General features: G+C 37.8%; 1 protein-coding gene and 2 pseudogenes across 1 annotated transcript; 2 read left to right on the top strand and 1 right to left on the bottom strand.

The window, feature by feature from the left end:
- Positions 1-18,492: 18,492 nt before the first annotated feature.
- SMCHD1 (structural maintenance of chromosomes flexible hinge domain containing 1) lies at positions 18,493-191,705 on the bottom strand. The gene is made up of 48 exons (XM_066353570.1): positions 191,190-191,705; positions 181,328-181,403; positions 180,522-180,683; positions 173,837-173,919; positions 171,278-171,408; positions 151,075-151,189; positions 150,834-150,953; positions 145,736-145,902; positions 140,743-140,833; positions 139,883-140,093; positions 136,851-136,971; positions 136,590-136,773; positions 134,210-134,404; positions 132,406-132,519; positions 131,358-131,464; positions 125,380-125,462; positions 125,112-125,225; positions 124,017-124,094; positions 123,819-123,938; positions 119,405-119,549; positions 111,695-111,791; positions 107,871-107,943; positions 105,659-105,798; positions 104,194-104,328; positions 101,951-102,178; positions 92,813-92,961; positions 90,662-90,750; positions 89,099-89,217; positions 85,132-85,299; positions 81,528-81,653; positions 79,330-79,409; positions 78,938-79,095; positions 75,734-75,849; positions 74,597-74,661; positions 71,537-71,624; positions 70,421-70,552; positions 69,409-69,561; positions 50,182-50,308; positions 49,891-50,010; positions 48,028-48,113; positions 46,719-46,841; positions 42,463-42,653; positions 40,650-40,759; positions 40,306-40,376; positions 35,504-35,675; positions 28,077-28,235; positions 27,696-27,810; positions 18,493-19,668 (listed from the first exon to the last, which is right to left on the bottom strand). The coding sequence occupies exons 1-48, from the start codon at positions 191,364-191,366 to the stop codon at positions 19,644-19,646; spliced, it is 6,009 nt and encodes a 2,002-aa protein (XP_066209667.1). The 5' UTR covers positions 191,367-191,705; the 3' UTR covers positions 18,493-19,643.
- Positions 191,706-194,313: 2,608 nt separating this feature from the next.
- On the top strand, positions 194,314-195,132 carry LOC136383359 (chromobox protein homolog 3-like; annotated as a pseudogene).
- A 25,931-nt stretch (positions 195,133-221,063) lies between these two features.
- On the top strand, positions 221,064-222,976 carry LOC136382902 (actin, cytoplasmic 2-like; annotated as a pseudogene).
- The last annotated feature ends 13,205 nt before the right edge of the window (positions 222,977-236,181 follow it).

Below are 236,181 nucleotides of genomic sequence, written 5' to 3'. Positions count from 1 at the left end.
CCACAGACATCATAGATATACAAAGAATTATTGTAGAATACTATGAAAAATTATATGCCACCAAATATAACAATCTAGAAGAAATGGATAAATTCCTAGAACAATACAACCTTCCTAGACTGAGTCATGAAGAAGCAGAAAGCCTAAACAGACCAATCAGCAGGGAGGAAATAGAAAAAACTATTAAAAACCTCCCCAAAAATAAAAGTCCAGGCCCAGACGGTTATACTAGTGAATTCTATCAAACATTCAAAGAAGACTTGGTTCCTATTCTACTCAAAGTCTTCCAAAAAATTGAAGAAGAAGCAATACTTCCAAACACATTTTATGAGGCCAACATAACCCTCATACCAAAACCTGGCAAGGATGGCACAAAGAAAGAAAACTACAGACCAATATCTCTAATGAATACAGATGCTAAAATTCTAAACAAAATACTGGCAAACTGAATACAACAACATATTAAAAAAATAATACATCATGATCAAGTGGGATTCATCCCAGAATCTCAAGGATGGTTCAACATACGTAAAACGGTTAACGTAATACACCATATCAACAAAACAAAGAACAAAAACCACATGATCTTATCAATAGATGCAGAAAAGGCTTTTGATAAAATACAACACAATTTTATGTTTAAGACTCTCAACAAAATGGGTATAGAAGGAAAATATCTCAACATGATAAAGGCCATATATGATAAACCATCAGCCAACATCATTTTAAACAGCATAAAACTGAGGACTTTCTACCTTAAATCAGGAACAAGACAGGGTTGTCCACTCTCTCCACTCTTATTTAACATGGTGCTAGAAGTTCTGGCCAGAGCAATCAGACAAGACAAAGAAATAAAAGGCATCCATATCGGAAAAGAAGAAGTAAAGGTATCACTTTTTGCTGATGATATGATCCTATACATTGAAAACCTGAAGGACTCCACAAAAAGATTATTAGAAACAATAAACCAATACAGTAAGGTCGCAGGATACAAAATTAACATACAGAAGTCCATAGCCTTTCTCTATGCCAACAATGAAATATTAGAAAACGAACTTAAAAAAATAATCCCCTTCACGATTGCAACAAAAAAAATAAAATACCTAGGAATAAACATAACAAAGAATGTAAAGGACCTATATAATGAAAATTACAAAGCATTGTTAAGGGAAATCGAAAAAGATACAATGAGATGGAAAAATATTCCTTGTTCTTGGATAGGAAGAATAAATATAATCAAAATGGCCATATTACCCAAAGCAATATACAAATTTAATGCAATTCCCATCAAAATCCCTATGAGATTTTTTAAAGAAATGGAACAAAAAATCATCAGATTTATATGGAACTATAAAAAAACCCGAATAGCCAAAACAATCCTAAGGAAAAAGAATGAAGCTGGGGGCATTACAATACCTGACTTTAAACTATATTATAGGGCCACAATAATCAAAACAGCATGGTATTGGCAGAAAAATAGACACTCAGACCAATGAAACAGAATAGAAAGCCCAGAAATAAAACCACATATATATGGTCAAATAATCTTTGATAAAGGGGCCAACAACACACAATGGAGAAAAGAAAGCCTCTTCAACAAATGGTGTTGGGAAAACTGGAAAGCCACATGCAAAAGAATATAACTCGACTACAGCCTGTCCCCGTGTACTAAAATTAATTCAAAATGGATCAAAGACCTAAATATAAGACCTGAAACAATAAAGTACATAGAAGAAGACATAGGTACTAAACTCATGGACCTGGGTTTTAAAGAACATTTTATGAACTTGACTCCAATGGCAAGAGAAGTGAAGGCAAAGATAAATGAATGGGACTACATCAGAATAAAAAGTTTTTGCTCAGCAAGAGAAACTGATATAAAAATAAACAGACAGCCAACTAAATGGGAAATGATATTTTCAAACAACAGCTCAGATAAGGGCCTAATTTCCAAAATTTACAAAGAACTCATAAAACTCAACAACAAACAAACAAACAATCCAATAAAAAAATGGGAAGAAGACATGAATAACACTTCTCCCAGGAAGAGATACAAATGGCCAACAGATATATGAAAAGATGCTCAGCTTCATTAGTTATTAGGGAAATGCAAATCAAAACTACAATGAGATACCACCTCACCCCTGTTAGATTAGCTATTATCAACAAGACGGGTAATAGCAAATGTTGGAGAGGCTGTGGAGAAAAAGGAACCCTCATTCACTGTTGGTGGGACTGTAAAGTAGTACAACCATTATGGAGGAAAGTATGGTGGTTCCTCAAAAAACTGCAAATAGAACTACCTTATGACCCAGCAATCCCTCTACTGGGTATATACCCCAAAACCTCAGAAACATTGATACGTAAAGACACATGTAGCCCCATGTTCATTGCAGCACTGTTCACAGTGGCCAAGACATGGAAACAACCAAAAATCCCTTCAATAGAAGACTGGATAAAGAAGATGTGGCACATATACACTATGGAATACTACTCAGCCATAAGAAATGATGACATCAGATCATTTACAGCAAAATGGTGGGATCTTGATAACATTATAAGGAGTGAAATAAGTAAATCAGAAAAAAACAAGAACTACATGATTCCATACATTGGTGGAACATAAAAATGAGACTAAGAGACATGGACAAGTGTGTGGTGGTTACCAGGGGTGGGGGGAGGGAGGACAGGGGGAGAGTTAGGGGAGGGGGAGGGGCACAGAGAATTAGAGGGTGGCGAAGGACAATCTGACTTTGGGCGAGGGGTATGCAACATAATTTAATGACAAGGTAACCTAGACATGTTTTCTTTGAATATATGTACCCTGATTTATTAATGTCATCCCATTACCATTAATAAAAATTTATTTAAAAAAAAAAAAAAAAGATAGTATTGAATAGTTAGTTTCCTCCTGAGAAGGAGGGGGCGGAGAGGAGAAGGCCTCTAGAGTAGTATTCTTGTTCTTGACTTTGAAGTTATTTAGTTATTAAATACGTTTGTTTCATATTATATCTATAGGATTAACATAAATAATACATATTTCATAATAAGAAGGAACCCTTTAAAAAGCATTCTTGGCAAAATGTGAATCTGTGCCCCCTAACTCCTCCTGAAAAAAGCTTTGGGTGCCGCTTTGAAACACAGAAATAAGCCTTTTAGTGAAATTATAGAGCATTTGTATGTGTCTAGGAGACTTTATAAGCCTGATTCCATTCTTTACTCATATTGAGGTTCAAATCATTTTTTGAGTATTTTTCAGAGACCATGAAACACTGTTTCTTAGGGAAGGCGTGGCTCAGAGAGTAGGGCACGGCTTCATGACCTCAGGGTTCCTGATCAAAATATCATTAAACCACCCCTTTCCCTCTCTGATTGCTTAGGACTTTTCTCTTTATTTTCCCCTTTGTATTTTTTATTCAGATTACTTTAAAACTTAGATTTTTTACTTTTTTGAGGACTATTAGATTTAAAAAAAATTTTTAGAATTAAAATTAAAATTTCTTTTTTTCAAATAGAGATATAATTGACATACATTAGCTTTCCCTCCCTCCCTCCCTCCCTCCCTCCCTCCCTCCCTCCCTCCCTTCCTTCCTTCCTTCCTTCCTTCCTTCCTTCCTTCCTTCCTTCCTTCCTTCCTTCCTTCCTTTTGTGACAGAGACAGAGACACATATAGGGACAGACAGACAAGAAGTGAGAGAGAGATGAGATGCATCAATTTTTCGTCGAGGCACCTTAGTTGTTCATTGATTGCTTTCTCATGTGAGCCTTGGCCAGGGGGCTACAGCAGAGCTAGTGACCTCTTGCTCAAGCCAGCGACCTTGGGTTCCAAGCCAGTGACATTTGAGCTCAAGCCAGTGACCATGGGGTCATGTCTATGATCCCACGCTCAAGCCAATGACCCCATGCTCAAGCTGGTGAGCCCCGCTCAAGCCGGCGACCTCAGGGTTTCGAAAATGGGTTCTCTTGAGTCCCAGTCCAACGCTCGATCCACTGTACCACTACCTGGTCAAGCTCAGTAACTTTCAAATATTCACTACCATATTGACTCTAGTCACCATGTTATACATTACATATGACTGATTTATAAGTGTAACTTTGTACCCTTCGCCTGCTTCACCAGCCTCCCATTTCCTGCCTCTGGCAACCAACAGTCTGATTGTTCTCTGTAGCTATAAGCTTGTTTTTTGTTGTTGTTTGCTTTTTAGATTCCACATGTAAGCTCACACTGCATTTGTCTTTCTATGTTTAACTTATTTCACTTAGCATAATGCTCTCAAGGTCCATCCATGTTGCTGCAATGCGAAGTTTATTTCTGTGTGTGTGTGTGGTTGAAGAGTATTCTATTGTGTGTGTGTGCATGTGTGTGTTTGTGTGGATTTTAGCTATTATAAATGCTGCAATGAACATGGGGGTCCGTGTCTTTTTGATATAGTACTTTCATTTTGTGGGGGAAATACCCAGAAATGAAATTGCTGGATCATACCATAGTTCTATTGTCTAATTTTTTTTTTTACTTAAGTGAGAGGAGGGGAGACAGACAGACTCCTGCATGCACTCCGACCAGGATCCACCCGGTGACCCCCATCTGGGGCTCATGCTGTACCCACCTGGGGTCCATCCTTGCAACTGGAGCTATTTTTAGTGCCTGAGGCAGAGGCTCCACAGAGCCATCCTCAGCACCCAGGGCCAATGCGTTCAAACTAATCAAGCCATAGCTGCGGGAGAGGAAGAGAGAGAGAGAGAGAGAGAGAGAGAGAGAGAGAGAGAGAGAAAATGAGAGAGAAGGGGAGAAGAGGGACAAAGCAGATGACCAAGAATCGAACCCAGAACTTCCACATGCCGGGTCAATGGTCTACCACTGAGGAAACTGGCCAGGGCCTCTATTGTCTAATTTTTGAGGAACCTCCATACCATTTTCTATAGTGGCTGCACAGTTTAGACTCCCACTAACAGTGCATAATGGATCCTTTTCTCCATACCCTCACCAACACTTGTTATTTCTTGTCTTTTGATAATAGCTACTCTAACTGATGTGAGGTGATATCTCATTGTAGTTTTTGATCTGCATTTCCCTGGTTTGGGAAAATGTCTATTCAGATCCTCTGCCCATTAAAAAATATTTTTTCAATTATAGTTGACATTCAATATTATTTTACATTAGTTTCAGGTGTATAGCATTGTGGTTAGATATTTATATATTTACGAAGTGATTCCCCTGGACCATACATGTTACTATAATATTATTGACCATATATTCCCTTTACTGTACTTTACATCCCCATAACTATTTTGTAATTACCAATTTGTAGTTCTTAATCCCTTCATCTTTTCCATACTGTCCCCTAACCCACTTTCATCTGACAACCATCAGTCTGTTCTCTGTAACTATGAATGTGTTTCTGTTTTGCTTATTTGTTTATTTTGTTCCTTAGATTAAATAGGTAAGTGTAATAATATGGTATTTATCTTTCCTTGTCCACCTTATTTCATTAGCATAATACCCTCTAGGTCCATCCATGTTGTTGCAAATGGTAAGACTTCATTCTTTTTATGGGCAAGTAGTACTCCACTGTATATTTGTTACACCATTTTATCCAATTGTCTACTGATGGGCCCCTAGGTTTCCATATCTTGGCTATTGTAAGTAACACTGCAATGAACACAAGGGTGCATATATCCCTTTAAATTAGTTATGGATTTCTTGGGAGAAATACCCAGAAGTGGAATTGCTAAGTAATAAGGTAGTTATATTTTTAATTTTGGGGGGAAGTTCCATACTGTTTTCCATAGTGCTTGTACCAATTTACAGTCCCACCAACAGTGCATGAGAGTTTACTCTTCTCCACATTCTCGACACTTGTTGTTTTTTGATTTATTGATGACACCCATTCTGGTGTGAGGTGATACCTCATTGCGGTTTTAATTTGCATTTCTCTGATGATTAGTGATGTTGAGCATCTTTTCCTATGTCTATTGGCCATCTATGTGTTCTTTTTGGAGAAATGTCTACCTAGGTTCTCTGCCCTTTTTTTTTTCCTTTTTTTGAGATAGGCAGGGGGAGAGAGACAGGAACATCCAGCTGCTCCTGTGTGTGCCCTGACCGGGGAATTGAGCTGGCACCCTCTGTGCTCCGGGATGATGCTCCAACCAACCAAGCTATTGGCCCAGGACTTATTTTTTTTATTTATTGATAAAGACAGAGAGATGAAGGGAGAGAGGGAAGGAGGAAGGGAAACATTTATTTATTATTATTATTTTTAATCTTTCTTGAAGATGGAAACGGGGAGAGACAGTCAGACAGACTCCTGCATGCGCCCAACCAGGATTCACCCGGCTCGCCCACCAGGGGCGACGCTCTGCCCACCAGGGGGCGATGCTCTGCCCCTCCGGGGCGTCGCTCTGCCATGACCAGAGCCACTCTAGCGCCTGGGGCAGAGGCCAAGGAGCCATCCCCAGTGCCCGGGCCATCTTTGCTCCACTGGAGCCTTGGCTGCGGGAGGGGAAGAGAGAGACAGAGAGGAAGGAGGGGGGGGTGGAGAAGCAAATGGGTGCTTCTCCTATGTGCCCTGGCCGGGAATCGAACCCAGGTCCCCCGCACGCCAGGCCGACGCTCTACCGCTGAGCCAACCGGCCAGGGTGAAACATTTATTTTTTGTCCCACTAAAGTCGTGCATTCGTTGGTTGCTTCCCGTGTTATCCCTGACCAGGGATTGAACCTGCAACCTTGTCATTTTTGGAACAATGCTCTTAAGCGACTGGGTTAAGCAGCCAGGGTCTCTGCCAATTTTTTGAATAGGATTGTTTTTTTGGTGTTGAGTTGTATGGGTTTTTTTATAAATTTTGGATATTAACCCCTAATAGGTACACCATTGCTGAGTATCTTCTCCAATTTAATAGGCTATTGTTTTTGTTTTGTTGATTTCCTTTGCTGTGAAGAAACTTTTAATGTGATATAGTTCCATTTATTTATTTTTTCTTTTGTTTCCCTTGCCAAAGGAGAATTATCAGAAAAATATTACACAAAAAATGTGTTTATTACCTATGTTTTCTTCTAAGATTTTTATGGTTTCAAGTACTACATTTAACTCTTCAATCCATTTTGTTTATTCTTGTATATGGTTTAAGAAGGTGGTCTAATTTGTCTCTTATTAAATAAAGCCTTAGTTTCAAAATCTATTTTGTCTAAGTATTGTTACCTCAGCTTTTCTTTCATTTCCATTTGCATAAAATATCTTTTTTTCATCTCTTTGTCTCTGTGTGTCTTTTGATCTGAAGTGGGTCTGTTGTAGACAGCAAACAGGGTGGGGCAAAAGTAGGTTTATAGTTGTTCGCATAGAAAATATAGATAATACAATGATTACCCCATGTCTTTTGATTGGAGCATTTAATCCATTTACATTTAAAATAATTATTGATAGGTACTGTATGTAGTTACATTTTATTATTCATATTTATATTATATACTTCCCTTCTTTAAAAAAATTTTTCATTGATTTGAGAGACAGAGGAAGAGAGAGGGGAAAGGTAAGAGAAAAAGAGAGAGAGAAGCATCAACTCATTGTTCCACTTAGTTGTGCACTCATTAATTGCTTCTTGTATATATCGTGACTGGGGATCAAAGCTGTGACCTCATGCATGGGGATGATGCTTCATTCACTGAGCCACCCAGTCAGGACCCTATTCCTTTTTTTTTTTTTCTTTTGAATTTTTTGTATTTTTCCGAAGTTAGAAGCAGGGAGCAGACAGGCAGACTCCTGCATGGGCCTGACCAGGACCCACCCGGCATGTCCACCAGGGGGCAATGCTCAGCCCCTCTGGGGTGTCGCTCTGTTGTAGCCTGAGCTATTCCAGTGCCTGAGGCAGAGGCCACAGAGCCATCCTCAGCATCCGGGCCAACTTTGCTACAATGGAGCCTTGGCTGCAGAAGTGGAAGAGAGACAGAGAGGAAGGAGAGGGCGAAGGGTGGAGAAGCAGATGGGCGCTTCTCGTGTGTGCCTTGACTGGGAATCAAACCTGGGACTTCTGCACGCCAGGCCAATGCTCTACTGCTGAGCCAACCGGCCAGGGCCTATTCCTTTTCCTAAAGAAGTTCTTTTAGCTTGACCGGTGGTGGTGTAGTGGATAGAATGTCAATCTGGGACACTGAGGTTCCAGATTCAAAGCCCTAAGGTCGCTAGTTTGTGAAAGGGCTCATCTGGCTTGAGTGCAGGCTCACTGGCTTGAGTGCAGGCTCATTGGCTTGAGTGTGGGATCATTGGCATAATCCCATGAACTCTGGCTTGAGCCCAAGGGTCACTGGCTTGAAGCCCAAGGACACTGACTTGAGCAAGAGGTCAGTGGCTTGGCTGGAACCCCACCCCAGGTCAAGGCACGTATGAGAAGCAATCAATAAACAACTTAAAGTGCCACAACTGTGAGTTGATGCTTCTAATCTCTCCCTTCTTGTCCCTGTCTCTGTCTCTCTCTCAAAAATAAAAAGTTCTTTTAACAGTTCTTGTAATGCTGATCTGGTGGTGATGAACTCCTTTAGCTTTTTCATGTCTGGAAAGCTCTTAATTCTCTTTTAATTTCAAATGATAGCCTTGCTGGGTAGAGTAGTCTTGGTTGTATGTCGTTGCTTTTCCCTCTGGCTTGCAAAATTTCTATTGAGAAATCAGCTACAGTCTTATGAGAACATCCTTGTAGGTAACTTCCTTTTTCTTGCTGCTTTTAAGATTCCTTGTCTTTAACCTTTGACATTTTAATTATGATGTATCTTGTTGTGGGCCTCATGGGTTCATCTTGTTTGGAAATCTCTGTGCTTTCTGGTTTGTATGTCTATTTCCTTCACCAGGTTAGGTAAGTTTTCAGTCATTTTTTTCAAAGAGGTTCTCAGTCCCTTGCTTTCTTTCTTCCCCTTCTGGTATCCTTTGATATAAAAGTTGTACTCTTGATTTTGTCCCAAAGGTCCCTTAAACTATCCTTATTTTTAAAAATTATTTTTTTCTTTTTGCTGTTCTGATTCAGTGTCTCCTGCTACCTTGTCTTCCAAATTCAATTCAATTGATCTGCTTCATCTATCTTATCTGCTGCTGATTACTTCTAGTGCATTCTTCGTTTTAGTTATTGTATTCTTCATTTCTGACTGGCTATTTTCTTCGTTGGAGTTCTAAGTTCTTCGAGCATCCTTAGAACCTGTATGTTGAACTCTGTAACTGATAGATGGCTTGTCTTCGTTTCATTTAGTTACTTTTCAGGAGGTTTCTTGTTTTTTCACTTGGAATACGTTTCTTTGTCTCTTCATTTTGGATGCCTTTCTGAGTTTGTTTCTATGTATTAGAAAGATCTGTTATGTCCCCCAGTCTTGGCAGTATAGCCTCATATAGAAGTGTTCTGTGGAGGCTTGTTGTTCAATCTACCTGATCACCTTAGTCAGGTGCTCCAGGAGTATACCTTATGTGGGTTGTGTGTGCCCTCCTGTTGTAGTTAAGTCTTGACTGTTGTTGGCATGGGATTGACTTTCATGCTGATTGGCTGTGAGGGCTGGCCAGTACCAAAGAGTACACGCTGCTGTGCAGGAGCTGATCCCTTGAAGCAAGAATTGCCCCAGTGGACTCTGGTGCCTTGTGAGATCACTCTTTGGAATGGCCACTCATGGTGCTAACTGGGGGTGCTCTGTTGTCATATGAAGCTGGCCGTCAGGCATGTTGGTTCTGGGGACTCTTGGGAGGGAGCTTTGGTGCAGGCCAAGGTCAGCAGCTACCTGTGACTAGCCAGGGGCTACCTGGTAGGAGCTACAAAGCAATCCATGGTTAGTAGCTGCCTGTTCTGGACCTGGAGGTGTGTGGGAGATGCCACACTGTGAACTGTGGTCGGCTGACACCAGTACTGAGCCTGAGGCAGCTCAGTAAAAGACACAGGGCAACCTGATGCCTGCTGTCACCAACTGGCTACCCATAACACTCAGCCCCTGAAAGAGCTTTGGACTGTACACAAGTTGGGTGGGTGGGTCTCAGGAAGTTACGAGGCTGGAGCAAGTGGTGTTCACCAGGTCAATGCAGAAGCCAGTTTGGTGCCAGTGCTGAGCCTGGAACCACACAGCAAAAAGCACAGGGCACACTGATGCCAACTGTCACATATGTGGCGCCTGCAGAACTTTGAGTTTTTAAGAAAAAGCCTCTGCCCGTTTTAAAATCAGATTTTCTTTTTTTTCTTTCCTTCCTTCTTTCCAAGTCATGTGAGTTCTTCATATATTTTGTATATTAACCCCTTATCAGGTATATGATTTGCAAATATTTTTTCCCACCTTTACCTAGTCTTTTCATATTGTTGATGTTATCCTTTGTTGGGCAGAAGCTTTGAATTGATGTACTTGCTTATTAACTTTGTTGCCTTTACTTTTGTAGTCATATTCAAAAAATCATCAACAAGACCAATGCGCCTATGTTTTCTCCTAGTTTTATGGTTTCAGGTGTTAGGTTTAAGTTTTAAATCCATTTGGGTTAATTTTTGTGTATTGTGTAAGTTAGTCATCCAGTTTCACTCTTTCGCAAGTGGCTGTCCAATAAAGACTGTCTTTTCTTCATTATATATTATTGGCATCTTTGTCATAAACTAATTAGATATATTGGTATGGGTTTACTTCCAGGCTATTTTGTTTCATTGATCTATGTCTCTGTTTTTATACAAATGACATACTATTTTGATTTAAAATTTTATTCTTGAGCTGTAAGGGTTTTCTCTTTTCTTCCTCCCTCCCTCCCTCCCTCCCTTTTCTTTCTTTCTTATTTTGTGACAGAGAAAGAGACAGAGGGACAGATAGGGACAGACAGAAAGGGAGAGAGATGAGAAGTACCAATTCTTCATTGCAGCACCTTAGTTTCTCATTGGTTGCTTTCTCATATGTGCCTTGAGGGGGGGGGGATACAGCAGAGCAATTGACCCCTTGCTCAAGCCAGTGACCTCGAGCTCAAGTCAGCAACCTTGGGCTCCAAGGCAGTGACCTTTGGGCTCAAGCCAGCAACCATGGGGTCACGTCTATGATCCCACGCTCAAGCCAGCACTCAAGCTGGTGAGCCCTCACTCAAGCCAGCAACCTTGGGGTTTCGAACCTGGGTGCTCTGCATCCCAGTCCAAACCTCTATCCAATGTGCCACCACCTGGTCAGGCTAAGCATTCTTCATATAGTTATAAGTCCCTTAACAGATATTTGATTTACAAATATTTTCTACCATTCTTCTAGTTGTCATTTTACTTTTTCATTTTTTGAGAGCAGGGAAGATACAGACTCCTGCTTGCACCCTAACCAGGATCCACCTGGCAACCCCCGTCTGGGGCCGATACTCTGCCCACCTGGAGTCATGCTTGCAACTGAGCTTTTTATTTTAGCGCCTGAGGCATAGGCTCCACAGAACCATCCGCAGCACCTGGGCCTAACATGGTCAAATCAATTGAGCCATGGCTGCAGGAGGAGACAGAGAGAGAAGGTGGAGGGGTGGAGAAGCAGATGGTCGCTTCTCCTGTGTGCCCTGACTAGGAATACAGCCTGGGACATCCACACACTGAGCCAATGTTCTACCACTGAGCCAAGCAGCCAGGGCCCATTTCCCTTTGATAGTATATTTTGAGGCAAAAAAAACAAGTTTCTAATTTTGATGGTCCTATTTTATATCATTTCATTGCTTGTGCTTTTGGTATGATCATTAAGATTTACCCCAAGGTTTCTTCTAGTTCATAATTTTTGCTCTTAAATTTAGGTCTTTGATCCATTTTGGGTTTATGTTTATACATGGTGTGAGGTAAGGGTTCAAGTTAATACTTTGGTATGCGGCTATCTAGTCTCCACATTGTTTATCAAAAAGATTGTTTTCCTTTTGGTTGGTCTTGACACCATTGTTGGAAAAACAATTGATCATAGAAGCATGGGTTTATTCCTGAACTCATAATTCTTTTTTTTTTTTTTTTTTCATTTTTCTGAAGCTGGAAACGGGGAGAGACAGTCAGACAGACTCCCGCATGCGCCCGACCGGGATCCACCCGGCACGCCAACCAGGGGGCGACGCTCTGCCCACCAGGGGGCGATGCTCTGCCCATCCTGGGCGTCGCCATGTTGCGACCAGAGCCACTCTAGCGCCTGGGGCAGAGGCCACAGAGCCATCCCCAGCGCCCGGGCCATCTTTGCTCCAATGGAGCCCTGGCTGCGGGAGGGGAAGAGAGAGACAGAGAGGAAAGCGCGGCGGAGGGGTGGAGAAGCAAATGGGCGCTTCTCCTGTGTGCCCTGGCCGGGAATCAAACCCGGGTCCTCCGCACGCTAGGCCGACGCTCTACTGCTGAGCCAACCGGCCAGGGCCTGAACTCATAATTCTTTTCCATTCATTGATGTGCCTATCTTTGTGCCAGTATTACACTGCCTTAATTACCATTGCTTTCTAGTAAGTTGTGAAACTGTGAAGTCCTTTTTCCAGGATAATTTCAGCTAGTCTGTATTGCTTGTAACTCCACATGAATTGTAGAATCAACTTATTACTTTGAACAAAGTCAGCTGGATTCTGATAGACTGTGTTGAATCTGTAGATTAATTTGAAGAGTACTGCGATCTTAATAATGTCAAGTCTTCCAACACATGAGATTTTATTTGCATTTATTTCGATCTTTAATTTCTTTCAACATTTTGTAATTTTCAGAGTACAAGTTTTGTATTTTAAATTTATTCATATTTTTTGATGCCATTGTGAGACTTTCTTAATTTTGATTTTGGATTGTTCATTGTAGGTATAGAAATAGAATTGATTTTGTATATTGGTCTTGTACCTGCAACTTCACTACTGTTATTAGTGCTAATGGTTTTTTAAAGGATTAGTTTTCTATATAGAGGATTATGTGATATACAAGCAGAGATAGTCCCACTTCTTCCTTGCCAATCATAAATTACTTTTTTTTTCTTGCCTAATTGCCTTGGCTAGAACCTCCAGTATAATGTTAAGTAAAAGGTCTTCTTGTCTTTTTCCTAATTTTAGAAAAAAAGCATCCAGTTTTATCATTAAGTATGATGTTAGTTAGCTCTGAATTTTTATAGATGACTCACAGGCTGAAGAAGTGCTCTTCTATTACTAGGGTTTTTTTTAAAATCATGAATATGAGTTTTGTTAAATGTTTTCTGCATTTATGCACAAAACCATATAAATTTTTTTATTATATTGAACATAATGTATATATTATATCAGTTGATTTTCAGATGTTAACCCATCTAATCTTGCATTCTGGGGATAAATTCTACTTGGTCAGGTTAATTCATTTTATGTCATTGGATTTGTTTTGATAGTATTTTGTTGAGGATATTTTGCATCCATGTTCATAAGAGTAGTTTTGTTTTTTTTTGTGTGTGACAGAGACAGAGAGAAGGACAGATAGGGCAGGAAGGGAGAGAGATGAGAAGCACCAAGTCTTCGCTGTGGCTCCTTAGTTGTTCATTGATTGCTTTTTCATATGTGCCTTGACCAGGAAGTGGGGGGGGGCCTTGCTCAAGCCAGGGACGTTTGGGCTCAAGCTAGTGACCATGGGGTCATGTCTATGATCCCATGCTCAATCCAGTGGCTCCACACTCAAGCTGGTGACCTCGGGGCTTTGAACCTGGGTCCTCTGCATCCCAGTCCGATGCTATATCCACTGTGCCAACGCCTGGTTAGGCAGTTTTATTATGATGTCTTTGATTTTGGGTATCAGGGTACTTACTAACCTTGTAAAATGAGACAGAAAATATTCTCTCAAATATTTTGGAAGTTTGTGAAAAATTATTTAAATATTTGGTAGAATTCAGTGGTAAAGACTTCTGGGCCTGGGTTTTTCTTTGGGGGTAGCTTTCCTTTTACTATTATTATTAATTCAATATCTTCACTTGTTACAAGTCTGTTCAGGTTGTCTATTTCTTTTTTAGTTAGTTCCAGTTGTTTCTTTCTAGCAATTTGTCCATTTCAGCTAAGCTAATTTGTTCATTGTATTCCTTATTACCAGCAGCAATGTACCTCTTTCCTTTCTGAATCTGGTATATTCTCCATACTAATATATTTTTTTCTTGGTCAAACTATCTATAGGTCAATTTTCTTGATCTTCTCAAAAAACCAACTTTTGATTTCATTGCTTTTCACCCTTGTATTTCTAGTCTCTTATTTATTCATTTCTACCCTAAACTTTTCTTCCTTCTAAGTTACTTTAGGTTTACTTTTCTTGTTTTCCAGTGTCTTAAGGTGAAAGGTTAGGTTACTGAGATCTTTCTTAATGTGGTTATTTAGTTATAAGTTTTCCTCTAAGCATTGCTTTAGATGCATTTCATAACTTGGTATGTTTTCTTTTTGCTTATCTCACTATATTTTCTTAATTCCTTTTGATTTCCTCTATGACCCACTGATTATCTAGGAGTATATTGTTTAACTTCCACATATTTGTCAGTTTCCCAAAGTTTTTGTTATTTCAAATTTTATTACATTGTGACTAGAAAACGACTTTGTATCATTTGTCCTTTTAACTTTCTGTTTTATGGCCTAGCCTATGATCTATCCTGGAGAATGTTCCATGTGTTCTTAAGAATGTTATTGGGAGAAATGTTCTATATGTTCGCTAAATCTAGTTGGCTTGTAGTGTTCCTTAAGTCTTTGTTGGTTTTATCTATTAGTTGCTCTAGTGTTCTATTATTGAGAATGGGGTTTACCTGATACCAAAACTGAACAGACATTACAAAAAAAAAGAAGAAAAGAAAATTATAATCCAATATTCCTGATGAACATAGATGCAAAAATCCTCAACAAAGGATTGGCAAACTAATTTCAGCAATACATTAAAAAGATCAGCCTGACCTGGTGGTGGCGCAGTAGATAGAGCGTCGGACTGGGATGCGGAAGGACCCAGGTTCGAGACCCCGAAGTTGCCAGCTTGAGTGCAGGCTCATCTGGTTTGAGCGAGGCTCACCAGCTTGGACCCAAGGTCGCTGGCTCCAGCAAGGGGTTGCTTGGTGTGCTGAAGGCCCACAGTCAAGGCACATATGAGAAAGCAATCAATGAACAACTAAGGTGTTGCAACGCGCAATGAAAAACTAATGATTGATGCTTCTCATCTCTCTCCGTTCCTGTCTGTCTGTCCCTGTCTATCCCTCTCTCTGACTCACTCTGTCTCTGTAAAAAAAAAAAAAAAAAATTAAAAAAATAAAATAAAAAAGATCATATACCATGACTGCTTGACCTGTGGTGGTACACTGGATAAAGCATTGACCTGGAATACTCAGGTCGCCAGTTCGAAGTGCTGGACTTGCCTGGTCAAGGTACATAATGACAAGCAATCAATGAATAACTAAAGCGAAGCAGCTATGAGTTGGTACTTCTCACTCTACTGCCCCTCTCTGTAAAATAAATAAAATATTTAAAAAAAAGATCATATACCATGATCAAGTGGAATTTATTCCTGCATGCGAAGTTGGTTCAATGTCCACAAATCAATTAACATAATACATCACATACACAAAATGAATAAAAGTCATATGATCATATCAATAGATGTAAAAATCATTTGACCAAATCCAATATCCATTTCTGACAAAAACTCTCAGCAAAATGGTGATAAGAACATACCTCAACACAATAAAGGCCATATACGACAAACCCAAAACTAACACCATGCCTAATGGAGAAAATCTGAAAAATTTCTCTTTAAGATCAGAAACAAGACAAAACTACTTTTACCACTTTTATTCAACATACTATTGGAAATCCTAGGCATAGCAATCAGACAAGTAAAAAAAGGGCATCTGAATAGAAAAGAAAGAAGTTAAACAGTTATTTGCAGATGATATGATACTAAATAGAATCCTAAAGATTCCACTAAAAAATTAAAGTAATTCAGTAAAGTAGCAGTTTACAAAATTAATAGTCAGAAATCAGCTACATTTATACGCTAATAACAAATTATCAGAAAGAGCAATTTTAAAAATCCTGTTTACAAATGTATCAAAAAGAATAAAATCCCTAAGATTAAATTTAACCAAGGTAGTAAAGGACCTGTACTCATAAAACTATTCAACACTAAAGAAAATAACTGAAGATTCAAATAAATGGAAGGCTATACAGTGCTCCTGGATAGGGACAATTAACATCATTAAAATGACCAGACTACCCACAGCAATCTACATACAGATTCAATGCAATTTCTATCAAAACGCCAATGGAATTTTTCATAGAACTAAAACAAATTATCTTTTTCTTTTCTTTTTATTAAGTGAGAGGAGGGAAGGTAGAGGCAGACTCCAGCATGCGTCCTGACCAGGATCCACATAGTAAATGCCATCTGGGGCTGATACTCAAATCAACCAAGCTATCCTAAGAATTTGAGGACAACGCTGGAACCAACTGAACCACTGGCTGCGAGAGAGGAAGAGAGAAAAAAGAGGGAGTGGAAGGGGAAAAGAAGCAGATGTTTGCTTCTTATGAGTGCCCTGACTGGGGATCAAATCTGGAATGTCCACATGCCAGCCTATCCACTGAGCCAGCTGGTCAGGGCCTAGAACAAATAATCTTAAAATTTATACAAAACTAAAAAAGATCCTGCATAGCCACAGCTAACTTAAGAACAAAGTTGAAGGTATCATGTTACCTGATATCAAACTATACGGCCAGGGCATAGTAATCAAAACAACACGGTACTGGCATAACAACTGATACACAGATCAGTGGAACAGAATACAGAGTCCAAAAATAAACCTACAGTATATGGTCAATTAATGACAAAAGAAGCAAGAATATACAATGGAGTAAAAGAAGTATCTTCAATAAATGGTGTTAGGCAAGTTGGATACACGTAAAAAATGAAAATGGATCACTTTGTAAGTTATATAAAAATTAAAGAAAAAGAAAATGCGGTCTGGTCTCTATGATTGTTGAATTTTCTTCATTTCTGCCCGTTTGTGTTTCATGTATTTTGGTTCTGTTATTAGGTGCACGTTTATAATTTTTATATATCTATCTAGATGAATCGACTCCTTTATTATAAAATGTCCCCTCTTTATTTCTAGTAATATATATTTTTAATTTTTCCATTGATTTTAGAGAGAGAGAGAGAGAAGCATCAATTCCTCACTGTCCCACTTAGCTGTTCCATTTAATTATGCACTCATTGGCTGCTTCCCATTCCCATGTGTGCCCTGACCAGGGATTGAACCCATGACCTTGGTGTGTGGGATTGACGGCCACTGAACGGCCAGAACCAATAATATTTTTCTTTTTAAAGTTATGTTGATATGTGCACAGTCCTATTAATGGTTGTATCTGTACTGAACATGTACAAACATTTTTTCTTGTCATTCACTAAACAATATGATATATGAACTATTTACATAGCACTAACATTGTATTAAGTAGTGTATGTGATCTAGAGATTTAAAGTATAGGATAGGATGTGTGTAGGTTATATACAAATACTATACCATTTTATATAAAGGACTTGAGTGGTTGTGGATTATGGTGTCAGCAGGGAGTCCTGTAATCAATCCCCCATGGATATCAAGAAATGAATGTATCCTCTTACAGAAGTCAAAATAGGTACTATGTGTTCAACAGGCATGAAAAATAAAACATCTTAAATTAACCTGCATAAAAGTAATTTTTTTTCTTCTTTTCCAAGCGAGAGGAGGGCAGATAGAGAGACAGACTCCCACATGTACCCCGAATAGGATCCACCTGGCAACCCATCTGGGGCTGATGCTCTGCGAATCTGGAGCCGCTGGCAATCGAGCTATTTTTAGTGCCTGAGGCAGAGGCTCTACAGAGCCATCCTCAGTGCCCCTGCTGATGTGCTGGAACCAATCAAGCCATGGCTGTGGGCAGGAGATAAAGACGGGGAAGGGAAGGGAAAAAGAAACAGATGGTTGCTTCTGTGTGCCCTGACCAGGAATCGAACCCAGGACATCCACACACTGGGCTGATGCTCTACCACTGAGTCAACCGATCAGGTCCTAAAAATAGTTTTATAAATATAATTACATAACCACAAAGGGCAAGAGGTGATTCCGTGAAAATGTTTAGCAGATATAACTGAAAAGTCATTTTAAAAGTATAAAAACAATACAAATTCAAAATTTTTAGTAAAAAATATTATTTGAAAATTATGTACTAAAAATATAGTTGAATTAATCCCACCTATTTAAAATAATTGTAAATAACCAAGTCAGAGAGTCAAAAGTATATTGGCCTGACCTGTGGCGGTGCAGAGGATAAAGTGTCCACCTGGAACATTGAGGTCACTGGTTTGAAGCCCTGGGCTTGGCTGGTCAAGGCACATATGGGAGTTGATGCTTCCTACGTTCCCCCACTTCTCTTTTTCATTCTCTCTCTCTCTCCTCTCTCTCTCAAAATGAATAAAATAAAAAATTTAAAAAGTATAATTATAGAAGATGACACTTATTTTTTTAGCATCAGTATTTAAGAACAGATAAAAACAATTATCACTTAAAAGAAATCCATTTTTTTCTTTAACTAATTCTATTATTGCTATTTTCTTTCTTCACCAAAACAATTAAATGACCTCCAATTATAAAGACCTATATATAGGTTAACATCTATAGTTTTTACTAAGGTAGTAACTTTTATGGTGCTTTCTGTTAAAAAGTCTATTCAACAGGAAAAAAGACCAACTCTTTATTAATCCCAATGTATATTTTAAAAAGGATTAAAAAACACATACATTTCCTGGGACGCAAAACTGTACCAAAAGTATTTCCTTACAAAGTAACTTCACAGACCAATATGAATGGACTTACACAAAGACATACATATTGACATGTTAGCTCTGATTAATACACAATTCAAAGTGTTTGAAGCAATGTTTTAGAAGGCCCTTATTGCATTAATGTAGAAGTTACAACTTCTTTATCCTTTAAAAATAGTAATAAAAAATTATAATACAAATGCAGAATTAAGGCTGAGGCTATATAATCTAGTATTAACAGAGGCAAACAAAACTTTAAAAAATTAATGCTGAGGCATGTTTTTTATATATACCAGGCTAACTTTTTAGAACTTTAAAAATGCTATTGCGGTCACAAGTTCATTCATGGATTTAACATTTTATCATGTATTTTAACATTTGAATTTCCAGATAGCTGTGCTTTTTCTATTTTTATTTTGAATTCTTCATTAAGAGTTTCCTCATATATTTAAAATTAAATACCTAACCTCTGGAAGTTTCCTTAGACACATGAGACAAAAGTTTTGTTAAATAAATTCACACAAAAGTAATAAAATGGTTTGTTTCCAAAAAAAGGTTTGTTTCAATCATATTGAAAAACACTACATATAACTTTATTTCAGAATTAATATATGCTATGTGCCAGTTTTACAGTCACTGCCATATTTGCTCATTTTCCTCTGACACATCTGCAAGGTAACGACAGCCAAAGGGCATGTCGACTGGAATAATTATAGTAAATCCACATTGTCCAGTGAGATTCATCAAGTTGAATGGTTGCTTTCAGTCCCATCTGGCAGGCATGAAAATGAATGCCCCAGATTCTTGTACTGTCCCCAGGAATATTCAGTCTGGTAAGTCAACTTCTTGGTCTTCCGAAAAAGAGCTGTAGAAGGCAGGGCATTCTTACTGAGACCAAAGCTCCCCCTCTCTGTCACCTTTCACACATTTGTTTTATTTATAGTCCTGGTCATAATGAGAAAAAGAAAACATAATAAATTATATGTATCAAAGTTTTCCTTTCCCAAACTCCCTCATCAGACCTGCATGGTTAAGTATCCAATAGAACTATGTTCTATTAATTATAATTCTTGGTATAAACATATTTAATTAAAACAATGTACATAATCACTCCTTTGACATGTATATTAAAAAAGGGTAAGAAAACCTCAAAATAAAAGCAGTAAACATATATAGAAATGGTAAGTAAGTAATCTGTACCATAGTTTTTTACATGGTATAATCTCAGACCCCAAATCTGAAGATTTTCACTTACTTCCCCTTTTCTTAAGTGAAATTACAATTTTAAAAATTAACAATTATAAGGCTTATTACAAAAAAGATATAAAGATAAGCAAAAAAAAAAAAAAAAAAACCATTAAAAAATACCTATTATTCCATTCACATAGGAACATAGTAAATACCTTGGTATATATATTTATGCAGATAATTTTATTTAGGTATATCTAATTATTTTCTAATGATAGTTTCCTAAACTGCTATCTCCAAATAGAAGATGCATATTTTTGATAAAGAGCTAATTTGTGATCTTATGAGTAGAAAATGGATTAGAAACCTAAAGTCTCTATTACAGAAAATTAGTCTGCCCTAGCTGGTTAGCTCGTTGGTGACGAGCGTCGTCCTGCAACAGCAAGACCGCAGGTATGACCCCTAGTACGGGCACACAGGAGAAACACCAAAAAGTGCATGACTGAGTGAAAACACAAGTGCTTCCTCTCTTACTCCCTCTCCCTTCCTCTCTCTATAAATCAATAAAAAATTAAGAAATTAGTCTACTGTGTAGTATCACATATTGCTAAGTATATTTTGTTGACTCTAAATGTTTTTCCACACTTAATATCTCTTAAATTCATCTTTTAATGTCATGAGTTAATCTGCAATGTTTTCTTTAATGTTCATGAAATTGTTTCTCTTTAATTAAAAACATCTTTGAGTTGATAAAATACGATATGTAATCTCTATAAAAGCTTATAATAAATATATAAGTATGCAATATATATACAAATAAAAATAAAAATATATAAATATAAACAAACATTATGTTGCTATGTCCTACTAATAAATTTGTTCCTGATTGTATAGATGAAATATATCACTATTGCAATACTGAGAAACTTTTTTTTTTCCCTTTTTTTTTTTGTATTTTTTTTTTCTTTTTTCTGAAGCTGGAAATGGAGAGGCAGTCAGACAGACTCCCGCATGCTCCCGACCGGGATCCACCCGGCATGCCCACCAGGGGGCGATGCTCTGCCCATTTGGGGCGTCGCTCTGCTGCAACCAGAGCCATTCTAGCACCTGAGGCAGAGGCCACAGAGCCATCCTCAGCGTCCAGGCCAACTTTGCTCCAATAGAGCCTTGGCTGCAGGAGGGGAAGAGAGAGACAGAGAGGAAGGAGAGGGGGAGAGGTGGAGAAGCAGATGGGTGGTTCTCCTGTGTACTCTGGCTGGGAATCGAACCCGGGACTCCCGCAAGCCAGGCTGATGCTCTACCACTGAGCCAACTGGCCAGGGCAAAACTTTGTTTTTGAGATAGTGTCAAATTAATTCAAAATTTATGGAGTACATAGACCAAGACTGTTTATGAGAAAATTAGTAATTAAACAGTAATTTAAATTTTATATAGAAACTTAAGAAATTTAAGTTTCAAATGGAAATTTAAAATGATTTTAAATTTTCTAAGATAAACAAGATGCAAAAGGAGAGGAAGCCATAGGCTTCCAAAATTTCATTCTAAAACTGCCAACACAAAGCTAAACAACAACAATGGCTGACTTCTTTTGTTTGTTTTCTGTGTGCCAACATCTGTGCCGACAACATGTTTCTCCTTTTCATTCTGAAAAAAATTTTCACTCTTCCATCTTGCCTTGATATTCTAAAGTTTTACTATGAATTATCTTGGTGTCCCTTTGTCAGTCATTGTGCTGGGCATTCAATGTGCCCTTTCATCCCTGAAAAACTCTCTCCTACATTTTCTCCTTTCTAGGATTCCTACTAGTCTGCACTGGTCCTCTGTGTCTTCTCCTTTGTCTTCGCATATTTTTTTTTCTAGGAAGTCTTTTTGACTTTCCTCCTTTGAATTTTTAATTTCAGCAACAGTATTTGTAACTACAATCTTGTCCTAGCTGCATATTTCTCCTAATACCCTCTAAGTTTTATGAATAGAGCTCCTTCTGCAATCTCATTAAAAATTATAAATTTAGGCCCTGGCTGGTTGGCTCAGTGGTAGAACGTTGGCCTGGCGTGCAGAAGTCCTGGGTTCAATTCCCAGCCAGGGCACACAGGAGAGGCGCCCATCTGCTTCTCCACCCCTCCCCCTCTCCTTCCTCTCTCTCTCTTCCCCTCCCGCAGAGGAGGCTCCATTGGAGCAAAGATGGCCCGGGCGCTGGGGATGGCTCCTTGGCCTCTGCCCCAGGCGCTAGAATGGCTCTGGTCGCAACAGAGCGACGCCCAAGAGGGGCAGAGCATCGCCCCCTGGTGGGCAGAACGTCGCCCCCTGGTGGGCGTGCCGGGTGGATCCCGGTCGGGCGCATGCAGGAGTCTGTCTGACTGTCTCTCCCCGTTTCCAGCTTCAGAAAAGTACAAAAATATATATATATATATATAAATTTAAAAAAAGTTTGTAAAATTTATCTTCCAGGGTTGGTTTTGCTTTTTTTCCTGGATTTTCTGTCATATGTGTATGCATAAAGATTCTTGGTTGTATGATTACATTTAAGAAAGCAAATTATGCTGCTGGATTTCTTCTCCTATTAAAAACACAGAACTACCAGGGTCCTCGGGTTATGACACAGTTCCATTCCTACGACAGTGATGTAACCTGAATTTTGGTGTAAGGCAAAACATACTCTAGCTTAAGTTACTTACCTATTCTAACACAGTTGCAAAATATAATCTAGAACATAAAAACACAACTGAGCCACAGGAAAATAAAAAGGACATGAATGTACTGTACACTGTACTGCATATTCTTTCACCACGTGCAACCCAACTCATTCACCCACGTAGTCCACAAGTACGATGCTAATGGCGTAAATCAAAACATGTCTCAATTTTTAAAAGTTTTTAGAAGTGAGTGTTGTAAACTTAAAACATCATATGCTTAGACTGTCATAACCCAAGGACCCCCTGTATTTTTCCAACAAGTCTCCTTTCTGAGTGAAAAGTTTAAGTGAGACGGGAGACCTGTGTCAAGAGGATTTAAGTGTGTGGCTGGAGAGCCAACTACCAGGTTGCTAGCTCCCTAGATGCTAGCATTAGATAAGCTTCTAGGGTAGTGGTTCTCAAACTTTTTGAAGTTGGGGAGCATTTAAAATCCTACAAATAATTGTAGGCGCACTATATACAAATTTCTGAGAAATGTTATAATAATTAAGTCAAATATTGAAAAAAATAAAATAAAATCCAAGCATGCTTTTATGATAATTTAAATACAAAATTAAATTTATTCTGACATTAAAAAACATTTTTGCTACATTTTTTGAGTTATGATTTTTAGAATTTGTAAAAAAGAAGGGTTAAAAAAAACGACAAAAAAGTTATCTTTATATATATAGATACATTCTTAGTAAGATTTAGTAAATTTGGCAGGTTCTGGCACAAATGTGTTAAGTTTTTTCTTTCTTGTGTTTATGAGAAACATGAGCCTGATGTGTCCTAGCGATTTCTTCAATGTTTGGGCATATATTTGAAAGGCAAACTCTCATTTCCTTGTCAATACATTGAAGAATTCCTCTCTTTTTACTCTTAATTGTGTTGAGTGCAGAAAACCCCCACCATACATATCATCTTAACTTTACACCAAACAAAGGATAGAAGAAACTTGCCTCCAGTCTTTCCGGGGAACATGGGGGGTAGTGTAAACTATCCAGCACCCCAGCTTAACAGTCTTTTGCAACCTAATCAGGTAAGTGAGGCGGGGGGTTGGGCAGGCTGTCAGCTTACAGCCAATTCCCCACACCTCTGTCCCCCAAAACTCTAAACTCCAAAATCCTTGTTGGTTTTTTGGTCCCTAACAGGCACATATTTCTCTGAAATACCATAGGGCACACCTGGAAATCTTCTAGGGCGCACCAGTGCACCCTGGTGCACACGTTGAGAACCACTGCTCTAGGGTGTCACCAAGTATACCTGAAGCCAATATACCAACATTTAATTAACTAATTATCACTGTAATCTAACTTTGTGGGGCAGCTGAAAAGCTTCCAAAATTTTGGTTTGAATATTTGATCTACGTATATTCTAGGCTGTGGTTTCCTTTCTTTTATCATCTTGCTCCATCCCCCTTTTGTCTCTGCCACTGTCTCTAGATTATTTCCCAGTCCCTCCTCCTTCAGTATATTCTAGCCTTGTTTCTATCCTGCTATCACCAGAAAACTTCAATCCAGTGTGAAGGCAGAATGAAGACATTTTCAGACATGGAAGGGCTCCAAGTTTCTTTGTATATACTTTTCCTAAGAAAAATATAAGAGAAAGAAAATCAAGGAATCCAAGATATAGTGGATTCAACCCAAGATAGTAGCCAAGGAAGACCCAGGAAGCCTACATAGTTACCAGTCACTGGAGCAGGAGGAAGAATATGTGATCAAGATAAATAGTAAAAGAAAAAAGAAAGAAAACAAGAAACTCCAAGAAAATTAATAACATCTTAGAAACAATATAAATAAGAATTAGATTAAAATTTAGGACCTGGCTGGGTGGTTCAGTGGATAAACCATCAACCTGGTAAGCCAGAGGTCGCAGATTTGACCCACAGTTGGGGCACCTGCAGGAGGCAATCAATGAGTGAACAACTAAATGGAATAACTCAGTGAAGCAACAGGTTGATACTTCTCTCTCCCTCCCTCTGTCTCTCTCTCAAATTAAAAAAATTAACAAAAAAATTAATATGATTTTAAGAACTGATATAGTATGGAAGATTTACTTGATCCTGATGTTTTGGAACACTGACTGGTGACCTAGAACATTACAGAGAAGGCAAAGGAATTCTAGCACACAACTTTGGTACAAATTGTTTACATAGTCATATAATGTATGTGGTTTACTAGTCTCTACCTTTTAAAAAAAGCATGGAGAACTTGGTCGTGGTTGCAAGATAGAACACAACAAACCAATCATGACAGAGAAAAAGTTCTAAAATAATTCAGAATAATTCAATCCAGAAGTCATAATGTGGGCCAGGTAAGACAAATCTCCGTACCAAGGGGTTGGGGGAGCTGTACTGTCTGAAAGTTGATTAGACCTAAGTATATTTAAAAAATGGAGGCAACAACAGATTAAACTAAGTAATTAACACAAAGGTTGCCTTTAGAAAATGGAATAAGGTGAAGATGCAAAGACTACAAGATTTCATCATTGTAAGTCTTTCTGTCCAATCCAAACCTGTGCTGTCCAATTTGATAGCCACTAGCTACTTGCAATGTAGTTACTTTTTTCTTTTAAGATTTATTTATTTATTCATTTTTTAGAGAAGGGGGGAGAGAGAGAGAGAGAGAGAGAAAAGAGCAGGAAGCATCAACTCCCCTATGTGCCTTGACTGGGCAAGCCTAGGGTTTTGAACTGATGACTTCAGCATTGCAGGTTGACACTTTTACCTACTGTGTCACCAAAGGTCAGGGTGTAGTTAGTCTTAATAGAGATTTTGTTGTCATCAGAATTTTAGACTTTGTATGAAAAAAAGAGTTAAAATACCTCAGTAATAATTTTTCATGCTGTTTACATGCTACAGTATTTTGTATACTAGATTCAATAAAAACTATTATTAATATTAATGTTTCTTTTCTCTTTTTTGTGCAGCAAGTAAAGAAAGAATTAATTGGCTACGCCGAGGAAAGTTAGAGAAAAGGGGGTCTTGGAGATAGGTTCAGGAAGTTAGCCTGGGATGAGCTGCTGCTGCCCACTGCTGCCCTGGCTGCAAGTCTCCTAGGGTCTGTTTCTTAGTAGAAAGAGAGTGGCAAGAAAAATACACCTGGCAGGAAAGAGGAAGAGAAGGAGGAGGGGGAAGGAAAAGGTACAGGCGTGCTCCCAGAAGGGAGAGCACAGTTTGTTTCTTTTTAATGTGGCTGCTAGAAAATTTCAAATAACATATGTGGCTCACATTAACAGTATAACACAATCTTTCCTATTTGACTTATATAATGTATGACTTCATAAATGATAGTACTAACAACAAAATGATAACCTAAAAAACCTTAACCCATACCATCTCTGAATTTCCACAAAATCTTAACAAGATCCAAATCAATGACACTGTAGTAGTGCTGTTGTAACTGCAAAGTCTTGCTAATTCAGTGCTGAGGCCACGATGCAGCTTCAAGTATACATATGTATTTTAGTCTAGAACTGCTCAGCAGAAATTGCTTCACTGGTCTCTTAGAAAACTGGAAAAATACTCCCCATCTTTAATAAAACATTAATTTAAAAATTATGGGACACCTACATAAAAAAGCTGCAATAATTATAACATTTTGTACAGTCTTGTTTTTATATCTTGTCACATATTTTTCCTCCTGCAGTATTTTAGAGTATATCCAAGACAATAACTGATATTATATCAGTATACATTTTTAATGTTTTAATGTAAATACTATGATGCTGTTATATATAAAATTAATGATTTCCTAATATAGCTAATCTCCAGGTAATATTAAAATTTCTCCAAATTTTTTCAAAGTTGTTATTTTAAAGATTCAAATCCAGATCCAAAAAAGGTCTACATACTACATTTGATTGTTATATATTTCAATCACTTTTATTCTACAACAAACAGTTCATCTTTCTTTTATGTCACTGATTTATTAACAAAAGCAGTCATCTTTCCTGTACAACATCATTTTTTTTTTTTTTTTTTTTTTTTTTTTTTACAGAGGAGAGGGAGATACAGAGAGAGGAGAGACAGAGAGAGAGAAGGGGGGAGGAGCTGGAAGCATCAACTCCCATATGTGCCTTGACCAGGCAAGCCCAGGGTTTCGAACCGGCGACCTCAGCATTTCCAGGTCGACGCTTTATCCACTGCGCCACCACAGGTCAGGCGCAACATCCTATTTTTGACATTCTGGATTCGGCTGACTGCTTCCTGGTGGCATCATTTAACTTGTTTCTAAATTCCCCTTATCTCCTGTACACTCGTAAATATAGCTCTTCTCAAATCTGTGAGACATTTTAAGCTCTAGTGCCTTAAGGTATCTATTATATGAAATGAATTAAATTCCTGCCTATATGTCCCACTTTTATTCATCTAACTCTAGCACAAAAATAGCACTCAAATAATTACTGCATACATGTGGAATACATAGATAGCAAGGGCCTGAAATACCAATTCTAAACACCATAGTCTCAAGGAACTCCTCTAAGGTCAGTATGAGACACACATACAGACAAAGTCTATATTTAAACTTTTTGAAATAATGTACAAGAAACCCTTGTATAATGGCCCTTCTGTGTGATGGCCTTGTTAATATCTAAGCTAAAAAGGATAGTTTTCTTTCCACTGAATTAGGCTGCAGACAGCTTTGCTGGTTTTTTGGTGAGCTATCTAAAGGGTATCTGATTCCAAACCAAACATTATAAAAACATTTTAAATAAGTAATGTACCAATGGTTTTGCTTATTCTATACTTATCAAGTTGCTGACCCTATGAAGCAGAATGCTGTGTATTTGAAAGTTAAGCCAAACAACAGAAAAGCAATTTAAATCTTAACACTGACTTTTAACATAACATATAAACAAACTATTAAACTTTCCAAATAATTAGTAAAATCATTTACAAAACTGGAGCACTCTAGAAGAATATAATGGTTATGTCTTCCTTCATTATCCATCACTTAGTTCAATTTAAGAAAAAATACTAACTCTGACTCAAGAGGGAAATTGTAAATAAACTTATTATTTTTTAACTTGTTTTTTTTTTAAAACATAAAGAGACAACAGCTTTGATAAACTAACTAGTGATAAGTCTTAGGTCTTAAGTAGACTCACCTATTTTGTCTTGTAGCTTCTCTTCTCATTCTTTTAGGAGGAATTGGACAATTTGTCATTTCAACCTTGGTCGGATGACGTAATGAATCATTGCACTTACGTGTGGGAGTCATACCTATAAAGGTAGAAAATTAACTTTTAAAACACTGGAACTATAAGCAAGCCAACTTAATTTGTAGAAAAATAATGAGTAATACTCAGAGTGGTCTTACTACTCCTGAAAGAACAGTTTACAGCCATTTGTCAGATGACTTAGAGGTTGAGTGTCTGATTTACGTTCTGTATCATTCGCATTCTTTCTTCTTATGACTAAACCTCTTTAATCATAACTATTAATCTTCATGCAGAGAAAGTAGATGTTAACAAAAAGTAAGCACATACCTAGTTTTTGCTCAATTATTTTCAGATTTTTCTCTCGTTCATCAAGTTCTTGTTTTTTCTTTTTCATTTCAGGAGACTGAAGATACTCTAACTGACCATTAAGGTCTTTGGTCAGACTGTTTAACTTGTCCAGAGCATTACGATACTGTTGGAGAAGATCTGCAAAGAAACCAAAGACATTTCATTAAAACTATGATATCAAATTAGGGTTTTAGGAAAGAAGAATTAGCAACTGTGGGTATTACATTATAGTAACCTGTGGGAACAACTTTTAAAGTCATAAAACTTTCAATGTAAATAAATGAAATAAAAAAGTACAGCTTAGACCTCAGCACAAGGCTGTTGGCTTGTTAAATCTGAATTTTCTTCAACTGTTTGACTTTAGGTAGACTTTACTAAAAATATTTAGATCTCTTCAAACTTTGTGTTCTACATCAGTGGTTTTCAACTTTTTACATACGGAGACTGGTAGAACAGGAGAATTATTTTGGGGACCAGAAATCACCCTAAGCATAACCATTCGACTTACCGTATCTCCTCATGTATAAGACACATCCTTTTTTGAAAAATTTGGAGTCTAAAAACTGAGTGTGTCTTATACAGTGGTTGTAGATGTTTTTTATTTGCACCGCTTGAGGAGTTGTATGAATTTTATGATGAATAAAACTTGAGTTCAATAACTTTACGTAATACTTTTTATCAAATTTGGGGGCCCAAAATTAAGGTGCGTCTTATATATGGAGGCATCTTATACATGGGGAAATAACAGTAGATCACTGGATCTATAATCTTCATACAACATCAGGGTGGATAATTCATGGACCGGCATGAAATTTCTGGCAGACTAATCTGTAGATCAGTGGTTGAAAAACACTGTTCTATATGATTCTAAAGAACTTATTGGCAAAAAAATGGATAAGCATTGATGACTAGAAAAAATTATATTTTTCGCTCCATAAGACGCACCCCCCCCCCCCCAAAGTGGAGGAGAAAATGCCCATGTGTCTTATGTAGCGAATGTTCATTTTTTTTAGCTGCTGCAGGGCACTGCACTGGTAAACATGTAAAATGAGCGCCAGCTCATTAGCAATGCCTTATCAGGGGTCTCAAACTCGCGGCCCGCCCACCAATTTTGTGCGGCCCGCAGACTAATCAAACTTCATGGATTAGTCTGCGGGCCAGTCTGCGGCCGCACAAAATTGGTGGGCGGGCCACGAGTTTGAGACCCCTGCCTTAGATGGCACTGAAGATGGTATCATATATGATAATAGCAAAGAAAATGATACCAGTGATTGTGAGTAACTGGGCTTTCTTAAATTCTGACACTAGCAATGATGAGTTCCTGGACAATTAGAAGAGTATTTAAACATTAAAGTCTCTTCTCATGTGTTAATAACAGTGCTAATGTTTGTTAATACTGCTGTTGAGTTTACATTGTTGAAATATTATTGTAGTATATTTTATTAAATATTTTAACACACCATTTGGTTCAGAATTTTTTTTTATTTTCCTCTTTAAAACCCTAGGTGTGTCTTATGGTCAGGTGTGTCTTATGGAGCGAAAAATACGGTATATAAAAAAATACTAGAACCTCTGCTTTGACTTGTTTCAAAATAATACACCTGGGGAGAGGAGGAGGGAGGTAAGTTGAGAAGGGTAGGTATAAATGATAAAAGTAGCTAGGTGACAAGTCCTTGGAAATTTATTATACTACTTGATTTATTTCCATAATAAAACAAATCAAAATATTCTTGTCCTAGAAACCATAGCACTTAATCTTGGTTACTATTTCTAAAAACATTAAGAATGATTTAACTTAGCTTGACCAGGTAGTGGTGTAGTGGATAGAGCATTGACCTGGGATGCTGAGGACCCAGGTTCGAAACCCCAAGGTCACCAGCTTGAGTGTGGGCTCATCTGTCTTGAACACGGGGTTGCCGACCTGAATGTGGTATGACAGACATGACCTCAAGGTCATTGACTTGAAGCCTAAGGTTGCTGACTGGAGCAAGGGGTCATTGGCTCAGCTGGTGCCCCCTGGTCAAGGCATGTATGAGAAAAAAAATCAATGAACAACAAAAATGACTCAACTTGAGTTGATACTTATCTCTCTCCCTTCCTGTCTGTCCCTCTTTCTCAAAAAAAATAAAAAATAATGGTTTAACTTTAACAACAACAAAAAACCCAATAAAGGTTGAGAAAAAACTGGTGGGTCTACCATCTCACTTTCTTCTTGTCTTTTCATTCCACAAGTTTGCAGGTTTAATTTTTAACATTCGTTATATATTTCCTAATCATTTTCTCTTAACATTATAATAGGCATTTCCCACTTTTTAAACTCAGTTAAAGCATTAAACATTTTTCCTTGAAAAATAAGGCTATAATACTTTTTTTTTTAAATCTGAATTTTAAAAAAATCTTGTGTTTTTAGGATTGTTTATTCAGGCATGTCTCCTAGAATATAAGTTACTATTTCAAAGAACATAAGTATTAATAAACAATTAGGTCCTGACTGTTTGTCTCAGTGGTAGATCGTGAGCCTGGAGTATGGACGTCCCAGGTTCAATTACTGGTCAGGGCACATAGGAGAAATGACCATCTGCTTCTCCCTCATTCCCTCTCCCCTTTTTCTCCCTCTTCCCATCCTTCAATCAGTGTCTTGACTGGTTCAAGTGTTGGCCTTGAGCACTGAGGATAACTCAGTTGGTCCAAGTGTGTCAACCTCAGGTGCTAAAAATAGCTCAATTTGAGCACTGGCCCCAGATGGGTGTTGCCAGGTGGATCCCAGTTTGGGCACATGTAGGTTTCTGTCTCACTATCTCCCCTCCTCTCACTTAAAAAAAGAAAATTAGTGCACTGGCCAGGTGGCTCAGCAGTGTACCAGGGTCATGGGTTTGATTCCCAGTCAGGGCACATAGGAGAAACAATCAATGAATATACAACTAAGTTGAAAATGTTGATGCTTCTCTGTATCCCCCACTATATCCCCCTCAAATCAATGAAAAAAAAAAAGTTAGTTTTCCTGATTATATTGTAAAAGTGAAACAGTGACACTGTTCACTGAGGTAGAACTGGAAAAATATATAGAAAAGGATATTTTTAAAATATGTGTCTTTGCTTTTTAATGAAAGAACTTTATGTATTTACACGTTATTCAAGGTCTTATTTCTAATCATCTTATTTTATAACATGTTAATATCTTTTTCCTTTTATTTTTGCTCATTTGCTGTTATTTCATATTAAATACTATAATGCAAAATACTGTGTAGGCAAAATTATTTAGAAGACAAACACTCTTGCTTTTAATTGTGCTAATATGATTTTTTGTGGGAACTGTCTAGTTGAAAATTGTTTTTTCTCTGCAAACATCCACGATACACATCCTTTGAGGAAGTTCCTCAAAGCTCTGTTCTATTTGATCTTTACTACAGCTGACTGATTCAAGAGGGAAAATCTCTCTCCTAGGAGTTGTAAATCTGAGCTCTGTTAAAATATGTACCCTAGGGTGAAGGTGCAAAAAAGTCAAGGCTGCTGAATGTCCCAGAGCCATTCTTGGTTTTGTCTTGGCTTGGCTGTTTTCAGTTTCCATTGATTCTGTAATTTCTTCCAATTTCCGTCCAATACATTCCTGTTTTGCCTCAAGTGGACAGGGCTGACTGCGATTACTTACAACCTAAAGTACTTTACACGTATCAGTAATCTTAAACTGTCTCATTTGATTTTTAAAAACTATTTGTCTAATATTTGAGTTTTTTTTAATTAGTGAGAGGAAAGGAAACAGAGTCCCACATGCACCCCAACTGGAACCCACTCAGCAAGCCCACTAGGGGGCAATGCTCTGCCTATCTGGGGCCATGCTCACACTGAACTCTTTTTACTTTTTAGTGCTTGAGGCGGAGGCAATGGAGCCATCCTCAGCACCCGGGGCTAACCTCCAATCAAGCCATGGTTGCAGGAGGGGAAGAGAGAGAGAGAGAGAGAGAGAGAGAGAGAGAGAGACAGAGAGACAGAGAAGGAATTGAGAGGGGAGGGGTGGAGAATAAGATGGGCGCTTCTCCTGTGTGTCTTGACTGGGAATCCAACTTGGGTCATCCACATGCTGGGCTAACACTCTACCACTGAACCAATCGGCCAGAGCCATACTTGAGTTCTTATTGAATCATTAGTCTGTATATGGAATGTATCTTTGAAGATATTTATCAAGAAGGATAAGCAACTGTTATATTTTTGAAATCCTTGTATTATCTACCAACCTTGCATATATGTATAAACAACCCAATAAGGCACAGAAATCTTTAATTACAATCTTTTCTTCCCTAAGATCTATCAATAATGCCGTCCTGTTTTATTGACACTCAGATGCCCAGATAAACTGGAAATCCTGTCAATATGGCAGAATTTCACAGGTAATTCTTTTTGTTTGGAAACACTGCCATAAATTGGAGTGCTAGAGTGAAACGGTTGAAGCTTTTTAAATATTGATTCACTGCCCTGAATGAAATTTTTTTGATTTTTTAAATTTTTAAAATTTTTTTCTGAAGCTGGAAATGGGGAGAGACAGTCAGACAGACTCCCGCATGCGCCCGACCGGGATCCACCCGGCACGCCCACCAGGGGGCGATGCTCTGCCCTTCCGGGGCGTCGCTTTGCCGCGACCAGAGCCACTCTAGTGCCTGGGGCAGAGGCCAAGGAGCCATCCCCAGCGCCCGGGCCATCTTTGCTCCAATGGAGCCTTGGCTGCAGGAGGGGAAGAGAGAGACAGAGAGGAAGAGGGGGGGGTGTGGAGAAGCAAATGGGCGCTTCTCCTATGTGCCCTGGCCGGGAATCGAACCCGGGTCTCCCGCACGCCAGGCCGACGCTCTACCGCTGAGCCAACCGGCCAGGGCCTTTTTAAATTTTTTTTAAAGACTTTATTTATTCATTTTAGAGAGGAGAGAGAGAGAGAGAGAGAGAGAGAGAGAGAGAAAGAGAGAAGAGAGGAGCAGGAAGCATCAACTCCCATATGTGCCTTGACCAGGCAAGCCCAGGGTTGTTGTTTTTTGAACCAGTGACCTCAGCGTTCCAGGTCGATGCTTTATCCACTGTGCCACCACAGGTCAGGCATTCCTGATTTTTTAAGTTTGTTTAGATGGTCATTTATTGTCTACAGAGAAGATTTTTGCAAGCATTCAATGCCGTCATAAACTGAAGTATGATGTTAGTATTGTATATAATTTTAATTTTCTGTATATTATGTTTTAACACCATAAAAAAATACCTTTCTGGCTGGGAGATTGCCCCTCCCAGTTAGCCAATTCTTGGAGATAGCAAAGAGTCCAGCATACCTCTGATATGCAAACTAATCAATCCAGGGCCAAGCCTCCACTATCTGGCCTGTGCACACCAAGAAGCACTATTCTTCTGACTTATCATCTCAGAACCAGGTACCAGGCAATTAGCTAGAGACCATACCTAGGACCCAAAGCCCACTGGAATTAATCAAACTAGTCAATCCTAAACTGTTTAACTTGTCATACCTTGTTTTTCCTGCAGAAACCTCAAGAAAAGCAGCGGTCTAAGAACTCTCCTTCCTGTCTTCTGCCAACTGACCATGTTGGTGTTTTCCCACATGGTCCTGCATAGTATGTGGTGCCTCCTGTCTCTAGGACATGAATGTAATAAACTTTGTTTTCTTGAGCCTTTCCTGTCTCCTCTTATAGATGCATCTGACTGACCATTGCATAAAAGAATACAAAACAACCTTCTCCCCACTATGTTACCCAACTACTACTTTGAACATTGCTGGGGGCTAAAATAATAAGCAAAAACTGGATACCATCCAAATTCCTCACAGTGGAATAAAGAAATAAACTATGGTATATTTACACAATGGAATACAATCCTGTAAAGTAAATGAACTACAGTTACACACATAGTATTAAGTAAATAAAGCCAGACACACAAAAGAGTATGCCTTGCATAATTCCATTCAATTAAGTTATGAAAATGAATAAAACTAACATATGCTGTTTTAAGTTAAGAAAGTTATTCTTTGTAGAGGAGGTTGGGAAGTGACAGGAAAAGGGCCTGAGAGACCTTCTGAGGTGCTGATAATGTTCTATTTCTTAATACAGGGGCAGTGTTCATTTTATGAACATTTATCAAGTGGTATGTTTATGAAATATATACATTAATAATAAAATATGGTACATACACAACAGAATATTATTCAACCTTAAAAAGAAAATGTATTCTGGCAAATGAACCAGCTGTAACATAGATACACCTGGAAGACATTACGCTAAGTGAAACAAGGCAGTCACACAAGGACAAATAAGTATGATTCTACTTATATGCCTAGAAGCCCTAGTAGTTGCCAGGGGCACTAGGGGAAAGGAGAATGAGGAGTTGCTGTCTAGTAGGTATGCAGTTTCTGTTTTGCAAAATAAAAAGTTTTAGAGATTGGTAGTATAACAGTATGACTGTACTTAACAGTATTTATTATACTGTGCATTTACTTTCTATTTAATTTTTTAAAATAAAAGTTCTTTCTTAAAATATTTTTTATTGCTTATTTTATTGATTTTAGAGAGAGGGAGAGAGCGAGAGAGACAAGAACACCGATCTATTCCTGAATGTGCCCTGACTGGGGATCAAACTGGCAAACCTTGTACTTCAGGACAATGCTCTAACCAACTGACCTATCCTGCCAAGGCGAACTGTGCATTCAATGATGATACATTTTTATATTATGTGTATTTACCATTTCTTATAAAATAGTTAATAACAAACTACTTTTTGCTGAAAAATAGATATCCACCCAGATTAGAACTACTATATATAAAATTAAGAGCAAACAGGCTCTAAAGTAGGGGACCTTCCTGAAAAAGTATAGGTGACTTTGAACAACACAGGGTTATGGGTGCTGACCCACTCTCCACCATGAATACCAAAATCCACAGATGCTCAAGTTCCTTATGTAAAATGATGTAGAACAATGCATACAGTTGTCTCTCCACATCCATGAATTCTGCAAATGAAAAATACTGTTTTCCAACTGCAGATGGAAAATATTGTTTTAATTTGCTATTGGTTGGATCCAAGGATGTGAAACCTGGGGATATGAGGACCAACTATATATTTAGTGAAAAAAGTCTACATATAAGTGGACCCATGCATTTCCAACCTGTTGTTTAAAGGGTCACCTATATATGCACTTCAGAGCACAGTTGTAAAAACAATTATATTGGCTGACTAGAAACAAGGTAATGTAGCCTATAGAGGGGGAAAATGGAGGCAAGAAGTCACATGTACATAAAAAACCCATTTTATTCATATTTGGTACTCGTTAATTTTTCATATTATAATAAAATATATCAATACACAAGTCCCAGTACACAAGGAATTAAAATCAAATGAGAAATTACTCAAGTACTTATTCAACCTACCTATTTGTTCCCCTAAGACCAGACACTGTTTTGGTACTGGAGCACCAAATACCATTCCCCGAAGTTTGTCCATTGGAGGAGCTTTATTCTGAAGGCCCCCAAACTTTCCGTTACTTCGAATCCGATCTCCATCTCTGGTGAGCAGGGTAGGACAGTGTGTAATTTTAACAACCTATTTTAAGTAAACAGGTATTAGTGAGTCTAAAACATTTCAATTGTTCTAAGAAAGAGGTAATCATTTAAGGGTTCTGAGATTTAGAAATGACATGGTCATGCCAAAATTTTCATAAGTGTTTTAATAAGCTAATGATAAAAAAATGAACTGGGGAAAAACAGAGGCAGGGCAATGATTTAGGATGAAGAATTCTAAAGTGTGAGCCTACATTAGAACAGAGATAACATAAATGGAAAAAAGTAAAACTGACAGCTTGACTGATAAGAGGAAGGAAGAGAGGGACCAGCCTTATATATTAAGTTCTAATGTATACATTATAAATTAACATGTAAAAATACCTACTCCAATCTAATATTAAGGTAATACTTCAGAAACCTGTGCTTCTGAAAGCCATGGCAATATCAAGGCAGCACTGTAACTCAATTTTCTTCTTTTAAATACAAATTTTCCAAATGATCAAAAAATAGCAAAGAGGGAATACTAAACTGAAGAAAATACAAACGGAAAGCACAGGGCGGAATCTTCAGAGGACAACACTACAATTGCAACTTGGGAAGTAAAAGAACTAGTAATGTGAGAGTTGAGGGAACTAGAATTATTTAGTAAAACCTAAGTCATGGCAAAAAGGTAGCGTTAGTCAAGAATTAAATTCTTCAGAGAAGTGAGAGCATAAAAGAGAGATACTAGATTTAGTATTTCATAATCTTTAAGAGTGTTCTTTCAAAATAGATCTAGGAAATATATACGTATATAAAAAATTAAATGTTCAACTTCAATGGTAATCAGAGAAGCAGAATTCAAATGAAATATTTTTACTACTCAAAATGTGAAACCATGTATACCGCACCACACACCACACTGAATGTCAAGAGAGCTATGGAGAAAGGGTCTTCTTGTACTAATATGCTCTGGGACAGCCCTTCTAAAAGGAAATGTGACAAGTATTAAACAGCTAACATTCTTCATGAGCCAGTAATTACACTTCTAAAAATTCACTCTAAAAAAATAAATCACAGATGCGAACAATGTGCCCTGAATGAAAAATACAAAATTTATGTTTCAGTAAGTTACATAAATAATGGTGTTTCACATAATAAAACAGAATGCATACATTATAAAATGACTGAAGAACATTATAACAACATGTAAAAATACCTACTCCAATCTAAAATTGAGGGTAAAATAGTCTTTTCAATTATGAAAGATTAAATAGAACTTGATATTTAAAAAATGTAAAAGTAGTAGGTCATGTCATAGAAAATCATGACCAGTATTTACTCTTTTAATATAATTCCAGGGGTACTTTGCAGATGTTTCCCCAACGAATTGAATATTTAAAAAAATATTAAATTAGATGCCTACTTGAAGAAACCCTGTTGTGAATTCTTTATTAAACAAACGATAACACCCTACTTTCTTAGTTTTGGTTTGGATTTATGTTTTCTAAAAGTGAACTTTAAAAGTACAAACTGTGTTCATGTACTATCCATTTATCAGCAACCAGGCAATGTTTTTAAGGTTGTTTGTTTGTTTTTTTGTTTTTTTTTAAGTGAGAGGAGGGGAGATAGTGAGGTAGAATCCCAGATGTGCCCCTACCAGGATCCACCCAGCAACTTCCATCTGGGGCCCGATTTGGTTGATTTGAGCTATCCTGAGTGCCCCGGGCTGATGCTTGAACCAACCGAGCCACTGCCTGTGGGAGGGAAAGAGGGAGAGAGTGGGGAAGAGAAGCAGATGGTCGCTTCTTTTGTGTGTCCTGACCGGGAATCGAACCCTGGACGTTCATATGCCCAGCTGATTCTCTATTCACTGAGCCAACCAGCCAGGGCCAGTTTTTAAGGATTTGTACCACTTAAATAATAACAAACACACTCAGATTTACAGACTTGTCTATTTTCTTGTTCACAGAGTGACAATCTAAGTCTTTAGCCTCAGGTAGAAAGGACATTTTAGCTCCCCTTTTACAATTCTGCTGATATTATTTTCATGGACAGTTTTTTAATGCTCAAAGTATCCTTCAATCTTATAATTCTGCTTTACTAAACACTTTATTATGACAAAATTCAATGAGTAAACAACAGTCCGTCACTCTGGGAAATACCTATTCACAACTGCTATAGGAACTAGTAAGGGGTGGAATAAACAAGGGGTTGAACTAGTATAAATGGCATGAAACATTTAGGAAGAGAAAATAGTAACAAAGACTACTGAAACCTAACAATGTTACCAAGGGATTTCATAAAAGCCTTTCTCAGAAGGGCTTTAAAACAATATTTAACCACAGGAATAACATGACTACATTCAAAACTTTGGAAGCAAAGAAATCAATATGTGCTATACCAATTATGAGGAACATAATTTTACTTGCTTTTGTCACATACTGCTCCATGATGTTTTATCTGAAGCTAACTGCAGTCTTTCATCCTTCCTAAAAAGTTTTCATTCATTAATTCTTCAAATATTTCTATGATCCTCTTCTTGGTACTATGCTTAGACTTTGAGATTTTTCTCATTCTGTCCTCCATGACTCTCAACCTTTTTTTCTTACATTCCTTCTCTCTGAGCTGAAGTCTGGATAATTTTTCTTACCTATTTCCCAATTCACCATTCTCTCTTAAGCTGTTAAACCTGTCCAGTGAGTATTTATTTTTTACACACACACACACACACACACACTTTTTTTTTTCCTGAAGCTGGAAACAGGGAGGCAGTCAGACAGACTCCTGCATGCGCCCGACCAGGATCCACCCGGCATGCCCACCAGGGGGCGTCGCTCTGTTGCATCCAGAGCCATTCTAGCGCCTGAGGCAGAGGCCACAGAGCCATCCCCAGCGCCCGGGCCATCTTTGCTCCAATGGAGCCTCAGCTGCAGGAGGGGAAGAGAGAGACAGAGAGGAAGGAGAGGGGGAGGGGTGGAGAAGCAGATGGGCACTTCTCCTGTGTGCCCTGGCCGGGAATTGAACCCAGGACTTCTGCACGCTAGGTCAATGCTCTACCACTGAGTCAACCGGCCAGGGCCTATATTTTTTATTTTTAGAAGCTCAATTTTTTTTTTTTTGAGACAGAGAGGAGTGAAAAGCATGTACTTGTAGTTACTTTACTTTAGTGGTTCAATGATTGCTTCTATAGGTACCTTTACTGGGGGGGGGGGGGGTGACCCCTTTCTCAAACCAGTGACTTTGGGCTTCAAGCTGGCAACCTTAAGGTGTTGAACCTGGGACTGCAGAGTTCCAAGTCAACACTCCATTCACTGTACTACTCCCTGTCAGGCTGAAGCTCTATTTGATTTTTTAAAAGATTTTATTTATTGATTTTACACAGAGAGGAGAGAGGGAGGGAGTGAACAGTATTAACTTATAGTTGCTTCACTTTAATTGGTCATTGGTTGCGTGTCATATGTGCCTTGACTAGGAAGGCCCAGGGCTTTGAACCAGGACCTCAGCATTACAGGTTGATGCTTTATCCTCTGTGCCGCCATTGTCCAGGCAGCTATATTTGATTTCAAGTTGACTTGTTCTTTCCTAATTTTCAAACACTTTCATTTCTTGAGCTATATTAAACATATTTTTAAAACTTCTTCTCTTATATTCAATATGGAAATTATTTCAGTTCTAAGATAAAGGTGAATTTCTCCAGAGAGAATATATGCTTCCTCTCATCAGATATTTAAGATCTTCTTGCTGTTTCCAGAGGTACATGGAATTGAAATGGAAGTGGCAGGTATTATTTCTTTCTTTACCCTCACACTAAGGTTTAGCCCTTTGGGGGGTTCCAGTTTACTAGCAAAGGCCTTCTATCACCACTTGGAGAAACCCACAGAGATATGAGAACTAATACATTATTTTTGTTTAAAGCAACTTTTGGAGTGTTTATTATGTAGCAAGTTACTAAAACATTTATATTGCCAAATTGTGCCTTCAGAGATAAGTTGAATTGTATACCTCAAAATTTGTGTGTTGAAGTCCTAACCCCTAGTTCCCCAGGATATGACCTAATTTAAAGATAAGGTCTTTGAAGAAGAAATCCAATTAAAATGAGGTAATTAGGTTGGGCCCTAATCTAATGACTGGAGTCCTTATAAAAAATGAACATAGTTATGGACAGATGTGAACAGAAGAAGGTAACCACCACAAACCTAAGACACAGGCCTGGAAGACATCCTTCCCTAAGAGCCCTCAGAAAGAATGAACCCTGTTCACACCCTGAATTTGGATTTCAAGACTCCAGAACTGAGAGACAATGAATTTCTATTGTTTAAGGTAATGCGATACTTTGTTACAACAACCCTAACGACTAATAAACAAGGGCTACATAAAATTACATTCCTATCAACATTTTCTGAGAGTACTCTTTTCCAAAACCACCACCAAAAATCAGTTTTGAGTCTTAGATAATTTCATAGCCCCCCACAATGTCTCATTTTAACATGCATGGTGGCCTATTCATATATTTTGCCCAATTTTATGTTGCTTATCAATATGTAGGACTTAAATAGATTTTGACAAGGTTACTTAGTTATCTGCACATGTCATAAAATGAAGTTATTTCTCTTAAGTATATAATATATGAAATATTTAAAAACATATTAGAATTAAAGCTACAAATTAAAAATAATTCAAACACATACCTCTTTTCTATACTGATTGGCAGCATCCAAATTATCCAAAATAATGGTGTCTCCTAACAGCATACCAAATACTAAAAAATTCAATAAATAAAAAATTTAAATTATGACACCTTCTTTGGCCATATGAATATATTAAAACATACTGAATATTTTTCTTACAAAGAATGCTAACATAAGAATTTTATTCAACACTCTCCTATAATTGGAAAAAATTAGAGAATTAAAATTCATAAAACTATCACCTATAAACTAAATAAGAATGTAAGTTCCAAAATTAGTAATTTATATTTCTGGTTCACAAATATAACATCTATATAAAATCAAGTCACCATAGTTTCCTTTACCTGTTTCACAATGCTCTATGTTATCTGGAAATGTTAGCAAATCTCGGGCAAAGACTGGATCTCCAATAGGTATAAAATATAATTTTCCATTTCGGTAATGAGGCAGAGGTCTGAAAGAAAAGAAGAAAATTTTAAAGTATTAAAACTAATACTACATTTTAATAAAAAAATGTAAACTAAGAAAAACATGAATATATCACATTATTGTGATGATTTAATCAACTCTCATCTACAAGTAAAACTCCTGAATTATTATTCCCTTAGAAATAAAAAGCCTTTATCATATAAAAATATCTACTTAATTTTATCTGTATTACTAGCTTCAATTAGTTTGTAAACTCAATATAAACTGTTGCTATTTGACAATGACATAAGAATAGTAACCTCTAAAGCTGGCCCCAAATGAGGATGCCAATAATATAACTGCATCATGGGGACAGGGGCCCTGGAATGGAGTGAAGGGCAGGCTCAAGACTGAGACACAGGTGATACAGGTAGCACCCAGCATACAGAATGAGCAACTGAAGCTGAGAGGTAACAATTGGATTCAAGAGATAGGGGCTGGTTGGGGAGTGGGGCCTTTCCTTTCCATATAATGTACTGGTAGTTTTTCAAATCTTGAAGGTGGAAGTGCTGGAGAGTCGAGGCAGCTCTAGGAGCTAGTTAACTCAATCCCAATTAGAGGCACAATACCAGGAACAGAGGAGATAACTAGTTCCTAGTGCAAACTTTAGCCCTAAATACCAAATTCCTACTTTTCTTGAATCATGGGTTCTTAATTTGGTCTTCAGGGATTATGGACATAAGAGAAGACCTCCTGAAGGGAAAATTATTCTGGCAAAAGTATTATTTACCCTTATCAACACAGTAATTATAATCTGATGGGATTTTCCATGTTGCTTAAAATGGATCTTGAATAGTAGCAGAATGAGAGATTTTAGAAGCAGACAAATTTGAGTTCAAATTCTAGTTGTTTTCTTAATTTATTTTTATTACAAAATGAAATGTTAGTTTAATAACACAGTAGACTTTTAATGAGTTCCCATTCTCCTTAAAGTCCCTATTTCTATGCAACTGTAGGGCTAGCAAAGCTTTGTAAATCTGAGAAAATTCCTGGTCAATATTCTTACACATTCTAATTTTTCTGTTTTATTGCCATTTTCTTCCAGGTCTTTTAAAGTGGATTTTAGGAAATAGTCAAAATAAGATATTTTAAAATTTAGATTAAAGATACCTAATTGATTTGCATGGTAACTACCTAAAATCATATTTTGAAAAGCAAATGAAGAAATAATTTCTTAAATTAAAGAAATGAAGATTTATATTAAAATAGGATATAACATCCTAACTAGATGGTCTTACATTTCACCTTTGCTACTGGCAGTTACAATAGAGATGCTCTCTACCTAAATGATGTCTATTTATTTTCATATTACATAAATAGGACAAAAGACATGCATCTATACCCTTACTCTAAAGGAAGCCATTTCATATTGCTAGCTAATGATAATGAAATCTTTCCATCTTTGCTGAGGCAAAACCCAAAAATGTGCTTTGGGTTTGTGTGTGCATGTGCTATGTGTGTTTCATATATACAAAAAAAAAAATTAGCAAATTACACATAGCCAGCATATATAATTGAATACACTGCTACACTGATCTTAATGAACTATACACATTTATAATGAAGATAAAAGAATGCTGACGATTTTAGTCATTTCTCAGTTTGTTTTAGGCATCTTTTTAGAGAAAGCATTTTTAAATTCTGAGCTTTTATTTCATAAAAAAAATCATTATTTTCACTTTAGCTAACCTTTTCCAATCTGGGAGAGTCTTCTTATAAATAGAATCAAGGGGCAACACCTGCTGACGACCTTGGGTTTCATCATAGATACGACGTGCAGCTTCAGTGGTCAGGGTGACAACACAATCCATATCACTTGCAAGATGCCAAGAAATAACCATTGCAGCTCTGTCATCTTCAATTTGTGCCAGGTGTGCAATCTATAACCCATTTTAAAAAATCAAGTATAAAGCTCTAAATATATAAAAATTTGATATTAAATATTTTAAAAGTCCAAGTCTAAGGGGCAAAAACATTTTTCTGAAACACATGAATTAATATTATCAAATTGTAAAAATCTACTGGCTTGAATATTAAATTGTCAATTCTGCTGTTAAGTTTTAGAAAAACTATTCCACAGAGTAAAACACCAATAAATTTTGCAAATGAGCAAATAAAAATAAATGGAATAGTACAGCTAATTAATAATGTACATTTTTCACATTTAATATCTCTACTATTGGGAACGTGTTTTAATTAAGTAACCATAGAATATATTTAAATAACATACACATATAATAAATGGAGTTTTAAGATTCAATAAACATAAGTACAGTTATATACCATACCCTTCTAAGTAGATATTTTACTCCAATATCATGGAATTTCTTTCAGAAAAACTTCTAAATGTCACAAATAAGAATTATTTCTTCTGCTTATATGAAAACTTTGGAACTTAGGCTCGATAGCCACTCTCCTATTTACAAACACTTGAGTCATAAGTAGGTATTCTTGTTCAAAGTCCAACAAGGGTGAAATTTTGTGGCCAATTTAAAAACCTCATTTACTGCACTGTTATGGTCCAATTTACCCTTTATCTTACCTAATCTGGTGGTAAAAACCTGCCCTAGCAATGAGAAAGTTGTCACTTTTAGAAACATCATAATGCCTAACCATGTACTCCAATTCTCCTGAAGTTAGTGGGAAAATGGTAGGAAAACAGTTATGTGGAGAAACTAACACATGTAAATGAAGATAAAAAAATGTTCTAGCAAACAAAGGAAGGATTAGTAGTGACAATCAAATTAATATGACATCATTCTATTTTTGACCATCAGTGCCAGGACAGATAGGTGTCCATTTTGTGATTGATCATAAGTACCCTAATTTTTTAACTGCAGTAATTAATTTCAAGTGAAGATATGATTGGAAGCCCTCTAGACTCTTCAACACTATACTTTCTCTATAAGCTTTAGGTGATACAAATATACACAGTATTATTTTTTATTTTTCCAAATACTTAACCCTAAGACATGCAGTCACTCTTTTAAGCTGTGTAGCACACACAATGTTCTATTTATTCAAGCTTTAATTACTTTTCCAATTTTGAGTCTACCCTAGCTATTTTCATGGATGTTGCTAATTTGTCCTCAAGGATAAAAGATTCATGGCCCTGAGGTCCCGGGTTTGAAACTCTGAGGTTGCTGACTTTAGTGCAGGCTCGCCAGTTTGTGCTGGTTAATTGACAAGATCCAAAGATGGCTATCTCAATGCTCAAGGTCACTGGCTTGAGCAAGAGGTCACTGGATCAGTTGGAGCCCCCTTGTTAAGGCATGTATGAGAAGCAATCAATGAACAGCTGAAGTGCCCCAATTATGAGTTGATGCTTCTCATCTCTCTCCCTTCCTTTCTTTTTAAAATAAATAAATAAATAAATACATTGTAAACTCCTCTATCTCCTACTATATTACATATTTATTTATTCTAGTTTTAGAATGCCATAAAATTATTTAAAAAATGAATCAAGGAAGAAGATTAAACATAACTTGAAATAATTTTCTCTTGCTGGTTAGGACAGGGCTTATACTTCTGCGAGGACAGAGGAAAAACTACATAAATTTCCGTTTTCCCCCTGATTTTCAAGACATGTTATGATAAACTTCTGCCTGAAAGACTTTTTTTTTAGATTTTATTTATTCATTTTCATTTTCAGAGAGCAAAAAGAGAGTAAGAGAAAGAAAGAGAAGAGGGGGAAAGCAGGAAGCTTCAACTTCCATATGTGCCTTGACCAGGCAAGCCTGGGGTTTTGAACCAGTGACCTCAGCATTCCAGGTCGACACTTTATCCACTGCGCCACCACAGGTCAGGTGAAAGACTTAAAAATACATTTCTTCTGCTAAAATTTATTTTATACTTTGGCAATAATCTTACATATTGAGCAAGAATTTTTATCAAATGAATCACTGAATGTGGGATGGTAGTACCTGAAGTCAGGCTAACTACTATAGGTATCAACGTGCACAAAATCATAGGACTGCTTCTTTCTTAAAATTCTATAAATTAATTCAGAGTAATAACAATTAAAAAATTATAAATTAGCATTTGTTTTCCAGCTTATAAACTTTCTTCCTTCCTCCCTCCCTCCTTTCCTTCCTTCCTTCTCTCCTCTCTCTTTATTTTTATTAAGTGAGAGGTGGGGAGGAAGAGAGACAGACTCCCACATGCGCCCTGCCCAGGATCCACCTGGCAAGCCCCCTCCAGGGCCATGTTCTGCCCATCTGGGGCCACTGCTCCTTTGCTCTTCAATTGAGCTATTTTAGCACCTGAGGTGAGTCCATGGTGTCATCCTCAGCGCCTGGGGCCAACTTGCTCAAACCATTTTGAGCCATGGCTGCGGGAGGGGGAGGAGAAGGAGGAGAGAGAGAGCTTGAGAGATAAGGGGGAGGGAGAGGGGTGGAGAAGTAGATGGTCACTTCTCCTGTGTGCCCTGACCAGATATCGAACCGCTGAACCAATCGGCCAAGGGCCAAATTCACATTTTTAAATTTTCATTTATATTTGGGGTTTTCATATGTAACAGAATTTTGGTAGTAAACATTGCTACACACTTTTAGAGTAAGCATTGTCCCCTATTTTTAGTGTGTAGTTTGCTTGTGAGGTTAGATAACCACTTATAAATAAACTACCATGGACTTCAGTTAATGTCTAAGTTCTGCTTCTTACTAATTATATATCGACAAATTAAGTTCTCTGAACTTCGACTTCCCCACATAACAGTAGAAATACTATAAAAAGTTCACAGGGTAGTTGTAAAAGAATGATGTACAAAGACAATAAAGAACAGTGATAGGCCCTGGCCGGTTGGCTCAGCGGTAGAGCATCGGCCTAGCGTGCGGAGGACCCGGGTTTGATTCCCGGCCAGGGCACACAGGAGAAGTGCCCATTTGCTTCTCCACCCCTCCCGTAGCCAAGGCTCCATTGGAGCAAAGATGGCCCGGGCGCTGGGGATGGCTCTGTGGCCTCTGCCTCAGGTGCTAGAGTGGCTCTGGTCACAACATGGCGATGCCCAGGATGGGCAGAGCATCGCCCCCTGGTGGGCAGAGCGTCGCCCCTGGTAGGCGTGCCGGGTGGATCCTGGTCGGGTGCATGCGGAAGTCTGTCTGTCTCTTCCTGTTTCCAGCTTCAGAAAAATGCAAAAAAAAAAAAAAAAAGAACAGTGATAAACAGCACAGACTATGGGGTCAGACTGAGTGGGCTTGAATCTAGGCTCTTCCACTTGCTTGCTATGTAACCTTGAGCAAGTTTTTAAATCTTCAGTTTTTCAGTTTGTTTCCTCAGTTATAAAACAGAGATAAAAGCAGAAAGCTAGGATACATATTAAATAAAAAAGTTTAACAAGTAAAACACATATTCATTTACCATAAACCTTAACACTATTAAAAACTGTATATATTAGGGACACCTACAAGAAACACTTTCTATAAAATAGAATGTTCAGGTTGAGTAACAGTTGGATAAAAATGAAAATACAATTCGGACAAAAGGTAGAACCAAAAGGGAATAGAAGAAAAGAAAGAATGGCACTCTGGGCAGCAAACATGTATAAAGAGTTCTTTGTTGTTCTTGTTTTTTCTTAAGCTCTAGGAGCACCCCCTAATGAACTCTCTAGTAATATTAGACTCAAATTCTGGTCACTCTCCAGTTGTCTCACTGAAGTCTGAGTCACACAGAAAGGTCTTGGCTACCTTTATAAAGCCATACGACATGAAATTATCTCTAAGTAAACAAAAAGCCTTGAAATAAGACATGTTAATTTCTACCATAGCTCTCAACAGTTAATAAGAATTATGGAATTAAGTATACATTTCAGTTTTGAAGTCTATCAAATCTCTATTATAATGAAAGCAAGTAATTTATTGAAAAAAATTAAAAAGTAAAAAGAGAACACATTTTGAACAAAACAAGATAATAAAATGTACTGCCTCTCAAAAAGCTTAAACACATACCTTTCCCAAAACATTTCCACTGCTTTTAGTATAGTTTGGAAGAGTACATGATCGTCTGGGTTTTTTCTTTAGTTCTTCCTGTTCTAATATCTTTCTTTTCAAAAGTGCTTCAATGTGTGGCATCTGTAATATATAAAGGAAAATTAACTATAAAGCCAAGTACTCTTTCACCAGACTGTCCATAAATAGAGCAAAGAAAAATCAACTGGACAACCCAGTAACATAACGTTACTATGCAAGCATTATTTTAAAGAATATGGTTATAAGCTGCCAAAATAGTTCAGTTGGGAGAGCATTAGACCAGAGATCTAAAGAATATGGTTATAATATTTGTAAAGCTTTTACCTCACTGATTTTTTAACTTAATCAAGAAATATAGGCCCTGGCCGGTTGCCTCAGTGGTAGAACATCAGCCCAATGTGTGGATGTCCAGGGTTCGATTCTTGGTCAGGGCACTCAGGAGAAGCAACCATTTGCTTCTCTACCCCTCACCCTTCTCTTGCCTTCTCTCTCTCTCTCTCTCTCTCTCTCTCTTCCCCTCCCGTAGCCATGGCTCGATTGGTTCAAGTGAGTTGGTCTCAGGTGCTGAGGATGGCTCTCTGCCATCTGCCTCAGATGCTAAAAAAATAGCTCGGATGCCAAGCAACAGAGCAGTGGCCCCAGATGGGCAGAGTATCGCCCCCTAATGGGCTTGCTGGATCCAGGTCAGGGCATATGCAGTAGTCTGTCTCTCTGCCTTTCCTCCTCTCACTAAAATAAAAAAAAAAATAAAAGTAAAAAAAATCTTAAAAAAAAAAAAATACAACTAAATAATAAACTTCTTTTCGAAACATATATGGGTGTGCCAAGTTTACAGTTGTGAGTATGTGAAACAGTTTATTCTTTTATTATTTACTAATTATTGTATTTTCTATACAAATGTAAACCTATTTTTGCCCTACTTGTACATAAAATAATGTAAATTTAAAATATTTTAGTCTTTTGTTACTTTATCCCATTTTCTTTGCTACCATATATACTGACTAAAACTTAGTCTCTTCAATGCAGTTCTCAAGTTGGTGTACAATTAATTCACTTATTGGTGTCATGACATTAGAAATACAAACTTCAATTTGTTTCAAAAGAGTACTCTATTCTTTTGTTAGACCTTTTTAATATCTAGCAAGTGACAAGAATACAATTCACTTATGTCTTAATACCCCAAAACAATAGTGCCCATGAGATTTCTAATGAAGTATAAAAGGTAAAAAGAAAATTATAGACTAGAATTTAATAAAAAAACTCTTTCACATATACTTGGAAACTGTACCTGTTGCACTGCAGGAATGTCAATATTATGTGTTTTTAGTTCATTGCGGATCTGGGCCTCTTTTAATTTTGCCCCTTCAACTTGGCCTAAAATTAAAAACAAAAAACTTGTATAATGTGTAATAACTCCCAAAATATAGTTTTCAAAAGTATTTTCAGGGAACCTGGACAGTTAGCTCAGTTAAGAGCGCTGTCCCAATACAAGGTTGTGGGTTCAATCCCCAGTGAGGGCACACACAGGAAGCAACAATGAATGCATGACTGAGTGGAACAACAAATGGATGCTTCCCTTTTCCCCTCCCGCCGCTCTTCCCCATTCCTCTCCATCTTTAAAAAAAGGGGGGGGGGCCCTGGCCGGATAGCTCGGTTGGTTGGAGCCTTGTCCCAGAGTATGGAGGGTGCCGGTTCAATTCCCCGGTCAGGGTATATACAGGAGCAGTTTGATGTTCCTGTTTCTCATTCCCTGCCTCTCCCTCCCTCTCTCTCTCTCAAAAAAACAAAAAACAAAACAAAAACCCCCCCCCGAAACCCCCAATTTCTTTTGTTTTCTTTTTAATGACTGATCTAAAGTGAAAAATTATAAGTGACTATTTTAGAAATTCAAAATAAAAATTAAGATTTTAAAATTAAGGCTCTGATCCAATATATAAAAATAAGAAACAAAATTAATGTGGTTAAGAGAGATATATTACAGGCCTTGGCCATTGGCTCAGTGGAGGACCATCGGCCTGGTGTGTTGATGTCCTGGATTTAAGTCCCTGTCCAGACACACAGGAGAAGTGACCATCTGTTTCTCCACCCTATCTCTTTCTCTCTCTCTCTCTCTCTTCCGCTCCCGTAGCCATTGATCAATTGGTTAAAGCATATCAGCTTTGGGCACTGAGGACGGCTCTGTGGAGTCTCTGCCTCAGGTGCTAAAATTAGCACCATGGCCCCAGATGGGGTTGCCAGGTGGATACCACTCAGGGGTGCGTGTGAGAGTCTGTCTCTCTATATCCCCTCCTCTCACTTGGAAAAGAAAAAAAAGAAGAAAAAAAAAGGAGATGTTACAATGTTATACTAAAAACTCTAATCTTGGGTAAATTACTTAATCCAAATCCATTTGACTATTTATAGCATATATAATTGAATAAAGTTGTTGTAAGAAAAATAAAATTTTATAAAAATAATTTTAGTGCTAGAAATGATCTCATTACTTAGTTCCTATAACCTTCTAAATATCCATGACTTTGGACAGATAACACAAAAGTGAATATAGTTTGATGCAGGCAGTTCATATTTGTTGGTTAATGAGTCAAAATTTTAACTATGTAATTAACATGAAATAAAAAAACATAGCCAAAAAAATTTGACAAATGCAAAGAGATGACAGTGCACAATTCACCAAATGCCTTGTCTTAAAAGTATACAAACATTAAAAACTGCAGCTAACATTTCCTAAAATGATTAAAAGTTACACATATAGTATGATATACTTAAGATACTTTAAGTAAAACAGTTTCATGACTCAAAATAAAAATCACATTATACCCCCCTACCCCTAGTGATAGTGTCATCTAATACTCTGCCAGAAGCTGGAGCAAGATATAAACATTATCATGATGTCAAAGCCTTCAATTTCCAGGTTTCTAATTTTTAAAAAATCTCAAATTTTTGTAGGTAAATAGGATATAACTTCATTTGAAATGAAGAAATACATCATCTTAATGTAGATCAAATGACAAATATTGTAAACCATCATCACTACCTTTCTGCAATGTTCTGCAGATTACTGGTAGCCTAGGTAGGTAGTGTCTGTCTGAACCTCCTGCCTCATTGTTCCCTCATACAAATCTTTATTACCTTTAAATACAAAAGGACTTACACTTAATTTCATCAATAAGCTGTTTGCTGGTTTCAAACACACTTCTATACATTTCAACAGATTGAGATAACTCATCCTTTTGTTTTGCAAATGCTAGCATTTGTTGCTGCTTCTTAACATCTAAAAAAAAAAATTCAGATAATTTATTTCAATTTTTAAATTGTGACTTTTCAAATATATGCCATAATATAACTAGATAACTATCAAGAACAATATTAATAGAAAGCAAATCAGGTTATTTAAAGTACCATAAACGTAATAGTTTAATCCTCTATTTTCCTAGAAACTTACCATTGGAAAACATAAATGGCAGAATATATGATTCTAATGTTCTTGATAAAGCTGGTAGCTTCGGCTCAAATATAATAAAATATTCGGTGCTATCCTTTCCAGGACTATTTTCTGCCAGCACTAGACTCTGAATAAAGAATAAAAAAAGTAACATAAAAAAAGTTATATGTCAAAGTATAAATGTTTTATCTTTCACTGTGCTGTTTCCCAGTGAGTAGTACATTTTAACACTGACCCTTAAGATTCATTAAACACTTTACCTTTTGATATTGGTTTGAAAGCCAAATAATCTTATCAATAAGTGATTATGCAAAAAGATATACAATAAAAAATAACAAGAAAAAGTATCTTATCTTTTCTTTCAGACCAGAAATATCAATGGCCACTTATATCTTGACCTGTGAAATCTTCCTGATTCCAACCTTTAGGTTGAAGCAGTGTGCAACAGTTGATGGTGTGAAAGTTATAAAACCAACCACAAAAAAATGCCCAAAGCTCATTGGTGAGTTTAAGTTACATCTGTTACCATGGAAGTAGACTTCCTAATCCCAGGTGAATAAACAAGAGGTCCTGAAAAGCTAGAAAGATTGTTTTAATTTGTATTTTCTTCATTAATGCACACACAAAAAGTTTCTGATATACTTTAAGACCATAGCACACAACTAGTAATTAATGCAAATATAAATATCTATATCATAAATTTTTTTCAGTCTTATAGGAAATAGATGATTTTTAGATTACAATAATATAATTCACAGAGAAGAAGAATTTTTAAAAATCTTAATATCACACTGTAAAACCCACAAGATAAAAAATTAAAAATTATAGCTAACAATTCCTTTTTACAAAGAACATAGAATACAAGCTCATCATTCAATTGAACCCCAATTCCACTTAGTTTCTGAAAGATGCTTTCAATTTAATGAATATAAACACATGTAAAAATAAGACATTTTGCATTTAAAATATAGCATATTCTTTATATATCAGCAATGTTTTCAGCACTTGATTTGTTGATCAATTTCAGTGAATGTCTAGATAACCAATTTTAAAAATTTATGCATAGAATATACTACACTGTAATATTCTTTCATGGATGTTGGACATTTAGTTTGTTTAAAAATTTTTAGCTATTATTTATAACAGAAAAGAAAATATCTTTTAATACTTCTTTTGTGTATTTTCTAGAATACATAATATAACTCATTCAAAGTTTAATATTAGCATCAAATTTCCTTTCAAAAGGCTGTATCTTTCACTTATCCTTTCACAAATACTGTATAATATATCTAGCTCTCCTGGTGTTAGCCTACATTTAATAATAACCAAGTATTTCTTTCTAAAAAGATGGATTAAAATCAACTACTCATTTTCCTAATTGGTATTGAGGTCATGATTCTTGTTTACTCATCATTTAAATTTCCTCTTTCATTAATAAATGCCTCATGTTCTTGAGTCATTTATTCATCCACGAGATTGTCTTTTTTCTTTGATTTGCAAGGTTTTTTTAAGATTTAAAAAAATATGTTTAATATACGAATCCTATATTATATAAACACACATAAGATACCATATTTCCCCATGTATAAGACGCTGTCATGTATAAGATGCACCTTAATTATGCAGCCCAAAATTTGAAAAGAAAATGTATTACACAAAGTTATTAAACTCAAGTTTTATTCATCATAAAATTCATACAACTCCTCATCACTGTCAAAACTCCCACCATTTTCTTGTCCTCATCTGTGTATAGTGACAATTTCATTCAACAATGAGCACAAAAACAAGCGTGAAATCCAAGTAAAAAAATCTACAACCACCATATAAGACATACCCAATTTTTAGACCCCAAATTTTTCGAAAAAAGGTGAGTTCTATACATGGGGAAATACAGTGTGTGTGTGTGTGTGTGTGTGTGTGTGTGTGTGTGTGTGTGTACACACAGATAGCAATACATAATTAAATTTTTCTACCCAATTTATCATCTTTAAAATTTTATTATATAGAACAGATGGAGACCCGGAGCTGAGAAAAGGTGCTCACCCCTGCCTGCAGTGCCAAAGCTTGCCGCCCAGGTGTGGTGCAAAACCACACCTGCAGGGGTGGGGCGAAGGCAGAGGCCCACTGAGGCTTGTAGTCCTGGGCACGAGAACATAGCCCCTCCCGATGAGGCTAGGCAGAAACCGCAGATACAGCCCCAGAGGGCCAGCACCGGCAACATCCATACCTTAACGTTGAGGCAGTGGCAGAAGGGATGGTGGGCCTGCACACAGACCACACCTAGGGAACACAGAGGCCACATCCATTGGACTACAGTGGCCAAACCCTTCTTATACACAGAAAAAATGGGAACTCAGAGAAATGCAATCCAAATGAATCAAGAGAAATCCCCAGAAAAGGACCTGAATGAGTCAGATATAACAAATTACCAGAAGCAGAGTTTAAAACAATGATTGTTAGGATGTTCAAAGATCTGAGAACAACAATAGAAGTCATCATGATCACCTAAATAAAGTCAATATAAAAAAGGACACTGAAATAATAAAAAAGAATCAGTCAGAAATGACAAATACAATATCAGAAATGAAGACCACAATGGAAGGAATTAAAAGCAAGACGGATGAAGCTGAGGATGGAATCAGCGAGTTAGAGGACAAGATAAACGAAGGCACGAAAGCAAAGTAGAAAAAAGAAAAGAGACTCAAAAAGTCTGAGGAAACTCTAAGAGAGCTCTGTGATGACATGAAGAGAAATAACATCCGCATCATAGGGGTTCCTGAAGAAGAAAAGAAAGAACAAGGAATAGAGACTTTGTTCAATCAAATCTTAGCTGAAAACTTCCCTAAACTGAGGCAGGAAAAAGTTGCACAAGATCAAGAAGCACAGAGAACTCCATTAAAGAGAAACCCAAAGAAATCTATAACAAGACACATCATAATTAAAATACCAAAGCTAAGTGATAAAGAAAAAATATTAAAAACTGCTAGAAAAATAAAGGCTATCACCTACAAAGGAGCCCCCATAGATGGCATCCGACTTCTCAACAGAAACACTTGAGGCCAGAAGGAAATGGCAAGAACTATTCAAAGTAGTGCAGAACAAGAGCCTACAACCAAGACTACTTTATCCAGCAAGGTTACTGTTTAAAATTGAAAGAGAAATAAAAAGCTTCCCAGACAAAAAAAACTCAAGGAATTCCCTACAACCAAACCAATGGTGCAAAAAATGCTAAGGGGCCTGTTGTGAACAGATCAAAGGGGAAAAAGAATATAGCAAAAAAGGAATACAGCTTTAAAGAATAAAATGGCAATAAACAACCACATATCAATAATAACCTTAAATGTAAATGGATTAAATGATCCAATCAAAGACATAGAGTAGCTGCGTGGATAGGAAAAGAGGACCCATATATATGCTGTCTACAAGAAACACCTTAAAACAAAAGATGTGCATACACTGAAGGTAAAAGGATGGAAAAAAATATTTCAAGCAAATGGAAATAAAAAAAGAGCTGGGGTAGCAATACATATATCAGAAAAAATAAACTTTAAAACAAAGGCTATAGTAAGAGATAAAGAAGGTCACTGCATAATGATAAAGGGAGCAATCCAAGAAGAAGATATAATCATTATAAATATCTACGCACCTAATATAGGAGCATCTAAATATATAAAGCAGACTTTGATGCATTTAAAGGGCGAGATCAAAAGCAATACTATAATAGTAGGGGATTTCAATATCCCGCTAACATCACTCAAGATCCTCAAGAAAGAAAATTAACAAAGAAACAGACTCAAAAAACACAATAGATCAACTCGATTTAAGAGATATCTACAAAACCTTTCACCCTAAAGCAGAAGAATATACACTCTTTTCAAGTGCTCATGGTACATTCTCTAGGATAGACCACATGTTAGGGCACAAAGGTGGTCTCAACAAATTTAAGAAGACTGAAATCATATAAAGCATTTTCTCTGATCACAATGGCATAAAACTAGAAATCAACCACAACAGAAAAACCAAAAAATACTCAAACACTTGGAAACTAAATAGCATGTTATTAAATAACAAATGGGTTAACAATGAGATCAAAGAAGAATGAAAAAATTCCTAGAAATGAATGATAATGAGCATACATCAACTCAAAATTTATGGGACACAGCAAAAGCAGTACTAAGAGGGAAGTTCATAGCATTACAGGTATATCTTAAGAAGCTAGAAAAGCTCAATAAACAGCTTGACTCGGCATCTAAAGAACTAGAAAAAGAGCAGCAAGTAAAGCCCAGAGATAGTAGAAGGAAGGAAATAATAAAGATCAGAGCAGAAATATATGACATAGAGGCTAAAGAAACAACACAGCGAATTAATGAAACCAATAGCTGGTTCTCTGAAAAGGTAAACAAGATTGATGAACCTTTAACCAGAAACACCAAGAAAAAAAGACAGAGGACTCAAATAAATAAAATTAGAAACGACAGTAGAGAAATAACTGACACAACAGAAATACAAAATATTGTAAGAAAATACTATGAAGAACTGTATGCCAAAATACTAGACAACCTAGATGAAATGGACAAATTCCTTGAGACATATAATCTTCCAAAAATCAATCTGGAAGAATCAGAAAACCTAAACAGACCGATTACAACAAATGAGATATAAACAGTTATCAAAAAACTCCCAATAAAAAAAAGTCCTGGGCCTGATGGCTTCACAAGTGAATTCTACCAAATATTCAAAGAAGAACTAACTCCTATCCTTCTCAAGCTATTTCAAAAAATTCAAGAGGAAGGAAGACTTCCAAGCTCCTTTTACGAGGCGAATATAATTCTGATTCCAAAACCAGGCAAAGACAACACAAAGAAAGAAAATTATAGGCCAATATCCCTGATGATTTTAGATGCTAAAATCCTCAACAAAATATTAGCAAACCGGATTCAGCAATATATGAAAGAAATCATACATCATGATCAAGTGGGATTTATGCTGAGGAGGCTAGACTGGTACAATATTTGCAAATCAATCAATGTGATTCATCAAATAAACAAAAGGAAGGAGAAAAAAACCACATGATAATTTCAATAGATGCAGAAAAAGCATTTGATAAAATCCAGCATCCATTCATGATCAAAACGCTCAGCAAGGCCCTGGCCGGTTGGCTCCGTGGTAGAGCGTCGGCCTGGCGTGCAGGGGTCCCGGGTTCGATTCCAGGCCAGGGCACACAGGAGAAGCGCCCATCTGGAGGTGACATCACGGAAATGGCGCCGTGAGCAGCACGTCCGACAGATCTCCCTAAAATCTCAACAAATTTATCAACTAGAAACAGAAAAATTTATCCTCGGAGCATTCCAGAGTTCCACACAAACTGAAAGCGAAAGGACTGAGTGCGCCTGTGGTAAGTTGGCCCACATTCGGGAGCGGCGAGCAGCCGCCGGCGTGCGCCCGGTGCCGCGGTCCGGTTGCAGAGCGAGCACCGCCAGCGTCCCCAGCGGCCCGTGCACTGCGAGTGAGAGTCCCCAGCCACCGGTGCCCGGAGCACCCCATTCACACGCGTGCCCTGGGCGTCCCACGAGCCCAGAGCACCCCACTGGCCAGCACACCCAGGGTGTCCCATTATCCCGCGCGCCTGGTGCGGCCCAGCCGCCAGCGGCGGGGCAAGCGGGACAGGCGCCAGGGCTGTCTTCCTATTTAGGAGATTCTCTGCGTGGGCGGGGCACCTCACCCAGCCATTCAAGGTAACAATCAAGCGTTGGGGCAGGGGCGCGGGCAGCCTGAAATACTTTCTGGAGCACAGCTGCGGATCCAATCACTGAAATTAGCTTAACCCACGAAATCTGCGCACCCACGGGGCTCTAATTGATAAGATCTCTCTCAGTTCAGCGATCCAAGACAAGAGGCGTGATATTTTTTAGTGCCTCTCGCTAAAGGGGTGGGGGCAACTTCTGATTGACAGAGCCTCCATATTCAGGAATAAACGCTAACAAGAGGGACTTGGCAGACAATAAGATCTATAATACACTAGTCGCAAGCAGCGACTAGTGCCTCTTCTTCCCAGCCAAAACAGGCTACAAAGTGTGGAAAACCTGGGTTGAGTGGTCCAACTGAATGCTAGGCGCTGAACAGTCACCTTGACAACAATTGACTCCCAGCCCCGCCTGATTATGCAGGAGACTCTGACTGCCAGAGCCTTTCCCAAAGCCTTGTGCTGAGTGGGGATAGAGTGGGGATTTCCTAGCTCTTTGAGCCTCTTACTCCCCAGGCAGAAGCAGTAGCAGCCTTATAGCTGGATCACCAGGCTGCTAATTCAGGAAGGGGAGACTAGGAGAGAGACTCCAGGAAAGCAAACTCTCTCATCGTTGGACCCTGCAAACGCCAACAAGCCTTGACTACCAGCAAGACTAAAGCCAATTATGTGACACTGCCATAGAATCCCATCAACTGCAAATCCCTACCTAAGTGTGACACAGAGACAGAGCCTGGGGTACAGAGTCACCGACCAGGAAGAGGGAGAGAAAAGAAAAAGGAAGAAGTTAACCTCTCAAAATCAAGAAAAATCCACAGACTTTATAACTTGTTCCACTAATTTTTCATTGTTGTTGTTTGTTTCTTCTATCTTATTGCCTTTACTATTATTATTTCTATTTCCTCCACCTCGGTCCGTTTATTCTCTGCCCATCTTATGCTTCCCTTTTCTTGAACTACACTACCCATGAGTGTTACATTTTATTTCTTTTCTTCATCCTCACTCCCCTTTAAGGTTACACTCCAAAACACTTAACTCTCACTCTCTCCCCTTTTGCGTTTTTTGTTTTGCTTTATTTTGTTTTTTTCTCTTCCTTTTTTTCTTCCTTTTTCTCTTTTTCTTATTTTTTCCTCTCTATTCGTTTCTTCTTTTCTCCTTTTACTTTTCCTCCCATTTAATCCTTAATCACGAACAAATTAGTTAATTTGGGACTCAAGTTTTTTTTGTTTTGTTTTTTTTTGCTTTTGTTCTTGTTTTTTTTGTTTGTTTGTTTATTTTTGTGGCATTTTGGGTACTTTTTATGTTGCTTTTTAACTCACTAGCATTCCTCCCAACCCAAGGTCTCCACTGTATTTAGTCTTCGCTCCACTTATTACAACAGATTTTTACTTTTTATTTTTATTTTTTTTCTTCTTTATTATTCTTTTTTTTCCTTTTTTCTGGTTCCCTCTTATCCCTCTCATTATATCTCTTAGTCGACCATCACTTACAAGCAAATCATCTTATGCTTGTCTAAAATTTTCTTTTCTTTTTTTTTTGCATTTAGTAGGTCCCTACTCCCTTTTTTTGACCCTTGAACTCTTCACCCCAAATCAGGACCTCTGTTATAGGCAGTTTTTGTTCCATTTAGCATAATATAATTCACAGGTCATCAAAATATTTCCCTGAGGAGGGGAGAGGAGGGGAAGAGAAGAAAGAAAAAAGGGGGAAATAATAAATTATTAGTTTTTTTTTGTGGGGTGTTTTACCTTTTTTTTTTTTTTTTTTTTTTTTTTTTTTTTTACTTTTTACTCTTTATTAATTCTAATTAGTGCTATCAACAAGACCACCCTCAGATGCCAATAAGAAAGAGGAAATCGAATATTATGGATACAAAAGATAGAGAGGTAACACAAATAGATGTGGAAAAATCTATGGAGAAAAGATTTAACATATTGGAAGCCTTGGAGCTAAATGACAGAGAATTTAAAATAGAAATCTTAAAAATACTCAGAGATATACAAGAAAACACAGAAAGGCAATTTAGGGAGATCAGAAAACAACTCAATGAACACAAAGAATATATTACCAAGGAAATTGAAACTATAAAAACAAATCTAACAGAAATGAAAAACTCAATTCACGAGCTGAAAAACGTAACAAGTTTAGCTAACAGAACAGCCCAGATAGAAGATAGGATTGGTGAAATAGAAGACAAGCAACTTGAGGCACAACAGAGAGAAGAAGAAAGAGACTCAAAAATAATAAAAAACGAGAAAACTCTACAGAAATTGTCTGACTCCATCAGAAAGAACAACATAAGAATAATAGGTATATCAGAGGGAGAAGAGAAAGAAAATGGAATGGAGAATATACTCAAACAAATAATAGACGAGAACTTCCCAAGCCTGTGGAAAGAACTAAAGCCTCAAATTCAAGAAGCAAACAGAACACCGAGTTTTCTTAACCCCAACAAACCCACTCCAAGGCACATCATAATGAATATGACACAAACCAATGACAAAGAAAAAATTCTCAAGGCAGCCAGGGAAAAGAAGAGTACAACATATAAAGGAAGGCCTATTAGATTATCATCAGATTTCTCAGCAGAAACTCTACAAGCTAGAAGAGAGTGGACCCCAATATTTAAAGCCCTGAAAGAGAGGAACTTTCAGCCAAGAATACTATACCCATCAAAGCTATCCTTCAAGTACGAAGGAAATATAAAAACATTCACAAATACAGAAAAGATGAGAGAATTTATCAGCAGAAAGCCCCCACTCCAGGAAATACTAAAGGGGGTTTTCCAACAAGATTCAAAGAACAAAAGAAAACAACACCACAAGTAACAGCTCCACCAAGAACACAATAAAACCAAACTTAAACTGTGACAACAAAAGAAAAAAAAGGGGGGAGAGGATGGAGATTAACAGTAGCAAAGGACGATGAAGTGCAGAAATACTCATAAGATAGGGTACTACAATGAATATGGTAGGTACCCTTTTCATTATTTAATGGTAACCACCCTTGAAAAAACCACCACAAAAACACTTGACTTAAAAAAGGTAGCAATAGAGGAAAGAAGAATGGAATACAAACAAAAACAAATGATAGAAAAACAAAAGAGAAGAATCAAACAAGATACAAAACTAACAGAAAGCAATTTATAAAATGGCAGTAGGGAACCCACAAGTGTCAATAATTACACTAAATGTAAATGGATTAAACTTACCAATAAAAAGACACAGAGTAGCAGAATGGATTAAAAAAGAAAATCCAACTATATGCTGCCTACAAGAAACACATCTAAGCAACAAGGATAAAAACAAATTCAAAGTGAAAGGCTGGAAAACAATACTCCAAGCAAACAACACCCAAAAAAAAGCAGGTGTAGCAATACTCATATCTGATAATGCTGACTACAAGACAGAAAAAGTACTCAGAGACAAAAATGGTCACTTCATAATGATTAAGGGGAAGTTGAATCAAGAAGACATAACAATCCTTAACATATATGCACCAAACCAAGGAGCACCAAAATATATAAGACAGCTACTTATTGACCTTAAAACAAAAAATAACAAAAATACAATCATACTTGGAGACCTCAATACACCGCTGACGGCTCTAGATTGGTCATCCAAACAGAGAATCAATAAAGATATAGTGGCCTTAAACAAAATACTAGAACACCTGGATATGATAGACATCTACAGGACACTTCATCCCAAAGCGACAGAGTATACATTTTTCTCTAGTGTACATGGAACATTTTCAAGAATTGACCATATGTTGGGCCACAAAGACAATATCAGCAAATTTAGAAAAATTGAAATTGTACCAAGCATATTCTCTGATCATAAAGCCTTGAAACTAGAATTCAAGTGTAAAAAAGAGGGGGAAAAACCCACAAAAATGTGGAAACTAAACAACATACTTCTAAAAAAATGAATGGGTCAAAGAAGAAATAAGCGCAGAGATCAAAAGATATATACAGACAAATGAAAATGGAAATACGACATATCAGAATCTCTGGTATGCAGCAAAAGCAGTAATAAGAGGAAAGTTCAAATCACTTCAGGCCTATATGAACAAACAAGAGAGAACCCAAGTAAACCACTTAACTTCACACCTTAAGGAACTAGAAAAAGAAGAGCAAAGACAACCCAAAACCAGCTGAAGAAAGGAGATAATAAAAATCAGAGCAGAAATAAATGAAATAGAGAACAGAAAAACTATAGAAAAAATCAATAAAACAAGGAGCTGGTTCTTTGAAAAGATCAACAAAATTGACAAACCCTTGGCAAGACTCACCAAGGAAAAAAGGCACAGGACTCAAATAAAATCCAAAATGAAAGAGGAGAGATCACCACAGACATCATAGATATACAAAGAATTATTGTAGAATACTATGAAAAATTATATGCCACCAAATATAACAATCTAGAAGAAATGGATAAATTCCTAGAACAATACAACCTTCCTAGACTGAGTCATGAAGAAGCAGAAAGCCTAAACAGACCAATCAGCAGGGAGGAAATAGAAAAAACTATTAAAAACCTCCCCAAAAATAAAAGTCCAGGCTCAGACGGTTATACTAATGAATTCTATCAAACATTCAAAGAAGACTTGGTTCCTATTCTACACAAAGTCTTCCAAAAAATTGAAGAAGAAGCAATACTTCCAAACACATTTTATGAGGCCAACATAACCCTCATACCAAAACCTGGCAAGGATGGCACAAAGAAAGAAAACTACAGACCAATATCTCTAATGAATACAGATGCTAAAATACTAAACAAAATGCTGGCAAACCGAATACAACAACATATTAAAAAAATAATACATCATGATCAAGTGGGATTCATCCCAGAATCTCAAGGATGGTTCAACATACGCAAAACGGTTAACGTAATACACCATATCAACAAAACAAAGAACAAAAACCACATGATCTTATCAATAGATGCAGAAAAGGCTTTTGATAAAATACAACACAATTTTATGTTTAAGACTCTCAACAAAATGGGTATAGAAGAAAAATATCTCAACATGATAAAGGCCATATATGATAAACCATCAGCCAACATCATATTAAATGACATAAAACTGAGGACTTTCCACCTTAAATCAGGAACAAGACAGGGTTGTCCATTCTCTCCACTCTTATTTAATGTGGTTCTAGAAGTTCTGGCCAGAGCAATCAGACAAGACAAAGAAATAAAAGGCATCCATATCGGAAAAGAAGAAGTAAAGGTATCACTTTTTGCTGATGATATGATCCTATACATCGAAAACCCGAAGGACTCCACAAAAAGATTATTAGAAACAATAAACCAATACAGTAAGGTCGCAGGATACAAAATTAACATACAAAAGTCCATAACCTTTCTATATGCTAACAATGAAATATTAGAAAACGAACTCAAAAAAATAATCCCCTTCACGATTGCAACAAAAAAAATAAAATACCTAGGAATAAACATAACAAAGAATGTAAAGGACCTATATAATGAAAACTACAAGGCATTATTAAGAGAAATAGAAAAAGACACAATGAGATGGAAACATATTCCTTGTTTTTGGATAGGAAGAATAAATATAATTGAAATGGCCATATTACCCAAAGCAATATATAAATTTAATGCAATTCCCATCAAAATTCCTATGACATTTTTTAAAGAAATGGAACAAAAAATCATCAGATTTATATGGAACTATAAAAAACCCCGAATAGCCAAAGCAATCATAAGGAAAAAGAATGAAGCCGGGGGCATTACAATACCTGACTTTACACTATATTATAGAGCCACGATAATCAAAACAGCATGGTATTGGCAGAAAAATAGACACTCAGACCAATGGAACAGAATAGAAAGCCCAGAAATAAAACCACATATATATGGTCAAATAATCTTTGACAAAGGGGCCAACAACACACAATGGAGAAAAGAAAGCCTCTTCAACAAATGGTGTTGGGAAAACTGGAAAGCCACATGCAAAAGAATGAAACTCGACTACAGCCTGTCCCCGTGTACTAAAATTAATTCAAAATGGATCAAAGACCTAAATATAAGACCTGAAACAATAAAGTACATAGAAGAAGACATAGGTACTAAACTCATGGACCTGGGTTTTAAAGAACATTTTATGAACTTGACTCCAATGGCAAGAGAAGTGAAGGCAAAGATAAATGAATGGGACTACATCAGACTAAAAAGTTTTTGCTCAGCAAGAGAAACTGATATGAAAATAAACAGACAGCCAACTAAATGGGAAATGATATTTTCAAACAACAGCTCAGATAAGGGCCTAATATCCAAAATTTACAAAGAACTCATAAAACTCAACAACAAACAAACAAACAATCCAATAAAAAAATGGGAAGAAGACATGAATAGACACTTCTCCCAGGAAGAGATACAAATGGCCAACAGATATATGAAAAGATGCTAAGCTTCATTAGTTATTAGAGAAATGCAAATCAAAACTACAATGAGATACCACCTCACCCCTGTTAGATTAGCTATTATCAACAAGACGGGTAATAGCAAATGTTGGAGAGGCTGCGGAGAAAAGGGAACTCTCATCCACTGTTGGTGGGACTGTAAAGTAGTACAACCATTATGGAGGAAAGTATGGTGATTTCTCAAAAAACTGCAAATAGAACTACCTTATGACCCAGCAATCCCTCTACTGGGTATATACCCCAAAACCTCAGAAACATTGATACGTAAAGACACATGTAGCCCCATGTTCATTGCAGCACTGTTCACAATGGCCAAGACATGGAAACAACCAAAAAGCCCTTCAATAGAAGACTGGATAAAGAAGATGTGGCACATATACACTATGGAATACTACTCAGCCATAAGAAATGATGACATCAGATCATTTACAGCAAAATGGTGGGATCTTGATAACATTATACGGAGTGAAATAAGTAAATCAGAAAAAAACAAGAACTACATGATTCCATACATTGGTGGAACATAAAAACGAGACTAAGAGACATGGACAAGAGTGTGGTGGTTACCAGGGGTGGGGGGAGGGAGGACATAGGAGGGAGGGAGGGAGAGAGTTAGGGGGAGGGGGAGGAGCACAGAGAACTAGATAGAGGGTGACGGAGGACAATCTGACTATGGGCGAGGGGTATGCAACATAATTTAATGACAAGATAACCTAGACATGTTTTCTTTGAATATATGTACCCTGATTTATTAATGTCATCCCATTAACATTAATAAAACTTTATTAAAAAAAAAAAAAAAAAAAAGAAGCGCCCATCTGCTTCTCCACCCCTCCCCCTCTCCTTCCTCTCCGTCTCTCCCTTTCCCTCCCACAGCCAAGGCTCCATTGGAGCAAAGTTGGCCCGGGCGCTGAGGATGGCTCTGTGGCCTCTGCCTCAGGCGCTAGAATGGCTCAAGTTGCAGCAGAGTGATGCCCCAGATGGGCAGTGCATTGCCCCCTGGTGGGCATGCCAGGTGGATCCTGGTCCGGAGCATGCAGGAATCTGTCTGTCTTCCCATTTTCAACTTCAGAAAAATACAAAAAAACAAACAAAAAAAACCACACATGTGTACTTTACCAATGCATAACAAAATATATGAAATAAAAGAAAAAAGTGTCATTTAGTACTGTATTCTTACCTTGGAGACAGACGAGTGTGGCTAATGAGGTGAATGGCGGAGGAGAAGGGAGGGAGGAAGGGATGCAGGAACTGTAGATATGTAATCTAAAACTGCACTTTCTTTACACTAAATGTAAATTAAAACTGCATTTTCTTTAAACAAAACTAAAACTGCACTTTCTTTACTTAAAATGAAACCACAAAAACTTAATTGTAAAAAAATGTACTTTCTTAACTTTAAACTTGACTTAAGCTTAACATTACCTATTTTTCATTTAATCATCACCTGTTTTTGCCTTTTTGGCTGCACTTTCGGCACTTTCACTTGCAGGACTTTTGAATAAAAATCTATCCAAAGAGGTTTGCTTTTGCCTGCCTTTTAAATATGTTAAAGAAATGTGGCAAGTGTCATTAAAAAGTGCTGAAGCATGACCAGTTGAAACTTTTTCTAGGTGTTTCTTTTCAATGAAACTTGAAAGCTTCTCTCACATTGCCAGCATGTCTTTAATTTCACTTGTAGAAATCACTTCCTCCAACTCTTACCTCCTCTTCACTACTGATCTCTTGCAGAAGCTCTGTATGTTGCATCATCTGTTAGCTTCTTCAACTCCTCAGTTCAGAGTTCCTCCTCATTTTCCTCGACAAGCTCGTTTACGTCACCCTCATCTACCCACCGACTTTCCAAGGGACACAATCTCCTCCAACGCTTCTACCTCGGTCTCGGTCTCTGGATTAAATCCTTCATAGTCCGTCTGCAACAACATCAGGCCATAACTTTTTCCATGCCACGTTCAAGGTTCTTGTAACCTCTTGCCATGCCAAGTCAATAATACGTAAACGTATCATGATGTTTTAGTGATCTTTCCAAAACTCTTTAAAGCAGCTGTTCTCAACCTGTGGGTCTCGACCTCGGCCGGGGTCGAACGACCAAAACACAGGGTCGCAATGGCTTTAGGCGACCCTGTGTTTTGGTCGTTCGACCCCCCACCGGGGTCGCGACCCACAGGTTGAGAACCGCTGCTTTAAAGGGTTAGATTTGTATTCTCAGTCACCTCAAAGCAGCGGCAGAACAAGTACTCTGTGTAAAGATTTTTAAAGTCGGAAATGACCTGCTGATCCATAGGTTGCAAGACTGAAGTAGTGTTGGGTGGGAGGTAGAGGACTTTCACGAATTTGAACTCATGGAGAATGTCATCTTCAAGACCAGGTGGGTGGGCTGGAGCATTTTCAAGGATTAATAATGCTTTCATTGGGAGTTTATTTTCTTGAAGATACTTCCTCACTGCAGGACCAAAGATGACATTTACCCATTCAATAAAAAACTGCCAGGTAACCCATGCCCTAGCATTGGTGCGCCACATAACCTGCAGTTTTTCTTTAAGAATCTTGTGAGTCTTAAAAGCTCGAGGATTTTCAGAATAATACACTAGCAGTGGCTTTACTTTACAGTCACCACTAGCATTTGCACAGAGTACAAGTGTCCAACGATCCTTCATGGGTTTATGGCCTGGTAGCTTCTTCTCCTCTGTGGTGATGAAAGTCCTCCGGGGCATTTTTTTCCAAAACAATCCTGTTTCATCACAGCTGAACACTTGTTGGGAGATGTAGCCTTCCTTTTCGATAAGCGCAGTAAAATGTGCAATGTACTCCTCGGCTGCCTTAATGTCAGCACTCGCAGCTTCACCATGCCTCACCACTGAGTGGATGCCAAATTTTCTCTTCTTGAAATTTTCAAACCAGCCGTGACTTGCCTTAAATGTATCTTCTGCTGCCTCTTTTGAGGTTGATGATTCTTTCTTTCTTCAAGTCGCCGTAAATAATACATGCCTTTTTGCATATTACAGTCTCCGTCACTGTATCTCCTGCCAGCTCTTTCTCTTTCACCACAACAGCAGAAGCTTCTGCATTTCTTCATGAATATTTGTCCTTAATTGGGATAGAATTGTAGTTCCTTTTGCTGGATTTGTGCTTTCGATGGCATCCTTTTTTTTAAGGATGGTACAAATTGTAGATGTATTGCGGTCGTACAGCCTTGCCAGTTCAATCACTCATACATCACTCTCATGTTTTTCTATTATTTCTTGCTTTACTTCTATCGACATCATTCTCTTCTTCTCACCATTGTCCTTTACACTCACTTCCTTCAGCCTCATGATAGCACACACAAAAAATTAGTAAAAAATGCAAAAATGATGCAAGAACAAGTACAGCACACGAGATTTGACTTGATTCTGTGGGTAACGTGAGAAAGAAACGAAATGCTGGTGTTGTGCTGCCGATAATGGACCCGTGTGCCAACAAGCCAACCAGCGGCAGCTTCCCGAATCATGACTCGTATCTTGGAATTTCACTCGGATCTCGAACAAAAATACGGACCGAGTCGCAGTTCTATCTTAAAAAATTCATATGTTGGTCTGCACATATCTCAAGGTACCACAGTATATAAAGTTTTAACTCTCAATAGTTAAATATTTTTATTTTTTTTGACAGAGAGAGACAGATAAGGACAGACAGGAAGGGACAAAGATGAGAAGCATCTATTCTTCGTTGTGGCACCTTAGGTATTCAATGATTGCTTTCTCATGTGTGCCTTTGACCAGGGGGCTCCAGCAGACTGAGTAACCTCTTGCTCAAGCCAGCAACCTTGGGCTCAAGCCAGAGACCTTTGGGCTCAAGCTAGCAACCATGGGGTCATGTCTATGATCCCAAGCTCAAGCCAGCGACCTTGGGCTCAAGCTGATGAGCCTGCACTCAAGCCAGATGAGCCCACACTCAAGCCGGCAATCTCAGGGCTTCGAACCTGGGTCCTCCGCATCCCAGTCTGATGTTTTATCCACTGCACTACCACCTGGTCAGGCAATAAACATTTTTTAAAAATCTCTTCCTTTAGGTCTTATTTAAGGAGATCTTTCCTATCAAAGTTTTATAGTTCATAATCTCTGATGTGCAGCTTATCAAGAAAAAGCATACATAGAATAACAAAATGAAGAGAACCCAAGAGTCCAAACTGAATCCATGTAAAGATGGGAATCTGGATATAATAAATAGATAAATGTATAGCAAAATGAAACATATATCTGTTACAAAAAATTCTATATCAAGTAGGCAGACAATATAGAATTTAAATAATACAATCAACAAACCTATATATTCAGATTATAACTTTAAAGAAATCAATACAGGTTCTTTCGAAGCAAATGTGTAACATTTACAAATACTGATAGTGTTCTGGGCCAGTGTTTCCTAAGTGTCCCTAGTGATAAGAATCACTTGCTTATTACAAATCAGATTCCAGAGCCCTGCCCTAGACCTACTAAGTCAATAACTAGGTCAGAAGCCAGGACAGATTTGAGCATTTTCTGCTTATTCGGTGCGATATTAGGAGCCTCCAGTGGAAATTCATATGTATGACATGAAGCTTAGTTAGATTCTGCATACAGCTATAGGAGAATGGCTTACATCAGCATCTCAACCTCAGAAATGTGTCCAGTGGGGCTGGCAATTTGAAAAGCCTACAGGGGGCCAAGGACACGGGATATAATATAAAGAAGAAATAGGCAAAGTGGGTGAGGTGCAGCCTTCTAAAACAAACATTCTTTGCCTGACCTGTGGTGGCACAGTGGATAAAGCGTTGACCTGGAAATGCTGAGGCTGCCGGTTCGAAACCCTGGGCTTGCCTGGTCAAGGCACATATGGGAGTTGATGCTTCCTGCTCCTCCCCCTTGTCTCTCTCTGTCTCTCTCTCTCTCTCTCTTCTCTCTCTCTCTCCCTCTCCTTTCTAAAGTGAATTTAAAAAAAATTAAACATTCTTTGAAGTTCAACATGTCTCCCGCCTTCTCTGTTTTTCAATATATGACTTTCATTACCTAATTTTTGTTAGGGTACAAAAAATTTTCACTTTACTTTCCATATAATAAAAATAAAAGAACAAGTATAAATATAAGTATCAGCTGACATTTGTTCTCAATGTTAAGAAATGAAATGGCATAGATACAGCTGACCAGAAAGTCCTACTGCCATAAGGGAATCTTGGCTCAGTATTGCCAAGTCTTTAGAATTCTCCAAATAAATAAAAAATGTGTATCTTCATGTAAAAATTCCTAAGCTTTAAACATTGGAAACTAATTAAAATGGAAATGCTGTAATAGTCTGTCATTAACAAATCAACTGACATGTCTACCGTAGGCCCGGTGCAAGCTGACAGGCTCCCTGATTATAAGCCTAATGTTATAAAATAATGTGATAGATTGTACACCTGAAACTACTATATCATATTTTAACTATAGCTTTTTAAAAAGTGGTATTAGTATTAGGCCCTGGCTAGTTATCTCAGTGGTAGAGTGTCGGCCCAGTGTGAAGATGTCTTGGGTTTGATTACTGGTCAGGGCAAACAGGAGAAGAGATCATCTGCTTCTCCACCCCTCCTCCTTCTCTCTCTCTTTTCCCCGCCTATAGCCATGGCTCAATTGATTCGAGTGCATTGGCCCCAGTCGCTGAAGATGGCTTTGTGGAGCCTTCACCTCAGGTGCTAAAATTAGCTTGGTTGTGAGCATAGTCCCTGATGGGCAGAGAGCATCGACCCCAGACAGAGCTTGTCGGTGGTTCCTGGTGGGGGTGCATGTGGGAGTGTTTTTATTTATCTCTCCTCTCATTTGGAAAAGAAGAAAAAATGAAATAAAATAAATAAAATAAAGTAAAAAGTGGTATTAGCACTGGATTAAAAATAATGGCAAACACTGACAAAAAATACAAAAGGTGACATGTAAAATTTATTGGTACAGAAAGAATTATTAAATAAATGATACCAAAAAGTATAGTTAATGAATTGAAAAACAGTTAAAAATAAAATTCAGACAAATGAAAAATTAAATGCATAAAAATACTAGAGCTAGCATTGTGAGTATTCTTTCCTTCTGCCCCAATATTATTAGCAAAGCCCCAATAAAAGACAAACTTGGGAAAAAATATTGATATACAAAAGAGCATTAGTATCTTTAATATATAATTAAGGAGAAAATGATGAACATTCCAAAAGAAAAAGAGTCAAGAGACAATCCAATACAGATCAAAAATTCGAAAAATGTACAATGTTTTTAGAAACAAAGAAAAAAATATTTTTAATTTAGAAAACTTGGTTAGAATTTTTAAAACTTCATAATCATTGTTGGTAACATAATAAGAATGGACTCATACTTCTGGTGAGAATATAAACTAAAGAGCAACTGACAATGACTACCAAAATGCCCTGTCTCCAATCAACTTCTAGCAATTTCTTAAGGAGATAATCAGATATATGCAAATGGTATACATAGAAGAAAGCTGATGGAAGCACTCTTGATAAAAATACTTTTGGAAAGAAACTCAATTTTCACTTAGGATTGATCAAATAAATTATCAATGCAATGATTTAAGTATATACTTACAGATAAAGAAATATATCAAAGATATGTTAAATAAGAGATTTTTCTAAAAGCAATGTTCTATTTTATTAATGAAATTTCACCCCCCTCCCCATGTGTACCAATCACACACACAAGGTATCATATTCATGCAGTGTTAGGGAATATACAGAAAAGTCTGGATGTTATACACTTAATTGCTAATCATCATTATCTTTGAAGGCTGATAATATAGTAGTTATTTATGAGTTTTTGCACTATGTATTTTTTACAAGTAAAACTATTTCCATTTTGGAAAAAATAACAAAGATAAGCTAATTTATTAAAATTTTCTATTATATTTATATATTTTTATCTGGGTTATACTTTATTCTGTTTCTATCCACAGAAGCATAGCTTTTCAATGAAACACAAATACATTATCAATCAAGGTAAAAACACAGAAAATCTTATCTACCAAAAAAATTAACAATTACCGTGATTTCAGCTGAACCTTTCACAAAGGGAAACTCAAGTGTTTTAACTTTCCCAATAAAGAGTGGTGTATCATTATCTTCCTCATTAGAACCTTTGATGGTAGCTATTATAGTGCCAACCAAATCAATTCCAGTCTGATTGTTGAATTCATCCTTAAAATAAACAATGAAAAATAACTAATTAGAAGAACTGTTAAGAAGATTGAACCAAGAGAAGATGTACAAATCAGAAATATGACATATCTATAAAGCCCCAAATATTAAATTATCCTGATCCTTTACTCCAAGCACAGAATTCAATTCTCAGATAAAGTGCTCCACAGGCAGAAAGTAATCTCAGAAACCATGGAAGAACCAGTAGCTTCCAGATAACACAATGGTTCCTAACTTTATATATTAAAAGGACTTTCATTTTAAAATTTCACATTGTTATGTACTTTTAGCAGCTAGGGAATAGAAGTTAAGAGTCACTCGTCTATAACAGGATGATAAATAGAAAGAAATTAAGTATCCCACTAGCAAAATTTTCCATAAAGTCCTACTACTCTATTTCACCTGTTTTCGTTAATGTTCATGGCAATTCTATTTCTGTTTACAAGTAATCAGAAGCTCTCGCTGAGGAGCAGCTCACTATGATCAGATATCAGAGCAGATCTCTTAAAAATAATTACTTAAATAGCTCCTTTCTTTCCCTTCAGTGAAAATGTGCATGGAGGAATCAATTTATTTTATTCACGAAATAGGAGATTTAAAGGGGCCATATTAGGAGAAGTAAGCAGATTTCTGCAATTTTGAGTCAGTTCCATTTAGCATACCTGGATATATTTTATGTACTATGTCATCCATTCTCTATTTGTATTCAATGATGCTTAAATTTCATTCATCTGCACAAAATTTCCCTAAAACCTTAAACTGAATAATCAAAATTTGATTTTATAATACGTATTTTGCACCCTAAAATTAGAAATGGTATTTGCTATCCTCTGCAATTTTGGAAGTAAATAAACAATACCGTGATAATAAGATGTAAATCTTTGACCAGGGTCCTATTGGCAATTGAGTGAACATTTGAAACAGCTGGTGTTGCTGGCTGACTTTTAGGCACTAACTTCACAGGTTGATTAGGTTGAACGTCAACTATAATCTTTCAAAACAAAAGAAGCATTCCGATTAACAATACATATAGATGGTTTAGAATTCAAGAGAAGAAATGACAGAATATAGTAAATGAAATGTTACTTTTTAAAATGTATTCCCATTAATCATAAAAGAAATCAACTTTTGGCCCTGGCAAATTGATTCAGTGGTAGAGCATTGGCTTGGTGTGTGGATGTCCCAGGTTTGATTCCCGGTCAGGGCACACGGGAGAAGGGCCCATCTGCTTCTCCACCCCTCCACCTCTAGCTTCTTTTTCTCTTTCTCTCTCTCCTCCCCTCCCCTCCTCCCCTCCTGTAGCCAAGGTTTGATTAGAGCGAGTTGGCTCCGGGTCCTGAGGATGGCTCCATAGCCTCTGCCTCAAGCACTAAAAATGGCTCTGGTTGCAATGGAGCAAGGGCCCCAGATGGGCAAAGCATTGCCCACTAGTGAGCTTGCTGGGTAGATCCCAGTTGGGGTGCATTTGGGAGTCTGCCTCTGCCTCTCCTTCTCTCACTAAAATTTAAAAAGAAGATAAAAAACAAAAAAAACTTTTAAAAACTCAAGATAAGCGGTATATCAGAAATTAACTTTTAAATGTTAATTCCCTAAAAACAAGTTCAGAGGCATCTAAAAATTTTAAAATTTAGTACACTACCATTTATTAAATGAAGATGATGTCTTTTTAAAACTACATAGACTTAATTATCCAGAATTCTAGTACCTGAAATATTATTAATTGGAAAATTTTCATGCATAGAGCTACATTACTGTGATATAAAGAGAGATGGAAAAAATAACTTCTGCATCAGATCATATTAGCAATTTAAATACATTTCTATTTTAATATTCCTAAAAAGTGCATTATTTACACTATGCATACAGTAATTCAGTTGCATTAAATAATTAATTCACTTTAAAACAGAACATTTCATTCCTAAATTGAGCAAGAAAATGTAATGCTAACTGTTTTATATAAAGAGAGTAAGCAAACCTGTTCACTGTGAAGAATGTGGGTTTTATCCATCATAAAGCCAAACTGGATATAATATAGCCCCACTTTATTGGGAATTGCTTTATCCCTAAAATAGAAAGAGAGAAAATTATTCACAATTTTTAAATAAATGGGAAAAGCATTCACAGTATCCATTTTTCTGTTCCTTCCACAAAAAGGAAATGCATAAAAAGAAATCACTACTATTCCATTAGCCTTTGTTCAGCAAATATTTCCCACAATATTAGACTTAACCCAAGTTGCTCTTCCTTGGACTTTCTTTCCACAAAACATCCAGAAACCAGGCTCTGGGTGTGACCAAGTTGAAAGCATAGGAAATTAAGGTTGACAAAAAAATGAACACAAGTAAAAATATTGAATTAGATGTGAATTTTGCTTCAATTCTACATAATAAATTTCCAACTCACAGTTTTATATTCCAAAATTATAGGATATCCTGATCTTTTATGTTGTTTTTATTCTAAATATTTAACTTCACAAGGCATTTACTGCAATTTAATTATAAGAAATTTAGAGACCCTGGCTGTTTGGCTCAGTGGTAGAGTGTCAACCAGGTGTGTGGATGTCCTGGGTTCAATTTGTGGTCAGTGCACACAGGAAAAGTGCCCACCTGCTTCTCCACTGCTCCCCCTCTCACTTCTCTCTCTCTCTTTCTTCTCCTTCCATCCTGCTGCCATGGCTCTATTAGAGTGAGCTGGCCCCAGGAGCTGAGGGTAGCTCCATGGCTTCTGTCTCAGGTGCTAAAAAATGGCTCTGGTTGTAATGGAGCAAGGGCCCCAGATGGGCAGAGTATCAATTGCTAGTGGGCTTGCTGGGTGGATCCTGGTCAGGGCACATGGGGGAGGAGTTTGTCTCTGCCCCTGTCCTCTCACTAAATAAATTAAAAAAAAAACATAGTGCCTAATAAGAGGTACACTTAACAAGCCTGTTTTGATCACACTTAACCACAATGAAAATATGGCTCATGATCTGTATGGTGGTTTTGCATGTTATTTATAGTCTTAAAAACACCTGGCATAATGTAGCAAAAAAAGCAAAGGCTTCCAATATATATATGAATTGAAATCCCAGTACTGTAACATACATGTTTTCTCTAAGAAAATAATACCTAATAATACCTAATAAAGTTACAGTAAGAATTGAACAGAATACTACTTCTAAATGGCAGACTTACCCATCCTGATGAAGATAACCATATTTAAAGACATTTGCTTAAAGATGTTTGAGAGATAACAAGCAAAAAGTGAAAAATAACTCAGCTGGATAAAAAAATAACATGGAAATCCTGGGAGGTAAGTTTCACATTTAAGGCTGCTTTATTCTTGGAATATATTCTAAGAAACAGAGGTGGACCTAAAGCAGACAGGCTCCCAATGGAAAAGCAACTCAGCTTTGAATCATCTCAGCCTCAGAAGCTGGACAGAAATGATAATAGACTGTTAGTGGCACAGAAAACAAACAGAAGTAAATGTAAACCCCATCTAGAGAAAGGTAACATCTGAAACTTCAAATTATTTCCATAAATATTCATAAATAAAATGTATGGTAAATAACAAAAACCAAATCACAAAAAGGAAACAACCAGGTACATGAAGAGGCCAAGACTAGGATGAAAACCAACAGAAACAGATAAAACAAATCCAAAGGAATTCCAGACAGACCTTTGCTTACTACTCGGGGTAAAAACACAAGATGCAAATTCCAACAGAGAACTGGACTGTAAGAAAAAAAAAAAAAGAACTAAAAATACCAAACAGAAACTGATAATTCAAGGATGATACTACTGAATAGAGATTAGTTAACTGAAGGCGGGTCAGAAGAAACTATCTAGAATGAAGAGAAACAAAAGAATGGCAAAGACAGTAAGAGAGAGAGAATACTGGGAGAAGGACTAATGTGCATATGTAATCAATATCTGCCAGAAGGAGAAGAGAGAAAGAAGAGGGAAAGAGGCAGACACATATTTGAAGAAATAATGGCTTACAGTTTTTTAAAACTGAACAAAGACCACACAATGGAAGACTATGAAAACAAAGTAGGATAAATAAGTAAAAAATCCACACACAGGCATGTCATAGTAAAACTTCTGAAAACAAAACTCAAAACAACCAAAGAAGACAAGAAATGATTACTTTTCAAGATAACAAGGATAGCTAAGTTATTTTGTTTTTAATGTGTAATGTGTTTTTAATGTGTAATTTTAATACACATTAAAATTTGATTTGAGAGAGAAAGAGAAAGAGAGAAAGAGAGAGAGAGGGAGAGAGAGACAGGAACATCAATCTGTTTCTGTATGTGCCCTGCCCAGGGATCAAATCGCAACTCTGCACTTCCGGATAATGCTCTTAGCTATCCGGCCAGGGCAACAGCTAACTTCTTAACAGCTGCAATGGGGTAGAGTGAATGGTGGCTTGAAAGTATTGCAAGAAACTGCTAACCTAGAATATCAATTTTAGTATATGTGCTTCTGAAATGAAGACCACCTAGAATTTCATATCCAGGAAAAATATCCATTAAGTGTGAGCGGAAAAATTGATTTTCAGGCAAAAATGAGATAATTCATCACCAGAAATACTAAAGGAAGTTCCTCAGATCGAAAATGATCCCAGATAGAAGCTGAGTTGAAGATTACCAGAAAGGATAAATAAGTTAATAAACCTAAATAATCACCAACTATATAAAATAATAATAATGCCTTGATAGGTTTAACATATATAACAACAAAAGCACATAAGGTGGAAGAGGGAAAATGAAGTTTAAGTGTTCTAAGACTCATGCATTGTCCAAAAAGGTATAAAAATGCAAACTGTCATTACCCATTGGTATGTCAATTATGCCATGTTGGATCCTCAAAAAATAAAAATCACTTATAGAATACGATTGTATAACTACCAACTTAATAATAGATAGAAAATAACAAAAAAAAACCAATAAGTTAAAAATAAATTATTTTTCTCTAACTGAGCAGGCAAGTATCATCAAGGTTGATTTACTTGTTAACAAAGAATGCATAAAAATATGAAATGACTTGAAAAATACCTGAAGTAGAAGCACCCTTCTTCCTTGTCATTATCTTTTATTTTATTGCAACTAAATATTTCTGCCTAGAAAGGGAAGTAGGAGAGAAAGGAAGAGAGGAAGAAACCACATTTAATATAGTATATTTAGGATGAAAAGTTCTATTACCTTTATTGAATGTGAATACAAATCACACTTGAATTTATAAATACACAGGCACATACCTACGAGTTATCTTTACAATGTATATAAGACACAATAATAAGATTAGTTACAGTGGAAAGACATACCACTGTATTATTAATGGGCACATGACAGATCTCGGTGGTGATAAAATTTAAAGTAATAGCTGCTTGATGGGACTGATGGCATAAATTAAAGAAGCTAATTTCCTAAACAGATAATTAAAATAAACTATAAATCCTGACATTGTTAAATTGGAACCTTCTGATATAGTTTAAGGTTTAATTTCCATTTGATATTTTAGATTTGCACTGATCAGTATGGTAGCCAATAAGCGGCAACATCTAGTTACTGAGCAGTTGAAATATGGCTGGTTCAAATTCAGATATGATATAAGCATAAAAATACACCAAATTTCAAAGACTTGGTAAGATAAAAAATGTAAAACCTCAATATAAATTTTAAAATAATGCGTTCATATTGAAATGGCAATTTTCAATACATTAGGTTAAAACTACAATTAAACTAACTTCACTTATTTCTTTTTGCACTTTAATGTGGCTACTAGAAAATGTTAAATATCATGTTACTTATATTTCTATTGGACTACACTACTTCAGATTCTCAAACTGTTCTCACCACTCTATCCCCCTTCTCTAACATTTTCTATATTATCTTAGTGATACTAAGCTTTTTGCTTTGTGTCACTGACCTTTACACAAGATAACTTTACAGTGTAAAGTATCTTAAAGTTTTAGAAATATCATAATATAGGCTGCTTTTTTCCAATAGCATCAACACAATTTTGAAACATATTCTAATATATTTTTAAATCCCAAAGGACAAAGTGGGTTAATTTCTAGTTCTTCAGTACATACACATTGCATACACCTTGCATTTTTACTTAAATTACATTTAACTTTAAGTTAAATATAAGAATTATTTTTAACTTCTAAAATGTTTTCCATGACTCACATTTCCTGGTGGTCGGTTCCCACTGCTGGAGAGATTCCACAATTTCATGGAAATACGTGCTGGATTAATATTTTTAATGATACTACCATCTTCAGAAATCACAGTAATCATAAAATCTATCATGGTGAACATTAAAAAAATTATTGTCTTTCTAGTTCAATTAATGAATTTGGCTAAATAATTGCACAGCAAGTACCCGTAATAACATCCTTTGGTTCAATATTTTTTATTAAGATGCTGATGAAGATGTCACAGGAATCCACTCTTGTTTATATAAATTAGCCTATAGTAAAACTGGTTTTGTTATCTGTCATTTCACTTAAAGTAGCAGAACCTACTGATGACGGTAAGTGAGGACTTCCTGTATAGGCATGCCTCAGAGATATTGCCAGGTTGGTTCCAGGTTACCACAATGAAGCAAGTTACCACACATTTTTTGGTTTCCTGGTCCATATAAAAGTTATGTTTATACTATACTGCAGTCTAGTAAGTGCACAATAGCATTATGTCTAAAAAAACAATGTACATAATTTTAATTAGCCTGTCAGAAAAATGGTGCCTAGAGACTTGATCAACACAGAGCTGCTACAAACCTTCAATTTGTAAAAAAGCAATATCTGAGAGGCTCAATAAAACAAGGTATGCCTGTATATGAAAGCAAAAAACTTGCTTAAATATTAATAAAATTCAGATGACAAAAATACACCATTCTTTAATCAGCATTTTCCAACAATTTGTCTATAAAACTTGCTAATCATGACAGACAACTCTGGTGCTAAATCTTTCCAGAAATCTACAAATACATCTTTGGTATTAATAGTTTCTTGTCTTATTTTCAGTCTGCCATGCTGTAAATTCTATAATGCAAGACCAAAAAAGGTTAGACTGTAGATACTCAGCAACCTATAATTTGGGCAACTGGTCTTAATTCCATATGCTTTATGTATTCCAAGAATACAATGTTTCTTTTCTTTTGATTTTTAAAAGCACACAGTAGCTAAACTATTATTACATATAATATTCATCTTATGTTTATCATCCACAACAGTCATTTGGCATCTGTTGCAGTTTTTTAATCGTAAGAAAATAGGTTTTATTTCCCTAAATTTAAAACTCTCAGTATAAAGGCTATAGCTATACATATATGTAATGTTAATTATTAAAAATTGTTAATTTTTGAATCTAAACTTTTTGGTCTGCTTCTTTTTAACTACGTATATCTGTGTTTAGGAATTCATCCCTTGAAGAAAAGAGAAGTCCTTAAGAAAATTTTACAGTATAAAGCAAATACTATTTCCTATTGACTTGGCACCTGCTACATACACTACACTGAAATTATTTGCTTACCTGATTATCTCCTACATTAAACTGAACTTAAAAACTGTCATATTCGCCCTGGCCGGTTGGCTCAGCGGTAGAGCGTCGGCCTAGCGTGCGGAGGACCCGGGTTCGATTCCCGGCCAGGGCACACAGGAGAAGCGCCCATTTGCTTCTCCACCCCTCCGCCGCACTTTCCTCTCTGTCTCTCTCTTCCCCTCCCGCAGCCAAGGCTCCATTGGAGCAAAGATGGCCCGGGCGCTGGGGATGGCTCTGTGGCCTCTGCCCCAGGCGCTAGAGTGGCTCTGGTCGCAATATGGCGACGCCCAGGATGGGCAGAGCATCGCCCCCTGGTGGGCAGAGCGTCGCCCCATGGTGGGCGTGCCGGGTGGATCCCAGTTGGGCGCATGCGGGAGTCTGTCTGACTGTCTCTCCCCGTTTCCAGCTTCAGAAAAATGAAAAAAAAAAACAAAAAAAGAAAAAACAAACAAACAAACAAACAAAAAAACTGTCATATTCATCATTAGAACTAAGAGCCCAGATAGTGCCTGGACAAAGCAGGTATTTAGTAAGTGGATGTTGCTTGGAAATATCTTTTTAAAAAAAATTTTTAATTGAATTTATTAGGTTGACATTGGTTAATAAAATCATACAAGTTTCAGATGCACAAGAGCTCTATAATATAAGGTCTACCGGAAAGTTCTGTTCGTTTTTGGAATAAAACAAAATACAAACTTTTCTTACCGTCAATAAGCTTTATTAAATAATATAATTGCATTATTAATGATTTCTTGCCAGCGTGAGGACAATTTGTATATCCCATTTTTGAAAAATGTTTTATCTTTTGATGCAAAAAATTGAACCAGTCTTGTTTGATATCTTCTTCATTTTTGAATTTTTTGCCCTTCAAAAAATTTTGTAAGGACAAAAACAAGTGATAGTCAGTATTATTCCTTCACCAAACACTTTCAATAAATTTCTACATGCTTCTGTAGCATTTCTTCCTTGTTGAAATTCATAAAAATTAGTGGCGTAAATAAACTTTATCAGCAGTCATGGATACACTATCGCTTCACACATAAGACTAACGTGAATCAACTTTGTTTTAGTTAACTTGCTATGTCAGTAAGTATACATTAAGTGATAAAAATAGAGAAGCACACATGTGCCAAATAAACATGTGCTTACGTGTCGAAACTTGTGATAGAAACGGACAGAACTTTCCGGTAGACCTTATACATCATCTGCACACTACATTGTGTGTTCATGTATTTCCATTCAAATTATGTTAAACAATCCTGGTTCCAACACATGAAATACATTTAGTAGAGCCCTCATAGTTATCGCCATTTAGCAGTTCATACTTATTTTTGCTAACTGAGTTACCTTAGTTTATGTATGAACTTTCAGTTCCATCTGTACCATTAAAGGCATGTGGTTTATAGGGGTGAGACTAGACACAGCTTAGTCAAATGTACATTTCTTTTGTCATTTAAAAGGCTATATTACATACTAGCTTTTTAAAATCATGCTAAACATCTAGAATATTTTAAAAAAATAAATAATAAAAATTTATTTACTGGACTGTTTACATAAGATTTTATTTTCTATTAAACAAATGACATATGAAATCTTTATTAAAGAAAGTTTTGGGATCATATGTTTGTGATAAAAATTTACATAGTATTTTAAACTATGTTTCTTGGCATCTGTTAAGCAAATTTTGTATATGAAAGCCAGCACTACTGAGTTTTATATACTCCAATTGTCCAAATACCAGCTATTTAAATAAAAACCAAATAACCGATTTTTCATAGAATAATTTATTCCACTAATGCAAAAGGTAAATTATCATTACAAATTTATTTTAAAAACTGAATTACTCACCAGTGAAAAGACCCCCTGCTAAAAAGGAAGCATCTTTGTCATATTTAACATTAAGACGGATGGGTTTTTCAGGGTCTGGAAGAATCATTAACTTAATTATGGGTCCTGCTATGGTATTCTTGTTATAGATGGCTTTCACCTGCACAGTATGTTCTCCTCTAACACAGAAAAAAAAGGAGGGAGGGGTGGGAAAAAGGTTCAAATTACATTAGTTATAATCTAAAATTTCTGGGAATTTATACAAAATTTATCTTATTTAGGAAACTACTCCTGCTCATTCTCTCACCTGCCTAGTATTAAATAGAGGCCTAGCTTATTACTCTTAACCTCAGCAAGTAACAAGAAAAACTAGTCTCTATAATACAAATAACTATTAAACTCTTGGTTCTTACCTAGGGGCATAAACACTGAACACTCCCAAATTAGCCCTGCCCCTTTCATCTGTTTTATGCTGTTGGTTTGAAGGAGTGAGCTAAAAACAAAAAATAAAATGACAATTAGAAAATTCTAGAGATCAAATTCTTTTCCTCTATTACTATTAAAAGTTACAGTTTCATACCCTTCTAAAACCTACAATTTTCTAATTTCACAAACACTGTGTATTCCAAAACTGGGATTTTGGGGGATGACAATGAAAAAATAGACATAAATATAAACACACAACACACACACACACACACATCAAGAAATCAAGGCATCACAATACTATGTCCATTTTTACTTCATCTTTCTCTTTTTGTGTACTCAAATGTGCTCCTAAATTTTTGTTGCAGTACTATCTTCATAGTGATAACCGTGTTTTCACTTTCAGGTGATTAAGAATCATGGTCCTGAACAGTGGCTCAGTGAAGAGTGTTGGCCCTGTGTATGAATGTCCCAGGTTTGATACCTGGTCAGGGCACACACAAAAGTGCCCGTCTACTTCTCTTCTTCCCTTCTTTGCCCCTTCTCTCCCTCTTCCCTCCTGCAGCCAGTGGCTCGTTTGGTTCGATCAACCCCAGGGCCTGAGAATGTCTCAGTCGGTCTGAGCACATCAGGCTCAAGTGCTAAAAATAGCTCAGCTGATTTGAGCATCTACCTAAGATGAGAGTGCCGAGTGGATCCTGGTCAGAGCACATGTGAGAGTCTCTCTCACTTAAAATAAAAAAAAGAAAAAGAAAAAGAAAAAAGCATCAGTTGTCACATTTCCTAATCATTGGATAGAAAAGTCTCTCAGCATTTTGCAAATGCTTCTCTAGAAACCAGAGTCATACTCTTATTTGGAATAGAAAATAACTACTGTTTAACTCTCCTAAAACAAACTTTAAGAACAAAAGTGAATTCGTAAATTGTAGTAGCAGTAAATCACACTCCTAAACCTTAACAGTTATTTCTGCTTACTGAAACCTAAAAATTAGATAACTATGGTGGATGAAGACCAAAAAAAAAGCAATGGTTGGAGAGGCAAAAATTAGTAGTAAGTGAAATGATGGAATAAAGTCCTATACTTGTACCTGTCACATTACCCTCTGATTCATATCCATTGTCTGTCAACCCATTTTTCTCAAAGCATCCTAAAGCCTTGTTGCTCAACCAGAGAAGCAAATCTATTTCAGGCTGTACAGGCATCATAACGTTTTGACAAGTGTAAGACCTCTCTAACCATGGTTCCTTTACCATGGAAAACAAGTCCATGTAAATCACAAGTCATTCTTGGTACTTTAAACTTCCTTATGTCTTTAAGATCAACTTTTCAGGTCCTGGTAAATCCTTGTTGGGGTTCTGATTAGGTTAATTTCAAGAGTTTTTACATAATTTACATATAATCAACTGTTTTCATCCACTAAAATTATAAAATTCAAGCCTGGCTGAATACTAACTCAGGAACTCTCTGTGATGTTTGATAATAACCTTGCTGGGACAAATTAATTCCCTTCAACCACAGAAGGATTGTGTCAAAATACAATTTTCCAAGAGACTGGCAACTTCTCAGTTTTCCCCTCACAGTTGGGCCTCCAACTTTGAACCAAGTATGCAAAGTCCTCAGTAGATCCTAAGCAGTTGGCTATCTCAGTACTCATGTAAAAGTATTTAACCTTGGACTTCCTGATATCCAGCACTGTTTGCTCCCAAACATTACAAGGCCATATTCATGCTTGCCCTACCCTATAACATAAACCAGGATAGGTCGAGCAGGTACGCCCAGGCCATTAGGTAACTCACATGACTTTTTTGCCCACTCTCAGCTTTTTAATTTCCCCAATAATACCTGTTCCTTAACCCACACTGTGGGTCGTTATATCTGCCCTTCAGTCATACCTTGTCAGTATTATCTATTAATCCTAATCTGAAATCCAAATATCATTATGCAATAAACACTCAAACAGTCATAACTGAAGAATGTTGTCCCTTGTTACAGTACTTGCAGGATATAAACTTTACGTCTTCAAAATAATTATAAAAAATCTTTAAGTTGATTTAAACTAAGCAATAATAAATCTTACATAAGACTGTATTAAAAAAAGAAATGTGACACCTAAAGATAGTTATAAGAATGAAATCCAGAATTCATTAAGTAAGTGAAAATTCTCTAAGGACATTTAAAACTTACCCTTAAATTGTTAGGTTTTATGATATTTATTTTAATGTGTGGGACAGGTGCTGGATTATCCCACTGATCACAAAGTTGAACAATGAGAGGCTTCTGTAATTCTTTTCCATTAATCACTGGAATAGACTAACACAGATAGAAATATTTTAAGAAGCACTAAAACGTGTTAAACAATATAATTACTATTTGTATATGTATAAAATAATGATAAATTTCATCAATTAAAATAAACTTTTAAAAGTCAATTATATTATCACTAACAATACTTACAGAAATGATTAATAATTTCATAAAAGGAAAAAAACAGCATTTGACATTTATTGTATTCTAACATATTCCTAAAAGTTATATATTAGAATCACTTCAAAGAAAATAGAAACTTATCTTAGGTACCTGGATTTAGCATTGGCTATCTACAGTTTAGCTCCTCTCTAAACTTTTAGACCTTTGCTATTCTACATGAAGCAGTAATATAGCTTTTCAGACCTTAAATAAAACTAGTCACTGACAATCTACACTGTTCTCATTTGTTTAAAATATTTCTTGCTTTTCCCCTATTTTATAAAAAGCCTATACAATTCTGCTGACCGATACTGCTCACAAAAATCAGGGGATATTTCAAAATGAATATAAAGGGATAAAAAAAGCATTTGAATTTTTTTTTTTTTATTAAACTAGAACATCAGAAAAGCAAACAAATCAAAGAAAGTTGTTTGATTATACAAATGAGATGCAGAACCAACTTCTATTTCATTGGTGAAAATGCACTACACCAAAGGCTGAAAGTACTGGAGTATCTGCACATTCCCTGATCTTGAAAGTGCACATCCTGCAATTTCCCAGCCCTTGCAGTGTCCCTGCAACATGATTTGACCGAATGCAAAGCCTGGAGAGCCATAGGACGTTTTGAAGCTGGTTAAACACAAACAACAGTGGCAACAGAACTTGGACCATGATCAGCAGACTTTGGAATCACTTTCAAGAGACTGGCACAGTACGAAGAAGACAAGGGCAGGGTCGCCCCTCTGCCACAACAGCAAGAGATGACTGCTACTTGACCTTATTGGCAAGAAGGAACAGGTGCAGCAATGCAACAGAGCTGCGGGGAATTTCTTGCTGCCACTAGACGACAGATATGCACCCAGACCATACGAAATTGGCTCATCGTATTGGACTGCATGCCTGGCAACCAACGGTATGCATTCCATTATCTGCTGAATACTGCAGAACACGTAAAAGATGGGCTGATGAGCATCATCACTGGACCTGTAGTGAGTGGTCAACTGTCCTCTTCTCTGATGTGTCATGCTTCAGTCTGTAGCTGGACAATCAGATTATCCTGCTCTGGCATGAACGAGGAACACGGGAGAATCCACATTTCATGTGAGAAAGGGACTTCTTTGGCGGTGGTGGAATCATGGTGTGGGCTGGCATCAGCATTGGTGGTCGTACAGACCTCCACGTTATCAGAAATGGATCACTGACTGCTGTCAGATATCGAGATGAGGTCCTGCACCCTATAGTGCAGGGGTCGGGAACCTATGGCTTGTGAGCCAGATGTAGCTCTTTTGATGGCTGCATCTGGCTCGCAGACAAATCTTTAATAAAAAAAATAACATTAAAAATATAAAACATTCTCATGTATTACAATCCATTCATTTCCTACCACTCATGTTCATGGTTGTGGGTGGCTAGAGCCAATCACAGCTGTCCTCCAGGACAACACCAAATTTTTATTGGATAATGTGTAATGTACACGGGTCGTTGTATGGCTCTCACGGAATTACATTTTAAAATACATGGCGTTCATGGCTCTCTCAGCCCAAAAGGTTCCCGACTCCTGCTATAGTGGTACCCTATGCTGGATCAGTTAGAAACAACTTTCTTTTCATGGATGATAATGCAAGGCCCTATTGTATACACATCAACAACATGCTTCAGGAGGCAGGAATTGAACGCATGGACTGGCCTTCACACTCTCCAGACCTGAATCCCATTGAACATGCTCTGGATGCACTGGGAAGGCGTCTGGCAAACTGTCCAGTGCCTCCCACAACACTTCTTGAGCTGAAAGTTGCCCTGGAGCAAGAGTGGCAGAGGATCCCACAAGAACTGCTGGACAGTCTATCTGATCCTGTCCATGCCCATTGCTGTCAGTGTGTTCTGGCAGTCTAGGGTGACCATACACCCTACTGGACAGTCAATGTGTGGCACTCTCGTGCAGTTTGATATGCTTCTGTTCACCCCCACCAAAGTCACTTGCTACTCAATCACAATAGTTGAGTTTGCATCTCATTTTCATAATCAAACTTTAACTTGTTATTTGCTTTTCTGATGTCCTTGTTTAATAAAAAAATTAAATGCTTTTTTAAATTGCTTTATATTTATTTTTTTGTATTTTTCCTAAGTTAGAAGTGGGGAGGAAGTCAGGCAGACTCCCACATGCCCCCAACTGGGATCCACCCGGCATGCCCACCAGGGGGTGATGCTCTGCAATCTGAGCATTGCTCTGTTGTGGTCGGAGCCATTCTAGTGCCTGAGGCGGAGGCCATGGATCCATCCTCAACACCAGGGCCAACTTTACTCCAAGCTCTGACCGGGAATGGAACCTGGGACTTCCACATACCAGGCCAACACTACTGCTGAGCCAACCGGCCAGGGCGCTTCATATTCATTTTGAAATCTCCCCTAATTTTAGTGAGCAATGTATTAATACTGGATATATCAAAGGAAACATTGTCATACACTAGTTTATCTGTATTTTTTAAACTCACAAATCAAAAAGAATACTCTCAAACTATAGTACGAGTATGTAAACTTTTTTTTAGATGATCTGCTCCTTTACTAGTTTAAATTTCACCTACTACCATGTTAATGAGTTCATTTTCCTCTAGAAAAATGTAAGCTATCATACCAAGAGGTGCCCTTCTATACCATAAGTAAATGTCAGAATCTAAACAATCCAAAATTACTAAATATTAGAATTTTACAAAATTTGTAAAATTTAGTAAAAACTAAACAAAAGTAACAGACTTGACAGGCAGTTGCAGAAATAGTATTTAAGATTTAACAACCTAACTACTTGCATAGGAAGGCATATTTAAGTTTTTAGGGGTATAATGACTTGATATCTGATATGTATTTTAGAACTCCAGCAAAAAGACAGTTTTAAGTCAGTAGTAAAGAACAATAAATCACTAACTATTGAAACTGGAATTTCATTATACTATTTTCACTTTTATGCATGTTTGAAATATAACAAGACTTGACTTGTGGGGGTGGATGGACACACAATACAGTGTGCAGATATGTGCTGTAGAATTGGGCACCTGAAGTCGGTATAATAAATAATGTTAACCAGTGTCACCCCAATAAATTCAATTTAAAAAAAGGATTTGAATTATTACACTATTTTAACAAACAAGGATACAATGATGAATTAAATAATGAAGTATTAAGAATCATATTACTTTGTCCTTTTGTTATTGTTACTATTATTTGTTGTAACTTCAACAATAAAATATATCTTTTGATCCACTGACAAGCTGAAAGAAATAAGCCATGTGACATAAAATTCTTTCAATCAAGGAAGGAAGTTACTTACCTCCTTTAATTCTGGCCAGTCTATCAGGATAAGTTTAGCTGGTGGTCCAGAAACTAGTTGTACTCGAATAAAGTCAGAAAACTCACGCCAAGTAAAACAAAGATCCTTATTTCCAGGAGGACCTGGAATAAATTTGATGCCTCTTACACTTATACTCTGTGTGCTTTCCTAGTGAGGAAAAAAGGACATTGAGTAAAGATAGGGCAATTAAGAAAGTACATAGAGAAAGAACAGGAGTTGTGTTTCTGGGTAATACAATAGCAAATAACTTGCACACTTGTCAATAGTGGCATACCATAAATTTCATTGCCTTGAGAGGAGAAACTGAGTTTATTTTTTGTTAGGGAGAGATCTGAAAACTTGGCTATGCCTTTTTAGCTTACTTCTAATTTCCCTCTTATTTACAGTTGTATGTTCTCCTTTCTGGTCCCCACATAGCCAAACAGGTGCTTGCACAACACCCTTTGCACTTCTGTAACATTCTTTACCAGGTATCTAGATGGCTTTCTTTTAGCTTTGTGAACATAGGACATCTAATTCAGAAGGGCCTTCTCTAACCACTCTATATAACAGCACTCTATTCCTTTACCATGCTTTATTTTTCTTATCACTCATGTCTTACCTACTGCAGATTCTCCACATTACAAGATGATTTCTAAGGTAGGGGCTTTGATTTGTCACTGCATAATCTCTGGTACTTAGACTACCTAATACATTGTATTAATGGGAATCAATAAAACTTGAATGCAATTTTTGCAATGTGATTGAATGAGATATATCAATTACACACTGGAATGAGCACGCAGTATTTGCAATTTAATACAGACCCTTAATTATTTCATCATATTAAATTTCCACTGAGTACAAATCTATCAGATTTTAAAACTAACAGAGTTACAAATCTATCAGAGTACAAATCTATCAGAGTTAAAATTTTATGTCTGAAAACAATTGTTTGTAGAATAGTTTCTGTATAAAGATATTGCAAAATAATCAACATTAATCAATCCTGCAAAACCCCAATGAGCACAGCCAGCAGGAATTTTTCAATATTTGAAAAACAAATTAAATATTCATTGGGAAAACATATTGAAAGTTCAAAATATGTAAAGTCCAATCTAGAATTTCAATTTTAATAGTGAAACAACACCAAAAGTACTTTTGAAGAGATGATTTCTTTTTCATACCATGTTAGAAGTTATTCTGGCTTTACTTCAAATCTCAAAAATAAAATTTGTATATGCCTTTACAGATTGTAGATAAGTACAAATAGAATTAAATTAAAAATTCTTAAAAGTACTCTCTATGGTCTAATGTTGAAATTATCAAAGAAATGTATTTCAAAATAGCAGTACTTCCTGCATGTAAAGTGAATAAATGAGAATGATTTTAAGAAACAATGACATATAAAAACTACTTTTTATTAAAAAAAATGAAAAGCTCTTGTCTCTCTGCAGAGACTGGTGGTAGACTCATATAGTTTGAAAGTGAGTCAAATAGTATCAGTTGTAAAATCACAGTAAGAAGAAAGAAAGTCTATTTGGCTGGAGAGTATTGAGCTATGGGAGGAGAAAGGTCTGAGATTCTGGTGGGTGGAATACTACCAGGTACTTTAGGCCATAATACTAAGGTGATGAAGTCTAAATTTATAATGTCAAATATTACTAAGTTTGATAGATGGCATAGATGAGAAGTGGAATCTGACAATGATTTTGGTTAGGTGGAACAGGGCATAAAAGCATGTTGAGTAGGGCAGGGACTACTTGGGAATGTCAAAACAGAATATATATCACTCTTCCAAGGAGTTATACTCTTAAAAAAAAGACAGAAATAGGGCAATGAATGGACAGGGATTCAGAGACAAAGGAAGTTGTGGAGTGGTATTTATTTATTTTTTTTGGGGGGGGCTGTTTTTTTAAGATGAAAGATATTGTAGCATGTTTATATGCCAATGGGTATCTAATGTAACTAAAGATATAGGCTGTCTGACCTGTGGTGGTGCAGTGGATAAAGCATCGACTTGGAATGCTGAAGTCACTAGTCTGAAACTCCAGGCTTTCCTGGTCAAGGCACACACAAGTTGATGCTTCTTCCTCCCTCTCACCCCTTCTGTCTGTCTGTCTGTCTCTCATTCTCTCTAAAATTCAATAAATAAAAAAAATCCTAAAAAATAACATGTAGGAAGACAGATTATTATTTAGGAGTAATTAGTTAAAGAGTATAGGAGTCTGTGCATAAAGTGGTAGGAAGCAGATTGTTCACACAAAACAGCAGGAGCACAGTTATCTTATCTCATTTACACATAGGGTAAAGCTTGATAATTGAAGAACCTGAAAGTCAAAGAGCTAACATCTTTGTATAGTGAACAAAATATCATTAAAAGTTCTTCAATAATGCTAAAATAGTATTGTGGAAGCAGTGGTTTTAAAATTAGAAAATGATAGTATATCAGATTAATGGAATAGAAACTCTATAGTTAAGAAAGGCAAGGCCCTGGCCGGTTGGCTCAGCGGTAGAGCGTCGGCCTGGCGTGCGGGGGACCTGGGTTCGATTCCCGGCCAGGGCACATAGGAGAAGCACCCATTTGCTTCTCCACCCCCGACCCTTCCTTCCTCTCTGTCTCTCTCTTCCCCTCCCGCAGCCAAGGCTCCATTGGAGCAAAGATGGCCCGGGCGCTGGGGATGGCTCCTTGGCCTCTGCCCCAGGCGCTAGAGTGGCTCTGGTCGCGGCAGAGCGACACCCCGGAGGGGCAGAGCATCACCCCCTGGTGGGCAGAGCATCACCCCTGGTGGGCGTGCCGGGTGGATCCCGGTCGGGCGCATACGGGAGTCTGTCTGACTGTCTCTCCCCATTTCCAGCTTCAGAAAAATACAAAAAAAAAAAAAGAAAGGCAACAAGGAAGCTGGCTATTCTTATGATTATTCTGCAAGGTAAGAACTGCAATGGAGGCTCCAAAAGGAAGAAGAGTTTTTAAAAGCACTAAATACTCTAAATGGATTCAACTTTACTTGGGTCTTAGAATTCTTCCTTCACACCTATTCTTGCCTAAAAGCTTCCATAAAGGTCCAACTCCCAACATCTTTTTCCAACAAAGCTGTCTTTGATCTCTCCAAGTAGAATACATCGTGTCTGCTTGTCTTAATCTGAAATAACTGCAACACAGTTGAAACTTTCACAATTACTTTAATGCAGGGTGTGAGCACTAAGAAATTTTATTAGTGCTCACCCCCTGGTGGGCAGAGCATCGCCCCCTGGTGGGCAGAGCGTCGCCCCTGGTGGGCGTGCCGGGTGGATCCCGGTTGGCTCATGCGGGAGTCTGTCTGACTGTTTCTCCCCGTTTCCGGCTTCAGAAAAATAAAAAAAAAAAACCAAAAAACTGCCCTTACACACATATCAAAATATTTTGGATGAAATAATGTGATATATGGGGTTTGCTTCAAAAAGATACAATAAACCTGACCAGGTGGTAGCGCAGTGGATAGAGCATCAGACTGGGATTCAGAGGACCCAGGTTCGTAAACACAAGGCTTACCAGCTTGGACCCAAGGTCTCTGGCTTGAGCAAGTTGGTCTGCTGAAGGCCCACAGTCAAGGCACATATGAGAAAGCAATCAATGAACAACTAAGGTGCCACAACAAAGAATTGATGCTTCTCATCTCTCTCCCTTCTTGTTTGTTGGTCCCTATCTGTCCCTCTCTCTCTCTGTCAAACACACACATACAAAAGGTCGTATAAAATGAAAGTAATGACTGTTAAAGCTGAGTGATGGGAACATGGAAATTACTTATACTATTTACTCCATTTTTCCATATGTTCAAAATTACTAATTATAAAGTTTTTGTAATGCCTTTTAAGATTTTCATTGTAAACACTAAAATCAAATTTCTTTTAGTTATTTTGGTTTTCCCATAATTTTGTTATATGTAAACCAATGTCAGAAGCCAACTATTATGAAAAGTAGCCATACCTGAAAAGTAGTTTTCAACTGTGAGCTATCAAGTCCATTACCAGCAATTCCCAAGGCAGATAAAGAACTTGGTGAAAATGCTTGAATCTGATTTCCATACTGATCTGTAACTATTACAACTAAAAGGAAAGTTGAATTTTAAAGTGTTATCTTTTAATAAAAGATACAAATATCTATAAATATACTTATGTACTTCAATAAAGTTATGCTTAGATACTTCCTCTTTGTCCTTTTGTATTTTTGTGAAAAATTAACTTCATTCACTTCTTACAATCACAACAAAAATGTCAGGAATAGTCCTGGCCAGTTGGCTCAGTGGTAGAGCGTCGGCCTGGCGTGCAGAAGTCCCGGGTTCGATTCCCGACCAGGGCATACAGGAAAGGCGCCCATCTGCTTCTCCACCCCTCCCCCTCTCCTTCCTCTCTGTCTCTCTCTTCCCCTCCCGCAGCCAAGGCTCCATTGGAGCAGATGGCCCAGGCGCTGGGGATGGCTCCTTGGCCTCTGCCCCAGGCGCTACAGTGGCTCTGGTCGCAACAGAGCGATGCCCCGAAGGGGCAGAGCATCGCCCCCTGGTGGGCGTGCCGGGTGGATCCCGGTCGGGCGCATGCGGGAGTCTGTCTGACTGTCTCTCCCCGTTTCCGGCTTCAGAAAAATACAAAAAAAAAAAAAATGTCAAGAATATACATAAGTACATTTGTATTTATATATTTAAAATAATGCTAATGTTAACCACATTTTTATCATGAAAATTTGAAGATAATTTAGTACTATATAATATTCTAGATCAGCTATTTTTAATTAGTTTGCCACAGGAAATTTATAAAACATGCAATACCTGACTATTTTAGGGGTTCAAACCACTTTTCTCTTAAATTGTCAAATTTAAAAATGACAACAGCCAGTACAACAATAATCTTCAGATGTGAGTATCTTGTCTTGAACCATAAATATACAGGTCATATAAGAGATACGAGTTGCATCTTATTGGTCATATCACATAGTAAGATTACATTTGATTGGTTAATTCTTGGTACTAGAAATCTTTATATACAAATATAGGCACCTCATTTTTTATAAAAGTCACTTTGGAGCTTTCGAGGAAAAAGGTTAGGCAATTACTATTATTATTTTTTGTAAATTAATCAAAATTACACCTATTTTTTTTGGTCAGATAGGCTAAATAGATACATTTTCGGTGTGCCATAGAACTTTAGTAATTAGTGTATGTGTGCTATGAGATGAAAAAGGTTGAAAATTGCTGTTCTGGATATATGAAAATCAAAGGATACATGTGTATCCACTGACAGATTTACTTTACACTGTTAATATTAGCTATTATTCTAGCAAAAATCAACAGTTTTCCAATGAACTAGTTTTACAAAACTGATTTCACAGTTATGTCAGCCTAGGCAAAAAGAGTGAAATTTTTTTCTGGCAATGGATTTTAAAGCAATAATCGTATATAAAGCCAAAGCTTTCCTTTCAGATTATGTATGTCAAAACATGAGTATCAAGTATATAATATATAAATATTTTAAAGAAAAAAAATTAGAACATACTAACCTATTTCCCCTTGAAGCTCTTGGTCCATCTGTACTGTTTTTCCTCCTTTTAACTCACACTTTAGATGTTTAGGTTCATCAGGGAGGGGTCTGAAATTGGGTAACAATTTAAAAGGTTTTATACATTATAGAAAAAAAAATTACACGAATCATTGTAGAAAATATTAAAGATGTTTCTTTCCCTTTCCTTTCCTTCCTTATCTTTCTTTTCTTTCTCTCTCTCTCCCTCCCTCTTCCCCCCCCCCTTTTTCTCTCTTTATTTCTTCTGAGGAGGGGAGATAGAGAGACAGACTCCTACATGTGCCCCAACTGGGATTCACCCTGCAACACCCATTCGGGACCAATGCTTGAATCAACCCAGCTATCCTCAGTGCCTAAGGCTGGCACTAAGACCAACTAAACTATCCTCAGCACCCAGGGCCAATGCTTAAACCAACTGAGCAATAATGTGTGCCCCAATCAGGGATTGAACCCAAAACGTCCACATACTGGGCCAATGCTCTATCTACTGAGCAATCGGGCCATAACCAAAAGTAGTTTTAATATGCTAAAAATACATATAGTACTCACTTTCTAAAACTTAAATACAATAATTCCCCTCCAAATGACTCTATAGAACATCACTATTAACCCAAGAGAAAACAGAGAAAAGACAGCTTGCAAAGATAGAGAATATTTACCAAAGAAAGAAAAAAATTTTTTAAGGTGGGAGGAGGGAAAATAGTGAGGTAGACTCCTGCATGTTCTGCCACTGGGATCCACCCAACCCCTGTCTGAGGCTAAGGCTCAAATACTGGGCTATATTTAGCACTCGAGGCTGATGCACTCAGAATAACAGAGCCATCCCTCAGTGCCCAGGGCCATGCTCGAAGTAATCAAGCCACTGGCTATGGGAGGGGAAGAGGGAAATAAGAGGGAGACTGACGGTGAGAAGCAGATGGTCACTTCTCCTGTGTGCCCTGACCAGGAATTGAACCTGGGACAATCATATGCCAAGCTGACACTCTATCCACTGTGCCAGTGGCCAGGGCCCTACCCCCCAAAATTATGTAAGTGTCAAATCATAGTACTTATGCTACATCAAAAGAGAAATTATAACTAAGAAAGAAAAGATGGGTAAGAATAACACATTAAGAGATTTTAATGGTTGGAGAGTAGTACATCTGAAAATTTTATCTCAATCATTGAGCTATTTTAAGTGTTGGAAATAGTATGGAAACGTGTGGAGGAATTAAACTGAAGGAGGTTACTGTAAAAGAGGTGGCCAAGGAAATGACAGGCTAGGGTAAAATATAAGTTGTTTAATATATTTACCTGTTTTCCCCTGTTCTATCAGTTCTATATATTGGGTCTAGTTGGACTCAGCTTTGAAAATCATCACTCTGAATTGTTCCTTCTGACCAATAAATACATTGACTGTTTACACTGTATATTTTGTATTCTACATGTCTGTCATTTTACAAGTGTTCTCACTGTTGTTTGCAGTAGAAGGACTTTCCTTTAATTAAAGTTCTGACTCTTAAAGATACTAGAGGGCCAGTAAGCAGAGAGTTAATAGTGATATTAAGAACTAATCACGGCCCTGGCCGGTTGGCTCAGCGGTAGAGCATCGGCCTGGCGTGCGGGGGACCTGGGTTCAATTCCCGGCCAGGGTACATAGAAGAAGCGCCCATTTGCTTCTCCACCCCACCCCCTCCTTCCTCTCTGTCTCTCTCTTCCCCTCCCGCAGCCAAGGCTCCATTGGAGCAAAGATGGCCCGGGCGCTGGGGATGGCTCCTTGGCCTCTGCCCCAGGCGCTAGAGTGGCTCTCGTTGCGGCAGAGCGGTGCCCCGGAGGGGCAGAGCATTGCCCCCTGGTGGGCAGAGCATCGCCCCTGGTGGGCGTGCCGGGTGGATCCCAGTTGGGCGCATGCGGGAGTCTGTCTGACTGTCTCTCCCTGTTTCTAGCTTCAGAAAAAAAAAAAAAAAAAAAAAAAAAAGAACTAATCACTATCTCCAATGAAGTTTTATTCCAAAGCCAACCTACCATGTTTCACAGAAATTTTGACATTTTCTACATTAAATCAACTTTAACATGTATTCTTTTAAGAAAACTATTTTTGTTGCCATATGCTAAATTTTGAAATATCTCCACATATAATATGCCCACAAACCTTACTGTAAATGCACTTTCCAAAGACACATGATCATCTTGAAATGAAACCTGGCAATAGCGCATATCTTTTACAGATGTTGGTACTTGTACATCAGGAAGCAGACCCTGTAGCAAGTGTTCTTTGTTAATCTCAGGAGTCCAATTAACCTAAGAGAAAAATTACATACTTAAGAATAAGGTAAAGCTTAGTCTAATACCCTCCTATACTGCCACTTATTGAATGAAGACTCTTAAAGTTAAATTATAACCCATTCTTTCTCCCTCTGAGGAAAAAGAAAGTCCCCTTATGACCAGAATGATGGTGGGTCACGTATTACTATAATAAAAATGTACTAGTATCTTGTCTTTGCTGTTAATGCTGCCATATTTTTCAATGCAATAAAATAAAAATTCTTAAGTCATTTTTTTAGTTTTACCACAAGATTATCACTGGGATCATTACAGTTCAAAAATGATACATAGATCAAATCACATGAAAGGTAATTTTCAATTTTTTAAAAAGAATCTAATATAGGCTTTGAAAGAGATTTGGGTGGACCCTTATTTAGCAAGATGAGAAAACAGAAATTATGTCCACTGATATCATTACCATTCTAAACGTTTACCTTTTGGCCTTAATCCATTCTTGAGTGCTTTTAGTTCTATTTTAATTTTATATCTCTTGCATTCCATATTTTAATGTTATTGGATCCATATTTTAAAGTTGGTTACCCCACTCTATCCTATTTTGAAACTTGGAAGTCTTTTCTACTTAAATTTCTTTTTATTGAATTTATTAGGGTGACACATTTAATATAATTCTATAGGTTTCAGGTGCCCAATTCTACAACATGTCTCTGTATATCATATTGTGTTCATACTCAGCTTTTAGCCTTTGACAGTTGTGATTCTTAAACTATTGATATTCTAATATCTTCATTCCAGTTTATGCTGTTCTGATTTTTTTTTTAATTTTATTTATTCATTTTTAGAGAGGAGAGAGAGAGGGGGAGAGAGAGAGAGAGATAAAGAGAGAGAGAGAGAGGAGAGAGACAGAGAGAGAGAAGGGGGGAGGAGCTGGAAGCATCAACTCCCATATGTGCCTTGACCAGGCAAGCCCAGGGTTTTGAACCGGTGACCTCAGCATTTCCAGATCGATGCTTTATCTACTGCGCCACCACAGGTCAGGCGCTGTTCTGATTTTTTTTTTTAAGTGAGAGGAGGGAGATAGCGAGACAGACTTCTACATGCACCCCGACAGGGATCCATCCGGCAACCCCTGCCTGTCTGGGGCCGATGCTCAAATCAACCGAGCTATCCTCAGCGACTAGAGCCAACAATCAAACAAATTGAGCCACTGGTTGTGAGAGGGGGAAAAGAGAGAAAAGGGCAGAGAGGGAGGAGAAGCAGTTAGTTGCGTCTCATTTGTGCCCTGACCATGGATCAAACCTGGGATGTCTGCACACCAGGCCAATGATCTCTGCACTGAGATAACCGGCCAGGGTCCTTTTTTATCTTTTTAAATAATCTTTTGTTTTATTTATTTATTTATTTATTTTTAGTGAGAAAGACAAAGAGAGGGACAGATAGTGATAGAGAGGAAGGGAGAGAGATGAGAAGCATCAATTCTTTGTTGCAGCACCTTAGTTGTTGATTGCTTTATCATTTATGCCTTGACTGGGGGGCTACAACCAAGCCAGTGACTCCATGCTCAAGCAGCAACCTTTGGGCTCAAGCTAGCAACCATTGGTCATATCTATGATCTCATGCTCAAGTTGCAACCTCGCAGTTTCAAACCTGGGTCCTCTGCATCTTAGGCTGACACTCTAGCTACTGCGCCATCGCCTGGTCAGGCTCTCATTTATTCTTTATTGTAATTTTTTTCTTCTTAAAATAATGGAAGGAACAAGCAGGAGTTACACAAAAGGCTGTACTATCTCTTCAAATAATTCCTAGTTCAGTTTGGGCTGACTCTGAAGAATTCCCTAAACACTACAAAAACCACCTTAAAGACTATACATTTAATAAAATAATAGTATTTAATATCTTTTATTATCAATAAAGAAGTGCATGTTTTAAAATCTTTGAAACCTAAGAAATATGTAAGTAGTAGATCTGAGGCAAAATGTTTCAAATATGGGCCACAAGCTCCAAGAATGGCAAAAAGAAAGTTATATACAGAAAGAACCTCTCTAGTCAATGTATCTCCTTAACCTCAATAAGAAATAGAACGTGGTCCTGGCTGGTTGGCTTAGTCAGCCTGGCATATGGATGACCCAGGACTGGTTTCCAGTCAGGGCATAATAGAGAAATGACCATCTGCTTCTCTGTTCCTCCCTCTTCTCCCACAGCCAATGGCTCGAATGGTTTGAACACTGGCCCCAGGCTCTTAGGATAGCTTGATCGGTCCAAGTGTCAGCATTAGGTGCTCAGCTGATTCAAAAATTGGCCCCAAACAAGGGTTGCCGGGTGGATCCAGGTTGGGTTGCAAGATGGAGTCTGTCTATCTCCCCTCCTCTCAAAGATAAAAAGAAATAGAGAAATAGAACATGGAACCAGTTTAGAAGTCAGGTTCCTGGTACCACTGTTAAACTACTCACTTTCAATCTGCTGATACAGATAAAAATGACTTGTGCTTCTCTCTCTTTCAGGATTATTTCTCTCTCAATCCTCCCTTTCTTCATTAGTGAGGGAAAACATAAAACTGGCTGGAGCAAGGGTTATTCCAAATAAGATTTTAGAATAGGTCAGTTAAACCCCTGGTTAAATAATTCTTTTAAAATATCAGATCCTATATTTGGAAACTCAAGATAACTATGAAATATGACAGTATAAAAAAGTAAGTTTTGTATCCTGCCCCACAACAACTGTCCCAAATATTTAGTTAATTGGAATCCCTAACATAGGGGTCCACAAATATTGGCTTTCCAGAGATGAGGGGATGTTTATCTCCACTGCCTTAAAGAAGCCTGAAGTTTTGAAAATTAATTTCTCACACAAGACTTTAAGTATTTCTGCCTATGAATATCAAAGGGAAAAGTACAGTTTATTCTGCTATAATGCTTAGTTTGAAAATGCAAATTTGTTCTAACACAATTAAAATAACAGGAAAAAATTTGAGTATAAAACAAATTTTACTTTAGAATAGTTGAATACAGAAAACTGTACCCAGGTGAACCACCCCATGTAGGAATGTACACGACAACACACCTCAAACACCTACCAACCACCTCAGATAATCATGTGTACTGAGCCACATGTCCACATATAGTGGAGTTTCTACCACTGCATAGTAGATCACAAGTTGCAAACCTTCCTGAACCCACTTTCACAAGTAAACTGACATATATTTATAAGGCTCAAGGAATTCTTAATCATTTAATATGTGTTACTGTTTTTGGTACTATTCTATTAGTTTCCTATGTTATTTTTTCAATAGGTGACTGATGAGGTTTGAGTATTATGCTTCTAATTTCCATTTTACGCATAAACCCTTTGATTTTTACTGCACCATTTTACATAGACAATGATTTTTAGAAATTTAAGTATTTCATCATAGCAGAATTGATTATACTTTTAAAGAATTAAGCATAAAAGAAGGATACTACATAATGATAAAGGGAGCAATCCAACAAGAGGATATAAATAACCCTTATAAACATGCATATACCCAATGTGGGAGCACCTAAATATGAAAAGCAAATCTCGATGGACATAAAAAAAAGAAACTGATAGTAATACAGCTATAGTAGAGGATTTTAATACCCTACTGACATCAATAGATAGATCTTCCAGAAAGAGAAAAAAAGCAACAAAGAAAGAGCAGTCTTAAATGACACATTAGGATCAGCTGGATTTACTTTATACCTTCAGAGTATTTCACCTCAAAGCAGCAGAATATATATTCTTTTCAAGTAGACATGGTTCATTTTCTACAAACTACATGTTAAGATACAAAACAAGTCTACATAAATATAAGAAGATTGAAATCATATCAAGGATCTTCTCTGACCATAATGGCGTGAAACCAGAAATCAATCACAAGAAAAAACCCAAAAAGCACATAAAGATATGAAGTCTAAATAACATGTTACTAAACAATAAATGGGTTAATAATGAGATCAAGGAAAAAATCAAAATATACCTTGAAACAAATGAAAACGAGAACACAATGACCCAAAACCTATTGAACACTGCAAAAACAGTCCTAAGAGGGAAATTCATAGCATTACAGGTCTACCTCAAGAAACAAGAAAAATATCAAATGAACAACCTAACTTTACACTTAAAGGAACCTGAAAAACAACAGAGCCGAGCCCAAAGTGAGTAGAAGGAAGGAAATAATAAAGAGCACAACAAAAATAAATGATAGAAACTAAAAAAAAAAAAAAAAAATTCAAAAGATCAATGAAACCAAGAGTTGGTTCTTTGAAAAGATAAACAAGATCAACAAAACTTGAATCAGACTCATCAAAAAAAAAGAGGACCCAAATAAATCAAAACAAATGAAAAGAGAATAATAGACACCAAAGAAATACAAATAATTGTAAGAAAATGTTACAACTATATGACAATAAATCTGGATGAAATAGATAAAACTCCTAGAAATATACATTCTTCCAAACTCGAATCAGGAAGAATCAGAGAATCTCAATAGACATACAGGGGTCCTTAGGTCAGGACAGACTTGACATACAAAGTTTCAAGTTTAAAACGCTCAATCCCATGGAGAGGAGTGGTCTGTTGAGGATCTCATTCAGCTGGAGAAACAACTGATTGAAGAGAAGAGATAGAAACCCCAGAACCCAAGAGATTTACTACTAAGGGTTTGGCAGAAGGTTTTTCTATGGTAGAGGATGGGTTGGAAAAATTTCAGGTTGAGGACCTCAGCGATGACTGATTCAGTAAGGTATTCAAAGCTGTTGGATGCCTTGCAATGCTACAGGCAGATTTTGGAAGAGAAGAAGTCACTAACCTTCCAGACTAGCCTGAAACAATTCTTTAAGAACATCAAGAGGCCTGCAAAAGATCCTATACCTTCTACCTCAGGTGCTCTCGAGATGAAAACATCTATGGTAGAGGGAGAATCATCCAGCGTCTCCTGCGTGTTCCTTAGGCAACCCTGATTCACCCGATCCAGTATCTCCAGCACCTTGTGCAGGTTCTCCTGTCTCTCCAGCTTCCTCCTTCCTATAGGACACTCTCTCCCACCTTGCAATGCCCCTCCCATTGTGCAAGCCAATGACAAGAATAAAGGTAAGGAATTTTTTTAAACTAAGTTTTGGTCATTTTTTTCTGTTACTACAGTACAGTATATTTATGTCCTTTTCCTTTTCCTGTGGCTTAGATGTGTTTTTATGTTCTAGATTATGATTTTACAACTATCTTAGGATAGGTAAGTGACTTAGGTTGGATGAGTTTCGACTTACACCAAAAATTGTGTTACGGCTCTGTCATAGGAACGAAACTGTGTTGTAACCCAAGGACCCCCTCCCCCGTATTATACCAGTGAAACTGAAGTGCTAATCAAAAGACTCTCAACAAACAAAAGTTGTGGAAAGGATGGTGAATTTTACCAAACATTTAAAGAAAAATTAACTACTATTCTCAAACTATTCCAAAAAAATTCAAGAGGACAGAAGACTCACCAGCTCATTTTACAAGGCCAGCATTATCCTAGTTCCAAATCCGGATAAAGATACTACAAAGAAATAGCCTGACCTGTGGTGGTGCAGTGGATAAAGCATCAACCTGGAATGCTGAGGTCACTGGTTTGAAACCCCAGTCTTGCCTGGTCAAGGCATATACAGGAAGCAACTACTATAAGTTGATGCTTCCCATTCCTTTCCCTTTTCTTTCTATCCTCTCTCTTAAAAAGACAAAAAAGATACTATGAAGACAGGAAATTATAGGCCAATATCCCTGATGAACATAGCTGCTAAAATCCTCAACAAATATTAGCAAGCCAGATCCAGCAATACATTAAGGAGGTCATACACCACTATCAAGTGGGATTTATTCTGGGGATACAAGGTTGGTACAATACTCACAAATCAATAAATGTGATATACCACACAAATAAAATGAAGGCTAAAAAAAAAAATCACATGATCATATCAATAGATGCAGAAAAAGCATTTGATAAAATTCAGCACCCATTTATGTTAAAAATTCTCAGCAAACTGGGAACAGAGAGAATATACCTCAACACAATAATGGTCATATACGACAAACCCACAGCCAATATACTCAATGGGCAAAAACTATAAGCATTTCCCTTAAGATAAGAAAAAACATAGGGATGTCTCCTATCACCACTCTTATTCAATGTAGTACTAGAAGGCCTAGCTACAGCAATCAGACAAGAAAAAATAAAAGGCATCCAAATTAAAAAGGAAGAAGTAAAACTATCATTATTTGCAGATGGCATGATACTGTGTATAGAGAACACTAAAGATTCCACCAAAAACTTACTAGATCTAATAAATGAATTCAGTAAAGTAGCAAGACACAGAATATCCAGAAATCAGTAGTATTTTTTTGTACCAATGATCCATCGGAAAGGGAAACCAAAAAAATAGTACCATTCACAATTAAGTCAAAAAGAATAAAATACCTAGGAATAAATTTAACCAAGGATGTAAAAGACCTGCACTCAGAAAATTATAAGACACTGATGAAAGAAATTGAAAAATATACAAATAAGTGTAAGCATATATCATGTTATGGATAGGAAGAACTAATATCATTAAAATTTCCATATTATTCAAAGCAATCTATAGATTCAATGCAATTCCTATCAAGATAACAATGGTGCATTACACAGAACTAGAATAAATATTCCAAAAAAAAATTTTTTGAGAGAGGAAGGGGTGAGGGAGAGGGAGAGGGGAAGGGGGGGAGACAGAAAGAGAGAGAGAGAGAGAGAGAGAGAGAGAAGCATTAACTCATTTTTCCAATTAGTTGTGCCATTGACCGTTTCTCATTTGTACCCTGACTGGAGCTTGAACTGGCGACCTCAGTGTTGAGCCAGCAACCCTAGGATCGAACCAGCAACCTCAATGCTCTTGGGCTGTTGCTCTATCCACTGCTCCACTGGCCAGGACCCAAAAATTTATATGGAACCACAAAAGACCCCAAATAGCTACAGCAATTTTGAGAAAGAACAAAGTTGGAGGAATCATGCCACCTGATATCAAACTGTACTACAAGGTCATAATGACCAAAACAGCATGGTTTTGGCATAAAAGTAGACATATACATCAATGAAACAGAATAGAGAGCCCAGAAATAAACCCACACCTATATGATCAATTAACATTTGACAAAGGAGGCAAGAGTATACAATGGAGGAAGACAATCTCTTCAATAAATGGTGTAAAAATCGGATAGGTACATACAAAAAAAAAGAAAGAAACTAGAAGACCTTCTTACACCATACACAAGAATAATCTCAAAATGGATTAAAGACTTCAACAAGTGCTGATTATGGCGTGAAGAAAATGGAACCCTAGTGCAGTGTTGGTGGGAATGCAGATTGGTACAGTCACTGTGGAAAGCAGTATGAAGTTATCTCAAAAAATTAAAAATTAGCCTGACCAGGCGGTGGCACAGTGGATAGAGCTTAGGACTGGGATGCCGAGGACCCAAGTTCGAGACCCCGAGGTCGCCAGCTTGAGCACAGGCTCATCTGGTTTGAGCAAAAGCTCACCAGCTTGGACCCAAGGTCACTGGCTTGAGCAAGGGGTTACTCAGTCTACTGAAGGCCCACAGTCAAGGCACATATGAGAAAGCAATCAATGAACAACTAAAGTGTCACAAGAAAAACTGATGATTGATGCTTCTCATCTCCCTCCATTCCTGTCTGTCTGTCCCTATCTATCCCTCTCTCTGACTCTCTCTCTCTGTAAAAAAAAAAAAAAATTAAAAATTAAACTGCTTTTTGACCCAGCAATCCTAATTCTGGAATTTATCCTAAGAATCCCAAAACACTAATTCAAAATAATATATGCACCCTTATGTTTGATGCAATGTTATTTACAATAACCTAGATCTGGAAACAGCCCAAGTGCCCAATAGTAGATGAGTGGATAAAATAAACACTAGGGTATATTTACACAATGGAATATTACTCAGCCATAAGAAAGAAGGAAATCTTACCTTCTGAAACAACGTGAAAGAACCTGGAAAGCATTATGTTAAGTGAAATAAGCCGGTCAGAGAAAGACAAGTACCACATGATTTCACTGATAGATAGAATCTAATGAACAGAATGAACAAGCAAAATAGAAATAGACTTTTACATAGAGAGCAGGCTGACAGCTGTTGGGGGGTGGGGAGGTCGGATGAGAAAGATGTAGGGATAGAGCAATAAAGGACAAAAAATAATGGAAAACTCATGGACACAAACAATAATGTTGACTGCGGGGTCAGCAGGTGGAAGAGGATATAAGGGGGATAAATGGTAATGGATGAAGACTTGACTTGGCGGGGAGTGAACACACACAATATGGTGTAGATGTGTTGTAGAATTGGGCACCTGAAACCTGCATGATTATGTTACCAGTGTCACCCCAATCAAATTCAATTAAAAAATAAACAGAAAAAAAACTAAGCATAGATTTTCCACTGCTCCTTCAATCAACCATTAAGAAGAATGCTAGAGCTATCTACTTTACTTAATACTATAACCATTTTGATTTGGTTCTCTGTTAAATTAGATGGTTAAGTTTTAATATATACTGTAGATTCACCCTATCTAGGTACCAACAATACATTCAAATGACAGCAGGTTGTTGAGACCCACCTAAAGCTACTAAGAACCTTTAGTGCCTGCTGAATAGCCATAGACTGCTTTGCTAAGGTGGTAATCTTGATAGTGGATACAGAAATACAGCTGGTCAGGTAGTGACAACTAAACAAAATGCCAGAGACTAGAATTTAAGTGTCAAAATTATTTGCTACACATGAATTATACATGTTTCAATCTAGTACACAGAAAAAAAATTCTAATTTAGCCCGAAAATTTAAATAATAGTATTATTTCTCTGTGATAATATTCTTCTTAGAGGCTCCCTACAAAATTTCTTCTTCAGAGTCTTCCAAGCATAAACTAAACAACATTTTAAAAAATAACCAATCTGTTTGAGATACTTACTTTAATTTTCTCTGCTAATGCTGATGTTACATGGATTTCTCTTTCTCCTTCATCATACATTTGAAAAATAAGATTATGCATAACATCGCCTGCTATCCAATTAACCTCATCCTGATGTTTGATCTGGATTGCCTTTTGTCCTTCCACACTGAATATCTGTAATCTTGCAACATGGCTACTGGGAAGCAACTTAATAGTTTTCTCCACAGGTGCCACATCTTTACAACTCTAGGAAGAGGAAAACAAATACAGAGTGACATTGTACTTTCTGAAAACAGTTTTTGGCTTTAATGGTGAATGTTTTATTACACTGCTTAAAAATTTATTCCAATGTTATGGAAGATAATCTCACATATTGTTAACATTCACAAGTTTTGTAATTGAGAGTATACTGTACTTTAAATAATTTCATATTTTATACCATTAAGCTATAAATAAAGATAATGGCCACCCAACAACCACCCAGCTGCGGCCAACACTCGAACCAATTGAGCCACTGGCTGCAGGAGGTGAAGAAGAAAGAGGGGAAGAGAAGCAGATGGTCGCTTCTCTTGTATGCCCAGATGGGAAATCACACCCGGGAGGTTCATACACCTGGCTGACACTCGATTCACTAAGCCAACTGGCCAGGGTTGAAAAACGAATTTTTCTTTTTTAAGTGAAAGGAGGGGAGATAGTGAGATAGACTCCTATGTGCACCCTGACTAGGATCCACCCAACAATCCCCATCTGAGTCAGATGCTCTAATCAATCGAGCTGTTTTTAGTGCCTGAGACTGAGGAGCTCAGACCAACTAAGCCATCCTAAGCACCCGGGGCCAACACTTGAACCAATGGAGCCACTGGCTGTGGAAGGGGAAGAAGGAGAGAAAGGGGAGAAAAGCAGATGGTCGTTTCTCCTGTGTGCCCTGACTGGGAATCAAGCCCGGGACGTCCATAACCCAGGCTGACACTCTATCCACTGAGAAAACCAGCCAGGGCCATGGCCACTTTCTTAAAACCAAAAACTAGCATGTTTGGACTTAAAAGAATTCCATTCCACTAATTTGTAAATTTACTTAAAAGTGCTGCATGAATTTGGGGGCTAACGTTCATTAATAAAAATAAAGATGTAAGAAATTAAAACCTTTCCACAAAATCAGGGACAAATAACTGCCGTAAAGTTTATTTTATTTAATGATATTAGGTTATACTAGTGCTTTTTCAATTCACTATATTTTGGGGCAAGGTGGACAAGTTTGCTTATAACTAAATAAGGACTCTACACATCCAGAAGACTGAGTTGGCATATTTATAATTTATTATGGGCACATCAGTGTTCCACAGGTCAGTAAAGATGAGCTGGATTAAGCTGTATAAATTGATTTTAGGTCCAGACTTCTCCCTAAATCCAAATCATTTCTCCCTGAATCTTCTGATCGTTTGCACAGTAGTACATTCAAAATATGTTTGCCATATTATTGAAAAGAGAAAATGCATAACATATTTGAAGGTTATCAAATACAACTAGCTTGAAAAAATAATTAGAATATAAGTCAGTCATCTCATTTTAATTAAAAAAATAAATAAAAGCTCTCTTTATCCCTTTATGTTATCTGATATTAGTAGGAAAACATCAATCAACTGGACTTAGGTTATTCATCATCTACCGTATCAATTATAAAAACATCCATTTAAGTAATTTACTTGTTATCTCATTCAGCAACCTTAAGGGATCAACTGCTTATATCAGGCTGGCTTCATCTTCAGTCATGATGTACACCCAACAAAAAGTATCCTACTGGCACATTAATATAGAAATCACTTTACATGAAAATACTAATTAACAACCATTGTTTGCTTTTTTAAAATTATATATAAAATTAAGTGCTTATAGTCCTTCAGTAGTAGTTTACTACTACAGTGGAAATATTTACTAAATTTTCTAAAAAAAACAAGTATAAATTATAAAAAATAAAATTGACACATAAATGTCACATTTTTATATAAAAAATTAACTTTAGAAATGTGTAAATCAATAATGCTACAATAGTGTAAAAGATTTGGTCAAGAAAATTACTAATATTTGATATAAAGTGTTAAATTATTCACTATACCACTGCATGCTGCCTTTTTTTCCCCCTTTGGCTAAAAGAACTGCCAATATCTCATTTTTAAGTCAAACAACTTTAGAAAATTTATTGTAAAGCTCTTAAAGAATATTTGCATGAAGACTCAATATAATACCAATGAATAACAACTTACAGGTATTTCAATTTTCGCTTTAAGCATCTGGTCTTTTTTAATGTTCTGAACTTGAATTGCAGATCCTGATAAAATACTCGTTCCAGTACTACTGCAATCCACAGTGTAGAGTGGAAGGTTAGGAGCACCTAAAAACTATTAGAAACAAAGAATAATTTAAGACCTCAATAACTCTGATTATTAAACAATTATTTAAATTTTCAAGTACTTCACTACAGCTATTTCTGACTATAAATTAGAAAATTCTAAGAAGAATTCACTAATATTCCAGGAAATTTCTGAATAAAAATGTCAACTTTCTACACTCTTAAGTAAATTTTATCTGTTTTGGAAGATATCTGACTTCCTCAACCGTTATTCCTCTTTTCTTTTTACTTTACAAACTATTTGGGTTTTCCTTTCCTTTCCTTTTTGTGGTCTTTTAGTCATCTTCATTTATCCATCCATCCTCAATCCTGAAGGATATTTCCATTATTCTATTCATAAATTAAACATTTCACCTGAAATGAGGTAAATGAACCAGAGAAGGAGAGGGAAGAAATATATTTTCTAAGTGAAAGGAGGGGAGATAGACTCCCTCATACGTCCCAATGAAGATCCACCTAGCAATCCCATCTGGGGCCAAAGCTCTGCTCATTTTGGGGCCACTAGCAACTGAGCTATTTTTAGCACCTGCGGTGGAGGCTTGATGGAGTTACGCTCAGTGACTCCAATTGGCCCAGGACCAATGTGCTCGAACCAATCGAACCATGGCCGCAGGAAGGGAAATGAGAGCAAGAGAGAAGGGGAGGGAAGGGAGAAGCAGATGGTTGCCTCTCGTGTATGCTCTGACCAGGAATCAAACCCAGAACTTCCACACGCCAGGTAGATGATCCAAACAGTCAGAGCCAGGGGAGAACTCTTTTAAGTCATAAATCTTTTTTTTTTTTTTTTTAAGAGAGAAAGATAGAGCAAGCAAGGGAAAGAAATGAAAAGCAACAACTCATAGTTGTGTCATTTTTAGTTGTTCACAAATTACTTTTCATACCTGCCTTGACTGGGGGGGCTCAAGCTGAGCCAGTGACCCCTTGCTAAAGCCAGCAACCTTGAGCTCAAACCAGTGAACTCTTCTCAGCTCACATCAGTTCCTGTGTTAAAGCCAGCAACCCTGTGCTCAGGCTGGCAATCTTGGGGCTTCAAACCTGGAACTTCAGTGTTCCAGGCTGATACTCAATCCACTGAGCCACCACTAGACAGGCTCATAAATTTCTTTATGAAACTTGGCATAGCTGGCATCTTTATTGCCTTAGGAATCCTGAAAACTATTGGCAGTGAGACAGCCCACAAATTTCTCCATGGAATAATCATTAAAGGCCTAGATACTACACAAGGCTTACGATAAAGCAGTTAAAATATGTATTCATTCCCATTACTATTATGGGAATCAAAGTAAAATCTACATATTCTTTATCTTACAATAGCTTACCTTACACTGAACAATCAATTTTGGTTGTGCTGTTATATTGCCTGATTCATCCAAAACTTCTACCTGAAATGGGAAAGCTGTTCCATTTTCTATAACTAAAATTTCTGAATCAGGTTTCACTTTCAATCGATGAGGGAGACCTACATAAAAATTATATAATGAAATACAGATTCAAGTTTCTAAGACTGAAATATTGAAATATCAAAACAAATAATTTTTAACATTTCAGGTATTAATATTTGAAAAATAATGTTGAGACAGAAAGTGCTAAGCAATATCCATGTTTTAACATTTCTATCTTCTGAATTCTGGAGTCTACTACGACCAGAATTGTCTCATTTATATTAAAATGTTTGATGTCTAGGCTTAGTTTTAAGCTATGACAGTGATAACTCATGCTAGAAGTCACCTATACATGAAAATTCTTTAAAAAGATCCTGGGGGAAAAAGTATTTAAGAAAACTAAAAGTTTATTAAACTTCTTTTTTATTTAATTTTATTCAATGACTGATTTCTCAGGCATATGTAACTACACGCCTGTTTTAGATGATAATGTTCAAAGGATTCGTGCATGTAACGAAATAGCCAGATAATTTGTAGACTACCCACTACTTTGCTTGTCATAAGCAAATTACAACGCAAGCTTCCTCTAAGATTGATAAAAAGAGGGTTACACTTTTGTAGCTAAGATGACTTGATGAGTTCTATAAACATTGGTACTTTAAAATTCAATTTATGCTAAATACTGGTAAATACAAGTTTACGAAGAACAGTTACTAGAAACACCTATTTTATTTCATTGTATTATTTAATATTTATTTTTTACTATATGCCACGCAACATATTAAGTTTTAATTAAGTACTATTTTCATATAATCCTCACAGTGATCTTAATAAAGAAGGTAACATTATTATCCCCATTTCATAGATAAGGAAACTGAAATCCAGAGAGATTAAGTATTTTACCCAGTTCAAATGGCTAGTGAGTAGGAGACTCAGCTTTAAGGTCTGGTTTGTAACTTGAAACCTGTTGACCACTATCACTATACTGTGCTACTTCCTTCCTTACCACTTTCACTCTTGAATTCCAAAAAAATGTGAGAACTATCTGATTATTTAGAATTTTACTACTCCAACCCATACTTTCAGTTAACTTCTAAAATAAAAGCATTATAAGTGTTTATTAATATGCAATGCTTTTAAAAAAATTATACTTGTACTAATGTAGCAATTTTTATATTTCTAACAATTCATGCTTAAGGAAAATCTCTCGAAATTTTGTAAAAAAAATCAAATAGCTACTAACTTCTTTTTCACTTAAAACCAGTACAAAAAAAAAAAAAACAGTACGAAAGGTCATATATGGATAAAGATATAATAATCATGTTATTGTTAATACCAGAGCTAAAACTTACATCCCAAGCACCATTCTAGGCATTTTACAAGCATGCAGTTCTCACTTTGAACACTACTGTGTTAATGAGAACTCATGCACACTGGAACTGTGTCCTCCATTCAGTTACCACAGAACTATGCAAAGTGAGGGTTGCCTATATTATTTTATTTAATCTTCACAGCTCTAAAAATAAATATTCTCATTTTACACATGAAGACACATAAAACAAGTTTACCTAGCTAATAAGTGATTCAAACCCAAAAGGGCTGAGTCTAGAATGTACTCTTTAAATCTCTAAAATAGCCTCTCAAATTAGCCAGAATTTTCTGCCATGTGTAACTTTAATGCAGCGGTTCTCAACCTGTAGGTCGCAACCCCGCCGAGGTTGCGACCTACAGATTGAGAACCACTGCTTTAATGTAACTTAATTGTCAAATTAATATGTCATTATTAAATTAACAACATAAATATGAGAAACTTTTCTAAAAATATGAAATACAGTTAGAAAAGGCAAGGGTCTAATTCAGTTCTAATATAAGCCTAATATGTGCAGCCCTAAAAATAGTTCCCAAATACATTTTCAATATTCAAATTTTTCTCCAAAGGTTATTTTTAGAATTTCACTAAATATTTTTTCTACATTTTCTTGTTTCTTAACTGGTCATTTCTGTTAGTGCTATGTTTGACATTAATATGTATTCTCAAGACATATCATAATCAAACCAAAAGATAATTTACCTTTATAAGTATCATTATACATTAAAAGAATATTATTTAAAAGGTAAATATCAGAAATATTTCTTAAAATAAGATTACCTGGTAGTAACCTAATTTTCAAAATCTGTGAGTCTTCTTTTAAATCCGGAAGAGTAACCTTCAGATTAAAATTCTGTTGAAAAAAAATTTAATAAATCCAAGTCTTAAATATTTAAAGTATTTTATCACTTCAATTCTGATTTATTTTTGCTTTTTATTTTCACCATTATAGATATATACTTAGCAATTTTATATTGACTAAAATTATACAGATGTATATAAGAGATGCAGGTAAAAAAAATGATATATTGCTTCTTTACAGACAATAGTCTTTTCAGATTTATAAGACATAATCTCTAAATAATGACCAAAATAAAAATGGATATAAAGAATGTAGGGAAAAAGTCAATTGGATAAAATCAAGAATCCAGAAATGTCCAAATGAAACATAGCATTCTGGAATAGATCCTGGAATAAAAAAAATACTAGTGAAAAATCTGGGGAAATATAACTATAGTCCATATTTTTACAGTACTGTGTCAATGTTCATTTCTTTTTCTTTTTTCTATTTTTCTGAAGTGAGAAGCGAGGAGGCAGAGAGACAGATTCCTGCATACATCCGATGAGGATCCACCTGGCAAGCCCACTAGGGAGCAATGTTCTGCCCATCTGGGGCATTGCTCCATTGCAATCAGAGCCATTCTAGCACCTGAGGCAGAGGCCATGGAGCCATCCTCAGCACCAGGGCCAACTTGCTCCCATGGAGCCTTGGCTGCAGGAGGGAAAGAGAGAGATAGAGAGAAAGAAGAGGGGGAAGGGTGGAGAAGCAGATGGGTGTTTCTTCTGTGTGCCCTGGCTGGGAATCAAACCTGGGACTTCCACACGCCTGCCCGATGCTCTACCACTGAGCCAACCAGCCAAGGCCAATGTTTATTTCTTAGTGTGGATAAATATAGAATGGTTACATAAGATTGTAATAGAGGGAGATGGGTGAAGAGTATATGTAAACTCTATATACTACCTTTTAACTATTCTGTATATATAAAATTATTTCAAAATAAAAGTGTTTTAAAATCTAGAAATCTTTTTAGTAAGTTTATCTCGGGAAAATCAAATTTTCCATGAATTCAAGTTCTTACTCCAAAAATATCTGAATTAAAAAAGATGTACAAAACTTGATCTTTGATTTGATTACACACTTAAATATAGTAGATAGTACTTAAATTCAGTTCTAATTTAAAAATTATTTTGAGAGGGAAAAATTTAAATATATATTGGAGGTAATGATATAATAAAAAAAGTAATATTACTTAAGTCAATGGTTCTAAAAGTGTATGCCAGGGCACACTGGTGTGCCCTAGATTCCCAGGTGTGCCCTATGGTATTCCAGAGAAATATGTGCCTGTGGGGGACCAAAAACCAACAGGGTTTGTTGAGTTTAGATTTTTGAGGGAAAGAGGTGTGGGGAATTGGCTTAATTCTGCACCGTTCCCATTCGGGACCTGGAATTACAAGCTGCACTGGTTCGTGGCATGTGCCCAGATATAAAAATACAGTTACTCTATTATACCACTTCATTACGGAAACACCGCTCTTTTTGTTAACACATCATTATTACATTTATCATTAACACATCATTATATTATTTTTTAGGTAAATACACCCAAATAAAATGGATAGATTTCTCAAAAAGAAGCATGATATTGAAGAATCTGATTCTGGAAATGAGCAAAAGTTAAGTGCAAATAAAATAGGACTTGAAGGCTGGTAGGCAGAATTTAATTTATAGCATTTTCCATCACTTAACACTGAACAATACGATTGGATTAGAAACCCACTCATGGAAGATTCAAGTGATTTTGGTTTAAAATTAACAGAAGAAGAACTGGCAGCTATATCCACTGATCGGGGATTGATGATTAAACATAAGGAATTGTGTCTTGAAGCCTTTTGGATTTCTATAAAAGAAGAATATGTGGCAATATCTAAAAAAGCTTTGAACATTTTACTACAATTTTCAACATCCTATTTATGGAATTAGGATTTTCTACCTTAACACAATTAAGAGTAAAAAGAGAGGAATTCTTCAATGTGTTGACGAGAAAATGAGAGTTTGCCTTTCAAATATATGCCTAAACATTGAAGAAATCCCTAGGAAACTTTAGGCTCGTGTTTCTCATAAACACACGAATGAAAAAACTTAACATATTCACACTGGGACCTGCTGAATTTACTAAATCTTAGTAAGAATGTATCTATATATAAAAAAAGATAACTTTTTTGGTGTTCTTTTATTTTTTAACCAGTCTATTTTACAATTTTAAAAATTGTAACTCAAAAAATGTAACATAAAAATGTTTTTTAAAATGTCAGAATATATTTAATTTGGTTGAATTTATTTCATTTAATTACCATAAAAACATGCTTAGACTTTATATTTCTTTAATATTTGACTTAATTATTATAACATATTTCTCAGAAATTTGTATATAGTGCGCCTACAATTATTTGTAGAGTTTTTAATACGCCCCAACTTCAAAAAGTTTGAGAACCACTGACTTATTAACCACAGTGTTCCCTTTAGTCATATAAATCTATATAATACCTAAGTGAAAATTACCATGGCCTTGGCCAGCTGGCTTAGTGCATAGAGCACTAGACTGGTGTGCGTAAGTCCTCGGTTCGATCCCCAGTCAGGGCACACATAAGAAGCGACCATCTACTTCTCTTCCTCCCCACCCTTCCCCTTCTTTTTCTCTTCCCCTCTTGCAGCCAGTGGCTCTACTGATTTGAGCATCCACTCCAGGCACTGAGTATAGCTTGGCTGATTCAAGCATTGGCCTAAGATGGGAATTGTTGGGTGGATCCCAGTCAGGGCCCATGCAACACTCTGTCTCACTATCTCCTTCCTCTCAATTAAGAAAAGACAAGAGGCCCTAGCCAGTTGGCTCAGCGGTAGAGCATTGGTCTGGTGTGTGCAAGTTCTGGGTTCAATTCCCCATCAAGGCACACAGGAGAAGCGCCCATCTGCTTCTCTACCCTTCCCCATCTCCTTCTTCTCTATCTCTCTCTTCCCCTCCTGCAGCCAAGGCTCCATTTGAGCAAGGATGACCCAAGGGTGCTGAGGACAGTTCCATTGCCTCCACCTCAGGTGCTAGAATAGCTCCGTCTGCAACAAAGCAACGCCCCAGATGGGAAGAGCATCGGCATCTGGTGGATCCCAGTCTGGTGCACATGGGAGTCTGTCTGCCTCTCCACTTCTAACTTTGGAAAAATACAAAAAATACAAAAAAGAAAAGAAAAGAAAAGAATATCTATCTTACTGGAGCTTATTCCTCCCTACATATTTCTCTTTGTCCAAATACCAAACCCAATTATGTTTACAGAAATGAGCTAATGGTTTCCATATTATTTGTTTCTGTTCTAAGAATTCAAAAATGGATGGAAAAAAAAAGAAAAAGTGGGTGCTGAAAATACCAGGGGCAACACTTTGTAAAGTATATAATTGTCTAACCACTAAGCTGTATACCTGAAACCAATATAAAATAATATTGAAAGTAAACTGTAATTGAAAAATCAAAAGAAAAAATACAGTACTGGATAACTGTACTGAACAATGGCTTTGAATGTGAAAAGACTGAAATAAAAATTGAGGAAGTTAAACGATATTTAATTAATAAATGTTTAACAAACACAACAGTAGCCAGCACACCAATTTTTCTTAGAGATGTCAATGGTAAAAAGGTGACATGGCCTTTATTACTTTTTAAGAACTTAACATTACTGTCATCCTGTTACAAAAGTAGGTTATTTGATTTTAAATTTACAATTTCATTTTTATCTTATAATAAACACGTATTATAACATTTATGTACAATGCTTACCTTGCCTTGACAAGAGTTTACAGGGCCCTTAGCTGTTACACCTCGAATTATACAATTTGGTCCCTTGGTTATTTCTTCATATTGTAAAGACAAACCACTGGAAAATAATAAATTATTTTTCAAGTTCCCCTCCATTACTTACAAATAAGCTACAAATATGTTTTGTTTTTTCTTATGCTCTACACAGGTTTACTTCACTTTTTAAATAGTATTTTTTAATATGAAATAACTGAATAGAAAAGCAAATTCCTATGATTTCTTTTCCAGAGAAAAATGATCCTACAAATATTGATAAGTGATACCAGTAAGCCAAACACTGCAAATGACAGATGTAATGTAAAATGTAAAAAGTGCATATATGGAATTTACAAGGTAGGACTTAAGTAAATGCTACACTATGCATATAAACCAAAGGAGAAAATAAATCCAAATCGGCCAGGTTTAAGCATTTTTTTAGACTTTGCCATGGATTCTTCCTAATCTGTCACCCGATGAGATTTTAGAGAATTTTTGGCATCTAGTAAATGGCAAATTTAGATGAAGTCCAAAAAATCAAATACATATAGCTTTGCAATGAGGTAATCTTGTTACAATATATACTGAGATCTCAAATCTACTACCATGAGTGATCTGATTTCTTTCCTTTCTCTTTTAAAAATTTTTTCTATTTATTTGACAGAAAGAGAGAGAGAGAGAGAGAGAGAGAGAGAGAGAGAGAGAGAGGGAGAGAAGCATCAACTCGTTTAACTTAGTTGTTTCATTTAGTTGTGTACTCATTGATTACATTTCATGCATGCTCTGATTGGGGGTCAAAACTGTGACCTTTGGTGCTCTGGGACGACACTTTGTCCACTGAACCATCCAGCCAGGGCTGACAATCTGATTTCTAAATCACCTTTGAAAGCATGTAAATCCTTAGAGGGTATTTTACTATACCAAGGAGTGAGGCGAAAAGTAAAAAGGAAAAGTACATTTTGATGGAGAAAAAGCCTAATTTGTCTGAAGAATAAAATTTAAACATTTACAAATTTTTCTGAGTAAATCATAAAAATTAAACAGCATGCTTTGCTTGAAAAAAGATGTAAAGTGGCATATAAGATAAAACAGAGTCCTTGAGGAAGATGGCACATTAAGGGTACTCATTTACTTTCACTATTTCATAAAAACTCAGTAATATGATAAAGATTTTTTTAATTTCCTGTAAAAGACAAAGATACAAAAAAGGGAGGAAAAAGAGACAAGGACAACAAAACTTACTAAAACACAGGATCAACAATAGCAAATGACCTAGAAATTGAAAAATAAATTAACCCTACAACAGCAATGGAAAAAGCTGGAAGCCAAGCTATACTACAGAATTCCCAAGAACCACTCAGTACCTGGGGGTACTAGGTACTTCTAGAAGTGGGGTCAAAAGAGAAAGGCAGGCCCTGGCCAGCTGGCTCAGTGACTAGTGTGTCAGCCCACCATGTGGACATCCCAGGTTCAATCCCTGGTCAAGGTACATATGAGAAGCAACCATTAGCTTCTCTTCCCTGCCTTCTCTCCATACTCTCTCCCACTCTCACAGTCAGTGGCTCGCGTGGTTCAAGCATCATCCCTGGGTGCTGAGTGAGAATAGCTCAGCTGGTTCAAGCACATCAGCCTCAGGCATTGAGGATAGCTCAGTTGATTTGAGCATCAGCCCCAGATGAATGTTGCTGGGTGGATTCTGGTTGGGGAACATGCAGGAGTCTGTCTCACTATCTCTCAACCTCTCACTTAAAAAAAAAAGAAAAAAAGGCAAAACAAATAAACAGACAAATAAGTAAATGTTAAAATCTATATCCCCAGATCTCCCTTCTCTGCCTCTGGCAGATGACTAAAAGTTTATTCTCTGAAAAAGGCTAAGGCAGAGACTCTTTAACCAAGAGAAAGCACATAAGTTCAAGGAGAGGGTAAAATACTAAAAAAGAATAGAAAGGATAATCCTGTATAAATGCATATAAACACTGAGACCTTCCCATACCCATTCTCACTCTAGTCTTGTGACTGGATGGGTTAACAACCTGGAGAGCCCAACTATTCCCCAGGCAAAAGAATAAAGATTTTTGAGAGAACAGCCCAACCTAAGGAAAAATAAAAACAAAAAACAAAACCTCAAGATTGATGACAGGGTTTCCCTCCAAGAAAAGGTTACAGACACATCACCCCATACTGGATGGAGTTCGGTCAACAGGATTTCCCACCCTCTGAGTCTCCCCCATCTGCACTTTAGTTCTCCACTCAATTATAAGTAGATAACCAATGATTACCAGAAATCTGAAGAAAAGAGATGACAACCAACATAAAGCAACTAACCTGGAGACAACAGAGATTAGCTGTGTAGGCAAAGTTTTATTCTTTTTTTAAACACCATTAAATTATCAGGGAAAAAAGGTATTACATTCATAAAACAAAAAGAACATCTTCAAAAGAATATTCAGTAAATAGGAAGAACCTTTGAAAATTAATTATGGCAGAAAGGGGAAACTCAATAAAAAATTATAAACTTGAGAAAAATCTTTCAAAAGAGAAAGCAGAAGAAACAAAAAGATTAAGAAAAACAGAAAAATTAGGAAAATCACAGAACCAGTTGAAGATTCAATATTAAATATATAAGGATCCCAGAAATAGAAAAAGTAATGATGGAAGATAGAAAATGAAGTACTTCAAATAATGACAAGACCTATACAGACAGGTACTGATATAAATTTTTGCTCTGTTAAAAATAAAACGTAGAGCCTGACCAGGCGGTGACTCAGTGAATAGAGCATTGGACTGGGGCACAGAGGACCCAGGTTCAAAGCCCCGAGGTTGCTGGCATGAGCACAGGCTCATCTGGTTTGAGCAAGGCTCACCTGCTTGAGCTCAAGGTCTCTGGCTTGAGCAAGGGGTCACTTGCTCTGCTGTAGCCCCCCGCCCCCGCCCCGTCAAAGCATATATGAGAAAGCAGTCAATGAACAACTAAGGTGCCACAATGAGGAACTGATGCTTCTCATCTCTCTCCCTTCCTGTCTGTCAGTCTCTCTGTCTCTCTCTGTTGCTGTAACAAAAACAACAACAGCAGCAAAACAATCAAACAAACAAAATAAATAAAAGGTAGATCATACAAGTGTCCAGAAAGAACACGCAGAAACATGAAAAGGAAGATTAACCAAGTTTAAATTTATCAGCAACAATGAAAGCTCAACAGCAGAAATGAAATGCTTTTATAATTTTGACAGAAAATTAGTGTCTAATTTTTAATTCAATCAATCAAATGTCAGGGTAGAATAAAGACATTTTCAGACAATAATTTTATCTCAGATGTACCCTTTCCTAGGAAACAAATGAAGGAAGAGCTTCAGCAAAAGAAGAGGGACAAGAGATTGTTTTAAAAAAGTGGAAGGCCCTGGCTGGTTGGCTCAGCGGTAGAGCGTCGGCCTGGCGTGTGGGGGACCTGGGTTCGATTCCCGGCCAGGGCACATAGGAGAAGCGCCCATTTGCTTCTCCACCCCCCACCCCCTCCTTCCTCTCTGTCTCTCTCTTCCCCTCCCGCAGCCAAGGCTCCATTGGAGCAAAGATGGCCCGGGCGCTGGGGATGGCTCCTTGGCCTCTGCCCCAGGCGCTAGTGTGGCTCTGGTCGCGGCAGAGTGACGCCCCGGAGGGGCAGAGCATTGCCCCCTGGTGGGCAGAGCGTCGCCCCTGGTGGGCGTGCCGGGTGGATCCCGGTCGGGCGCATGCGGGAGTCTGTCTGACTGTCTCTCCCGGTTTCCAGCTTCAGGGAAGAAAGAAAAAAAAAAAAAAGAAAAAAAAAGTGGAGGATTCACAAAAGATTAAATGCTAAATAAAATAAGCCACTTCACAGATTCACAATTCAGAAATGTTTTCTCAGGGACCTCAGAGCCATCTCTAGAAAGTATAATCATCAAAGAAAACAAAAGCCCCTATCGCACAGTTTCCTGGATCTGACTTATAGTCAGCTGATTCTAAAATTCAAACCCTACATCTAGACATAGATACTTAGCAATTTATCTTAAAAACATGAACATAATGAGTTGTTTCCACTTATCTATATAAAAGAATAATATCTTCTACTGTCTTTGCAATCTATAATAAATTACCTAAGATGAACATTCTGATTTAATGTTTCTCAATAATAAAATTATTGTCTTTCTCTTCTACATTTGCAAAGTATATATTCTAGGTTGGGAGTAATATTTGTTTTTTATTTTATTTCCCCAATACAGAAGACAAAGGAAATCCCCAGGATAAAGGTGAAGGAAGATCACAGAATGAAAATTGTTACTGAGCATTGAAACATCTGGTCTAGACTGGAACACAACACAAGTTCCAAGAAAGATATCTCCAAGAACATGAAACTAATGGATTATCTATGCACTTAAACATCTTAAGACAAGACCAGACAACTGGCAGATGATTTAGGGTTATTAAACTTAGCAAAGAAAAAGCAAAACAACAAAGTTTTGCAACAGAGAAAGTGATTAACATTTACATACACTTGTAATAAAATAAACACTAATTACAGATCAAGCCAGAATATAACTTTATTGAAGAAGAAACAAGTAGGAGGCTTATTTGTAATAGAAGTGGCATCAAAAGAATATGTTTTCATCTACCAAGTCAACAGATAATGCTTAAAACAAACTGAAGATGCAAGAAATAGCAGTAGTCTGGCCAGTGGTGGCGCAGGGACAGAGAGTTGACCTGGGACGCTGAGGTCCCCAGTTCAAACCCTTGAGGATGCCAGTCTGGGTGTTCCTTGGCTTGAGCACAGGCTTGCTCAGGATCGTCAACATGATCCCTAGGTCACTGGCTTGAGGCCAAAGATCCCTGGCTTAATCCCAAGGTTGCTGGCTTGAACAAGGGGTCACGGGCTCAGTTTGAGCTCCCCAGTCAAGGCACATATCAGAAGCAATCAATGAACAACTTAAGTGAAGCAACTAAGAGCTGATGCTTCTCATCTCTCTCCTCCCTCCATTTCCCTAAGTTAAAAAACAACAACAAAAAAAAAAAAAAAAAGAGAGAGAGAAGAGAAATAGCAATATAAGTTACAGAGGTCCTGGCCAGTTGGCTCAGTGGCAGAACATCAGCCTGGAGAGTGGATGGCCCAGGTTCAATTCCTAGTCAAGGCACATAGAAGAAGTGACCATCTTCTTCTCCACCTGCCCCCCTTCTCTCTCTCTCTCTCTCTCTCTCTTCCTCTCCCCCAGACAAGGTTCAATTAATTTGAGCATGTAGGCCCTGGGTGCTGATGATGGCTCAGTGAAGCTTCCGCCTCAAGTGCTAAAAATAAGGTAGCTCAGTTGAGAGCATGGCCTTAAATGGGTAGAGTATTGGCCCCAGGAAAAGGTTGCCGGGTGGATCCCAGCCAGGGCACATGTGGGAGCCCATCTCTCTATCCACCCTCCTCTCATTTAGAAAAGAAGAAAGTTAAAAAAAAAAAAGAAGTTACTAAAAGATTCAAGTGCAAAAGTTAAAAGTGGTTCACTTCTTAACAAGTGGTATATAGGTGGGATGAAAAGGGCCCACGGAGGAAGTGCTCTTTTTTTTATAACAAGCCTTATCAAATGATTTGATTCTTTAGGCAATATATATAAATAATTTTTTAAAATGTAAGTAACACTAAAAATAAAACAAACCTCACCCAAGAAATCCATTGAGGACAATAGACTACTTTACTGAAGATAAACTCACATTGCTATGTCACCAATTTTTTTAAAAGTCCAAAAATTTAAATATCAATATATGTATATGGCACAGAGACTGCCTTTGTAAGAATATCCTATCAAAAATAAGGTGGAAGTTATAATTGATAACAGGTTAACAATTACAGGTATCAAATAATGCACTAATATTTCCCATTTGTAATTAAATGCATTCTTTTAGTGTTTTATTTTTAAACAAACATGTTTAAGTACACTTAAACCTTGAACAACATGGGCTTGAGTTACACAGGTTCACTTATATGCAAATATTTTAAAATAAATACTGTAAATATAATTTTATCTTCCTTATAATTTTCTTAACATTTTTTCTTTAGTTTACTTTTTAGAAGAATAGAGTATGTAATACATATGACATACAAAATATGTGTTAATTGACTATGTTATTAGTGAGGCTTCCAGTTAACAGGTGACTATTACTTCAGTTTGGGAGGATTCAAAAGTTAAACGCAAATTTTTGATTGTACAGCAATGGATGACCCTAATCCCCACATTGTTCAAGAGACAGCTGTATTAAACTCTTTCATTAATGCTTAATATGCAAATGAATGTGATATGTCAAAAGAAAAATATCACTTTTTGCAAATTAAGAGAACAAAAGTGAAAAATTCAGTTTTGAATAGTTTTATACCTATACATTGCTTCTCAAGAACTTAACCATGGTATAAATCTAGACATTAAACTAACTACACCCCACTAATCTGTGAGCTTCTAGGAGGCAAATACAATGTCCTTCTTCACTTCCATATGTCCAGTTAAGCAAATGCCTGGAATATACATAGTACATGTTCAAATGACTGAAAGAGTATATGATTATACTACAAGGGCAAAAAAATATATACAGACAACAAAACAAAGCATACTTAAAAAGTGGGCCCAAAAAAACAAATTTGGCAGCCAATGCTAAAAAGAAATACTTGGCATTCTTGCTCTAAAAACTGATTAAGAATTTCTTCTTAGGCGCCACAAAAAAAAAAAAAAAAAAAAAAAGGCAGAACAATGAAACTCAATTATATCACTGGACACACTGTTAAGTTTCCAAGAGCTATTTCTTATTTTTTTTTTTTTTTTTTTGTATTTTTCTGAAGTTGGAAACGGGGAGGCAGTCAGACAGACTCCTGCATGCGCCTGACCAGGATCCACCTGGCACGCCCACCGGGGGCGATGCTCTGCTGCAACCAGAGTCATTCTAGAGCCTGAGGCAGAGGCCACAGAGCCATCCTCAGCGCCCGGGCCAACTTTGCTCCAATGGAGCCTTGGCCGCGGGAGGGGAAGAGAGAGACAGAGAGGAAGGAGAAGGGGAGGGGTGGAGAAGCAGATGGGCGCTTCTCCTGTGTGCCCTGGCCGGGAATCGAACCCGGGACTCCTGCACGCCAGGCCGACGCTCTACCGCTGAGCCAACCGGCCAGGGCCTCAAGAGCTATTTCTTAATATAAGTCAATTACATCACTCTAAAGGACTATTAAGTAAAGTCAAATTATGAGAAAGGTCTCGCATTTGCATGAAAAGCATATACTTCATTGCTATAGATTTTAAAATAAATCAAACTAAATTACATTAGCAGGCTAAAAACCTAGTGGGCAGTATCTCTCAGTTTAAAGGGCTGTAACTTCTAAGCAAACAACAAAATAAAGACGTTATAACCATTATTACCAGGCAACATCATATCATACTTGCCAAAAGAAATGGAGTAAGAAAAACAGAGCTATCAGTTTTACATAAACACCTTTAATAGTACCTCCAGTCAAAACGTAAACTTTAGGGAGTCAATTTATACATGACCCTGCGGTCACAAAGGATAGCTTCGGCTAAAGAAAGCCTCCAGTATCATAAAAGCCACTAAACATTTTAATGATAATACTGAAGGTAACCACATACAAAATACTTAAGCCAAAAAAACCAAGAGAGTAAATGCTTATTAACAAATATACAAAGTCAAATACGAGTTGCTACTTCAAATTACCTTGCTTCAAGAACTGGCTGAATATCATTTATTAGTGGACTAGTATGACCAAATTCATCCTGAATCACCAGAGGGATATTGAATGGAACTCCAACACGAAAAGGAGGATCCAGAAGACCGAATGAAAACTTCTCCGGCTTACCCTCTTTAAAAACAAAGGTATAAATGAAAAGCAAATTCATTGGTCAGAAAATTCATTGTAGGTCAGAAACAGATCCATTTATATATGGGAAATTAAACTATGATAAAGATGACATTTTCAATCTATGTGAAAATTACATAAATTGTATCTATAATCCACTTGGGAAAATAGTAGTTAGATATCTATCTCATACAATACATAAAAGTAAAATTCTAAAAGTAGAGATTATTAAAATTTAATAAAGAATATATGTATAACCTTATCACAGGAAAAACTAAGGCAACATATTAAATATATAATAGGTTAAAAAATATTTACTTGATAAAGTTAAAATATCTTATTAGATATAATAAACACAGTTAAAAGAGAAGTCCTATATGAGAAAATATTTGGTTTCGGTCCTGGCTGGGTTGCTAAGTAAATAGAGCATCTTCTCAGTTGTACTGAGGTCACAGGTTCAATCCCAGGTCAGGGCACATACAAGAAGCAACCACTGACTGTACAACTAAATGGAACTAAGTGGAACGAGTTGATGCTTTACCCCCCTCCAAATCTAGGGAAAAAATTTTTTAGACAAAGAAAATATTTGTAACACATGTAACACAGGATTAAAATTCAGAAAACATAAAATGTCCTCTAAACCAGTTATTTTCAAAGTGTTGCGTCTAGTCTAACAGTTTCAGCCATCCCTGGGAAATTATTAGAAATACACATCCTAGGGTTCACCTCAAACCTACTTAGTCAGAAACTCTGGGAGTGATGACCAGTAGTCTGTTTTAATGAGACCTCCAGGTAACTCAAATAGAAGCTCTAATTTGAGAACCACAGCTTTCACTACTGAAATAACAGCAGCAAATGCACAGGCTTTTACGGAGCACATAACAGGTCTAATAAAGGCTTTTAAAGAGATGCACAACTTAATAATTTAAGGCATAATTTAACTGCTAACTAGGGCAGTGGTTCTCAAAGTGTGCGTCAGGGTGCACTGGTGCGCCGTAGATTTCCAGGTGCGCCCTACGGTATCCCAGAGAAATATGTGCCTGTTGGGGACCACAAAACCAACAGGGTTTTTGGAATTTAGATTTTTGGGGACAGAGGTGTGGGGAATTGGCTGTAAACTGTCAGTCTGCCCAACCCCCCACCTCACTTGCCTGACTAGGTTGCAAAAGGCTGTTAAGCTGTGGTGCTGGATTGTTTACACTACCCCCTATAATTCCTTGGAAAGACTGGAGGCAAGTTTCTTCTATCCTTTGTTTGGTGTAAAGTTAAGATGATATGTATGATGGGGGTTTTCTGCACTCAACACAATTAAGAGTAAAAAGAGAGGAATTTTCAATGTATTGACAAGAAAATGAGAGTTTGCCTTTCAAATACATGCCCAAACATTGAAGAAATCACTAGGACACATCAGGCTCATGTTTCTCATAAACACAAGAATGAAAAAACACATTCGCACCAGGACCTGCTGAATTTACTAAATCTTAGTAAGAATGTATCAATATATATAAAAAAGATAACTTTTTGTCGTTTTTTTAACCCCTTTTATACAATTCTAAAAAGCATAACAAAAAATGTAACATATAAATGTTTTTTAATGTCAGAATAAATTTAATTTTGTTGTATTTATTTCGTTTAATTATCATAAAAGCACGCTTGGACTTTATATATTTTTTCTTTAATATTTGACTTATTATATTTCTCAGAAATTTGTATATAGTGCGCCTACAATTATTTGTAGGATTTTAAATGCGCCCCAACTTCAAAATGTTTGAGAACCACTGAACTAGGGTAAATAAAAATATAGGCTGGTTAGGAAAGATTATAGGGAAACCAGAACACTCAGTCTGTTGGAGAGGATACTACAACCTTTGGGAAGGCAAACTGACAGTAAATATATCTAAAATGTTAAAGTGCCTTCACTTTAGTTTGGCAATTCTATCTCTTGGTATCCACCCTAGAGAAATTCTAGCACAAAGCTGGATAACTGTCTCCCCATATACCAATATATTGTAGTTTATAAGAGCCAAAGAACTGGAAAGCAATTAAAATGTGTATCGACAGAAAACTGCTTAAACTACGGCACCCTGATACTATGGAATGTGTTCCACAGTTGTTAAAAAAAAATATGGAAGATTTAGATGTGCAACAAGTAAAAATCTCAGTGGTGGCCCATCTCATTCAAGAAGACAAACTGATCACAAACACTTGCTTAGATCAGCTCTCTCCAAAACCCCATAATAATGACACTACAGAAATTTTATTTTAATGAGAGAGGGAGAGAGAGAGAGAGAGAGCGAGGGAAGGACAGACAGGAAGGGAGAGAGATGAGAAGCATCAACTTGTGGCGGCACTTTAGTTGTTCATTGATTGCTTTCCCATATATGCCTTGATCAGGGGGCTCCATCGGAGCCAGTGACCCCTTGCTCAATCAAGTCAGCAACCTTGGGCTCAAGTCAGTGACTATGGAGTCATGTCTATGATCCCACACTCAAGTTGGTGACCCCACGTTCAAGCTGGTGAGCCTGTGCTCAAGCTGGTAACCCTGGGGTTTTGAACCTGCGCCCTTAGCATCCCAGGTTGATGCTCTATCCACTGCTCCACAGCCTGGTCAGGCAGAAATTTTTTTTTTTAAAGAAGCCTAAGCCTACAAAAACAGCCAAGAAGAAAGACAACAGTAATAGAATATGAAAGATGGAGAATATATAGATAAGTGTCACTGACTTAGCAGAAAGAACCAAGAAACTCAAATCCTCAATCACAACTAAGTAAGCAGAGAAGCAATCTAATACATTCTGTAGCACACCTAGAAGTCTCAGGAATAGTTGAATCAAGTTGGATTGAAAGGGAAATAAAAAAGGAAGACCTGAAGTCTATAGAAAAAATAATTCCACAATCCCCACCATTCGAGTCAGCTGCCTTCCTCAGTCCCAGCAACAGACAGGGAAGACTTAAAAGAGTAGGTCTAAGGAGTAAGGAAAACAGCAGTGTCAAAAGTGTCAAAATTTACTAAAAATAAGAAAATCAAGTGAAAGATTATATAGTAAATGTGAGATTTTCAAGTCTTCTCCAGCTTGGCTCCCAAAATGCTGGCAGCCAGGTGTGTATCCTCCTAGTATGAGACTAGACAGCTCCACTCTGAGGACTGAACAAAAAGAAAAACCTAAATATTTCCACATCATAATCTCCCTAAAATAAAAGCTCTCAAATGTCCTATTCTTTTTTTGTTTTTCTGACAGAGACAAAGAGAGAGACAGAGAGAAAGACAGATAGGGACAGACAGACAGGAAGGAAGAAAGATGAGAAGCATCAATTCTTCGTTGCAGCACCTTAGTTGTTCATTGTTTTCTCATATGTACCGTGACTGGGGGCTCCAGCAGACCTACTGACCCCTTGCTCAAGCCAGTGACCTTGGGTTCAAGCTGATGAGCTGTACTCAAACCAGATGAGCCCGTGCTGAAGCTGGCAACCTCAGGGTTTTGAACCTGGGTCCTCTGAGTCCCAGTCTGATTGCTCTATGCACTATGCCACTGCCTGCTCATGCTCAAATGTCCTATTCTTAAATGTGAGAAGAACACCACTCATATAAGAGAGCATTTAATAAGAAAGACCCACAGCAAACATGAAAAAAAAAGTAACATGGAAGAAACATGTCGAATAAAGTTTAAAAACTTTAAGAAAAATCATCACTATTATTATAGGCTCAGAGAATTAATAAAAATTAGTGAATCCATGAGGTAGGAAGACAGTACACTAAAAGGAAATAAACAGGGAATGAAAAATACATTTTAGAAACTAAAAATAAAATGACAGCTTAAAATAAAAAACTCAATAGAATGTGTAGAACAGATAGAATTTAGAAAAAACAATTATCAGTACTTCAGTCAAGAGGTCCAACATCTTAATTTCAGATGTTAAGAAAGACAAACAGGAAATCAAAGTAATTCAAGGAAAACTCCTAGAATTTAAAATTTCAGATATTGGGACATACAAAAAATAACTAATTCACTAAATATTTGAGTGTTGGAAAAGAAGGATTCACATGCAAAGATCAAGAATCAGAATAGCTTTAGACTTTACCAGCCACAATGAAAGCTAGAAAACAATGTCTTTAAAATTTAGAAGAAATGTAACTGTCAAGAAGAATTTACAGGTCATTTAAGAATAAAGTGCTCATGCAATTGGTTGCACATCTTTTACTAAATTATCAATCTATTCCTCCTTAATTTAAAGTGCCACCTTTGGCATATACTTATGTGATAGTGTTTTGCTTACCTATAACAGAAAATTTAATTGCTTTAGATGGCAGTGGTCTTCCAGCGTAAGTGTCTGCATTACTTTCATTTAACACAACTTGTAATTTCAATGTATAATTCCCCAACTTTTGAATATTTTCTGGAAAAAATTAAGAAGAAATTATAAATCAAGGCAATATAATACTGATATAATTTTTTAACTTTCAGAATAACTTACCCATTTTTTTAAACCAGTAAGGCCATTTACCTCCATGTTGACTAATATGTGAAATAATTTCTTTATTTCCATTTGAAGCTTAATAAAAGAAAACAAAAAGCAATATTTATACTTGTGAAGCTGAATACAGAATATAAATATAAAATATCACAACAGCATCAAATATTTCTTTTTCTGTGGTAATTTTTTTAAATTAATTATTTATTTTTTTAGAGAGGAGAGAGACAGAGAGAGAAAGCAAGGAGAGAGAGAGAGAGAGAGAGAGAGAGAGAGAGAGAAGGGGGGAGGAGCTGGAAGCATCAACTCCCATATGTGCCTTGACCAGGCAAGCCCAGGGTTTCAAACCGGTGACCTCAGCATTTCCAGGTCGACGCTTTAACCACTGTGCCACCAAAGGTCAGGCCTTTCTGTGGTAATTTAAAAACTACTTTTGAAACTCTTAAAGACCTAAAGCTACCCTATGCAAGGTAACAGCATAATGAAAATTTACTCATTCAGCTCACTAAATTCCCTCATTTCAATTCCTAAGAATTATCTGTAAATACACTTGGATAGGACAATCAAAAGAATGCAGAAATATATTTTGATAATAAAGTTCACTTTCTCAGCCCTGGCTGGTAGCTCAGTGGATTGAGCATCAGCCCAGCATATGGACGTTCCAAGTTTAATTCTTGGTTATGGCACACAAAAAAATGACCACCTGCTTCGCTCCCCCTCCCCTCTCCTTCTCTCCCTCTCCCCCTCCCACAGCCAGTGACTTGATTGGTTAGAGTGTTGGCCTCGGGTGCTGAGGACGGCTTGGTTGGTCTGAGTGCATAAGCCTCAGGCACTAAAAATAGCTAGACTGATTTGGCCCCAGGCAGGGGTTGCCAGGTGAATCCAGGTTGGGTGCATGCAAGAGTCTGTCTCATTATCTTCCCTCCCCTCACTTAACAAAAACTCAAATTATGCATAACACACTTGAAATCCTTAACATATAAAATCCAATGGGCCTATCAGACTGCTAGGTGATCATTAATTATATAAAGATATTTAAACCTTTACTATACATTTAAGGACACTATTAAAGATCCAAATTAATTTGTAAATACTTACAGTGTAATATAACTTTGAGCTCAACCAGGAGTTTCTTTGAACCACCATGACTTGTTCCTGGAAGCTTTTGCATTGCTTCCCCTTTTTTATTTAGTATTTCAATCCTTAGCGCACCTATTGGTCCAAAATTTAAAGTAAGCAGAGAGTTTTAGTTACACCTAATGAATCTGACAATTCTGATACGTCTTCAAACTGCACTTTAGAATTGGAAATTAAGACACAAAAAAAGCCTTTCTTCAGTATTAAGAAAAACAAACCAAAAACATACCAATGGGGGTTCCAGCAGGCCTAATCTCATTAGGCTGCAATTCATCTCCTTCAGGCCAAGTTACTGACAATCTATCGGGGAGCCTAGTAGAAAACCAGCATATTAATGTTTCACAAATGGTGTTAATTATGGTCTTAACTAGAAAAATAGAAGTTAATAGAAACGTTAATATTTATTTCTCATATATTTTGAAAGGTTAAATCTGAAATTCTGTATGACTAATAATTTAAGTTTTCTCCCTAACCATCATAGTAGCTACTAAAAAAGTCAGGCAAAAACTCTTGGTACTGAGCCTGAAATTGCCATTTTTTTGTGAATTTTATATTCATTTATAGTATAATTTACCCTTTGGAGATGGAATAAATTCTTAAGAATAGAAGAATTACTAGTGAGAATCAAAATGATTACATCATTAGCTATACAAGTCACAAATTGAGTTTTTTATTCCCATTTCCTTTTACTCCTTTTGTACTAATCTCTACTTCTCAAAATCACTACAATTTTATTTTTTAATTTTTAATTTATTGTGTTAACATGGATTCAAGTATTCCACTCAATATAACAGCCTCACCCTACACCCCCGTGTCCTCTACTATACCTCCTTTGCCCTGCTCCCCCAGATTCCCTCCCTCCTTCTTCTGGGATTTGCTGTCCTGTTTATCTGTATCTATATGTATACAGTGTGTCCGTAAAGTCATGGTGCACTTTGACCGGTCACAGGAAAGCAACAAAAGACGATAGAAATGTAAAATCTGCACCAAATAAAAGGAAAACTCTCCCAGTTTCATACCTATTCAGTGCAGTTCGATATGGGCTCACGCACAGATTTTTTAGGGCTCCTTAGGTAGCTATCCTGTATAGCCTCTACAGACTCGTCACTGACTGATGGCCTACCAGAACGGGGTTTCTCCACCAAACTGCCGGTTTCCTTCAACTGCTTATCCCACCGAGTAATGTAATTCCTATGTGGTGGCGCTTCGTTATAAATGCGCCGATATTTACGTTGCACTTTGGTCACAAATTCGAATTTAGCAAGCCACAGAACATACTGAACTTTCCTCTGTACCGTCCATATCTTGACTGGCATGGTCGTGGGCTGCTCCGCTGTATACAAGGTGTTATGTCATCATCTGCGCATGCGCACATGCTGCCACATCATCCTACATAAACTTGGAGGGTTTCCTCTTATTTGGTGCAGATTTCACATTTCTATAGTCTTTTGTTGCTTTTCTGTGACTAGTCAAAAGTGCACCATGACTTTACAGATGCATTGTATATGATTTCACTAATCCCTTCACTTTCTCTGATGTCATCCCCTATTTCCCCTTCCCTCGGAGAGCTGTCCCTCTGCTCCCTGTGACCCCGCCTCTGCCTCTATTCTGTTCTTCAGTTCACTTTGTTCATTAGATTTCACATATAAGTGAGATCATATATTTGTTTTCCTCTGCCTGACTTATTTCACTTAGCATAATAATCTCCAGGCCAATAATCCATGCCATCGCAAAATGTAAGATTTTCTTCTTTTTCACAGCTGCATAGTAATTCATTGTGTATAGTACCACTGCTTTTTAATCCACTTGTCCACTGATGGACAACTAGGGCTGTTGCCAGATCTTGGCTATTGCAAACAATGCTGCAATAAACATGGAATGCATATCTTCTTTTGAATCAGTGATTTGGTATTCTTAGGATATATTCCCAAAAGTGGGATAGCTGAGTCAAAAGGCAGTTCCAGTTTTAATTTTTTGAGGAAATGCCATACTGTTCTCTACAGTGGCTGCACAGTCAGCATTCCCACCAGCAGTGCAAAAGGGTTTCTTTTTCTCCACACTTTCGCCAGCACTTATTGTGTTGACTTGCTAATGAGCGCCATTCTGACAGGTCTGAGGTGGTATCACATTGTGGTTTTAATTTGCATTTCTCTGATAATTAGTGATGTTGAAAATTTTTTCATATGCCTATTGGTCAAATGTATGCCCTCTTTGGACAAGTGTCTATTCAGTTCTGTTGCCCATTTTTTTAATGGATTGTTTACCATCTTGGGGTTGAGTTTTAGAAGTTCTTGATAAATTTTGGTTATTAACCCTTATCAGACATATTGATGAATATGTTCTCCCATTGTGTGCATTGTCTTTTTATCTTATTAATACTGTCTTTTGCTGTGCAAAAGCTTTTTAATTTGATATAGACCCATTAGTTTATTTTGTCCTTTATTTCACTTGCCCATGGAGATAAATCAGCAAAAATATTACGAGAGACATCTGAGAGTTTACTATGTTTTCTCCCAAGATGTTTATGGTTTGGCAACTTACATTTCAGTCTTTTATCCATTTTGAGTTTTTGTGAATGGTTTAAGTTAGTGGTCTAGTTTTATTTGGTAAAATTGGACAGTGCATGTACCTGTCCAATTTTACCAACACCATTTATTAAAGAGACTATCTTTACTCCACTGTATGCTCTTACCATATTTTGCAAATATCAACTGACCATATGGTATGGGTTTGTTTCTGGGTTCGCAACTCTGTTCGATTGATCTGTATGCCTGTTCTTATGCTAGCACCAAGCTGTTTTGATTACTATGGCCTTGTAGTATAACTTGATATCAGGAAGTGTGATACCTCCCACTCTGTTCTTCATTTTCAAGATTGCTGAGGCTATTCATGTTCTTTTTCGGTTCCATGTAAACTTTTTGGAATATTTGTTCTATATTTTTGAAGTATGCCATTGGTATTTTAATGGGAATTGCACTAAACTTACAGATTGCTTTGAGTAATATAGACATTTTAATGTTTATTCTTCCTATCCATGAACATGGTCTATGCTTCCACTTGTCTGTATCTTCCTTGATTTTTATTTTTTCAATGTCTATGACTTTCTGAGTACAAGTCTTTTACCTCCTTGGTTAAATTTACTCCCGGGTACTTCATTCTTTTTGTTGCAATGGGGAAGAATATTGTTTCCTTAATTTCTTTCAGACAGTTTATTGTTGGTGTATAAAAATGCCACTGATTTCTGAATATTAATTTTATAACCTGCCACCTTTCCAAATTCACTTATCAAGTCTAGTAGTTTTTTAACTGAGATGTTAGGGTTTTCTATGTACAGTATGTCATCAGCAAATAATGACTTTTACTTCCTTTTCCACTTTGGATGCCTTTTATTTCTTCTTCTTATCTGATTGCTGTGGCTAGGATTTCCAGAACTATGTTGAATAAGAGTAGTGAAAGGGGGCACCCCTGCCTTGTTCCTGATGTTAAGGGGATTACTTTTAAATTTTGCCCATTGAGTATGATATTGGCTGTTGGTTTGTCATAGATAACCTTTATTATGTTTTATCATGTTGAAGTATGTTCCCTGTATTCCCACTCTCCTGAGAGTTTTGATCATAAACGAGTGCTGGATTTTATCAAATGCTTTTTCTGCATCTATTGATATAATCATGTTATTTTTATCCTTGATTTTATTCATGTGATGAATCACATTTATTGATTTGTGAATATTCTACCAGCCTCACCTCCCCAGAATAAGTCCCACTTGATCATGATTTGTGACTTTTTAATGTATTGCTGGATCAGTTTCCTAATATTTTGTTGAAAATTTTAGCATCTATGTTCATCAGGGATATTGGCCTATACTTTTCTTTCTTTGTAGCGTCTTTACCTGGACTTGGAATTTGGATTTGCCTCATAAACGAAGCTTAGAAGTCTTCCCTGTTCTTGAATTTTTTGAAATAGCTTGAGAAGGATGGGTGTTAGTTCTTCTTTGAGTATTTGGTAAAAATTAGCCTGTGAAGCCATTCAGTCCTGGACTTTTGTTTGCTGAAAGTTTTTTGATAACTGTTTCAATTTCATTTGTTGTAATCTGTTTGTTTAGGTTTTCTGATTCTTCCAGACTGAGTTTTGGAAGAATGTATGTTTCTAGGAATTTATCCATTTAACTGAGGTTGACTAATTTTTTGTCATATAGATCTTCATAGTATTTTCTTACAATCCTTTGTAGTTCTGCGGTGTCAGTTCTTACTTCTCCATTTTCATTTCTAATTTTATTTGAGTTTTCTCTTTTTTTCTTGATGAGTCTGGTTAAAGATTCGTCAATCAGGTTTACCATTTCAAAGAACCAGCTCTTGGTTTCATTAACCTTTTGTGTTTTTTTTTTTAGCCTATATCATTTATTTCCACTCTGATCCTTATTATTTCCTTTCTTCTACTTCCTCTGGGCTTTATTTATTGTTCTTGTAGATGCAGGGTTAAGTTGTTTGAGATTTTTCTTGCTTCTTAAGGTATGCCTGTAATGCAATGAACTTCCCTCTCAGGACTGCTTTTGCTGTGTCCCATAAGTTTTAAGTTGTTTTATGTTTTTATTTGTTTCAAGGAAATTTTTATTTCTTCCTTGATCTCGTCGTTAATCCGTTTGTTATTTAACAACATGCTCTTTAGTCTCCAAGTGTTTGAATGTTTTTCAGTTTTTCTATAGTTGTTTCTAGTTTCATGCCATTGTGATCAGAAAATATGCTTGATATGATTTCAATCTTCTTAAATTTATTGAGACTTGTTCTGTGTCCTAACATGGGGTCTATCCTAGACAATGTACCATGAGCACTTGAAAAGAATGTATATTCTGCTGCTTTGGGGTGAAAGGTTCTGAAGATACTAAATCCCGTTGACCTAGTGTGACATTTAAGGCCACTGTTTCTTTGTTAATTTTCTGTCTGGAGGATCTATCCATTGATGTTGGGGGGGGTATTAAAAACCCCTACTATTATAGTATTGCTGTTGATCTCGCCCTTTAGGTAAATCAAAATCTGCTTTATATATTTAGGTACTCCGATATTAGGCACATAGATATTTACAGTGGTTATATTCTCTTGTTGGATTGCTCACTTTATCATTATGTAGTGACCTTCTTTATCTCTTACTGTAGCCTTGTTTTTAAAGTCTATTTTTTCAGATGTAAGTACTACTACCCTAGCTTTTTTTTCATTTCCATTTGCGTGAAATCCTTTTTCCATCCTTCACTTTCAGTCTATGTGTATCTTTTTGTTCTGAGGTGGGTCTCTTATAGACAGCATATATACGGGTCCTGTTTCCTTATCCATACAGCTATCCTGTCTTTTCATTGTAGCATTTAACCCATTTACAATTAAGGTTATTATTGATATGTACTTATTTATTTCCATTTTATTCTTTAGATCTACAATTCTCTTTTTCTTGATTTTTTTTTCCTTTGCTCTTTTTCCAGCAGGCCCCTTAACATTTCTTGCAGTACTTGTTTGGTTGTAATAAATTCCTTGAGTATTTTTTTGTATGAAAAGCTTATTATTTCCCCTTCAATTTTAAATGATAGCCTTGCTGGATAAAGTAGTCTTGGTTGTAGGTTCTTGTTTTGCATCACTTTGAATATTTCTTACCAATCCCTTCTGGCCTCAGATGTTCCTGTTGAGAAGACGGTGTCATCCTTATGGGGGCTCCTCTGTAGGTTATGAACCGCTTTTCTCTTGCAGCTTTTAGTATTCTTACTTTGGCACTTTAATTATGATGTGTCTCAGTGTAGGCCTTCTTGGGTTCCTCTTTAATGGAACTCTCTGTGCTTCTTGAACTAGTGTGATTTTTTCCTTCATCAATTTAGGGAAATTTTCAGCTACGAGTCTTCAATTTTCTTTTTCTTGAAGGCCAAACAATATTGGTTTTTCTTTAACATACACTAATCATATTGCTTATAATATTGAAACTTTATATATATTATATATGTTAATTTACTCCTTTTTCTGTAAAACAAATATAGGATTCTGTTTTTTATAACTAGAGCTCTCAATTTCTCCATATTAAGTTTGTCACAGTGTGTACATCTAGACTACAAGTGTCCTATTAGAAGACTTTAACAACACACTTAAGAATAGTTAAAAGCACTGAGACTGCACTAAGATTCAACCTCTTGATTTTTCTTTTTATTTGTATCTTACATCCTGAAATGTAAATTACCTTGCCATTTCATCTTCTACATATTTTTTTACAGCTTTCTCAGCAACTGTCCTATCCAGCTTTGCAATTGGCACAATTTTTGTTTCATCATACAGTGCTCGAGGTTCCTGAATCAAGAAAATAAATTTATACCAGCTTTTGAAAAAAACTGAATTTAGCTGTCATAAAAACATTCATATACTTCTTCCAAAGAAATATATTTTACCCTCATTAATATATAAATCATAATAGTTATTATTTCATTAGATATCATTGTTTATCTCCTTTTTTTTCTGTGACAGAGAGAGGGACAGATGGGAACAGACAGGCACACAGGAAGGGAGAGAGATGAGAAGCATCAATTCTTCATTGCAGTACCTTAATTGTTCATTGATTGCTCTCTCATATGTGTCTTGACCAGGGGAGCTATAGCAGAGCAAGTGACCCCTTGTTCAAGCCAGTGACCTTGGGCTTCAAGTCAGCGACCTTGGGCTCAATCAAGCCAGTGACTATGGGGTTATATCTATGATTCCACACTCAAGCCATGGAGCCCGCGCTCAAGCTGGATGAGCCAGCACTCAAACCAGTGACCTCAGGGTTTTGAACCTGGGTCCTCTGCATCCCAGTCCAACACCCTATCCACTGCACCACTATCTATCTGGTCAGGCTGTTTATCTTTATTTTCCATGTTACCTCCTTAGGCCTAATTAAATATCTTTCAAATATTAACAAGAACATGGTACAGGGATAAAACCCATTCCAGTTTTGGAAGCATTAATTTTTAAGATAGAATTCTGGCTCCATTGTTTACTAGTTTGTATGCCTAGAATGAAATTTGTACTTTACTAAATTATTGTGATAAGTAGCAATAATATATGTTAAACACTAGGCAAACAGATAAGTTCTATAGATTATTAAAAATATCAAATATGAAATATATACATGCTAACACTATGCAATGGAAAAAATAAATGCAAGGAAAATACTGCACCTTTATTTCTACATTTATGCAAAGTTAAGTGGTACCAAAAGTCTTTCAATAAATATTTTGTATTACTTGCTGTCGTACCATTGCAATTTGAACCTCTCCGCCCGTAGCATATACTTCTCCATCATGATCACCATAAAGAAAAAATTTTTCTATGCTTCCATAAAAGAGAGGAAGTGTCTTGATTGTCTTGACCTAATATTTAAGTTTCAAAAAAGGCTTTAGTGTTAATATTTACTAAGAGAAACAGGTGTACTATAATAATTATTCCACAAACCATTTTATACAAATATTTAATAATTAATAATTAATAATATATTTTATTGAACATTATAAACAATATATGTATAACATATTATGTATAATATAACATTACAATATGTATAATATGTTATACATATTATAATTAGTATTATTTATTTAATAATATGTAAATAAAATTCCAATGACTAATAATCCAATAAAGTTGTAATTGTGAAGTTCTCCACTTACTCCCATATTTTGTAAAGACAACAGTACCTTCTTCATACAACAATTTCATGACCACACGTGTCTAAAAGATCCATAACTCCTCCAAAGTCTATTATAAATGCCAGAGTAACTCAAACCCTTTCCCCCATAAAATCTGGCTTTCCGACTATGAACAATGACTTACAAAGTCCAAGAAGTTATCATTTCCTTCAAATAAATTAGTTCAACACATGCCTATACTTCTTGAGAAATCTGAGGATAATTTCTATTAATCCAATTCAGACATCCTTGACAAGGACCAAAAGAGTTTATAGCCAATCTACCTTTCCAGCCTCTTTTCTAAACTATTTCTCTTCACACACCTATAACCCAACTCCACTGCTTGCTGTTTCTCTGAACTTATGAATGTTCTTGTCTGTGCTTACATTACTTCTCTGAGAAAGCATTCTATACAACCATCACATAGAATTTGACGAAGTTGATCACTCCCTCCTTGTAATTCTTCACTTAACTTCAGGTATACCTTATTCTCCTAGTTTCCTTCTATCTTACCAGCTTATCCCTTTTATTCTCCTTTCTCAGCTCCCGTGTATTCTAATTCCTAAATGTTAGAAAAGCAAGGCTACAGCTACACAAAGTACTTCTAGTGACTGTATCCAATTCTGATGTTTCAAATATATCATAATGATTCTCACATTAATGGAGAGAATGGACATCCTTCTAACTCTGTAAAAACTTTTATAAACCTGAGCCTCTACCTCTTTAAGGTTGTTTTAAATGTCATTTCTTGCACAAAGAGTTTCATGATTTACTCTCTTCTCCCAGGCCCATCCAAAGTCAGAAAATTCTCTCCTTCTAAAATGTCAAAGCACTCACTATTCATCCTCTTTTCATAGCAGTTATTCCCTTCTCACCTATTATTATTTATGTTTAGGTTATCTCTATTTTCAGGCTGTATTATCCCTAAGGACAAAGCATATCTAATACTATAGATCTCTGCAATTTACACAACATAGTCAATAAACACATTAACTTATAAGAAACAGATACTTAGTAAAATTAGCTAAGAAGTCAAAATTTCGTATCACATTAGCAAAAACACTTAAAATCTTCTTTTGCGTAAAGTTTATTATAAGAAACAATTTTAAAAACCTTGTTAACTGAGCCTTAGACAAAAAACAGATTGTTGTTTTTTTTTCTAATGCCATGCTAAATTACATAATTAAAGTCACTGGTTTTTTCCTGGCCCCTGAGGAGCAAATCAATACATCCATTTGTAGAGTTGTTGCTATATTCTAATACATCTAACAAATGTCATCCCAGTAAATTCAATAAAAATTTTTTAAAATTCTAATACATCTAATTTAGTTTCAAATTCTACCAAACATTAAATCTAAAAATAAGTTAAACCTACCAGCTGTCCTGCTTTGTATACTTTTCCATCCCATTCTATTGCTGAGTATGTGGCCCAGGGGCCCTGCTTTTTAGAAGGAAGATCAGAACGTGTAATTATTCCTTTAAAAAGTGTAAATTTTATTTGTTTGTCATATTTTTCATGACAGTCCTTGAGCCATAAAGTAAATTCTCTGTCAATTTTCATTCGTTGCTCCTGTAAAATTTTAAAATGTTCTATGAAATAAGGTCAATAAATGCAACCATTGACATTTGTCATTCATTCCATTTTCCTTCCATAGACCCACCCCAGAAAACCTAATAAAAAACTAAAATATTTTGCTGGATCTTTCTCCCATACAAATTTAGATTTCTAATAAAACCATTACTAAAGAAAGCAAATCTTTATTATTAATCTTGGATAATAGTCAACACCAACAATAAAGTTTTTCTTCCCCGCTCTATATCCTAGGATACACCAAAAAATGAAGAGCAGCAGCAGCAAAGTAGGAGACCTAGCTGGCTATAAGAGGTAAATGGAAATCTCACTGTGAATCAGGCACATTCTCAATAGGGCAATAAATATCTCCTTTTATGTATCAAAAACAAATATATACACATATAGTATGTAAATATACCATATATATATGGTATATCTATGGTATTAAAATGTCATGAAGAAGAGCAATTAGGAGAAAAAATTGTCCAAAACAGGGTCCTTATAAGAGTAGTAAGAAAAGAAAAAGGCTGAAAAAACCCTGATAAGCAAAACACATTTTTCCTTTTAATTGTGTAACACATTCATATTATCTATTCAAAATAAATATCATAAAATGAAAACTGTTTCCTAATAATACATAAAAAACATTTTTGCTTATCATTATTCACTCTGCTGAGATAATATACAGATTTATACCAAACATCAGCTACAATATATTGTATATTGCCTGTCCAGAATGAGCAGGGAAGATATTTTACATATTGCATGCTCTGACAAAAGACAATGCATAAAATTACAAAAGTTCTGTCCTTTTTACATACCTTACTCCATAGCATACTATAGTTATCTCCAAATAAAAATTGGGCAAAATTAGAAATGATTTCAGCTTTGAGTAAAAAATACATGGACTTGGTAAAAACTCAAAAATTGGTAAGTTTCTAAGAAAACTTCCCCTAACCCTTTTCCCAAGTACCAACTCCTTTCTGAATTAGCAAATCACTGTTTTCAGTTTATCAGCTTGACAAGGATATTAAAATTATTAACTGGGAATGGGACGGTCTGTCTACATTTTTATATTACACTTCAATGTATGGCCCGTTTATTAGATAAAATTATTCTACACTAAAACATATAGAAGTCTGCAGGATTCATTATCAAACAAATTGCCAGATGTATTAGTTAAATCCAAAGATTAAGTTATGTATCAAAGGACAATGTTACAAGTGTGACAGTTAATCTAGGAGAGGAGTATGCAGATACTCATCATAATATTCTTTCAACTTTTCTGTGTATTTAAAATATCCCCAAATTAGAAAATACATGATTTTAAAATACAATGTAACAAAAAAAAATGACGTATTGTGGGTAACTTTTGGAAGAAAAGTCAAATTGTTTAATAAATGTTGGATAATTACTACTAAGTGTATCATATCTAAGTACAAGTAAGACTTTTATCTGGTGATAATTCTTTAAAAGTATCTTAATCTTCTGATTCAAAATATTTTATAAACAGCAAAATGAATTTCAACATCTTGTAGGAATGACTATAAATATTGTATGTATTTACTGTGCAACAATTTTAGGTTTACTATAAAAGCATCTATCTCTTGGCAACTCCACATTGAACTACTAAAGAGTAGTATATCAAGTAAAAGTTTCTGAGGTATTTAGTAAAATAAAAATATAATAGTATGCTAGTTCAACTTAAAAAAAAACTATTATCCTTGTTCTACCAATCAGTGCATGGATTTTAATACTGCCCAGTCTCAAATCACCTTTTAGCCAAAATTATTTGTTTTCCCTCAATTTTACCCTTAAGATTAGATTAAAATCGCATAGTTTCGTTATTAATATATTGAATACAAACATAAGCGTTTGTGTTAGACAAAATTGTTCTTATATGTTCTCACCAAGTGCATATGCTTCTGTAGCTTCTATTTACTATGTCATGGTCCTGATATTAAAATCTAATAAAGAACTAAAAATTTTATCCAAATGGTCTAACCAGTTTGAAATTTTTGAATGATGTGAACACATAAATGCTCATAAGGGAAAATCTATACATATTCTTTTGATTAAAAAGTATGTAAAATGCCATATAAATTTATACTAATAGTGACTTTTGTTGTACATAAAAATAGAACATCTGCAAATATTCAAAACTTGATACATATAATCATACCTGTCCATTTAAAATCCTTGTAAAAAGGGTGTTCTTGTCTTTCAATTTTAGCTCAAGATCCATAAAAGTCAGTTTATTTGTGCTGACCTGGAATCTGTCATTAGTGAATAATGCACCAGATATTCTATTGTAGCACTCAATTGGTGCAAGCCCTCTCTTCTTAGGAGGAGTACACCAATCAAAGCTTGAACAGAACAAAATATTAGTTAATAAAACGATTTGATTATAAAATTATGTATTTCAGCAAAAATCAGAACTTACTCCTCAACAGTTGTATATGGTATTAGTCGTCCATTCCAAAAACATTCAAAAATAGGCCTTTTTCCTCTTGCTGCTTTTTCAAATATAAAACAATCATCATCATCATCTTCATCTTTTAATTCTAGAGCACAGGAGTAAATAGAGTGAAATGTTTATTACTATAAGTAGCTTTATTCTTAGTTTGTCCTAAGAAAGGTTTATTTCCAAAGTGGTTATACATCACCAATGATGTTTCTCATTTAAAGTCACTAATTACTTATATTTAAGTATATTAGGAGCTACACTAGCTACTCAGCTTGCAATCATTAAAACATGTTTATTAAGCAAAAGAATCATATATTAAAAGAGACTATGCCAGCCTGACCAGGTGGTGGTGCAGTGGATAGAGTGTCAGACTGGGACACAGAGACCCAGGTTTGAGACCCCAAGGTTGCCAGCTTGAGCACAGGCTCATATGGTTTGTGCAAGGCTCACCAGCTTGAGCCCAGGGTCACTGGCTCGAGCAAGGGGTCACTCAATCTACTGCAGCCCTCCAGTCAAGGCACATATGAGAAAGCAAGCAATCAATGAACAACTAAGATGCTGCAACAAAGATTTGATGCTTCTCATCTCTCTCCCTTTCTGTCTCTTCCTGTCTGTCCGTTCCTATCTGTCCCTCTCTCTGACTCTGTCACAAAAAAAAAAAAAGAGAGAGAGACTATGCCCTACCAGACTTCTTCCCTATGAATATAGAAGCATAAATCCTCTGTAAAACACAAGTTTCACAATTTTGTCAGAACCAGTACATTCACCTAAAAATTAGCTGGAAAACATATGGTATCTAATAGCAACAAGTTTGCCTAGTTTGAGCAAATTAATCAGTAATACTATATTTAAGTTTATCTTATATAAACTAAAATTATAATGTTACAAAACATAAAGCACATAACTGTTTAGCATTTTTATGTTTGTTAGCGATACATTTACATAAATCCAGATAAATTAAGATCAAACATTATCATTGTGATAAAGCAACCCCTCAGTTTCATCTGCCTTAAGTCATCTTCACCCAAATAAAGCCTTTTTCCCCCAAAAAACGTTCACAAGGATTACCTAAGTACAAGTTCCTTTCAATCAGACTAATTCGCTGTTCTTAGAGAACTCTTTTAATTATCATTCAATATATTGGCTCTTATTTTAAGAAATCGTTTCAATAACTTTATCTTTTTGTCTACAAGCATACAAATATTAGAAATGGCAAATTAAACAGCGGCCAGAGATATCACAGGAGGCAGTGTCACGGAGTAGTAATATGCATGAGCACTGAATAAATACTGTGGAGCACAGAGTTACAGCAGTTTTTTGTTTAATGCTTATAACACCTCAATGAGGCATTAACTATTATCTCTGCCTCATTCTACAGATAAGGAAAACTGAGTTAGGCAGTAGTTTGTTAAATTCACATAATAGAAAGTCTGGTTCCAGAACACGCAACACTAAGGATATACTGAGGAAGTACTGTGAATGAGAAAAGTTAATACTGTTCATCAATGAATTCAATGAAATCTCAATAATTCCACCAGGATTTTGTTTAAATGAATATACAAAGGGATTCCAAAATGTATGTAGAAGAGGGAAAGATAGAGAAATAAGAATTTTCTCAAAAAAGAATACTGAGGTCCTGGCCAGTTGGTTCAGTGGTAAGTGTTGGCCTGGTGTACAGGAGTCCCAGGTTTAATTCCCGGCCAGGGCACACAGGAGAAGCACCCATCTGTTTCTCCACCCCTCCCCCTCTCCTTCCTCTCTCTCTTCCCCTCCCACAGCCAAGGCTCCACTGGAGCAAAGCTGGCCTGGGCGCTGAGGATGGCTCTTGTTGCAACAGAGCAACGCCCCAGATGGGCAGAGCATTGCCCCCTGGTGGGCATGCCGGGTGGATCCCAGTAGGGCGCATGCGGGAGACTGACTACCTCCCCGTTTCCAACTTCAGAAAAATACAAAAAAAAGAGTACTTGAGTGTCTTGCCCTGCAGATATCAAAATGGAGTATATAGCTATAAGAGAGTATCACTACTCATGTATAAAATACAAATAGATATACACACATATGGGAACTTAATATTATTATAAAAGTGATTACTTCAGCCTCACCAGGCGGTGGCACAGTGGATAGAATGTCAGACTGGGATGTAGAGAACCCAGGTTCAAGACCCCGAGGTCGCCAGCTTGAACGCAGGTTCATCTGGTTTGAGCAAAGCTCACCAGCTTGGACCCAAGGTCGCTGGCTTGAGCAAGGGGTTACTCAGTCTGTTGAAGGCCCGCGGTCAAGGACATATGAGAGGGCAATCAATGAACTAAGGTGTCACAATGAAAAACTGATGATTGATGCTTCTCATCTCTCTCCGTTCCCATCTGTCTGTCCCTATCTATCCCTCTCTCTGACTCTCTCTATGTAAACAAAAAAAAGTGATTATTTCAAAAATCATTACATTCAATATAACTGGTGCTAGGAAACTGAATGCTCACATGGAAAATATTAAATTAAAGCTCTACCTCATCCTACACACAAAAGGGAGATTACAGATGCATTAAAGAGCAAAACATAAAATTTTTAAAAACTACAGGATCCTTTTATAATCTTAAGACTTTATATAATAAGACAAAATCAGTAAGCATAAAAAAAACATAACTACATAGTTTAAAACTTCTTTATAAATACTTACAAAGATACAAAGATAATGGGAAAACAATCTGGAGAATATATAAAGAATTAGCATGCAGTACATAACTAGAAGTTCATGTCAATAAGAGATCGAAGATAGAAGAATATGTAATGTTTCTTAAAGCTGGTGTTTTATTCATCTAAAAGTGAATATACACTAAAAATCAAGAATTATAAAAATTATAAATACCTAACACGTTACAAAGAGTTGAACAAGAAAAAAGGTTTTAATATTTATCTAATCTTAGTAGCCCAATTAATAATAATCATTAAAAGAAGTCATTACCCTAAATCAAAACTTCACATTTTGTAGCTAAGACAACAGATTAACATACTTGATGGAAAGCATGGATCATCAGGATAAGTTTCTCTATCATATAAGAAAGGGTGATATCGGATAATCCCTTCCACTACACCGTCTCCTTCAACATGAGCTTTGAACTCAAAACTATCAGTTGCTGTGTTTATATACAACGTCTGCATGTCATCTTGTACTTCCCTTAGGTTGACAATCTTAGGCGCCTTCCCCTTTTCAAACATAGAAATCTAAAACAAAAACAAAGCAAAAATAATTTAATTCTATGGTGGCTTTTATTCTCAGCAAAAACTACTTTGATTTGATTTGTACAAGTAATAATCAAACTTAATGAAATTTTTTATATTATTTAAATAGCTATAAGTAGCATCTCAATAAGAAACATACTACTAAAAAATAGAAAGTAAGCAAAGAAAAGAGCAAAGCAGAGCTGAAGGAGAGTCATGAGTTCAATAAATTCAAGGTTTCTTGCTAGAGGTAGAAAGTGGGACAATGATGTACATGTGGGCAAGAATACTGAGAATCCAATACTCAAATGTGTTGTGGTTCTAAATCTTATTTTGCCATCATGAGACTTCTGTGAACAAAAGGGAAACTATTTATATCTCTTTTCCTCTGTGCTTTAAGACATAATATTCAGTAACATCTCACATCTCTATAAAAGACAGAGAAAAAAGAAACTAACTATGGTAAATAAAGCTTACAGAAAAACACACCTAGGAATAACCTCTTTAGCTGGACATCAAATCACCAAAGAACTTGGGTTAAGAGAAGAGAGAAGTTGTTTATTTATTGACTGATTTTTCTTATCCAGAGTGACTTGGAACTGGATCAGATACCTAATAATTCACAATACTTGAAGAAAGAATTTTATCTTACTTCAATATCAATGTTGTTGAAAGCTCCAACTTCTTTTGATGTATGTTTTTCATTTCCTTTTGGGCCATGAATATAGTAATGATATATATGCCTAAAATACAGAAGAGTAACTTTACACTTTTAATTCACATAAAATTATAGTTTATACATTCTTCTACAAAAAAATATATACATAATTATTATTTGAAGGTATCTATCAGGCACTATACTCACTCAGCATTTTTAAACACAGTATCCCATTTAATGGTAAAAACAATCCTGAGATCCAGGTATTATTACACCTTATTTTATACACACAGAATAAAGGTAGAAAGGTAGAAATTTGCATACAAAGGGTTTATATAATTTACCTAGGGTCACAGAACTTAAGAGTTTGGGAGAGGGGAGGCTTCGATTCAGGCCTTTGCTATTAGAAGCTTATGTACTTGACACTTCTGAGAAGTATAATTCAAAAAATACTAGAAGGTAAGAGGCTACAATTATTTGTCAGGGATGTCAAGGACTCAAATATCAGAGAGTATATAGGATTGATTGTCTTTAAGCTATCTGTGCAAAGAATAATAACATTCTATAACTCTCATCGCTCCTCTCCTGTAGTACTGAAAAATTTTATCTTAATATTTCCCAAATAAACAGATCTAATGCACTCAGCATTATTCTTCTGAAAACTACCACTTCATTTTTAAACCACTACTTTAAGTAAAGGTTAAGACTGACTATGTGTTAATGATACTGTATTCAGGGCTAAACTATGTTGGATCCATAGTTATTCCTCAAACAGGAATTTATAATATTCCTTCACATGAATACATAAATTTTATTTTTTAAGTGAGAAGAGGGGAGATAGACTCCTGCATGCGCACTAACTGGGTTCCAATGGCAACCCCTGCATGGGGCTCATGCTCAAATCAACCAAGCTATCCTTAGCACCTCAGGGCCGATGCCCAAAACAAACAAGCTAGTGACTGCGTGAGGGGAAAAGAGAGAAAAGGGAGAGAGGAAGTGGAAGAGAAGCAGATGGTCGCTTCTCATGTGTGCCCTGACGGAGGATTGAACCCGGGATGCCTGCATGTTGGGCCGATGCTCTCCACTGCAGCCAACCAGCCAGGGCCTGAATTTTAAATAAAAAAAATTAATTTAATTATCCTAGCTACTGTTTAAAATGCTATTGACAAAATAAAATCACTGAACATCTTGAGATCTTTTTTCAGACATCTCAAAAGTGCTAATATTATAACAAAAGATAAGTTACAATCATACATTAAGAGTGCTATAAATAACTTAGCAACTGTCTGTTTCAAAGAATAGTAAAAGTTGTATGTTATTCTTTGGTAGAGTAATTGTCCTAATTATATGTTATGTATGGAGTGTTTACTGAATTGTTTCCTGAATTCGTAATAGTCTAAATCACTACGTCTTGCAAAAATGAGCACATCTGTAAAAACAAAATTCATGTTTTTGAAAAAGGTATCTTTTCACATTGATCCAAAAGGCTATTGCACTTAATCTGAGATTTTCTATTTTATACATAAATATATATTAAGTTATAATTTTTCTCTTTTATGGGATAAAAGATTTGATTTTAACAATACCTTTTTATCCCCATGAATACTGATATTTATTGGTCCTTTAACCCAAAAGTTTTATATGAACTTTGTATTATTTTTTTCTCTATAAATGCATGTTTTCTTAGTTGTTTTATAGTTATTTGTATTAAATGAAGGAACTTGGTGTACATCAGCAAGTTTCAACATTTTTCATCTCACGGCACATACAAACTATTTACTAAAATTCTGTGGCACACCAAAAATTTATTTTTTGCAGATCTGATGAAAAAAATAGGTATAATTTTGATTCATTCACACTGGATGACTATTGTTGTGTTGGCTGTTGTCATTTTTTTATTTGAGTCTAAGGGAAAAGAGGCCAGTGCCCCTGACTAAATAGTGTGCCTCTTTGTGGCACTTTGGTTGGAAATCACTGGCTTAGATCCATTAAATAAATATTTCTCCAATTTGGACTAATGAAATATATACTCTCTCTCTCAAAGATTTCCTGGAATAGATACACAAAGATTTATTCTCAGCATTACTAAAATGTATAGGCACATAGACTTTTTTTTCATATTCACAGACTTGCTGCATTCATTTGATAAACACTTCAGGAGCATCTACTATGTAACACGACACACTGGGTACACAATAGCACATAAAAAAACGACATTCTTCACTCCATGCTCCCTGGAGCTTTAGCACAAGGGAATGCCCTTGTTAATTAAGCTACCCAAAAGAAAATTATTTGGAGCAACCATGACAGATCGAGCAATTCAGTCTCATACTATTCATCACCAGAACGCTGCAGCCCTGTGGAAACAGTTTCAACTTTCTCGGGAAGCAGCATGGCAGATTGGGAAATCCTACCCAAGGGGTCCTATACTATAATCTGTCCCTTCATTTGGAGTTAACCCTCAAGGATCCATTACCAGACAACTTTGGCAAATGGATGTTACTCATATACCTTCATTTGGCAAACAGTTCTATGTCCACGTTACAGTGGATACCTATTCTGGATTTATAGTAACCGCTGTCAGAACAGGAGAGGCTGCCAAGGATGTTATAGCTCATGGTCTGTATGCACTGTTCTATTATTGGATTTCCTCAACTGCTTAAACTGACAATGCTACTGCATATGGAGCAAAAGCATTTACTGTATTTTGTCAAACCTTTCGAATTATGTGTATTTCTTACAATCTTTAAAGTCAAGGTATTATTAAAGTGTACCCAGCAAATATTTTAAGGTCAATTTAAAAAAATTTAAAAGGGGGGAGTCATATCCTGGAACTCCTACGGTCTACCATATCATGCTTTTTACTTAAAAAATTTTAAATTTCTTTTGAATGCTGATGAACAGGAGACGCCAAATCTTTTTCTCCTGCAAACTTCTACCTTCTTTTATTTGATCCAGCTAATAACAGTTTTGTCTTTTTCCAAATAGTTCCAAATATATGGAAAAGGTTTATATAGGCAGATGGGGATCCTCAAACCCCTCAGCGAGATTTTCTGAGCATGGTTTTTAAGATACAAAGAGGCAGAAAAAGCCCAATAGAGATTAGGGGAACTACCAGCTTTTAGGATATGCCCTTAAAGGCTCCAATGCCCCAAAGGGGTCTCATAGGATGCCATCTGGGTCCTGCTTCAATAGTGGAAAGGAAGGTCATTGAGCTACAGCCTGCCAGACTTACAGGCCTCTGCTATGAGGAAACAGGGACACTGGAAGGTAGGCTTCCCCCTCGCTCCTCTAAGGAAGGGTTCAGTCTCTTCCAGCCCTGCTCCAGCCACCTATAACCTAACCTTGCCCAGAATGCTGGGGTTTGCCACTGAAGGCTGAAAGTGCCCATGGCCGTCGGCCCCATCTACGACACTGTGGACGAGCTTAGGGTATTTCTTCCAAGAAGCAGGTAAACTGATCTCATTTGCACAAGGGCCACTTAACTATGTCTTGCCTGAATAGTCAGGTTTTTTATTCTTCCCTCGAAGATCTCTGTTGTGGGTGTTGATAGTCCTATTTTCTGCTGCTTTGTTTAATATATAGTGTTTCCTTTATTCCTCCTACCTCAATTGCCTCACTCATATTTTAGGCTGGGACCTACTCCTAATTTAGAGCTCTCTTTCCCCCTTTTGACAACTTCTATTATGAATCTACCTTTGCCACCCAGCTTAGTGTATCCCAAGGTTCTCTTTACCATGCCACAGTTGCAGAGCTCCAGGGAAAAGCAACCTGGTCTCATCTCTCCAGGCAGAGAAGAACAGAAGCTCCATCTCCACACATGCTGCAGATGGCTTTTCCAGTCTACCTGAATAATGACCAGCTAGAAGCAGCTGTCACGGGGACTTGGACGTGAGCTGCAAAGTATAGAATTATGACAACAATTCCAGTGCCATGCAGACTTTTCCTGGACTCCTGCTCCTTGTGACAGCTCCTAACAGACTGAACTGGGTTGGGTTGCATTTTCAGGGATTTAGAATGGTGATGGGGCCAACTTGGACTTAGTGAACATGTTAAGGACACTACTCTTTTATGGATTCTTGCTGTATTGGCCAAGAGTTTGCTTAAAGGCTTTAATCACTGTAAAAAAAAAAAATGGAGGACTGGATAAAGAAGATGTGGCACATATACACCATGGTATACTATTCAGCCATAAGAGATGATGACATCGGATCATTTACAACAAAATGGTGAGATCTTGATAACATTATACGGAGTAAAATAAGTAAATCAGAAAAAAACAAGAACTTCAGGATTCCATACATTGGTGGGACATAAAAACAAGACTAAAAGACATGGACAAGAGTGTGGTGGTTATGGGGGACGGGGGGAGGGAAGGAGGGAGAGGGGGAGGGAAGGAGGGAGAGGGGGAGGGGGAGGGGGAGGGTCACGGAGAGAACTAGATAGAAGGTGACAGAGGACAATCTGACCTTAGGTGATGAGTATGCAACATAACTGAATGACAGGATAACCTGGACATGTTTTCTTTGAATATATATACCCTGATTTATTGATGTCACCCCATTAAAACTAATAAAAAATTTATAAAAACAATAACAAAAAAAACGACATTCCAATGAGGAAAAGCAGACAAACAGGAAGTAAAATAATGGCATGGAAGATTACAACAAGCTCTATAAGAGAAGCACAAAAGGGGAATGATGGCACTGAATTTGATAAATTCTGGTTTATTCTAAATTTTATCATAGATGTCCAAATGCCAGTGCCTCAAATACTGACCAATATATTATTATTGACCAATACATATTTACAGAATAGGGAACCACTTTAATGCTAACATCAGAGTACTGGTTACTGTATGGAAGGGAAGAAAATGAGACAGGAGCAAAGCAGACAGCCGAGAAGCTTTAATGTACCTGTAATATTTTCACTCTTAAGAAAGATTAAGTAGAAACATGTTTTGAATCAAATATAAATAATTACTTACGCTAATTGTCTTGTCCAAAGATGGAAATAATTTTTCAAGTACTGTATGTGTTCTGATTGTACCCCTGTGATAACCACAGCAGTAAAGCTATCTTTTTCCTTCTCCTCTGAGATAAGATAATGTAGAAACCTTTCATCATCATTTGTAATGTGAACAGAATCAGATGGCTGTAAGAATGAATGTAAGTAAAACAGATTACATACAATTTATTTGGAGTTATAGAAATAATATTTTATGTGAATCACTTGGATAGCTTCAAATACAGGCTAAAAATATTCTGGAGAAAAATGACCCAATACAAATCATCTGAGTGTGTGACAATGCTGTGAGAACAGAAAAACTTTAACACAGATCACTAAACCGGCAAACAAATCACTAAATCGGCAAACATAAAGGAATATACTGCCATAATGCTAAACTGATTTTAGAATCATGAAGGAAAAGGTAAAGAAAAATAAATACTGACTTTAAAAGACCTGGAAAAAACTGAGGACACTTACCCTAGGTTGGAATGAATCCTTGCTTGGGATACCTATCACTAAATATGGTCAAAACAAATGTCCAGTCCTCCATGTTCAAAAAAAGTAGGATGGCCCTGGCTGGTTGGCTCAGTGGTATAACGTCAGCCAGTGTGTGAATGTCCTAGTGGTATAATGTCAGCCAGTGTGTGGATGTCCCGGGTTCAATTCCCGTTGAGGGCACACAGGAAAAGCGACTTCCACCCCTCCCCCTTCCCTTTCTCTCTCTTTCTTTTCTCCTCCTGCAGCCATGGCTCAGTTTGTTCAAATGCATCAGCCCTGGGCACTGAGGATGGCTTCGTGGAGCCTCCACTTCAGGTGATAGAAACAGCTCAGATGCGAGCATGGCCCCAGATGGGTAGAGCATCAGCCCCAGATGGGGGTTGCCAGGTGAATTCCGGTCAGGACACATATGGGGAGTCTGTCTATATCCCCCCCCTATCACTTGGAAAAATAAGGGAAGAAAAAGAAAAAAGAAGAAAGAAAACTAGGATGCAGCCTGAACTCAGATGGCTTAGTACAAAGACACCTGTGTTTATTAAAAGAAAGTAAAACTATTCTGGGCCCCGGTCTACTTTCAGAGAATATCTATAGCTTACAGAGGGAAGTGAGGAGAGAAGACTGGGGAGGGGGGGGGGGCGGTTTGAGGATATTATAAACTTCTCAACTTTTACTATGAGTCCATATATGTAAAAAATTGCATGTTTATACATGTATACACACACAATGTATGTTGCCATATACACAAAAACTTATAAGAATAAAGATACACACTGAACTCTAATGTCTAGGAAAGTGGCTGATTTTCTTTGTACAATAAGCATGTATGATTACTCTCTTAATAAAAAATAAAAGCAAAACCATCTCAACTATTCCTAACACTAAATCACTAATACAGTGTGTCCGTAAAGTCATGGTGCACTTTTGACCGATCACAAGAAAGCAACAAAAGATGATAGAAATGTGAAATCTGCACCAAATAAAAGGAAAACCCTCCCAGTTTCTGTAGGATGATGTGGCAGCATGTGCGCATGCACAGATGATGACGTAACACCGTGTATACAGCGGAGCAGTCCACGGCCATGCCAGTCAAGATGTGGACGATACAGAGGAAAGTCCAGTGTGTTCTGTGGCTCACTAAATTCAAATCCGTGACCAAAGTGCAACGTGAATATCGGCGCGTTTATAAGGAAGCGCCACCACATAGGAATTACATTACTCGGTGGGATAAGCAGTTGAAGGAAACCGGCAGTTTGGTGGAGAAACCTCGTTCTGGTAGGCCATCAGTCAGTGACGAGTCTGTAGAGGCTATACGGGATAGCTACCTAAGGAGTCCTAAAAAATCTGTGTGTGAGCCCACATCGAACTGCACTGAATAGGTATGAAACTGGGAGAGTTTTCCTTTTATTTGGTGCAGATTTCACATTTCTATCGTCTTTTGTTGCTTTCCTGTGACTGGTCAAAAGTGCACCATGACTTTATAACACACTGAATTAGAGCTACAATACATAATATACAAGTAACATTTTATACACTATGAGAGTTAGTAGATTAATGATGCAGGTTAATGATCCAAATATTTATCAAGCACCTTTTAAATCCTATTTATGACACAGTCTAGGCATGAAAAGATAGGGTTCAAGATAAATAAAACAGTGCTCTTACACCTTTAAATCCCATCTAGTATGAGATGAGAAACAAATAATTACAAAACAATGTGCCATTTTAAAGATATAAACCAACACCTACAGAGTCACTCAACAGATGACTTAATATTCCAGACCACTGAAAACATAAAGGATTACAGAGTATACGGGAAATACGGTAGTTTAGAATATGATGAAAGATGAGACTGAAAACACTGAATCAAGCAGCTGAAATCGGTGGAAGAGAGGGTACATGAAAGGTAGTGAATGCTTAACAAGGATTGCAATTACTAACTGCTTGGTCAGGGAATACTGTTAATTGAAAAGGGTAGTTATGGAGAAGGGAAAGAAAAGGAGAGAGTAAGAAAAGTTTATAGGTAGTGTTTGATTTCAGATGTACGAAAGTGAGTTATTTATGGGAGAAGAACATCTCATTGAAATTGGGAATGAGTTCCTTAGATATGATCAGTTGGTACTCAGCCACCTATTTACACCACCTTTTATTGTCCCCTCCTGGCTCCAGAGGATGGAAAGCCAAAATAACCTATTTCTCTGACTCCCTTACATTTTGGGTTGTGGGTACAAATTACGCTTCACCAATCAGAAGCACTAACCAAAGATTCAGAAGGGAAAAATGAGGCCATTTCTTGAGGTTTCTTAAAGGTCTTCTGTTATCAGGAAAGGTACTGAAAAACCATTACCCAGGTTCCAGCTTTAAGTGTCAGCACTGATATAGCACTGGTTAGGGCCAGAAATTCTGTATTCCAGTGTTGGAGCCATCATGACAGCAAGGCCCTTCCAACTACTGGATCACAAATAAGGCAGTGTGTCTCTAAATTTCAGATACAGGGGTGTTCCTCCAGCTACGTGATTTCAGCATACATTGCTGCATTCCTTAAAGGTCAGTCTGGAGTATCCTGGCATCATTCTGCAAGGCTTAGCCTAAAGTTCATTCTTTTACCCTTCTAATAATCATGTAAGCATCTAATTCTCTTTATTAAATCTTTTTCTGTTTAAAGTACCTAGAATAGTTTATTTCCGTCACAGGGAGTCCAGCCTGATTCAGTGCTTAAATCATAAGAGAAAAGTCACTTGACAAGAAACAGATTTGAGATCTGTTGGAATTAGGTTGGCAAACACATCGAGAAGAAGGAAGACTGCTGGATACAGATCAAGACCCACCAACCCCACATACACTGTAGTAAGTGCTAACAGGAATATAGGAGGGCTCAAAAAAGAGGAGGCTGGAAAGGACAGGTCAGGAAGAAAAAAAGTACATGGACCTATAAGTATTCATGAAATGTTTATGGGATGAACTAGGTAGGTAAGCACAAAACAAAGGAAAAGCTGGCAGAAAGGGTGACTGACCTAAGAGACCTCAGTTGTGGCCAAGCATTACTATACATGTGTATACAGTTTGAAAATCACTTAAATTCTCGATTCCTATTTTTTCAAATGTCTTAACATGGCAAATAATATTTCCACCAATATACTTTTATTTATAGCACTTTGTGTTAATAAGGGAATATGGAAAAGATACTGTTATTAAATATATTAAGATATATAAATTGTTAAATAAATGCAACAAATTTAAAAATGATAAAGTGGGATAAGCAAAATAAAATTTCCTAGACAGAGGAAAATGTAAAGTTACAGAAAAACTAAAAGTAGCTAATAAACATGAAACCAAAACAATTCAGCTCACTAACAATGAAAAGAAAAAAGTATTTTTAACTATTAATTTGTCAACATTTTGCTGTCCTCCCCCATTCTTTTTAAAAATAAGACAATGATCAAATGGACACTTTCATATACTGTTTTGGGAGTATATTTGATTTGGGTTCAACCTTTCAGAAAAGTGGTTTTGTAACATATATTGTAAACGTATATAAAGTTCACAGTATGTCACAGCTGTTAAAATTCTAACAACTTATAAAAATTACAATTCAGGGAAATTTTTATGCAAAGATATTCATAGCAATGTCTTTATAATTATATAAATTATATTTATATATATTCAACAGAGTAGTAGTTAAGTTACAGTACATTTAACCCAAGAAGTACTATGAAGCTACTTAAAGTGCATTGCATTGTTTATTAAGGATAATTGTTCTTAAATTCAGTGGTAACTATAGCTGGGTCCTGGGAGAGGTGAGTGTATCATAGATCTACTCTGCCCCACTGTAGATCAGTAAAGTGTGTTGAGTATTGACATAATTTATAACATGGAGAAATAATAAAAATGTGAGCTCAAACTGTAAGTAAATGATAAAAAGAGTAAGAAAAATTTCAACTAAACATCAAGTACTGTTTTCAGGCATTTGAAACTATTTTTTACTTCTTTATATTTCCCTGTAAAATTCTTACAATTTGTTTTAGAATCAGAAAAGAATTCTTAAATACCTCAAAATTACTTTAAAATAAAAATTGTAAAATTAAAAATTCTAAAGTGTTTCAAATGGAGAAATAAATTGAACGTATACTGTAAGTATCATTCAAATTTATTAACATTCTGCTTATTAAAATGAGAATTTGAAAGCAAATTTATAACACATTTCTCCAAAGCTCTGATTTCCTAAATGTCTATTGTTCTTTCATGTTTTTTACTTTAGCTCTAAGATTACTATACCACAAAGATTTAAAAACTAAAACTCAGGGCGAGGAAAAAAGTTTATAATCCTATGAGTACTTTCCAGGAGGCTTACTCAGCTTTATGGAAAAACTTAATGTCTGAGACTTACAGACTGAGAAAACACATAAATGATCACTTTTGCTATTCACACAATTCAAAAAAAAGAATAAAATAATTTAATTTAAAAATTCCATACTTTCAAAATTTTTAAAGCAATATCTTAAGTAGAATTAGAAAAAAGTATTCTTATTCTATCATCCATCCAAAGTAATACATTTACAATGAGTTAAAATATAGTGTACCTTTCTGTTTCTAATATATCCACTGTATATTGATTCTTTATTTTTCTCCTTCTTCTCAAAATCTTCTTTAGAAAGCACAAGCTCATGAACATCTTGGGAATCTGCAGGTTTGCTTATCATCTGTTAAATATTAAAAAGAGTACTTTAAAAATTCCTAAAAGTTAAACTGATTAACACATTTAGACAGAGTCAAACTCAAAACATTTTGATTGACTTTCATTTATAAGAAATTTTTACTCACTCTGGCTGATTGTCCAACAAAGAAAACAGCCTGCTTGCCCCCAACACCAAAATAGGAAATATCACTATTTAAACTGCGTGGCACTGGTACTGGTCGAACATATCCTGAATGATCACTAGAATAAAACATTACATTAATGCAGTGATTTTAAACCAGGTACTTAGGCACATAAAGTGTCATAGCACTTTTATTAAGTTTTAATAAAATGATCCCCAAGCCAGATAATACCCTATTGAAAGGTAAAGAACCAGAGCCAGAAATCAAGACATCATCTAGTTCAGTGGTTCTCAAAGTTTATTCACCAGACCAGCTGCATCACTGAATAATCTAAGAAATGCAAACTCTTGAGCCTAATAAGTCAGAAAACCTCTCAGCAAACAAGACTAACTCTCTCTCCCTACCCACCTGTCTATCTGTACACCTCTACAACCTTCCCTTCAAAACTGTTTACTGCTGCAAAACTCATAAAAATAAAATCTGAGGAATAATGGGAATTATACCAAAGAGATTATTTCCATGTATCATGACAAATAAAGCAATCTGAATGAACCTCCTACTGCACCACACTGGAAAGTAGATATTCCTGTTTTCCCAAAATATACACAAGGTCTCCAGGGACATTATTTGTAGTATCAGAAATAAACAGAATTGGAAGTGAGGCTAAAACCACTAATACACTTAAAGGGAAGATTAGAGAGATGTGGCATAGCTAAAGGAACTAGAGAAAACATAAAGATATAGTGGAATAACTTATCAGTAAGAAAAAAACAAACAGGCCCTGGCCATACAGCATTGGCCCAGGGGCATTTGGATGTCCTGGGTTTGATTTCTGGTCAGGGTACAAATGAGAAGCAACCATCTGCTTCTCCACACCTCCCCTTTCTCTCTCTCTTCCCATCCCACAGCCATGGCTCCATTGGTTTGACAAAGTTGGCCTCAGGCGCTGAGGATGGCTCCGTGGCCTCTGCGTCAGGTGCTGAAAAAATGGCGCTGTTGCTGAGCAATGGAGCAACAGCCCTAGATGGGCAGATCATCGCCCCCTAGTGGGCTTGTGGGGTGGATCCCCGCCAGGCCGCTGCAGGAGTCTGTCTCTCTGCCTCCCCTCCTCTTACTAAAAATAAAAATTAAACTAAGAAACAAAGGAATAAAAATATCAAACTGGGTCTAAAAGATATGAACGACTGAAAGAAAATATCACACAGTGTAAGTGTAGTTCTAGAAAGCGAAGAGAGAATGGTAACAGCTGCAAATATTCTTGAACCACTAAAAAATATATAGCTCTATAGATTCAAAAGAGCACAAAGAGAACACATAAAAAGAAATCCACAGTACAGCAAACACCAAAAAGCAAAACAGAAGGACTAGAAAACAGGCTGAGATATAAAACAACACCAGTTAGCAGGCTTTGAAAGCAATAGTATAACAGTGGTCAGCAAACTCATTCATCAACAGAGCCAAATATCAGCAGTACAATGATTGAAATTTATTTTGAGAGCCAAATTTTTTAAACTTAAACTATCTAGGTAGGTATATTGTTATTAACTTAATTAGGGTACCCCTAAGCTGGTCTTTGCGCCCACACATGGTATTTTGTGGAAGAGCCACACTTAGGGGCCAAAGAGCTGCATATCACTCACGAACCACGGTTTGCCCACCAACTGGTATAAGATAGTTGAATATTATCTCCCAAGTGCACAGAGGAAAATCTGCCAACCTAGAATTGTGAAATTTACACAAAGAAATTTCTAAATAAATAGCAAGGGAATGTACCATTAAGAGATTTGCTCTAAAGGAATATTTCTACAAGCACAATCTGACATAAAAGGCTATTATAACTTTGTAAGTACAAAGTTAATATTTAAAATGTGTTAAATGTTTTTTCTAAATGAGTTGTTAGAAAAAGGAGGGAGATAGTTTAAGTCTAAAGTTAAATATGCATTTTAAAATTTCAAAGACAATCAGAAAAATAAACATACAAATTCTAAAATATTCAAGAGACTAAAGGTAAAATGATTTTAAAAAGTGTCAACAAAAAGATGCAGCAAAGAATTTTTAAAAAAAAACACAAAACAAAACAAAAATAATTGGATGAATAAAACTATTTTTATTAGTATAAAAAAGTCTGTGTCTCATATATTCATAATCAAAATAGACACAAAGGCAACAATACCCAGTAAGACAGTTTAATACTGGACCTACAAAACAATGCACATTAAAAAATGCCCCCCTCACAACACACAAAGGTACCACCACATGCAAACCCATCTCTAAACATCAGACACCAACATGTCCCCATACAACAAGCATAACCTGCCATCACAGAAAAGATCAAGATAGGATAGCCCTGGCCGGTGGCTCCGTGGATAGAACGTCAGCATGGTGTGTGAATATCGCGGTTCAACTTCCAGTCAGGGCACACAGGAGAAGCAACCATCTGATTCTCTCTTCATCCTTCTCTCCCTTCTCTCTCCCCCACCCCTCCTGCAGCCAGTGGCTTGACTGGTTCAAGCATCAGGCCTGGGCGCTGAAGATAGCTCGGTTGGTCCGAGTGTCAGCTTTAGATGCTAAAAATCAATCAGTACTGGAGCACTGGCTCCAGACAAGGGGTTGCCAGGTAGATCCTGGTTGGGGTGCATGCGGGAGTCTTATCTCCCTTCCTTTCACTTAAAAAAAAAAAGGGTAAATGAAAAGCACTGCTATGATATATTTTTACTATGTGTGTAAAACAGTATGGTATTACTTGACATAGACTATAAATTAAAGAATTATACTATGTATGAATCTCAAAGTTACCAGTAAAATGACAAAACAAGAATAAACAGCTAATAAATAAGCTAACAAAGGAAATAAAATGGAATCACACACACACACAATACTCGATTTGAAATAAGGCAGGAAACAGGAACAAAAATGACAGGAAAAAATAAAAACCAAGCAATAGGGATGGTAAGTTCATATCCAAACATAACAATAATCACATTAAATGTAACTGATCTAAACATCCCAATTATAAGACAGAAACTGTCATATTTTAATACACAACTCTATATGCTATCTAAAATAAACTGTTTAAATACAAAACAATAGGTTAAAAGATTGGAAAAAGACATATTTTAACACAAAAAGAAAACTGGAGTAGCTTTATTAACATCAGACAAAGTTGGTAAAAGACATCACCAGGAATAAAGAAAAAAAACAGTAAAACAAATACCTGGGTGAATGAAATATATAACTGCTCTGCTTCTGAGGTTTTTAAAATTATGTTTGACTGTTGAAATGAAAATAACACAGTCTGATGTGGTTCTCAATGTATCATATATAGAGGCAATAGTTAAGAAAACTAAATTATAAACGGGAGAGTTGGAAGGACCTAAATAATTGGGCTAAACTTTCTGCAATTCACTTTAAGTGGTATAATGTCCAAAGTTATATATGTTTACAGTAGTGCCTAGAGAAACCATTTAAAACAAAAGAGACAATTAAAAACACTATAAAGAAAATGGTATATTAAAATGTGTTCAAGTAAACAAGAAGGCCAGAAAAGAGAAAGGAAAACCAAAATGAAGAGAAAAGTTATAACATATGTATGTCCTAATATATTACTAATTGCAGTAAATGTAATGGTACAAATACACTAAATAAAATTGAGAGTAAATTTAAAAATGACCCAACTATATGCTGTCTGTAAGAAACTTATTTCAAATATAATGATCTAGTGATATAGATAGTTTAAAATAAAATGCATGGAAAAAAATAGAAGAAACTGGATGAGAAAAGATATACCATGCAAACATGAATGACAAGAAAGATGGAGTGGTACAAATATCACAAAATATACTTCAGAGCAAGACAATTATCAGTAACATTACATAATGATAAAAGGGTCAGTTCATAGAGATGTCTTAACAATCCTGTGTACACAAAATAACACAAGTTCAAAATACACAAGGCAAAACTTTAGAGAACTAAAAATAAATAAACAAGCATGCAAATAAGTCGGTAACTTCAATACTTCTCTTAGTCACGACCACACAAAATCAGTATGGATATAAAAGAACTGAACAACATTATCCACCAATTGAATCTAATTGACATTTACAGAACATTCCTCCCAACAACAACAATCAAGAAAATTTATCAAAGTAAATATTTGTTCTTTGAAAAATAATCACATGCCAACAAACTTGAAAATTCCATAAAAAACATATCAGACCCAAATGGTTTCCTAAGTGTGTTTTATCAAATTTCTTAAGTCATAGATGTATAAATAGTCACTTTGGAAAACCAAATTATAGTAGGATATCTAAGTGTGTCTTTAAATATTCACAAAAATACTGATAAAGTAGTTTTTTCTATCGAAAAATTAGAAGCAAATCCTACTGGGAGGTCATTTCTGCAACCTAAAAGCGGCATGGGAAATTGGCTATGAGAAATGATATTTTTATTTTCCCAAAAGTGGTTCCCTGAGTTGAGAGCCTATTAATTTCTGAGCAAGGTGAAAGTCAGAAAGTAGCAATGATCCAACACACATCTGAATTATGGCCACCCAGAAGACCTAACTAATGTCATCTTTCTTTCTTCCACTAAATAATTAAATGAACACATAATGTTCTAACAATGTTCTAGCTATCTAAATTAACTTTTAAGGGAATGATTACAATAATGCCCAAATCATGAAAAAATTTTCTAGATTTATGTAATGTTTGGATTACACAAGTATATGAATTCGCCAAATCATAGTTATTAGGGTACTTCCAAAATGACAAAGTAAGAACGTATGAAAATCTCATTTATAAAAGCAGTGAGAAGACCAAAAATAACTGCCAAAATCAATTTTTCAGAACTCTAAAAATTAACCAAAGTCTTGCAACAATCCAAAGTGTTTTTACTCAAGACACACGGCTGAATCTCAGTAAGAACAGCTAGCTTTGTGGTGTTTTAACATGCCTCCCATTCCCCTCTGACCAGCTTCACAGAAGTCTTAAAAACATAGCCCTGAAATCATGGTGAAAACGAGCAGCTTAGCAATCACTGGAAGCAGTTTGGAGTTCCCCAAAAGCCATTTCTTTCCCCATAGAACTGTCATTACTGGATCTGACAGCACCCTATGAACCTGTACTCCAGCATGTCTTTATATGACCTGAGTCAGAACTTGCTCATTGTGGGTTGTCTTTCCTGGGGTTATTTGTCAAAAACAATCAGTGGCAATAGTTTATCATCACAGATGACTAAAGCAATAAAAATAATTGGTAGAAAAAAAACAACCTAGCCAAAAACTTACAAGTCAAAACTTGGAAATTAAAGGTTCTTAGTGGTATTTACATTTTATTTTATATTTTATATTTTATTTTATTTATTTTTCCAAAGTGAGAAGCAGGGGACAGCAGACAGACTCCCACATGTGCCTGATGGAGATCCACCTAGCATGCCCACCAGGGGGCAACACTCGGCCCATCTGGGGTGTTGCTCCGCTGCAACCAGAGCCATTCTAGCACCTGAGGCAGAGGTCATGGAGCCAGCCTCAGTGCCGGGCCAACTTTGCTCCAATGGAGTCCTGGCTGTAGGAGGGGAAGAAAGAGATAGAGAGAAAGGAGAGGGGGAAGAGTGGAGAAGCGGATGGGCGCTTCTCCTTTGTGCCCTGGCCAGAAATCGAACCTGGGACTTCTACATGCTAGGCCAATGCTCTAACTGCTGAGCCAACCAGCCAGGGCCCTTAGTAGTTTTTAAAGCTCTAACATTTTCATGAGACTAGAGATTATATTCATGGGGGGAAGAGGGGCTGTACACATACAGTCTCAAGAAAGAATTGAGAAGGCTCTAACTCTCATTTCTGGCTGATACTGAGGTTTTATACAAGCAAGAAGTAAATGTTAAGAGAAAGTTGTAAGCTTCCTTCTGGAAAACTAAAAACATCGCCCAATAGGCACACAGAACACCTCGGTAAAAAGCTGGGAGACCTACTGGTTGCACACATTTAAGGAAACCATTAGCTAACCACTAAGCTAACAGAGACTACAATGGCAACACAAGATAGACAATTCATAATTTACATAATTAGTTAGGGAAGTCACTACACAACAACAAAAACAAAAATAAGCAACAACAATCCCTGTGCAAAGAAATAAATCTGATTTCCGGTACTGCCACATTCTGTTATTTAAAATGTCCTCTGTTCAACAAAAAAAGAGTGCCACATCAAGAAACATTTAAGTATAGTCCCCACAAAGGAAAAAAAAGCAGTCAGTAAACCTTCCCGAGGAAAACACAAGTATTGAACTTATTACACAAAGATTTAAATCAACTACTTAAAATACATTCAAGGAACTAACAGAAATCATGTCTAATAAAGATATGAGAACAGTGTTTCACCAAATAGAGAACATCAAATACAAAAGTTATGTAAAAAGAGCCTAACCAGGCGGTGGTGTAGTGGATAGAGTTGGACTGGGACGCAGAGGACCCAGGATCGAGACCCTGAGGTTGCCAGCTTGGGCCAGGCTCATCTGGTTTAAGCAAGGCTTGCCAGCTTGAGCCCAAGGTTGCTGGCTTGAGCAAGGGGTCACTCAGTCTGCTGTAGCGCCCTGGTCAAGGCACACACAAGAAAGCGATCAATGAACAACTAAGGTGCCGCAATGAAGAATTGATGCTTCTCATCTCTCTCCCTTCCTGTCTGTCTGTCCTTATCTGTCCCTCTCTCTCTCTTTGTCACACACAAAAAATAATAATAATAAATAAAGAAGTTATATAAAAAGAACTGATTAGAAATTCTGAAACTGAAATGAATAACTGAAATGAAAATGAAAAGATTCAATTAAGTGGCACATGAGCAAATATGAATTGGCAGAAGAATTAGTGAACTTAAAAGACAGGTCAACTGAGATTATAGAATCTGAGGGCCAAATAGAAAAAATAATGAAGAAAAATGAACAGAGCTTCAGAGACATATGTGACACCATCAAGCATACCAATATATGGATAACAAGATCAACAGAAGAAGAGAATTTTTGAAGAAATAATGGCTCCAAACATCCCAAATTTTATGAAAACATAATCTACACATCCAAGAAATTCAAGACTAGGATCTACCCAGCAACCCCTGTCTAGAGCCAATGCTCAAATAAACCAGCTATTCTAAGTGCCTGAGGCCAACGCTTGGACCAAACAAGCTATCCTCAGCACCTGGGTCTCATGCTCAGACCAAAAGAGCCACTGGCTGTGAGAGAGGAAGAAAGAAAGAAGCGGGGGAAAGGGAGATGGTCACTTCTCATGTTTGTCCTGACCAGGACTTTTGCATACCAGGCCAATGCTCTATCAAATGAGCATACTGGCCAGGGCAAGACAGAATCTTGAATGCAGCTAGAGATAAGTGATTGGTCACACTGAAAGAATGGTCAATAAGATTAACAGCTGATTCTTCATCAGAAACCATGGAGGCAGGAAGCAGTGGGCTAACATACTCCAAGTGCTGACAGAAAAACATAGTCAACCTGGTACTCTTTATCTAGTATAATAAGCCTTCAAAAATGAAGAAGAGATTAAGATATTCCCAGATAAACAAAAAGTGAGGGACTCTATCATTAGCTATGTCCTAAAGTAGCTATTAAATAGATCCTTTGGACTAAAATGAAAGAACACTAAAGAGTACTTTGAATACAAGATATAAAAAGTAAAGTAGAGGTAACTATAAATAGATAAACAAAAAAAACAGTATAAACCTAGTATTTATAGCTCTTCTATCTGATTTAAAAGACATCTGCATAAAGCAGTTAGTCTAAAACTGTTGACAAGGCTATAATGTATAAAGGTCATTTACATAAAAATAACACAAAGGATTGTGAGAGTAATGAAGCTTTAAAAAAGTAAAGCTTTTTAAAATACAGACATTAAGCTGGCATTAATCCACACTAAAATGTTAAAAGTGTTAAATATATCCCTAGAAAAAGTTAAAAATGTAGGTTAACTACTTTACTATTGAAAGTATACTGGAGTTGATGTCAAGAGTAATGGTGGCGTGAGAGATAACCTTGTTTTCTACCCTTGATCTCTATCCTTGAAATTCCAACAAACTAAATAGCTATAGCTCGGCACAGTAATCCCAGCTGGGCTCGTAGGCCTGCCTAAAAAAATTATGCATGGAATCGACTGGAGGTGGGAAGGGTAAAAACAGAGGGCTCGGAGGGGCTCTGGCAAGGAGAGAAGCCTGGAGCATCTTGGTTTTTGCCTGCTGGGGCTCCAGAAAAGAAACCTGGAATGATTGGGTCTTTTTCAACCAGGACTGCATCTGGAGATACCGAGCCTAAGAAGTGTTGTTGTAGCAAGATGTCACAGCCATTGTTCATGTGGTCTGCTGGTAGCCCACACTCAGGACAAAAATAGACATATACAAAATGTAGTCGCCCAGCCTCCCAGATCCTGTTTCCCTTCCTTCATATGTATGGAGAGTGGCAGAGCCATACCCCACAGCTAGTTCTACAGGACCACTCTTTCCCTAAAGAACAGAGGTGCTCTGTGTTTGGTGCCCTGGTCTGTAAGACACAGGGAGGACCACCTAGAGGCCTGAGATCACCACTGCTAAAGAGCACACCTAACCCATCACTGCATCTGCAGCCCCATTTCCTTCATGGCAAAAGCAGCTTCTGAGTAAGGATGGCCTGGGGATTTTATAGAGCTAAAACTTGTAATACAGCAACATCTACTAGAAAATAATAGAATAACTTCTCCTCTTTTTTTTTTTTTTTTGTATTTTTCCGAAGCTGGAAACGGGGAGGCAGTCAGACTGACTCCCGCATGTGCCCGACCGGGACCTACCCGGCATGCCCACTAGGGGGCGATGCTCTGCCCATCTGGGGCGTTTCTCTGCTGCAACCAAAGCCATTCTAGCGCCTGAGGCAGAGGCTATAGAGCCATCCTCAGCGCCCGGGCCAACCTTGCTCCCATGGAGCCTTGGCTGCAGGAGGGGAAGAGAGAGACAGAGAGGAAGGAGAAGGAGAGGGGTGGAGAAGCAGATGGGAGCTTCTCCTGTGTGCCCTGGCCAGGAATCGAACCCGGGACTTCCGCATGCCAGGCCGACGCTCTACCACTGAGCCAACCGGCCAGGGCTAACTTCTCCTTTTTTTCAATTTTTTATTTGTTGTTTCTTTTTGGGTTCTTTTGGTTGCTGTTTTCTTGTTTACATTTGATTATTGTTTTGTTCTTCAGTTTTTTGTGGTTTTCCTCTTATTTTTTAAATTATTTTTCTTTTACATATTTTTATTTTTTGTCTTTTTTTCATTTCTTAACAATACCACTCTCAATTGCCATCAAGGTAGAAAAAAACAACACCATAACTATCCAAGAAAGAGACACAGTTCAGAAAGAAAATGAACAACCTCCAGAGAGCTATCTCAATCACATGAATTTACTGGAGTTAAACAATAGAGACAAATCGAGTACTTCACCAAGGAGCTGACACTTCAAAAAAAGATGAAGAATATGAACTGAGAAATGAGCTAGCAAGTTTAGTGAAAAGAATGGGCCAGACAGAAAAAAGAATCAGTGACATTGAAGACAGGCAACTACAGATGATACAGAGGAAAAAGAGATACTGAATAATTTTTAAAAGTGAGAGCTCTGTGGGAATTACTTGACTATATCACAAAGAGAATAGTGAGTATATCAGAAGAAGAAGAGAGGGAGAATGGAATGGAGAGCATATTCAAACAAATAATTGATGAGAGCTTCCCAAGTCTATAGAAAGAATTAGATACTTGAATCCAAGAGGCAAACAAAACACCTAGTTACCTCAACTCAAACAAGTCTTCTACAAGGCACAACATAATAAAACTGTCAAAAATCAATGACAAAGAATCCTTGAAGCAGGTAGGGAAAAGAACATAACATAAAGAAAGACCCATCAGGTTATCACAGACTTCTCAGCAGAATCTCTACAAGCTAGCAGAGTGGACCCAAAGCACTGAAAGAGAAGAATTACCAGCCAAGAATACTATATCCATCAAACTTATCCTGAAAATATGAAGGAGAAATAAAAACTTTTCTAGATATACAGAAGCTGAGGAAATTTATCACCAGAAAAAAACCCACTGCAGGGGATTATTCTACAAGATACAAAGAACAAAACAAATAAAAAAATCATATAAAAGCTCCAGTAAGATTAAAATATAAACAAGGATAATCTGTGACAACAAAAACATAAAAGGAGAAAGGATAAAGATCTGCAGTAGCAAAAGAGGATGGAGTGCAGAAGCACTCAAAAGGCAGAACTCTTGTCTATATAAAAATTTTTTTCTTAGTAACCTAATGATAACCACTCATGAAAAATAACAATATTGAAACACATAACTTAAAAAAAAACGAAATGAAATAAAGAAGTATGGAATACCACCAAAGGGGGAAAAAAACTGACAGAAACATAAAAAAACCCAAAGGAGACACAGACCTACTAGAAAAAAATAAAGAAAATGGCTATAGGAAATCCTTATGAATCAATAACTACCCTAAATGTAAATAAATGGACTGAACTCACCAATAAAGAGGCACAGAAGAGCAGATTGGATCAAAAAGTAAAACCCAACCATATGCTGCATTCAGAAAACATATCTAAGCTGCAAGAACAAAAGTAGACTCAAAGTGAAAGGTTGAAAAATAATTCTCCAAGCAAAAAATACCCCAAAAACGCAGGAGTAGCTATACGTATATCTGACAATACTGACTTCAAGAAAACAAAGGTAATGAGACAAAAATGGACATTTTATAACGATAAAGAGGAAACTATATAAAGAAGACATAACACCTTTTAATATATATGTACCAAATCAGGGAGCACCAAAATATATAAGACATCTACTAACAGATCTAAAATTGAGAGACCAAAACACAATCATAGTTGGAGATCTCAACACAACTGACATCTAATCATCCAAACATAAAATCAATAAAGAAATATCAGCCCTTGCTCTGGACAGATAGCTCAGTTGGTTAGAGCATCGTCCCAAAGAACAGAGGTTACTGGTTTGATCCCCCGTCAGGGAACATATTGGAACAGATTGATGTTCCTGTCTTCCATTTTCTTCCTCTCATGCTAAAATCAACAAATAAAATTATTTTTTAAAAAAGGTATTTTATAAGAAAGAAAGGGAAGGAAGGAAGGAAGGAAGGAAGGAAGGAAGGAAGGAAGGAAGGAAGGAAGGAAGGGAGGAAGGAAGGGAATAAAAGAAAATAAAAGACAAAAGATCAGCCCTAAATAACACACTAGACTGAATGGATATAATAGACATTTACAGAACATTTCCTCCCAGAACATCAGATTATACATTCTTTTCTAGTGTGCGTGGAACATTCTCAAAGATAGACTGTACATTGGGCCACAAAATCAATAAATTCAAGATTGAAATTATATCAAGCATATTCTCTGACCATAAGGCTCTGAAATTAGAATTCAATTGTAAAACAGAAGTAAAGAAACCCACAAACAAAGTGAAAATTAAATAATAACAGGGTTCAAGGAAGAAATAAAAGCAGAGATCAAAAGATATATACAGACAAATGAGAATGACAACATGACATATCAAAACTTCTGGGATGCAGCGAAAACAGAAATAAGAGGGACGTTCATATCATTACAGCCTTATATCAAGAAACAAGAGAGGCCCAGGACAGTTAGCTCAGTCAATTAAGGTGTTATTCTGAAACAATGAGGTAGCACCTTTGATCCCTAGTCAGGGTATACACAGGAAGTAACCAATGAATGTACAGATAAGTGGAATAAAAAAATGAATGCTTCCATTTCCCCTCTCTCTCCCTCCCTCTGTCTCTCTAAAAATCAATCAAAAGATAAAAACAGCCTGACCAGGTGGTGGTGCAGTGGATAGAGCGTCGGACTGGGATGCAGAGGACCCAGGTTTGAGACCCCGAGGTCACCAGCTTGAGCGCAGGCTCATCTGGTATGAGCAAAATTCTACCAGCTTGAGCCCAAGGTCGCTGGCTCCAGCAAGGGGTTACTCGGTCTGCTGAAGGCCCGTGGTCAAGGCTCATATGAGAAAGCAATCAATGAACAACTAAGGTGTTGCAATGCGCAATGAAAAACTAATGACTGATGCTTCTCATCTCTCTCCATTCCTGTTTGTCCCTGTCTATCCCTCTCTCTGTCTCTGTAAAAAAATAAAATAAAATAAAATTAAGCCCTGGCCAAATAGCTCAGTTGGTTGGAGCATTGTCCCTGGGCACAGAGGTTGACAGTTCAATTCCCAATCAGGGCACAGACAGGAGCAGCTCAATGTCCCTGTCTCTCCCTGATTCTTAAAAAAAAGAGAGAGAGAGAGAGACCCCAAGTAAACAACATAACATTACATCTTATAGAACTAGAAAAAGAAGAACAAAGGCAATGCAAAGTCAGAAGAAGAAATTCGTAAAAAGTAGAGAACTTAATGAAATAGAGAACAAAAAAAACTATAGAAAAAAATAATACAACAAAGAGCTGGTTCTTTGAAAAAAACAATCAGTAATATTGACAAACTCCTCGCTAGACTCCCTAAGAAAAAAAGAGAAAAGGCTCATATAAACAAAATCTAAAATGAAAGAAAAATTACCAGAGATATCAGAGATATACAAAGGATCATACTAAAGTACCATGAAAGACTATATGCCACCAAATTCAACAATCTAAAAGAAATGGATAAGTTCCTAGAACTATACAATCTTCCTAAACTGCATCATAAAGAAGTGCAAAACCTAAACAGACCAATAAGCAGTGAGAAAATAGAAAACACTATCAAAAACCTCCCCATAAATAAAAGCCCTGGATCAAATGGCTACACTAGTGAATTCTACCAAACAAGCAAAGAAAATTTAGTACCCATCCCTTTCAAAGTTTCCCAAAAATTTGAAGAAGAGGCAATACTCCCTAACACATTTTATGAGGCCAACATAACCCTGATACCAAAACCTGGTAAGGACAAAACAAAAAAAGAAAACTACAGACCAATATCCCTAAACAAAATATTAGCAAATCTAATACAACAACAACATTAAAAAAATATTACCTCACAATCAGTGGGATTCATTCTAGGAGCACAAGAATGGTTCAACATATGAAAATTGATCAATGCAATACCCCACCCACATCTACAAAACAAAGGACAAAAATCATGTGATCCTATCAATAGATGCCGAAAAGGCATTCTATAAGATACAATATCTATTTATGTTTAAAACATTCAATAAAATGGGTATACAAGGAAAGTACCTCAGCATAATAAAGGCCATATATGACAAACCAAACCAGCCAGTAACATAATAAATGGTGAAAAACTGAAAGCTTTTCCTCTAAAATCAGGAATAAAACAAGGCTTCCCAATCTCTCCATTCCTATTCAACATAATGCTGTAAGTCTTAGAGCAATCAGGCAAGAGAAAATAATAAACATTACCCATAATGGGAAAGAAGAAGTAAAGGTATCACTTTTTGCAGATAACATGACCCAGTATATAAAAAACCCCACAGACTCCACTGAAAAACTATTAGAAACAATAAACAAATACGATAAAGTCTCAGGATACAAAATCAATACACAAAAATCTACTGCTTTCCTATACGCCAATAATAAAATTTGTGAAAAGGAACTGAAAGAAACAATTCCTTTTACAATTGCAACAAAAAATAAAATATCTAGGAATAAACTTAACAAAGGATCTGAAGAACCTATATACTGAAAACTACAAAGCATTACTAAAAGAAATTAAAAAGGACACAATAAAATGGAAAAGAATTCCATGTTCATGGATCGGAAGAATCAACAGAGTTAAAATGGCCATATTATCCAAAGCAATACACAAATTTAATGCAATCTCCATTAAAATCCCAATGTCATTTTTTAAAGAAATAAAACAACAGCAACAAAAAATCACCAGATTTGTATGGAACCATAAAAGACCATGAATAGTCAAAGCAATACTGAGAACAAAGAATGAAGCTGGAGGTACCTGACTTCAAATTATACAGTATGGTTTTGGCAGAAAAACAAACAACACAATGAAACAGAATCACGAGCCCAGAAACTAAACTACACATATATGGACAAATAATCTTTGACAGAGGAGCCAAAAACACAACAATGGGGAAAAGAAAGCCTCTTTGATAAATGGTGCTGAAAAAAATTGAAAAGCCGCATGCAAAAGAATTAAACCTGACTAGTTTGTCCCCTTGCACAAAAATTAATTCAAAATGGATCAAAGACCTAAATATAAGATCTGAAACAATGAATTATAGAAGAAAACATAGGTACTAAACTTATGGACCTTGGCCAAATTAGAGAACATTTTATGAATCTGACCCCCAAAGGCAAGGGAAGCAAAGGCAAAAATAAATGAATGGTACGACATTAAACTACAAAGATTCTGCACAGTGAAAGAAACCAACAACAAAACAAGCGGCCAACCAATTGGGAATAGATATTCACAAACAATAGCTCTGACAAGGGATTAATTTCCAAAATACAAAAAAACTCACAAAGCTCAACAACAAACAAGAAAACAATCCAATTAAAAATGGGGATAGGACCTAAACAGACACTTCTCTCATGAAGACATCAAACAATAAATAGATGTGTTAAAAGATATTAGCCTTTGCTAGCTATTAGAGAAATGCAAATCAAAACTACAATGAGATACCATCTCACACCTGTTAGATTGGCTATTATCAACAAGACAGTTAATAACAAGGGTTGGAGAGGCTGTAGAGAAAAAGGAACACTCATTCACTACCGATGGGAATGTAAACTGGTACAGCCATTATTAAGGAAAGTATGGCAGTTCCTCAAAAAATTAAGAGCAGAGCCACCATATGACCCAGTAATCCCTCTACTGGGTATCTACCGAAAAACTCAACAACATTGTTACTCAAAGACACATGCACCCCTATGTTCACTGCAGCATTATTCACAGTGGCCAAGACATGGGAACAACCAAATTGTCTCCTGATAGAGAGTTGGATAAAGATGATGTGGTATACACATATACAATGGAACACTAATGAGCCATAAGAACTGATGATATATTGCCATTTATAACAACATAGATAGACCTTGAGAACATTAAACTAAGTAAAATAAGTAAATCAGAAAAAGCTAATAACTGTATGATTTCATGCATAGGTGGGATAATAAAATTGAAACTCATAAGCATAGATAAAAGTGAAGTGGTTACCAGGGGAGAAGGGTGAGGAAGAGGGGATTAAAGACAAATACCAGGTTACAAAAGATGACCTGTGTAACACAACATAATTAACAATTCAAATGCTATAGAAGTGCTTACCTGAATCCTATGTACTCTTATTGAGCAATGTCACCCCATTAAATTTAATTTCTAAATAAAAAAAAATACATAAAAAAAGAAAGTATAATAATTGATTGTCAGGAATGGGGGAGAAGGAGATGGAGAGGGAGTAACTACAAATAGGTACAGGGTATCTTCTGGAGTGATGAAAATGTTCTGAAATTAGTGATGATGGCTGTACAACTTTGTGACTACACTCATAACCACGAAGTGTACACTTTAATATGATGTACTTTATGGTATATAAATTATACAACCATAAAAAATCCAATGACGATACACTTAAGACAGATGTGAGCATTTCCGTGTATGTAAATTTTACCTCAAAAGAAAAAAAAAACTGCTAGATAATGATATCAATGCTTAAAACATTAGCAGAAAGTTTACTGATATCTGTAATTTATTTGAACTCAAACAAAAATTAAGATGAACTGAAGGTTAGTAGGATAAATGGATGTGTGGTAATTATTAATGTTAACAACTAGGTATGAGTATCTGAGTATTCACTGTAGAATTTCAACTTTTATGTATGTTTGAAAATGCTCATAAAATGTTGAGGAAAAGAATAATGCTCAGGAAACACTTAGATCCAGGCAGTAGACCATTCTATACAACTAGCCTGAATTCTAGGAGGGAAAAAATGCCAATTTTGTGAAAGACATAAATGCAAAGTATTACTATAAAGAAAACCAGAGAGATAGGAGAAAGGAAAAAAAATCTAAATATAAACATTATACTAAATATTTTGAGTCCACAGTAATAAATTTCTTGGGTGTGATAATAGTATTATGGTTATTAATGAGAACCTCACTGTGAAGGAGTTACTTCAGGTTACTTTCAAATGACTGCGGAAAAAATGTAAATACAGATGTGCATTTGTGTGTACAGATAGAAGAAAACAAATGTGGCAAAACGTTAACTGCTTGAAGAATACATGAGTGCTAGTACTGTCCTTTCAACTTATTTTCTGGCTTAAAAATTTTCAAAATAAAAAGGATAGAGGGGGCCTGGTCGGGTGGGTCAGTAGATCAAGTATCTTCCCAGAGCACTGAGGTCACAGGTTTGATCCCTGGTCAGGGCACATATAAGAAACAATCAATGAGTATACAACTAAATGGAACTAAGTGGAACGAGTTAATACCCGCCCCCTCTCTCAATGGAAAATTTGTTTTTAAAAAGGGGTAGAGAGAAGGGTAGTAGCAAGGTAAGCAAGAGTTCTAAAGAATGTTGTCAAATTAGAGCTCTCCTCTCGTCTCCCTCTGCTTTCCCCTTCATGTACCATGCTCAGACAACATTGGTCTCCTTTCCACCACTCAAACAAAACAAATCAAAATACCAGGGTCTCTATGTTTGCTGATGTCCCCTCTACTTGGAATACTCTTCCCCAGGTCTTCATTTGAGTATTTTTTCTTCTTCTTTGTCTTTTTTTCTTTTTGATAACCAATCATTTCTATTTATTTCAAGACATAACACACTTTTTAGATCCGTGGATGAAACTAAGTTACAACCTTATTTAAATAACCACAGGGTATTTTATTTTAGCTATGATAGGTTATAAAAATCATAAAACCAGAGAATAATAAAACATATCAAAGTTAGATTAAAAAGGTAGGTCATGGCTCTCATTCACTATCTTGGCATTAAAGATGATACAAAACTACATTCTTAGATTACCACCATGTATCCAAACATTTACAGACATAGGTGGTGTCAAAAAGGCCTTTTCTCTGAGTTTAGCAGAGAATCCACTTAAAATGTATTCTTTATCCACGGACATGATTTAACTCTAGTACATGGTATTACTATTTCTCCTACTGTAGCAAGTTCTAGTTTTCTCAAAGCCGTTCCCCAACTTTTCTGAAAAGAAAATATCATATTCCAACCTTCAAATTGTTATCCTGAAACATAGATACCAGGTAGGCATATTCACATATACACTTGCCATTTTCAGGCGAAGACATGCATTTAGAGCTCTAATAACATTGTTAAAGCAAAAGACAATCCTATCTAATATCAAATGAAATTGTGACCTTTCCAAGCACTGTTTGATATAGAAAACATCACTTTTGACATACTTTATTCAAGTACCATTCTGATCATTCATGGACCAAGAACATTCAACTAATAAACCAAAAAGAAACCGATGTTAACAATCAGTCTTCAAACATTACAGCCAATGATTCCACACTTGTCTAAGAGTTCACCAACATAAAACTTCCTCCACATCTCAGTGGCCAACAAACCATTCAGCAGAGCTTCCTTAACTGTGAGCTATTTGAAATGACCAGTTTGAGCCCCACTGACTGCCTTTTAAAGCTGTGAAAAGCTGTAAGGATCTCAGCAGGGGTTGGAGGAAGCAGCTCAACCTGGGCAAAGTGCCAAACTGTGGCCAGCAGAGGTTTGGAGTAAGTCACAACAGTGTTTACTAGTATAAGGTGCTTCTCTGCAAAGTTATAAATTGGGCCATGGTTCTAGGACAAAAAATATGCACTCTGTGAGTATTTTCTTCTTTCAAGCCTCAACTCAAATATAATCTCAGAGGCTACTGTCTTCTCTAATAATTCCACCTAAACGAGATGACCAACAGGCTCTACCATATTCAATATTTTCATAATAACAATAATTAATAACTGAAATGATTATAACTTTTTTATGTGTTTACTTCTGATTTTTTTCTCAATAACAGAAACTACATGCCAAAAACACCTGTTCTGTACTTTCAGGATGTTCTTCCTTTTCTTCCATTGTCTGTCTCCTGTATCCAGCGAAAACTAAACTGGAAGCAGAACAACTGATAAATTTTTCTACAGGAGTAGAAGTTAGGGAAGTGAAGGAGTACATCTGATACTAACAGAAATTAGAGTGGGTCAAGGAACTGTTACCACACTTACAGGCAGTATGAGTACATAATAACATAACAACTAATTGTTTATTGACATAATACCTACAAAGCCAGGACAAAAAACCAGCAACAAGTAGATTTCTATGAAAATCAAATAAAATTTCCCTAACATTTGATTAAGTTTAAAAGTTGATGTTGTGATAAAATCTAGAGAAAAGTCAGTCATATTCCATTAATACAGTTAAAATCTAACTTTAATACACTGTAGACTCTAAGGTTCTGTACAGGTAGCTCTGTTGGTTGTAGCATAATATCAATCTACCAAGGTTGTGGGATGGACTCCCCAGGGTCAGGGTGCATACAGTAATCAACCGAATGAATGCTTGGGTAGGTGGAATGACAAATTGATGTTTTTCTCTCACTCACTTCCTCCCTCTCTCTCTCTCTCTCTAAAATCAGTAAATCAATAAAAATTTAAATGAAATAAAACTGTAGACTCTACTTCTTTCTATTCTTCCACTTTTCTGCCTTTTAGCCCAATCTATCATCTATTCTCCTTTCCCTTCTACCTAATATTCCTATTGCATCCTTCTCTATGGCTATTTTATAAATCCTTGAAGTAGAATGGACTCATGAAAACAGGGAAAAAGAATGGTTGTAGCCTGACCAGTGGTGGCACAGTGGATACAGCATTGACCTGGGAGGTTCCAGGTTCAAAACCCTGAGATCGTCGGCTTGAGTGTGGGCTTGAGCGTGGGGTTGCCAGCTTAAGCGTGGGATCACTGACATGATCCCATAGTAGCTGGTTTAAGCCCAAAGGTCGCTGGCTTGATGCTTCTCATCTCTCTCCCTTCCTATCTGTCTGTCTGTCTCTCTTGCTCTCAGGAAGAAAGAAAGAAAAAAAGAAAAGAATGGGTGTAGAAAAGTCTGAGGCCAAGATTGAGAAGTAATAGCTAAAATGATAGCTTATATTGACTGATTGCTTACCATATGCCAGGCATTCACTTGGTTTTCACAAAATCTTATAAGGAATTATCTGCATTTTACAGATATGTAAGCCAAGACAAAGAAAAGTAAAGTACCTTGATCAACATCATACAACTAATAAGGCTAGAATTCAAACCAGGCCAAATGATTCCAAATATCCTTCACTATATTGCCTCTCACCACGACACTATAAGTCTTTACAAAATTGATGAAAATTCTAAGGGTGCAAAAATTTCAGAAATGAGAAGGCAAATGTGTTAACTACATTGGTTTTTTAACACATTATTGAAATTAATCCTTAAATTTGGGCGACTTTCCTTGACACAACAAGAGCGAAACAGGATATAAACAAATACTAACTTCTTAATAAGAATGCCACCAGACTCTTCCCAAGTATGTTTCCTAAAGTATACAACATAGATAGCTTGAAATATGAAAAGTTTTGTGGATCGTCACTTACTAGAACTGAGTTAATATTCTAAGGGCCTGAGTCTTTATATCCTTGACAGTTTCTAGTATATTTTGTTTCTTCTATGACACTTTCATTCACCATATTTTTTACAAACACATTCTGATACAAAACTCCCGACTAGATTCTATTCCCTAACAGCTGTGAACGTTTTGTTAGCATAGAGTCCTAAAAGTACAGCAATAGTGTCACAGAACTACATGCATTAGGCATTTTTAAAATGGTATTAAATGATTTCTAAAAGCCTATTATAAAACCATTCTATTGCTCTACAAGCTACACAACTTTCATCAAACTCAGTAAGAGGGAAAAGCCTCAAAGTACTCAACTTATCAACATAACTCTTACATACTTCAGAAAATGCAAAAACAATTGTTCAATGCAAGGGCACAATATGATTTACATAGTTTTGACTATTTCTAAACTAATAGTAATCATAAAAATTATATAATATAAAAATCTAACTATACTGATAACATCAAAACCTCCAATGTATCATGTATAACTAAGAAATATACGAGTTCTTATCCTTACTAGAATACCCAGCGACCCATAAAAAAGTGAGTAAGGTTTTCTAACCTTTCAAAGTCACCTTGCCTTGTAAATTTGGACAACCTATACACTGCCCAGTTGTTAAGTTGTTTTGAGGTCATTCCTCTTCCATTATCTATCACTGCCACGGCAGGTTTTCCTTGTGTTTCATCAAAATGCTATAAAATAAAATAAGTAAAAAAGGCAAAATCAAATCAATATTAAAAAAGTGAAAAGTTAAATACAGAAAAAGGGACTCAAGGGGATCACTCATACATTTCTGTTAGAAGTATAAATTAATACAACTTTGTAAAAGGCACTTCAGCTGTATGAATCTAGTCTCAGAATTCTTTATGCCCTTTAGTCCAGAAATTTCATTTCTCAGAATTTAGCTAGAAGAATTAATCAGAGATATGTACAAAGACCAATAAAGATATTCATCATGGCAGCACAGCTTACAATGGCTAAAATAGAGAATAGAAACTAAATGTTCAATAATACAGTGTGTCCGTAAAGTCATGGTGCACTTTTGACTGATCACAAGAAAGCAACAAAAGATGATAGAAATGTGAAATCTGCACCAAATAAAAAGAAAACCCTCCCAGTTTCTGTAGGATGATGTGGCAGCATGTGCACATGCGCAGATGATGACGTAACACCGTGTATACAGCAGAGCAGTCCACGGCCATGCCAGTCGAGATGTGGACGATACAGAGTCAAGTTCAGTGTGTTCTGTGGCTCGCTAAATTCAAATCCATGACCAAAGTGCAACGTGAATATCAGCGCATTTATAAGGAAGCGCCACCACATAGGAATTACATTACTTGGTGGGATAAGCAGTTGAAGAAAACCAGCAGTTTGGTGGAGAAACCCGTTCTGGTAGGCCATCAGTCAGTGACGAGTCTGTAGAGGCTATATGGGATAGCTACCTAAGGAGCCCTAAAACAGTGATTTTCAACCTTTTTTTTTCATGGCACAAACACACACTAATTACTAAGGTCAGTGCCCCTGACTAAATACAAGCATTTTCATCTCATGGCACAAATAAATTAGTTACTAAAGAAGAAGAGGTCAGGGCCCCTTTTTCTTTAGTAATTAGTTTATGAGTGCATGAGAAACAAAGGTTGAAAATCAATGCAAAAAATCTGTGCGTGCATGTGCTTGACAATTACACTTAAGCAAGACTACAGTTCATAAGGTGTTAAAGAAACGTCTCTGTTTTACGGGGTACAAATTGCGGCTGTTGCACGCTATCAAACTGGCAGATAGACCCACACGATGCGCGTTTGCTACACATATGCTTCATGAGATCGACAATGATGCAAGATTTTTGCAGAAGATTGTGTTTAGCGATGAAGCGACCTTCCATATCTGTGGACATGTTCATCATCATAACGTCCAAATATGGGCTGCTGAACATCCTCATGCCTTCGTTGAGTACGAACGCAACAGCCCTAAAGTGAACGTGTGGTGTGGCCTGATGCATGATAAGGTGATAGGCCCATTTTTTTTCACAGAGCAGTCTGTGACGGCAAAGTCCTATCTTGACATGTTGGAATTGTATTCAGTGCCACAATTTCCAGGTGTCATCTTTCAACAGGACAGCGCTCCTCCACACTACGCCACCATTGTTCGTGAGTTTCTGGATAGAACATTCCCCTGGCGGTGGATAAGCAGGGGTTCTGTCAAGCCATGGCCACCATGATCCCCGGATCTGACGCCCTTAGACTTTTACTTTTGGGGTTATGTGAAGCAACATGTGTACATTGATCGTATCAACAACATTAATCATTTAAAACAGAGAATCACAGACATTATTCACTCTGTTACACCAGACGTCCTTACCCGTGTGTGGCAAGAACTTCACTATCGTTTGGATGTGTGTAGGGCAGCAAATGGAGCCCACAGCAAACTGCACTGAATAGGTATGAAACTGGGAGGGTTTTCCTTTTATTTGGTGCAGATTTCACATTTCTATCGTCTTTTGTTGCTTTCCTGTGACCTGTCAAAAGTGCACCATGACTTTATGGACACACTGTAGTAGGCTAATATATATATTTATATACTGCTCACAAAAATTAGGCAATCAGGGAACATGCAAATACTCCAGTACTTTTAACCTTTTGTATAGTGCATTTTCACCAATGAAATAAATAAGTTTGTTTTGCATCTCATTTGCATAATTGAACAACCTCCTTTGACTTGTTTGCTCTTCTGATGTTGTTTAATAAAAAAAAAATCAAATGCTTTTTTTATAGCTTCATGTTCATTTTGAAATATCCTCTAATTTTTGTGAGCAGTATATTATAGCCAATAAACCAACCTGCAGCAATTGGATATTATATTCATGATACAGCAATGTTACAATGTACTTACTACTAAGAGAAAGAAGATCCCAAAAAACAAAATGCACACTAACTACCATCATACATATGCATACATCTAACACGAAAATAAAGGGCACATGAAAAAATTTTTAAAATGGACGAGGACATATTAGATAATTACTTCTTTTAATTTCTCTTTATTTTCTAATTTTTCTCCAATGAATTTGTACTACTTTTATAACAGGAATAGTTAAATTGCTCAATCGTATGATTTTCTTACCAATTTAATCTGTATCCTTCTAATCCCCGTGTTACGAGAAGTAGCAGACAATGAATTGTCAATTAATTCTGCAAGAGCAAATGCTGGAAAAGAATGAGAAAACAGTATTGCTTAAATTTTCCCTCCCAAATATTTCAAATAAAATTTCAAAGCAAACAAAACTCTGAGGTACCTTAATCCATCACTTTTATTTTTCAAAGAACTAGAATTAAAGTATTATTATCCTGATCTTAATGATGCAATTCATAATTAAAGGCATCATTACCAATCACCATCAGCAGAAAAAGAAGTCATCAACCAGTACTTGTAGAGCATTATATGGCATAAGTCAGCCATGATTCCTGGTCTCAAAGAGTTTTTAATTTAAAGACTGACATTCGGACATAAGAGACAAAAGACCTTAACCATAAAAATCAAATAGTACTCTGTGATATGTAATTATATCACGCAGAAGTCAAAAGTAAGCACATATAGATATGGAGGCAAAAATAAAGCGACTATAAAAGTGACTATAGTAGGCTCTGGCCTGTTGGCTCAGCATAGTGGAGCAGCCAAACGGCGCCACGATTGGCCCACCATGAAAGTGGAACGCCCACTAGTGGGCGGGAGGGACCAGGTTGACCAGCACCGCAAAAGTGGGCGGTTTTTACAAAATGGTTCGCCATCGTGACCCTAGGCGCTGAGGATGGCTCCATGGCTTCACCTTAGCTCTGTTGCTGAGCAACAGAGCAATGGAGTAACGGTCCCAGATTGGCAAAAGCATTGCCTCATAGGGGACTTGCCACATGCATCTGGGTCAGGGCACATGTGGGAGTCAGTCTCTCTGCCTCCTCGCTTCTCACTTAAGGAAAAAAAAAGTATCTATACAAGCTAATTTAGGTATAGAAATCTTATGACTAATAGCAACTTGTCAAGTGGTAACACGTTTGTCTGTTTTACTAACACAGAACAGCTATGGATTTCCTACCACACAATCAACTTGATATTCAATTTATCACTGACTCTGAATTGTTCCAAATATTCTCCTTTCTTCAAGGTCACTATGCAAACTATTTCCTGTTTTTATTCCCTTAACTAAAAAGAACATACCAAATTTATGTCTCTTACTTTCACTGAAGCTTAACCCAATTAAAGCTGTGATTAATAAACAGAGTAGCACTCCAGCAAGCCCTTCCATACTCTGAATATCTATGGGATAGCTGTTTATAAACCAGATAGAAGTCAGATATGTGTAAAGATCTGGTTAAAGGTAATAACTCTATAAAATGGGGAAGGAACACTATAGGAAATGGAAGGGAGAAAAGAGAAATTTGGAAGAAATAAGTGAATAAAATTTAGTACCAGTTTTTATATAAAAGGAGAAAAAAATATCCAAGACAGTTTGAGTGCTTGTTCCAGAAGACTGGGTGATTGGTCATATTTCCCACAAAGAGAAAATTTAGAAAGGAGAAAAGAAAAATTTAGTTTTAAAAGTGATACTCTGGCCCTGGCCGGTTGGCTCAGTGGTAGAGCGTCGGCCTGGTGTGCGGGAGTCCCGGGTTCGATTCCTGGCCAGGGTACACAGGAGAGGCGCCCATCTGCTTCTCCACCCCTCCCCCTCTCCTTCCTCTCTGTCTCTCTCTTCCCCTCCCGCAGCCAAGGCTCCACTGGAGCAAAAGATGGCCCAGGCGCTGGGATGGCTCCTTGGCCTCTGCCCCAGGCGCTAGAGTGGCTCTGGTCGCGACAGAGCGATGCCCCGGATGGGCAGACCATCGCCCCCTGGTGGGTGTGCCGGGTGGATCCCGGTCGGGCGCATGTGGGAGTCTGTCTGACTGCCTCCCCATTTCCAGCTTCAGAAAAATACAAAAAATACAAAAAAAAAGTGATACTCTACAACTACATCAAGCTCAAAGAGTAAAGGTGTTCCAAAGAGACTGGAACAGATGTTGTGCTTCACTGGGAGAATAAAGATATCAGAAATAAATATTTTTGCTTTCCTGACATAAAATAGTTAAGGCTTGGATCCATAGGTATAAAAAGAAAAGATCAGCATGACCCAAAGAGATGTCTACCACACAGTCAAGAATAACCAGAGTAACACCAAAGACAAAGGAAAGAGAAACAGGGAAAGACCCAGGAATATAATATAAAAATCACAAAAATCAAATTAAGAGTTTAAACAGTGAGATTCCCTGCTTATTCATATGATGATAGGAATGGAAACTGCAGAACCAATATGGAAGGTAATTAATCTGTATCAAAAGTCATAGAAATGACTTCAGCAGGGGGAGGAGTATCTCATATCTCCATGGAGACCCGAGTTACTGTCCCTCCTCCCCACTTCCTGTTTTCAGCTGTGTCTTGTTGCGCTGATTGGAGCTGGAGAGATTTCTGGAGATGAGTCACACCATCTTTAGGTTTGAACCACTTTAGGCTTGTGTTGTGTAGAAGGATCAACCACTCCCCCAGCTATGGCCGCCTCCAGCACTGGATGAGTCAGCTTCTCAGGTCATCCCATGCATTCTTCTGCCCGTCAACGTCTGTCTCTCTCTCTCCCCACTTTCCTTTTGGAAGACAAGCCAACCCTCTCAGCACAAAGCTGTTCTATGGAGTTAACATTCAATGGAGGAAGGTGGGAAATCAAATATAATCACAATAAATACGTAAATTCTTTAGCATCTTAGAAGGTGTTATATGCTATGGAGAAAAGAGCAAGAGATAAAAGAGATAAAAGAGCAGAGAAAAGAGATAAAAACAACAGTAAAGGAACAGAGGAATCACAGTTGCAACTTTAAATAGGGTGAAATAGGTAAGTTTTGTTAGGAAAGCAATGGATAAAGAAAACCTGAATAAGGCGAGAGAACGAGACAAGAGCTAACTGGTGAAAACGTTCCAGGTAGAGAGGGCCCTAAACTGAGAACAAAGCTGACACCAGAGTGCAGTGAAGCAAGCAACAAGAGTCGGGAAAACAAAGTTAGAGTATAAAGCAGAGCTGCCAAGGCCACATATGTAATTGTAAAAAATTTGGCCTTTAATCTTAATGAAAGGGAAGACAGTTTTCAGGGCTGACCTGTGGTGGCACAGTGGATAAAAAAAGCATTGACCTGGAATGCTGCAGTCCCCAGTTCAAAACCCCGGGATTGCTCGGTCAAGGCACATTTGAGAAGCAACTACTACAAGTTGATGCTTCCTGCTCCTCCCCTTTCTCTCTCTTCTCTCTCTAAAATCAATAAATAAAATCTTAAAAAAAAAAATGTTTTCAGTAGAACACCACCACAATCTGACTTCTCAATCTTTGTGTGAGAAGGCATAAAAAGAGACAGACGAATTAAGAGACTAGTGTACAATTCAATGTTTTTCAACCATTAGCCCGCCAGAAATTTTGTGATCTGTGAAAGAGTTAACCACCCTGATATTGTATGAAGATTATAGACCCAATGATTAGAAACTCCTATAATCTTCATACAACACCAGAATGGTTAACTCTCACAGACCAGTGGTTGAAAAACATGGGTAGATAATATGATGGTGCCTAAGACATACTGTTAGCAATGAAAGTGATGAAAAATGGTCATTTCTAGATAAAGACAGAAGATAGTGCCAACTGGATTTTCTGACAGATTGAATGAAATGTATGAGACAAAAAAGAATTAATTTGATTTTTGGCTTAAGCAACTGAAAGGACAGAGCAATGATTGATTTGAATGAAAAAACTATATATAGTATAGGATTCAGTGAATAGATCAGGGTTCTAATCTTAGTCTAGTAAAGATAGAATAAACAAAAGATGAACAAAATCTGGAATTCAGGACCTAAGTCTGTCATTATTATCAATATTTAATTTTTAAAAATCATCATTTCTCACAATCTCCATTTGAGAGTCACTGCATAAAAATGGTATTTGTAGTCATGAGATTAGGTAAGATCACCAAGTGAGGAAATATAAGAAGATAAGGGACCAAGCACTAAACCCTGAAGCACTTCAACATTAAGAAGGTGGGGAGCCTGACCAGGCGGTGGTGCAGTGGATAGAACGTCGGACTGGGATGTGGAGGACCCAGGTTCAAGACCCCGAGGTTGCCAGCTTGAGCGCAGGCTCATCTGGTTTGAGCAAAGCTCACCAGCTTGGACTCAAGGTCGCTAGCTTGAGCAAGGGGTCACTCGGTCTGCTGTAGCCCACGGTCAAGGCACATATGAGAAAGCAATCAATGAACAACTAAGGTGTCACAACAAAAAAACTGATGATCGATGCTTCTCATCTCTCTCCGTTCCTGTCTGTCTGTCCCTATCTATCCCTCTCTCTGACTCTCTGTTTCTGTAAAAATAAATAAATAAACAAACAAAAAGAAAGTGGGGTGATATGTCAAATAAAGCTCAATAATTTAAAAAAAGAAAAGGTAGTAAAAGAGGAGAAAAAGCAGCCAGTGGTAGGAAGAAAATAGAGTGTGGTCTCTTAAAAGCCAAGTAAAAGTTATGTCAAGAAGAAGAAGTGATAAATTATGTCAAATAATGCCTTGAATAAAATGAGAACAGAACATTGATCACTGGATTTAGTCTCTGGTAACCTTAAAAGAGTAAGTACAGGAGAATGAACAGGCGAGAGTGGGAGGAGAGGAACTACTACTAATAAAGACAGTCAACTCTTTTGAGAAGTTTTGCTTCTTAACAGGAGAAAAAACCTGGGCAGTAGCCGGTGGAAGAAGTTTAAGACTGCAGAAATAAAAACTCTTTTATGAAATTAAAAAAAAAAAAGTTGGAGATAATAAATTATACTGGTAATGAGTTCAAGCTCTGAAGTTCCTTGCTAGGGTTCAAATCCTAACTCCAGTACCTACCAGTAAGGTGGGCCTTTGGAAAATTACTTAAAATCTCTTAGCCCCAGTTCTTCTGAAAAATAAGGTTATTACCTAACATTAGCTTCAACACAGAATCAAGGATGAAATGAAAAAATGCTCATTAAGCACGGTAATGCCTGGCCCTACAGCTGATAGCAATAGCATTACTAACACTTAAGGAAAGGATGTGCACAAAGTCACAAGTAAACTGTCATTTGTAGTAATAAAATACTGAAATAGCCTGACCAGCCATGGTGCAGTGGATAAGAGTGTTGACCTGGGACACTGAGGCCCCAAGTTTGAAACCCCAACGTCACCAGCTTGAGAGTGGGCTCATCCGGCTGGAGTACAGGGTCACAAGCTTAAGTGTGGGGTTGCTGGCTTGAGCATGGAATCCCTGACATCATCCCATGGTGGCTGCCTTAAGCCCAATGTTGCTGGACTGAGTACAGGCTCACTGCCTCACCTAGAGCCCTCGGTCAAGGCACATGTGAGAAGCAATCAATAAAAAACTAAAGTGATACAACTATGAGCTGATGCTTCTCACGTCTCGGTCTCTCTTGTTTAAAAGAAAAAACAACTGAAATAACTTCGATGTCTTTTAATAGAACACTGTTAAGTGTATTGTTATCTAAATAGTGTTTAACCACTAAAAACAAATATATATTGACATATATTAAAGATGTTCATTTTATTTTAAACAAAAAGTAGGTTAAAGTAGTATGCATCATATAAAACCACTGAAATAGAAAAAATACTAAATGATACAAAAAGATCTGAAGTGACAAATGCCAAAGTGTTAGTGGTGATTGTATGTGGGTGGTAGAGATATCATGTTCTTTTTGCTTTTCTATGTTTTCTAATTTCCTATAAGCTATAATGCATATACAATAAAAATAAATTTTAATTAGAAAATTTATAATGAACATCTAAGTAGTATTAAACACTTTTTAAACAGAAAAGATTATCTAAATCAACTGATTTATAAAGATCACTAGCAAAAACCCCAAAGGTACAATAAGGCTCTGGTTGGCTCATCAGTAGAGCATTGTCCTGGTGTGCAGAAGTCCTGGGTTCAATTCCCGGTCAGGCCACACAGGAGAAGTGATCATCTGCTTTTCCACACCTCCCTTTCTCCCTTCTTTCTCTCTCTATTTCTCTATCTTCCCCTCCTGCAGCCATGGCTGGAATGATCCTAGCAAGTTACCCCAGGCATTGAGGATGGCTCCATGACCTGGCCTCAGGCACTAAAATAGCTTGGTTGCCAAACAACAGAGCAGCAGCCCCAGATGGACAGAGAATCAACCTCAGATGGGGCTTGCAAGGTGAATCCTGGTCAGGGCACGCGTGGGAGTCTGTTTCTCTGCCCCCCCGCCTCTCATTTAATTAAAAAAAAAAAAGGTATGATTAAAAACTGGCAAGTGGCAAAGGTGGAAGGAAATAATAAAGAAATGGAGATAAGAATACAAACCACTTACTAGAGCAGTTCAACTACACAAATTGGCAAGGGAAAACAATTATCTTCTCAATTGGGAGAGGTCTATAGGAGGCAAGGAAGAATTCAAAAAGGAGAGTAAACACGAGATAGAAAAATGTGTAGATACAAGCTCTCTTATGAGTTAAAAGGGAATGAATTCTACTTCTAGGTTAGTTTTAAAGGTGAAGTAACTTTACTCTGAAGTAAAATGACTTAGGTAGAAAAACAATTATACTGTGATGAAGAGGTTGAAGTAACAAAGCTTACAATGATGTGTCCTAGTCTTCTAAAAAAGTAGAATGAGAAAATTTTTTTAAGTAAAGGAATAGGACAAGTGATCCAGGGATAAAAAAGAGTAATCGTTTAACAAAATTAGTATAAATGGAATACTTACGCAAAGGATTTTGTCCTTCACTTGCATAATATTCATACATGCCACTTTTAACCAGTGTGTCATAATGAGGTAGGAATTCAATTCGTTCTTTTGTAGCTGTTAATAATAACTGACTGACTGACTGTAACAGGTATAGAGTAACTCCATCTTTAACAGTTTCATCTGTAATCAAAAGGTAAAATTATCTTAAGTGCAAAGATAGAATTAGAAACTCATGAATTTATCATTTTAAATACGCAAATTACATCTATGAAATATCTTTAAAGATGACACAGGCAAACCCCCAAACAATGGCTCTAGCTATAAATTCAGTTGTGTTTTGTTAAGAGTATCAGTTAAACAGGCCCAAATAGTTTCACACATCTGAAACACACAATTTTCAGTAAGTTAAATTATCATGTTGATTAGAGTGGTATCAACATGAAAGAAGGAGAATGGTTAAATTCAAAAGAAATCAGGTAGGTCTCAGAATCCAATTGGGTAAAAGAAAAAAAAAAGATAATGGAAGAATTTAAGTTGGTTAGGTGAATTAGCTTCCGGAGGACACACATGGAAGGCCTGTGGCTAGGTGTTGGGCAAAGTCTCACCTTCTGTAGCCATAAATAGTATCAACTATTTTTCTATAATCTTACTTGAAAAGTATGATCTCTGCACAAACTGTGAACATAGAGACAGTTTCCTCCCCCATCCCAACAAAGTAACCAAAATAATTAAGTTTTAGATGCTTATCTATATAATCAAATAGTTATTGCCTTACAATGTACTAGAACATATTAAACATAAAGTATAAACTTAACATTGCTTACCAAAATTATCACAGGTAATTTCTTTCCTAGTTGTTGTTGTAATAACAAATTTTTCTTCAGGTGAAATGCCAAGTGTCTATCCAAAACAACAGAAATAAAAATCAATTAGTACAGCCTGACCATGCAAGGGGGCGGTGGATAAAGCATCAGACTGGGACACAGAGGATTGAGGTTTGAAACCCCGAGGTCTTCGGCTTGAGCGTGGGCTCATCTGGTTTGAGCACAGCTCACCAGCTTGAATCCTAGGTCGCTGGCTTGAGCAAGGAGTCACTCTCTCTGCTGTAGCCCCAGGGTAAAAGCATATATGGGAAAGCAATCAATAAACAACTAAGGTGCCGCAATGGAAAATCGATGCTTCTCATCCCTCTCCCTTCCTGTCTGTTCCTATCTGTCCCTGTCTCTCTCTCTCTGTCACACACACACACAAAAAAATCAATAATTACATAAAGAAAGTAAATACATCAAATTTACAAAAATATGAAAAAACTGATAGTATATTACAGTCTTGTAACAATTACATTTATTTGTCTAAGCATTAATATTTTTAAATTTTTCTTTTCATAATTAAGCACATATCTATAAATTATACTCGTAAAAAGGTTGTTTCTCTGCTATAATATGCCACGAAGGACCACAAGTGAAATAGGAGGGACATTCTGGAAAGGTTGTAACATCTGCAGGATCCTCCAAGACCAAAGGCATTATTTCAAGTCAATATATAAGTAAACTTATTAACATAACAGTTCATATATATTAAATATTTAAATATGTAAAAACAAAAAATCTTAAAAGAAAAGAGAGGTTAACATTTTATCACTGAGGTAAAAAGAGCCATGCTGTGCAGGTTATCTGTATTTAAGACTCTTGCCCTGGCCAAGCATAATCAGTTAGAGCAGTGATTTCAGCCTTTTTTATCTCATGGCACACCTAAACTAGTTACCAAAATCCCGCAACACATCAAAAAATATATATATTGCTGATCTGACAAAAAATAGGTATAATTTTGATTCATTCACATCAGACAGCTATTGTGTTACCTGTTGTCATTTTTTTATTTGACAAACTAAGAAGTCAGTGCCCCTGACTAGTCAGGTATTGCATGTTTTAAAAAATTCTTGAGGCACACCAGTATACCTCTTGTGGCACAGTGGTTGAAAATTGCTAGGTTAGACTATCATCCCTATATGCCAAGGTTGAGGGGGTTGATCCCTGATTAGCATGTATAATAATCAACCAATGAATGCATAACTAAATGGAACAACAAATCAATGTTTCTCTTTCTCCCCCCCCTTCCTCTCTCTAAAAATATTTTGAAAAGAGCCTTTTTAATAATCTCTTATAACCCTTTCCAAAAGAATAACTATAAAAATTTAAGGCAAATTAAATATTCAGAAGGGGGATGCAAGAGGAGACAGAGTTAGCATCCTTAGGAACAAAAGCTTTCATAAATCAAGATAAAGATCAACAAAGAGAAAGAGCAAAAGATATGAATAATCTAAAAGAGAAAAATACAAACAAATGAGCAATGAACACATAAAAACTAAAATTTCATGACAAACCAAAAAGTAAAAATTTGGAAAATGAGTTTATGTTTTCATTAAAATTTTACTTATCTTTAAAATTAGAAGACATAGGCTCTTTCTAAAATTAACAGAACAATGTACAAATATACAAATGATTTCTGCTTCAGGTAATGGGCTAGTTAATCTAGACCAACCACACTACAGAAGACCACTTAAAAAAAAAATCTAGACTAATGATGCTGAATTCTTCAAAAACCCATAGTAACTACTGAAATTAAGGCACTAACTCCTTATTCTGAACTGACATTAAAAGAAAAGAAGCATTTATCCTGCTTTCTTATACCAACTGTATATCAAGGTAACCAAATAGGTCTTGTTGATGAGGCAAAGTCGTTCTTTAAAGCAGTGGTTTTCAACTTTTTTACATTTGGGGACCAGTGACTTAGCCAGTCAGAAACGAAAACATGTAAGGAATAGTTTTATCATTCTTAACAGTGCAACACACGGTACAAGCTGGTAATTGATTTCTAAGCTCCCTATGTACAACACACTGAATACTACCTTAGTTTGCCTGATTGCTTTTTATCTATTGCTCATGATTATTGGGGACCAAAAAGCCAACAGGGTTTTTGCAGTTTAGATTTTTGGAGGACAGAGGTGTGAGAAACTGGTTGTAAGCTGACAGTCTGTCCAACCCCCCACCTCACTTGCCTGATTAAGTTAAAAGGCTAAGCTCTTCCCCTCACCTCCATGTTAGCTGATACTCATGCTACCCCTCATGTTCCACGGAAAGACTGGAGGCAAGTTTCTTCTATCCTGCTTAGTGTAAAGTAGTTAAGTATGGTGGGGGTTTTCTGCACTTGGTAAAATTCTTGGGTTGCCTTGGAGAAACATGATCAGAGATCTCATTGATTTGCTAATGGTCCACTTTGCCCTATAAATAAAGCAAGATGCGGTTATGAGCATGCTCTGTTTCTGCTATCAGCTTTGCAGAGCCCTCCCGAACCTATTCTTTAATTCTTTAAGCAAATTTTCTTAATTCTGCGCCATTCCCACCCAGGACCTGGAATTACTAGTCACACTGCTTTGCAACACGTGTAAATACTCTGCATGATGCAAAAGGTTGTGTGAACAAGCCTACAAGTTCCAAAGATATCTAAGACAATCTCAATAGTATTTTCATTGATGATAAATAACAGGCTGATAAGTGGCAATCACCCTGAGCTTAAGTGAAGTCAACTACGATCATCGATCATCAGGTCTATAATCTTCATACAACATCAGGATGGTTAACTCTTTCATGGGCTGACATGAAATTTCTGGTGGACTGGCGGTTGAAAAACACCGCTTTTAAGAATTTTTTCTATTTAAAATACATTACAATTGGCCTGTGGAATAGAATAGAGAAGCCTGAACTGAACCACACACACTGTGTATGCATGGGGAGCTTGGGAAACAGGAAAGATGGCATTACAAATTACTGTAGTGTGGAAAAAATAAACTATTCAATAAATGATATTGAGACTAGTTAACTTCATTGTAATAGGTTAAAAAAAAACAACCCATCTCAACATACACAAAAATATTCCAAGAGAAATAAAGCAGCTGAAAATTAATCCAAAATGATTGAAAAACATGGGAATAATTTCGAGAAGAAAAGGATTTCTGATAACATGCAAAAAGTGAAAGCCAAAAAGGAAAAAAAAACTAGAAAACATGAAAATACACTCATCCTCACTAGTTAGCAGAGAAATGAAGACAGTTTGATTATCATCCACGTGAGGCTGTCAAAATTTTTCAGTCCGGATAATAAATATAGGCCTCCGCTTAGGGAAATTGGACCACACATACACATTGCTGAAAGGACTGAAAATTAGTGCAACCATATTAAGAGCAATTTGGTATAATTTAATAAAATTAAAGATACTCACATCCTATGCAATTTTACCCTAGAGAAATGAAGCTATGGACTTTAACTGAGGGGGGAAAGATTCTATTTGTTTAACAGAAATAAAAATTGTCTTTACAGATTTTTATTAGTTTCTGTGTAATCTCTTTTATTTAGTTCATTACTTTATTTCTACAATGTTCCAACTGTAACATCATGTTTTTATGCATCCTATAGAACAAACTTTGTTTTTATAGTTACTGAAAAACTATGCCAAACTGCATTTTTAAGATATATGTGCCAAACTGCCTTTTTAAGATCTATGTGATACACCTAAAAAGTGTTTATATCTAATTATTCCATACAATCTCTCCTTAATTCTATTATTCAATTAAGATATATAAACTATCTTCTTGTATGCTATTCCTGTAATTCCGCACAAAAATTATTTCTTGAATTCATAATTTTCTTAATATTTTATAGCTGATATTTGACAAACATAAATTAAATATTTTTATATTATACTTTTATTTGAGATATCATACCCTTCTTTGTCTATATTTTTGGTCTAAAATCTATCTTAGACATAAACTAGTTTTCATTTATATAAGTATTTCTACTAATTTGGCCTTGATTACAAATATACTTTCTCTGTCATTCTGTGTCCTAAAATAGGATAACATTCTAGTTGGGTTAGACTACTGGTTAGGGTTTTTCATTTTTGTAAAAGCACTTTAATCTCTCCTTTTTCTGGGTTGTTAAAGTATATTGATCTGCCTTTAATTATACAGTAATAACAAGTAACTGTCCACTATGTATTTAGGTCAGCTTCAAACTATCTGCTGCCTAACTTCTCTCCAAAGCCAATTTTAAGAAATATTTATGAAGAGCTAATTGGTAGTTCATACAATCTTCAAATACTTTAAATTTCATCCATGAATTAGGTCAGTCAGAAACTATATACTTCAATGCATTGCTCTGAAACTGCCAACTATCCTTTAATGATTTGTGCTTTGGCCTTGTATTCAATGGCTCTATCCTGAATCACCCAGCCCAAGAACACTCATATTGATCTTGAGTGAGAAATTTCTACAGAAATTTAGGTGATAACTGGTTAAAGCAGCTTGTACTATCCTAAACAACACAACTGCACCTTGCATTAAAGGACAATGTAAGAAGCAGCCTTTCCTACCTGTAAGGATGAGATCCATTTTATCACGCTGGATTTTTGAGAAATCTAGGGAGAAATTCTGCTCAAATCAAAGCTTTGCTACCCTAGCAGTGGAAATGTTTTTTAAATGGATATTATGAATTTTCTATCAATTATCTTCCCTTCTTTGTTTTGATGGCTAAGACACTCAAAGCTGATGTCATGGCTCAGCATTGGTGTAAAGGTATATTATTAAATGAACACCCATTTATTAACTCTCCACAGGTTACTATTCTATTCTTTCCTACACCTATCCTTTACTATTTTGCTTTTCATCTTTTGGAATTTTTAACATAATGTACCCTATGTACCAATTTTTTTGAAGGAAATAAGAGGTTGATTCATTAACTAAACAGCTATAAACTATTAGATAAGGCTGCTAACCTCAAGGAGCATACAATATTTTTTTTTAAGTATGATGGTATATAACAAGTGTGATAGTAGGGAAACAAGGTATAGCAGAACCATACAAAGGAAAAAGTAGGCACTTACTCAAAACTGGAGTTGAAGAAGAGCGTTTACATACATAGGATTTAATGCCTGGACATAGTTAAGAACTAGCTAAATGAGTCATTTTCTATCATTTTCTAATCTTTGATTCTGCAAGGCCACAAGGGCTTAGGAGAGTTAATAGCTCCTTATCACTGGTCCAAAGGCTTTTTACAGATCTACCCTCTCCTCTTCCTTCCTCTTGATTGTTCCCTTTTTCCATAAGGTAAGTTTTCCCCCAAATAACAGTTTAGGTGGCACAGTGGATAGAGCGTCGGACTGGGATGCAGAGGACCCAGGTTTGAGACCCCGAGGTCACCAGCTTGAGCGCAAGCTCATCTGGTTTGAGCAAACCTCACCAGCTTGGACCCAGGATCGCTGGCTCGAGCAAGGGGTTACTCGGTCTGCTGAGGACCCACAGTCAAGGCCCATATGAGAAAGCAATAATTGAACAACTAAAGTGTCGGAACAAAAAACTGGTGATTGATGCTTCTCATCTCTCTCTGTTCCTGTCTGTCTGTCCCTATCTATCCCTCTCTCTGACTCTCTGTCTCTGAAAAAAAAAAAAGTTTAGGATCCATAATACTTTCTAGCACAACAAACATTAATGGTTAAAGGGTTTTTTTGGGTTTTGTTTTTTTTTAATTTAGTGAGAGGAGGGGAGGTAGGGACAGACTCCCACATGTACCCATACCAGGATCCACGTGGTAAGTCCACTAGGGGGCGATGCTCTGCCCATCTGGGGCCCTTGCTCCGTTTGCAACAAGAAACATTTTTTAGCGCCTGAGGCAGAGGCCATGGAGCCATCCTCAGCTCCCAGGGCCAACTCACTCTACCAGAGTCTTGGCTACAGGAGGGGAGGAGAAGAGAGAGAAAGAGAGAGAGAAGCAAGAGGGGAAGGGGTGGAGAAGGAGAAGGGTGCTTCTTTGTGCCCTGACCTGGAATCAAACCCAGGAATTGAACCCAGGGTATCCACACGCCCGGCGGATGCTCTACCACTGAGCAATGGTTTAAGTTTTAATGAAAAATGCTAATTTAGTACACTATTTTGCCTCCTCCCCTAACAAGGAAAAGAAAGGCTTCAGTAGGTAGTGTGGCCATTGTGGTTGTGTTAAACAAACAAAACCACAAGCTTTAGTATCAAACATACCTAGATTACAATCCCAGTTTCACTGCTTATTAACTGTACAACCTTGGGCTTTCATTCAGTAACTTAACTCAGTTTGGGGTCCTTTTTTGGGGGGGGTATATAATGGAGACAACATTGTAAGATTAGTTGGTATAATCTGATGATGCTTTAAAAAGTAAATTCCAAAAAAGTTAAAAAAAAAAAAAAGAAGTTAGGCATCTCTTGCTCTTACTGGCTTTTCCCTCTCACTGCTAATTAAATCTAACCTTCATCTGTTCTAGCAAGAAAAAGTGGGAAGAAAATAAAGAATTAGTAAAAAACAAAAAAAAATAACCTTTTCCCTGGATTATCAGTTTAAACTGTTTAAGAAATGTAATCAATATGTTTCTTCTCTATAACAATGAACTTCATTTGCAGCAGAGTGGTGTAACAGAAAAGAACATGGATTCTGGGTTTGAATCCTAATATGACTGTACTATCTGTCTGACTTAAATTTAGTCACCATCTCCAAAAGTAAATTTCTGCTTCTGTAATAAGAGGTTAATAATACTGCGCCTATGTAACAGTTACACTTCTTACAGGGGAGAATTTAATTCTAGAGGAAAAGTAAAGTAGTACTTCCTATATGAAAAGCAACTTAAAAATATGAATCAAGAACTTTAACTTAGTCCTGGCAGGTTCTCTTAGTTGCTTAATACTCCAAGGTTGAGTGCTGGATACCTGGTTAGGGCCCATACATGAGTCAATCAATCAATGCCTAAATAAGTGGAACAATAAATCAATGTTTCTCTCTAAAATCAACTAATTAAAAAAATTAAAAAAAACTTTCACTTATATAATTTTATTAATCAATGTCACCCCAATAAATTCAATTTAAAAAACCAAAACTTTAAAAATGTTCCTGTTTTGGCCCTGGCCGGTTGGCTCAGCGGTAGAGCGTCGGCCTGGCGTGCGGGGGACCCAGGTTCGATTCCCGGCCAGGGCACATAGGAGAAGCGCCCATTTGCTTCTCCACCCTCCCCTTCCTTTCTGTCTCTCTCTTCCCCTCCCGCAGCCAAGGCTCCATTGGAGCAAAGATGGCCCAGGTGCTGGGGATGGCCCCTTGGCCTCTGCCCCAGGCGCTGGAGTGGCTCTGGTCACGGCAGAGCAACGCCCAGGAGGGGCAGAGCATCGCCCCCTGGTGGGCAGAGCGTCGTCCCCTGGTGGGCATGCCGGGTGGATCCCGGTCGGACGCATGCGGGAGTCTATCTGACTGTCTCTCCCCGTTTCCAGCTTCAGAAAAATACAAAAAAAAAAAAAAAAATGTTCCTGTTTCACCCCTAAGAGTCTAGACCAGTGATTTTCAACTTAAAGTGCCACAAAAAATTTTAAAACATGCAATATCTATGTAGTCAGATGCATTGACCTCTTTTCCCTTAGACTGTCAATTAAAAAAATAACAACCAACACGACAACAGCTGTCCAGTGTGAATGAATCAAAATTATACCTATTTTTTGGGGTGAGATTGGCAAAAAGTATAATTTTTGGTGTGCTGCAGAATTTTAGTAATTAGTTCATTTGTGCCATGAAATAAAAAATGTTGAGGCCCTGGCCGGTTGGCTCAGCGGTAGAGCGTCGGCCTAGCGTGCGGAGGACCCGGGTTCGATTCCCGGCCAGGGCACACAGGAGAGGCGCCCATTTGCTTCTCCACCCCTCGGCCGCGCCTTCCTCTCTGTCTCTCTCTTCCCCTCCCGCAGCCAAGGCTCCACTGGAGCAAAAATGGCCCGGGGGCTGGGGATGGCTCTGTGGCCTCTGCCTCAGGCGCTAGAGTGGCTCTGGTGGCAACATGGGGACGCCCAGGATGGGCAGAGCATTGCCCCCTGGTGGGCAGAACATCGCCCCCTGGTGGGCGTGCGGGGTGGATCCCTGTTGGGCACATGCGGGAGTCTGTCTGACTGTCTCTCCCTGTTTCCAGCTTCAGAAAAATGCAAAAAAAAAAAAAAAATGTTGAAAATCACTATTCTTAACTAAAGAAAAATACAGATATGAAAGACTGTATTCAGAGATGTTTATCATGACATTACTTAAAACTGAAAGTAATGTAAATGTCCACCAAAAGAGATTTGGTTACGTAAACAGTGTACTAAACAAACCATTTCAAACTGGGAAGACTTCCATTAAAATATAAAAAATACTGACAATATTAATTGAAAACACAAACATGCATTACAGTTATTAAAAAATGAGGGTGGTGAGCATGTTATGCATTAAACAGACAATGCATTACAGAATTGTACACTTGAAACTTATATAATGTTATTATCCAATGTCACCCCAATAAATTTAACAATATTTAAATGGGAGGGTAAAAATACAAAGAAATAACCCCAAATGCTAACAGTGGTTATAAATTTTACAGTACGTAAAGGTTTACTTTTTCCCTGTGGTTCCATATTTTCTTCATTGTGCTGATATTTTTACAAAATAATAAACATAAAGCTTCCTTTTTGTGAGATGGTTTTAAATACAAAACACTCATAAAAAAATAAACATTCTTTCACTTACTCTTGAAACACATGCGAGTCTGCTATATCAAGGCACAAAATGAACTTCCAAGTTCATACATTTTTGTCGTCAAACATTCATTGTAATTTGGGCGTTTATTATGAGCCAGGCACAATACTAGACACTGGGAATACAGCTGTGAACAAATCCAAGTCTTCGCGCTCACTGTCGTTTGCTTGATTTCAATCATTTCAGCACAATACAGAGTTCTGACTCTAAAACAGTCCTAAATCATCAGTCCATTCCAATTAAAACACTTCCACACAAACTTCTGTTTTCCTTCGTGGCTAAGAGTCCTTCATAGCCTACCAGGAACCTCATGTGGTGAACTCAGGGCATGACAATAACCCTTCTTTAAAGCTCGGACAGCACCATCACCAAGTCTATAAAACACTTCACAGCTCCAAGCTGGTTCTCTCAAACGGTCATTAATTTTTACAGCAAACTAATGTATCCTTTTCTTTGGGGTTCTGTAGCTACCCATGGACACTCTCTTAGTTCTGGAACTCCCTAAGACTAGGGTTCAGAAACTCAGAAACAAACCTCCACCTGCGAGGCTGCCCCGGCCCAGTGCCCCCACGATGGCAGGACCTGCCCGCGCGGGCCTGAAAACGTTGCCGACAGGGCCACGGGGCAGTGACTTAATGAACCCGACGTGTAAATCGACTCCAAGAATTTCACGACTGTTCAAACCATCGCACACTCCTAACAACCATCCGGTGTAACTCTGTCCTCTTTAAAAAATTAAAGCTCCACACGAAACAGACAAAGTGGAATACTAAGGTCACCACGGGCCAACTGAACCCGAGGTCTTAAACCCTGAGCATCGAGATCCCCCGTAAATGCCGGGGCAGCGGGAGGCCCACGGAGGGGCTCTGCGCTCCGAGGCCCGGGCTAGGGTCGCCCAAGGCTTCCTGCCGCCCGGCCACGGAGATCGCGGGCACCGGGAGAGAGAAGCCGAAGCCGCAGGACCAGGGCCAGGTGACAGGTTTATTGCCCTCGGCGAGAAACTTGGGTTTCTAGTCACCCTCCCATCCCAAACTCTCCCAGCGCATCCCTCCTTCGCCCCGTCGCGTACCTGACACACGGAGGCGCGAAACCCCGCGTAGTCGCAGCGCTCCTCGACCTGCAACACTCGCTCGCTGAGCTCCGAGTCTTTCCCGCGCCGGTCGAACAGGTACACCGTCCCGCAGCCTTCACCCCCGCCGCCCTCTCCATTCCGCACCGAGGGCCCGCCGCCGCCCGCCGCTGCCATATTGGTGGAAAGAAGAAAAAGCCAGCCGCGCCGGCGCGGCCGCGCTCAGGGCCCAAATACAGGCTCCGCGCCGCGCCGCGCCTTCGGCTCCAGTTACTCGGGCGGCGCGAGGCCTCAACCCCGGCGAGCCGCAGCTCCTCCCTCCGCGGCGGCGGCCGAACAGCCGCAAGAGCGAGATTCACCCGGGAACCGATTCAAACAAGCTCCTGCACGTACACCACGTCACTTCCGCGGCCAGCCGCTCTGGGGCGGAGGGGACGCGCGGCGCGCTCTTCGTAGGTCCCGGACCCACGCCCGCGGCTGCCCACGCGAGCCTCGCGGCGCGAATGGAAAGCCGGCGGCCGCCCAGGCCTGTGGCGCAGAAGGAAGGAGGGCTGCCGGCAATCCAGAGGGGGCGGGGCGAATCCGGCATGCCACGCGGCCGGGGGCGGGGCTTCCGCTCCGAGGCCCGCCCCTCTCGCCCTCGCGAAGTCTGAGGGAAGCGTGGGTCCTTCGCGGGAGCTTGAGCGTTGGGGGGGCGACACTTTGCTGAACCTGTCCCGGTAGCGGCGGGAGGAGGCTTAGGGGTGACTATCTTCTCACGGTGGAGAGGGTTCCGGTATCACCCCGCCTCGCTGTGAACCCGACCGAGCCTGCCCGGCTTCGAGCCCCCACTGCGCAGGCTGTCCCCTACGCTGGTCGCGTTAACGCATCAGCGGTAATCAATCAGGCCTGAAGGCCTCACTGGGTGGGACTTACCCCGCCACGAGCACGTGAATCCCCGCGGAAAGAAAACACATGCCTAGAGACCTTGTGCCACCTTGTCTGTCTCATTTCCTAATGATTCGGAGTGGGTTCCAGTGTGAGCCACCTAGAAAAAGCTGGTGGTCCCTGAGAACATCCGAACCAAGGCTCTGTGGCCAGCGCCGCCTCCTTCAGGTGGCCTCCTAGAAGTCCGGAACGGGGACAGCGTTCAGGTTGCTGGAGTTACCTCCGCAACTGAATCCTCCTATTACACACCTCACCTCCACCGCCGCTGTCTAATTGCTGAAAGTCGTGAATGAGAGAACACCTATGCTGAAGAGGCATTGGAATTAAATTAAGCAACATTCACAATATGCTTAACGTATAATACGCTTTCCGTAAAAGCCTTTGTGTTTCATTAAATACCCTCAATGTGAGCATGTAGTGCCCTAACTCAAAAACAAAGAATACTGTCGTTGAAATTGCAGGTTTAGTCATTTATTTCGCAATTCTTAAAAAACACTTCATGAATATTTTGTACTTGAGAAGAACATGTATATTCACTAAGCCCCAGGAGTAGCAGTTGGGAGATTTTTCAATTCTCCAAATCAAACTTTTGGATAGTATTTCTTTTTCTGTTTTACTAGGTTTGCCAAAATCTTCATGGTTAATTATATGGATAGACTCATATCGGTAGTGTATGCTAGAAATCTAGATTTGCTTGTTCATATCAAAATGTTCCAGAATATTGGGGTGAGAGTGTGTGTTTCGCTAGACAGAAAAAAATTACAGAACATACAGGTTGAACAAAAGTGGGAAGTGACGAATTGGAGGGAACATAAATAATAGGACTGGAAGTGGGAGGGATGGAGCAGCAGATGGTGGAAGATAAAACTGGGAAGAGTCAAGTTGTGACCAAATGCCATTTGTGTTCCAGAAGACGTTGTGGGAAGCAGAGATCGAAGTAACCTTCCACTCCTAGGGGATTTGACATCTCATGTTTTACCTTTCAAATGCACGTGAATTTTTCATTCTATTCTATCATGTAATGGTGTTTGATTTAAATAACCCAGGAAGAATACAAATTGTTTTTTTAAATCTTATTTTATGGGTAAAGTGAATTGTCCATTTTATCAAATTGGGACTATGACCAGAAGTTTACCATCAAGGCAGCATCTCATTCCTCTGTAATACCAAATTACACAAAGACATGAATACAAACATTGTTCTTGTCTTAAGAAGAAATTTAAGTTGCCTGACCAGGCTGTGGCGCAGTGGATAGAGTATGGGAGTGGGACGCAGAGGACCCAGGTTGGAAACCTCGAGGTTACTGGCTTGAGCACAGGCTCAGCTATCTTGAGTGCAGACTCACCAACTTGAGAGCGGGGTCACTGGCTTGAGCATGGGATCATGCCATGAGATTAAATTAGGCAGCAGCATGACCCCATGGTCACTGGCTGGAGCCCAAAGGTCACTCACTGGCTTTAAACCCAAGGTTGCTGGCTTGAGCCCAAGGTCGCTGGCTTGAGCAAGGGGTCACTTTCTCTGCTGTAGCCCCTTGATAAAGGCACATATGAAAAAGCAATCAATGAACAACTAAGGTGCCACAACAAAGAATAGATGCTTCTGTCTCCCTTCCTGTCTGTCTGTCCTTATCTGTCCCTCTCTCTGTCTCTCTCTCTGCCTCTGTCACCAAAAAAATATATAATAATAATAATAATAAAGAAGAGATGTAAGAATAATTGCTAAGAGAGAGATCCAAAATGCTCCTAGAGAAGTATACTACAATATTATGGGCATCTATTGATAGAAACATTGATATCTGTCTTCTTGTTGAGAGGTTAAATATGAATTAGTGTTTTATATGGCAGTATAAGCCTCAGAATCATTTGCTGGTCACTTTTGTTCTCAGAAAGAAACTCCTCAAATGGCTTTTTCAGCAAAGAAAGATGAGTCAGTTCTGTAATTTTCATCGCAAAGAGTATGAAATGATCCCATACCATACGTAGTTATCAATTGACTTAATTTTTATTTTCATTGACCATCTTAATATATTGAATGTAAATATTTTTGTCAAGTTATTTATTGCTGCATTAGACAGTCTCTTGAGTAGCTCCCCATTCCTCATCCTGTGATGTGGCCCCAGTGATCAGACATATCACAGAACCATATCAACAGGTGCTGGGAGCCAGTGAATAATAGCTCCTCAAGTCCATAATTAAAAATGGCTTTCACGAAAACTACAGTGTAAAGAATGAGAAGGAAACAGAATGGAAAAAAGTGAAAAATGTTAAAGAGATAGAGCCTGAAGATTTTGTACTGGAAAATGTATTGGATCAATGCATAGTGAATTGGAAAATAGAATATTTCCTTAAGTGGAAGTTATTTATAGATGTTGGTAGTACTAGAGAAATGTAGAAAAGAAAGGCTTTTAGCATAAGTAACTTTTAGCAGAACTTACTTTCTCTAAAACAAAGAGACTTTCAGCAGAACTTAATTTTTCTAAAAGACTCTCTACCCCTGGCCTTGAGGTTGGTTTCCCAGACTGTAGCCTTGGGATAGTTCCACAAAGTTGCAGATGTTCCCAGAATGTTTCTCCCGGAATTAATCCTATATAGATAAGCACTGTAAAAGAGCTTGTTTCACTGCTTTGTTTTACTGCTAGGCTTCCCCTCCTCCCCATTCCCCAATCAGTGTATAACTTTGTCTTTAAAGCTGACTTCAAACTGTGTTCGGGCCGTATGATTTGAATGACTTAGGTCTCCGTGCAGTCACCTGCTTTGGATAAAGATTCCTTTAAATTTGAACTTTGGTGTAGAGAACGCCTGTATACTCTCGCTGGTTTTGCTACAACACTAGAATACCTGAAGTTTTTAAGTAATTTCTTAATTCTCAAAAACTGGTTAAAAAAAAAAAAAAAAGATGGTACAAAGAAAATGATCTTTATCTGACAGTGAATCTAATGACAGCAAATCACAGAAGAGATACAGTACTGCTGACAAACCAAGACACTTTCACAGCTATCTTGATCCTGAACAAGTAACTGTTGTCACAGACAGTAGTGGAGAATTAATGTTTCTCATGAAATAGAAAGGTACAGATGAGACAAACTCAGTGATGGCAAAGGGGAAAGCATAAAGTGTTCTCAAATTATAATCGTTTTAACCTGACTAGTGGTGGTGCAGTGGATAGAACATTGACCTGGGACGCTGAGTTCCCAAGTTTGAAACTCCAAGGTCACCAGTTTGAGCGAGGGTTTTCAGCTTGAGTGCAGTCTCACCAGCTGGAGTGTGAGATTAAGATGATCCCATGGTCTCTGGCTTAAGCAAAGGGTCACTGGCTCGGTTGGATCCCCACTCCACCCACCCCTGTTAACAGAGGTAGATTTAACGGTGGGAGCAATGGGCACACGGCCTGGGCCCGGACTTCTGAAGGGCCCCGCAAACCCCCAACTTTACACTTTTTTCTAATGTAAGGGGCCCAATAATTTCTTCTGCGTCTGGGGCCTCAGCCAACCTTAATCCACCTCTGCCTATTAAGGCACCCATGAGAAGCAATCAGTGAACAACTGAAGTGCAGCAACTGCAAATTGATGCTTCTCATCTCTCTCTTTCTCTCTCTCTCTCTCAAAAATATGTACAAATATTGATCGACTTACGACCTATGCAACTTACGACCATTCGACTTTATAACCACAATTGTTAGCCACGACTGCTCCGCATCTGGCAGTGCAAGTGTTGCCCATCTGGGCATACAACAGTGCGGACCAGCTAACAGCAGCACTACCATCTCCGCGTGCACCATTTCAACTGTTATCCCAGACTCAGTACAGCAATTTGTGTTTTGTGTCTTGGATATTTTTCATCCAACCCCTCCCAAGATGTCTACCAAGAGGAAATTGTCTCTGCAAATATTAAACCAGTTGTACTGGTCATGCAGTGTTTTATTTAAACCTGACAAATGTAAAAATAAGAAACAAAATGGTGTAGAGATGATACAAACAGCATAAAATGAACAAAGAAAATTATGATATATAACAATAATGAAAGAAAATTATGATAAAATATGACTTAAAGATTTTTGTAACATCATTTCACAGTACTGTACATATAGCCTAGTCAACTTATGACCAAATCGTGTTACGACCGGTCAGAAACAATCATGGTCGTAAGTCGAGCACTAGCTGTAATTGTTTTTTATGAAGACAGACAAACTTGGCATTCTTGTCCAGAAGATGCTCAATAATATGTATGCATGTGGTCTTATGATTAATTAGTGTGATAAAGAATTACATCCTAATGAAAATCAAGTTTGATATGTTTATTTTGAGTAGTATTCAGGAGATTGTTGGGTTTTTTTTCTATTAAGAGCACTGGCTACATTGAACAAAAAAAGCTTTCTGTTGTTGCTTCATTTATGAGAAAAAAATATTTGTAACCATAGCATATTACTTGCCTGCATTAGGAAAAGCTTTTCTAAAAGTTAGAAAAATTTCAGTAATTACTATTCAATCAAAACTTACATTTAACTTAGCCCTGGCCAGTTGGCTCTGTGGTAGAACATTGGCTGGTGTATGGATGTCCCAGCTTCGATTCCTGGTCAAGGTGTACAGGAGCAGCAACCATCTGCTTCTCCACCCACCCCTTCTTTCTCTCTCTCTTCTCCCACAGCCAGAGCTCAAATGGTTCAAGTGCATTAGCCCCAGGCACCGAGGATGGCTCCCTGGAGCCTCTGCCTCAGGTGCTAAAAATAGCTTGGTTGTAAGCATGGCCCTAGATGGGCAGAGCATTGGCCCCAGACAGGGGTTGCTGGGTGGATCCCGGTCGGGGTACATGCAGGAGTCTGTTTCTCTATCTCCCCTCCTCTTACTTGGAAAAGAAAAAACAAAACTTATATTTGACTTATAATGCCAAAGGACCATTCTGGGTTTATTGTTTTTGAGTGTATACATAGATCAAGGATTGAGCCAAAGTAGGTTTACAGTTGTGAGTACATGAAACTTTATTCTTGAATTATTATTTATTTATTACTGTATTTTTTATATGAACAATTGTAAACATACTTTGTCCCACCTTGTATACATGTAAGTGGTTGTTATTGGTTGTTTTGTTTTTTTAAAGTCATCAAGCCCTGGCCGGTTAGCTCAGTCAGTTAAGAGCGTTGTCCCAAAACGCCAAGATTGCAGGTTTGATCACATGTGCTGGTCAGGGAACACATGGGAAGCGAACCAATAAATGTACGACTGAGTGGAACAACAAATGAATGCTCCCCTTCCCTTTCCCCATTTGCTCCCTTCCTCTCTCTGTCTCTCTAAAAATCAATCAAAATTTAAAAAAATTAAGCCCTAGCTGGATAGCTCAGGTGGTTGGAGCATCATCCCAGAGCGCGTAGGGTACATACAGGAACAGCTTGATGTTCCTGTCTCTCTCTCCTGGCCTCTCTCCAAAAACAAACAAATAAGCAAATAAAGTCACCAAAACAAATGGAATTTCATAACCATGAGTAAGTCCATAATGTTTGGGGGATGCCATCATTCTGAGCAACCCAAGAAATAAATCACTGAAATAAACTGAAAGTTTTTATTAAGCCATAATCTTTCAAATTAAATAGGTGATTCTGTAATTAATTGCACTATTTAAATATAAACTAGACTATTTAAAGCAGCTTTATCATAATTCTTATCTATATCTATAGTCATGCCCTGGCCGGATAGCTTGCTTAGTTGGAGCACTGTCCCAAGGTGCAGAGGTTGCCAGTTTGATCCCTGGTCAGGGTACATACAGGAACAGATGTTCCTGTCTCTCTCCTGCTCTCTCCCTTCCTCTTTCTAAAATCAATAAATAAAAATTAAAAAATAATAAAAGAGGAAATATATCTATAGTTATATAAATGTAACAGTTTGATTTTAAAACTTCCTGAAAGGAAAAAATTTTATTACTACCAACAACAACCTTACTCAGATGAAGAAACTAAGCAAATACTGGTGTTACCTTTTTTCACATTCAATATTATTTTATATTAAGTGTCAGCTGTATAGCATAGTGGTTAGACAGTCCTATAATTTACAAAGCATTTCCGTGATATTTCCAGTACCGACTTGGTACCACACATAGTTATAACAATGTTAGTGATTATATTCATATTCCCAATGCTGTACTTTACATCCCTGTGACTGTTCTGTAACGACCAATCTGTATTTCTCAATCCCTTCACCTTTTCACCCAGTGCCCCATCTCCCTCTTCTTTGGCAACCAAAAGTCTATTTTCTGTATCAATGAGTCAGTTTCTGTTTTGTTTGTTCATATATATTGGTATTGGTATTTGTCTTTTTCTGACTGACTTCTCTTACCATTAGACCTTTTAGGTCCATCTATGTTGTTGCAAATATTAGGCTTTCATTCTTTTATATGGTCAAGTAACATTTCATTGTATATATGTACCACTTTTTTTTATTTAGTTGTCTGTTGATGGGCACTAAGGTTGCTTCCATATCTAACTAGAGTAAATTGTGCTGCAATGAATATGGGGGGCGCATTATAAATATTATTTTAAATTAGCATTTGGGGTTTCTTCAACTATATACCTAGAGATGAAATTGCTGGGTCATATGGCAGTTCCATTTTTAATTTTAAAGGACACTCCATATTTGTGTTTTCCATTGTGGTACACAAATCTGCATTCCACCAACAGTACACGAGGGTTCCCTTTTCTACATCTTTACCAATATTTGTTGTTTGTTGATTTATTAATGAGAGCCATTCTGACAGGTGTGAGGTCATATCTCATTGTGGTTTCATCTTGCATTTTTCTGATGACTTGTGATGTTGAGCATGTTTTCTTATATCTGTTGGCCATCTGTATGTCCTCTTTGGAGAAGTGCTTGTTTAGGTCCTCTGCCGCTTCTTTACTTGCATTGTTTGTTTTCTTGGTGTTGAGTTGTATGAATTTATTATAAATTTTGATATATATTTATAATATATATCCCTATATTTTTCCCATGAGTTTTTTGGTTTCAAGACTTACATTTAAATATTGAATTGGGTCCTGGCTGGTTGGCTCAGTGGATAGAGCATCGGCCTGGTGTGTGGACGTCCCGGGTTCGATCCTCGGACAGGGCATATATAAGAAGCGACCATCTGCTTCTCTTCCCTTCCCTCTCCTCCTTCTCTTTCTCTTCCTCTCTCCCAGACAGTGGCTTGGTTGGTTTGAATGTCAGCCCTGGGCGCTGAGAATAGCTCGGTTGGTCTGAGCATCAGCCCCCAATGGGGGTTGCCAGGTGGATCCCATTTGGGGCGTGTGTGAGAATGTGTCTATCTCTCCTCCTCTCACTTAAAAAAACAAAGAAGGGCACTTCAAAGGTTGAACAAAATGGAAGATTTTTATAAGAAGAAGAGTGAGGCAAAGGAGCTATTAACAAAAGAAAAGTAAGGGCCCTGGCCGGTTGGCTCAGCGGTAGAGCATCGGCCTGGCGTGCGGGGGACCCGGGTTCGATTCCCGGCCAGGGCACATAGGAGAAGCGCCCATTTGCTTCTCCACCTCCTCTTCCTCTCTGTCTCTCTCTTCCCCTCCTGCAGCCAAGGCTCCATTGGAGCAAAAGATGGCCCGGGCGCTGGGGATGGCTCCTTGGCCTCTGCCCCAGGCGCTAGAGTGGCTCTGGTCGCCCCGGAGGGGCAGAGCATCGCCCCCTGGTGGGCAGAGCGTCGCCCCTGGTGGGCGTGCCGGGTGGATCCTGGTCGGGCATATGCGGGAGTCTGTCTGACTGTCTCTCCCCATTTCCAGCTTCAGAAAAATACAAAAAAAAAAAAAAAAAGTAAGGATTATTTACTTATTTTTATTTTAAAAATCTAAATTATATTTTTAAACTACAGTTCACATTCATTTTTATATTATATTAATTTCAGGTGTACAAAATAATGGTTAGACAATCATATACTTTAAAAACTATTATCACTAATAATTCTAGTACCCACCTGGCACCATACATAGTTATTACAGTATTTCTTATTATCATCCCTGAGCTATACTTTACATCCCGGTGGCATTTTGTCACTACCAATTTGTACTTCTCAATATCTTCATCTTTTTCACACAGTCCCCAATCCACCTCTTCTCTGGCAACCATCAGTCTGTTTTCTATATCCATAAGTCTGTATCAATTTTGTTTGTTTATTTTGTTCAAAAAATAAAAGATTATTTTGGAGGCCAGATATCTTTCTTTGAAAGGGGGCCTATAATTGATATAATGGAGAGACCAGATTACCTCATTGGTGTTGACCAGAAAATTGCAGACTAGTTGATTAAGATTATGTTTATGGGAGAGTTTGAAACTGCAATTACATCAGATATTAGAGATCTAGGTTTGGCTATTAAACACTGGCTGATTATATATCTTAACATTTTCCTCTAGTCTGTGGCTGTTATTTTGCCTGTCTTTCTGAGATTTTTTTTTAAAGATTTTTGTGGCCCTGGCTGGTTGACTCAGTGGTAGAGCATTGACTCAGCATGTGGATGTCCTGGGTTTGATTCCTGGTCAGGGCACACAGGAGAAGTGTCCATCTGCTTCTTTACCCCTCCCCCTCTGACTTCTCTCTCTCTCTCTCTTTCTCTCTCTCTCTCCTCCTCCTCCCCTCCTGCAGCCAAGGTTAGATTGAATTGAGTTGGCCCAGAGCGCTGAGGATGGCTTCATGGCCTCAACCTCAGGTGCTGAAATGGCTCCGGTTCCAACAGAGCAATGCCCCAGGTGGGCAGAGCATCGCCCCCAGAGGGCTAGCCAGGTGGATCCCAGCTGTGGCACATGTGAGAGTCTGTCTCTGCCTCCCCTCCTCTCACTAAAATAAAAAAATAAAAGAAAATATTTTTGTTTATTGATTTAGAGAGAAAGAGGGAGATTGTGGTTTCTTTAATTATTCATTGATTGGTTTTCATATGTACCTTGACCAAGACACCAGGCTTGTAATATTTTCTATATGAACAACTAGAAAGCTACTTTTGTCCCACCCTGTAAATTGTAGGTGAAGGCTAAGTACTTACTAAACTGGTCTTTGCAATAAAACTATCTGATGCCTAAATGAACTCTGTCTTCCAGGCTACCACCATTTTGTGCACTAATCCAGAAATAATAGAAAGACCTCAAAGATGTGTATTGCCAACTTGATTATTTTTTGTGTCTTTTATAGCTGCAGTAGAAAAACATTAAATCTGGGGAAATTTACTATTTTATTTAGCACAAGTAAACTCAAATGAGAATATAACACTTTATCTTCATGTTAGTGAATGAATATAGGTGATCATCCCATATTTCTAGGTTCCTTTCAAATATTTTAATTCCCTCAAGAAATATTTATTGATCAACTATTAGAAACCTGGCCTGTGACAAATGTAGGGATAATTTATTAATTTAGCTGAACCTATAATTATTCTGCATCTACTATGTGCACTGCTATCCTGCAAAGTAAAATTAATATAGTTGTGAAATGGAAAAGCAAGAAACCTAAGCTCAAGGAGGTTAAAACTAACTTGTAGTCTCTGAAACAATGGTAGAAAATGTTTAATGCCATCTATTCAAAATTTAAAAAAACCCTAAAGATTGTTAGTGACTCTCCAAGTTTGTGAAATAGTTTTAGAACAAAGGCTAAAACGCTAATCATTTATTTTGAAACACAGGATAATGGTTGCATGTTAACTAGTTATTTTGCCATTATTTTGAAACAGTGGTTGCCACATGGGGTTAGAGAAACTGGGATGAATGCAGGTATTTAAAAAAGCACCATAAAATTGTTAAAGAGTTAAGTCTTATAACAATAATGGACATCATATAATTGAAATCATTTTGGCCCTGCCTAGGTATCTCAGTTGGTTAGAGCATCATCCCTATACCTCAAGGTTGCTGATTCCATCTCTGGTCAAGGCTTATACAAGAATCAACTAATGTATTTGCAAATAAGTAGGACAACAAATCTATCTCTCTCTCCCCCCCATTCTTCTCTCTCTAAAATGAATAAATAAATTTTTTTGAGAGAGAGAGCAAGAAGAAGGGAGACAGGCAGGGAGAGAGAGGGAGAGAGAGATGAGAAGCATCAACTTGTACTTTCATTACTTTAGTTGTTCATTGATTGTTTCTCATATGTGCCTTGATGGGGCGCTCAAGCCGAGCCAGTAACCCCTTGCTCAAGCCAGAGACCTTGGGCTCAAGCCAGTGATCCTGGAATCCTGTTGATTGATGATCCTGCACTCAAGCTGGCAAATCTATGCTCAAGCTAAATGAGCCTGCACTCAAGCCAGTGACCTTGGGGCCTTGAACCTGGGACCTCAGCACCCCAGGTTGATGCTCTAGTCTATCCAGTCAGGCTAAAATTAATATATTTTTTTCTATTATTTTTGGTATTTTTCTGAAGTGAGAAGCAGGGAGGCAGAGAGACAAAATATTTTTTTTTTAAAGAAATAATTTTGACACTAGATATAGAAGAGTAGTTTGAAATCAAAGTCTGGCCCTGGTCGGTAAGCTCAGATGGTTAGAGCATCATCCCAAAATGACAAGATTGCGGGTTTGATCCGCAGAGCACACACGGAAAGCAACCAGTGAATGCATGACTGAGTGGAATAACAAATAAATGCTTCCTTTCCCCTTCCCCTCCCTCTCTCTTCTCTCTATGTCTCTAAAAATCAATCAAATTTTAAAAAATTATGCTCTGGCCAGTAGCTCGGTTGGTTGGAATCTTGTCCCAGAGTCTGGAGGTTGCTGGTTTGATCCCTGGTCAGAGCACATACAGGAAAAACTCAGTTTTCCTCTCTCTCTGTTTCTCTCCCTGCCTTTCTCTAAATAAAAATAAATAAATAAATAAATAAATAGAAAATGAAGTTTGTTTATATATTCATAGAAGTCTAGGAACTTTTCATTTCTGGAACCATTGCCTTGTATGATTATTTCAGAGTTCTACAAAAGTTGTATGAGGATATATTTTCTATGTAAATGAAGAAAAGTAAAGAACTAAAACTTCAAGTCCTATACTTTCTTGACTTTACACAGAGTATACATATGCATGTGGCAAAACTTTTAAAATACCCAAAACCCTAAAAATAAAATTGAGCCTCTGAACTAGAATTATGTACTACTTTATCTTGTGACTTCTCCATCTTCTCATACCCCAAATTGAGAAGCATGGTTAGTGGCAATCAGAAGCAACAGAAAAATTTTATACATGTGAATGGCATAATTAGATGTGTCCTAAAGATATAACTGTGGCAACAGTTGTTTTTTTTTTGTTTGTTTGTTTTGTTTTGTTTTTACAGAGAAAGAGCGAGTTAGAGAGAGGGATAGATAGGGACAGACAGATGGGAACGGAGAGAGATGAGAAGCATCAATCATCAGTTTTTCGTTGTGACACCTTAGTTGTTCATTGATTGCTTTCTCATATGTGCCTTGACCGTGGGCCTTCAGCAGGCCAAGCCAGAGACCTTGGGTCCAAGTTCGTGAGATTTTCCTCAAACCAGATGAGCCCGCGCTCAAGCTGGCGACCTCGAGGTCTCGAACCTGGGTCCTCTGCATCCCAGTCTGATGCTCTATCCACTGTGCCACCTCCTGGTCAGGCTGTGGCAACAGTTTTAAGGAAGGACATCATTTTGTGCAGACACCATTATGTACAGATTACACCTTATTTAGATGATAAAGTGACAGCTATCAGCAATCTATTTATCAGTCATTAATTCATCAAAGAGTTTTTTGGTGCCCATTAGGTGTTGAGGATGGAAATCAGCCTATCTTCATGGGGCTCATAATTTATAGGGAGAGACAGAAACAATTGAGCAATTACATATATACAGTGTCTGGTGGAACTTAATATGCTGTGGAGAAAAATCTAAAAGGATGGGAGTCAGAGGGTTACAATTTTATATAGTGGTCAAAGAATATTTTCTGATAGGGTAATATTTGACAGAAAGCTGAGGGAAGTAACAAAGCAAGTTGTTAAGAACAATGATTCAGACGCCCCGGAGGGGCAGAGCATCGCCCCCTGGTGGGCAGAGCGTCGCCCCTAGTGGGCGTGCGGGGTGGATCCCGGTCTGGAGCATGCGGGAGTCTGTCTGACTGTCTCTCCCCGTTTCCAGCTTCAGAAAAATACAAAAAAAAAAAAAAAAAAAAAAAAAAAAAAAGAACAATGATTCAAATATTCCTGGAAGGAAAAACAAATGTGAAGTTCCTAAGTTTTTAGCCTAGTTTTTAAAGTGATAGAAATAGAGAATGAGAACAGAGAGATAAACAAGGGAGAGAAGGAAAAATGGTAAGGGCTTCATAGATCACTGTGATAAATTTGGCACTCTGTCTGAATGAATTGGAAGACTTTGAGTAGAGGTGTGATGTGGTCTGGCATTTTTAAAGAGAACTACTCTGACTGCTCTGTTGAAGATAGACTCTAAGGAGCTAAATGTAAAAATTATCAGACCACTCAGGAGGCCGATTCAATAATCCAGGCAAGATATAATAAGGGCTTGATATAAACTGGTAATGGTGGAGCTAAGGTCAAGTGGTCAGATTCTGCATATATTTTGAAGGTGAAGCTGACAAATTTGTTAATGGATTGGATGTGGAGTGTGTGAAAAAGAGGAGTCAAGGTAATTTCCGAAACTAGTGGTTCCCTGGGAAGCATAGGGCATATTTGCATATTTTTGACTACCCTGATTCTCAATCTTTTTTTGGTGTGTTTGGAGGATTTCTTGTCATATAAATCTGGGTACCAGACAGACACATTCCCGACAGAATGTATGGCTGCCAATGCCAGAAACTCCTTGTTTCAGTCTCCCAGGCCTCTGAGACTCATTCATGTGACCAACCAGCCATTTATGGGGCAACATTCATAGCATTTAGCTGATAGAGGCAACAGAAGCACCTTTAGCGCAGGGTGCAGTGATGTCCACTCTGCAAGGGGCAGCGGACAGTGATGTCCTCATGGACCAGTTCATGATTTTAGCTATGCTTCTGGCTATGTAGCATTTAAGTGGGGTTTGCAAATCTCCCAGAAAATCTAAATGTTACACAGTCTTCTAGTCAAAGATACTATTTTGCTTTTAAAATAGTCAGATAGTTTCTTTTCTCTGTACCTAAAAACTCTGAATGATATCCTAAGGCAGGTGTTGGGAACCTATGGCTTGCGAGCCAGATGTGGCTCTTTTGATGGCTGCATCTGGCTCGCAGACAAATCTTTAATAAAAAAAAATATATAACGTTAAAAATATAAAACATTCTCATGTATTACAATCCATTCATTTCCTATCACTTATGTTCATGGTTGCGGGTGGCTGGAGCCAATCACAGCTGTCCTCTGGGAAAACACCAAATTTTTATTGGATAATGCATAATGTACATGGGTCGTTGTATGGCTCTCACGGAATTACATTTTAAAATATGTGGCATTCATGGCTCTCTCAGCCAAAAAGGTTCCTGACCCCTGTCCTAAGGACTGATATTCTTAATGTGAATGTTGTCATAATAACAACTGCCATTCACTGAGCAATTGAAAAATTCACTTTAATTACTTCTGCTAGATAGGATATTACTCCTACATTAGAAGTGAGAAACTGAAACATAAAGGATAAGTCATTTGCCCAAGATTATATGGCTATTAACTGACAAAGCTAGCACTAAAATCCAAATTTATTTGGCTCCAAAGCCTGAACACTTATATACTATAAATAAGTTCATTTGAGGTTGATATAATATTGTGAATTGAGCCATTTTCCCATTAATTCAGTTCTCCATATATTTTTTGTCTATTCACAAGTACTGAATTTCCTTGAAATTCTCTAAAACTGTAAATTTAGTGCTAAAATATTAAGATGTGTCATTGTTTTGAAAACTTATTATAGTCTGGCAAGACCATAAATACAATTAAAAATAAATTCTGGCCCTGGCCAGTTGGCTCAGTGGTAGAGCATAGGCCCAGCATACAGATGTTGTGGGTTCAATTTCTGGCCAGGGTACACAGGAAAAGCACCCATCTACTTCTCCACCCCTCCCCCGCCTCCTCTCACCTCTCTCTCTCTTCTCCCTTCCTGCAGCCAAACCTTGATTGGAGCGAGTTGGCCCCAGGCACTGAGGATGGCTCCATGGAGGATAACTCCATGGCCTCCACCTCACGCACTAAGAAGAGCTCAGTTGCTGAACAATGGAGCAATGCCCCAGATGGGCAGAGCATTGCTCCATAAGGGGCTGGCCAGGTGCATCCCAGTTGGGGCATATGCGGGAGTCTGTCTCTGCCTCCCCTCCTCTCAATGAAAATAAATAAATAAAAATAAATTCTAATATATGTTAGTATTGCTTGAAATATGAGCAAAGCCACTTTATTTTCTGAAAGTTTCAGTTTTAATAGACCTTCTTTTGATCAATTACAAGTTGGAGGCAAAGTGCTATATTGGCAAATATACCAGGCTCTTCTTCAGATGGAATCTATTACCATTGAGATTTTATAGTACTCTGGTAGACATTAAGTACCATGAAGATTTGATGTACATACTTTTTGTGGTCTTTTAAGTACATTAGATAAAACCTTTATGGTTACCTAAAATAGAGGGCAATGGGTTTGACTATTTGAAACTTACTGCTTGAAAAAAATATTATTTACCAATAAGAGGTGTGGCTAAAAAGAAACGAAACTGATTATCAGAAAGAAACTTGTGGTTTGTGAGCTTCTGAGAAACACTCAGAGCACTCAGGAGCATTTTATAACACTTGTATAGCATTGATATGGTGTCAGGGACAAGAAAACAGAACTAGGAATAAAAACAGGTGTTCCCAAGTACCAAACCTAATCCCTAACTAGCTATGCAACGATGGACAATTCAACAGGTGCTAAGCACAAAGATTAATTAAGCAGAGATGAATAAATCACAGAATCATAAACAACCATGATGCTTTATTAAAAGTATTCATTCATTTATTCATTAATCCATTCAGCATTGGTTGCCAATCATATGTGTCTATCATATGCCAGGTTCTGGGGCTTCAAAGATGAACAAGAAAAAGCACGACCCACTTCCCGTCCTCCCAAAGAGCAAGTGGCTCAGGGAATAAAGACCTGACGTGCTGTGGCATTGACGTTCCACTCCTCCCTCCAATAGACTTCTCTCTCCCATTTCCATTGTCCTTCTTTCCTTCTTTACCAGTCACTTCTCTAAACCCTTTGTTTAACTAACTGGGCTCAATTTAGACCTTATTTCCCCAAGTAAGATTTTCATACCCTGGGCTGCCTATCCTTATCCCACAGTTTCTAAGCCAGAATGAGCTTTAGAAACACTAAACTCTGAAAATATGATTGTGTTTCTCATTTCACGGATAAAATTAAAATACAAAACTATAAAATGAATAAAACTATATATAATTAAGTTGCATTTCCAGATATTCTAGACCTTGGAAAATCTAATGCAAATGAGCATTGTCTCTTCATGGGAAGAAATATCCAAATACATTTCAATTTTGCATACACATTTATTTGGCTCATCAACTTCTGAAGTCCATCATCATCTCCAGATGATTCTTTAATACTGTTTGTCCCTGAATTAAGAAAGAGGTTAGACCTCTATAGGCCCTGGAGTCACCATAAAGATTTTGTAATCTATCAGGACAACAATGGAAGTAAGGAGTATCAAAGGTTTTTAACCGAGGATGGGACACACTTAGATTTACACTTTAGAAGGTTCTCTCTGACTATACCATGGAGATTGGATCACAAATTGGAGACTGTTGAAGAAATCCAATTAGGAGATTATGATTGCCTGACTGGTGGTGGCACAGTAGATAGAGCATCATCCTGGGATGCTGAGCAGAAGCGAATTAAGATTGGTTGATGCCCCGGGTGCAGAAGAAAATATTGGGCCGCTTAAAAAGAAGAAAGAGATAGGGAAAATAAAAATAAATAAATAATATTAGTACTTTTAATATTAAAATTGCACATATAAAACCAAACTTGGTGTCATTGGAAAAAAGTGTAAAGTTGGGGTGTTGCAGGGCCCTTCAGAACTTGGAGCCCTAGGCGCACGCCGGGTGCACCCACCCTTAAATCTGCTTCTGATGCTGAGGACCCAAGCATAAAGCCCTGAGGTCGCAGGCTTTAGTACAGGTTCATCCAGCTTGAGCACAGGCTCCTAGACATGACCCCATGCTCGCTGGCTTCAACAAGGCATCACTGGCTCAGCCGGAGCCCTCGGTCAAGGCATGTATGAGAAACATAAATGAACAGCTAAAACTAACACAACTATGAGTTGATGCTTCTTTCTGTCTCCCTTCCTGTCTGTGTCTGTCTCTCACTCACTTAAAAAAAAAAGAGATTATAGTTAACTGCTAAAGGGTTCAGTCATTTGGGGATGATAAAAATGTATAAAATTAAATTGTGGTGATGGTTGCACAACTCTGTGACTATACATAAAACCATTGAATTGTACACATTAAATGAGAGTATTCTATGGCATGTGAATTATATCTCAATATTAATGTTTTCAAAATAGCAACAGATTAAAAAATAAAAACTTTCATACCTAAATTAAAAAATGAATGAATAAGAGAGGTCATGGTTGTATTGTGGCTGATCTGAAAGACTTTTAAAATAAAAAGCTTCCCAGACCAAAAAAAAAACCCTCAAGGAATTCATTACAACCAAACCAGTACTGAAAGAAATGTTAAGGGGCCTGCTGGAAAAAGAGCAAAGGAAAAAAAAAATTCTAGAAAAAGAGGATTGTAGATTTAAAGAATAAAACGGCAATAAATAAATACATATCAATAATAACCTAATTGTAAATGGATTAAATGCTCCAATTAAAAGACATAGGGTAGCTGCTTGGACAAGAAAACAGGACCCATACATATGCTGTCTACAAGAGACCCACCTCAGAACAAAAGACGCACATAAACTGAAAGTGAATGGATGGAAAAAATATTTCATGCTAATGGAAATGAAAAAAAAGTTGGGGTAGCAATACTTATATCTGACAAAATAGACTTTAAAACAAAGGCTATAGTAAGGGATAAAGAAGATCACTACCTAATGATAAAGTGAACAATCCAACAGGAAGATATAACCACTGTAAATACTTATGCGCCTAATATAGGAGCACCTAAATATATAAAGCAGACTTTGATGGACATAAAGGGCAAGATTAACTGCAATGCTATAATAGTAGGGGATTTTAATACCCACTAACATCAACAGATAGATCCTCCAGACAGAAAATTAACAAAGAAAAAGCGGCCTAAATGTCACACTAGATCAATTGGATTTATTTTATATTTTATTTTTATTATTATTATTTTTATTTATCCAAAGTTAGAAGTGGAGAAGCAGTCAGACAGACTCCCACATGCACCTAACCAGGATCCACCTGGCATGCCCACGATGGGTCGATGCTCGGCCCATTTGGGGCACCGCTCCACTGTGGTCAGAGCACCTAAGGCAGAGGCCATGGAGCCCTCCTCAGCGCCCGGGTCAACTTTGCTCCAATGGAGCCTTGGCTGTGGGAGGGGAAGAGAGAAACAGAGAGGAAGGAGAGGGGGCAAATGGGCACTTCTTCTGTGTGCCCTGACCGGTAATCGAACCCGGGACTTCTACATGTCGAACTGACATTCTACCACTGAGCCAATCTGGCAGGACCTAGATCAACTGGATTTAATAGATATCTTCAGAGCCTTTCACCCCAAAGCAACAGAATACACATTTTTTTCAAGTGCTCATGGTACATTCTCTAGGATAGACCCCATGTTAGGACACAAAACAGGTCTCAATAAATATAAGAAGATTGAAATCATATCAAGCATATTCTCTGATCACAATGGCATGAAACTAGAAATCAACTACATAGAAAACTGAAAAACATTCAAACACTTGGAGGCTAAAAAGCATGTTAAATAACAAATGGGTTAACAACGAGATCAAAGGAGAAATAAAAAATATTCTTGAAACAAATGAAAATGAACATACAACAACTCAAAATTTATGGGACACAGTAACAACAGTCCTGAGAAAGAAGTTCATAGCATTACAGGCATAGCTTTAGAAGCAAGAAAAAGCTCAAATAAACAACCCTGCATATAATAGAACTAGAAAAAGAACAACAAATAAAGGTCAGAGGAAGTAGAAGGAAGAAAATAAGAATCAGAGTGGAAATAAATGACATAGAGGCTAAAAAACAATACAAAAGATCAATAAAACCAACATCTGGTTTCACTGAACAACAGCTGGTTACCTGTTTGAAAAGGTAAACAAGATTGATGAACCTTTAACCAGACTCATCAAGAAAAAAAGAGGACTCAAATAAATAAAATTAGAAATGAAAATGGAGAAGTAATAGCTGACACCACAGAAATACAAAGGATTGTAAGAAAATACTATGAAGATCTATATGACAAAAAATAGGATAACTTAGGTGAAATAAATAAATTTCTAGAAAAATACAATCTTTCGAAACTCAGTATGGAAGAATCAGAAAACCTAAACAGACTGATTACAACAAATGAAATTGAAGCAGTTATCAAAAAACTCCCAGGAAACTAAAGTCCTGGACAGGATGGCTTCACAGGCAAATTTTAACAAATATTCAAAGAAGAACTAACACCCATCCTTCTCAAGCTATTTCAAAAAATTTAAGAGGAAGGAAGACTTCCAAGCTTCGTTTATGAGGCAAGCATTATCTTCATTCCAAATCCAGGTAAAGACACTACAAAGAAAGAAAAGTATAGGCCAATATCCCTGATGAACATAGATGCTAAAATTTTCAACAAAATATTAGCAAACTGATCCAGCAATACATTAAAAAGTCATACATCATGATCAAGTGGGATTTATTCTGGGGAGGCAAGGCTGGTAGAATATTTGGAAATCAATCAATGTGATTCATCACATAAACAAAAGGAAGGATAAAAATCATATGATTATATCAATAGATGCAGAAAAAGCATTTGATAAAATCCAGCACCCATTTATGATCAAAACCCTCAGAGATGAGAATACAGAGAACATTCCTCAACATAATAAAGTCCATCTATGATGGACTGACAGCCAGCATCATACTCAATGGGCAAAAATTAAAAGCAATCCCCTTAAGATAAGGAACAAGGTAGGGGTGCCTCCTTTTACTACTTATTCAACATACTTCTGGAAATCCTAGCCACAGCAATCAGACAAGAGGAAGAAATAAAAGGCATCCAAAGTGGAAAAGAGAAAGTAAAAGTCATTATTTGCTGATGACATGATATTGTACATAGAAAAGCCTAAAGTCTCAGTCAAAAAACTACTAGACCTGATAAATGAATTCGGCAAGGTGGCAGGATATAAAATTAATATTCAGAAATCAGTGGCATTTTTATACACCAACAATAAACTATCTGAAAGAGAAATTAAGCAAACAATCCCCTTCACTATTGCAACAACAAAAAATGAAGTACCTAGGAGTAAATTTAACCAAGGAGGTAAAAGACTTGTACTCAGAAAATTATAAGACATTGAAAAAACAAATCAAGGAAGATACAGACAAGTGGAAGCATATACTGTGTTCATGGATCGGAAGAATAAACATCATTTAAGATGTCTACATATCCCAAAGCAATCTATAAATTCAATGCAATTCCTATTAAATACCAATGGCAGCAATCTTGAAAATAAAGAATAAAGTGGGAGGTATCACATTTCCTGATATCAAGTTATACTATAAGCCCACAGTAATCAAAACAGCTTTGTACTGGCATAAGAATGGGCATACAGATTAATGGAACAGAATAGAGAACCCAGAAATAAACCCACACCTTTATGGTCAATTGATATTTGACAAAGGTGGTGAGAGCATACAGTGGAGTGAAGACAGTCTCTTTAATAAATGGTGTTGGTAAAATTTGACAGGTACATGCAAAAAAATGAAACTAGATCACCAACTTACACCATTCATAGAAATAAATTCAAAATGAATAAAAGACTAAATGTAAGTTGTGAAACCATAAACATCTTGGAAGAAAACATAGCCAGTAAACTCTCCTGTATCTCTTGTAACAATATTTTTGCCTATTTATCTCCACTGGCAACTGAAATAAAGGACAAAATAAACTAATGGGACTATATCAAACTAAAAAGCTTTTGTGCAGCAAAAGATACCATTAACAAAATAAAAAGAGAACCCACACAATGGGAGAACATATTTACCAATACGTCTGATAAGGGGTTAATAACTAAAATTTAGAAAGAACTTCTAAAACTCAATACCAGGAAGGTAAACAATGCAATTAAAAAATGGGCAACAAAGCCCTGGCTGGTTGGCTCAGTGGTAGAGCGTCGGCCTAGTGTGCAGGAGTCCCGGGTTCAATTCCCGGCCAGGGCACAGGACTGCTTCTCCACCCCTCCTCCTCTCCTTCCTCTCTGTCTCTCTCTTCCCCTCCCGCAGCCAAGGCTCCATTGGAGCAAAGTTGGCCCGGGCACTGGGGATGGCTCTATGGCCTCTGCCTCAGGCACTAGAATGACTCTGTTTGCAACAAAGCGACGCCCCAGATGGGCAGAGCATCGCCCCCTGGTGGGCGTGCCGTGTGGATCCCGATCGGGCGCATGCGGGAGTCTGTCTGACTGCCTTCCCGTTTCCAACTTCAGAAAAATACAAAAAATAAAAAATTAAAAAAAAAAAAGGCAACAGACTGAATAGACACTTCTCCAAAGAGGACATACAGATGGCCAATAGGCATATGAAAAAAATGCTCAAAATCACTAATCATCAGAGAAACTCAAATTAAAATCACAGTCTGATATCTACCACCTTATACCTATCAGAATGGCGCTTATTAACAAATCAACACACAATAAGTGCTGGTGAGGGTGTGATGAAAAGGGAACCCTCCTGCACTGCTGGTGGGAATGCAGACTGGTGCAGCCACTGTGGTGAACAGTATGGCATTTCCTCAAAAAATTAAAACTGGAACTGCCTTTTGACCCAGCTATCCCACTTTTAGGAATATATCCTAAGAAAACCAAATCACTGATTCAAAAGAAGATACGCACCCCCATGTTTATTGGAGCATTGTTTACAATAGCCAAGATCTGGAAACAGCCTAAGTGTCAGTAGATGAGGAGATTAAAAAGCAGTGGTACATATACCCAATAGAATACTATGCGACCATGAAAAAGAAGGAAATATTACCTTTTGTGATGGCATGGATGGACCTGGAGATTATTACGCTAAGTGAAATAAGCCAGGTAGAAAAAGACAAATATTATATGATCTCACTTATATGTGGAATCTCATGAACAAAGTGAACTGAGGAATGGAATAGAGGCAGAGGGACAGTTGTCAGAGGGAAAGGGTATCAGAGGATAAGATCAGAGAAGGTGAAGGGATCAGTGAAATTATATATACATAACACATAGATACAGATAACGACATCAAATCCCAAAGGGAAAGGGGGAGGGAGTTAGGGGGAAGTGGGCAAAAGGGATGTAATTGGGGACAAGGGGGTAGGGGTGAGGGAGTTATATTGAGTGGGACACTTGAATCCATGTTAACACATTAAATTAAAATTAATAAAAATAAAAAAAAGACTTTTAGGAGATAAGGGAGTGTGGAGAGGTAGGAATCAAGGATGTCTACCAAGGTTTGGGTTTAGGCCACTGGGTAACTAATAATACTTTTATTGATGTGGGGAGAGATATAAGTGATCTTACTGAGTGTAGGGGTTCTGGGAGGTATGATATAAGGAACTGGAAGTCCAAATACGCTTGCGACTGTTGCACGTAGAAAAGAGTGGACAAACTATGTGTTATCAGAACAAGGGTGTCAGACTTCTTTCTGAAGAGCCCAGAAAGACTGGCTCACCATATTCAAATTCGAGTATTTAGAGTGAAAGAAAGGCAAAATTATCAAGCATACCAAGTTTATATTAGTCTATTCATGATGGGGAAAAAAAAACTATCTTCTCACACAACTATCATATTTACGAAAATTACTCATGTCTTCAGACATCAGTATAACAAAAATCAGGAATAGAGTTCAGGTTTACAGTGACTTTTCCAGGGTTTATTATTCTGGAAGCAGAACCAGTCAGGATGAGCCTACTAATGTCTCAATAAACAGAGTGCAATATCTAAGAGTGCAAAGTAGATTAATTTTGTTCTTAACTGTAGTATGTGATGTGCTTGATCTTAATGGAAGAAGAACCAAGTGTCAGTTTTGCTTCTACAGGAGCTGAGTAACAGAATAAAGCATGCGGAAGGAAGGAAAATTGGAGGGAAAGATGGGATTGACAGTGTGTATGTGGTGGGTTGGGCATGGCAGGCATGTGAGGCAAAGAGGAAGGACTGAAGGAGAAAGCATGCACTGTTATCAACCCTGTGTGATTACTGAAGTGTGTCAGAGGCACTCAGGCCACACAGTAGGCGGGTCAGTAGATTTTCACCTTTGACTCAGGCTTCAACTAAAATGTTGGTAGGGAGTTATGGTAGTTTTTGGAGAAACTGAAACTAAACACTCAAGGGGGACTCTACTCAGATGGTTACAGAAAGATATTGCTTGACTCAAAGAAGATCACCTTCTTAAGGTTTAACAGCAGCCCAGCTGGGAAGCTTCAGCCTTCAACTGGTAGCAAATAATGGATAAGGCAATTCAAGGCTTCTCCATGGAGAGTCAGAGCCTACAGGAAATCACTATTTCCTGCAATAACAGGCTCCACAGTTGGCAACAGAAGGAGAATTTACACACAGTCTCTGTGGAATAGCTTGACTTTAAAGCTCCAATCTTTTGCTTGGGATTTCTGCTGTTGCCACTACCACCCTTCTCATTAAGACGCTGTCACCTTCATGAACACAGACCCCTCCTTAATTCCTGGCAGCACAATTGAGATCTTGGTGAGGTGTTCAGACTGTCATATGGATAAGAATAACCTGTGAGTGGTGCTTAAGATACAGATCCCTAAGTTTCATGCCTATATTTTGAACCAATTGAGTTGGGATTAAGAATTTTTATTTTTAACAGCTTCCAGGTGATTCTCATAGAGGCAGTTCAAATACCACATTTTGAGAAACACTGGACCAAGGGGAACAAAAAGTGTGATGAATAGAACAAAGAATATATAGTGTGATTTACAAAAAATACAGCTGGGTCATTTGCAGTTTATAGCCCTTGCCTTCAAATGGGCAGAGATCATCTTCTCTTAATAATCAGTAATTGCACAAACATGTCTACCTTATTTCAGAGATAATCCCCGAACAAAGCCCAGAGAGAAACACTAGTTAGTTACCCCATGAACTAAGTTTCTATTTGCTATATAAGTTTCACTTTCTTGAAAGAGAACTACTGCTCATTTTCCCCTTACAGGATCATTGACCTGAATAAATTTAGAATGCAGCATCACTATAAGACAGTAGTCCCCAATCTTTTTGGGGGCACAGACAGGTTAATGTCAGAAAATATTTTCACAAACTGGCCTTTAGGGTGGGTCGAATAAATGTATTATGTGACCAAGACAAGAGTCAAGAGTGAGTCTTAGATGGATGTAACAGAGGGAATCTGGTCATTTTTTTTTTTTTTTTGTATTTTTCTGAAGTTGGAAACGGGGAGGCAGTCAGACTCCCGCATGCGCCCGACCGGGATCCACCTGGCATGCCCACCAGGGGGTGATGCTCCACCCATCTGGGTCGTTGCTCTGTTACAACCAGAGCCATTCTAGCGCCTGAGGCAGAGGCCATGGAGCTATCCTCAGCACCCGGGCCAACTTTGCTCCAGTGGAGCTTTGGCTGTGGGAGGGGAAGAGAGCGACAGAAAGGAAGGAGAGGGGGAGGGGTGGAGAAGTAGATGGGCGCTTCTCCTGTGTGCCTTGGCCGGGAATCGAACCCAGGACTCCTGCACGCCAGGCTGACACTCTATCACTGAGCCAACCGGCCAGGGCTGGAATCTGGTCATTTTAAAAAAATAAAACATCATTCAGACTTAAATATAAATAAAATGGAAATAATGTAAGTTATTTATTTTTTCTCTGCGGACCGGAACCAAATGGCCCACAGACTGGTACTGGGTCCATGGCCCAGGGGTTGGGGACCGCTGCTATAAGAGATACACAGATACAGCAAGTAGCTCATTTACTTTTGTATAACCATATAAATTATAAAAACCAAGGACAGTTTGCATTTATTACTTTCCTCAAAATCTATATTATTTAGTTCTAAATACTCCCAGCAATAGTTCAAGTTGGCCTTTGCCAAGCCCAGGCCAGTCCCTCTTTAATGACCCTCTTCCAAGTTTAGATGAACAGCACTCCTGTAATTTGCCCCCTTTGCTGTCCTATGGGACTTAGTTCCTAATACTTCTGGAATATGAACTAGAAAAGAAACACTCTCCAAAGGAAACAACCAATTTGCAGAGATAAAACTGCCTAATTCAAACTGGATAAATTGCACAAAGAAAACCAAGTGTTTTGTTCCCAATCATACCTATATCAAACGTGGACTTTTTCAAGAGGGGTAGTTGGGGCTCTGGCCAAGTAGCTCAGCGGTTAGAGCATTGTCCCAATATGCCAAGGTTGCATGCTCAATCCCCAGTCAGGGCACTTACAAGAATCAACCAATGAATGCATAAATAAATGAAACAATAAATCGGTCCCTCTCTTTCCCCTTCTTCCTTTCTTCTAAAATCAATAAAAATAAAAAAAATAAGAAAAAGAAAGGTATTTGGAACAAAATATGCACAAATACTCTCAATTTATATGTTTTTGTTCTTCAGTTTATGAGTAGGTATTTCCTGTTTCTACAGCTGTTGGGTGTGTCCCTCCTCCTGTTCCTCTGACCTAAACCTAAAAAAAAGGTTTCTCAAAAAAGAAGTTGAACAGATCACAAGTACACACACACACACACACACACGCACGCATGCACGCACGCACACACACACAAATACATGATACTTTACAGGTCCCATGAACATTTTAGATTTTTAGATTCACAGTATCTCAACCCCTTTCATTTTAGAGACATTTTTGCTTTACATTACAAAACCAGGTCTGTCCAACCCTGTTAACTTTTCAGAACAAAGAGAAGTTTGTACTAAATTGTGTGTTGTCTCCAATTTTGCTAGTCTAAGAGAGAAAAAAAAAGCTTGCAGCTCTAAGCCAAATTCCTCAAGGTGTTCTAGCTCAAAGCCACCACAACAGGAAGAGGAAGTACACAGTATCTGATAACATAATTCTGTGGTCTCCCCATATGCCTAGTCTTCTCACGAAGTAGAGTATCCATGAAAGTGCAGGAACAGCTTATGGGTATCCAAGGATAGATTCACCTTAGGTATTTCAACAACTGCTAAGCAGCCACCTAACATCACACAAGCAAGATTCCTCATTTTCCTCTTTGATTTAGTTGAACTTTTCCTGGACTGTTCTTTTAGAGTTACAACCCCACTAAAGTTTTTCCGTGGCCTTCTAATCAACCCAATTACTTTCTCCAACTAGGACCTTCAATTCCACTCTTAATAATGGCCTGAGAAAGTGCACGCAACTTTGCTAGTATACAAGCTGTGATGATGTTTTCAACAGGATGTAGACAAGCCAATACAAAGTTTCTAAGCAAAGTTAATTAACGCTATACTGTATTAGCAAAAGTGACTAACAAGTTTCTATTCTTAGAACCAATCAGCACAAGCCCAACCAAACACCTTCTTACTGAGACATCCTATAACCAGTTCTTCCTCAATTCAAGTTCATAAACTTTTTTCTATAGTGGCTTTTTCTTTGGTTGGAAGGCTTTAACTGATTTTGTTAGATCTGGGTGACTTCTTTAATTCTTAGAGCAACTGTCCCATAGAATTGGAGTCTTCTCTCTTTGTCTTCCCCTTGAAGCTGTATTTTCTCACTTACTTGATGAAGTTCCCTTTCTTTGCCCCAGGATAGAGGTTTCCTTAAGAAAAGATGCCTGTTCTCAGTTCCCAATTACTCAATTAGTTACCTTCTCTTAATTTATAGATTGAGAACATTCACCACAGGGTGATTTTGAATTTGTTGCTATGGACCTTGAGAAAGAAGAGAACGATGAAAAAGGGTTTCTGGTGATTAACTGGGCTCAAAAAAATAAACACACACACCACATTTGTAAGATATTTTTCCCCGCGGAGAAGGAAGGAAGGGGCCAGAGCCACGAAGTGTGGAATAGTAAAAGGCTTTATTGAGTACAGAGCACGCATCCCGCCCAGCGAGGTTCCCTGGCCCCAAGGTAAGGTGGAGGCCAGGGAAGTCACAAGGATTAAACCGCGTGGGAGATATTTAAAGGGTCCCTCTAGGGAAGTCGTGGTGAAATATCACTGGCTGGCAGATGGTTGCTTTTTTCCAAAGGGTACCTAGGAAGTTTCTTTTGGCGTGCGTGGTTGTGGGCGGTCCTAGCCAAAGTTCACGGGTCTGAGTTCCCCATGTGACCATCCCCCATTATCCACCAACCTTACAACATTAACAGCCTAGCAGTCATTTCTACACAGGGGCCTCTCATTCAAACTGCACTTCCGGGAAAAGCCTGTACCGAATACCTGCCTCTGCACTACTGCCTGTCTACGCAGTGTTCCTGCCAGCTCTTATAAAGGAAGTTTTAGAATCCTATTTCAACTAATAGGACCGAGGTTTTCCCCATCCAATTGGACTTGCACAGCTATATCCCCATCAGCTTCTTAACTGACCAATCAGGTGGCTCCATTCTGACTAGACAGGACAACACCCTTTCGGACCAATTAAACTGTGACACCGTGAGGATTTGGAATTCTTTTTTGCCTGAGGATGAACCAATCAGGGACTAGGCACAGGAACTTGTGTCTGTATATGTCAGCTCCTCTCTGGTTCTGAGGGTGCACTTTCCCTTTCCCCTGAGAGCTTTCTCTTTGCGGGGTGTTTCCTTGGCTGGAGCTGAAATACTGAAGATGTCTAGCTGGAGCAGAGCGGAGCAGACCAGTGCAGGGCAAAGCTGGCTGCCATGGAGCAAAGCAGAACAGACCAGCAAGGAGCAGAGCAGAGCTGTCAAGCCAAAGAGAGGCCTGGCTCTAGGACCACCTCCTCCCAGGCTGCCTCCCAGCCATGCTGTTTTCACAGCAGTGCTGTATCACAATGGAGCTCTTTTGCACCGAACAAAGTTTCCTTGTTTACCACTCCACAAAATAAGGATTCCTAATGGTGTTGGATTGGCAGCAACAAATATTGCTTGACAATGCCTTCAATTTCTACTCCTTGCTCACCACCTTCCGTCAGAGGTTGCCTGCTTGATGTGCCACAGCCACTTCAGCCTTGCCCCTCTCGGTGGCCAACTTTATTTCTGACCTGATTCAATCCCACTTCTTTCCTTGCTTACTTATGCATGGGCAACTTCAAATAACCAGCTGTTTCACTTCTCCATATCCTCTTCCAGGATTGGAGGCATGATGGTTTAAGCATGAAAGATAATCTATAATTCCTTTCCTCTCCAACATATCTAATCTCCTGTTCCCCACTCCAAAGCTGTCAGATACTTAGGGAATTGGTTTTACAACCATTCCATTTTTCTCCCAACATACTTACAAAGTTTTGCACTCTCCATCCTTGTGAGTGAAGTGCCTAAGGCAGCGGTTCTCAACCTGTGGGTCGCGACCCGCCGGGGTGGCGACCCACAGGTTGAGAACCGCTGGCCTAAGGGTCTTCTTTTAAGGGCCTTGGTAACTAGCTTATTCTCTAACCTGTGAAGCACAGATACTACATCTGAGGCCAAAAGATATGCAGGGAGTAATTTTTCCATGCAGAACAGTACTCTGGTTTGTATCTTTTTTAGACATAATAGCCAAAGACTTCCCTAAGGTGCATTCATTTCTGCTAATAAACGGATTAGCTTCTTCAGCACGGACATCCTTCTCTTTTCTGAGGAGTTGAAAGACCTGCCAGTGAGAGCTACACATTGCCCCACCCTCCACCACAACGGAGCTGTCACCTCCCTTCATGGGCAAAACAACTCAGGGGCATCCCCCATCTTTATCTTCCCCCTGCAATTGGCTCATGGACTCTTCCTGCTTCAGAAGTGCTATCTTTTTCCCCAGAGTTTGGAAGGTCTGAAAGGGATGAACAATCCCCTGTCCTCTTACAGATAACACAACCCTCTTACAGGACTGGTGGTGAAACTTGTCCTCCACTTACTCAGTTGCTTGATATTAGCCATTTATCATCCCAAATGTAACTGTATCCTCCTTGTTCCGATACACTGCACCCTTGCTCAGTAGATTACACCCTTGGCAACTCCCCTGATCAATATTCAACACTGTCTGCAGTTCCTTTTTCTCTAGTCTTAATACATTTTGCACAGTTACTCAGCTCTTGAGAGAATTCTATAACTTCCTGGGTATCTTCCTAAATTGCTACACAAACTCCTGTGTCTTCAGGATCTTTTAATTGAATTCAAGTTGTTTCCCTGGGAGATCTCTCTTCCTCCTACTGAATGGTTTGACACCCAAGTGATGCCACACAGAAGAAAAACTCATGAACCCCTATGAAAGTCAGCGTGGTATAATAGTTGAGAATTGAAGTTCTGAAATCAGACTGCCTGAATTCAGCTCTGCCGTTTCCTAAAGAACTTTACTGTTACTATTCCGAACTTTGTAAAATTACTTAAGTTTTCTGTTTCTCGGTCTATGAGAGAACAAGGAAATAAAAAAATAAGTAAATTATGGAAACCTTAGTAATGTAATTGATAAGCTAGACCTGATTAATATATCAAATTGTATGTTTTAAAAAGAGAATACATGAACATTCACAAAAACAATTAAGCCACACAGAAAAAGCTCAGCAACACCCAAACAGAGTGAAGATAGCATTCTTTGATCACAGTGCAATATATATAATAGAAATGGATAAAGTTAGGGAGACAAAATTCTTTCTGTGTGGAAATTTGAGACTATTTTAATCAAAATTTAGAACAAACAGAAAGTATTAATGAAATTATAGACAATAAAAATACAATGCATAAAAACTTATGGAGTCATAGGTGATCCATGTGCTCAGTTTTCTCGACCTCAACGCAAGAAGAAATTGCTGTACTTAAAATTGACAATGACTTTGGCATATGTAAAGCTGGCTTTGCTGGAAATGACAACCTCCAAGCTATGCTTCCATCCATTGTTGGGTGTCCAGGGTGTGGTGGAGGGCAGGGGGACTGAAAGTCCAAAGAAAGTATGGCATCCTGAGCCTGAACGAAGCATGAAGCAGGGCATAGTCATGAAGTACCTCATGAAGCATGGCATAGTCATCAACTGGGATGACGCTGGGAAGACCTGGAACCACACTTTCTACAGCAAACTGCATGTGTCCCCTGAAGAGCAGCTAATGCTGTTGACTGAGGCTCCATTGAACCCCAATGTTAACAGAGAAGATGATCATGTTTAAGACTTTCAACACACTGGCCATGTATGTGGCCATCTGGGCCTTGCTGTATTTGCATGCCTCTGGCAGTATCACTTGTTTTATAATGTATGCTAGAGATGGGGTCATTCATACAGTGCCATTTACAAGGGCTATCCTGCTTCATGACATCCTGCATCTGGACCTGGCTGGCCAGGACCCGGTGGACTGCCTCATGAAGATCCTTACAGAACATGTCTATAGCTTCACTACCACAGCCGAATGGGAAATAATGCATGACCTTAAGGAGAAGCTCTGCTATATTGCCTTGAACTTGGAGCAGCAGATGGCTACCACTAAGTCTTTCTCTTTCAGAGCTTACAGTTGCCCAATGGTCAGGTGATCATCATCAGTAATCAGCGGTTCTGGTGTCCAGAGGCACTCATCCAGCCTCCTTCCTGGGTGTGGAGTCCTGTGACATCTATAAGACTATTCTTAACTCTACCAAAAAGTGTGATGTTGACATCTGGAAGGACTTAAATGACAACACGATGATGTCTGATGGGACTAGCATTTACTCTAGCCCAGTGGTCCCCAACGTTTTTTGGGCCATGGACCGGTTTAACATCAGAAAATATTTTCACGGACCGGCTTTTAGGGTGGGATGGATAAATGCACAAAATAAGATAATGCGGTCCTGGCCGGTTGGCTCAGTGGTAGAGTGTCGGCCTGGCGTGCGGAAGTCCCGGGTTTGATTCCCGGCCAGGGCACACAGGAGAGGCACCCATCTACTTCTCCACCCCTCCCCTTCTCCTTCCTCTCTGTCTCTCTCTTCCCCTCCCGCAGCCAAGGCTCCATTGGAGCAAAAGATGGCCCGGGCGGCGCTGGGGATGGCTCCTTGGCCTCTGCCCCAGGTGCTAGAGTGGCTCTGGTCGCGACAGAGCGATGCCCCGGATGGGCAGAGCATCGCCCCCTGGTGGGCGTGCCAGGTGGATCCCGGTCAGGCACATGCGGGAGTCTGTCTGACTGCCTCCCTGTTTCCAGCTTCAGAAAAATACAAAAAAAAAAAAAAGATTATGCAACCAGCGTAAAAACTTTGGTATTTTTAAATATAATTGTCGAACTTACGAGACAAGCGTCAAGAGTGAATCTTAGAAGGATGTAACAGAGGGAATCTGGTCATTTTTTAAAAATAAAACATCATTCAGACTTAAATATAAATAAAACGGAAATAATGTAAGTTATTTATTCTTTCTCTGCGGACTGGTACCAAATGGCCCACGAACCGGTACTGGTCCGTGGCCCGGCAGTTGGGGATCACTGCTCTAGCCTGTTTGATAGCATGCAGGAGATCACAGGCCTGGCCCTCAGCACAGTGAAGGTCAAGATCATTATTTCTCTTAAATGCAAGAATTCAGTGTGAATTGGAGGCTTCATCCTTGCTTTGCTGTCTACCTCTCAGCAGATTTGGATCAGCAAGCAGGAAAATGACAAGTTGAGCCCCTCCTTTGCATGTTGCAAAACTTCTAAATGGACTGTGAGCATATATGTACCATTTGCTGCATGAGTTAAGTCAGAAGTATATACATATTTGCCCTAGCCTCATGAAACTGGAATAAATATTTAAAAATAAATTTGTCTTTAAAGTTTTTGTCTAAGACAAGCTGGATTGTAGAACTTTTTTGCTAATTTTGATGTTGTATTCAAGTTAACTGTTACATTTGTATATGTTTAACACCCTGTATATTAACACTTTGGTAAATATAGTTTGGTCATTTTCTGACTGAGGTGAGAGAACACATATATGGTAGAGAAATTGGCTTGGTGAGACTCTGTGAGACCAACAACTTCTTGATCAGTGCAGAGTATTAAGGTGTACACGTGGACTATTCCAGGATGTGGTAGTCAACCTGGTCCCTACTGCCCACTAGTGGGCGTTCCAGCTTTCATGGTGGGCAGTAGCAGAGCAACCAAAGTATAAATAAAAAGATAGATTTAACGATAGTAATTTGTTTTATAAAGATTTATTCTGCCAAACTTAGCGAAAATCCGACATAAAGTACTTGGTAAGTAATTATTATTATATGCTTTAACTTGCTGTAACTCTGCTTTATAAATTTTATAAAGTAAAGTTACTTCCCTACTTTATAAATCACCATTACTGTGGAACCGGTGGGCGGTTAGAAAATTTTATTGCTAACAGAGATACAAAAGTGGGCGGTAGGTATAAAAAGGTTGACTGCCCCTGTAGAGGCTGGCAGGAGTTCTTGAATCAGCTGTCATTACTGTCAGTCAAACAGTGTGGGGAAGGTCCCAGACTTTGAACCCAGGTTCCTTTGTTATGATGTTTTCCTGCCAGGACCATGAACTGTTACTTGCCTTGGATTGGAAAATAGTGCGCCTTTACACATGTAAATATATTCATTCTTTTAATTTATGTAAAGTATTTGTACACAATTTTAAATTCTTTAAGTGGTAACAACAAATTTTGGTTTTTTATCGTCAGGTGAGAGCATTAGGTGCCAGCAACATGTCATTGTTCAAGGAAAATAAAGTGCTTAAAAAAACAACAGAAACTCTTGTGGAATACTGCTAAAGTATACCCCAAAGGAAAATTTGTACTTACATATAAAAAAAATTAAGATAAGTAAATTAAGAATCTGATGCAAGGCCCTGGCCGGTTGGCTTACTGGTAGAGCGTTGGCCTGGCGTGCAGAAGTCCCCGGTTCCATTCCCGGCCAGGGCACACAGGAGAAGCGCCCATCTGCTTCTCCACCCCTCCCCCTCTCCTTCCTCTCTGTCTCTCTTTTCCCCTCCTGCAGCGAGGCTCCATTGGAGCAAAGATGGCCCGGGCGCTGGGGATGGCTCCTTGGTCTCTGCCCCAGGTGCTAGAATGGCTCTGGTCACAACAGAGCGACACCCCAGAGGGGCAAAGCATCACCCCCTGGTGGGCAGAGCGTCGCCCCCTGGTGGGCGTGCCAGGTGGATCCCGGTCTGGCGCATGCGGGAGTCTGTCTGACTGTCTCTCCCCATTTCTAGCTTCAGAAAAATACAAAAAAAAAAAAAAAAGAATCTGATGCAAAAAATTAGAGAAAAGCAAAATAAATGGAATAAAAGCAGAAGGAGTTATTTAGTAAAAAAAAGTAAAAATTAATAAGTTATAAAACAGAAGGACAGAAATATTATGGTAAGTTAAAAAACTGATTCACTGGCCGTGGCGGGTTGTCTCAGGGTAGAGCGTTGGCCTGGCGTGCAGGACTCCCGGGTTCGATTCCCGGCCAGGGCACACAGGAGAAGCGCCCATCTGCTTCTCCACCCCTCCCCTCTCCTTCCTCTCTGTCTCTCTCTTCCCTTCCTGCAGCCAAGGCTTCATTGGAGCAAAGTTGGCCCGGGCACTGGGGATGGCTCCATAGCCTCTGCCTCAGGCACTGGAATGGCTCTGGTTGCAACAGAGCAATGCTCCAGATTAGCAGAGCATTGCCCCTTGGTGGGCATGCTGGGTGGATCCCGGTCAGGTGCATGCGAGAGTCTGTCTGACTGCCTCCCAGTTTCCAACTCCAGAAAAATAAAAAATAAAAACCCAAAAAAGAAACAACAAAAAAAAACTGTGTTAGGTAGTAAAATGGTGATAATATAATTTACCAAAACGATAGAAAAGATGAAAAACAGAGACTAAAACTGAATGCTGTAGAATAATAGGTAAAGTGTCAAAGAGCTATACCCACAGAAAGAAAGCAGTACACCCAGATGGAGAAGTCTACCGAATTTTAAAAGCATGAAATTCTAATACTAATATTATTCCCCGAGAAAAGTTAAAAAGAATGAAATGTCTAACTTCCTTTTCTCAAATGATAACCTGATATCAAAACCTGATAAAAAAAATAACATATCAGACCACAAATATCACTTATGAATATAAGTACAAAAATATAATTTTTTTTTTGAAGTGAGAAGGGTTGGGGTAGGCAGACAGACTCTTGCAAGCGCCTGACCGGGATCCAACTGGCATGCCCACAGGGGTGGGGGTGGGGGTGATGCTCTGCCCCTCTGGGGCATTGCTCCACTGCAATCAGAGCCATTCTAGCGCCTGGGGTGGAGGCCATGGAGCCATCCTCAGTGCCTGGGCCAACTTTGCTCCATTGGAGCCTTGGCTGCGGGAGGGGAAGAGAGAGAGACACACAGAGAAAGGACAGAGAGAAGGGTGGAGAAGCAGACGGGTGTTTCTCCTTTGTGCCCTGGCTGGAAATCGAACCCGGGATTTCCACATGCTGGGCTCGTGTTCTACTGCTGAGCCAACTGGCCAGGGCCCAAAAATATAATCTTAAATAAAATTTCACAGAAAACCTAGCAGTGTGTATATATATATATATATATATATATATATATATATATACACACACACACACACACACACACAAATAAAAGAAAAAAAATGAATACATCATAATCAAGTAAGATTTATTCTAGGAATGCAAGGATGTTTATATGTTAGGCAAACAACCATTTGAAAATATTAGGAGAGAATGACAGATTCAATGGCATAGATGCTTAAAAGTCATTTGAAAAATTCAACAACCATTACTAAAAACATAAAGCTTAATAAGTAATAAAAAGTCGATACTTTCTTAATATGATACATGTAACTCAGCACAAAAGCTGGTGTTAAGATTAATGAGGAAATACTTCAAGCATCTTTTCTAAAATTAGAAACAAGACAAGTATGGCCACTCTCACAAATAGTTAGTATTGTATTTGATTTACTGGCCAATACAATTAAGCAAAAGGAGGAAATTAGAGATATAATAATTGGGGAAGTGTAAGTAAACTATTACAATTTGCAGGTATTATGACTATATAACTGGAAAACCCAAGAGACTCAACATTAACAACAAAACTACTGAGGAAGAAAAGATTTATATATTAGTTTCAAGTTATATAAGTATACGGAAGTCACTAGCTTTCATTTATGCAAGTTACAACCAAAGAGAAAGTAGTGAGAAAAAGACCCATTTACAATAGCAACAACAATGAAAATACCCAGGCAAGACTTTTATGAAGAAAACTTTAAAAACAAAACAGAAGACTTCAACAAATAGAAAAAATACCATATTGTTTTTTGTTTTTGTTTTTTGTTTTTTTTGGTCAGGGAGACTCAACATCATAAAGAATCTCCATAATTTAATTGTGTAAATCCTAGTCCTTCTAGAAGCAGAAGCCAAGATGTGATTAAACAAGCAAGAATTATATTAAGGGAAAAGGCTATGTGAAAGGAATAGGGAGGCAGTCGAGGAAGGATGGGTGAGCTGAGACCCCAAAGCAATGGAGGGGGAGGGAGAGAAGGTTGGGTGGAGAGTCTGAGCTTTAGAAAAGCTGTCAGGGTTCTTGAGAAAAAGTCAGTATGCTCCACATAGTAGGAGATCTGTGAGACCCATCTTTGTAGCTGCTACAGGTTACTCCTTGTGCTACACACATCTACATCTTCACACAGGTTTAGGGAGCAACTCCTCTGTGGTTCTCATGGACTTTTCTTCCTGAAGAAATGTAGAAGTGAGGTTAGTGGGAAAAACAGCAGTCTCTGATGCTGTGGTTGATCTTGGGGCCATAATTGCTACTCATCCTTTCTCACCTCCAATATTCATTTAAAATTTGGTCCTTAATTATCACCAAGAATTCCCTGGGGTTGTGATTCAAATCTTTATACCCAAAGAGCCCAAACATGTGATAGTCATTTCTCCTCTCAGTTTGGGGTTGCTACACTCCAAAACTGTACCATTTGTTCATGGCTAACATGGGGCAAAGGCATGCCAAGATGTGCCCAAAGGAATCACCTGGTTCTGCTACCATTTTGTAAAAGCATCTCTAGCTCTTCCTGATGAGCTGGATCACTTGTCCCTCCCATGAAGGTGGCTCCTTGACTCTCCTGTTGCTCCCTGAACACAAGTTTTCCGAAATATTCTGATGGCACCTGTAACCAATAGTTCAATGAGACTGTTTCTGTGTCCCTTGGCAAGAATGTGTCCACTATAAGAACAAGACCTCTAAATTTGGGAAATGGACAGCACAAAATTCTCAGTAGGTCACTGAGAGTGATGAAAAGTGGAACAATACTTGCCTCTACCCATTGATTCCCACTGCCCTGTAGCCTTCAATCCTCAGCAGGTCACTGGGAGTGATGAAAAGTGGAACAATACTTGCCTCTACCCATTGATTCCCACTACCCTGTAGTCTTCCTATTTGGGACACAACTCCATACAGAGCTCTCAGATTTAATAAATATGTTACATTCTAAAGGAAGGGCTCTATTCATTTAGAGTGTTTTTATTTTTTAATTTTTTAATTATATTTAGAAAATTAACTTTAACAGGGTGACATTGATCAATAAGAGTATATAGGTTTCAGGTAAGCATTTCATTTTTTTTTTTTTTTTTTGTATTTTTCTGAAGTTGGAAACAGGAAGGCAGTCAGACAGACTCCCACATGCGCCTGACCGGGATCCACCCGGCATGCCCACCAGGGAGCGATGCTCTGCCCATATGGGGCATTGCTCTGTTGCAACCAGAGCCATTCTAGCGCCTGAGGCAGAAGCCATAGAGCCATCCTCAGCGCCGGGCAAACTTTGCTCCACTGGAGCTTTGGCTGCAGGAGGGGAAGAGAGAGACAGAGAGAAAGAAGAGGGGGTGGGGTGGAGAAGCAGATGGGCGCTTCTCCTGTGTGCCCTGGCTGGAAATCAAAACCGGGACTCCTGCACGCCAGGCCAACACTCTACCACTGAGCCAAGCGGCCAGGGCCTCAGGTAAGCATTTCTATAGCACTTGAACAGTTGATTATGTTGTATACCCATCACCCAAAGTCAAATCATTTTTTGTCACCTTATATTTGTTCCTCTTTACACCCTCCCCCCTCACCCATCCCCTACACCCACATCCCTGTCCCCCTGGTAACCACTTCACCATTATCTATGTCCATGAGTCCCAGTTTTATATCCCACGTATGTGTGAATCCATATAGCTCTTAACTTTTCCTGATTTACAGTACTTATTTCACAGAGTGTTTTCTGTAAGTTGCCATTTTAGTTGCACATTTAGAAAGTTGTCTTTGCATTCTAGAAGGCTTCTGGATAGTCCAGTACATAATATGACCAATGGATCCCATGGTCATGGGTTCACCAAAATTTCTTTCACTGATTGTGTGTTATGTGAATGGAATTCCATGCCTGTGAATCAAGAATTCCATAAGACATGGATAGTTGAGCTGATTGAGACTCAATAGGTAGGAAAGGCCAACTCTTACACAGAACAGGTGTCTGTCTTGTGAGGATGAAGCACTGGTCCATCCAGGATGGATGGAGCCTCATATAGTCAATTTTCCACCCAGTGGTCAGCTGGTCTCCTCAAAGAGAGGAGTTCAATGTTGGTCTCTGTTGCTAACAAGGTGGATGTTCACAGGGAGCAGTAACAGAATAAAATTGTTTTTAAGTGATAGGGGGAGAGATAGACTTCCACATGCACCCTGACTGGGATCTACCTGGCAACCCCTGTCTGAGGCTGATGCTTGAATCAACCAAGCTATCCTCAGCACCTGAGGCTGATGCTTGAATCAGTTGAGCCACTGGCTGTGGGAGGGGAAGAGGGAAAGAAGGAAGTAAGGAGGAGAAGAGAAGCAGATGGTTGCTTCTCATGTGTGCCTTGACTGGGGATCGAACCCGAGATGTCCACCTACCGGGCCGATGCTCTAATCACTGAGCCAACTGGCCAGAGCCTGAATAAATTTTGAGAAGTGGGAGTCCCAGTATTGGGCCTACATGGAACTTCCATCACTGACAGCATGGCTATTCTCCTCAGCTGCCCTACACACCAGTTCTGTCTAACTTCAACTGGCCAAGTGGTTTTGCCAGTGCTTTCTCTGTGTAGATATTTTCTAGTGGGTGCTAATACGTGATACAAAAATCTTCAATTCTGATGCCCACTCACATATGTTCATCCAATGGCTCCACCCCAGGTAATTTCATCTCCTGTCTTCTAGACGTTGCCTTCTAGGCCTTGATGAGACAACCAAACCAGTGCCACTGGATATATTCTCATCTCAGTCTACAACACCTTCTACACAAAGTGGACAGCCAGATGCACTGCTCACAGTTATTTATACTCATTAAGAAAATCTTCCTTTGCACAGTCTTCTGACTGTGGCTGCAGTGTACCCAATATGTATCTTCCCTTTAGACTTCGCATACAAGCTGACTTATCTATAAATCAAGCTTGAGATTTTTCCTCCTTATTCATCTGGTTATTGGGACCCTCTATGATCCATAGGTGAAAACTGGGGCCGAGGCAGCACTGGTGCAACTGTAGGTCTTAACTGCCTACTCGGACAGCTTCTTTGTGCCCTCTGGTCCTGCTCAAATTGATCCTACCTGTACCATTTCCATCTTATGATGGACTGCTGTTAGGTCTGTGAGCTTTTGACATGCTGTTGGGCCTTGGTGGAGACATTATGAATTTATGACTTCATGTGTCACAATGGGAAGTTCCAGATGCACAGTCACTTAATGGTCAAGTGTTATGTCTCCACCAAGGCCCTACAGCATGTCAAAAGCTGTTTCTCGGCCCTGGCCGGTTGACTCAGCGGTAGAGCGTCGGCCTGGCGTGCGGGGACCCGGGTTCAATTCCCGGCCAGGGCACATGGGAGAAGCGCCCATTTGCTTCTCCGCCCCCCCCCCCTCCTTCCTCTCTGTCTCTCTCTTCCCCTCCCGCAGCCAGGGCTCCATTGGAGCAAAGATGGCCCGGGCGCTGGGGATGGCTCCTTGGCCTCTGCCCCAGGCGCTAGAGTGGCTCTGGTGGCGGCAGAGCGACGCCCCGGAGGGGCAGAGCATCGCCCCCTGGTGGGCAGAGCGTCCCGCCCCTGGTGGGCGTGCCGGGTGGATCCCGGTCGGGCGCATGCAGGAGTCTGTCTGACTGTCTCTCCCGTTTCCACCTTCAGAAAAATACAAAAAAAAAGCTGTTTCTCAAGGATGTGCACCTACCTGCACTGGTGGCATGAGTTTATTCTAGAATCCCAGAGATCTGCCACTTGATTCTCTCACTGAAACTTACATAAGCTCCACCGTATATCTTTTCCAGCACCATAGAGTCGGCAGGATCATATGACTCAAGAAGCAGGGCTGATTGCACCATGGCCTGAACCTGCTGTTCCTGGCCCCATCTAAGCCTTGCTGGTCATTTTATATATAGGCGTGAACACTATTTCTGGGTGTGGAATGTGTTATCTCCATAACTCCAAAAAGTCCACCAGGCACTGTATTTCTTTCCTATGGGAGGGAATGCAACATGTAGCAATTTGTCTTTTGTGTTAGAAATGATATGCTGGCATGCCCTTAACAACTGGACCCCTAAAAACTTCAAAGGAGTGGTAGGTTCTTGAAGCATTTTAGGGATTACGTATTTCCACCCTTCTGGAGCATATGTATATTACTAACACCACAGCATCCTAGCTAGCTCTTAGTTGTCCTATCCAGTCAGAGGGTAATGGATCAGCATGTTGTCTAGGTAGTCCAGATGTATTATGATAAAAGGCAGGATTAACATTGCCTGTGACAATACTGTAAATGATTAATGAATATGGTTGTCCATCTCACAATCATGCAAACTGCTCTGATATTTTCAATTGGAATGGTAAAGAATGTAGTTATCAAGCCAATGGCTGTGCACCACTCACCTAAGGTCTAGCTAATGTGCTCTAGCAATGATACCACATCTGGAATAGTAGATGGGATAGGGTCTACTACTGGGTTAAATTTCTGGTAGTCCCCAGTCATTCTCCAGTGTTTATCCCATTTGTAAAGGTGAATAAAATGAACATTAAATAATGCTTCCCACCTCTAAATCTTTTAGTCATTCTTCAACTTTTTAAAAATTTATTAATTTTTTTTTAGAGAGAGAAAGGAAAGGAGAGAGAGAGAGAGAAACAGCAATTTTTTGTTCCACTTATTTATGCATTTATTGGTTGATTCTTCTATGTGCCTGATCAGGGATGAAACCAGCAACCTTGGCATATTGAGATGACAATCTAACCAACCCGGCCAGGATCTGTCCTTTAGGTATTTAATGGTAGTAATAATCTCTACCATCCTCAGTATATTAGTTTTACTTACTATCTCGGCCAACCAGGCAGTTTCAGCAGTTTTTATATAGCTTTCCTCACTATAATGGCTCTTATTCTACATACTGGGGACCTGATGTGGGGTATATTCCAAATCCCAAGTATATCAGTGTACTTGGGGGTTGAGGAAACAGACTTTACGTTGGTCCACAGACCCAATGGGTATGCTATGAGCCAGATCTTAGCCCAGACTTAATCAATTAATTAGTCCTTATAGGCCCCACTCTTATAAAGGAACTGTGGGGGTATGTTTGGTCAATGTTAACTCAGTCCTGTGTCAAAAAGTCCTAGAACTATCTAGTTAGTCCTCTTTCCAAGGTGTAAAAATCACTCAATATGTGGCTGTAGCTCTCTTTGGGGAAGAACTGGGAGATTCATCACATTATTTACTGGCCAAGGGGTTACTAGGTCCTTCCTTCTAAAGGCTCAGTTATCTCTTCAGTCAATGAGTTTCAGATATGAAAATGTCCCAGATCTGGGAACCAAACAAGGGAGGTTTATAGGGGTGACCACCCTGAGCCTCCTGCTTAAACATTCTAGCTCTTTGTTGATTATAGAGTTAAAAACACCCCTGTTAAATTTCTCTATTAAACTAAAACTGCTCTAAAATTGTTTATTGATTTGAAAAAATGTTTTAAAAACCTCTACCTTTGTTGGATGAGCATAATGTCAAGGCATCCATATTTTTTTGGACAATACTATGACAGAGATTGGGAGAGTTAACATATTTCTGTCATTCCTTTTTGCCCCTAAGGACATCATTTCTATTGACTACCCCACGACTCCTTCAGATTAAGCTCTCTGGACCAATCTTCTGATTTTGCCCATCACTATGGCAGCCTTCTGGCCTTTCCTACTTCAAAGCTCCATTATCCCAATAGATGTTCATAATCTCAATTTTGTGCCTGCCTCTAACCACTGTCATCTTAGTCTGCGGAAGAGCCATGACTGGACCTCTCTTCAGGGTGGTCCCTGATGGCCTTAATCAATGTGATGTACTCAGGGACACAGTGAGCTCTTCTGGCTTTACATTATGTATTTTATTTTAGCACATTCACTTCCCTCAGCCTTTCTATTCTTTCCTCTGACTCTCTGCCAGGGTAACTCAGGCATTTCCACTTTGCTGAGAGTTAGCCATCATCTTATCCAATCTTCCAGGAGCCACCTTAGCAGTGAATTTGCCCCATGCCCTGGGGTTCTCTCCAAGGTGTTAAATCCCTTATTCAAAAAATGAGTCCCTAAGCCAGTGAATTCTTGGCATATGAAATTTATGTTCCAGCTCACATTATCAATCACCTGTGTTGGACTGGAACTGCAAATATTGGTATAATCTCATGGGTTTTAATATATAGGCACAGATGGAATTATAAATACAGACGTGTGTATGTATACAAATACTTGTACTTTCTAGCTCTCTGTTCTTGGAGATGGTCTGGAAGCATTGGTACTTTCAGAACAACGAACCCACAGAGTGCTTAAATTTTGTTTTCTAAATATTATTGTCTCCTGAAAGAAACTATGCAACCTTGTAGATTTGGCTAATTCCAGGTATGGAGCAAGGAAAGTACAGAATAAGCCTGGAACATCTTACTCTGCAAGAAAGCAAGAAAATCCTCAAAGGATGATGGATAAATGTCAAAAAAGGGCACAGGAGCCAACCGGAAGGGCCTTCACTGGTCAATATGAGACAATTTAAGCATCAAAAAAATAATGATAGTTACAGATTACAACCCACTTATTAAAAATATAAATAAATAATCAAGAAGGGGAAATTCTTTCTTATTATAGAATACCAATTGATTAATATAGAAGTAGATAATATATTTAAAAGTTAAAAACTACTTTTGGGCACTTAAAATTTTCTAAAACTAAATTTAAAATATCACTTGATGGAATGTTGAAATCATCTTTTTGGCTAACAATGGTATGAAACTAGAAATCAATTACAAAAATACCTGAAGAACACACAAACACATGAAAGCTAAATAACACACTACTAAACAATGAATTTTAAAGTGAAATTATTTTGGAATTAAAAATTGAAGAGAAAATATTTCTATAGAGGAAAGGCTTAAAATAGTAACATTGAAAGAAAGGATAGCTTGATTGATTAGAGCGTTGTCCTGAAAGGCAGAGGTTGCCAGTTTGATTCCCATTTGGGGCACATACAAGAACAGATCTATTTTCCTGTCTCTCTCTCTCTAAAAAAAAAAAAAAAAAATTAATAAAATAAACATTTAAAAAACAGATTAAAAAAGGAAAGGTAAAGAGATAAAAACAATTGGGGAAAGAATAATTTAATCAAATATAGTTTCAAACATAAGATAAACAATAAATACTGTAATTGATGCCCCTAAATTGAACTGGAAACTATGATAACCCAACTATTCTAGACTTGAAGTTACACGAAAGAAGATTTTAGTGCAATCTAATGTAAAGCCTTTTTGGCCAGCAGGACTGCCAACCATATAATGCTTTGAAAAACAATTTGGAAGCAGTTTTATCATTAGAAGTATTCAGAAAAGGGCTAATTAGCCACCTACAAAAATGCCATGAGAGGTAATCCTCATTGATTGGTTGAACAGTATATCTAGACTTGACTGATTCTGAGAATTCTTGGAATTTGTAACTGGGATATTATCTGAAAATAGAGTACATCCTTAGGAATTCAGAAGAAAACTTGTAGTGAGGTAAAAAACATTAAGTGAAAAGGGCCCTGTAAGTACACTAATCACTTTTTAAAAAAATTTTTGAGAGAAGGCCTTTATTATTTTAGAAAGAAAGGAGACAGAGGGAGCTTTCATTTGTTGTTTCACTTAGTTGCGCAGTCATTGGTCACTTCCCCTACGTGCCCTGATGGGGGAAAGAACCAACAACCTTGGTATTTCTGGATGACACTTTAATGAACTGAGTTAACAGGTCAGGGCCTAATCAGATTTTTTTGTTGAACATGTTTCAAGTTGGGCTTAGGTTATCACTCTGACTTAGTATAATTTCTCTGTCATTGTTTTCTTCTTTTTTTTCCAGGTGAGAGGAGGGGAGATAGACTCCCACATATGCCCTGACCAGGATCCACTCAGCCACCACTATCTGAAGCTGATGCTCTGCCCATCTTGGGCCATGCTTGCAACAGAGCTATTTTTAGTGCCTGAAGCAGAGGCTTCATGGAACCATCCTCAGCACCTGGGGCCAATGTCCTCAAACCAATCAAGCCATGGCTGTGGGAAAGGGCGGGGGAAGAGAGAGAGAGAGAAGAGGGAGGGAGGGAGGGAAGTGGAGAAGCAGATGGTTGCTTCTCCTGTGTTCCCTGACTGGAAATCGAAGCCAGGACATCCACATGCCAAACCGATGCTCTACCACTGAGCCAACTGGCCATGGCCTTCTGTCATTCTTTTTTATTTTTTATTTTTTATTTTTCTTAAGTTGGAAACGGGGAGGCAGTCAGACAGACTCCCGCATGTGCCTGACAGGGACCTACCTGGCATGCCCACCAGGGGGCGATGCTCTGCCCAACTGGGGCATTGCTCTGTTGCAACCAGAGCCATTCTAGCACCTGAGGCAGAGGCCATGGAGCCATCCTCAGTACCCGAGCAAACTTTGCTCCAATGGAGCCTTGGCTGCGGGAGGGGAAGAGAGATAGAGAGGAAGGAGAGGGGGAGGGGTGGAGAAGCAGATGGGTGCTTCTCCTGTGTGCCCTGGCCGGGAATCGAACCTGGGACTCCTGCACGCCAGGCCGACGCTCTACCACTGAGCCAACTGGCCAGGGCCCCTTCTGTCATTCTTAAACTCACTATTAAATAGTATTACATTATATAGATAATATTTAACTAGTGTTGACTTTTTTCTTAAAGTAATGAATCTCAGATTTTAATGGGCATACAAAAAACTTGAAAACCTTTTTAAAATGAAGATTTGAATTCTAATTTTGATTCAGTCAAAACTAAAATTTCTAGAAAACAGGTGAAAATCATAGTGATTGTTGACAAAGATTTCTTGAGCTCAGCAAATATTCCTCAAATACTACACAAAATGCAGAAAGTACATTGGGTTTCATCAAAATTTGTTTTTGTGGCCTGTCCTGTGGTGGCGCAGAGGATAAAGCGTCGACCTGGAAATGCTGAGGTTGCTGGTTCGAAACCCTGGGCTTGCCTGGTCAAGGCACATATGGGAGTTGATGATTCCGGCTCCTACCTCCCTTCTCTCTCTCTCTCTCTCTCTCTCCTCTCTCTTGGTCTCTCTCTCTCCTCTCTAAAAATGAATAAATAAAATGAAAAAAATTAAAAAAAATTGTTTTTGTGGCCCTGGCCGGTTGGCTCAGTGGTAGAGCGTTGGCCTGGCGTGCAGGAATCCTGGGTTCGATTCCCAGCCAGGGCACACAGGAGAATTGCCCATCTGCTTCTCCACCCCTCCCCCTCTCCTTCCTCTCTGTCTCTCTCTTCCCCTCCCGCAGCCAGGGCTCCATTGGAGCAAGGTTGGTCCGGGCGCTGAGGATGGCTCTATGACCTCTGCCTCAGGCGCTAGAATGGCTCTGGTTGCAACAGAGCAACGCCGCAGATGGGCAGAGCATCGCCCCCTGGTGGGCCTGCCGGGTGGATCCCGGTCGGGCACATGCGAGAG

This window comes from Saccopteryx leptura, chromosome 11 (genome assembly GCF_036850995.1).
Source record: "Saccopteryx leptura isolate mSacLep1 chromosome 11, mSacLep1_pri_phased_curated, whole genome shotgun sequence".
Taxonomy (NCBI): domain Eukaryota; kingdom Metazoa; phylum Chordata; class Mammalia; order Chiroptera; family Emballonuridae; genus Saccopteryx; species Saccopteryx leptura.
This window is presented reverse-complemented; position numbering and strand designations above follow the sequence as displayed.

What these genes read in the sequence shown, in the direction of transcription:
- SMCHD1 (XM_066353570.1), bottom strand. Translation starts at nt 191,366, where the DNA reads ATGGCAGCGGCGGGCGGCGGCGGGCCCTCGGTGCGGAATGGAGAGGGC. An exon ending in AATTGATTGTTCAGTGTAAG is followed by an intron (nt 104,329 to 105,658) that starts GTAAGCTATTGT and finishes TGTTTCTAATAG; the next exon opens with TTTTTAGGTGCTCCTAACCT. An exon ending in AAGGTTCAGCTGAAATCACG is followed by an intron (nt 50,309 to 69,408) that starts GTAATTGTTAAT and finishes TTCTTTATTCAG; the next exon opens with AGTCTAGTGCTGGCAGAAAA.